Raw genomic sequence first — 288,358 nt, forward strand, 5'->3', positions numbered from 1 at the left:
TGTAATTGCTAATTAATTACTCCCACATTAATCTTCAATGGCTATATTAATCATACATCCCTTTAACTAAATGCCACTGCACAGACATCAACCAAATAGAGAACTATTGTTCATAGCACAATACAGAATCACTGCAGTTGATCTGGAGAATTCAAACTGGGGGTTCAAATGAAGTCTCACTATAACTCTGACAAAGAGGTGAGAATTTGCTCATGACTTAATAATTAAAATAAACCACTTACTTCATTAAGAAGAGGTCTACTTTGGCAAAGTGAGATAAAAAATATGGGAAATTACCTGAATGTCTCAGGCCAAAAACTTTCCCCATAATTATTCACCTGAGACTATTTTTTCCTTCCTTTGAAGTACCAAAACAATTACCTTACACTTCACTGTTAGATGATCAGCTTGGGCAAAATTTAGTATTTCATTTTTTTTTTTTTTAGCCTCTCTACGTGGTCTGTCTTTGTGTCTAAAATTAATAAGTATTTTCAATACTACATTCATGACACAGATAGCTTATCCCACTGTAACATGACTAAACCCACATCTTCCTGTATCAAAGACAAATTGTATCTGCATCACATATTTCACTCCAAGAACCCCTGCACTGTTTTCCAAAAGAGCAAAATGATCATTAAAATTGCAAACACTCCTGATATCCCATTCTAATTTTCCTAATCTTCTACCTAGACACTAATTCTTGCAATGAGATAGGAGTAAGTTCGGCTTCTTGGTTCCAGTAGTTCACCAGTTCTGAGTAGCAGAGAGCCCTTTACTTCATTGGACCCATTTCCCCCATCATGACCCCTCAATTTTTTAGGCCCTAAAAATTCAGAAGTTTAGCCCTAACGAGGGGCAACGTGAAAACATGGGTGGTCCCAACTCGCCATTTGCAGCGTTGCTTACCAAATCTTCCACCTCCCATTGTTCCTGCCTTCGTGCAGGGTTCCCAAGCTGTCGCTGCAGCTGCGGTCCTCTGCGCACCCGCCAAGGGCAGCAGCTCGCTCCAGGATGTGAGACGACATAAATCTAGGAAAAAGCATCTGGATGGTGAAGTTATTTCCCAAACTATAGTAGCATTGCCCGGAGCGTGCTTAGGGTACACTGGTGAGTTTAGTCCTGCTCGTCAATCTTCCCGCAAAACCTGTTCTACTCATTTAACCTGAGACCACAGACCCATCCCCCTGTCCTTTTTTTCCTGTTGCCCCACACCTTGCAAACGGTACCTCTTTTCGCCCGCCCTCCATATCATCTCCCAAAAGGTCACGTACGGCCAACCCAAAGGCGTCTTCCAAATGACTCGCCGTAACGTTCACCCCGCGCGGTCCCAGATTCTAAACCCACCCTGCGTGGCAACTGCAGGCACTGACGGGGTTGGTGGCTCGAATTCTCTCCCACCCCCCTGCGCATCGCCAGCGGAACTCCATTTACTGTCTCCTGTTTGAAATATTTCAAGTGTGCCGATCTCCTGCCACCTGTCCCAAAGCCCGCACTCTTTCTCAAAAATTTGGATATTTGGGTTGACATTCGATTTTGTTTGGAAGCGGCTGGACTGAGTTATCTGAATAATTTAGTTTCCCACCCCTTGCTAAAATGCAGTTGGACTGGAAAGAAGAGCTTGTAGGTGCCCAAAGCCATTCGGGCTCCAAAGGCTGATCGCCTCTTTCTTCCATCTCTCCGCGTCCCAGAACAACTCGGGGTCCCTCCCGAAGGGCACAGCGCCAGCCCAGACCCCATGTACCCGCCGTCCCTGGCACCCGAGCATGTCAAAGAGCAGAGACACTGGTCCCTCCGCCGCTCCCTCTCCCGCCTGAACGGATCTGCCAGCGCCGCGGAGCCCCGCACCTGGATGCTGGGCGGCCGCGCGGACGGAGAATCCAGGCGAAGACTCGGCCCGGTGCCCGCGCGGCTCGGTGGTCGCACCCCGGGTCACACCGCTTGCTCGCGGGAGAAGCCCCAGGGCTCGCGGTGCAGCGAGAGGCGCCCGGGTTGGAGCGCCCCGGCCGTGCTGGCCACGGAGTTCTTCAGCTGCTTGATGACCACGAAGAGGAGGAGGAAAAGTAAGAAGAGCAGGAAGAAGAAGAGCGCCAGGTAGAGCAGCAAGTTGAGTTCCCACTCCATGCTGGAGGCGCGGGCGTCCGGTGGCCGTGCGCGCTCGGCGCGGGCTGCAGCTGGAGGGCGAGGCGCGCCGCCGGCACACCCACCCCGCGCGCTCCGCCCGCCCCGCGCTAGAGCGCCGCGCTTTGGGCGCCGACTCCGGGGTCCGCGCTCGGCCTCCCCCAGCTGCGAGGAAATGCGCCAAGGAGCTGGTGAGATCCGGATCTGACACTCGGTGCCAGGCACGAGAGCCTTGTGATTGAGATCCTCCCCTGTGCTCTGGAGCACGCCAGCAGATTTCCTGGGAGCGAACTAGAGCGGGCGGGGACACGAGAAGAGATAAGGACTCGTCGCCCAGTGGGTGTCAGGGCTGATGTTTTGCAAATGATTTTAAGATTTCTACCCCCAATAACCTGTAGGGTCCCTAGGCCCCCTCCCTTGCTGATTCTCATTATTTCCTCCTGTTCCGGCTTTCCGAAAGTGCAGGTGATGATGCCAGGGCGCAGAGACCCAAAGGAATTAAGGGCTACGATGACGACGGGGTCTGAAAGGCTATCAGAAGATTCCGTGCCATGAGGTGATTTACTGTGCCTGAGTGAATTCCAGCTGAAACTGCCTTGCTCTTCAGAGATGCAGATGCACTCAGTATGGAGTGTATTTTTCTGTGGACAACAGGTCATTTGGAAAAGCATTACAATTAAAATGCATTTCAAACGTTATATTGTACAAAGCTTTCAAATGTTGGCTTGAAAGTCAATTTCTTTGGTGAAAAGAGCAAAATAATTTACTCAAAGTGACTCTTTAAGTCCCTAATACCTCTCTGTGTTTGGTTGACATCACCCATATGGTGCAGCCCTGGAAGAAACTCAGTTTATCTCTTACTGTGTAACAAATAACCCCCACACTCAGTAGCTTAAAACAACATAAACATGAAGAGGGAACATTGGTTGTCTCTCACGGTTTCTGTGGGTCAGAAATTTGGGAGCCTTAGCTGAGCGAGTCCAACTTGGGGTCATGCGTGAGGTTATAGTCAGAGTCAGCCAGGGCCGCAGGCCTCTGAAGGCTTGTCTGGCCCTGAAGTATCCACTTCCGGGGTGGCTCACTCCGGTGGCGGTGGCTGGCAAGTGACGCTGGTTGCTGGTGGGAGGCCTCAGCTCCCTCCCAGGAGCCTTCTCCACAGGACTGCTTGGGTGTTCCCAACACAGCAGCTGGCCTCCGCCAGAACCAGTGATCCCAGAGAACAAGGCAGAAGCTGCAGTCACAAATCACCACCTCTGCAGTGTCCCACTGGTCAGCCCTATTCAGTGTGGAGTCCAAGGACATGGGGGGAAGTAAAGATGGCCCCTAGACTGTCACAACTGCTGATATAGCAGGTTATCATTGCCCGTTTTGTGGGCCCCCAACTTTATTTCATTCTTTATTTGTGAAGATACATGAGAGCCCTCTAGACTGAATTCAAGGGGATGAGGCCTGACAACACCCCAGCCTATATAGTATTTGGCTGTCTGTAGTAAGTGCCTGCTCGGCTGTGGAAAAAGCTGTGAACCGGAAGTCTCGAGGACCGAATTGCAGACTCAGCTCTACCTATAAGGGGTTATCTTTTCTGTGTGACTCTCCGTCCGCTTACCTGTAACATGTCTTGCTTAGCTTTCCATCGGATTTCTTTGTGAGGATCAAAAGTGAGTGGATGTTAGATGAGAATGTATTTTTCTGTATAAATGTCAGATACTATTATTATTCTATTACCGAGGGTCTCCAGTGTTACAGCGTACTGTGCAAAATTCTCAGGCCCTAGGCTTCTCCACCAGTTATCTTACTGCATAAGGAATATCTCTCAATAATGCTATATTATTGATCCACTTTGTGGGCAGTGGTGTACTGAAACTGGCTTATAATGACTCACAAGAGCTGATTGCTCAATTTTGTAAATCAATTATTAAAATAAAGCTATTAAAATTTAAATTATGGCCGGGCGCGGTGGCTCACGCCTGTAATCCTAGCACTCTGGGAGGCCGAGACGGGTGGATCGCTGGAGGTCAGGAGTTCGAGACCAGCCTGAGCAAGAGCGAGACCCCGTCTCTACTAAAAATAGAAAGAAATTATATGGACAACTAAAATATATATATACAAAAAATTAGCCGGGCATGGTGGCACATGCCTGTAGTCCCAGCTACTCGGGAGGCTGAGGCAGTAGGATCGCTTAAGCCCAGGAGTTTGAGGTTGCTGTGAGCTAGGCTGACGCCACGGCACTCACTCTAGCCAGGGCAACAGAGTGAGACTCTGTCTCAAAAAAAAAAAAAAAAAAAAAAAAATTTAAATTATATAAACTTACAACTAAATGAATTACGTTAATAACAAAAGTAATTAATTCTCAAAACTCATCACTTCCTAATTATTTACTACTTTTCACTATTATCTATGCACTTGAGGTTGCTTACGTCTGTCGTAGCCGTGTGGTAGGAATACTGTATAATGGTATGTTACTGCACATCTCTTCCCAGCTGTGTTCAGTGATATCGTCTTGGTAACTTGAAATTGGCCATGGTGAGAGTGTTTGTCCGGAGGAAATGGACAAATGTTACAGATCAGGACTGGAGAGGCAGCTGTTACGTTAACCAGCACACCACTGCTGGTGGAACTATCGAGAAAAAATTGAAGTCTTATACAGGTTTAGTAGAGATGTGTCATTTTTTTTACTTCCCAGAATCCATACTCCTCCACTGTAGATACCACATGTTCCTACTGGTGGAATTCTCCATTTTATGTCATCTTGGCAAGAGGACAGGTCCCAGTGCTTATTTTCCATTGCCACCTCCCATTATGAAAACCAAGGGGATCAGATGTATCTTTTACTGATTCTTTTTTTTTTTTTTTTTTTTTTTTTGAGACAGAGTCTCACTCTGTTGCCCAGGCTAGAGTGCTGTGGCATCAGCCTAGCTCACAGCAACCTCCAATTCCTGGGCTCAAGCGATCCTCCTGCCTCAGCCTCCCGAGTAGCTGGGACTACAGGCATGTGCGACCATGCCTAGCAAATTTTTTCTATATATATTTTTAGTTGTCCATATAATTTCTTTTTATTTTTAGTAGAGACAGGGTCACTCTTGCTCAGACTGGTCTCGAACTCCTGAGCTCAAACGATCCACCTGCCTCGGCCTCCCAGAGTGCTAGGATTACAGGCGTGAGCCACCACGCCTTTTATCAACTCTTGATGCAGTATGGGGATGAAGGCAGGAAGAGCCATGCCAGAAATTTAGCCAAATATCCTCAATTCCAGGACTTTGAAGCTTGGGAGCTGACAGAACAGGAGCAATGTTTGGAGGCCAGGTGCACCCCAGGTGCAGGGGCTCTCTGAGGGTCAAACCAGTCCCAGAACTGACTGGGGATGGCTCCCCCTGCCTGCCTCAGCAGCACCCTCAGCTCCTGGCCCTTTCCCAAACTGGGTCCTCCTGCCTCCTTCCCATTTCGTAAGCTTCCGCTGGTTTTCCAGGAAGGCTTGTTGCGGCTAGGCAGAGTGGTTAATGCCAGTTTGCAGGTGATAATGGTGACGCATAAAGAAAGTGTTACATACTTTGCACATGTTAAGCACTCTAATCAACAAGGTGGGCTGATGCGATGGTAGTGGCTTATCAGGACTTATTAACATTAGTGTCACTAAAGTTGGCATATACTCTCCATTGCTAAATTTGACTGGCTTTAAGAAAACTGAAAAATTTTTTTTTAAGAATCAACAAGGTGTTTGATAGAAAAGGCATATGCCATTTGACACATTGCTATTCAGATATCCAAGCCATCAAAGGATGGACATAGAAGTACAGAGAGCTTAAGTGACCTGCTCAAGGCCACACAGCTAGCATACTGGGCTGTGAACCCAGGGAGTTTAGCTCCAGGGCCTGCACTCCCACCCCCACTGATATACTGCCTCATGGGGAAAAGTACACTCATGGGGAAAAGTACACTTTTCTTTATGCAAGATCATCAAATTAGTGACCATATTTTTTCTTTTGACTGCCAAACTAAAAAGAAACAAATTTCAAAATACGCATACCTTTTGCTTACATACATCTCGGCTGATACCTTTGAAATCTTGAAGGTCAAAGCTTCACAGGAGCCAGTGTTTGCCTGCAGGACGCTGGGGAAGGAGGCCGAGGGATGGTTTCATGTTGCCAAGCTCAAACCCATCTCAGCCTTCCTAACTGCAACTATTTAGATTATCCATTTATCTGAGCAGCTTAAGTAGATTTATAAATATTAACTAATAAATCCTCATATTCACTGTCCATAGAATTTGTATTTACAATAATATTGCTGCCACAAAGAATAACATGTTACACTTAGTAGATGCTCCCGATGCTTTTTAGCCTCTAGTCGTATTTATACACCTCATAAGATGGTCTGAACTTGGGTTTGTAGTACATAAATGACTCCTTAAAAATAAGGCCCAATCTTTCTCTTCCTAAAGATGCACATTCATGGAAATCCATAGAAAGAAAACCTGAGCATTTTAAAAGGCAGAAAGGGCACTCACCATAGGTAAGACCCTGGCTGGTTCCAGCAGCTAAAAAGTGAGCCCTCTTGATGCACAAACAGGTAAGGTTGAGGGAGCTGTGTCACTACAGTCCTGTTCCACTGCCCACAGGGTGCTCCCCTTAACACAGCACGCCTCCTCCCCCACTCGGAGTTGGACTTCATGCATCTTTCATCCCCGAAGTCTCCTCCCCCAAACGACTGGCTGGAACCCCGGGGCTGCCCAAGGTCCTAGCCTGTGGACCTCAGTGGCCGCTGCAGGACAGGGTTCCTCTTCCTTTTTGCCTGCTTGATTCCTCCCCAACCTCACCTCTGATAGGAAAAAGGGCTTTTATCATAACAAGCATTACAAGTATTTATGAGAAGTGCTAACAATAGCAATAGAAAGATTTCTTTGTCTTGTAAATGTGCTTCTCTAAAGAGTCTAAACACCTAAGCAGACACCCAGAAAGGGCGTAAAAACCTACTATCACAATCCCGCCTGCACTTGCCTTTTGGGGACAGCAGCAGGATGAAAGCAGCTCCCCCTGGAGAAGGCAGGATGATTGAGAGACAGAGAACATGAGATTTCCAGGGACCTTTCTAAGGCTGACTCAATTTGGCCTCACATGAACCCCTCCAAAATGGAAGAAATGTTTTACACCATGCTCTGGACCTGGATTGTGTTGTTAACCTGATTAGTAAGACTGGATGCTTGTGTAACTGCACACTTTCTCAGACGATGAGGGCCATAAAAATTGAGTTACACGTTAATGGCTTTTGCTTAGATGGTATGTCCTTTAAAGCACCCATGCATGTGCTGGAGATGAAGTCCATACTCATGGAAGCTTCCAGGTTCTAGGACACTCTGTCCTAGCTAGTCAGGGCCTGAATCAGCTCCGATGATCCTGGTGACCCTAATGGCTCAGAAATATCCCAGCCAGACTATCCATGTCTCCTTGACATCCCACCTCCCCTACCTCATACACAGTATACCACCATGTCCTTGCCTACATTGGAGATACAAACTGGGCTTCCTTGGCATCGCTCCTTATTTACGCTCTTTATCACCCCTACAACTCTGTAGCTCAGAATTAGAAAATCTATGAGAATGTTCACTGCTGTAGGAGAGCAAAAAAGCAAATCATTCTATCTGTGGGAGTCATGTAAAGTTAATCAACAGTTGTCGTTATTGTACTGCCCCAGTGGTAGGATTTACCCTTCTTCGCATCCCTACCTCCTCCCCACCCCCATCCCCGAATGAATGCCTTCAGCAGTTATGCAACGCATACGAAATGGGATACTCTTCAGGAAACAAGTGAAATCTATAATATGTGATAAGCTATTTAAATCTCGTGTAACCGTTTAGGAATTCCAGTGAAAAGGAAGGAAGGAAGGAAAGAAGGCAGGGTAGGAGGAAGGGAGGGAGGGCGAGGGGGAGGGAGGAAGAAAAGAGGGAGATGGGAAATCTAAGGAAGAAATGTATTTGAGGGGTACGTGGGAGATCAGCCTATGTGGGTAGCCCTTGGAATCCAGAATTCACCACTAAGAATAGTTCTATGAAAAACACTCTAGATTCTGTCCTTGATTTAGAATGTCTTTAAACACAATAAAAGATACACTAAGTCTGTCCAATACTGAAAAAGAAAAATATTAAGTGACAGATTGTGATTATGGTCAAACACTATTTCTTTAATTTAGACTCTTTCCAGTAAATGAGCAGGACATTGGAAAAAGTCAAGGTGACTGTGGCTGACTCTAGACTTGATCAATACTGTCATACAGCAAAATAAAGCATCCGAACATTATGGAGCGATGTGTCCTTTGTCCAGCACAACTAAATGGCAATGGCGAAGCTACTGCTGCTAGTGGAAGGTCTGGAAGCTTCTGTGTGAGCCGAGAATGATCAGGAGCCGTGGGCTTGCACACACATGTGCACACGTGCAGGACTAAAATTAGACAGCCCCACGGGGAAAAGGAATTGGAAAAAGTGGACTTTTTCTATAACCCCTATTTCCTTAGTGAAATGCCAGCCTATAGGATCTGACCTCCCCAACAACTAGGGCTGCATTCCCAGATCTGGAGATCCAAGCTGCCCTCCAGACATACCCAGGGGGACACGGTGGTACAACTGGCAGTGAACACGCTTGGGGCCCGGCCCTAGACACTCTAGCCTGTGCCACACTAGGTACTGTAGTGCCATGAGGTGCAGCAAGGAATTTCCAGTCCTACGGACCTGGACGTGCATCCTGACTTCGCCTCTTGCTAGCTGGGTGACACTGGACATCGTTAGTTGCCTATCAAGCTCCTCATCCCTCTTCCTTCTTTTTAATAGAATCCTGACTTTATTCAGGTATTCGCCTCTTCTCCGTGCATCCCATGTAACTTAGAGGAAATTTTCCAGGGAAGTGTATCCTGAAGATGGTCTGAAATTAATTCAGGGAATTATATATATATATATATTTTTTTTTTTTTTTGTCCAGGAGGGAGCATGTGACCTAAGTTGACCTAATCTAATTGAAGTATATAAATCAGTGTCCAAAAGAAGAAACAAAACCATTGCAGGTATCTAAAGTAGGGAAATTTAATACTGGTTAAACTGGTAAAATTCATTCCAAGGCTGTTGAATGGTAGGCAGAATAAAAAGGAGAAGGTAAGTTTACAAGATTATATAGCCTCGCTGGGCTAGAGGAGCAAAAGGGAAACGGTCTTACACAGAGCCCAGGATCGCTGTGTCAGGAAGGCCACCACGGTGCCCGCTGCTGCCCCGGCCACTGGAGGAGTTGAATCTCCCAGCAGGAGGCAAGGGCCTGTGTTCACCATCCCCTTCCCAAGACACCACCAGCAGCCAGGAAATAAACCCGTCTTGTCCTTTCCTCCCATCTTCCAGCCTCTTGCCAGGGCCTCCCATGGGCGAAGTCTGCGGGAAGCTGCGTGGCAGGGGAGCCTAGGCTCTCGGCAAGACGGTAGAGAGGAGGGGAGGGCAAGAACGAAGCCGAAAGACAGCAGGCACCGTCTGGCACAGGAGGTGCCCTCCCTCCCACGCACGTCCAATATAAATAAACAAGATGGCATCCCAGTTTCTGCAGGCAGCTACCCTATGTCCATGAGGAGACCCAGCCACAGATCACGCTGACTTGATAAATGACAGAGCAGAGAGAACCTGCTGCCCTGATGACATTATTGGGCCAGCAAATCAACCAATCCCGAAAGCTCGCCTACCTCTGGACATCCTCTTTTGTCCGAAAATACATTCCATTATGGTGTAAGCCGGTTTGAGTCTGATGGTGATGATGATGATGATTTCAGAGACAGGGTCTCACTCTATCACCCTGGCTGAAGTACAGTGGCACGATCATAGCTCACTGTAGCCTCAAACTCCTGGGCTCAAGTGACCCGTCCCCTGGGGCCCTTGGCCTCCCAAAGCACCTGGGAGCTCCCTACCGATGCCTGCAAAAGCTTCAGTTTGGCGGGGTGTAGTGGCTCATGCCTATAATCCTAGCACTTTGGGATGCCAAGGCAGGAGGACAGACTGAAATGTTTTACGTGAGAGATCTCAAAGAAATGAATTCTTCATAAATGAAAGTAACATGCAATTATAATTTGTCAATCAAAAATTATAGTAATAATGTTTAAAAAATTGTAATGAAAATAACGTATCTTACTCACCACAGTACCTGAAGTTCTGCAAATGAGTCATCCATTTCAAAAAATTTGAATATGAAGCCAACCTCTCTTCTCTCTGTGTTAGACATTCTCCACGCACCTTCAGGGGTCCTCCACGCACCTTCAGGGGTCCTCCACCCTGCCCTGTGCCCCATTTGCTCACATTGAAGAGGCATCCCCTGTCCTGTGCCCTCCACTAGGATCTGGCCCAGGGGAGGTACCATGGGAGGGTGGACGCAGAGAGGTGACGGTATTTGTCCCCAGGCCCCTCCCTGGCAGGCTGCAGGTTGGTAGTAGCTAAAGTTCCTCTCCTGGAGGCCTCAGTTTCCAATAGCTGCTAATCTCACACGTTTTACCACCCACCTTCTCCCTTGGCCTCTTCAAGATTATGGGTGGTAATAGTTTCCCACTGTTGCTATCTCTTTAACCCTGTCCTCACCATTGTAAACTATCCTTTCATTATCATCTGCTATGGACTGAACATGTACTGTGCTTTTAATGTGTTCCCTCCAAAGTTCAGGGGCTGCCAATGTGACACATTAAGAGGTGCAGCCTTTACGAGGCGATTTGAGTGTGCCTCTGTGTCCTGGCAGGCTGCTGCTGATTCTCTACCCAGGTGTTTCCCTGCTGCTTCTGGAAGGTAGGCAGGCAGGCAGTTTGCTCTCCTCTGAGGGATGGGAGTTCTAGTCTATTCCACTGTGGATTAGCTGTGTGTCTTCAGGAAAATTGTGTAACCTCTCTGACACTAAATTTCATCAACAGTAACAACCCTGCAGGATTGCCTTAAGAATCAAATGAGATACTCTCCAAAGCATTCTGTACATTATAATCTAACACATTAGACGTAAAACCAATGATTGATAAGTTTGTTTTCAATTTTATACATTTTTATAGATAGAAGTAGTTTGTTAAAACCTTCCCTATTTAAAGAAATATTCAATATATCAGGGGACTGAAAGAGAAGCCATTTCATGATGATATAATATGCTTGTGCATAAAGTGACTATCTAATATTGATGCCACCCATACTATCTGGTAAAACTTCACAACCCTCTCTGTAGAAATCGCAAACATGCTTGTGTGATGAACTTGATAGAAGTGGGGTTCACAACATCTAGGTGCACTCCTGAAATATCTGGAAACATTATAATTTGTTTGATTTGCATCTAGGTAAATATTTCTTATAAACAGCTTTTTTTCTTTTCCCCTTATTTTTAACTGTGGTAAAATACACTTACATAAAATTTACCATCCTAGCCATTTTTAAGGGTATAGCTTATTGGTATAAAGTATATTCACATTCTTGAGCAACCATCACCACCATCTATATGCAGAATTTTTTCATCTTGCAAGACTGAAGCTCTGTACTCATTAAACAATAACTCCTCATTTCCTCCCCACTCCCAGCCCCTAGAACCAATCATTCTACTTTCTGTCTTTATGACTTTGACTACTCTAGGTACCTCCCATCTATGAAATCACACAGTATTGGCTTTTTGTGACTGTCTTATTTCACGGAGCTTAACGTTCTCAAGGTTCCTCTATGTTGTAGCATATGTCAGGATTTCTTTCCTTTTCAAGACTGAATAATATTCTGTGATGGCTAATTTTATGTCGATTTGACTGGTCAATGTGGGTGTCCAAATGATTGGTCAAACATTATTCTGTGTGTCTTGTGGGGGTGTTTCTGGAAGACTAACATTTGAATTGGTAGACCAGTAAAGCAGATGCCCTGTCTAATGAGGGTGGGCCTCGTCCAATCAATTCAAGGCCACAATAGAACAAAAAGGCTGACCCCCCTGCAGGTAAGAGGGAATTCCATCTGACTGCCTTCAAGCTGGGGCATCTGTTTTTTTCTTGCCCTCAGATTCAATGTGAAACATCGGCTCTTCTTGGGTCTCCAGACTTCCAGCTTTTAAACTGGAACTACACCATTGGCTCTTCTGGGTCCCTGGCTTGCTGAATGCAGATCTTGGGATACCTTAGCCTCCATAATTATATGAGCCAATTTCTTATAAATAAATCTTTCTCTGTATGTAATGTGTATACATGTATGTGTATACATGTACATGTACATGTGTATGTGTATGTGTATATATGTACATGTGTAAGCTCTCCTATCGGTTCTGTTTCTTTGGAGAACACTGACTATTACATATTCCATTATATGTGTTATATATGCCACTCCTGTAGATATTTTATTTTGAGTCAAACTGCAGTTTTACCATATGCTATAAAACATTAAAATAATCTACTTTGGTGGCTATAGGTTATGGGAAAGCATATGCGTATCCCTCCTGAAGAACTATTTCCTGGAGAGTTTAAATATACTTAATACAGAAAGCCACAATACTGTTTTGCATATGAGAACTATATTTCTACTTGGTTTTCCATATTTAAAGAGGCCAGTTCCACAGTGGCTGAGGTACGGGCTTGGTATGATTGCCTCTGTAATATGTCATATTAGAAGGGCCATTGTCATGAATACCAGTTGCAATTTACAGCAGAAACCCTTGGTGAGAGACTCTAAGGCCTCTAGTTAGAAATATATTAGAGTATTCGGTTTCCTATGCTCACCATAAACCAGCCAACAAATGATTGCTCACCCAAGCCTCTCCCTGGCTTTTGTGTCTGGAAACCACTGTGAATCCATCCAAGGAACTTTCTAACCCTCTGGCCTGAATCACTACTCCAAACAAGAAGCTACCGTCTTGGAGAGAGAGGCAATGGCTTTTTTTTTTAAATGACTTCACTCTTACGTGCTTCTTTTAGCTTAATGGATCCGAGCACCTGAACACTAAGATGATCAGCATCATAGAGACAGCAGACGCAAGAGCATTTTTTCAAGAACTCAAAAGCTATGGATTTTATATTCTTTCAGCAATAAAGAGATGGTCCTATCCTTTTCTTTATGACCTGTGAAACATTGTAGAAAGAAAATGTTCAGGGTGTTTGTGAAACTAGTGGTATTCAAATACTGATACTGTCTTGAGGTTTTCTTTTGCTCCATCACAGATACCATTGGTTGAACCAAGTGATGCTATTAGAGCGATTACTCGATAATGAAAATCAGGCTTTGTGACAGCTGAGAAAAAGGCACATTCCTTGTTGCTGGTACACATCTGGCTCTTGTGTGTGGCCCTTGTAATCATGATCTCTTCATGTGGTGTATGGCTGAGCTGGTGGGCTATGATTTTCATTACCCACCATCAGGAATTATGTTTCTCCACCCACCCCAGCTGTGGTTGAACCATTTCTCACCTATGAGAAGAAATGAACACACAATTCATTATACAAAGCTCAGCACCTGCCACCTACATATTTTTCAGTTCTTAGTGTTTTCATCTTGTCAAGATGAAAAACTCTTATGCAAGAGGAAAACAGTTACACATCAGTTTCATCATTTTGCTGATATCTTAGTTATATTTATCAGTATGATTTTTCCTCCTTCTCCAAATTTCTTCAGATTTTCTGGCATTGTGGAAAGAGCACTGGTTGGAAACTTCAGAGGCTTGGATTCCAACCATCCCCTGCTAGCAGGAGCCATACAGCACTGGGCCTGCCTTTAACTTCTCTACGCTTCTGTTCTCTGAATTAGGGGATTAAACGACGTAATTATCTCTATATCCCTTCTAGTTCCAAAATTCAAATGGCTTATCATTTTTACTGCCAAAACTCGGGGTGGTAGAAGAGTGAGATTATCTGGGTGAATTGCTGCCAGTTGCCATGATGACAGGGTAGCCTGGGAGCCCACAGTGCCTTCTTGCAGGAGAGCAATTTGCTCCAGCAAGGGCCTCTGGCACATTAGCAGAAGCGGCTATTTCCCCTCTGCTCACAGCTCACCCCAGCCATGACATGCTTCCTTTTACTTCAAATGGAGTTATTCTTCTATCACCTACATATCAACCACTTTTTCATGTGTGCAAACCATGAAGCAGGACTCAGCATCACACGATGTTTTCCTAAAAGAGAAAATCATTCCACAAAGCACGACTGAAACAACGGAGAGAGCACCTGGAGCTGCCCTCCTTTTCATAGCCCTTTCTTCCCCAACAAAGTTATTACTGCCCCTCTTTCGCTTTCTTTGTTATACAGGAAACTTGGACACCAACCTGAGCTAGCTTCTACCCGGAGGTTTATCAAATTCCCCTTTAAATAAAATGAACCGTGCCCACAAGAAATTCTCCTACTAGCTGCAAAGAAGCTATTTCTCCCCTGAGAATCACACATACCTCTTCAACTCTGATCCAGACCAAACCATTTCCAAGTAGAAAATGGCGTGAGAATACTCATACCTAATGGGTGCGGTGCACACTGTCTGGGGGATGGACACGCTTGAAGCTCTGACGTGGGTGTGGCAAAGGCAATATATGTAACCTAAACACTTGTACCCCGGTAATATGCTGAAATAAAATAAAATAAAAAGAAAATGGTGTGAGAGAAAGACAGCTGTGCTGGTAAGCCCTCCAGGCCATATTGTCGGGGACAGAGTTTTTCATGCACAGTGTGAGTGGGCACAGTTTTTAGTCTGTTTCAGATCAGGGTAAATAAAAATTGATTTGTACAGACTTATGAATGAAGCTTTCTACATCTCTACCATTCCAAGAAAAAAGCTTCACCTAGTTATCGTGTAATTTTCAACAAAAATTGGTCTTATCTTACAGAATCCTTTTTAAACCCTAAAGTACTAACAGAGCATTTTTTGATATCAAGAATTTGACAATCCATTATTTTATATCTTCTTTAATATCACAAGAATCATTTCACGAGAGTGTTGTAAAGCTAGTATATTTTATATGCTATTTGGTATTCATGCATTTCTAATGAGATTTGCAGATTTACTCTGCCAAAGGAATAATGTGGCAACATTCGCTCTCTGCTTCAGCACAAGCAGAATACCAATGCAAAAGACAATTGCTTTGTCCATCATTCTGCGATAAACTATTGATAATCATATCTGTAAAATAATTCATGCATTATGGCAGTGTGTTTCTGCATGCCGTGATTTTTTTATACTATGAAATTAAATTGTGAAATAAGCCTTGCAAAGGTGTCAAAATTATACTCTCCTAGTGAAATACATAAGGTATAAAATAATACTATGTTTTTTCAGTGAATTGTTAAATGAAAACAGTCTTTTTCTAAAGCTTTTCTAAAGAAAATACACAAATTGTTCAAACTTACTGCAGATGCAACTTTGTCAAAATTTAATATTCATTAATCTGGTTTATCTAGCGTTTTTTAAAAGTACATAGTATTAACATTGCTTCATGATGGAGTATAGTGATGAAGGTCCTGGGCTCTGGAGCCTGCTGCCTAAATTCATAAATCTTGGCTAACTAGCGCATGACCTCAATTCTGTGTGACTCAATTGCCTCATCTGTAAAATGGAGGTAACAACATTACTGTCATCATTAAGTTGTGAAGATTAAATGGTTTAACACATATAAACCATTTAATGCTTAAAACATTGTCCAGAACATAAAAAATTGCTCAATACAGGTTAACTGTTATTACTATTATTATTTCACAAGTCAGGATATGAACACACCGATGTCGGTGCTGATTGGTGAGCACTCATGTGATTACATAAACCAACTGTATGTTTCAGTGCCTACCTCACTAATCACACTCGTCGCTTTGCAGCTCATGTTTCTACTAGTGTGTTTATGGTTTTTAAAAATTATTTATATATATATATTTTTTTCTTTTAGAGGCTGGGTCTCTCTATGTTGCTCTGGCTGGCCTTGAACTCCTGGGTCAAGCAATCCTCCTGCCTCAGCCTCCTGAGGTCTCAGTTGTGTGTGTGCGTGTAAGCTAGGACTACAGATGCATGCCACCACACCCAGCTACTTTTTATATTTAAGTTTTTGATACACACAGAATTTAATTTTTGATGAGATGTAAAGTTGAGATCCATTCTTATTTTTTCCCATACGACTACCGCATTTTCCCCAAACCATCTCTTCAATGAATAATATTAATACATCTTTTCTATTACACTTCCCTTGTCCATTCATTCGCCACAACCTTAGACCAAAGGTCTTCAAACGAGGCTTCAGATACACTTGAGGGCAGATGAAGACTTTCTAAAGGTCACATGAGCATGGTTAGCTTTATGGCTATGTCCAGATGCTCAACTTCCATGTAGTTTTTTTGAAAATAATTTGCCTGTCATCTAGTGTCCCCTGCCTCTCTTTTCTCCTCTCTCTTGACTTTATTTCTTAGAGCAGTTTTAGGCTCACAGCAAAACAGAGCAGAAAGTACAGAGATTTCTCAGATACTCCCTGCCTCCCCCCCAAGACAGCCTCCCCCACAATCAACATTCCCACCAAAGCTGTACATTTGTGACAATCAATGAACCTACAATGAGACATCATCACTCAAAGTCCATAGTTTACATAAGGGTTCACTCTTGTTGTTGTACATTCTGTGGGTTTACGCAAATGTGTAATAATAGGTAGCCACCATATGTATCATACGGGGTGGTTTCACTGCTCTCAAAATCTTCTGTGCTCCATTTATTCATCCCCCTCCCCTAACCTCTGGCAACCACTGATCTTTTTATTGTCTCCATAGTTTTACCCTTTCCAGGATGCCATGTAGGTGGACTTCTACGGTATACCGCCTTTCAGGCTGGCTTCTTCACTTAGCGTATGTCAAGGGTCTCTTTTCATACCCCGCTTTCCAAATTTTTTCCCACTTTAACAATCACTTACCCATTCCTAATCTTACTGTTGCACATTGCCAAATCAAGAAACAATTCAACAATTCCTTTAATCAAGGCAGCACATTACATTCTCCCCCATCCACCTCATTAAGAGATACATTTGCAATAAATTCTACTCTTGGAGTGGCAAGAAACAAGCCCTTTCTCTACTGAATGGCCTTAGTGGCTCACTCCCTACTCCGTTGGGCAGCCCAGCAATAAGCCAGCTCAAACACAGGGAGGTGAGGCTTCTAACTGGTATCAGCCTCACTAAGCTCCAACTACTTCCTTTTTTAAAAAAAATTAGATATAGGGTCTTGCTCTGTCACCCAGGCTGGAGTGCAGGGGCACAATCATAGCTCACTTAAGCCTCAAACTCCTAGGCTCAAGCAATCCTCCCACCTCAGCCTCCTGAGTAGCTGGGACTACAGGCATGCGCCATGACACTTCGCTAATTTTTTTTTGAGATGGAGTCTTGCTCTGTCACCCCAGCTAGAGTGCAGTTGGCATCATCATAGCTCACTGCAACCTCCAACTCCTGGGCTCAAGCGATCCTCCTGCCTCAGCCTCCTGAATAGCTGAGACTATAGGCACACACCTATACGCCTAATTTTTTCTATTTTTAGTAGAGACAGGGTCTCATTCGTGCTCAGGCTGGTCTCCAACTCCTGGCCTCAAGCAATCCTCCCACATCGACCACCCAAAGTTCTGGAATTATAAGCATGAGCCACTGCGCCTGTCCTCCTTTTTCTAAGAAAGTCATCCCACCTCTAGGAAGCTCTACTGTTACATAGTCAAGTAAGCATCCCTGTTTCCTCTCAATGCCCCAGGTCCTGAGCCTAAACACTCCTGTCTGTGGGGTGATAGTTTGAGAGATTCTGTGTGCTCTGCTGCTTTCTTAGATATAAGACTTCCTGATAAAACTTAGTGCCTCCTTGTGTATCATTCCAGGCACTCGTGCCAACTAATAGTCGTATAATAATTGTTTATCATAATGTGTAATATATGCTGTTTTAATCAAATGAATATTTCCAGTATTTATAGTAATAAGTCAATATAAAAGAAATTGTTTTATACATATGGTCATAGGATATATATTTTATATTGAGTATGATAAAATACCAATAAAAACTTTCAACATAAATATATTACATTAGGATAAACATCTATGGGATACATGGAATAGAAATGTGGAAAGAGAAAAAGGACAATATGAGGTTTTTGACTGTTAGAGAGGAACTTGTTTATTAATGTTTTAAATGGATGATCATGGGTTTCAAATTACTGTGGTATTTATAGTATTTTCCTCGGAGAGTAGTAAAATAGCTTTATTTTAAAATATAACTATTTGCAATGTGCCATAAAGAACACCTTTTGCTACTATTTAAATTTATGATGAAAAATTTTAGATATCAATTTAAAACTATTCGAGAGGGTATACCATTTTTCAAAAAGCTTTTAAGGGGATTGTGATAAAGAAAAAAAAAGGTCCTAAAAAGCATCCTAGACTGCTGCGTTTCTCACATCCCCAGTATGTCTTCTCCAAGCTCACACTTGGTTAGAATTATTCAGCCTCTTCTCAGAGTGTGTGTGTGTGTAGGGGTCAAAGTACAAAAGTTGTATAAGACCAACTATCCTAATTGTTGCACAGTAAATGTTTTGTGAAATCAATTGAATTTAATTAAAATATAAAATGTTTAAAACTTACAACAAAATCAAAAGAGAATATGAACCTAAAATTCTGTCCTGTCTTTTTCTCTTTTCATAAGTTTGCTGTGATAGTGGATCATGGGTGGTCTGCATTCCCAAGAACATAAAAACTTAGAAACTTGCTGGTCAAAGTATGTTTTGTGGATTAGCAATGTTGGCATCACCTGGGACCCTGTTAGAAATGAAGACACTCAGGCCTGACCCCAGGCCTTTGAACCAAAAGCAAGGTTTTAAAAATATATCCAGGCGATTCCTTATGTGTATTAAGGTTTGAGAAGCATTAGAGTGGTTGCACCTAGTTGTCTAGTTATCTTATGGTCAGCCACCACATCCAGTGAGGTTCTGGTTCCTCCCTACCTAAATGTATTCTCGGCTGTCCATACTACCATCACCATTAATGATAATAGCAACATATATCTGTAGACCAATTAACAAGGCACTTTTACATATATTATCTATTAATAATTTGACCCCATACTCTGTTTTCTCTTCAAATTGTATAAATCTTTCACCTTTTCAATAATTTGATCCCAACTACAACCTTCAGTTTAGAATGAAGTGCTTTCTGCAAAGCGCACATATTCAATTCCAACAATGTGAAGAGATGTGGGTAGAACTTCCTGAATTGTTTTTAAAATGAGCATGCTTTAAGTCCAAAGAGTTATTTGGAATTATTTTAAAATTTAACAACGTCAATATTCTTCATTCAAATATATTTTGTTGTTATGCTCAGGAAGTTTTGGGGAAAAAACATAATAGTGAATTTTTAGGATTGGATTTATTGTTATATCATAAAAATTTAGATCTGGAAAACATGGTAATGAAACTGTCTCAAGAAAAGTCAAATAGCCTGTCCAAGGTAGTGGCAGAACATAAGCTGGAAACTGGAACCTCTGATTCTTTGTTCAAAAATCAATCATTTAAGAAAAAGTTTATCTTATAGCTTAGATTGACATTTTTTTCTTTTTTGTAACAGATTTATTGAAATATAGTTTATATACCATAAAGTACACTCCTTTAAAGTACATAATTCAATGGTTTTTAGTATATTATAGACTTGTGCAACCATCTTCGTAACCTAATTTGAGAACATTTTCATCAGCCCTCAAAGAAACCTCATACCCACTGTCAGCCACTCTTCATTCCTTCTCCTCCCCACACCCTTCCCTGGCCCTATGCCACCACTAATCTACTTTCTGTCTCTGTAGATTTGTCTTTTCTGGACATTTTATAACAATGAGAGCATTATCTATGTGGTCTTTCTTGACCGGCTCTCTGTCATTGAGGACACATCAGAAAGGCAGCCAACTGCAAGCTGGGAAGAGAGCCCTAACCAGGATCCCAGCCTCCAAGAATTGAGACAGAAATGTCTGCTGTTTCAGCCACCCAGTTTATGGTGTTTTGTTATAGCAGCCCAAGCTGACTAATACACATCCTCATCTTTAAGGAATTTTTATTTTCTCATTAGGAAGAGACTAAGTTCAGAAAAAATAGATAATCACAGAGCAGAATATGGAAAAGAGCTACAAAATTTAATATTGTATGTATTGAGGTGATATAAACAAGCATAAGGTGGTGGGATTAGTAAGGAAAGACTAAGAGCAATACTCGTTGAAAGTTGTTTTTTTTTAACCACTGAAGACCATTCAAAGAAATAGAAATGAATTTTTTTAAAAAGAAAGTTTTTCTAGTTGGGCCACTGTTTTTGGGGGGTCCACTGCTTGTTTTCGGGCTGCCAAGAGACAATGACTATTGGTGGGTGGGTAGTGGGTAGAAAAAAAGGCAAAAGGAATTAAAAATGCCTACAGATATGCAGTCAATATACTAAACATTAATATTTCACTTCTCCACCCAGGAGGCCACTCATTATAATATGTTTAGATACATGATTTTCAAGAGATCAGATCTGGTAAATTAGATGACTTAATTTGCTTTGGCAAGCCTGGTGGATCCGGGGTGCCACAAACATATCTTCCCAAAACCCAGGAAGCCCTTTTCTGTTCCAGAATTCACGCGAGAGTCTTGCAGTTTTAGTGAGTTGTATCCCGTGCCAAGACGGTGCGGTCGCAGAGATGCGAGGAGCCCTGCATCCCTCTCCAAACCTCCTGTGTGGCGTCAGAGCAGGCCCACAAAGTCTGTCTTGGAACCCTACCCCTGAGTATGTCACAAACAGCCCCTTAGCAAGTCCTCAACCTACCTTATCTGCATGTAGTTCACTTAATACAGATCGTGTCACCCCCAGAACAGCCACTAAATGGCACGTCCCTAAGGGCAGCTTTTCCATTGCTTATTTCCTGCCCTTCTTTGGAAACGGGCCTGTGCTCCCTTTGCCTCCTCGTTCCACCCACCCACCCACCATCATTCTCTCTTGGCAGCTTGGGAAGCCCTGGCTCCCGACGCAGCTACCAATGGCTGCTCTTCGCCAAGTGGGTTCTGATGCCACATTCTGCTGCCAACAGCCCTGCCTCGCTCCAGCTGTTCCCCCTATTTGTTCCCGAGCAGTGTGACGCCGACAGAGAAGGGAAGGGGAGAACTCAGCCCCAGGGAGCATCCCTGTTTCTGCCCCTAGGCTCCGCTGGAGGCTCTTAAATACCCAACAATTACCACCGAGCATGTTCACGTGACTCCATGCTACTGAGCTCAGGGCTTTTACAGAATGTGGGCCAATCAAATGATCACAGCTTGCTTTGTGCCTCCTGAAGACAGAATGAGATTTTTCTATATTTTTTTTTTTTTTTTTGAGACAGAGTTTCACTCTGTCACCAGCGCTAGGGTGCTGTGGCGTCAGCCTAGCTCAGCAACCTCAGACTCCTGGGCTCAAGCGATCCTCCTGCCTCAGCCTCCCGAGTAGCTGGGACTACAGATGTGTGCCACCAAGCCTGGCTAATTTTTTCTGTTTTTAGTTGCTCAGCTAATTTTTTTTTTTTTTTTTTCTATTTTTAGTAGAGACGGTGTCTTGCTCTTGCTCAGGCTGGTCTCGAACACCTGACCTCAAGCCATCCTCCCACCTCAGTGTCCCAGAGTGTGTGCTAGTATTACAGGCGTGAGCCACCTCGCCCAGCCAGATCTTGTTAACTGGTGCCACAAGTCTTGAGCCAAAATAGGCATCAAAGCCTAAGGGGAATGGCCACAGGGTGAAGCCACCTATTCCAGTCCACAGGACTGTTTTCACAGAGTTCGCATAGATGTGAGTTAGATACATGAGCCTGCCCCTGGCACAAGTTGCTAGGCAAACCTTGTATTTCTTCCTGATTTTTATCTATGGCCCATATAACATCTCCACAAAATTAAGGGGGGAAAATCCCACTACTCTAACACATTCACTGGTTTAAGTTTTGTATAATTATTTTTACACAATGTTAATCAACCAGCCTGTATTTCCTTCAGAATAAAGCTCAAAGTGTTGCCATTTAAATCCACTCCATCAACAAATATACGCTGATCACCTTCTCTGTGAAAAGCAGAGTTTTAAATTGCCTTTCCCAAACCTGATTACCAAAATATCGACTAATCTCTTTTTTGCAAATTGAGTGTACTGAGAAGCTTGTGAAATATATTTTGTATGGCTAGATCTGTTGTGGGGTTTTTTGGATTCTGTAAAATTTTCCAAGGATAAACAAATTTCTTTATGTGCTGTAAATCAATAGCCTGTCTCTATAGTACTTGGTATTTTGCCTCACCTCAGCTGACTTTGATATCCTTCCTATGAAAACACCATCTGTCTTTCTCAAGAAGGCTTTGAAACTATTTTGAAAAAAGGAGGGTAGTTTCATTGAAATTTTCTATAATTTATATAATGTTGACTAAAGGTTCTGGAAAATAATTAATCTAGTTTACCAGTTTTCTCATAACAAAGATGTAGGGTTATTTCAAATAAAATGATGTTTTCTAATTTAAAGATTTAATATATTTGTTTGTTAGTTTGCTTCAGAGAACCTAAAACCTCAACCTTGAAGTCTGTGATAATCATGTTAGTGATACTTATACGCAAAATGTGATTAGTAATCTATCTTGTTAGACATAGTGAACACTCACAGCTTCCCCACCAAAGAGGAGAAATCACCAAAGTAATAAATATCTGACCTTTAGCAAGTTAACTTATTTCCCTAAGCATCAGATTCCTCATCTGCTCCAGGTTGTTGGGAACATTAAATGTATGGGGGTTGCTTTGAGCAGTGCCTAGGACACAGTAGGAACGTGAAAGTGGCTGTGAAGATAACTTTTGCTAAGTAGTACAACTTAGGTTTGTGGCTCCAGGTAAATATGCTCCCATCTTCATCCTCTTCCTGCTCTTCTCTCATTCACTCATTTATTCATTCACTCATTCAGTATGTACTTAGTTCCTTCCATGTTCCAGGTCCAGGCATTGTAGATGGAAAAGTGAATAAAACAGATTCTCCTAAGGGAACTTAGTGGAAGACACAGCCAGGCAAACAGACCACTGGAAGTTGATGCCATAAATGCTTAGATGGAGAAAGTATCAAATGCCTGGGGGGACTCAACCCAGTCTTGAGTTTCAGGAAAGGCTTCGTGCTTTCTCTGAGCTGAAAACTGAGAAACAGTTAGGAGTTGGCCAGGCAGAAAATGCTGGAGGAAAGTGTGTCAGGCAGGGAACCCCAATGCAAATGGCTGGAGGTACGAGAGAACTTTGAATAATCAAAAATAATTCAACGATGCTGAAGATGAGATAAATAGAGAAATGTTTATAGATGGGGCTGGTGAGATTAGTGAGGACTAGATCATAAAAGGCATCGTAAACCATGGCATAGAGTTTGGAATTTCTCTTAAATGCAATAGGAAGTCATGGGAGGACTGGAGGTAAAACAGCATGGTCAGATTTGTGTTTTAGAAGGATTATACGTAATATGGGAAATGAACTGTTACAGGGCAGGACTGGAGGCTGGGAGGCTAAATTGGGGGCTGACACAATAATTTAGGCAAAGATGATAGTGACCTGAATTGTGGTTGTGGCAATGGGACTGGAGAAAACATGTGGGTTAAGTGTTTAGTAGGTGGCCTTGGTTGGACTTGGTGCTCTATGAGAAGGAGTGGGTGTGGGGGGCGAGGGATCCAGAATGACACTCCGGATGACTGGCCGCTGGGGTGTGGCCATTCACTAGAGGGAACACAAGGAAGAACAAGTTTCAGAAGAAAGATAAGGAATTCAGTTGTGGACACTACGAATTTAAAATGTCCAGAGAACATCTGGACATGTCCAGACCCAAGAGGAAAAGTCTGGGCTGGTCCGATAGATTTGGATGCAATCAGCATACTGAAACCATACAAGTAGAAAACCAGGGAGAATGTCTAGGAGGAGAAATTTTCTAGAACAGACTCCCATGAAACACTGACATTTAAGAGATGAACCAAGGGAGAAGAATCCTCAAAAGGGACTGAAAAAGAACATCCAGAGAGGTAGAAAAATCAGGAGAATTACAAGTCACTGAAGTCAAGAGAAAAAAGTACTCGAAGAAGATCGCCTAAGTCAAGGGAGAAAAGTATTTTGAGAAGACAAATGATATCAAATTATACAGAAAAAATTAAGTAGAGACTCAATTTTTATTAGTTTTGACAACAAAGAGGAATAAATCCATCTACATTTTACAAACATACACAGAAACACTTAACATACCCGTACCCATAGTCAGAGACTTTAAATCCTCAAGTGATAGATTAGTGTTCCTCTAAGATGCACCAAGGTCTGTCTCCTGTTTTCCTTCTCCTACCACCCCCATCCTTTGTAGTCATTCCATGACTCATACGTGGTCCTTAGCACTCCAAAAGCAAAAGAGGAAAGAAACAAGGAGTGGGGTGCAACTTGAAAATTCCGTGACCAAAGCTAAATCCATTTCAGTAGTACCCTGATTCTAGCTGTTGAACTGAAACTTCCCAATGGAAGCAAGTTATATCATCATTTCAAAGGTAAGTTGTAGAGGTGAAATGCTAACTTGACCACTGAAGTTACGAAGTTTAATTCTCATCTTCTAAGAACTCAACTAACCCTTGGAAAATTTAAGAAAGGAGATCATGGACTATACACTTCAACATTTTAGAACTTTTAGTACTAGCTTTTGCTTCAGACAATACCATCTAGATAAAAACAACAACAACAAAAGGAAATTATGCATAGCTCAATGTCTTTGCTATGTTTAAATGATAAAAAATAAATTATTTGTTAAAGAAAAAATGCAGTCAGAAAGGCTTGCTGCAAAGAAAATGACTGACTTATTTCCAAAGTCCAATTATAAACCTGAGAAATTCAAATGTATAAAATATATAATTGGTCAAGGGGTTAGATACATAAAAATTTTACATTTTCATTTTTTTAAACTCCTTTAAAACATATGGTTTAGTTAACAGGATTTATTTACAGGGCAGAAGAATGTCACATTATATGACTCACATCCTACCTAAATTTTCCTGTTGGAACTTTTCCTCCAACAGATGAGTAATCTTATTTTATGTTGGATCAGCCCCACAATTTGATACAGAGTTATGGCTTGAAATAGGAGTCAGTTGCTAGTTGTATAATTCAAATGCTCTTCAAGTACAAGGTAGTCATCTCATTTTTAATAAAACAATTTAAATTATGTAGAAACTTTCTAATGGTCTTCATCATTAATGAAGTGTACCCATAATGTAAGTCGGATTTTCAGCCTGAAGAAAACTAGACGTTCCCCAAGTTCCAAAAATGCAAAGAAGGCCAATACCGTAAACTAAACAGAATGAAGAGTTTTACACTGATTTCAGGCAAAATTCTAAACCAGGTTCCCAAACAGATGGTCTGTGATCATGTAGAAATTAAGAGGTGACCATCGGGAGCCAGCATGGGCTCAGTACAAACAAATTTTGCTAGATAATATAACGTCCTATCAAAATAGGGTTATTTTGCAAAAATAGGTTTGCAAAGCTGCTATCAAAAACATAAAGGAACCCAAAAAGATGAAAAATTGAATTACTTAGCCATAACAGAGTATATAGATATTCTATTTACTATGTTACAATTTACTATGACTTTGCAAAGTCAAGCATTCAACAAGTATTTATTGAGCCCTTACTTTGTGTCATGCACTGTGCTGAGTGCTTACACATCATCTCCTTTGATACAATCCTATCTGTGATGTAGAAGCCATTATTATCAAGAGGCAACAGAGTGTGCAGCTTAAGCACACAGTCTAGGAGCCAGACAGCCTGCGTTCAAATCCTATCCCTGTCACTTAAATGGCTGTGTGACCCCAGATAGTCACTTAATATCTGCCTCATTTTGCTCATCTGTAAAATGGGATAATAATAGTAAGGACCTTGTAAGGGGGTTGTGAAGATTAAATAAATTAATACACTTAAACATCTTAGAAAAATGTCAGGCACATAATAAATGCTCTATGAGTGTCAGCTGTAACAATTCCATTTTAGACAGGTGCCATTCACTGAATGTTTGTGTCGCCCCCAAAATTCATATACTGAAGCCCCAATAGTTTCTGATGTGATGGTATTTGGAGGTGGGGCATTTGGGAGGTAATTAGGTCATGAGGGAGTCCTTTTAGAAAGAGACACGAGAGAAGGGATCTCTCTCTCCACCCTGTAAGCATATAGCAAGAAGGTAGCTCTCTGCAAACAGTGCCTTGATCTTGGATTTTCCAGTCTCCACAACTGTGAGAAATGAATTTCTGTTGCGTAAACCACCCACTCTATGGTATTTTGTTATATAGCAGTCTAAGCTGCCTAAGACAAGTAGTAAGATCATGTGTCCAAGACACCACAGTTTCCCCAGCCAGAATCTAAAGCCAAAGCTTTCTGATGCCAAAGTCCATGCCCTGAGCCACTATAAAAATTACATTTTTAAAAATGTGTGGAATTTTGGGCTGATTTCAAAGAACCCTTGACACTCACTTCTTTCTACCTTTGTTTTAACAATGTATGTTATACCTAGTGTGTCGGGAAAGCTATGCTCTGTGCTGAGACTTTCCTGGAGGCCAGAAGAGTTACTCAGGAAATTGGGTTTGCAACTTTGAAAGCTACACCCCTCCCATTTTAAAAGGTATATCATTCTACATCGGGAGAGTAGTGTGTGTTGACATCATTTAATAAAGAATAAATATTAGGGCTGGGTGCTGTGGCTCATGCCTGTAATCCTAGCACTTTGGGGGGCTGAGATGGGAGGATCACCTGAGGCCAGGAGTTCAAGACAAGCCTGAGTAACATAGCAAGATCCCATCTCTACAAAAAAACAGGAAAATTAGCTGGGCATGGTGGCACGTGCCTGAAGTACCAGGTACTTGAGAGGCTGAGGCAAGAGGCTCGCTTGAGCTCAGGAGTTTGAGGTTACAGTGAGCTATGACGACACCACTGCACTCTAGCCTGACCCTGTCTCAAACTGTCTCAAAAAAACAAAACAAACAAACAAAAAAACCGAATCGTAGCTAATGTTTATTGTTGCTAAATATGGGCCTAGGCCTGTTCTAAGTGCTTTTCACATATTGACTTATTTAGTCCTCATGACCACTTTGTCAGGTAAGGTATTATTATTAGCCCCATTTTTAAAAATTTTTCAGAGCAGTTTACAACTTGTCCAAGGTCACCTGACTAGTAAGTTGCAGAGCTGGAGTTAAACCAGGCTGCTTAGCTCTGGAGGCTGCGCTCTTTATCCACACTGGTGAGTAATGTTGATGGTGGGAGGAGGGTGGGGGGTGTAGGTGGGCAGGGAGGTAGGGGGAGACTGTGTGGGGGGGAGGGTAAATGGAAACTCTCTGTTCTTTCCCCCTCAATTTTGCTGTGAACCTAAAATTGCTCTTAAAATTGTCTATTAATTTTTTTGAAAGCGTGATGTTAAAATGTGCCTCAGGATTAGATTGTAACTGCAAGCACTCCTTCTGCAAAATGAGTGAAGAGCAAGTTGGCAAACATTGTAGGGAAGCATGTCTTACTGAACTTTGCTGTCATCAACCACACTGCCTAGGAGGTAGTAGGAATTCCATCATTCCTCTCCTGCCCCAACTAATTCCAGAAACCTGTAAACATGCAGTTTGCAGTGTGCTCTGGGAACAGGGCAGGGGATGACACCTGCCAGTACATTTTGCACAAAACAGACTGGGAATCCTAGAGTTAGACAAGACTGAGTATATCTCTTTCTCCCAAAAATTTAGAACAGGGCTTCTCTAACTTTAGTGTTTATAAGAAACACCTGCAGAAGTTGTAAAACACAGATTGCTGGGCCCTATCCCCAGAGCTTCTGATTCAGTACATCTGGGGTGGGGCCTGGGAATTTGCATGTTTAACTGGCTCTCCGGTGATGCTGATGCTAATGATTAGCAGATCACATTTAAAAGTTGCAAGAATTTGGATGTTTTTTAGAGATGAATTCTGCTCAGTAGAAGTTCTGGAATTTAAAATAGGAAGAGTTTGGGATCAGCAATCTGGCTGAAAGGGACTAAGGAACTTCTCAGAAGACTGCATTTGCTTGGTAAGCACACTGTGTTTACTTAGAATAAGATTTTATTTGGATAGACTGAGGGTGACCGAGGTGATGAGAGGAGACTAAACAAGCTAGCAGCCCATGCTTTGTTTGTCTCTCAAAGAGTTTTAACGATATTTAGATCTTTTAAACAGGGCATGTGTTGTGTGAATCACCTTAGTCTCCACTACTTCCTATAATCCTGTAACTGACCAGATTCACTTATTGATAATCTGCCTGGACCTTGAAATCATTTGGTTTACAAGCCCTATACGAGAAAATATTTTAGAGCCCATACAGCTTTAAAATTATGAGATGATGTCTATAGACTTTCCCTTTTGTGCCAGAGAACAAGTTCCTACTAGCACAGAAAGGAGTCGTTGCCACCCAATTCAACCACATATCCTCCCTTGCAATGAGAAGTTCTCAGGTAAAAAAATCTCTTCATGAATATGATATCTCCCCACAATAATGTAATTCATGTTGAGCACCTTTTAAAGAGAATTTGACATAGAAGACTGGATATCAAAATTAATACAAAATTAATAAATAAGGAACATTATAATCTGGTTTGTCAGATTTAGTAAAAATAAAATACAGGATGCCTAGTTTCATTTGAATTTCAGCTAAACAACGAATAATTGTTTTACTGTACATCCTGTGCAATACTTGGAACAAATTAGACATACTAATACAAAAAAAATTCATTGTTTATCTGAAGTTCAATTTTAGCTAAGTATATTTTATTCTGTCAATCTATATTAGTTCTCTATTTTTTGCTTGCTATGGACTGAATATTTGTGTCCTCCACCAAATTCATATGTTAAAATCCTGACTCCTAATGTAATGGTGTTAGGAAGTGGGGCCTTTGGTAGGTTATTAGGTCAGGGGGGCAGAGCCCTCTGGAACGGGATTGGTGCCCTTATGAAAGAAGTCCCAGAGAGCTCCCGTGCCCTCCTCCCACCATGTGAAGACATAGCAAGAAAGACGGCCATCTGTGAACCAGGAAGCTAGTCCTCACCAGACGCCAAATCTGCTGGTGCATTATTGTTGTACTTCCCAGCTTCTAGAACTGTGAGAAATAAATTTCTGTTTATAAGCCACTCAGTCTATGGTATTAAGATTTTTTATAGCAGTCTTGACTAGGACACTGCTGTAACAAACTCCCATGAACTTAATGGCTCAAAGCAACATAAATTTATTATCTTACAGTCCTGGAGGTCAGAAGTATAAAATGTATCCACAAGGATCTAGGAGAAAATCCATTTCCTTGCCTTTTCCAGGTTTCCAGAGGCCCCCTACATTCCTTGGCTTGTGGTCACCTCCCTCTACCGTCAAAAAGCCAGCAATGCAGCATCTTCTCTTCTTTTTGATCTCTGCTTCTGTCATCAGTGGAAGGAAAGCACAAGCAAGGCAATCAAGCAGCAATCCTGGAACAGCAATCTGTCATGCTGAATTTGGGCAGTTTCACGGGAAGCATTGCCAAGCCAAAAAAGGAAGGAAACTAAGATTTGAATAACTATCTTGTCCAGGACATTTCATTAGATGCTTTCATTCAGACTACTTAACACAGTCATTATTATTTCTGATCTAAAGATACACAACCTAAAATTCAGAAAAATTATTTAACTCACTCAAAGTTCATTTGACCTGAAGTTTATCTAAACCGTAGTCCATTTCTCTTTCAACTGCCAAGGTGCCTCGCAGGAAAGAATAGACTATTTCAATAAAGGCCTATTTCATCTCTGAAAAGAAAGAGAAATTACTAAATGCCCACTGAAAGAACCCAAGAATTTAAATGACAAACTTAACACCCGGGAGTTCTGGTGTGAAACCATACTATAAAATGATTTTATGTTGTTAAAGAACTTAAATAGCCTGTACCTTGTAATCCTCTTGCTTGTTTTGAAAATTAATAATTTCTGTCAACTTTGTTCCTTCTTCACAAGTTCTGTCCCCAGACCATGTCCAGTTCATCCCATTTCAGTCTTTGCATGTTACTCATTCTGCTTGAAACACTTTCCTTCTCCTCCAGATGATATCAAGGTTGCTCTTTTCACCAAGGATTTATTTAACTTAAATGTCACCTCTTTCTGCAACTAGCCCTGTAAGGTAGCATCCTCATTCTCAGATAGCACTTAACGATGTGTGAAATTGTTCTATTTGTTTGTTTAGGTTTTTCTTGTTTATCTCTTCCAAAGAGAATACAAATTCCTTGAGAGAAAGGATCTTGTTTCTCCAGAACTTAAATTATTCTTGGACACAGTAGGCCCTCTTTAAATACTTATTGAGTACATGTATCGCAAGTGGTACAAACTGAGACTAAAATGTATCTCTAGTAGGAAAAAAAAGTGAGAAGAGACAAAAGAAGCCTCATGGTGCCTGTGTAGGAGTACAGTGCCTACTACCTCTAAAGCAAAAGGAAACAAAATAATAATATGCAAACACTTAAATAGTGCTTACTCCCGGCCAGGCGCCATTCTAAGCATTTTACATGGATTAGCTCGTTTTTTTATTCCTCATAATAAATAGGTTTACCACCCCTTTTTTTTGCAGGTTAGTAAAGTGAATCACATAGGCTAATTAACTTGCGCAGATCACAGAAGTAGTTAAGGACAGAGTCACAATTTTTTTTTTTTTTTTTGTTAAGTTAATGGTCTTTATTGGGGAAAAAAAATAAAACTAGCATTTACAACTTGGAATGGACATAAATTGTAATTTCTTAAACAGCAATGTTGATGGTTGTGCTGAAGTCCACAGCCATAGCTTACTCTGCTGACTCCAAGTCATGGTTCAGGAGGTTTAAAAACAGAGAGTCCAAAGATGCTCCCTTGTAAAGATTTCTTACTAAAAATTTGTGTGAACAGTGACAACCCAACACCCACTTCACTCCAGGACAATGCAGACAACGCTAAACCAATATACTCGGGCATGCCACCAGGGTGTGTCAACATTACCAAGGGTCAGAGCACACGGAAGTACAAGAGGACCATCCTACCAGTGGGGCTACGTCTCAACAGTTTATCCTTCACTCATTTTTCTGCACATCATCCTAAGGTAAACCAATTTTCAATGTGTCTGTTTTCAGTAAACCAGCTATGACAATTTATACTAAACAAATTGAACTAGAACGCATTTGAATAGGTTTTGAATTTTTTTTTCATTTTTCATTTTTAACACAAATGGCTGACTATGCTCAATCGTCAAGCTGCATGCATGAAAAACCGGCCGGCCCAAACAGCGTATTAATCGTTAGCAAATGGAACTTTAAGGAGTCCTTATCATTAAGGTAGTAAAAGTATTTATATTGTAAAACTGATGTGTAGCTTGATCTTTAGGGGACAGGACCACCAACCAATACATGCAGATTTTGTGTGTGTGGACGAAAGGTACTTTTGACATTCAGTTTTGCTATATAGCAACAGAATGAATAAATGAACTTTTTTCTTTTTTTGCAAGAGGTAAGTAAAAGATTCAATTTGATTCTTCTAGAGGGGGGGGGAAAAGGAGTTGAAAGTAGGTCTTCATTTTGCAGCCATCATCAGTACGAATTCTTCATAGTTGACTTGTCCGTCTCCATCAATATCTGCTTCTCTGATCATTTCATATACTTCTTCTGTTTTTCTCTTAAGTTTGTCATGACGTGACGTAGTTCTGCTGCACTGATGTAACCATTGCCATCCTTGTCAAAGACTCGGAACGCTTCACAGATTTCTTCTTCGTTGTCTGTATCTTTCATTTTTCTAGCCATCATAGTCAAAAATTCTGGGAACTCAATGGTGCCATTACCATCAGCGTCCACTTCGTTGATCATGTCCTGCAGCTCTGCTCCTGTTGAGTTCTGACCCAGTGACCTCATGACAGTTCCAAGTTCCTTTGTTGTGATGGTGCCGTCACCATCTTTGTAGAATACGGAGAAAGCTTCCTTGAATTCAGCAATCTGTTCTTCAGTCAGCTGATCAGCCATGGTGCCAGCGAAGGGCGGAAGAGCACAGGGAGCGAGGACGGCAGCACCAGCGCAGGGGCTGTGACGGGGGCTGCGTCCGCGGTTGCTGCTGCTAACGCGCGCTCCCAGCGCTGTGCGGCCACCGACTGCGCCGTCCGACTGCGAGTAACGGCTCCGCCTCCACGAGACTCCCAGCACCACCGCCTCCAGAGTCAGAATTTGAACCCGGGCAGTGTAGATGTGCCCCCGCCCCCACCCTCCACTATTTAATATTGCTTCTCCAAAGAAGCTGAGTGGTTAGCAGCGTGGCCCCACTGAAGTTTCTCTATGCCTGTAAAAATAAGTCTATTGTGAACTAAAATAAGATTTTAAGGTCACCCCCCCCCCCCCACACACACACACTGGCTCACTGAATGGACCCCCTCATGGCCAAAGGAATATACTAAAACTAAATTGCCTGCCCGGAGGAAGGAGGTCAGACATGTCCTATCATGCCTCCCTCCCTTCTTGGGGACATCCTTTATAACCCATTAACAGGCCTAAGGGTATGCCAAACCTGCAGTTCCTCAATTTACACAACAAATATATGTCTGGTGGCTTATTACTGATAAACAGCTCCTTATGTTGAAACATTCCAAGCCTTTAGAGAAAGCTTCATGTCTTTAGCCAATTACAAGCCAAGGAATCTTCAAACCCACCTATATAACCTGTAAGCCCTACCCCGGCTTCGAGATGGCCCACTTTTGGGGCCAAACCAATGTATGCCTCCCACATATTGATTTATGACTTTACCTGTAATCCCTGTCTCCCTGAAACGTATAAAACCAAATTCTAACCCAGCCACACCTAGTGCACTTGCTCAAGGCTTCTTGGGCGTGGCTCCAGGTCATGGTCCTCAAATTTGGCTCAGAGTAAATCTCTTTAAAATTATTTTACAGAATTTGGCTTTTTTTTTTTTCCCATTGACACTATCAACTTCAAATCACTGGAGACACTATAAGAAATAAATAGTAAATTTAGTTTCAGTCCACAGGACTAATAACACCATGGTGTGGGAATGTTCTCAATTCTTGTCAACTTCTCAGATTCCACAAGATGTCACCTTTGGCCCCCAATAACATTCCATTTCACCGTCTCAGCGCTCTTCCCCCGTCCCCGCTCCCCAACCCCATGCCTCTTTATTCCAGTGTTTCTCCATTGAATCTGCTCCAAACCCTGCTACGCCAGCTCTCTAGTGGCCAATGTCAACTTCCATATCTGTAAAACAGCAATAGTACCCGTCTAGCCTCAACCCCGCTAGGATTGAGGAAAGCGTGAAGTGTGAGACCTGTTTATTGACATTCATTTCTATCATTCTGATAGTAGTTGTGTTCTTTTCTCCCCACACTTTATAATAAAAAAAAAAAAAATAGAAACGACTTCACGTTCAGAAACACTCCTCCCCAAGCTGCACTTTGCTTAGTCCACTCCACCTGCCCCAAATTGGCTTTGAGCATGCGCAGTAGCGACAGCCCAAGTCTGCTTCCGCACCTTCAGCTGCTGCGCTCTGATGACGTAAATCTCCTGCGCGGCGGGGCGAGCGGGTTGCGCGGGAGGAGGCTCAGGTTCACCTTCCCCCACAGATTCTGGTGTCCGTGGGGCTCGCCACCCAACATTATGAAGGAAACGCCACTCTCGAACTGCGAGCGGCGATTTCTGCTCCGTGCCATCGAAGAGAAGAAGGTAAACGGTGCCTGCGTAACTGCGCGCTGCGTGGGCGCTCGGGTCGCGCGGTGTGGACTCACAGACCTGGCCCGCGCGGGCCCGGGAAGCCCCTGGGGGAACTGCCTGTACGTCTGTACATTCTCCCAACCACCCAGGGCGTTATTTTTTTCCGACGGGTTCTTTTCAAGGCTCGACTTGCCCCAGGAACTATCGAGGCCCTAGTTTCCACTTTCTTATTGGGGTGGTTAGGGTCCCCCTCTCCTCCAACTGCTTAGCCCAAGGCCAGACACAAAGTAGTTCCTCAAGAAATACTTGTTGAAAGAGTAAATGAATGAATGTTGTGCTTACAGCGGCTGGATGGCAGACAAACCTATGATTATAGGAACATCAAGATCTCATTTGGAACAGATTATGGGTGCTGTATTGTGGAACTTGGGAAAACAAGGTAACAGGATTCAAATTAGATACAGATTCAAAAGGGAGAAGTTTGAAAACTAACCTATTGATTTGGTTATTTACAAAGCAGCTAAAACGTCTGGACAGTACTTTGTTTAGCTGCCAAAAAAGTATTTTTTTATGCAAAATGTTTTGGTTTTGTGGTCACACTTTAAATTTTGAATCATAAACGTATTTCATGATTTTACATGAGTATCGTGTAGTTCTTTCTGACCTCTGTAAATCGTGTAGAAAACCAGTAGTGATTACACTGGATTTGTTTGCTGCACTTCTCTTCACATTCTAATGTGAGGAGTGTAGAGACCTTGAGCATCTTGTCATTAAGTAGGTCCCACTTTCCTGTTTTCCTTAGTGATGTGAGAATTAGGTTTTTAATATTCATTGGAAAGTTGTGAGGATATTTGGTCAGATAATGAACCATACCATAGGAAAACCCTTAAGAAATCTCAAGTTTCAGTGATCTCTTGTATCAATAAATATTTGTTTTAGAAAGGAGAAGTAAAGGTCATTGATTTTTCTAAAAAAATCTATGCAATAGTAAATATTGTAATAAGTGAGTTTTTTTTGGTCATCTTTTTAGGCATACCAATATATGTTTTATTTCTATGTGTATTCTACTATGTTTTATATGTAATTTCTACGTCTTATATTTGCTGAGTATGTTATTACTCAGAATAAGATTGAAACTTAATTGCTATCTAAGACTTTTTTCTTAATTGGAAAGGAAATATATTTAATTAATCACTTTGTACCTTTATCTTTGCAGAGTTCTTGGACAGGTGTCCTGTGAACTTGTGTCTCCAAAACTGAATAGGGCCACAGAAGGTATTCTTTTTTTTAACCTTGAACTCTCTCAGATGGCTGCTCCAGCTTTTGAACCTGGCAGGTATTTAAATCTTTTTCTTAAGCTGCTTTAGCCATAGGAGAACCTAACAGCAGTGAGCTATTGTTTCAATGCCTGGTGTTATATTTCATGACATTAGCCCATTCCTATTTTCATAGGCAGTCAGATCTCTTGGTGAAGTTGAATCGACTCTTGGAAAGATGTCTAAGAAATTCGAAGTGTATAGACACTGAATCTCTCTGTGTTGTTGCTGGTGAAAAGGTGGGGAATATGCCCAAAATTCTCAAATCTTAGGTTGAATACTGTTGATTCATCGGTTCCTATATCTATGCTTTTGTTCTCAGTGCTTTAGTTAATTCAGTTTTGTACTGGTTCACTTCACTCCAGATGTTCCTGAGTGCTAACCTTAGAACTTTGTGCCATTTCTCTCTCTGAAAGGACAAAAACCGTCATCTTAAAAGGGTGAAAATAGCAATGTGGATTTGCTTGTGGCTTTTACATACAGTTTCTCATTTATGTTCTTGTGTTATTTAAATGACTTGATAGAAGCAGGTAGTTTTCATTTTTTATGGATGAAAAACTGAAGAATAGATTAAATCCTTCTTTTGGATAGATTTATTGATTTATATAGGACCACACAATGAGTCAGTGGTAGGGCTGGCTTTGGAAATCTTAGTCCCAGTAAATTGTGCTACGTGAGGATATTAGAACTTTATTTTTTTTAATTTTTTTATTTTTTTGAGACAGAGTCTTACTCTGTTGCCCGGGTTAGAGTGCCGTGGCATCAGCCTAGCTCCCAGCAACCTCAAACTTCTGGGCTCAAGCAATCCTCCTGCCTCAGCCTCCTGAGTAGCTGGGACTACAGCTATGCGTCACCATGCCCAGCTAATTTTTTCTATATATTTTTTAGTTGTCCAGATAATTTCTTTCTACTTTTTTAGTAGAGACGGGGTCTCACTCTTGCTCAGGCTGGTCTCGAACTCCTGAGCTCAAACGATCTGCCCGCCTTGGCCTGCCAGAGTGCTAGGATTATAGGCGTGAGCCACTGTGCCCAGCCAGAACTTTATTCTTGATTAGGGTATTTTGACCAGCTTTTTGACCCCAGAGAAGTTCACTTAGCTTTCCACATTCTGTACCTGAATATAATACTTTCTATTTGTATTACTATAAGATTATCAAAAATATTATCCCATAAAATCTAAGAGGTATCTGGGAGTAGTGTCACATGCCTATAATCCTAGCACTTTGGGAAGCTGAGGTGGGAGGATCTCTTGAAGCCAGGAGTTTGAGACCAGCCCAAGCAACCTAGTGAGACTTTGTCTCTACCAAAAAAAAAAAAAATTAACCGGGCATGGTGGCATGCACCTGTTGTCTCAGCTACTTAGGAGGCTGAGGTGGGAGAATTGCTGGTGCCCAGGAATTCGAGCTTGCAGTGAACTATAATGATGCCACTGCACTATACCCTGGGCAACAGAGCAAGACCCTGTCTCAAAAAATAAATAAATAAGTAAAATAAAACCTAAGAGATTTAGGTTTTTAAATTAGCAGGGACAATAAAAATATAGATTTAGTATCAGGAAAATTTTAGCATTAGATGTTAGAGTGGTTCTATTTGTTAGAGTATGTCTTTTACCATTGTCAAATGACTCATATAGAAAGATGAACTGTTGATATTTCAGATGTTTTTTTGGCTTAAAATTTTTCTAAATATATTTTTTATTGATCAACTAGAAGGAGTAAATTGAGTGTAGCCATTGGTTGTGATCAGTTAGGATTTATTTTTATTTTAAATTCACTTCCAGGTTTGGCAAATACGTGTAGACCTACATTTATTAAATCATGATGGAAATATTATTGATGCTGCCAGCATTGCTGCAATCGTGGCCTTAAGTCACTTCCGAAGACCTGATGTCTCTGTCCAAGGAGATGAAGTAACACTGGTAAGTCTCATTATGGGAGCTGAGATCCTTTCTGTGAATGAATGAGTATCCTAAATTTGCAGGCAGCTTGTTACTTGTGAAGTTTTGTTGTAGATGGCAATTAGGTAAGTTCCAAAATTTGTTCATAAGGCAAAAACTACATTTGGTCAAAATTGCCCTAGAAATCTGTTAAATTTCCTGTATTCTTATGTCTGTCAGTAAGAACAGACTTTAGTCTGGTTTTTTAGAATAAAACTAGATGACTACTTCTTTAGATTGAGCATTAGATGAAGCAGTTGGCTGTGTTTAGGGGCCAAATGTGTGAAAAGTACTTGATTCTCAAGACAGTGAGACGCTTACCCTGTAAGAACCATCCAGTAAAACTGAAAAGAACTGAAGAATCAGTAGATTCACATCTCTTTCCAGGTTTTTGTTCACTAAGCAAATTAGATGACAGAAGTCTATCAGAAATACCTCGAGGGCTTGTTAAAACATATGGCTAGGTTCTACTCCCAGAGTAGGCTAGGACTAGGACCAGATAATACGGATGTTGCTAGTCCCAGGAGCACATTTGGAAATCATTGACCTACATTGTTTTTACTCTTTTGTGCTGAGTATGTCAGTTTTGATTTATATAAATTACATGCTAGAATAAGTGTACTGTAGTAAAAGTTTGAGTCCTAAAGTGGCAAAAGAAAACATCAGATGCCCAAATTTTCTAAGCAATAATTCATAATGCTACTTTTAGACATTAGATCGGAGCAGACCCTTAAAAACTTAGAATCAGGAACAAAAGTTTATTAACAGTAAAGATTATGTTCTTTTAGAGGAGGACGTTTATATAAGGAAGTAAAAAATAAAGTAGAGAGCAATTAATAGACTTGAAAAGTAATTAATTTAAAAATACTACAGCATTGTTGCTGGTGGAAATGTAAAATGGTACGGTCATGTTAAAGTTTGCAGCTTCTTACAAAGTTAAGTGTAAACAACATTCTATATTCAGAAAAATAACAATGGAAGAAGAAAGTACTTTTATATGTACATCTTTAGCATATTTGACCTTATAATATTAAAATAAATTACAATGCCTTAAAACCAGGAAAAAAAATTTTTCCAGCGATTCTATGCATGCCCAAAAATCTACAGGAGGAATGAGAGTGTATATTCACTCAGAGACTTGTATACGAGTGTTCATAGCAGCATTAATTGTAGTAGCCAAAAACTAGAAATAATCAAATGTTCATCAATTGGGGAATAAACAAAATGTAGTATGTACATATAATGGGATACTATTCAGCAATAAAGAGAACTGTGAACTACTGATAGGTGCTGCAAGGGGGATGAAACATGCTAAGTTGAAAGACATCAGGCACAAAGACTACAAATTGTTTGATTATGTTTGTTTGGAATGGCCAAAAAGGGCAGGTTTAGAGAGAGAGAGAGAAGGCAGATAGATCAGTGGTTAGTGGTTGCTTGGGGCTGGGGTGGGAGTGAGACTTAACTACAAATAGGCTTCAGAAAATTCTGGGGGGTAATGGAAATATTGAGAGAAGTAGATTGTGGTGGTGGGTCCATAACTATATTTATTAAAAATTTAATCGTGTTTTTAGTGAGTAGATTTTACGGGATATAAATTATACTTTAAAGCTTTCGGAAGGTGCTGTACAGTGTTGAGGAACATGAGTGGTAAAGTTTTTGTAAAAGGTTATTTAGATATTCACTGAGAATTAAAGAAATTTCATTTTTTCTTTTGGTATTTGATGTTCAAGGTGATTTTTTGCAGGTTCATAACTTAGTGACTGTAATTATTGAACCTTTTCTTTTGAAATAGTATACACCTGAAGAGCGTGATCCTGTACCGTTAAGCATCCACCACATGCCTATTTGTGTCAGTTTTGCCTTTTTCCAGCAAGGGTAAGTCTTGCCTTGTCATGGGCCAAAATCATAAATGCAGCTAGGAATGTTCTTACTCTACTCAAATGTGTCCTGGATAAATGAACAAACACCTCTTTAATATTAGAACACCTACTGGTTCTTTCTTTGTAAGTGCATTAGCTGGCAAAAGCTTTCTCAATAGAAGTGACAAAACATTTAGACTATAATGAAGATACTTCCGAACATTTTTCTTTTCATAGCATACTTATAAATATATGAATTTACTGTGGCATGGTAGTATCTTATTTTTGCTAAGGATGTACAGATGTTGAGAGAATTATATGTTAGCCTCTAATTTGGGAAAGGGAGGGTAAAAATTACGGTGGATTAATGGAAGGTAGGGGACTTTGGAGCATATTAGATGGAATAGTTCTAGGAGCAGGTTACAAGGCAGGAATGGTTTACAAACTGGGAGGAAAAATCTATTATAGTTTCCTTCAGCTATCCAGCAGTTTCTTCACAGCTCACTGCTAAATCCTCCAATGACAGAAAACCTGGAGTCTTTGTAATCATGCTTTCAAATGAAAGCTTGAGCCTTATATTTCTTTAGAAACAAGGGGAGATACAAATATTTTGACAATGTTAAGCATAATGACTAAAGAAAAGCTTTCAACTTTTAGTCATTGTAGTGTAGAGTTTCATTAGAGGGAAATGGAGCACTATTGTCCAATAGAAATAAAATGTGAGCCATATATGTAATTTTTAATTTTACAATAGTCATATAAAGTAAAAAACGAGTAAAATTAATTTTTATATATTTTATTTAACCTAATATATGCAAAATATTTTGATATATAATCAATAGCTTAAGAATTACTCATGAGATATTCTGCATTCTTATATTTCCACTAAGTCTTTGAAATTCAGTATTTTATATACTCAGTTTGGACTGGCCACATTTCAAGGGCTCAGTAACCACAGGTGACTGTTGGCTAATGTATCAGCTGATGCAAAAATAGACAGGGTTTTTTGTTTTTGTTTTTTTTTTTTTACAGCAAATGTTGCCTGATAAGAGATGGTATTTTTTTTAATGAGCCATTGGCAAAACCTAGAAGAACTTCAGAGACAGACTTTGGGGCAACTTTAAAATTAACCAAATTACTATTATTTAAGTTTTTATTAATGAGCCAGAAGTCATTTAATCAAAGAGATAGCATTAGGTTTATGTTACATTTTATTTAAATAAAACCAATCTGAATTTAATATGATTTCACTGTAATAGCTAGAGGTATCCGCTTAGCATCATTTGTGTTCATTAACACAATTTTCATTTCTTTCCTCATTTAAGTGACTCAAATCCACAGGCTCAGACCTTTACTCTGTTGACTTTACTAATGCCATCTTTTTTAAAACATTCATTACCCTAAAAATGATAAGCATTCAGCCTCAGATTTGCTCAGGTCCATTTAACATTCATTTCAGAACATATTTATTGGTGGATCCCAATGAACGAGAAGAACGTGTAATGGATGGCTTGCTGGTGATTGCCATGAACAAACATCGAGAGATTTGCACCATCCAATCCAGTGGTGGGATAATGCTACTAAAAGATCAAGTTAGTGCTTTGATTAATGTCCCGTTAAGAATAGGTTGCTTCTCTTTAGAAGCTGCTTGTGTTATAAGTAAAATTCAGTGAGTATACTTTGAGTGAGTGATTCTAGGGTGTGCTACAATCTGGTTTCAGTACTATAGCCACATTCATTCTGTTGACTGGCAGCTATGAGATATCCTCCTGCCTCCTTTGCTGTTGCCTTGTCTGGCCCTCCAGAATCTGACCCTTCCAACTAGAGGAACATTTTTTTCTTCTAGTAGAAAAAAAGATTTATATCCCTATTAAAAAGAAAATAAAAAAGTTGAAATTAGGTTAAAAGATAGTTTTACTTTTAGAATTTGGATAAAATAGGCAATGGTTCTCAAACCCAGCTATATATCAGATTACATGGGAGCTTTTAGAAAAGAGATTGCCATATAGCATATAGTGTAGGTGGTTAAGAGCATAGAGAGCTGCCTTAGTTTGAATTCTAGCTTTGCTTTATACTAGATGACCTTGGGCAAATTATTTCATATCTTTGGTCCCAGCTTCTTCCCTCCCCCTGACTTTTTTTTTTTAATTGATCTCATCCCTTGGTGATGGGCCCAGTTTTTTTATTGGTAAAATAGGGAATAATGTTATTACTGACACCTTGTTAGAAAGATATAAGAATAGATAAATATAAATGCAGTATCCAGCATATATTAAGTGTGCAGTAAATGTTAGTTTCTGTTAACATCACCATTGTATTTATTACCAGCATCATAATTATTACCCAGATCTCTATTTGGATTACTCACAAAGAAAGGAAGTTAGTACATTCCTGAGCATATATGTATGTCTGTGGCCTCTTGTATGGTGTCTTTTATACTGTCTTCTAAGAAAGTTTTTGGATGTGTTCCCTTAATGTGGGGACACATCATGTTTTTAGTTTCATTAGAGAAAACCATTTGATTTGTTTTTTTTAAATAACAGAATTCACCTTTATAAATAGGTTTTGAGATGCAGTAAAATAGCTGGTGTGAAAGTAGCAGAAATTACAGAGCTAATACAGAAAGCTTTGGAGAATGACCAGAAAGTTAGGTAAGTTTAATTTTTTAGAACTAAATGGCCTTTTTATATTTTTTTCTGTTAAGGGTTGTTCTTGCACAAGGGCAACCATATAATTTTCACATCTGATCTTTCCTTGTTATTCTCAGTTAAATATACTATTTAATATGTTTTTTAAAAGTTCACTGGACTCAGTTTATTATATTTTATCCAATTTAAATATAACTTGTATTGCAAAGCCACATAAGATTTTTCTTTAAAAGTTAACATTTTCTTAGGGAAAAAAAACAATTAATGGGAAGAACACAAATGAGTTGATTCCTATCTCTGCTTACTGTGTTATCTTAAGATATACAGCCCAGCACTTCAGTGTTCTCTTCTATAACATGGGATATTAATGCTTACCTGCTAGGGCTGATTTGAGAATTAGAAAATAGTATACTTTAAGCATTTAGCAAAGGCCTGGCACATGGTTCAATAAATGATAATTATAGTAACTATTTTTATTTTTTCTCTTGAAGGCATAATGGGTGAGGTTAATTTAGTCCAATAAACTGTTCCAATAGTTCTCATCCACCAAAGATAAAATAATATTTTTTCCTTCCTGTTTTCTCTCTAATCTGTCATCTTCCTCTGCTATCCCCTCTTCTCTCCCAAAAAACCCTGCATACAGGAAAGAAGGTGGAAAGTTTGGCTTTGCAGAGTCTATAGCAAATCAAAGGATCACAGCATTTAAAATGGAAAAGGCCCCTATTGATACCTCAGATGTAGAGGAAAAAGCAGAAGAAATCATTGCTGAAGCTGAACCTCCTTCAGAAGTGTATCTTTATTGGGTGATATTGGCAGTAACAAGAAGACTTATAACACTTTTGGCATTATTAAGGCTACATGAATGGGTGTGCATGCCAAAATTAGTTTTCTGAAACACTATTTTGTTAGAGAAAACACTTAAGATACAAAATAGTGATGTGAATCATTTAAGTTGATGATATAACATTCAACTTCTTTTCAGTTTATCCTGTGAAAAACCAGAAAATTTTCTATTTTAAGAACCAATTTACACTATTTCTTTTTCCTTTGAAAAATTATTTAATATTGATATCGTGAAACACTTTATATACTATTACACATTGTTCTCAAATTTATTCATTCATTCACTAAATTTACTACTGTAACTAAAATGTTGAGAGCCTGTCTCTTGATGTTTCTTACCATTAATTGCATCCATAAAATCTTGCCTGGGTCATAAATTTAATTTTTCTTTCTTCTTCATTGTTCAGCCATCCATAATATAGCTATATTAAATTTTTTTTCTAAGAATTTGAGGCACACTTGAGTCACTCTTACAAGAAGAAAACTTTAATTCTCATTCTTTTTCAACAGTCCATCAAATAGCAGTATTTTTGTTGCTCAGTTTCCTTAACTTGTTTAGTGTTTCTAAACCTGTGTTATGGACAACTGGAACTGCCCAAATTGGAGAGGGAATAGAAAACTTCTGGGGTGATCTTGAAGACTCTGGGAAGGAAGATGAGGATGAAGGTGGTAGTGATGAAGCTATCATTCTTGATAGTATAAAAATGGACACTGGAGTGGAAGTCTCCAATATTGGAAGCCAAGGTGGGTGATACTTTATGCCTTTTATGTGATGTAGGTGTCTCTATGTGGTATATATAGCTACCTGTATTATATATAGATTGTACATTATAGATAGCTTTATATAGATATGTATATATTATATATGAACTATACATGTATATAACAGATATATAGATATATTTATATATATAGCTACCTATATATAGAGAAAATATATACATGTAGCTATATACAGGAGTATATGTATTCTTTTTTTAGAGGGGCTAAATATTATGATTTAAATTTCAACTAATTACTGAGGCTAATTGCAATATTAACACCAATTCTTCTCTAAAAGAATATGCTTATCTTTGTGGAGTAGTGGTACACTTTGGCATATAAATAATAGCAACATTTTTAATTAAAAACTTTTTTTTTCTGTTTTTCTTCTGTATATATATTTGGGCCAGTTTTAAGGGGATGAGTTTCTTGAAGATCTCATTCCTCCATGCTGTCTTTTTTTGTATCATTATCATTTCTAGACTGAAATAAAAAGCCCATATCATAACATAGAATAGTACTGTCTAAATAAAACTTTTTGCAATGATAGAAACATTCTGTGTCTACGCTGCCCAGTATAGCAGCCACTTTTTTCCATGTAGCAATTGAATACGTAGAGTGTGGCTTGTGTGACTGAGGAACTGAATTTTAAATTTTATTTAACTTTAGTTAACATAAAATTAGCCACATTCGGCCATGGCTACCCTATTAGATAATATGGTATTAGAACATAAAAATTTTTAGAAGTGACTGGAATACCAGTAGTCCTAGATGTTCCTTGCATTCTGAAAGCTGTAGAACTAAAGACATTGTTGATTTTGCCAATGGACATTTTTATTTTTCAAAAAACCAAATTCTTGCCTGGTCCATATAATAAAATAACGAATTTTTTTTTTTTTTAATGTAAGAAAAACAAATCATATAAAGACCTAGAAACTAGGCTGGCAGGGAACTAGAGGATGCACTCATTAAATCTGGTTAAGAAAACAGTGAAGGTGGTACTGTTTAGAAGTGAATGCATATACCACCTGCTTTCAAGGAGGAAACTATTGCTTATGAACACTACTGAGAGCCTGTTGGGTTTTTTGATGTTGTTGTTTGTTTTTTTTAATTACTCAGGTAAATAGATAAGGGGAAAAAATCCCCATTGATTGAGACCCTTATTCAGTTTTCCGAGGTGTGATTATTTCCATATTTGTTTAGTATTCTAAGAACTGGTTAATAGCTAGACATTCTATCGCTGGTTTAAAGAGCAAAATTTTCAACTGAATAATGAAGGTGGACATAAGATGGAGCAGGTAAACCCTTTCTAAAGCATGTGAACAAAGGGAGAAACCAATTGAAAACTAAAAATGTAGAGAATTGATATACAACCAACTGGGAAAAGGGTTAATTCACTTTGTGTATATATCACTAACTAGTGCCCAGGAGAAAAATGGGCAAAAGATAGAAAACAGTTCTTGAAGACAATCAAGTGGCAATATTTTTCATGGTCAACCCTGGTAGTAATAAAAGAAATAAATTGAAAGAAAAATGACATGGCATTTTTGATTACCATACTCGGCAATATTAAAAATACCAACATTGGTAAGGTTATATGGGAAATGGTTCTTCATTTACTATTTCTAGAGAGATTTGGCAAAAGTATCTTAGAATGTATGTGCCTTTTGAACCAACAATTCTGCTTCTAAGAATTTTTTTCCCCAGTGTTTTTAATAGGGAGAAAGTAAAAATAAAATTCTAAGGTAAACTGTGGTGTTTTCTTACTGAGTGGCACAAATAATTCAATTGGCATATTGACTTCAAATCATTTCCAAATTGGTTCTACAAAAGATGCCATATGGACAGTTCCCCTAATTTTTAGGTATGACATACATCAAGTGGTTATATAATTAAAGAATCTTTAGGAAATAAAAGTTAAAGAAACGTTGACTTTTTACGGGAGAGTTTTTCAGAGTTGGTGAGAAAGGAACTATTTCAGAGAGAAAGATAGGGAAAGAACAAAGTATATCTATAAGCCTCCACCCAGACTAGCTTGGGCTGTCTGTATTAGCATGGAAATGGGAGTTTTAGAACCTCTGACATAAACTCATGTGGATTTGTTTCCCAAGAGATTGCTTATATTTAACATGTTTTTGTTTTTTTTAAAGATGCCCCTATAGTACTCTCAGATAGTGAAGAAGAAGAAATGATCATTTTAGAACCAGACAAGAATCCAAAGAAAATAAGGTAACAAATTTCTGGTTTATTTCAAATATATACAGACTTTTGGAGGCTTGCTCTCAGGCTTTCTTTTTATATACTACTATAAACAAAAAGATACCCCTTTTTCATTAGATATCCAACTGTTTTTTTCATGATTTATAAAAATCAGACCTAATTCTACAGACTCTTTGGATGCCTTTCAGAGTTATTGTATTTTACTTTCATAGCTGACACATTTTATATCGTACTGGAAAAAATAAGGAAGGCCTATTTCAGTGATACAAACTTTAACATACTGTTAGTAAACTCTTACTTGATTCACAGAACACAGACCATCAGTGCAAAGCCAGAAAAAGCAACAAGTCAAGTAAAGAAGCCAGTGAAAAAGAGAAAAAAAAAGAGAGCTGCTAATTAAAGCTAACATAGTTGTATATTTGTATATATAACTATTAAATGGATATTTATTCAGTGCTGACAACCCTGGGTATGTTTTATTCATAAATCTATTATAAAATCTAGTAGCCTTTTTAAAATAGGGTGTTTTTGTTTTTATATTATGCTTTAAAATAAACTTTCTGGAGAACTTCCTTGTCTGTTAATTTGCACAAAAGCTTCCCACCCCATCCATAACTTCAGTTGAATTTTTTGTCCTCTTAAAACCTGAGCAAGTTTTAAAAAACTGTGACCTGGTAGAGTGTAAAAGTTGATCAGAAATGAATGAAAACGCAAGCGTTTTTTTAAGCTGCTACAGTGTGTACAAAGAGCTGAAAGAGTCTTGGAATCTTTACTGTACTGATAAATAAGCACAAATTTATTCCAGATATGCTTACATTATGCCCAAGTCGCAAAATGTACAGTTGCTTACGAAAATGAATGCCAAAATTTGAGTGTCTGTTTTCCTAAAACTAATTTTAGGGAAAGGCTTTCCACTCCCTATTGTACAGTAAAACCCAAGTTAACTTTTATAAGTGAAATCCTGAAGTCAAAATTTTTTACCTCAAATTAAATGTGACTTGCAAAGTTTTCCAAATCAATTTATTAATTCTTATTATCTTGACAGCTGGCATCATTAATACTTTAACAAAATCACTTAAAATTAGCCAAATATCTAAGATACATGTACAAAAGATATACAAATTAAAACCATTTAAAAAGTAATAGATACCATAATTTGTACTTGGCCATGACTTCTGTATTCAGAAATGATTGTAAAATTAAAACCAAAGATAAAAACTGTACACCATATACTTTAAGTGATTTACATCTTAGAAAACAAAGGCAGTCTTTCACTGTTACAGATTTAGTGTCTCTGGTGGGTTGAGGAGAGAAACACCATGATACCTGTAAGAAGACAAAAAACATTTTTAGCAATAGTCATTAGAAGATCATGGGATAATACACGTTGCAAACTCCAAAATGCTGTTTCTATCTGACTGAGTTGATGGTTTCAGAAACATTGTCTGGTCCCCAAAACATGCATGCATGTCATCCATCCCCCTGCCTTCCCCCCATGCGGAGCAGAAAGCACTAACTACAGCTGTCTCCAAACACAGGACCTGTTAAGAGAACAGCTTCTCAAGGAGGCTGTGGCAGATTAGTTAATCTTTCAATAAAGTTAAATGTCAAACATCCCTGAATGATAATCTAGAAAAGCAAGTTTCTTCAGTATCTATTCAAGTTAACTCTTACTTTGAATTTTTATACTTTTCTCTTATTGACTGTTGTGCATGCTGTGGTGCTTTGAGGTAGGTCTGGTGAAGGTCCATGAGACAAGGCTTAAGACTTTCCAGAGTATATCCAGTCTTCTGTACTAATGATTCAGGCTATAGAGAAAGGAGTAGAGAACCACTGAATTTTGTTTTTGTAACAGACACAATAATAGCTGACATTAAGCTTAACTTACGTTAAATTTCAGTAATAATCTTTACACCTCCAACTAACAAATCTAGTTTCTTGGGCCACTATTCCATCTCATTTATGCTAACTTTGATCCATTTTTACTACTTTTCCCTGCAAGCAGCAGGTCAGATGACCTGAATTCTTTAAGCACAAATCCAAGTTACAACTAAGCTTTCTACTGAACAAGCAGATGCTATCCAACAGGTAAGATGCCTTAAACAATACACAGCCGCCCCTCCAATATACTAGGGGATTGGTTCCAGGACCTCCAGTGTATACCCAAGGCTGTGCATACTCAAGTCCCTTAGTTGTCCCTGTGGAACCTGGGTATATGAAAAGCTGGCCCTTCATGTACACAGGTTTCACATCCCAAGAATATTATGTATTGAATCCACATTTGGTTGAAAAAAAAAATCTACAGATGAGTGGACCCTTGCCGTTCAAACCTGTGGTGTTCAAGGGTCAACCATATATATATGACCAGTTTTTCCGAGTAAGAACATCTAGACAACTGTCAGTTCTACAGGACAATTATTCAACTTATCTGGCACAAGCATTTCAGTCACAAGGTAAATATGTGAAGATAATGTAATACATACCCAGCTTCGTCCCGTGATTGTGTAGAGTGCTAAATGAAAGGCTGCTCCAGCAATAACTGATGGTAAATACTTTAGGTATGGGTCAGCATCTATCAAGCTTAATTCTCCTAAAAACTGAAGTGAAAACTACTTTAGAGCTTTAGAATTCAAACCTCAAATCCTTGCCTTCTGACCTATTTTTTTCCTATCTTTGAAATTGGCTCTGTAGCAACTCTAGAAAAAATATTCCACAGCCTCATCATTAAACATACACTATCAGTGTTTTGCACCATTCCTATCTTGTATTTTCCCTCCTTTAATAACTTTTTAAAACAACTCTTCTGACTACCATCTCCCAAGGCTTCATCCTCATACCACTAACTCCTAGTGCTTTCCTGATACTATCTTTTGCCAGTGGTAGGCTTTTTTTTTTTTTCCATACTGTAGCATTAATCCCTACCCAGATACTAAACCTCTTGACCAAAGCTGTACAATGAAACTAGAGCTTGACCCTAATTATTACCTAAGAATCTCCATCCAACAAAATGATGAAAGTAACTTACCATTGCTAAACTTTCAACTTTGCAGTTTGCAGGCTGCAGATGCAAAAAGTATTGGGTAAGAAACTGATTTACTGTTGGTGCAGCTAAGTCAAAAGAAAGGACTTTCAAAACTAGGTGCTCCATTCTCAGAACTTGTTTCTTGGTATAGGTATCATCTGTAATGTACACAAACTCTGCTACTTCTGGGGGGTATATTTCTTCAAACTTTCTACAATGAAAAAAGTTTTAAGTAATCAGTCAAGAGAAGCTTCTTTATCCCAATTCTGAAATCCCATTAGCAGAATACAAGGAATGAATCCAAAACTTACACACTCTACCAACTGCACTTCCACAGACACTTGATCATCTTCTAGCAGGACTGGGTAGCTAACTGCTAATTAAAAGGCCCAAATCGATAAAGGACTTTTGAGATTTCTCCCCGTGCAAAGGAAATAAATGAAAGGCATGAGATTTCCCAAGATAGGGACAATGCCAGTGTTCACCAAGCAACTAGAAATTTAGGAAATACAAGTCTTAGGAAAGTAAACATGTTTTCACTTTTACGTTTAGTTTTCACATCTTAACTGAGAGAAGACAAGACACTGCTTATATCCCAGAAAGCACTATTATGGAAGGAACTATGCTTTTAAAACTTGTAAGCCAGTCCTAGTGTACAGAAAGTGTAGCCAGTTGCCATGTTCATTAAAGTTACTCTGGAATCCAGATCAGGAAAATTAGTGTTCTAGATTAGAACACAGTTTTATCTTGCTCCACTCTAAACTCCACCACACTGCCATCCCTAAAGTAGTCACTGACTCTCTGCCTGGTGTAATATGTTAAAATATCACCATTAATCTCAATTTCTTTCCTACACAAAAAGGTAGTAGTCACTTTTAATGGAGCAAACCAAGGTGGACTTACGAGGCTAACAGCATAGCAGCAGTGCCCACAAGCTGAAGCTTTCCTCTTAACACAGACATCGAAGAAAGAAATCTATCAATGTAGTTCACAGCCAAATGCAAAGTTTCATTCTGCAGTTTATATTCTTCTCCTACTTCAACTAACCAATCCACCAGGATAGCCCTCATACTGTTAGTGATGTCTGGCTGTTTCTTCATGTAACCCACTTTAGGTTTACACTTAACCTGTTGAGAAAGTTATTTAGTAGTGTTAAAACTGCAATTAGGTTATTTTATCATTAACAAAGATGCTGCATGCTATAAACTTAAGTACAGCATTAAAGTAATTCACTAGTAGTTAAAAAACTTAAACATTATCCTCTCAATTTCATTTGGCCACATTTAATGAATACATTACATACATCAGATAAAGAGAGCCTTTACCTCCATTTCCCTAAGGTATGTGTGAATATCCTCATGGTAGTCTGGTACTTCATTAACGCTCAGTGGCTTTTCATCTTCTAATATAATTGACATGTCCATAGTATGTGGTGATTCTGGGACAGTTAAAAAGATATGATTAATTGCTTAATTTTCTATTTGGTTTAATAGCTAAAAATGACTGCCCTTGTAAGGAATCTCACTACCAAAGCATTTATTTCAACCAACTAAAAAGGGTTTTTCATGACAAAACACAGATATTTCACTCTGATTTTAATATCTCTGTGCACATAGGTTTGGAATGATTTTAATAAGAAAAAAATATTGATAGGCCACTAACAGGAAAACAAGGATTGGGTGTTATCTGAAAGTATGCATCTTCCATGAGGAAAAGGAACAAATGGTATGGTGGTTCTGTTAGCATAAAGCACTTAAAATCCAAGTTTTAAGATAGTATCTAAGATTTGCCTTAAGAGGTATTGTAGACTCCCCGAGTTTAACATATTCAAAGCACAATTAGGCAATAGCTAGAATCAATGAAATGATTTCCATTAACAAGTGTTAATGAGGAAATTAGGTTTGTTATGTCACTTCAGATTAACATTATAATAAGGGATTCATTTCTTGTAACAAATTATCTTGAGGCAAATAATATCCATCATTCTTTTCACTTCAAAGATCATCATGAGGTTAAAAATTTGTTACATAATTTGAATAAGAACACAAAGGATTTTCCTCTTTCCCCTCATCCCCCACAATCAATATAACTAAAATGAGATTGGATTTAGTAAGCTGTCCAGTGATTCTAGCCCTTTGGTAAAGAAAATGCACAAACCTTAGGCAGAGCCATCTACAATAGCTACTCTATTCTGTATGTTGGTAAGAGCAAACAGCCATGGTATAACCATTAACTGACTTCCAGGAGGGCAGTGTCACTTTCTGCTATCAAATGATCACAGACTGGTTTTATAGAAACACAATTGTAAAGCTGGAAGAGATGTTAGATATCACATTATTTAAAACTGCATCCTCAAGTAGCACATTTTAAAGTGGTATGGAAGAAGTGAGTCTTACAAATATAACTGAAATCTATTCTCCCAACCAAGCAAACATTTATGGGATCAGATTAAATAAGTATTCAAAATCTAATTAGATTGATCTAATTTTGACAGTGTGCCCAGGTTAGGATCCTTCTGTAGGTCACTAGGTCAAGTGTTAGCTGTGATACCTGAGATAAGTCACACCCTTGTAAAGCTTTGTTACATTAAACCTAACTCACTTCATCATAATCATCAAGTAAGACATTGCCTTAAAAATGCAAAATAACAGCAATCCAATCTAGTTATGATTACCTTAATTCGATAGACTGTCTTAAAACTTACCAAAACTACCATCCATTGGATAATCAAGGGGTACCAGTGGTTTTCGTGGTGCAGGTAAAGTAATAGCTGAATTAAAAGCCAGGACATCTTCATGTTCTGTTTTTTTTGATTCTGCTGGCCTCTTTTGAGTCTCTTCTTCTGCTTCATCCACATGGATGGTGAATGCAGGCTGTTTACTATTTGTTTTCCAAGGAGGAACAGTGACATGATCATCATTTATAGGAAGATCCTTAAGAGGTGCAACCTAAAAAGAAATTGATAACTGGCTTTAAGCCTATTAAATGGAGTTTTGCTTTCTTTCCCTCATGGGTCTCAGCCTTTGCTTTTTCTCCTAAATACTCTATCAGGAAAATTAAACTTTCTGAGGCAAAGACCAGGCAAACAATAGTTTGAGCAAAGACAGAAAGGATGTTCCAGTTTGTCACAGGCATTCCCACAAAGGTTATAATACTAAGTGGAATTATGTAAAAGTAATCAAGGCCACAAGAAAGGTGGAGTGGCAGGCCAATAGATGACAAGTTTAGGGAAGAGTTGGCAAAAAAGTATTGGTTCGCCGCTTTCGCCCCAGGGTGGAGCAACAGAGCAAATCCGGTTAAAATGGCGGAATTTACCAAAAGCAAAGTATTTTTTATAACCTTTCCTACAGTAGATCTCTTAAACAGATGATGAAGTGGAAGGGGAACCAGGTCCTAAAGCAGTGCCTAGGGTTTATAAGTGGAGAGAAGGGCGCTGAGCTTGGCAAAGACGACACATATTTTATGGCTTGGTTGGATCCCTTTATCTACGGGAAGATGCCCCCAATAGAGAGCAGACAGGCAGCATACGCAGTGTTGGCGGGGGTCGTGATGCTAAGAGTAATGCGAGAAGCTCCTACTGTGGCATCTCATACACCGGAAACTGGGGACCAGGTGAACTCCAGACTCCCTCCCCTCAAAAGCCCAGGGGATGCTTTATCGCCACTCCACTCTTCCCGCTAATCCTATGCCCAATTCCCGCTCAGCCCACCCTCCTACAGACATCTCGCATCCTTTTACCCGTCGCGTCTTGGGCCTCTGCTGCGGTGCTGGACCCCGCGGGTTACCGGCCTTCAGTACAGCCAGCGCAGCCCGGGTCCGAGGCTGCTGGGTAGGCGCTGCCTTCTCCGGGTTGATGTTCTCCTGATCCTCTTGGAGCGCCGTCTGCTGCGATGTTAGCAGTCCCGAGCCTGCCTCGCCGGCTGCAGGCCCCGGCGCAGAGCTGCCCAACATCACTGCTCCCGGGGGCGGGCGGCGGGATCAGCCTGCGGCGCCAAGCAGCGTGCACTCCCCGCCAGCCGACCCGTTGCGCCAACTCAGCCGAGGAATACTCCAGCTGTAGCTGCCCACTGCAGCCCAGGCCAGCCTGCCCGCCTGCCTGCTCACCCGGATCCAGACCACGTAGGATCAAGGGGGTCGTGAAAGGCGCGGGCAGGCAAGGCCAAGCACGGACAGGCGTGGCGGGCCAAAGACACCCCCGAGTTGTAGCAAGCAGCCCGCCGGAGCGGCGGCTGTTCATGCAGTTCAAGTATCCCGCGACTATTGAAATGGACCAATGAAAGCGGTCGAGGCCCATGACGTCACTCTAGGCGACGGGGTCGCAGGAGAGTAAAGGAGGCCACGGAGGGGCGGGACTGGTTCCCTTCGCCCGGCGAAGAGGCGGGGCGGGGCGGAGAAACGTCGAAACGGGGCGGGAAGAAAACCGCCTGCGCTGGGCGGAGGGGTAGGGAAGACACAGGGCCCGGGCTTCTCCTGACTTTAAGCTGAGCCACTAGGCGGATCCCCGGTAATGCTCACATAGTAATACAGTACTCAGGTGGCAGACTATAATGTTATCTTACCATTTAGATGTTTACTCACAGTAGGCAGAAGTTGTGTCTTATGCTTTTTATTTTTCCTAATGAAGATGCAATTAAGATGCCAACTACTGTTGTATATATAACAAATAGTAATGTATTACAAGAAATTCAGGTAGTTATTAATTTTATCAACTTTTCCCAAGCTGTGGCAGCCAACAAAAAACACACAGTGAAATTCTAGTGACTGACATACAATTACATGCTCTATTCAGAAACGAAGGCTGTTTAAATATAATAAAAACAATATGACCTTATTAAAATAAAACTCTCTTAATTATATGTGCCTTTAACAAATTTTTATATTTATATATAAGGCTGGCACATAATTAATAAATATAATGGCATATAATCAAGAAGCACTGTTTTCTGAAAAATTCATAAATCTGCCCTTCTTGAAAACATAAAGAATAGCTTATTTTCTATTATCTTTATGCCATTTTAAAATCTTTTCTCTTGAAATCAATAAATATGAATGCAAATTTATGAACAAAACCTCTGTAACCTTAAAGACATATTTTCCTTCATAAATGATAAGGGAATTAGAGGGTACTAGTTCAGAAAAATCTAAAAGCCATCACTATTTCTGCACCCTTCACCTATATATAGTACATTTGTATAGTTCAACTGGTTACAGCACAAATTAAGATCCCCCTACTCTATGCAAGCTCTGCTTACTTCCCTGGCCACAATTTACAGCACTAAGCCAAGTCAAGCATTTCACAAACCACAGCAGGGTCATAAAACATTACACCAAACAAGAGAGAAATCAGTTGCAAATCAACCCTAACTGCTAGAAAAAAATAATTGGTAGGTTATTTACAGTGGTTGATGACCATACTTAGTAATCAGACACAAACCAGGTACACCAAGCACTTGGGTTCTGGTCCCAGCTTTATAAAATGCCAGCCTGTCCTCTTAATCATGTAACCTCACTGAGAATAAGTTTTCTTATATGATTTCACAAACTTATGGAACAATTGTGAAGATCAAATATGGCAATATATAAGGATACATTTTGAAATCTGTAAAGCAAGTTTACACATTTATGTGTTTACCATGTAAAACATTTGAATATATTTTTATTTTCCAAATGTTATTTCTCAATTAAAAAATAAAAACAGCTACTTGCCAAAAATTCATTACAATCCTACTTATAACCATTCTACTTGTGTTTTAAAAATAAAATTCCTCTTTGGTTCTAGAAAGTTCCATTTGTCCCAAGAAATAGAAGCATTCCTAAAAAAGTCATATCTCAAATATTTTTAGATTTTATTAAAAAGCATTTGAAATAAAAGTATATACAGTTAGCTTGAAATTCTAACATTTTTCATTTAAAAAGATCATTTCTTTGGGACTTTACCTTGTTTATATTTCATGCTGCATCAAAGAAAGCAATCAATGCATTTTGGTCATAACTGTCCAGAATCTCCAGCAGAAGAGGTACTTTTGATTTTACATTGGTGCCTTTGAACTTAAACTTATCTATGAAAAGATCTGTAATCATGCCTATAAAGAAAAATGTTAATTTCCTGTCATTGATTAGTTCTATTTAATGACACAATATTTCATTTGCTTGATAATCTATTTTAAGCATCTGTAATTCTATTTAACACACACAAACTTAAAAGCGTTGATGTTTTTTGAAAATAGTCATTTTGGGGAGATTTTAAAGCAAGTTTCAAGATATAAATCATTTGACTAATAATCATCTTAACAACTAGTTACAAGCTATTAATTCACACAATCAACTGCTGTCCATTTCTGAAATGCTGTCAGTATATATAACACCATTACAATTGGTTTATTCTTCCCACCAAGCAGACTATTTTGACATAATGTAGTTAGATTCTATTCTTAACAGTTTTCTATGAATCAAAATACTCCACCCATATCTTGACCATTCTTGGGATTTATCTCGAAGGCAAACGGTCCTGGGTTCAAGGACCTGGGCAAATTATTTCACCTTTGAGTTTTCTCATATATACAATGGGAATAATTCAAGCTGTCAATACTTTATCCAAAACCCTTGATGCAAATGTATTTCAGAATTTTCCATATTTTTGTAAGACAATAAAAGGAATATACTACATATGGTATTAACCCAAAAGGACTGAATGGCAGCATCCAAAAACAAAAAATAGTAATATTTCTGCAATAAAATATATGATGAATACACTACATTGAATAAAAAAAGATTATAAATAACCTCACTTAAGGCTAAGTCAGGTTTTGTCATTAAATTAGTTTATATTAAGTCAAGATTTTGCTGCCAAATGATTTTTGAAAAAAGCTTCAGTTTTCAAAGCTTTCTGGATTTTGGAATCCAGTGGTAAGAGTTAATGGATCTACACTACTGATCTCTTAAGTTGTTACAAGAATAAAAGAGATCATGGGCTTGCCATATAGTAAACATTAAGATATTAGATATTGTTACAGTTTGTAAGTAAGCCCCTGGGTATGTAATAAGAAATTCAGCAGCAGGCTTAAGGATCAATTGACTCTATAGTGACTATGGAAGACTTGGCATAGTGTAAAAAGCATGCATTTTGGGGTGAGAAGACTCTAATGCAGGCTTTGCCACTAATTAGCTATGTGACAAAAACTTCTTTAGTTTCAGATTTCAGTTAAAGAATATGAAAAATGAAGACAACACCATCTACCTTGCAGACCTCTTACAAGGATTAAAAATCCCACTTGATTATGGAGATGGTATAAATAGAATGCTATACACATTAGGTCTTACATAAAGATTGCTAACAAAATTGTTTTTCTTAAGCTGTTCATTCCTTTCTTCCTCCCTCTCTCTCCCCTGAACTCCTTCATTTTTTCTTTTAATACAATTTGTGAAAAATCTCTCACCACCAAAGTGAGTTTTGAACTGTAAATTACTCATCACATATACTATATATCCCTAATTAAATTTTGCCTAAAAATATAAAGATTATATATAATCTATATGTGTGAAATATAAAAATTAAATTTCACATTTTTATATTTCACAATAGCAACAAAACCTAAAAATTGTTTGTGTGAAATATAGTCTATATTCTAATGCTTCTTAGGTTATATTCACTTTATACCAGGTTTCTTCATAATATACAAATTCATCACAGTGCACTTGTTTTACTTCGTTTTACTTGTATTTTATCAAGTAAAAATATTAAACTAGCTTGACAAAATACAGAAATATTCTGTGCAATAAACTAGTTGTCATTGGTTCATGACTGCTGTAATCTTTGTCTCTTTCTGCTCAGCTTCTCTCACATGATCCTTGGGAAAATAGGCAGTTCAAAAGAAATATGACATGGTACTCTAGAACACTTCACTAACCATAGAGTCTTTCAAGATGTGCAGGTTGCTTTTTGTATTCTTCCTGCAGATGATCTGCCTCTTCTAGAATACTGCGATATTCTGGTATCAGAAAGTCTGTATTTCCCTCATGAACCTGCAATTCCTTATTTAAAAGTAAAAACAGAAGCACTTTAATATTCAAAATTCAATCCAGTGTAATACGAAAGTATTCATAATTTTTAAAATTCCATTATTTAAAATAATGATCATGAGTCCACAACACATATACTTACTTTTAAAGCATCAATTAACTGCACTTTCTTGGCCAAAAGCAACTGGTATTCCAGCTTTGGGTGGATTAGCTTTAAAGTGTGTTTGACTGATACTTCATTTATCTCTAGAAGGAGTTGGCCAGGCACAATTAGGTAAGTCACTTTGATCACAAACATTATGGTAGTAACAACAAAAATCAGAAAGAATAATTAATTTTTCTTTATTTTTACCATATGTTATGTTGAGGTTAATTTTCCTTTTTGTAGCTTCTTTAGAAAGCACATCTTTTAGGATGGATATAGTAGAAATGTTGTCAGATTTGAAAACTCCTTCTCCTTTTCTATAAAATTAATATATTTTTAAAAGAAGAGCTGTAGAAGGAAGTGGTCCAGTAAATACATATTTTATTTCTAAGTATATCACTGTTTAGATTTCATTTGATTTTAGATTTCTCTGTATACATATATCATTAATATGAACCATATTTAAATATGTAATCCTTCACTAAATGAATTCAGCTTCTGAACATACTTGTAAAACTAAACAAAATATGCTAGATATATGCCTCCTAAAGATATGACAATTTATGTAAGCACTTCATTTAAAACAACTTTTCTCATTTTCACTAATATTTCCAATAGCTAACCTCTTATACATAAAATATATTTGGAATTGCTTACTTACACACAGTATGTTTTTCTTTGATGTAATAACACAAATTATAGCATGACTATATGCTGCATTCTCTAAAGGTTTTGCTCTGTCGCCCAGGTTGGAATGCAGTGCAGCTCACTCACAGCAACCTCAAACTCCTGGGCTCAAATGATCTTCCTGTCTCAACCTCCTGGGCTCAGGTGATCTTCCTGTCTCAACCTCCCAAGTAGCTGGGACTACGGTGCACACTGCCATGCCTGGATAACTTTTTCCATTTCTTGCCCAGGCTGGTCTCAAACTATGTTGCCCAGGCTTGTCTCAAACTCCTGGCCTCAAATGATCCTCCTGCCTCAGCCTCCCGACATGCTAGGATTATAGGTGTGAGCCACCACACCTGGCCTATGTTTCATTCTTAAAAGAAGTCTGATATCAAACCCGAAAGAGTGGCATCTGCTGTTTTTACATGCCAGCATCCATTGCCACAGCTTATGGCCACAGGACCCTTATTTTTCTTTAGGGAATTATTCCTTCTCTCTCTCTGCCTCCCCCTTCTCAGTCCGTATAGTGGCAGTGGCCTCAATCCATTTTGGGGACTTCCAGAGAAAGCATTTAGCAGTATATTCCATACCCCTGACTACAGGGATTCACAGGTTGACAATACTACTAATACCTGGAACTGTTACTGGAACTAGCGGGAAAGAGAAGCTCTATGGTAGCTGAAAAGTTATGAGGCTAGATTCCAAAAACTGCTGGTGGCTACATGGTAAAGTGAAGAAAAAGACAAAAGCAGAACTGAGCAATGGAAAGAGATAAAGTCTTGATAACATCAGTTAATTTGATCCAGTTGTGCCTGAGGCAGATTACTGCTATATTTTTATGTGAGCCAATAAATTCCTTTTATTTGGTTAAGCCTGTTTTCTTCCTTTTTATGATGACCAAGTTTCCTAAATAATATATACCCTCTTTCATTTATTCAACATTGCCTGTTCATTTTGTTTTCTCATACACACACACAAATCATTGATATTGAGTAAGTGTGGGCAAATGCTAATCGTTTTTTTCTAGAAAGATGAATAATACACCACTACTATTTTGATCCTAATTATGTTTTAGAAATCATGACATTTTTATTAATCTTTAATCTTAACAATGATATTTAGTAAACACTTACACAATGTCAGGTTAGTTTATCTTCTTTTAATCATCACAACAATTCAAGGAAGTGCTATTATTTCCATTACTCAGAAAAGAAAACTGAAGCTCAGAGAATTAAGTAATCAGCTAAGGTCACATAGCTGGTGAGTCACAAAGCCAAGATTTAAACTTAAGTATGTCTGCCTCCAGAGAACATGCTTCTACACTACCTCCATATACATGTAGTTCATTCAGGGACCCAAAAAACATTTGTCGAGCATCTACTGTGTGCAAAACTATATGGTAGGTCCCTGGAGGATACATACAAAGATAATTAAAAATAGACTCTTCCCAGGAGGATATAATCTAACTTAGAGAGATAAGCCTACATAAAAATTATTATATGCTTTAAGCAAATAACAATACAAAACACAGGTAAGAATAAAATGCTATGGGAAAAGAGAAAAGAATCAAGGCTTTAAAAATGTCACTATTAAATTGGGCCTTGAAGGAGTAGAGTTTTGACTGTTAAGGAAAAAAATTTTAAAGACACAGAATAGTAAAGAGCAAAGGTATGCTGTTATAAAAGTATATAATATACTAGGAGCATGCTGAATTGTCTGCTAGGGTTAGTGAGTGAGGTTCACTGTGGTACTTCAAAACAGGAGCAATTATTACAGGTTTAGACACAGATAAGCTTCCTTGGAGGGTACAGAGAAACACTTACATAGAACTGATGTTAAAACCAATTAGATTTCCAACAACTTCTTGATGCTAAAAGGCTAAATTCTAAGGTAAAATTCTGTGTTTACTGCTATTTCTTGAACTTACCATGATAAAGTCTCAACAAGGGAGCAGGAAGTATAAGAGAATACCTCATTTATCTGCTTAGGGAAAAAATCCTTAGCAGGCAAAGAGAGGATAAGAAGCTCTCTCCCTTACAACACAAAGCAAACAAACACAAATAAAAACAAACTGACAGATGTAAGAATGAGAATGCAAAGACCGTGAAGAAGCCAGAGGGTCCAAGCTCAAAGAGCAGATGGAGAGATACTAGCCTTGCCCAAGAAGTAGGCCATTTGACATTCAGAAATAGGTAAAAAAGAGAAGGAAATTTTTAGCCTTCACCGCATCAAGAAATTGAGAAAAATATTGGAGCTTAAGAGACATGAGTGAGAAGTGACAGTGGAGGAGGAGCTGAAGGCAACTAGAAGCTTGAAAGAGTATAAAAGATACAATGACCTCCACATTGTAACATGATAGTTTCGACAAGCCTGTATGTTCTAAGCTATCTTATATTTTTGCATAAAGAAATTCAACTGGAATTTTTATTGGAATTAGAATATTCAAATCATTTTGGGTAGCACTGATCTTTTACAATCTTTTACAACAGCTTCATTTTGATGACTACTGATTACTCCATTTAACCTTTTATGTCCATAAAATTTTATAGTGTTCTTTATGTAAATTCTATGTATTTCAAATTAAGACTATTCTTACAGATTTTATGTGGCTACTTTGTTATTATTGCTACTCTGAAAGGGTTTTTTAAACAATTTATTTTCTAACGTTATTGTTGGGAATTTAGGAAAGGTATTGATCTTTGCATATTGATCTTTACTCAATCACTTTTCTAAACTTATTAATTCTACTTGTTTTTCAATAGATTCTCTTGAACGGTCAGTATAGGTTTCCAATCATATTATTTGCAAATTATTCCTGCCTTAGAAAAAATGAAAACTTAGAAGCTACATCTATATAAAACAATACTTATGAACCAGTAATAAGTTTGATTTACCTGTAGATACTTTCAAGTTGTGTATCCAGGAAGGTGTTCTGAAAGTAAAATGTCACACATTTTACTGGAGGTTTTTCAGGAACTTCAGGCAGGCAAAAAACCACCCAAGAGTGAACTTCAGCAAAACTGAACTGGCCTGTTAGAGTCAGTGTATTCATGGGTCTGTAACGTAATGATAGAGGTATACATTTGTGTATGAGAATACGTGGACGTATTATATGTATTCATTAATAAGCAGAATTCTGCAACTGTAGCTAAACAAACATAAGAACCCATTTAATTTTCTCAGATTAATCTGACACATCAAATAAATGAACATTCCAATTTCCTGAAAAATAATTTAAACACTTGTTTATACCTGCACTTGTGCTAGGTGTCTTAATATTCAGTCAAGTGATATATGTAAATAGCTTTTTAAAATTATAACAGGCTTTTCAAATAAAATTCAGTTTACTCAGGTAGATTTTATTTTTTAAAAGTTCATCTAGTATTTATAACATATAAACTACTAAATATACTTACACAAGAATCTCCTAATAAAAGGATCAGTACAATGTGAAGGCAAAGAGTTGGGCTTTTGGGTAAGATAGGCATGGATTTAAAACCTTGCTCCATTATTTACTGGATGTGTGTCACTGGGCAAGTTAGAGAATAATACCTTCTATCTTACAGAGATATGGGATCATACTTTCTATCTTGTAAAAGTTTGTAAAATAAATCAAATAAATTTAAAATAAATCAAATGGATAATTTTAAAGAGTTAAGAAAATACAAAGTTTAAGGAATGAAAAGTTCTGAAGAACTTTAATAGGATACAGAATTAAGAAATCTTGGCCAGGCATGGTGGCTCATGCCTATAATCCCAGCATTTGGGAGGCTGAGGGAGGAGGATCACTTGAGCCCAGGAGTTTGAGACTAGCCTGGGCACATAGTCAGACCTTGTCTCTACAAAAAATAAAAAAATTAGCTGGGTGTGGTGGCACAAGCCTATAGTCCTAGTCCTACCTACTTGGGAGTCTGAGGCAGGAGGATCACTTGAACCCAGGAGTTCAAACCTGCAGGAAGCTATCATTGCACCACTGCACTTCAGCCTGGGCAACAGAGCAAGACCCTGTGTCTTAAATAAATAAAAATTAAAAAAAAAAAAAAAGAAATCTAAAAGCTAGAAGAACTTTTAAGATCATCCAGACCAATCCTCTCATTTACAGATGAAAGAAATAAAATCCAGAGAAATTATTTCCCTAAAGTCACATAGGAACAGATTATAATCCAAGTCTCTTGAGTCTCAATTTGTTGTTCTATAAAGCACACCATGCTGCCTCCATTAATGCCAACTTTCACTTTTAAGCAGCAAGATATCCCAAAAAGAATCTATTCTCTTTAATGTTTTTCAGAAATCTTAGTTAGGAATATTCCCTCTTACATCTTATTTAAATTATATATCTTTAAAATGACAAGCTGCAATAGAAAGAACATGGGTCTTGGCCTCAATTCATACCTTTGGTCCTTTTATTAGCAAGTTACTTGCTTTTCTAAGCCTCCGTTTGTCACTTGTGAAAAGGAGACATTACTGTACGAACTGGTATAAGAATTAAATGATAATACATGAACACCTAGCACAAGACATAGCACAAAGAAAGTAATCCATAACTGTTCATCTCTTTCCCTTCTCTTTCATTTAAGCCCATGTTCTCTAGTCCCAAAAAACTACAAACAGAAGGATGCTTAAGTTGGAATGAAAGTCAGAAATAAAAGGGACTATAACAACCAATGGTTCTACCACTATTCCGTGAGGAGAAGGAGAAAGGAAATATGATGCTTGAGGCTAATACAATGAGGTCCTATTCACAGACAACTACTCTTAGATCTAACCTAAACAGCATTTGCTCACAATAGGTGTTTGAGAGAGAACTACTACTCTTATAATGATCTCAGAATGGTAACATATGAGAAAGACAGGAAATACCAACTCAAACCACTTTCTAAAATAAGACAAAGAATCTTATACTTATTAGAAATACTAAATCCATACCATTTAAAATATTTATTTCATTTTTAAGATATAGAAAGAACTACCAGAATTTATACTATAAAAATAGAAATCAGGTTTATCTGAATTGTGTAATACCCTAAAAATAAACTGCTCTTTCTTTTGTCCTACCTGTCATGATCAATAGAGTGAGTTCTTTGATGGAGTGAAAGAGGTTTGATGTGGTACTGGCGGACCTGACAGGTTTTGGGCTGAATTCTTGGAGTCACATATGCTTGAAGTGTGCCATACTGGCCTTCAATTGAGCGAATCTGATTCAACATTAAAGAGGAAAGAAAAGCATATTTAGCAACATAAACACATTTTTAAAATGTTCAACAAAAGTTATCAAGTATTTATGCCTTATTCTCTTCTATACTATTTTGAAGGATATTATGACATTCCTTTAAACAACTACATTTTGCCACTAGAGTAAAGGAAAATTAAAAAGATTTTTGGTAATCAATAGCAAAATTAATCTATAAGTTATCTCCACCATGCCATTCCAAGACATATATTCTCACATACTACCCCATCACCTCTATACATTAATATTTTGTAAGATTCACATAAAAAAGGCTAAAATCAGATATTTTGTTAAGTTTTCAAAATAAGTAAAACTTATATGAAATACTTCTTTTTCTCAGAAATGAGATCATTATAGCATATAACTATTATTAATATAAAAATCTACTGATTAAAATAGATTTGTGTGCTGTGTTCAATATTTAATTATAAAAATGATTATGTTATTAAATTGCTAAAGAAAACTTTAAAATCTATAATAGATAGTAGGAAAATATAGGGTGAATGCCCAGATACTTTAGTTATTTGGATGATGACTGGATCAAACCATCAGTAACAACAAAAATCAGTGGAATCTGCACACTGAATATTTGATAATATTAAGGAATTATTTTTAATTTTTCTTAGGTGTGATAATAGTGTTGTAGTTATGTTTAAAAAAAAGAGTACAAGTACTCTTTCAGACATACATACTAAAATATTTACAAATTAAATCATAAATATCTTGTGTTTGCTTCAAAGTAATTTGGGACAGTAAGAGACATATAAACAAAATTACCATGAGTTCATCATTGCTGAAGCTAGGTGATAAATACATAGGAATCCATTATTTTTATATATGTTTGAAACTTTCCATAATAAAAAATAAGGAAAAAAATTTCCAGTAAGAAGAAACTTTAAGATCAATAATTTTAGAGAAGGTAATTGAATACTATAATAATACAGATTGTGGTTTGGGCTAAATTAAAACTTAACTGGTCATTCAAAAATCATTACTCCAAAATAATTGGTTTCAGGGAGAAATTCAATACAAAGAAATAATATAATACAATATGTTGTAAAACATACAAAGTTGGGGAAAAGTTCAAATATTAGGTAACTTCTAGCATTTTTACCTTGAGTTCCAGCCTAGTGGTATTTGCCTGGCACCGATAAGTGGCGAGAAGAAAGTTGTCATTTGACTGGGAAGAATTCAAAATTGAGGAAAAGAATGAATCTATGTTTTTAATAACAAAAACAGCATCAATAATAATAATAATTACCATTTACTTGAGTACCTATAATTAGTGCTAAGTGCTTCTCCAACATGTTCTCACTTATTCCTATAAACAACCTTATGCACACTAAGTTTTACTAAGTTTTAACAGACTAAGAAACTGAGCTTATCAGGGGTTAATTTCCCCAAAGCTAGTAAGTGATGAAACTGGTGTTCAAATTCATTATCTTGAAGACTCTACAGCTCATGCTCTTTTCATCTTGGGTCTCTACAATAACATTTTTAAACATTAAGAGTTCTAAAATCTGACAATACAAACACCAAAGGTTTATATTATAAAGGCATGTACATTAATGTTTGATGTTGAATCTCTGGCCCCTGTCACCATCACCTCAACCATGAGCAGCGAGACGGAGACCCAGCAGCCACCCGCCGCCCCCGCCCTCAGCGCTTCAGACGCCAAGCATGGCAGCACCACGGGCAGCGGCGCACAGAGCAGTGGCCCCAGCAGCCTCCCAGGCAGCCTCACATGGGCGGCGCCTGCCGGCTGGCACAAGATCAACACAAGGAAGGTTTGGGGGACAGTAAAATGGTTCCATATAAGAAACGGATATGGTTTCATCAACAGGAATGACACCAAGATAGATGTATTTGTATACCAGACTGCCATAAAGAAGAATAACCCCAGGAAGTACCTTTGCAGTGTAGGAGACGGAGAGACTGTGGACTTTGATGCTGTTGAAGCAGGAAAGGGTGCAGAGGCAGCAAATGTTACAGGCCCTGGTGGAATTCCAGTTCAAGGCAGTAAATACCCAACAGACCGTAACCATTACAGACGCTATCCATGTAACAGGGGTCCTCCACGCAATTACCAGCAGAATTACCAGAAGGGTGAGGGTGGGGAAAAGAATGAGGCATCCGAAAGTGCTCCTGAAGGCCACGCCCGACAACGCTGACCCTACCGCAGGCGAAGGTTCCCACCTTACTACATGCGGAGACCCTATGGGCGTCGACCACAGTATCTCAACCCTCCTGTGCAGAGAGAAGCAATGGAGGGTGCTGACAACCAGGTTGCAGAACAAGGTGGACCACCAGTAAGACAGAATATGTATGGGTCATAGACCACGATTCCGCAGGGGCCCTCCTCGCCAAAGGCAGCCCAGAGAGTATTGCAATGAGGAGGATAAAGAGAATCAAGGAGATGAGGCCCAAGGTCAGCAGCCGCCTCAATGTCGGTACCTCTGCAACTTCACAGCGCAGACGCCCAGGAAACCCTAAACCACAAGATGGCAAAGAGACAAAAGCAGCCGATCCACCAGCTGAGAATTCGTCGGTTCCTGAGGCTTAGCATGACGGGGTTGAGTAAATGCCGGCTTATCATCTCTACCATGTCCGGTTTTACCAGAAGAAATGAATATAAAATTCCAGCAATAAGAAATGCACAAAAGATTGGAGCTGAAGAGCTTAAGTGCTTGCTTTTTGCCCGTTGACCAGATAACTAGAACTAGATGCATTATCTATGCAGCATGAAGTTTTTATTATTTTTACCTAAAGACATCATTTTTGGTAATAACAAACATGTTTTTTAAAAAAGCCCGATTTTTCTCAATATGCCTTTAAAGGTTTTTAATTGTTTCATATCTGGTCAAGCTGAGGTTTTTAAGAACTTCATTTTTAATTTATAATAAAAGTTTACAACTTGATTTTTTCAAAAAAGTCAACAAACTGCAAGCACCTGTTAATAAATAATTTTTAAAAAAGTAAATATACAACACAAAGAAATGTTAAATGCCTGAGATGATGGATACCCCAATTACTCTGATTTGATTAATCCACCTTATATGCCTGTATCAAAATATCACATGCACCCTATAAAGATATACAACTATTATGTACCCATAATTAAAAAGTAAAAAAAAAAAGAAGTAAATATACTCATGTGATTAAAAACAAATGTTGGCTGGGCATGGTGGCTCACACCTGTAATCTGAGCACTTTGGGAGTCCAAGGCAGGAAGATTGCTTGAGGCCAGAAGTTTGAAACCAGCCTTGGGCAACATATTAAAACCCTGTCTCTACAAAAAAAAATTTTTTAAATCAGCCAGATACAGTGGTGCATGCCTGTGGTTCTAGCAACTCAGGAGGCCAAGAGAGGAAGATCACCTGAGCCCAGGAGTTTGAGGCTGCAGTGACCTAAGACTGCGCCACTGCTCTCCAGCTTAGGCACCAAAGCAAGATCTAGTCTCTAAAAAAATAAATAAATAAAAATAAAAATTTAAAAATAAATAAACCTAGGTGCAGTAGCTCACACCTGTAATCCTAGCACTTTGGGAAGGTGAGGCAGGAGGATTGCTTGAGGCCAGGCGTCTGATATTAGCCTGGGCAACATGGTGAGACCCTATCTCTACAAAAAATAAAAAAGTTAGCTGGCCATGGTAGCACGTGCCTATAGTCCCAGCTACTAGGGAAGTTGAGCCAGGAGGATCACTTGAGCCCAGGAGTTTGAGACTGCAGTGAGCTATGATGATGCCACTACACTCTAGCCTAAGCAACAAAGCAAGACCTTGTCTCAAAAATAAATAAATAAATAATTATTTTAAAATTTTAAAAATAAAAATGTTAGTACTCAAGTATTTAGGGATGAAATGATAAATTAAATATAATAATATGTCTGGGATTATGTTTGAGAGTGGGGAAAGAGAAGTTAAAGAGCATAAAATAAGAGTGGCCATATATTGAAAATTACTGATAGGTACATGGAGGTTATTATACTAGTCTTTCTACTTTTGTGTATATTTGAAATCTCCATAATGAGTTTTTTTTTTTAAAAAGCCATTATCCTAGAAAATAGGCTTTACATTAGTATAAAATAACTCATTTCAAAGAATCCTGCAGTGATATAAGTAAAACAGGTTAATTTTTCATAGTAACTTAGGAATCAAAGATTTTAAGTTTATGTTAACTTGATTTTTTAAATGATCATAAAAATGTAGGTCCAAATCTTTTATGTTTTTGTCTCAAACAAGGATGGCAAACCATATATAGGTAACAATACAATTGTTATAAAATCTCTTATTAAAAAGAAAATGCTTCCTATGAAATTTTATTGAAAATTATTCCCTCATATAACTATCAACCTTTTTCTTTATTCTCTTATTCCTCCTTTTTAAAAATATGTAATTAACTACCCACCAACTCCAGTCACCATCTCCTTCTGCTCTGGCTTGCCTTCTCCAATGCAGTTAATCCAGACCTTATCTTTACCCTAATTTCTCTTCAGTAGTCATACCTAGCTCTGAGACTGCTTGTCTCCCAGTACTAAGCAGAAAGGAAGTGATACAGTAAGCAGGTCCAAAAGCACTAACATGATCTCATCATAGGTACTTTGCACATACTAAGTGCTCAATAAATGTCTGCTGAATGGAAGTTAAGCACACATTGAACAAGCCCAGAAAAAGTGGGGCAGACCAGGAAGAGCGGGGGAAGGAATAGATCATGTTCAAATGCAAGGATGTGTGAAACTGTATAGCATTTTCAAGAAATTTTAAGAACTTCAGTTTGGCAGAAATAATGTGCATGGGAGGAGAGGTAGCAGCTGGTGACAAAGAAGTTGGAAATTTAATCAAGAGCTGCATCATGGAAAGTTTTCTATGCCACAATAAGGAATCTAGACTTACATCCACCAGGAAATAAGGAATATTTACAAGGTGCTGAGAAAGAAATGATACCATAATGTTCTCTCAGGTGGCCAATGTACAGCATAGCCTGGAGGCAGAGAAACTGATAGAGTAAGTAGTTCAAACACGACATGATGAGGGCCTGGACTAAGTTAACAGAAGTGGGAATGAAGCCAAGTAGAGGTATGACAGCCATAGAGGTAGAACTGACAATAACTAGCGACTAATTGGATATATAGGTTAAGCATCCTAAATTCAAAAATCTGAACTGCTCCAAAATCTGAAACTTTCTAAGTACCAACATGACTCTCAAAGAAAATGCTCATTGGCATATTGCAGATTTCAGGTTTTTGAATCTGGGATGCTCAATCAGTAAGTATAATGCAAATATTCCAAAATCCAAAAAAATCTAGAATCTGAAACACTTGTGGTCCCAAGCATTCATATACGGGATATAAACCTGTAACAGATCAGAGAAAAGAAGGAATCTAGGACAAACACCCTGGTTTCTGGATTATCTGAGGACAGGGAAAGAGAACAGAAGCAGATTTTAAGGGAAAGGTTATGTAAGAAATGATTGAAAAAGAAACATCAAACCCTAGTAGCATTTATAGACTTTAATCAATTGCATAAAGAAAAAGCATGTGAAGAATTCTTTATAGTTTTTACTCACCTCAGAATCACAGCTGCTAAAGCTAACAACAGCAGAGTTTTTATCCACATCAAGTAAGTCTATTGGTACATCACTCTACAGTCAATATAAAAAAAAAAGTTCAAATGGAAAACCTAAAAATGTTCACAAATTATGTTTTCTCTAAGTGTTCTCTTTAGTTCTAGTTTCAGTTCATCTTCAAATTTGAGAGTTCTCTTAATTTATATTTGATAGTACATACTTCTAGAAAATAAAGAAAGAATATTATTTTATAATTACCTATTTTTTTCTAATTTGGATTATCAGAAATCGTAGAATATTATCTGTCACCACCCTCTTAAAGTACAACCTTCCTACCTATTTTTGTCAGTGCTAAAAATGTTACCATGAGCTGTAAATAATCAGATGGCCTTTCTGATTATATCAGTTCATTTTTATCAATTTTAATTTCATCCGTAACACAGAAAGAAGATAACTTTTATCTCCTCTGGAGCAGTTTCTAAGACAAAGCTGTTGCACTGTATTATGTGTGAATGCCACTCTTAGAGTTGTTCAATGCAACAGCCTGTGAGCTAGCATTGCTTTAGAGTTTTCTGCCTTTAAGTTTTAATCAATAATCTGACCTCTCCATAACATCTTTTTAAATCTGGTCTTCTTTCTCTAATTTATTATTTTCTCATTTTGTGATGGGTTTACTATCTTTTGCTTGTTTTCCATTCATCCTATCATCCTTTTCTACTTCCTGAATATCTTCCAATTTAAATAAGTAAGTAAATATATATAGTGATAAATGGGGTTGCACATTATTATCTCTAAATTTCACCCTTTGGAATTATCTTCTTTGCCTATTAACCTACCTAGAAACTATTAGGTTAATGAGCAAGCTGTACTGTAAGCTATCATTTTAGTGTTTGGGACTTTTTAAGAAGTTCTAATAAAGGCATTAAATACAGTAGTTTTCTAAGTCACATCTCTGTTAACATTCTCCCAGAGAGTAGCCAAAGAAGAAAATCCTTACTGTCCTTTCTATCTTTTCCTGAAAATTAAGTACATCTTTTGTTTATTAATTATAGGACAAATAGAAGTAATGATATAACTCCAATAAATTATGAGCAAACTGATTATCTAATAGAAGACTAAAAAGCCAAAACATTCAAAATTACTAACACTAAAAGCATTCAATAATAATTAGTGCTTCTGATTGGTTTGCAAAATAGATCCCAGTCATATAACTAAGAAAGTAGATATTTTGCTTACCTGTATTAAGACATTATCTATTGCAGTCTGCACCTCTAAGATAAGGGTGTAGCTGGCATCATCTTTATTTAATGTAAATTTGTCATTTATGCTAAATGAAGGTACTACTGATTTTGCTTTGTTTGATTGAGAACACTGTTGATAGTTCTCTCTTTCCTGCAACACTTTATACTGCAGATGTTCCAACTCACTCCTGGAGGAAAATATATACAACTTTGTCACCTGTAAGTATAAACATTTGAAGTCTTTTGAATGTTTACAAAAATTTGAGACATTTGCTTTTGCAAAATGGGTTTTACTGGTTGAGCTAGAACTAGGAACAAAATTTTGCTTCTAGACTGACCAAATGATTCTACATTCTTTATCCCTAATCCAAAAATTAAAACATCTACTCAGTCCCACATCAGCAAAATTAATCAAGAATCTAAGCATCAAGGCAGGTTGCAAATAATCAATTCTAACACATGAAATCTAGGTACAGTTACATATATTAATAGTACTAATCAGAAGAGAAACTAATGTGGCAGAAGAACATATTAGACTTAATAAGAAGAAACAAAATGTGGTGAAGCCAGTAAATATATACTTTTCAGTAAGACATTAAGGTAGGTGAACAAAATAAGGAGGAAGCTGCAGAGTTTTAAGATTTTGGGGATCACAAGGATGATCATGAACCAGTGGCACAGCTTAAGTTCTACTAAGTGTTGGAGAGGATTTTACTGAGATTGTACAAGTATTGCTTAGAGTAGCTGCAGCTAAGGGGAAAAGCCACATGCAAATGAAATTAACAGTAACTGGGGTAGCACAACATGAGGCTTAGCTAGCCCCAATTTAGGAGAAAAGTCTGGGGAGGAGATTGGAAGGCATTTGTGCAATGAACAAAGGAAAAGCTTCATTTATCCAAGGAATATTTATTGCTAAATATTACATATTTACTCCTATGTACCCAGCAATATTTCAAGTACTGAATGAATAAACAAACAAAGCTTCTCAGAAAGCTTACATTCCAGTGGCATCGAGGTGGGTAGATTTTGTTATAAATAAAAGGTATTGGGATGAGGAACCTGCAGCCTCAAGGCCACATGTGGCCCTCCAGATCCCCAAGTACGGACTCTCAACCGAATCTAAACTTCATAGAACAAATCCCTTTATTTGAAGGATTTGTTCTGTAAAATTTGGATTCAGTCAAAAGGCCACCCTCAAGGACCAGAACATTACAGCTTGCTGTCCTGGTGGCTTTGGTGCACTGGTTTGTGCTACGAGTACTTGTGGCATTTTCTGCCTTAAAAGTTTCTGAAGCCTTCAACTACCACCAATAAAAGATCAGCCCTCATTTACACAAGAGCTTAGCAGAGGTTGAAATGGGGCAAGCAGTCATTAAAAATTTCAGCAACTCCCACTTCTTAATCGTATGAAGCAACTTTACGTGAGTCTAGGGTTCCTTTTCACAGGACATGTCAAATTGAGCAGGCCATGAAAGCAATCCCTGTATCTAAGAGAGTCAACGTTACTCAGTTCCAGTAAGAAAACTTTTAAACTAACAATATAGGTTCAGAGGGTCAGTGAACATTAGAGTCAATGAGATACACAGTCATCTGTGTTGGGTTCTTTCTAATGTCTGTGAAAAACAAAAACTCTCTATGACCAAACAAATGAAAAAAAAAAAAAAATTCTTGATCTACAAAAGTCAATATAGAATAAAGCATATGAAAGTATATTTCTAACTCCAAAATATTAATCAGCACTGCTAATTTTCTCAAACCCATAAACTCTCATTTTAAAAGGTGATAGACTAATTACATTATTCCTTCCAATAAAATATACTGCATCTATAAGTAATAAAAAACAACAACCACACACTTCATGAGATGGGAGAAAAAGCAAACAAAAAGCTCAATGTTACCGTAAAGAAGAAATTTTATTCTGCATCTCCTGATTGATTTTTAGTTCTTCTCCTGGTCCACTTTCCTTATGAATTGGCTCTGTTGTCAGACCTGTAACCCAGCCTGTACAGATGAATTACAATTATGCAACATTTAGTACTGCCAGTGTTAAAAGAGATATGTTATACATTATAGAGCAGAAACCCCAATATACATGCCCCTTTGTTCACCAACATTAACCTAACACAGCCTAGGACTACTTTAAAAAATGAAACAAAGCATAAAATCAAGCTAGAAAACATTCAAACTATGAAGAAATTACTTAATCTGGAGCAAGAATTGTGTCCTAAAAAAGGAAAAAAAAATTACTTAAGCATTTTGTGATACTATTTTTTTTTTTTTTTTTTTGCCTGCATACTATAATACTATGATTATGAGAGTCTTGCACTTCTTAACAGTTTTAGTTTTCAAGTACGGAGTAAGTCAACACATTCTAGCAAATTCAAAAATAGTTGAAAAATATGAATTGTCTTTCAAAAATTACTTTCATGGAAATTTAAACTCACACGTGACTATTGTGAAAATGCAAAAATTATCTAATCAAAAGTAAGTTTTTATAAGAAATGCACATAGTCCAAAACATAAACTAAATTTCAATAAATACTTCTCCTTAAACCAACGAATATCATTTAATACTTAAAAATACTACAGACATGCTAAGCACTCTTAAAAATATTATTCAAATATTAACTATTTTATAAATCAAGAAGCCTACTCTCCCTCCTTATTTTTTAACCAATAAAGTTTTTAATGCTGTAGGTAAGAGTGATTTACTAATACAGTAGTGGTATCCCCTTATCCATGGTTTCACTTTCTATGGTTTCAGTTACCTAGTCAATGGAAGTCTGAAAATATTAAATGAAAATTCCAGAAATAACTTATAAGTTTTAAACTGCATGCCATTCTGAGTAGAATGATGAAAGCCATCTGGCTCCATCTAGCCCTGGATATGAATCAACCCTTTGTCCAGTGTATTTCCCACTGTGTCCACTACCTGCTTGTTAGTCACTTAGAAGGCATCTTGGCTATCAGATCAACTGCTGTGGTATGCAGTGCTTGTGTTTAAGTAACCGTTATTTTACTTAATAAAGGCCCCAAAGCACAAGAGTTTTGATGCTGGAATGCTATTACAATTGCTCTATTTTATTATTAGTTATGGTTGTTAATTGCCTACTGTGTCTAATGTATAAATTGAATTTTTATACGTAGGTATGAATGTATAAGAAAAAACCCAGTATATATAGGATTCAGTACTATCTGAGGTTTCAGGCATCCACTGGGAGTCTTAGATCATAGCCCCTGTGGATAAGGGGAAACTACTGTAATACTTTGTTAAAAAGTTGTCATCAACAGTAATTTATTAAATTTAGATTTTTTGTTATTGAATCTTTCTTCAACTACCTATTATTATTTACTTTACCTGAATATGTGGACACCACGATTTCATCATAGCCATCTTTCCCTACACAACCACCCTGGATAGATGTGACACTTTCAGACAATATCTAGAAAAATTTAAGACCAAGCACATAATTAGTAACTAAAAGTTTCCCAGATATGTTAAAATAAGCCACAAAACTTATTTTCCTGTCTCCAGACATTCTACATGTATTATTTATTGACTGCTTATTGTATGCAGACACTAAGATTAGAAAGACAAAATATTGAACAAATGGCAGAAAACTGCAGTGTTTTTTTCTTTTTTTTTTTTTCTTTTTTTTAGAGACACCCAGGCTGGAGTACAGTGGCGTGATCCATTGTAGCTCACTGCAGCCTCAAACTCCTGGGCTTCAAGCAATCCTCCTGGCTCAGCCTCCAGAGTAGCTAGGACTACAGGCACATACCAACACATCAAGATAATTTAAAAAACTTTTTAGGCCGGGCGCGGTGGCTCATGCCTGTAATCCTAGCACTCTGGGAGGCCGAGGCCGGCAGATTGTTTGAGCTCAGGAGTTAGATACCAGCCTGAGCAAGAGCAAGACCCCATCTCTACTAAAAATAGAAAGAAATTATATGGACAGCTGAATATATATATATATATATAGAGAGAGAGAGAGAGAGAGAGAGAAAATTAGCCAAACATGGTAGCCCTGTAGTCCCAGCTACTCGGGAGGCTGAGGCAGGAGGATTGCTCGAGCCCAGGAATTTGAAGTTGCTGTGAGCTAGGCTGATGCCACGGCACTCTAGCCCGGGCAACAGAGTGAGACTCTGTCTCAAACAAAAAAAAAAAAAAATTTTTTTTGGAGACAGGGTCTCATTATATTGCCCAGGCTGGTCTTGAACTCCTGGGCTCAAGCGATCCTCCTGCCTCAGCCTCCCAAAGTGCAAGGATTTTAGGTGTGACCCACTGTGCCTGGCCAGGATTTCAAATTTGGGTAGGGAGATTTGAAATGACTCTCATATATTTGTATGTACCACTCAGCTAACAGTATAATCATCCAGTGAGCACAAATTATTTATATAAAGAAGTTTTTTTTAAAAAAAAGTTATATAAGCAAAACTCCCAGTAAGTTTAGTTTATTATCTGAATTCTGTAGACTATCTCTCATGTGTTTTCTCCAAATAGTTTTTTAGATGCATAAAGAAGATGATAGCCTATATGGAGCCTTTAGGAAATCTGCTACTATGGAGAGAAATCAAGTTTCTCAGATGCTTCATGGTTTACAATAACCATCTTCTAAGTAATACTTCCCAAGCTTGTCTTTCATAATCACTTAGGTAAGTCAAGTAGGAATCTGTATTTTTAATAAGGGTTCTAGGTCATTGGCTTCCAAGCTATTTGGAAAGCAAGCAATAAACTGCATATTGCAATCTGGTATACAGTCACACCGAATGTACACAACCACCTATAAAACTTAAAAGGTTTGTGTTGCACTCTGATATATTCTAATCTATTCTATTAATATTTCACTTTTTTAAAAAATGCATTGGCAACCCACTAACTAGTTTTGACTAGCAGTTTGAAAAAGTCAGGTAGGAAATTCTTATCAAGCCAGGCTGAGAACCATAGTTTTGTTTCTTTTATTTTTTTTTGTAGAGACAGAATCTCACTATATTGCCCAGGCTGATCTCAAACTCCTGGCTCAAGCAATCCTCCCAAAGTGCTAGGGTTACAGGGGTGAGCCACTAGGCCAGAACCATCGTTTTAAAAGAGTAGGTGGAGGGGTGACTACCATTAAACTAGACAATTAACAAAACGCTATTCTCTTAATCTACCCTGTAGGAGGCAAACTTCTGTGCCACAGCAAGTTAGGCTATCTGAGTTGCTCCTGGGGTTAATTACCCAAGAGATTCAAGAGACAAGGCTTTGATTATAAGTCTAATAAAGTTAGATTCACAGGTGGAGTCAAATATCTGCATTTTGAATAAGTGTCCCAGTCAATCATATATAATAGAAGTCTTCAAACTTTTTCATTTTTACAGACTAAGCCCTGATCAACCTTGGTCACATAAAGATGTTGATGAGAATAAAAGAAATTTTGTGACAGAAGATTCACCCAATTGCTTAAACATCTTCCAAGTTATCTACCTAAATCACCAACTGATCTACCATCCCAAATGTTTTTTAATGATATATCAACTGACAACTTGGTTAAGTCCTCTTTTAATTTATTGAATGCAAAATACTGGAAATCACCTGACTTGCAGAAAGATGTAGATTTACGTACATTCTCACTTGCTGAGTGGTTTTTCAGGTGACTATGATAACTTTTACTTTCACCTAGAAGTACCTTAAAAACTGTTCATTTCTAATACATTTTTGCCAATATTTTAATGAAATTCATTTATCTTATATACTCTAAATACATTTTTGTAAAATTCTTGGAGATGTACATTTATCTACATCAACTAATATTTTTAAAACACTAAGTCATGGAACCATAAAATCAGAGATCCTAGACAATATAGTATGGATAAGGTTTATGTAAGAAAACAACATGGAACTAAACTTACAAACTTGGTCATTCCTGAAAATACTGGCAAACGAATATATAAGTTTAAGTTGAAATACAATAAATTCAAGATGAGGCAGACTATTCCCAGCCTAAACTTAACCTAAAAGCAGTACCTCTGTCATCAGACAAACAGAAGAAATAGGGAGAAGATAGGATTTCTTAGTGCCAGACCCAGCAGAACAGGTAAATGCTGTGTTGTTACTGGGGTTTAGAATAGAAGTCAAAGAGGAGACTGGAGTCTAAATAAGAAAGTTTCTCAAGGGCTGATAAGAAAAAACAGGAGATCATCAACAAAGGATTATTACATACTCTGAAGCCTAAACTACTACTTGCATCATTCACAGGATGACTTTTTTCACCAAGGTAAGATGAATAAATTTGAAATCAATCTACAAAATAAACTCAACTGTGTAACATTTTTATTCTCATATTATCTATATATTTTACCTATGCTCCAAACCACTTGTATTTGCTGAACTGCAGTTAAACTAAGTTGGGATTGGGATGTACCACTATGAAGAGAAATTAGAAAAAAAGAAAAAGAAAAAGAAAACAGTTGAGACTGATTTGTGGACTTTTTCTTTTGTAAACAGTCTCAGTGCTTCCTGCATGAGGCAGGCTGGGGAAGCCCTGGATTGGAGAACACCAGTTCATGAAAATGAAAGATTCGGTTTATACCAGAATGCTTCTGTATATGACTTTATAGCCTGGCACAAATAAGCTTACTTACATTTACAGTTTGTATACTAAAGTTACTTTTACCTAGTTTTTCTTCTTATAAAGCTGGCACTTCAGTAGCTAGAAGTGAAATTGCTACTTTTTCCTCTCTGCTTAAGGACATTTCTGATACTGTCCTAAAAATACGAAGGTTATTCCTAAAATCTTATTGCTTTAAAACAAGTTTCATTTATATTACCCAAACATATAAAATGTTACTCCCTCACGACTGAGGTATGAACTGAAAAAAATAAATAAATAAAATAAAATAAAATGTTACTCCCATACTGTTATTATACATTAAAAACTAAAATATTTAATACTTCAGAAGTATATAATATTTAAAAGTATAATGAAAAAGTAATTTATTATTCTGCTTGAAGGCAGTGGTCTATTATTCAAACACAAGAGTAGTTTAAAGATTCTGATAACATCAAAATGGCAATATTTTAAACCAAACATAACATTTTAACATATTCTCACTTATTAAAATTCAAACCATCAGTCATCAGTATAATAATCTGACAAATAATGAGCACATATAGTCTTTGTTTAACGAACCTTACCTGATCAAATCGTAGAAGAGGCTCATTTGCATTATCAAAACTATACACTTCCATCATTCCATCATCTCTCCCAACAAGCAAATCTTTAACCCCATCACCCAAAATGTCAAAGCTGTCAATACATAAAATACCTTTAAAAAAAAAGATATGTGATAAGTTATTAAGAAAACTAATAGTTATAGTCAAGTACATACCAAGTAAGAATGAAAAAACACATATACCAACTCAGAATGGGGGAAAAAACAACTTTGAGCATAAGCAGTTACTCTTCTCTTGTCCATCCACAATTATCTAATTTCCATGGCTTTAAATACTAAAAGTAATCTATGTGGCAATGACCCCTAAATTTACATCTCCCTCCAGCTCTGGTCTTTCCTCAGAGCTCCAGACTCATATGTCCAATTCAGCATCTTCTCATAAACACCTGCATCTCAAACTTTCCGTGCCCCAAACAAAACTCTTATTCTCCTCTTTAGCACCCCACCCTTTGCAATATTGCTCCTTTGCTAGCCTTTCCATCTTAGTAAATTATACCACCCAGTTGTTCAGGCCAAAAATCTTAGCTACCTCTCTGATTTCTGTCTTTTTCTCACACCCCATCCCCACATATGAAATCCACTAGCAAATTGTATCTCTTCTACCTCCACAATATACATTGAAATTGTCTTCTTTCCATTTCCAGCTACCATGAGCCTGGACTAGCCTAGACTAGAATAAATTATAATAACTATAACTTCTAACTGACCTCCATGCTTTCAATTTTGACCTGCTTCCCCCAAATCCATTCTCCATCCAGTGTACTTTGTTTTGCTTTTAGTAAATTAGATCATGTCACACCCCCACTTGCAATTCTCCAATGACTTCCTACTGAACTCAGATTAATATTTACTCTTCCAAGGCTTATAAGGACCTACACAAGTTGGCTCTACTCTTAACTCTCTGATTTCATCCCCTGCCATGTTAATGCATTTAGCCACACTGGTCTTCCTATTGTTCTTCAAATGAATCAAGTTTGCCTCTGCCTCAAATCCTTTGCACTCATTTTTTTCTCTTAATGGAACATTCTTTCCCCTCAAATCTTCACATTGCTAACTCTCTTTCTTATCAATCATATCTCAGCTCAAATTTTGCCTCTTCTCAGAGGCTTTCTTTGACCGTCTAAAAGTAGCCCTCCTCCTTCCACCATCACTCTCAGATTCATTATCCTATAATGTATTTTCATCAAGTGACTAGGTGAAGCTACCTCATGTTTTAATTAGTTTAGACTCTGTCTCCTCTAACAAATATCTGTTGAAGGAATAAACGAATATATGCCTAAACATCCTATACATATAAATAGCCATCTTACTACCTACCAAGTCAGTTATAAAGTCTCCTCAGAAAGGCATAAATTCCTTAGAAAACAGGAATTATCCCTGACCCACTATACTACTTCTTTGCCTCATACCAAAGACTTCCAGATTCCAATTAATTCCCTACCCCAGACATAGAATGGGGAACCCTATAAAACCTATCTATCCCAAATTACTATAAGCATTTCTTACTTTAGCAGACCTAAGAAATAGTAGATAAATCAGAGGTGGCTCTGTGAATTGATGAATCTGCTATATAGTATGAATAAATAAAACACAATGAATTATATAATCTAAGATATTTTACTTAAGAATCATTGAAATTTCAGAGTCTGAACTACATCAAAAGCATACCTCCCCTCTTTTTTTCATTTTGAATTTGCCACTTGAGTATTGGTTTGGGTGTAGTGACCTGAGTAAGCCCAAGTTTTCCATCTGATGTTCCAAACAAAACGTCTTCTCCAGAGTCACCTAGTTATAATTAAAGTCAACATATTATATTTATCCCACAATTCATAGTATCTTTAAAATTAAAATATTCTCATGTAAAAATCTCATTTTTAAAAGTGTTATAAAAGGACAGAAAACTTAATTTGGGAGCATGGTTATATAGTCACAGAATTTTATAACCATAAGAGATAAGACTGTTCCCCATCATCTAATTTCAAGATGAAGAAACTGAAAATTAAAGTTCAATAACTCATTACTTTTAGTTACTGGCAAGTTATCAGAAGGCAGCTGTCTCAATTCTAATTCATGTCCTTTCTAAACTTCCCCATTTTCACTCAATGTTTTTTATAAACAGCTAATTGATTGTGAAAAATGAAATCCTGATTACCGCCATTTCCATTGTGTAGTGCTAAGACAGTAGGTGGGCCAGAAATTTGAACTTCATGCATTACATCAGATCCCTGAAGGAGAACAAGTATTTAAAAACTGAAAAAGAATACATATTTAAAATAACATAGGCATTCATGGATAACATCAGTATTCAAATATGGTACTCTTAATAACATCTAGAATAAAACTGCTGGCCAGGTGCAATGACTCATGCCTGTAATCCCAGCACCTTGGGAGGCCAAGGCTGGAGGATCACTTGAGGCCAAGAGCTCAAGACCAGCCTGGACAACATAGCAACACTTTGTCTTTACAGAAAAAAAGAAAAAAGACGTAATACTTATACTAATATTGAAAAAAATATCCATGATATATTCAATAAAAACACAATTTGCAAAATTATACTAAATATATTTTTGTTTTTAAAAAATTTTATATTTAGAACATATGAGAGCCATATGCTTTATCTTTTATTTAAAATATAATTTTAAAATTTATAGATATCTATACATAACTATATAAATACAAAATATACACAAAACTGTTAGGAAGTAACCTCTGGGGTAATGGATTGCCTACAAAGGCAGATGGGGAGTGCGGGAGAGGTATGCAGGGCATAGGGAAAGATTTCAACTCTACGTTCCATAAATCCTTAGTGAATTTTTTTTTAAGCAATAAGCATATGGATCTCTTCTTACTAAACAAAACAGAATCCTAGAATTGAGCCAGATCAATTTTTAATTGGATACTAGCCTGTTCTTGTTAAAAGCCATTTTCAAACAACTCATATTTGAAAGTATAGGCCAGGAAAAGAAATTAATTATTCGTACCTCTAGAATAAACCTCGAACATTACTGTGCCCACAGGGGGGAAAGAATCCCTCATGGACTCACTAGATTTTTCTTTCTACAAAAGACCTGATGCCAAGAAATGGCCAGCTGGCTATGAAATTCCAAAAAGAGAGATATCCTGTGATGGCATGGACTTCATAGTGAAACTTTTTGATCAACTACACCAACTATTATCAGCCTATGTTTCTGATCTAATTAATCTACATATTATATGCTATTTACATTTAAACTTCATTGTAAGCGTCCTATAATGTGTGCAAGTGTGTATATGTGTGTGTGTATTTTATTGAAAGCCACTCTCAAGAAGACACAGTGGTAACTATTATTAGTAATAATGACCTGAAGCAGCTGTTTTAGCCAATCATGGTTTTTACCAGAAATATAAAGACACCAAAATGATTTTTCCCCATCACTCATTTACTTATCCAACAAATATTTACTGAGTACTTACTTTATTCTACATATTGTCAAAAATTCTGGATAAACTCGTTATATAACACCCTCTCTCCAGCCCAATTTCCTCCTTTAATTTGATTTTTTGAGGAAGGAGAGGGTAATGGAGGAAGAAAACAAAACAAAACAAAACAAGGCTAGGAAAGCTTCTCTGTAGCAAAAGTACTCCATTCTGATTGTGCTAGCTTAGAAATCATAGACTGGGAAGGGAAGTTTCCTTTTCCTTCCATATATGCCTCTCTAAAAACTGGTGAAAGATTTCAACACATTTGATTCAATTTAAAAAATTAATGTATCATTTAAATTATTTAAAACATTTTCTCAGATATAATTTTATGTAGGACACTAAAGTAGTAATTACTAAAGTAATTTGTCTCAAATATATAATGTTTATCAATATTCATTTACCTAAAATATGAAAAATTATAAAATGCAAATAACAGCAACCTGTAAAACTCTGAGCATTCTGTCTTGACAGGCCAATATTGGTACGATATGAGGTAATCTTTCCACTGGAAGGCAGATGACATCATTGATTTTATCCCCACAAAGGTAATAATGTTGGTCTTTGCAGTCACAGTAATGGTTATAGATGTAACTTGCACTGAGAAAGAGGTCTGAGCCAGATATGTGCCTGAGAACATTAAAATAGTAATTTAATACAACCATATTTCTGAAAATAAGCACAAGTAACTCATGAATTTTCAGAGATGAAATCAAAAGTTTATTTACATAGTTTACTATCATTGTATCACAGACTTAGAGAACACAATTTATTTTCATTTTCCCCAGTTAATTTCTAGCCTTTTTGGTTTAATACTGTTTTCAATTTTGAAAGCTGAAAATGAGGATCTTAAGGCCTCAGGCTTCTCAATAAAAGCTGAGCTCAGAAAAACTGAAAACAAAGACAAGATAATAATTAATTGTCTATATCGGAAGACAATTGTCAAAAAGTAACTTTTTTTGTACACTTTGTGCCAATCACTGTCCTAAGTGATTTACATGTATTAGCTCAATTAATCCTCATAACCCTATAAACCATGGACCATTATTATTCCTTTTCACAGGTGAATAATAAAATGTTAATTAACTTGCCTACCAGTAAGTTAATTACATCATTAGTAAGTAGTAGACTGGATTACAACTCAGGTATTTTTTTTAGCTCTAGAGTTAGCTTTTTTTTGAGACAGGGGTCTCCGTATATTGTTCAAGTGAACCTCCTGCCTCAGTTTCCCAAGTACCTGGGACTATAGGTATGTGCCACTGCACCTGACTTAGAGTTAGCTTTCTTACTACCACACTAAATTGCCCGGAAAAGTCTATTTGAAGTGAATCTACCTCAAATTAAATGAGAAGCAGTAGAAAAAAATGATTTTATTAGAACTGTGTCTTGAAAAAACATGAAATCAAGTTCATTTCAAATTATATATAACAAAATTTAGGCAATATACCACTATGTTCTAATTCTTAGACTGAATCAAGTTTTCGCTTGGGGAAGCTGAAATTTTTGGACAAAAGTTATATACTAGTATAGTATATCTTTCATTTCTAGATTTCTATCCCTATATGATCAAAAAAAGGGTAATTTTATTTGAAGGTTTCATCTATTCCTTTAAATAGAGCTCCAAGGTCTATTTAAATTTTTTCATATTAAAGTTATTCTTTTTTTTTTTTTTTTTTTTTTTTTTTTTTGAGACAGAGTCTCACTTTGTTGCCCAGGCTAGAGTGAGTGCCGTGGCGTCAGCTTGGCTCACAGCAACCTCAGACTCCTGAGCTCAAGTGATCCTCCTGCCTCAGCCTCCCGAGTAGCTGGGACTACAGGCATGTGCCACCATGCCCGGCTAATTTTTTCTATATATATTTTTAGCTGTCCATATAATTTCTTTCTATTTTTTAGTAGAGATGGGGTCTCGCTCTTGCTCAGGCTGGTCTCGAACTCCTGAGCTCAAACGATCCGCCCACCTCGGCCTCCCAGAGTGCTAGGATTACAGGCGTGAGCCACCGCGCCCGGCCTTAAAGTTATTCTTTGAAAAGCTTATCCTATAATGATTTTCACTGATGTTTCTCTTCAGTTATTAAGTGGTCTCACTTTGTGGTTCTACATATGATTGAGTAGTTTTCTTAATATCATTTTTATCAACCTCAGGAAATTCTTTATCTTTTTCAAGATTTGCAATTCCATTTTGAATAAATCTGCATTATATTGGCCAAAGTACTATTTAGCAATCACTGCTGTTGACAACAGTGGGGACAGATGGCAGCATTACGCAAGGAAGGATGTGTGATGACCAATGATGTAAGTGGTCAGTTTCCTTACTCAATATTTTCAAGTCATAATCTTTTTTTCTATGAAACTTTATAAATGGGGGGATTCAGAAAATCAATTTTCAAAAACTGAGTAAAGAACTTTTCTATCCCACCTCTACCATTCCAATAAAAACATTCAGGAAACTATTATAGTTAAAGAAACTATTATTGAGAAACTCCTTATCTTCCTCATACCATTATTCACATACCTCTCTGAATATATTAATATATTACTTTGATTTTATTATTTCACAATTATCATTGGCCATGTCTATCTACAAGAGTATTTCAGAAGTGTCACATTCTTGTTAAACCACTTGAAATTACATACTTCTACTTCCAAACAAGCAAAAGTTTTACAGCCCAAACATCAGGAGATGTGCTGTGCATTACACAGAACTCCAGACTGAATTGGTAGTTTCTAAACCAAGGAGTCTGGTTGCTTATACAAGTTGGCTGCATCAGATTCAAATGAAGAACATTAAAAACAAAAAAACACTCTTGATTATTTTGATTCAGCAGGTGTGAGGAGGTACAACAAGGAATAAATTGTTTAAGCATCCCAAGGGATTCTCCTAAGTAGCAGGTTTGAGGAACAGGGTATGAGATGAACTTTAAAGCCCTTTCCACCTCCCCGTGATTCAAAAACTAAAATTTTAATTGCAAAATTTCACATATCAGAAAGCCATTAAGCGACCTATTTTTCACTTAGAGTCTTACCTGATTCATCTGAAATTATACCCTATTGGTAGTCACCAACTTTTGACAGCCAGCTTTTTAACATAACGATGCTACCTCAACACCAGAACTACCAAAGATATAGCCAAGGAACATGAACCTAAATATCTAGAGATTTCTCTCAATTTTTCCTCCATACCTTGATCAAGAATCATAACTGCACCAAGTAGTCAAAAATGAATGTATAAATACTGTAAGGTTCTTAAAAAGAAAATAACATTTTAACAACCAATCAATTTTATATTGATTCTAGGTCAAATTTAGTTTCTGACTAATACTTTTAGTAAATTTTATTTTCCAGAAAACCTATTAAGATACGATACTTAATCAGATGCCCTACATCTATCTAAAATATTGTAAATATGTAAAAATAAAAAAATAAACATACATAGCTTTAATGCTTTCAGTGAGGTTTGTTTCAAAAGAGAGGAACTGTTTTCCTCTCTTTGTGAAGCCTCTAATCTCAGATCCTGCAGCAATAAAAATTCTCTCCTGAGGTGTGTTAAGAACCCCTCCTAGTTCCAGCCTTGCAATCTTCTGCCCCGGTAAAGTCTTGAACACTGCCTGCAAAAATCATTTTGGAAAAAATTACACAAATTATCTTATTGTAAGCATTTTCTTTTACCATAAAAAAATCTTGATTTTAAACTTACAAAATATTATAGTTCTACTACATAAAAACAACTTTAGATAATAATCTATTTAGTGGGTTTTCAGGTATTTTGCTAAGTATCCTTAAACTTTGGACAAGATATTCCCCTAAATATAATATTATTGCATCATTGAAGTCTACACTCTCACAAATCAAAGTAGGGTTCACTAAGCAGCAACATTAGCATCACTAAATTTATTAAAAATGTAGAATATAAGGCTCAACCTTAGATCAACTGAATGAAAATCTGAATTTTAACAAGATTCTGTAGCTGGTTTAATGCACATTAAAATTTGAGAAGCACTCAGCTTAAATAATACTCCTATCAACAGGGAAGTTCACTTGGCAAATTCTTTAGATCCAACGAACACGTTTTTACACTTCAATTAATTTTTTAAAACTAATCTCTCCTGGCTTTTCAATGTTTATAAATTTTAATATTTGAAGACTATAGAATTTACTGAAAATGTGAATGTATAACTTAATACCTATAATCATGTATCTCTGTATTTAACTGAAAACAACATTTTTATTTATTTATTTATATTTTTATTGAGACAGGATCTCACTCTGTTGACTGAGCTAGAGTACAGTGGCTTGATCATAGCTCACTGCAGCTTCAAACTTCTGGGCTCAAGCAATCCTCCTGGCTCAGCCTCCTAAGTAGCTGGGACTTCAGGCAGCTATCATCACACCTGGCTAATTTTTTATTTTTTTGTAGACACAGGGTCTCACTACGTTGGTCTTAAACTCCTGGCCTTAAGCAATTCCCCTACCTTGGCATCCCAAAGTGCTAGAATTACAGGCATGAGCCACCATGCCCAGACTGAAAACAACATTCTTATCACTATTTTTTTCTTGGTTATTTTCCATTTTATTATTTGCACCGGTTTCTTTCCTTCTCCCACCAAAGACTTCATGCAGAGAATAAAATATCTGAAAGAATATATGATAATGGAAGCATTGGGTTTCTAGTAGTTTTTATTCTTCATCTTTTTGTAAATGCCAATATAATATACCATGAATATCAGAGTTGACATTGCAGACCCACCACTTGTAAACTATGACCTGTGAATAGGATGATATAATAGTAATCACTTCCTTGATTAGGTTACATTAAGTGGTAAAAGTGATGGATAGCCCCTTCCATGATTACATTATGCTATATAAGACTCCATCTTAGAAGACTAGAGATTTTCCTGCTGGCTTTGAAGAACTAAGTTACCCTATTGCGAGAGGAACTGTGAGAGGACCACATGGCAAGGAACTGTAGAGGCCTCAAAGGGCTGAGAGCAGCCTCTAGCTTATAGACGGCAATAAAGGGCATCACAGTCCTACAACAGCAAGGAACTGATTTCTGCCAGCAACCACATGAGCTTGGAATAAAACCCCATGCTCTAGAAAGGAATATAGCCCAGCCAATACCTAAATTATAGCCATGTGAAACCTGGAGCCCAGACTTCTGAACCACAGAAACTGTCGGATAATAAATGTGTGTTGTTTTAAGCCCCTAAATTTGAGGTAATAATGTTACACTAGGCCAGGCGTGGTGGCTCACGCCTGTAATCCTAGCACTCTGGGAGGTCGAGGCAGGAGAATTGCTTGAGCTCAGGAGTTTGAGACCAGCCTAGGCAACAGCAAGACCCTGTTTCTATTAAAAAATAAAAAAAAAAATAATAATTTTACACCAGCAGTCCCCAACCTTTTTGGCACCAGGGACCGGTTTCATGGAAGACAACTGTTCCACAGCTTGGGGTGGGGCGGGGAGCGGGTTTCAGGATGATTCATGCACATTATACGTATTGTGCAGTCAAACCTCTCTGCTAATGATAATCTGTATTTGCAGCCGCTCCCCAGTGCTAGCATCACCGCCTCAGCTCCACCTCAGATCATCAGGCATTAGATTTTCATAAGGAGCTGCAACCTAGATCCCTTGCATGTACGGTTATAGTAGGGGTCGTGCTCCTATGAGAATTTAATGCTGCTGTTGATGTGACAGGAGGTGGAGCTTATGCAGTGACGTAAGCAATGGGGAGCTACTGTAAATACAGATGAAGCTTTGCTCACTCGTCACTCACCTTCTGCTGTGTGGCCCAGTTCCTAACAGGACATGGACTGGTACCCATCCTCAGCCCAAGGGTTGGGGACCTCAGTGTTACACAGCACGGAAAGCACCACCATAGGCTGCCAAAGGTGTTTTACAACTAGCTAGCAAATGACTGTGCTGTCTGCAGCCTCATACTTCATATAACTACTTCCCTCACAACCCATATTCCATTGCCTGTATTTTTGGAAATTTTTAACCTAGGAGTATTCAATAAGTAGTGTATTTCTCTTTTAGAAAACCATTTTTCCCCCTTTAAAAAGCTATACTTACCATTGCTTCTCCTTTCTTCATGCCAAAGCACATAACTACCCCATCATGATCTCCAATAACTACCTGTAATGGGAGGGGAAATCTAAAATTACTATTATTATACCCTAGTGATTTGTATATGGAGAAAACAAGATTCTCAATACATAAATTATGACATTAAAAATAGAGATCAGAAAATCTAGAAAAGACACCCTCACAAAAGTTAATCCTCCAAAGAATAAGAGCCAAAAGAAGGCTATAGAAAGCCCTTACAAAAGTACTTGGCCACATATTTTATTACTACAGTGTTGACAGAAAAAGAAAATATGGGCATAAATGGCCCAAGAAGTAATTTTTTTTTCGTAACTGGAGCAACATTTTAAGACTAACTTTCGGCCGGGCGCGGTGGCTCACGCCTGTAATCCTAGCACTCTGGGAGGCCGAGGTGGGCGGATCGTTTGAGCTCAGGAGTTTGAGACCAGCCTGAGCAAGAGCGAGACCCCATCTCTACTAAAAATAGAAAGAAATTATATGGACAGCTAAAAATATATATGGAAAAAATTAGCCGGGCATGGTGGCGCATGCCTGTAGTCCCAGCTACTCGGGAGGCTGAGACAGGAGGATCGCTTGAGCTCAGGAGTTTGAGGTTGCTGTGAGCTAGGCTGACGCCACGGCACTCACTCTAGCCTGGGCAACAAAGTGAGACTCTGTCTCAAAAAAAAAAAAAAAAAAAAAAAAAAGACTAACTTTCAAAACAGATTATCAAATAAGGGTTGTGTGTGCTCGCTTCGGCAACACATATACTAAAATTGGAACGATACACAGAAGATTAGCATGGCCCCTGAGCAAGGATGACACGTAATTAAAAAAAAAAAAAATAAGGGTTGTGACTGACCTATTTGATAATTTTTAAACCTTCTCAATGAAAAAATTAACATTCAAAAAGTACACAAAATATTATAATGAATTCTCACATATCTATCACCCAGCTTCAATTATCAACATGTGGCCAATGAATTATTTTGAAAGAAATACAAAGGCAAATTTTAACATTTCTTTCTCAGAAATGGATGATTAAGCAAACAAAAGATAAGGATATACATTAGAAGAACAATTATCTTTTACCTTATATGCACACATGTATCTATATGTGCATGTACACATTACACATATAAGGGTGTGTGTGTATATAATAAATTAATTAATCACTCATCCCAAAATTAGAGTATAAGTGTTCTTTTCAAGCACAGGAACATTAGAAAATTGACCATGTACATGCATGTACTAGGACATAAAACAAGTCCCAAATATCAAAAAGTTCATATTGTACAGAGCATGTTCTTGGGCCATTGATTCTTAACTTTCTGCAGGGATCATAAACCCCTTTGTGTATTTGATGAAAGCTGTAGACACTCTTCCAAGAACAATGTATATTCATAAATAATTATTTTCAGATGGAAAAAATATATAAGAATAGTTAAGGTTTTGAATATTTTGACAATATACTACTCTAATAATTTGTAAAATAATGATCCATTAACAGGGATTCCCATAGTGTGATCGCTGGACTCCTTGGCAGGGGGGCGGTCAATGAGACCATTTTAGGGAATCTGCCAGTTCAAAACTATTTTTTTAATCACTGTAAATCTTTACTTTCTTTTTTCACTGGGTTGATATTTGCAATGATGATGCAGAAGCAATGGTGGGTAAAATTGCCAGTATCTGGAAAGAATCAAAACAATGATACCTAAAAAAAAAATTTTTTAAAGTTTAAAAAAGATGACACCAAACTATACCAGTAGTCACCATAATCTTTATCTCCACTTGAGAGTAAAGAAAAAAAAATCATTTCACTTAAGAATGCCCTTGATGAAGCAATAAATACCATTAATTTTATTAAATCTCAACCCAAGTACATGTCTTTTTAATATTTAGTGTAACAAAATAGGAAGTATGCATAAAGCACTTCTGCTGCATACCAAAACAGTCTTAAGGAAAAGCCCTTGTGCAAGAAACACCATTTTTAAGAATTAAAGAATAACTGAAAACCACTGTTAACACTTGGATACTTCATAGACATTTTCTTTAAACTGAAGGAAGTGAGCCTGTCGCTTCAAAGAAAAGAAAAACAACTGACATTATTTGTTGCCAATGATAAAATATGAGCTTTCAAATGAAAATCAGCACCTTGGAAGACTTGTATGTGCCTCTGTGAGCATGACATCTTTGAAATACTTAACTTTTCTGATGAAATCAACAGTGATATGAACAAATGTGATTTGATATTCTAGTATGTGTCAACATTTGAAAGTTATGTGTAACTCATTGAACCAACAAGTAGTCATATTAAACGAGCATTATTGGATGCTATAAAATCATGTATGGGGAAAAAACAGACCAAGGGATTTTAATGTATCAAAGTATGAAAAGTTTGTCAATATGGTTTCAGATTCCACACTGCAATTAGCATCTAAGAAACTACCACTTATCCAGCTTACGTGTAGTATCAAATAGGAAGAGTCTTAATTATCTGGAAAAGCTATTTAAACAGTACTCCATATTTTCAAATATCTTGTCAGTGTAAGCTGACTTTCTTCATATATTTCAACCAAAACAACATATTGCAACAGACTGAATGCAGAAAACAGATATGAGAATCCATGTGCTTCTGTTTCTGCCAGACAGTAAAGAAGGTACAAAAAAAGTAACATAATGTCACTCTTACTTCTTTTTTGTTTTGAAAAACAGTAAAAATGTGTTATTTATGTAAACATAATGGCTTGTTTTTTAAAATAAAATATTCTCAGTTTTAATTTTAATACAGTAAGCACTGATAGATATAGCCCACATAAACAAAAGTTCTTTGAAATCCTCAACAATTTAAGTGTGTTAAGGGGTCCTAAAACCAAGAAGTTTGAGAAGTACTGATCTTGTAGACTGAATATAATAAGTGGCAATAAAAATTTTTTTTTTCACTTTTTTATTTTTTAATTGGCAAGCAATAATTGTACATATTCATGGAATACATAGTGATGTTTTGATACATATAATGTATAGTGATCAGATCAGGGTAACTAGCATATCAATCATCTCAAATATTTCTTTGTGTTATGATTGTTCAATATCCTCTTCCTATTTGAAATTATACATTATTGTTAACCATAGTCACCCTACAGTGGTACACAACACTAGAGCTTATTCTTCCTATCTAGCTGTAATTTTGATCCTGTAACAAATCTCTCCTTATCCCTTCCTTCCCTCTACTCTTCCCAGCCTCTAGTATCCTGTCCTATATTTTGCTTTTATAAGATCAACTTTTTTTAGCTTCCACATATGAGAGAGAACATACAGCATTTCAACTTTCTGTTCCTGCCTTATTTCACTTAACATAATGTCCTCCAGTTCCATCCATGTTGCCAAAAATAACAGGATTTCATTCTTTTTTATGGCTCAGTAGTATTTCATTGTGTATACAGACTACATTTTCTTTATCCATTCCCATCTGCTGTTGGACACCTAGGTTGATTCCATATCTTAGCTATTGTGAATAGTGCTACAGTAAACATAGAGGTAAACATGTAAATTCCCAGTAGTGGGATTGCTGGATCATATAGTATTAATAGTTCTATTTGTAGTTTTTTCAGGAATTTCTATGTTCTCCATATGGGTTATACTAGCTTACATTCCCACTAACAGTACAAAAGTGTTCCCTTTTCTCCGCATCTGTGCCAGCATTTGTTATTTTTTGTCTTTTTGCTAATATCCATTCTAACTTGGGTGAGATGATACCATGATACCTCATTGTGGTGGTTTTGTTTTGTTTTTAGAAACAGGGTAGAACACAGTGGGATGATCACAGCTCACTGCAACCTGGAACTGCTGAGCTCAAGCAATCCTGTGCCTCAGCCTCCCAAGTGACTAGAATTACACACATGCACCACAATCCCAACTAATTTTTTATATTTTTATTTTTTAGTTTTTGTACAATTGGGGTCTCACTATGTTGTTACCTGGACTGGTCTCGAACTCCTGGCCTCAATCAATCCTCCCACCTTAGACTCAAAAGTGCTGAGATTACCAGCATGAGCTACTATGCCCAACCCTTCACTGTGGTTTTGATTTTATTTCCCTGATGATTAGTGATGTTGAACAATTTTTCATATATTTCTTGGCCATTTGTAAATCTTCTTTATATTCTGGGTATTAATCCTCTGTCAAATGAGTAGTTTACAAATATATTCTCCCATTCTGTAGATTATCTTTTCACTCTGTTGTTTCCTTTGCTGTGCAGCTTTTTAGTTTGATATAATTCCATTTGTTTACTTCTTCTTTGGCTGCCTGTTTTTTTGAGATTTTCATAAAATCTTTTCCCAAATGTCCTGAATCATTTCCCCTATGTTTTCTTCTGGTAGTTTTATTGTTTCAGATCTTACATTTAGGTCTCTGATGCATTTTGAATTGATTTTTGTATAGGGTAAGAGGTAGGAGACTAGTTTCACTCTTCGGCACATGGATATCTAGTTTTCGCATCTCCATTCATTAAAGAGACTGTCCTTTCCTCAATGAGTGTTCTTGGCAACTTTGTCAAAAATCAGTTGGCTGTAGATATGTGGATTAATTTCTGGGTTCCCTATTCTGTTCCATTGGTCTGTGTGTCTGTTTTTATGCCAGTATCATGGTGTTTTGGTTATTACAGCTTTGTAGTATATTTTGAGGTCTGGTAGAATGATACTTCCAGTTTTGTTCTTTTTGTTCAGGATTGCTTTGGCTATTAGGAGTGTTTTGTGGTTTCTATACAAATTTTAGGATTTTTTTTTCTATTTCTGTGAAGAATGTCATTGGTATTTTGAGAGAGACTGCATTGAATCCATAGATTCCTTTGGGTAGTATGGTCATTTTAACAATATTAATTTTTCTAATCCATGAGCATGGGACATCTTTCCATTAGTTTGTATCTACTTCAATTTCTTCCATCAGTGTTTTGTAGTTTTTATTGTAGAGGTCTTTCACCTCTTTGGTTAAATTTATTCCTGGGTATTCTATCTTATTTGTAACTATTTTAAAGTTTTAAAAACGCATTTTCTCCATATCATTTTTCTTATTTCTTTTTCCACATACACAATCTGGTAGATACCAGTACACACAGCATAATAGATTATTACCAGAAAAATGGAGTATGATTTTTAGCAAATTTGCTTACACTATTAACTGTATGTAATAGTTTTAATGTCCAATATTATTGTCTATAAATGTCCCTTGGTATTCCAACTTCTGTTCAAATTTTTAAAAATTAATGTCCTCTTTAACGTTAGCACTTTTGAAAGAATAATTTATTAATATGCACCTCTCTACTGTCAGAGGTAGGGAAAAGTAGAACAATCAGAATCTATACGATACCTTTTGTGTAGCTTTATGTTTTGTGGCAGGAAGTAGCTTCATAGTCTTCTGAGAAGTCACTCCCACCTATAGAAAAAAACACCAGCCACTTAGTGAATTTAATTTGAAGTTATTACATCAGAGATTAAAAGCATCAGCAGACTCAGGTCATAGTGAGTTTTTTTTTTTCTTTAACTGAAATTAGCAATATAACTATTAATATCAGTGATGCACTTTAAAAAAAAATTTTTTAGAGATGGGGTCTCACTATGTCACCCAGGCTAAACTCTTGGCCTCAAGCAATCCTCCTGCCTCAGCTTCCCGTGGTGCTGGGATTATAAAAGTGAGCCATAGTATCCAGTCTATGAACTTATTTTCTAATGAAATATATCACAAAAGTCAGAAAGCATATAGGAAACAACCCAAACAGTAATTTATCCTATAAAGTTGTCACTAAAAATAAATGTGTGACATTACCAGTAAGGAACATTATGAAAAAAATATTTCTAGAAGCCTTCTTTTCTAACTTCATTTAGTTGTTTTCTAAAGTGATTAAAAATTTTTGAAAATAGGTTATAGTTATTAAAAAATGCAACATAGAAGATTTCTGCTAAAATACCAAATATGTTAGCCAAGCATGATGGCTTATACCTATAATCCCAGCACTTTGAGAGGCCACGGCAGGAGGATCACTTGAGGCCAGGAGTTCAAGACTAGCCTGGGCAACATAGGAGACCTCATCTCTACAAAAAAATTTAAAAATCAGTCTGACGTGGTGGTGCATGCCTGTAGTCCCAGCTACTCAGGAGTCCAAGGCAAGAGGATTGCTTGAGTCTAGGAATTCAAGGTAACAGTGAGCTTGATTGTGCCATTGCACTCCGCCTGGGCAACAAAGCAAAAACCCTGTCTCTAAAATAAATAAGTAAATAAATAAAATACCAAACATGCTGATGTCAGTAACATCCTATCTAACTGATGATTTAAATTATTTTACAAAAGGCGCAGAGAATGAAAACAGCATGGCTTATTGGGCAGGGAACTGTCACTGTTAGGGGAGGAGGATGGGACTAATGGGAGAGAAGCTGGAGAAAACAACACAGCATGAAAGAACTTGCATATAGCACAGATAATTATTCTGCATTCCAGGGAGTAGGATTAAAATTTAAAGTAATCTGTCTAGGTTTGTATTTTTGAAACATCAATCTAGCAAGAGATGTGAAGGATGGCTTGGAGAGATGAAAGTGGAGGCTAAGGAGCCCCAATAGAAAGCTATTTCAATTATTCAAGCAAGGGAAGATGATAAATCAAACTGAGGGTAACAGAGGAAAATGGTACAAATTCAAGAGATATTTAGGAGATAAAAGCAACAGGATGTGATGACCAGTTGGATATGGAAGATATTCAGGTGGGAAGTACCTAGCATAATTCCCTGGAAAATTGGGCAAACATCTGTACCATCAGCTAAAATGGGATGGCTGAAAAAGGAGGAGACAGGGAATTCGGAGAAAGAGAATTCAAGGGCTGAAAGAACTCTGGAAGGCAGTGCAGTGTAACAGAAAGAACACCAGCTCCGGAGTCCAAAACAGCAACTCCATAATTTTTAGCAATTATGCAAATAATTTATCTTCTCTAAGCCCTTGGGTCCTCATTTCTAATACTGACTACTTTGAAAATTCTTAAAACGATTAAACATTTATGTATGCTAACTCTCAGAATAAACTAGATGCACAATAAATGGTTGGAATTGCTTTTATTATGCTCTGACTGATGTGGTCCAGCTCACAGTAAGAAACAATTGTCTGGCGCTCGGGAGAAGGGACCAGGTAGAGACGAAGATTCGGGAATTAGTTGCAGGCGGGGAGGAGGCGGGAAGGGCCCTGGAGGAGGAATTCCGGATCAGACCGCGTCGGGACGCGGGGAGCATCCTTAGGACCCGCCCGCGCCGGCACGGCGGGAGCTTGTGCCTTTTCTTTCCCAGTCCCGGCGGACCGTCACAGACAAGGCGGAGCTGCCTGCGAAGAGGGGAACCGGGAGGGCAGCACCCAGCCCAGCTCCTTGGTTTCCGCACCCGCTCCTGGCGACCCAGCTTTACGTCAGTGGAAGGAACGAATCCTCTCAGAGAACGGGACTCGACCAGCGCAGCGCCCGCCTCATCCCTTGGGTTTACCTGTAAATAATCCGTTCGGTTTAAAACCAGCTCCATGACGACTACACGGACGCGCCGGGGAGCACCAGGCAGGAAAACGCGGGCGACAGAGACTGCCGGCGCCCAGGGCTAGGACCCTGCCGCGCAGGCCGCGCAGGCCGCTCACGCCCCCTCCGAGAGATAAACCCAGCGTCTCCGCCGTGGTTGCACAAGCTGGGCGTCAGGGCAGCGGCGTTTTGCGTGACGTCAGTGCGCTCATGCGAGTGGCTCCGGGACGAAGATGAAGCCCCGCCTTTTCCCCGATGCACCGCCCACTGACAGCCTGCTCCAATCGCAGGCGGAGAGGAACGAAGGACAAGCTCCCGGAAACCAGGGAAGAACGGTTTCCACAGAGACCGGAGACGCCCTCTTGGCTCCTTACTCCCTCGGGCCCTGAGCTGATCCTAGGCGTCTTTCTCCCTCTGCGTAGAGAACGCTAATGTAAAGCCCGGGTAGATTTTGACCTTTCATTCTGACAGTGGAAAGGGACGCGCAAAGAATTAGGTTCCACTGTAATAAGCGTTAGCTTCCAGCTGCAGTTCTCAAACTTTCAGCCTTAGGACCCCTTTACAAGACTCTTAAAAAAACGATTGAGGACCCCAAAGACCTTTTGCTTATATAAATGATCTACTGATTATTTGCCATATTAGACATTAGAACTGAAAAAAATGTTAATTTGTTTAAAAAATAAACCCATGACATAAATATCTTAATGAAAAATAACTATATTTTCCAAAATAAAAAAAAATAATAAAATGAAACGACTGGCATTGTGTGCAAATCTATTTTCTGTCCACCTTAATAGTGGACAGTGGGAGTCCCAGATCAGCTTCTGCATTCCATCTATTGTTGTATGTTGTTTTTGTTTAAGTACATGAAGAAAATTTGTTCCAAACTCAACAAGCGGTAGTGTTTTGAAAGGTTAGTTGCAATGTAGAATCTAACTTCACTATATAACATCCCCCCCCCAAAATCCCATCTATTAATATCACCATGGATCTCATTAAAAAAGTCAAGAAGTATTGAGAAGCTATTGAATTCACATGGTAAACACACATTTTCCAAAATTCTAATTTGTGCTTGAAATTTAAGCATTGGCAACAAATGTCAGTTGTTTTCCTTGAACTGAGGTTTCCCTCCTTGAATTCACAAGAAAATGTATGCCAAATATTCAAGTCTGAATAATCATAATTTGTCAGTAGTGCCCTCAGATAAAAATAGTGTTCCATGAAAAAAGCAGCGAGTTCAGCTAGCAACTTAATCACACAAATGCTTTTCCTTGAGACAACTAATGGATTTCAATATTCAGTAGAAGGTATTTTATACATTGTTCCCATGTCATCACTCATAATATTAAAAAAGACATGTGCTCAGTAGTTGAGACTTAAAATTAACAATTTTCACTGCTTCATAAAGAACATTTTTATATAAAATGTCAGTGCATGGCATGTAGAATATGGTGACTACTAGTATGGTTTGGAGCCACTGCTTTGGTTTATGCTTAAGCACCAGCAATATTAACCACCATTGCTTTTGTACCATCAGTGCAAATGTCAACACAGTGAAAAGGCAAATAACATCTTAGTGTTGTGAAAATAGTTTCAAAATTGCAGACAGCTCTGAAATGGCCCCAGGGACCCACAGACTACTGCTGGCCCAGAATAAACCAAGATCTAACCGAGAGATGGCATTCCTTGATTCACTTTCATCGGTCCTTCCTTCGTGCACACAGCGCTCTGCCTATGGAAATACAGATGAGTAACATATAGCTGCTTTTCTGATTTTTGTGATCTTCCAGAGGAGAGATTGCAAATGATTGCAAAACAAGAAGAATTAAACTCCTGAGAAGAGGTGCTTCTTAAGAAAAGAAATTATCCTGAAGAGGTGTCTGACAAAGTTTTCCCTAGGTCCCAGAATATTCCAGATAATTCTTTCTCTAATGCTAAAATAGCATCCTATTAAAACAGACAGTACATGAAGATGGGTTAGCTATTTAGCAGTATGGGAAAAATATATCAATTTAGACACAAGATAAAAATACTTTAGAGATAAATTTTAGAAATAAACTAAAAAATAAAGCCATAGAGAAGATAGGAGAAAAGAGAATCACATAGAATTTTATGGAATTTTGTAGGTTGGAAGGTATATTATTAGATTGCTTTCAAGTCTATGAATCCAAGCTTCTGAACGATTGTGAATTCCATAAAATCAAGGGTGCTATGTAAATTTAACACAGCAGGCACTTACAAAGTCCCAAACTTTTTAAACAGTAGGAGTAAGAAGCAGTTGAAGTGTTGTTGTCTTTCTTCTATCTGATCTTTAACTGAGAAAAGAACTAAGGAGAGTAAAGGGCTCAAAAAGGAAGAGCTGTCACAAGGAAAGAAAAACACTGAGGCTTTGACTTGACAATCCTTTAATTAATGGTAAGCACCTAAATGTTTTTTTCTAGACAAGTTGTTTTTGGTACTGCTTAACTGCAACCATCTCTGAGTTGCCCCACCAACTTCTTTGAGCTTTGTTTTCCCAACTGTGCCTGTTACAATAGTGGATAGGGCAAGGACTTGCTGACCCAGAGCTATCTTTGTCCTCAAAAGAAGGGCTAATTCTGACAGCAATCCCCTAAACTAATCCTCACCTTGCCCATATGCTACCATATTAATACCTATGTCTTAGGGTGGGAAAATCTGACAAGATTTAGATGCAGTGATTCATTGAGGGAATGCTCTCAGGAGAAAGGGAGGGAAGGAAACAGGAAAAGGCAGATGAAGAAGCTAAACAAAGAATACATCTCAGCTTGAGTCTGGTTCCAGCCTAATCCCTTCGGGAGCTCTGGAGAATGAAGTGCACCAAAAAGTTGACCCCACTTGAGACAAGGGGCCAGCCTTTTTTGCCCCCACCGCACTCAGCCACGGGGAGGAAGAGGCATCACATCCAGTGCAAGGCTGCTTTCTTCCTGCTGAAGGCGACTCTCTGGGGGAAGTGATCAGCTGGGAAGTGCACAGGAGTACCTGGGAGATGGGTGCACTGGCCCAGCAGAGGAGATCTGGGCAGGGCATCAAAGATAACAACAGCAAAAAACAAAAACAGAAACAAAAAACAAAACAAAAAAAGAAAAGAAAAGAAAAGTTAGCCAGGCATAATGGGGCCCACCTATAGTTCCAGCTACTCAGGAAGGTGAGGCAGGAAGATCCCTTGAGCCCAGGAATTTGAGGTTGCAGTGAGCTATGGTGATGCCACTGCACTCTAGCCCAGTCAACAGAGTGAGATCCTATCTCAAAAAAAATAAAATAAAAAAAAAAAATTGACAGTATCCCCTACGACTTGTCATCATATTCCCCTTCTTAGAAAAAGATCAACTAGTAAAACTGTATCAGTTTTATACAAGCATAGTAAATAAAGAAACAATAACCTGTTAAGAGTTCTATAGTAGTGAGAGGCATAGACAAAAAAAAGAAAAAAGAAAGAAAGAAAGAATGTGCACACATGATGTAAATGCCGTGAACATGAGCTTTATCTTCATACCTCTCTGGTCTCCAGAGTCCAAGGATCCTTGGCTGAATGTCCCCAGCTGGCTGAATCTGCCACTTTTTCATTCAGCATTTTTCCAACCCCAAACAGGAAAATTAGTAAATATTCTGCTCCCTAAGTATAAGCAAAAACTTCCACACCTGAAATCCTAGACCATACCATAAAACTAAAAACTATCATCTATTATAAAAACTCCATGTATTTACTATTTTAATACAATGTATAGCAATATATAACAATGGAAAAATTCAATGTTTTATTCAGTTCTAAGGCATGATATAAAGTACATAAAGTTTAAAAAATGTTTAAGACACATTATTAGCATAGCACAAAAGTTAATGAAATATTCTACAATGATAGCAAAAAATGTATAAAGTTTTCTCTTAATTTGTTTTAACTCCGAAAAAAGTAGAAATTAAGAAATAATCTTTAAAGAGCTTTATGTAGTTCCATTTAGTGTTCATTTCTTCTTGTCTTCATGTCTAGAAAGCCTTCCTGTGTGATAGCCATGATTTTAAAGGTCATGTGTTTAATTAATTTTAAGGACCTATAAAACTCGTTGAGCTATGATCACAATTTGCATTCCTGTAAAACTTGACGGAACTGACTGAAGGGACTCAAGATGCTAAAGATAACTCTATAAGAGATTTAAACTCAGCTGGTTAAAAAATACTTTGAGTGTTGTATAGTCTGTGACAAGACCAGGGGACTTACTGGCCTGTAGCCTCTTTCCGGTGAAAGTCATGAGGCGTTCTGGATATTACCGGTATTCAGCTGAGTTATGTACTAAGGCAAATACAGCTGGATCATAATCTATTTTGCATACAAAGTGGAATTGAAATCCTCTGATAAGAAAAAAGATGTCAATCATTGTAACCAATGATGGCAAGAAATGTCTCAAAAGGAAATGAAACGCACCTGGCAATGCTTGGCCCTGTCTTTCCAGGTACCCACACAGTCATGGTTCTTTCCTATTTCTTCCTGTAAACAGACCTTTCAAAACTCAGAATGGAGCTAATGGGCAAGGTATGAAGTCAGTTGTTGACACCTTATTTAGCATTAAAGTAGAGGCAGAAATTAGAAGGTTATAACAAAATAACAACTCTCCATAACCCCACCTTTAAAAAAATTCACATTACTGAAAAACAACAAATGAAAGTCTAAGACAGAAAGGAAACAGTATATATTTTAGAAAAATCTTTAATGCATTATTTTGGACAATTCTATGAAACTTAAATATGTAATGTAATCATATTTTCTATTAACCCATTTCATTGTTAAATTCTTCATTCAGGGCTCAATAGTTCTAAGATTATCAGTGACACCTAAAATTCTAAGAAAATCTCTCCAAGTCATAGCTGGTTGTAAAATTTCTTCAGTTTCTATTTTTAAAAAAATCTCTTCAGCACTTGGACAAGGGGAGATATGCTACATAGTGATGACCTTTTATTTTTATTTGTATTTTGTTGGCAGTTCAGTTGGTTTCAACATTTATTGAGCACCTACTATGTACCAGGCACTGTACTAGATACTGGAGACACAAAGATGAATAAGACATGGTCCCAGTCCCCAAGAAGCTGGCAGTCTCTTGGAGGCAAACAGGTAGTGCAAAGATGTAGAGTTTACTCTAAAATGGATAAAAATGTCAGTAACGTAGTAATATTGGGCCTTTAAATACAATGGTATGTCATTGTTTATAATGTCAAGGCAGAGAAATAAAATACATTTTCATGATAAAACAATAAAATCATTAAGACCTAACTTTTAAAGATTCACATGATAAAGGTAGTTAATACTAAAAATTTACAACATAGTTTTTCAAGTATTTCATACTTAGAAATATTATTGCCCACGTTTGTGCTATAGTCAAAGCCATCATTCCAGGTTGCTGCGTCATTCACATCTCAGCATGCTGGGATTGAGTTTCTCACTAAGTTTATGAATAAGAATGGCTAATTCCTCGGTTGCTTGGCTCTTGTCCTCCAAAAGTTCATAACGAAGGCTGGAGATATCTTGCTTGATTTCTTTTAATTCACCTATAGTATTAGTATTAAAAAATGTATAATTGGCAATTTGCTCTTTGGATTTAGAAAAGAACAAAGAGTGAAATTCATACAATATGAATATATTTGCTTCATAAACTCTCCAAGGTAGCTATTTCAATTTTTTTTCTTTAAAATGTTTAAAAAACATCTGTCTTTAAAGATATATTGACCTTTGCAAAAGGGTATAAAAATAGTCCACTTACATTTTTTAATAGTAAAACTCAGCTTAAAGTGTTGTCCTTTGGCTTACCCAACTTTTAACACAGGGTGATTCGCTGTTAACTGATCTACAGCCATGATATCTCCTTTCTGACTACAAAGGTGTCCTTTTGTTTCCCTCATGCATAAGGGTGGACACCTACATCAACTGTCTCCCATTGCTAGTATAGCAAAGCTTTAAGCTTTACTAAAAATGAATCAATCTATTTAACAGGCAAATACTTACATAGGAGAAGTAAATTTTAAGTCAAACTTGAAGTAAGGGAAGGGAAGGAAAAAGAGCAGGGGTGTTTATTAGGAAAGGCAATGGTAATGAATTTAAGTCAAGGAACAGAAATTAGTTTGCCTGGCACAAAAGATCAATGCATAAGGAAGTGACAAGCAGCAGTGAAATTAAGCAGTTTAGATGTGATGCCACTGGCAATGTGTAGACTCCATACTCTCAAAGAGAATAGGAGAGTTTTGGCCATTAAAACCAACAGCTCCCATAATTCAGTTCGGCAGTGTTTTGGGCATATGTAGACCACAATTAAAAACTGGAGCAGGGAGGGGAAGTAAAAAAAAAAAAACTGGATTCTCTTGCAAATGATTATAATGTAGGTTAAGCCACTGACCTTGAATAGTGAAAGTGGGGGCAGAAATTTACCTTGAATCTAAGAAACGATTTTTCAAATCATTGGTACTTTGACTTGGCTTTTTATAATAGAATAGCATGTAAAACACACCTTTGATGATATTTCCTTGTATCTTCATGATGCTTTAAAGTATAATTTCAGTGTTCTTCTATTATATAAAAGTCAGAACTGGCCGGGTGTGGTGGCTCATGCCTGTAATCCCAGCACTCCGGGAGGCCGAGGCAGGAGGATCGCTCAAGGTCAGGAGTTCAAGACCAGCCTGAGCAAGAGCGAGACCCCCGTCTCTACTAAAAATGGAAAGAAATTAGCCAGACAACTAAAAAATATATAGAAAAAATTAGCCAGGCATGGTGGTGCATGCCTGTAGTCCCAGCTACTTGGGAGGCTGAGGCAGGAGGATTGCTTGAGCCCAGGAGTTTGAGGTTGCTGTGAGCTAGGCTGACGCCATGGCACACTATCCTGGGCAACAGAGTGAGACTCTGTTTCAAAAAAAAAAAAAAGTCAAAACCTTTTCATTTTAAGGAATTCTAACTCTTCCTCAAAAATGCACAAAAAACATTTGTGGATTCCTTTTGTGGCAACAACAAAAAAAGTGCTGCCTTTGCATAGGGCAATATAAAGGGAATAAAATGACCTAATTCGAAATACTGAGGCCGGTCTTTCGTAGAAGAAATGGGTTCCCACACCACTCATAACCACTGTGGACCACCATTCTGTACCTTTGTGGACCCCCTTTCACCTCCTGCTACCATATCCTACCTTCCTTGTTCCTAAGTCACAGGGCGACTGCGCCCTATGTGTTGTATTTAGTCTGTCAATTCAGGAAACACAAATTACTCAACCTCTTTGGACATTAGTTTCCTCATTTATTGAATGAGGAGGTTGAGCTATAGGATCTACTTTCTTAATAAGAACTTTATTTAAAACATCAAATTCTCATTACTTTTCCTCTTTTGTGCAAGGGCTTAGAAAATGTTCCCTGTTTTTGATGTTGTTATGGCCATACAATTCCTCCCACTTAGTTTCCCCCACCCCACCCAAGGGAGGTTATGGTACAACTGATCAGATTTCTGCTTTCTAAACTTCACTCCAATCCTGTCTCACTGAGACTGTTTCTAGGTCGCTATGATTGGATTTTTGCTGGTTTTCACTCACACATTCATAGATTTCTTTTCTGCATACACATACCATTGGATTGACTCAGATTTGCAAGGGATTCCTTGTATTAAGTGACGGCTTCCAAGCCCTCAACAATTTTACTGAGTTTAGCCTTTTCTTCCCTTATCAGTACAGGTAGATCTAGTGGCATCTCATCAGTATTGGAAGGTATAGTTTCCATTTTTAGGGTAACTTATTTCTCCCAGTTTGATTTCTTTCCAACTCTGGGCCTGTGCTTTGATAAAAAATTTTTATAGTCCAGACAGATGCCCTGTCTCAGATATGCCTTAAAAAAAGAAGCATCCTTAAGTCAGGAGCCAAGGAGAAAAGTGAAATTCAAAAGAAAAACACCAGACAACAAAATACAGGTTTGTCTAAAGAGATGTAGATTCTGTTTGAGTCACTGTTTTACCTGCATCACTGGAAAACCGTTAACACTAATTTGAACTCACTAAAAACAGACTGTCTTACTGACTATTTTATGTAAGAATTTTAATAACTCCTAGAAAGATAGCAGTCTTTCCATTCTAAGAATCAGTTAGGGTACCCTGAGTGGAGACAAATTGCCTCTGATCAACATTTTTAACAATTGTTTCTTTAAAAAGATGAAGTTTTACAAATGAAACATAAGATCCTCCATCAATCTTGGAGGAAACCAAACTGTAACCTGGGATTGTATTTTTAAAGTATGATTCAATATGAAGTTTTCCAGGTTCATTAAGTTATAAAAGGATGTTTTCAAATTGGAGATGCTTACCTTCATTAACTTCGTCATTTTCTTTGTCTACTTGTGCTTTCAAAACATACCGCTTTATAAGTCTTTTCATTATCTGCTGTTGGGCAAAATGAAAAGATTAGATCACCAATGATACACATAAGTACCCTGGATCCCATTTTCCAAAGAGCCTCACATACCTGTAAAACAAACAACTCAGGGGAAAAGAATTTTATGTAACTATTTACAAAAGAATTACCCAAGTTTCAGCTTAACCCCTTCTCACCTTCTACTGAGACTTACTGCATGATCCACAAACACTATTTTTTCCTCCCTTTGGCCTCAGAAATGAAAGAAGCTTTTTAAAAAAGTTAAGTTGGAAGATTTCAATTCATAGTTTCTCTTTCAACTAACGGTTTCTCGTTAAGGTGCACTGGCCCTACATTATCACCTATAGACACTACCTTATTTCTCACTATTTAGAAAAATATATTAATATATGCTCTATAGAGGGAATTTGGAAAATACAGAGAAGAACAAAAGAAATAAAAAAAGTCATTTATACCTCCACCACCCAAAGATAATCACTGCAGGTATATGTTCTTTGAATATCTTTTCCTTAAATTTTGTATGCATACTAATTACTAACACTAATTACTATATGTATTATATTTTACGTTTTCTAAATGCTATATATTCTATTACATGTTTTCCTCTCATAACAATATATATTGTGACTATTTTTCTATCTAAATAAGTGCTCTCACAGGATAATTGCTTATACATATGGAAAATATTAAATTGGAGCTTTACTTCATGCCATGAACAGAAACATTAATTTCATGTTCATCTTTAATGTGAAAGACAAAGCTTTTGAATTCTCTAAAAAAAGTATAGGAGAACATATTTATAAATTCAGGGTAGAGCTGGATTTTTTAAAAAAACAAGATAAAAAATTTTAATTACAATAGAAAAGATTAATAAATTCAACTTCATCACAATTTAAAACTTCTGTATAAAGATACCATAATGAAAGTGAAAAGGCAAGCCACAGACTGGGAGAAAATATTGGTAATACTTATAACTGACAAATAATTCAGATTTAAATATATGAAGGTCTTTAAACTTCAGTTCAATAAGGAAAAGTCAAATAACCTAATTTAAAAATGGACAAAATACAAACACGTTTTTCACAGAGACGAAAATGTGAATGGTCAACAAGCTTATTAAATAATCTCAAACTCTTTTTTGGGGGAAATACAAATTATTACTAAAGGAGACACAATTTTATATCTAATAAACAGAAAAAGTAACAAATCTGATAATGCCAAGTGTTGGAAAAGATATGAATCAATAGGGACTTTTATACTTTACTGGCATGAGTGTAAATAGACAACTTTGAAAAAAATTGGTATTATCTTTTTTTTTTTAACTTTTTACATTTTTATTTAAAATTTTTTTTAGGACAGGGTCTCAACTATGTTGGGAGGCTGGCCTCAACTCCTGGGCTCCAGGCTATCTTTCCACTTCAGTCTCCCTCGTAGCTGGAGAACCACTACACCTGGCCACAATTATCTTTAAAGTTGAACATTTACATACCCTTTCTCCCAGAAAGTGCACTCCTTGGTATAGAGCCTAGAAAAACTTTGCATATGTGGAGGAAGAGATAACAATGTTTATAGTAACTCTAGCTAAAATAGCAAAAAACTGGAAACAATCTAAACAAATATCAATAGGAAAACAGACAATTCACGGTATGTTACACAATGTAATGTCATTGTGTTCATTAATAAAATTAATGAACCACAGCCACACACAACAGTGTGGATGAATCTTAGAAGCATAATGTTGAATGAAAAATTCCAGTTGCAGAAGACTTCACAAAGTATGAAACTGTTCTTATAAAGCTCAATAACAAGTAAATCTATGTAATATATTTTTAGGACTATCTGGAAATATAGTGAATTATATTTGAAAAGAAAACCAAAGCAAGAAGATGAGAAACCCAAACTTTAGGATAGCCTCTTAGGGATTACCTCTTAGGTGGAGGCAGTGGGGTAAGGCAGGAGGTACACAAAAGTGGATGATTGGATACTTTCCTTCCCAAAAGGAGTGAAAGCTTTTCTTTTCACTTATTTCTTATTGATTCATATTCAACTAACAACTGTTAAGCACTGTATCGGGTACTTTTACTTTCATCCTTTCATTTAATTCTACAAAGAAGCTAAATTTGACTGGCATCAGTAGGTTTTGTACTATGAATTTCAGTAATCTAAAAAGTGTAAATGAAGATTGATTTGTACACACATAACTCCGAAGTATAAAGTAAAATTTTAGAGAGGAAAGGTACCTTGGAAGTCGTTGTTTTTCATATTTTCACACCACTCATTGTGAGACTTCCTAACAGATCACCATTACACAGCCTTGGTGTAAACACCTGTGATTGAGAGCCTACTACTTTTTCCAGACAGCCAGTCTAATCCATTTTTGGACAATTGCGGCTGTTGGAAAACAACTCCTTTGTACTGAGCCACAATCTGCTTCACTGTACCTTCTAACCACTAGTCCAAGTTCTGCTCTTTGGGGCAACAGAATATAAATTTGCTGTTTTTCCTACTTGATTGACTTTTAAATATCCCCTCTTCTGGGTTCTCCTGGGTTCCCATACCATTTATTTATATTTATTTCTATTTCATATGTAGGCATAGCTATTCCACACAGCCATACTACAGTGATGTGTGAATGTTTGCTTCCTCCTCACCTCACCTGCCACTCTGCTCCAGGGGAGAGATCTTTGAAGGAATGCCTGCATCTTTGTATCCATATAACCTAAGACCATGCATAATAGGGGTTGTCTTGAATGTGCCTGGAAGCTCATTGAGTGGAATTCAATGTGAATGTCTCATTTTGCTTCCTTCAGAGAAAAATTGCCATATGCTTCCAGTAAAACCAATCCTGCAATAGTAGCCTTCATGGATTGGACCAGAGACCACCACCTGGGCCAAAGACCATCCAGCATTATCTGGGCCAAAGGTGTTCCCAAGGCAAAGCCAGATTAATAGGTGGCTGCCAACAGGAGACACCAAAGAGAATAAGACTTAAGAACTTAACAGCACAGCTTCTGTGGACTCTTATAATAAATTTCTATTTATTCAAATAGCTTAATTTATCTGTGTGCTTTTAACTTTGCAAAACCAAACTAACACAGGTTTTCAATAAAACATTGTTAAAATTAGCAGAATTCAATCATAGCCATCCTTCCAAGTCTTTATGACCTTGAGAAAAACCACCTCTACTGCTTCTCGGCCTTTTGGCTAAGATCAAATAAGAAAAAAACACCCTCAGTTTTTAAGACAATTCTTTACACACAAAGAATTATCTCAGCAGGCCATTAATAATTTATTTTAGAATAAATACTGTCATTGATCAAAGCATTTTTGAACCTCTTCCTCTGCTGCCCCTTGAGGCACATTTGAATCTTTGTCTTTGAAGAAACTGTTTTGGAGGAAAAACCTTCAATTGGATGTAAAACACACAAGGTGATGACCCTGTTGGTGATGGCTATGTTTTCTTTGAAGTTGGATACAACTATTTTTGAAAAAATGTAAAGGCATGGCATTATGTCTTGTTAATATGAATAATTAACTGAGTTCAGAAACCAGAAAGTAATGAAATATTTTTGTGTCTTATGAACTAATTATAAAAGTATTCTTTAAAGATGTTCTAAAAATGTTCAGAGTTGTGATAGCACTATTAGAATTAGTGTATCCCAGGGATTACACTCTGAAGGAAAATCCCCATTTAGCAGGCTACACTCTGGAATTTTTTAAAGGTAAGTTTTATCTATTATAATCACACTGCATGAAACAAAAATCAGTAACAGTTAAACAATTGTTATCACTCATTGTCACGGACTGAATGTTTTGTCCACCCCAAATTCATGTGTCAAAATCTTAACCCCCAATATGATGGTATTAGAAGATGATTAGTCATGAGGGTGGAGCTCTCATGAATGGGATTAGTGCCCTTATAAAAGAAACCCTTGGGTTTGTGCTTCCCTGGGCCATGGTCACTCATTGGCTCAGAATAAACCTCTTTAAATATTTTGGCAGAATTTGGTTTTTCCATTGTCATTTGTTTGACTTTTAAACTACAATAATTAAAATAATGTAGTTCTATAGCATGAATAGTTAGATCAATGGAACAGAATGGAAAGCCTAGAAATAAATTTAAATATAAACAGGAATTTAGTAAATGATAAAAGTGGCATTTAAAATCAATAGGTTATTCAACACACCCAGATGTGTAATCATCTGGAAAAAAATATATTTGGACATTTTATTCTATATGAATAAAATATTTTAGTGTAAAAAGTAAAAGTACTAAAGAAATAAAAGTTACTAAAGTTACTAAATAATCTCATATGGGGGAAGATCTTTCCAAATAGTACACAAAACCTGAAGCCCTGAAAAATTTGTAAAGCTAACTATACAAAAATAAAAAAGCTGTGGATGGGGAAAAATCTGTTTAAATATTAAAAAGACACACAACAAACTGGTGAAAAAAATTCTCAACTCTTATCAAAAGCTGATATTCTTAAAATATAAAAAATTCATCTTGATAACAAAAATCCATCAAGAAAAGCAAATATATATTGAGTCATAAGTACATAGAACATTAAACATAAAATGAAGGTCAAGTTCATTCATGATAAGGAAATGCAAAGCAAAACCATTTTCACCTATCTGGCTAAGATAAAACCTTTAGTAACACATTATTGATAAATTGAGGATGAAATGGACACTCTCATACATTTATTATAAGAATGTAAATTGGTACAAGCTCCATCGATACCAGTTTGATAATAGCTAAAAAATTAAAATTCACATATACTTTAACCAGAAAAGTCTATAACATTCTGAAATGTTATGTATATAAGATTACTTATTGCAGTATTGCTTATAATAGCTAAATATTGACAATATATTCTATGTCCATCAATAGAAGAATGAATAAATAAAGTACAACCATATAACATAATATAAACACAAGCTTAAAAGCAAGGCTTTGACAATCAGTGTGCCAAGCAGTTGTGCAGAATTTCCTGCTCTTAAGAAAACTATATAAAGAAGAGGACTGTACCCATTAACTGACATCATCAATACATTATAAATTCCTTGATCCTCATGTCTGTGACCTTACACACATGAGAAATTTAAAGATTTGATGTTCAAAATGACCAACCAGATGAAAAATAAAGAAATATAATCTCTTCTGGGCTGGAGAATAGTGTTTAACTGTCACATCCAATATCAAAATGCAAAATATATTTTAAAATAGTGCTAATGAAACAGTATAGCCTAACAAGCCATTTAAAAAGCGGATCATCTCAAGGAAAAACCTGGAGAGATGCTATCCGGTTTTCCTACTGCGAGAGCAGTATTCATTCTCTTATACCCTGTATCTCCCACTGTTTTCTCCAGCTTAAGGTATACCTAAGTGTTCTTTGGAAATTGTAGCAACACTTTATTTTCAATATTGCAAAAGAAACTCTTTTCACTCAGCTAAAAAAGAAAAAAAAAAAAAGGGCTTGGACTCTGTTCTAAAAGCCCCTCCAATTACTATTTTCTCATTTCCTCTGTTCTGTACTATTCTCATGGTACATTTGAAGACTATAATTCTACTCATTATACACACACACACACACACACACACACAGAACTACAGACAGATCAAGAGATACGACTAATGAATGCTTACCTGATAACGTGTTGGCTGATTGAGAATGCTGTTAAAACTGTGTGATTCAAAAACTCTTGAGTTAGACTGAGTGAAGAGGTTTAACTAGGAAAAAATACAATTAACCTAGTAAATCAGAATACATTCATTTGGAATCAAAAATATAATCCACTTTATTCTCCTTGATAATTTATCTGGAGTCAACATTTCCGAGGAACATTTTGTGCAAGCTGAGTTTTAGAAGTGATTTGATATAATCCCAAAGGTAGAAATTAATGTGAGTAATATGCTTACATTTACCAAAATGTTGGCAAGATGTACTACTATAGTTGAAATGTGTAATTGAAAATATATGTTAAAAAGTTGGCTCATACTAAATAATTTTTTCTGGGGACCTTGTGGAGTTTATCAAAATGTACTCATGGCATCCAGAAGGCGAAGTTGCACAGAAGCAGTTCAATCTGATCATGAGCCTAAGTTCTCCTCGACTTGAACAGAAGCACACTATACGTGCAGCTGGTACCTCTGGTATTCTGTAGCCCTACAGTATTAGCCAAAGTAACACATCTTCCAAAGGATCCTGGCCTCAGACTGAGCCCAGTTCACAACTTCGGAGAGAGTTGCACTAAAGAATTTTGATTTTCATTTCTTTTCCCTCTTTTTCTTTGTAGGTTTAGCTTTTGAGTGGGTAAGAAGAGAAAGTAAGAAGAGCACACACAGGTACTGTCTACTCTTCATGTATATGAACAGGGACTGCCTCTTATTTCTGGGTAAGCTGCCACTTATAAGGTGTGATGCAAAGGCAGGGCTCCTTGTCCAAAAAGACCTGACTTCCCACTCTTATAACTCAGGAAGGTGTGGGATGCTAGGGAGGAAGGAAGTGGCATCGATAGGCAAGGAGCCTCCTAACTTTGTTCTCTTAAAATTGTGCCGGAGAAAACCGAGGTTAACAAAGGTAATTCTCCAATACGCCACTGGAGGTCAGTATCTGACTGTTGACTGAGGTTAGCTGTGTAGGTTAGCTGGGACGGTTTCTTGAGGCTCCTTCCTCTCTCTTCTAAAAAAGCAAAATAGAAAAATAGAATTTCTCCAAATTTCTACCACATTCAAGATCCAGAGAGTATCTATGGATAGTATTAAAGAGACTTAAACAGCTCTATGTACAATTTAAAAGATGAAATCAAAATGGCTGTGGGAAGCCTGGGCAGCCAAGACGCAGGCCTGCTGAGGGGCCAGCGCTCAGTGTTCCCCGTTTCCAGGCTTTCTGAGCAAAGCTAGTCTCTCCCGTCAGGGGCGCCGTACAGGCGGGAGAGGACAGCCTAAATGGAAAGCTTCCCTCCCACGTTTCCTTCAGAGGGGTCTAGGCAGCCTGCAGCCACGTGGGTGTGCTCTTCTCAACCTGATTTTTAGCATTTCGCCTTCTACATTACGACAGTATCGGGAAGGAAGCTAGTCAAACCTGTTGCTACAGAAAGGAAACTTCAAGGTGTGTTCCATGAAGCGCGAGAGCTGTGAGCATCCACACTCGAGAGACCTTTTTTAGTAATAAAGCCTCAGTTAATAAATCCGGCGAAGAACACGGCTTCTTCAATAACAAAGTCAATTTCCGCAGCGGGAGCTGCCCAGCTACTACCCTGCAGCTGAAGGTATGGCGTGTGGGGAGGACGTCGATCAAGGCTGCACTCAGCAGCGACAGCTGGGCCCTGATGCCAGCAGACTTGAACTGCACACCTACCCCTGCAGTGGCTAGCTTTTGTGATCTTGCATAACTGAGTTACTGGAATGGTTTCAGCTGTCTGTTCTGTCGAATGGGGGTAATGATGACACGTACCTCACAGCATTGCATGAGGTTCAAATGCGCAGTAAAACACTTTGTAAAGCGTGAATGAGGAAAGGTACTGATACTTGTTGAGGCTCGAACTTTGTGTTTTCTCATATAATCCTCATAATAACCCTAAAAAGTTCTCTTTCAGGTGAGACGATTAAGGATCAGAGTGGTGAAGTGATTTATCCATGTTACTTGCTAATAAGTCAGGGGTATCAGAATTTAAATCCGGGTTTAACACCAAGGCTCTCTTCCTTACATTGCACTGCTTCCGACTGCATGCACATGAGGTATTACTTAAAATCATGGGCTGTCACGGCCAATCACTGCCCTGTAACCTAATAGCTTGTAAAGCCCCAATCCAGGTCAAACCAAAAAAGATTTAAAAGGTCGCTTTCTTAAACAATAAGATTCTAGAGTATTACAAATCTTGAAAACGCATTATCTATCTTAAAAAGCAACAAATTAAGTTGCATTAATCCTGCTTCAACTGAGAAAAATATCTACCTTTGCTCAGGAAGGCCTATTCTTTATGGAGATAACATTGATATCCTCTGGGCTTCTGGGGTATTACAGCTACAGACCATTTTCACAATTTTAGGCAAAAATTATATATTTTACATACATAGTCTTTTTTTAAGAGACAGGGTCTTACTCTGTTGCCCAGGCTGAAGTGCAGTGGTGGAATCATAGCTCACTGCAGCCTTGAACTCCTGGGCTCAAGCGATCGTTCCACCTCGGCCACTCAAGTACCCAGGACTACAGGCATGCAGCACCATGCTCGACCCCAAAATTGTATTTTAGCCCCACACATTTGCTCCTACCTGCCTCGTTCCCTGTTATTTGAGGTTTGCCCATATCCTTCTGTCTCCTATACCAATTCTATCTCTGAAAATTAAGTTCACGATAATAAAGTGCCATCATGAAAATTATCTTCTTTGTTAAAATTAAAGTATGACTCAACTGGGACAATTCAAGGGTAAACCACTCTTGCTTATTTATAAAGAGGTATTTATAGTTATTTGAGGATGCTCTTAGGCCTGTATCTATTTTGTAACACTAAAGGAAAAAGATCATTTAGTTCAGTAAAGGGTTTCTACAAAAAAAGGAGAATATGGTGGTGGTGAACTACACCTATACCAAGGGGAAATTGGAGATTCAAACTATTTAACTTCAGCGTAACAGATGAGAAGCATGGAACACACAAAAACAAAGTGTTTTCTAACAATAACTTTTCTGGTAACTTTTAACAAGTTAAAGAAGTTTTTTGGTTTGTTTTTAATCTGGTAGTTTACATGAGGTTCTGATCCAAAGCAGGGCACAGACTAAGTGATTTCTCAAAATATTATGAAGATATTAAGTATTAGTCTATGAAAGACTATGGAATGGACAGTTATTTCCAACGTCTTCTAAGTTCACATATAAGAGTTATTGAACAAACATCAAAAGACAAGGAGAAAGAGACAAAACATTTATTTTAAGGTCTTGGTACGTTTTTGATACCTACCCTGGACTTTGAGTTACCCATTCCCATTTCTATATCCTTCTGAAGCCTTCTCCTTCTGCATTTGGGAAAGTTAATGATTCGCATGATGAAATAAACAAATGATTTTGGACTAGGAACTAGACTGAAGGGTGGAGGTAATGTTTTGCCATCATCAAAATAGGATAACCAAAGTTTTGAACGAGCAAACTTCCATTCCACGTCACTGTCATCCTGTGTCACAAAAACAGAAAAGAAATAACTAATTTTAGAAATTAAACATTCTAGTAACTGATGCCCGCAGGTTCTTACAATGATTCTAAACTATGTTTTTGAAAGAGGTGACTTATACACATTTATCTACATATAATCTCGATAGGCCTACATCATATTCTCATTTTTCAAATAAAAAGACACTCATTTTTTAAATTTTTCTCTTCTTTATGCCTCTGTCTGTACCCACTGAAATTTAACCAGAATTTCTAGTCTGTCATCCAAAAGCAAAGCAAAAAGACAAGAAAAATTCAGAGGCCAGGAAGAATAGAAAGGTTAATTCCTCCCTCCAGCTCCTACCCCAGCCAATTATGCAAGTTCAACAGCAGTTCCCCACTGTCTACCCACCCTCCCTCCTCGTCTAGACCCACCCAAGTCAGGCTGTACACACAGCATATTATACTTCAAGGGCAAAAGAACAAAAATGGTACTCAGAAGCATTGCTTTTTGGAGTTTATGTGTCTGCCACGTATCCCCAAATGTCACATAAGTGCCTCAGTAGCCTAGACCTGTCTTCCATATCCTTCTATCCTCAGTGCTGCCCATGGTAACAGGCATAACCACCCTAAATGACAGAAGAAATGAACTGGAGGGGCCCATGGGTGGAGGAAGCTGGCTCAGGCAGTTCACACAGCCCAGACACCCATCACCACCCCCAAGCAGGCGTTCAGAGCACCAGGGCTTTTATTTACGGAGGACCTGACTTCTGCTTTAAGAACACGACATTATGAGTCTCTAAAACACACAGTGATTCAGTGGAGTTCACAAACAGCAAAGCACTAAAAACATACTGAACACTAAACTGGAGGACATAAGAAAACATATCTACAACAGTGAAGAAGGGTCCCAAACCAAGCCTAATCCTCAACCAAAAGAATACTAAACATTCTGAATGGATAAATAACATCATCAATCTTTGCCAAGCATCTCGTAATTTTTCTACTAGGAAGAATGGTTGGCTGACTAACCAAGGAGAGAATAATTTCCCTACGGCCAATACTTCTAGCCATTAATTTCAAAACTTCCGAAATACACCCTGAGAGAAGGCAGAGTGGTAGTAAATTCAGGGGTACCCCCGAGGTGCTCCTAGAAGACACTAGAAAGTGTGTGACTACCTATCCAAGTGGCAAACACAGGGAAAGGTCCAGGCTCCCTCTGCTTGGATATAAGCCTCTTTGTCACGTGAGCTGGAACTCCAGCATAGCCTACAGAAGCAGATGTAGCATGTTATCAGAATGGGATGACAAGCATAGACACCATGGATAGAAAACAGGTTTACCTCAATTTCTTGATATGAGCTATTAATCATAGCAATTAGCATGTTGAGTAAAACGACCACCATAGTTACATTGTATATTCCATAAAGAACGTATCCAATATTCTCTATGAATTTGTGATCATATTTGAGCACAACGGAAGTCACTTCAGACAACCCAAATATTGACCAAAATAAAGTCTTGAAACTTTCTTCTACACTGTTGAAAAAATAAGGTACAAGGTAAGTAAATTAACAGTTTTCGGTATTAAAAAGTCAAAAGTAAAAACAAGTTAGGGTCTGACTACTGTACAGATGTAAAATGCCATCATAAAATACTCCAAGAATAGAATTATTCTGCTATGAATATTTAACAGAAATTATTCTCCCAAGTTTTCAGGAACTGGTGATTAAATGGTGCCAATGCCTAGCTTTTCTGAAGTTATCCTCAAGTGAAAATTCTCTGAACTCAGTAGAAGAAAGCTGAAGTCATATCACAATGCCCATTCCCTTCTCCTAGAAGGATGGAAATTTGGGGTTTGATTTTGCAGGTGGTTTAGAAATTTAAATCCAGTTTTCTGGAGTATAACAAGGTTGGGATTAAAATTATATATCCACTTCAAAAAAAGTATGTACACACATATTCTTTGCAGCATCATTTGCAGTAGGAAAGAATGAAAATAATCTAAATATCCATCAATAGAGGTCAGGCTAAATAATTCTGCTACATCCATACAAGGGAATGCTATGCAGATATTGGGGGAAAGTGAGACAAATTGATCTTCACATGTTTATATAAAATTATATCCGAGATATTATATTAAGTGAAAAATAACATATAGCAAGTGTGAAACAGTCTACTACTTGAATAAAAAAGAAAGGTATACAAATACTTATATTCTTGTTTATGTAATAAATATCTCTGGAAGTATCCAAAAGAAACCATTGCCTCTAGGAACTTGGGAGGCTGAGGTGGGAGGATTGCTTGAGGCCAAGAGTTTGAGACCAGCCTGGGCAACACAGAAAGACCAGTTTCTGAAAAACATTTAAAAAATTAGCCGGTATGGATGCATATGCCTATAGTCCCAGCTACTCAGGAGGCTGAAGCAGGAGGATTGCTTTAGCCCAGAAGTTTGAGCTGCAGTGAGCTATGATCACACCTCTGCACTCCAGCCTGGGCGACAGAGTGAGACCCATCTCTAGGAAGAAAAAAGAAGAAAGAAAGAAAGAAACCACTGCCTCTGGGAACTAAGGAGAACTAGGAGACTAGGCCAAGGTGGAGAGAAGGACAGGCTTTTCCCTATAGACACCTCTCTCTCTATTGGAATTTTTGTCACAAGATATATTACCTACCTAGAAATAATACTTAACTAGAAATGAAAGACTCCTGTTCTTTCCCTTTAATTTACATAATCTACTTCCTGATTCTTCTATCATAACAATTAGCACGTAGGCTCTCATCAGACTAATTACCTACTTTTGTCCTTTAAATCTGTGGTCCCTAACTCCCTCCTCTCCAACACCTGCACAGTATGTGGCCTGTTAAGAACCGGCCAGCACAGCAGGAGGTGAGCGGCAGGAGAGCTGGAGTGAAGCTTCATCTGTATTTACAGCTCACGTCACCGCCTGAGCTCCGCCTCCTGTCAGATCAGCGGCAGCATTAGATTCTATAGGAGCTCAAACCCTACTGTAAACTGTGCATGTGTGAGGGATCTAGGTCGCAGCTCCTCATGAGAATCTAATGCCTGATGATCCGAGGTGGAGCTGAGGAGGTGATGCTAGCACTGGGGAGCAGCTGCAAATACAGATTATCATTAGCAGAGAGGTCTGACTGCACAGAGACCATAATAAATCAATTGCTTGCAGACTCGTATCAAAATCCTATCAGTGAGTGGCAAGTGACAATGTCATAATAATAGAAATAAAGTGCACAATAAATGTAATGCACTTGAATCATCCCAAAACCATTCCCTCGCAATCTATGGAAAAATTCTCTTCCATGAAACCGGTCCCTGATGCCAATAAGGTTTGGGACTGCTGCTTTAAATGAACTTTGGCAACACGTATTTGGCTGGTTTTGTCTTATACCCAACCAAGTTGTAATCGTTGATCTGTGAACCAAATAAATAATCCTTAAATAGTGACATAGATAAAATTCCATTATAAAGAAAGGTTCAAAGTAAGTCTTTTTTCCAGAAAAAGATTTGTGGAAATAGTACTTTTTAAAATTTGTTATAGCAGATTCTAAATAACAATGAATTCTATAGATTTGTAGGTTTAAGTGCTAGCTTATTTATTAATTTATTCATTCAACAGATATTGATGGAGCACTTATTATTATGTTCTAGAAATTTTGCTAGACCCTGGGGACAGAGAGTTGAACAGAAAGGTTCCTGTTCTTACAGAGATATTCTTTATTACGGAACATTTGATTGCATGATGTTATAGCACAGATGCTGATAGGGAACTAAGGAAAACCATGAGTTCTTTGTTCCTGTCATTTATTTAACTGTATCACAAAATTCTCTTGCTCCTTCCTCTTGCTCCTTGGCAAACCTTCCTGCCACTAACTTCTCTTCGAATCTATATGGAGCACATGTGTGTGCATGAGGGAAAAAAAGGAAAGGACACTGGCAGTTCTGAGCTCCTACTGTGGGCAAGAGACTTTATATAACTTAACTTACATAATCCTCACAACGACCTCATTTAAACCTTATCGTGCTTATTTTAAAAATAAGGAAATTGACACTGAGAAATGTTCAGTAACTTAACCAAAGGCCACAGCTAGAAACTAGCAGAGAATGCATTCAAATCCAGGTTTGCCTGATTTTCCAGCCTATGTTCTTTCCACCACATCAGGCTGCCACTTTCTAAAACAAAAGTGACGAAAATGTAATGTATAAAGTGAGTTACCATAGAGTTAAAAGGAGGAAGGGAGCAAGGGTGGCATTGGGTGCAGGATAATTCTGTCCTTTCTCCACTGGGTTAAAACAGATTTTTTTTCTTCATTACAATAAAAATGAGTTTCAAGTCTCTTTCACCTCTAAGACCTGTTCTATATTAACTAGTTTAAAAAGTCATTTCAGAATCTATGCCTGCAAGGACTTGACATTCTACTATAGTCAACAGGGAACTTATTAAATGTGTAGTTTGTTTCTAGTTGTTACATTTTAGGGAGCAAAAGGAGAGCGGGGAGGGTTTATGATCTCCCTACTTGGAAGGACCCCAACACAGAGAGAGTGCCCCATCTCTGTGACAACCAGACACCAATGGCAGAGAAAGGCCCTCACAATCTGGATGTCTCCATGTTTAGGGATCTTAAAGGCACCATGACTAAGGAAGCTTAATCAAGGAAGACTTCATGGAGGAGGTGAGTCTTCAATGCAGAAACCAGTATGACCAAAGGAAGGAAGTGGCATTACCGTTCCAGTGGCCTGTAAAACATTTAGCGATAATTTCCTCTTACTCAACTTCCTGTATTGATCAGTGAATACATTAAAACAAAAGCTTCTTTTTTGAAAGATTAGTACTGGCTACAAAATTTAATGTCATACGTAATATAAGAGACTTCCAGTATTAGAAATTTGTTATTCCATTCTCCTAAAATATCCAGTTTTGTCTAGGGTTTTTCCAAACTATGATCCATTCTGTGGTCACTCACTAAGCTCAGAGATGAGCCTTCGGAGCAACGTAATCACATACGAGCACTAACAGTTTTTAATGGATTTTTTTTCCTGTTCCTAAAAACATATTTATTATAATCATTGAAATTTTTCCTTTGCTTCATCTAGAATTGTTAGAATTTCTCCTTATCATACCTTTTAATAAGATGTCTTACTTACGTGGTAAAGGCGGCATTTACTTTAGCCCCAAGGTAGTAAGAATAAAGTATGAACATGCCAATCATAAAGGCAAGAAACACCATGATAAAGAGGACCATGAACTTGAATATGTCCTTTACAGTCCTTCCAAGAGAGATCTGTAAGGGGCCAAAGCTCTCATTTGCAGGGAGGATGTATGCGATCCGAGAGAAGCTGAGCACAACAGCTATGGCATAAAGGCCTTCAGATATGATCTGAGGGTCAGAAGGGAGCCATTTATCTCTAGCTAGAAAAAAGAAAGAAAGAGATTAAAAATGGAGCTTTCTATTCACTGCTAACTATTCAAAGTAAATACCTCAAATAGGATCTATCTTATAGGTAGGTGGTTACCATCTCGGTTGAAACTACTCTAGATTTAATTATTAATAACTGTTCAGGCATTATTTTTTCATGTTAAACCAGAAACATAAATTCTACATTACTTTCAATGGAGGAAATACCATTATAAATGTACTAAGTTGACTTCACGTTGAGCAGAAACAGAATAAAATATAAAAGATGAAGAAAGGTTTTAAAAGACTTCATAGACACATAGATTGTGTCCAGGATGACAAAACAACTGAACTGACTGATTTGTCCCCTAAGTTATTAGGTTTATTGACCAAGTATTTTGTCATCCTACAGGCACAGCTGGAGTGAAACTTCTTTTCCATATTTTGTGGGGAAATTAGTTTATCTAGCTGTTTATGCAAATAAAATGCCATATTGTAAGGAGTGAGAATGTCACTGAATCACAATGGTGCTGATGATATCTGAGCAATATAATTTGTCCCTAGAAAATGTAAAATGCCATTGAAGTGAAAAAATTGTGGATATAGATGCTGAATGAGGACCCCTAACAACCTTTTCAAGGTCATTTATTAAGTTTGCAGCAGAACTGGCAGTGAAAAACTATGTTAACTTTGTGTGAACTGAGTCACCCCCAAAAGAATGGATGCATTGTAGACTTTTGGAACAACACAAAAATGAATATTTCTTGAACGTTTAATAGGTGTCAGACACTGATTTCAGGGACCCTATGGATTTGATGTTATTATTATGGTCTTTTTACAGATGCAGAAACCAAGACTTTGAAAGGTTAAAAATTTGATCAAAACCAACCACAAATTTTTCTCCAAACAATAGGCTCTAAATACACAGGAATAAATTTAAGTAAATAGATTATGAAATAGTTGAGATATATATCACACATAAATACAATCTAAGTTAATTCTTTAATTATAAATGGTGATCACTGGCTCATTTGAACAGGTCTCCTTGGTATATAAAAATCTTTGTTTGCTGACAGTAAGAGATATGTGTTTCAATTTCTCAATGTGTGAAATTTACATCTTACATTTTGTAGCAGGAGTCCATCCTTCAATAATGTTAACATGGCTTGTACTTGTAACAACTAAGCCCTAATCATACTCATAAAGAGTTGTTTTTCACAACCAAAACACATTTAAACTCTGTGCCTGAGTTTCCTTACTTATAAAATGAGGATTAGACAATACTTTCTAAAGTCTTTCCCAGACTTAAGATTTTACAACTACATGAAATCTGCTAACTGCAACTCCTCAATCTGGCCTCAAGGAAAGCAGGGCTAACATCACCAGGGGTTTGTGCTGGGCAAGGAAGGCATCAGCATCTTTGCATGGTGGATGGCAGCTGCTCTTCGTGATACAGAGGAGTTTGGCCCCATTCCATGCTATGTGAAAAGCACGTCCTCTCTAATATTTCTGCTGGTTCTCCAGAGCTTCCATTCTCATGGTCACTTTAGCACCACTTCCTGCCTCTGCTGAATTTTTGTTCACTTTGTCTGCAGAGCAGTTCAGCACCTATTATTATCTTATCTCTTCGAATCCTTGCAGTCAGGCACTCACCTTCCACATCAAGCAGTTTATCAAGCTATTTTTTTCCCTAATCAAGACAGGCTCCTGCCCTGAGAGTAACTATGTTGTTAGGCTTAAAGGTAATTTTCTCCCACCTTACAAAATCTTTTTATAGGTATGAAAACTGAAGCACAGAGAAGCAAATTAACTTGAACAAGGTCACGCAGCAAGGGAGAATCACAGCCTGGATATGAATCTAGTTTTATAAAGCTCCAAAGCTCATGCTGTCTCTCTCCACTGTCCATAAACATTCAACACACCTCTCGTATTAAACATATTCTTAATTGGCGTTTCCTTCCAAAATGGCGTTCCGATACCCTTCCTGAAACCTAAGAGGGCCTTGCAGCCAACAACTTACCGTACGTGAAATACTGTATCTCTGGTGGGAGTGTGACTTCACTGAGGTCACTCTCCTGAACATAACTGTCCACGTACTGTTGTGCTTTCGTTGCCTGAAGGAAAGCTAGGAATCTGGCCGTGAAAGCAGCAATGAAGATGGAGAGCATCCCAAAGTCGAGCACGTTCCACAACTGCAAAATGTATTCCCTAGGTCCTTCCAACCACAGCTCCTTACACTCAGACCACATCATTCCTGACACAACAAATACAGAGGGTACAGGTTAGTTTTATAGCTTAGACTCTAAAATGCCCCGTCTATAAAGCACTGTACTAGGCATCACAAAGCACCGACTGACTGTCCCTGACTGTTCACTCGCCAAAGCCCTGGGCAGAGTTACATGGAAGAAGTAGCTTCTACTAAGGAAATGATTCCTACCGAGTTGGAATTTGGAGAAACAGAGTTCTACAAGTGGCACCAGAAATGTCTCTATTCTTATACAGGTGGAGGGAGGGCAGGAAGGAGGGCAGGAAATAAACCAGCAAGGCTCTTCAAGTAGAAGGACTTTGCCCTATAAGACTCTTGGAGCATAGAAGAAAATGCAGTTATCAAACCATAGTGATTACTGGAGAAATAAGCCCCCAAGATTTTTAACAATAAGACCAATTTCCTAATCATCCATGATCACTTACGTCATGGCCCTAACCTCTCCTCTCATTTCTGCTTCATGCTGAGGAAGCAGAAATTTGAAAAAGACAATACACTTAAGTAGGAGGTTCTAGGACATTATGAAGAAACTGAAAGCAGAAAATGCCATTCTGGGACAAGACAAAACATTGCAATTTAACAAACTGTCCTGATTATATAAAGGGAAAATATGGTGGAATTTTAAAAAGAAATGTAGTATCTCAAAGTAAAATTCAAAAAATAATTACTTGACCCAGGCTGAGGCCACAGGAGTAAATGAGCTAGAGAAGGAACTAACCTATTAATTCAGAAAGTGAGAAAATACCAAGAATCCTAGTGGATGAAATAGAAAGAATATACAAAAACAACTTTGTATTAATAATCAATAGACAAATTGGTTCCAACTTCTGTTTATTAGGATGGTGAAAAATGAATCCTGTTTCTTGCACTACTTCAAATTCTTACTTTAATACCCCTTTTCAAAATGTTATTGTGAGGTGAAGTAACAAATATTCTAAAAATGAAAACTCCTCTAAAATCTTTGGAACTAAAGCAATATAAAAGTTCTTTAGTCATCAGTTAAGTTTCGTGATAGCTACCAGGTTATTTCACAACTATTTCAATTAAATAATTGATTACCAAAGTGAGTCACATTTAAAAACTTACATTTTGTTTAATAATTGAAGTCAGATTTCTGAAACATGTTTGTTTGTAATGAGGCTCAGGTTACTCATAAAAAACATTCATTTATTGTTAAGGGATAAATTTTAGCATTATCTAGCTACCAAATTATTTGATTATTTTGCTATTTAGCTTATTTTACAATGGTGATGTTGTCACCATATAAGATATAATAACATTTTTTAATAGAAAAGGGGGCAATCATTTATATAATTATTTTTTTGGTAGAAATTAGGGCACTTAAAAGGCTTACCAAGAACCCAGACCATAATTAGCATTTCCGTCCATGTGAACTGGGTAGTTTTCACCCTGAAGATCTGTTTGGGATAATCAATAACAGTGATGTTGGGCAGCGTGGTGATGCCTTCAAACCTGTCTGAGGCATTGAACACAAGCAGGCCCAGGAAGATGATGAAGGAAGCCGCGTGTGCCACAAACTTCATAAAAGGGCTTCGCAGAATTTTCCCCAGCTGTAACAAAACGGGAAAGGTTTGCTTTAGAAAATCTGGCTTCTGCTTGTGACAACTATTACACACGATTAAAAAAACTGAAATTGAGAACACTCGAAATTCTGCTTCTGTTTCTATATTGTGAAAACTACTCTTTACAGAAGGATGCTTCCTCCAAAAATAATTTAATTAAGCCTTCAAAATTCATTGTTTCTACATGTCTTAAGATTTGTCTTAGGATAGACTGCACTCACACAGATGCACTTCTGGAAATTACAGGGCATATGCTGGTTCCTGCTCTTATTTTTACATGAAAGATGATGTGAAGACAAGGCTTTTAGGGTATAGGAAAAGACTTTAAAAAATTTGTACTGTGTAATTCTTTATTGCTCTGTAATTGAAATGTTATGAAGAGTTTGTAGACTTAGATATTAGGACATTAAAAATCCTTTGAAGATTAAAAAAAATTATTACTACAGAAGTAAATTTTAGTTTTCATTTCTAAATATTCCAAAATCAAGTTATACCTTATATGCTATAAAAAAGCAGAAAATATTAGAATAAAGATAAATATTTTATCTGTTAATACCCCCCATAAAAAGAGGGAGATACGCAATAATTAAAATCTCTAAGTAGGTTAACTTAATTGAAAGTCATCTCTGAGTTTGGAAAATCATGTAAATAGTACAAAAGCACTTCCAAAGTTCAGTTTATAATTATTTTAAGGTGACTTCTTAAAAATCCCCTGTGATATAATGTCCTGAAAAGTCCCACGTTCTAATAAAAATGAAAAACAATTCCTCCTGTCCCGAGGGTTTCCACAGTCCAAGAATTAGGTACATTTGGGAGATTTATCAAATAAGTTCTCTATTCTACATACACAGACCCTGCTTTTTATCTCAGTCTGTGACCTTAAAAAGTACTGAGGTTCACATTTAAGACTCTAACTTCAAACGAATGTTTTTTGTAGGTCCAGAACCTTAATTTGATGTCAACAAAAGACCAAAGAATGTCAAGCATTTCTGGGATTGAACATGAATGCACATGGACAAATGTCACATTTTCCATATTAGATACAGAAAAATAAACAACAACACATTTACACATCACTCTGCTGTTACACAGCTGCAAAGAGGGCATGCTTGGAATAGCTTATCCGTAGCACACAGAGATTTCTTGGGGGTTGCCAAGTCTGTTTCTTCTAAAGGTTGATCCTTTAAAACTTTAAATAACATGAAAAGAAAGCAGCATGCCTATCTTAAAAATGGGATATATGTGGAGGATTCTTGTTATGTTGCCTTTACTGTAAGATAGGTGGTATATCGCAACTACAAACGCAGACTCCAGAAATGGCTCAATTCCCACGTTTCCCTTCTCTGCTCAGCAGAGCTCACCACACTGTTACTTGCACTTTTATAAGCAAAGAGAAAAAAAGAGTGGACCTCAAAATGCCTACTTTGAACTTAACTCATTAAGCTGCCCTAAGAGACAATCGCTTTTAAATTTGAAGTTTCCAATTCATTTCCTCCAGAAAGGAAAATTATTTGGGTGGGATATGATTTTTGCTTTATCGCATGCTCTCATATATTATTTAGTTTTTAGTCTTTAGTGTTTATGTATTTGCAGAACCTTAAAGTACTTTTCTATGATACATAACAAAAGAACGTAGTCAAGTCATCAAACTTGATCAACATGACAAACTTTCTGCCTTAAATTGCACGGGCAACTCAACACTGAGGTGAGACAGATGGATATTCTCGCACGTATATGGCGCCTGCGGAGCAGGACTCTGCCGGGGAGACTGCTGAGCCAGAGAGTTGACGGATTTCCAGGATCATTTGTAAGTGGCCTTGACTCATTTTGCCTGAAACTACCTCTGATTTAAACAAAACCAGATTTCAGGATATAAAAACAGGATTAAAGGATCTCAGAACAGCTCCTTCGCTCTGGCAGTGCCCTTTATTAACCTAATACAGATTCCGTTAGCATGACTAGTATTCCTTTCCACATGTTGTTTAAGGGATCTCTTAGGAACAAATAAATTGACTCGACACTAGCAAGTTGAGAGGAGACTAAAGGTACTGAACAAAATAATCCAAGCACAACTAAATAAACAATCTAAAAAATTCAAAACCCCCAAACCCCAATTCTATCTTTTTCAGAACCTTCTGAAGGAACAAAGGGCCAGGGGAACCCAACATGTACTTTCTTGAAGACTTTGGGTAACACCACTGTTCTCAATTGTGCTTAATGCACTCAGTCTTAGATTTCTTCTGACAGGTCCAAGTGAGTTGCTCTTCTAGTTCCCAGGTTGACTGTTTCTTGATACTACTACAGCAGGGCTATCTTTCCTTCCACAGCCAGCCCAGTCGACATTTTACTTATTAATCTGTCAATGAAATTGGCACTAGTGCTACTTCACTCAGGCAGCTTTTTCTCCTCTCTGTCCACCATGGGGATTTTATCTTAAAAGCCTAAGTATTTTATGCCTGCAAATGTGATCTATTCCACTAGTACCAAATCCTTTTTCATCCTTATTTGAATTGATCCAGTCATTAAAAAGCAGAATCCGTGTTCTTCAATCAATTAACATTCAGGGTAAACCTGACAAGAGCCTTAAGTATGAAGCTTTTTCTTTTTTTATCCAAAAGGGACACGGTTCACCAATCACACAGGAAACAGGTGTAGGAAGCCAGTACCCTGCTGCAAGGTGCAATCCAGTAGCCAATGGCGAGGAATGGAAGGCCCAAGGCCACGACCAGCACAACTAGACACTTGATAGCTATGGTCTGTTCCCGCAAGCCTGAGAGGTTCTCATACCAGATTGTCAAGAGCTGCTGCTGGCAGTTGGGGTGAGCCACAAACTGTTGGATGAGAGAGAGAGAAAGAGAGAGAGTTAGAGAAGAAGAGAGACAGAGGGGTAGGTCCATATCACTGTCAACAGTTCAGCTACTGAAAACATGTGCATCCTAAAGATATTAATGCGTATTTTCCCAGAATATAGGCACTGGAAGGTTCTGGTAATATTCTTCTTTGCCTTTCCTCCATTTTCCCCTCTGTGGAATCTGGGTGATATGTGCTTTCCTTTGTGAAAATGTGTCCCATCACGCTGCCTTCCAGTTTACTTGCATTCACTTCAAAATGGAAAAGAAAAAAATGTTACTTGGTTTATCTTAGACTATAGCTAAAAGAGAAATGTGTTAAGTTTCACAAGCAACCCCTAAAATGCTACATGTATGAAAAATGCATATATGATGTGCCCTATGTGTATGTATGTACTATTACCACAAGTTTGCAAAAGATCTGAAAAAATGTCAGTGAACCTGCAGACATTATGCTGCTTCCAGGAATTGGAATGAAATGCTGCTTCCCTCCCATTTCAGTAATCTGTTCTCTTTTATTGCTTCCTCTATCAAAAGGTCAAAAGAACACAAACATTTATCTTCAGCAGTTCTTTAATAATTACAGTTCTAATCATGAAAAATGAGCAAATTATACTTATTTCAGCCCGGCCATTCGATTTTTCTTTTCCATTTGATTTTGCTAAGTCATCTGTCTGCATCATTTAGAGGGACTGGGATCTCTTTAAGGTCCTGTCCTTGTTCAGGTAGCAGAATGTATTTGTAGCCAGGCCCATGTAAAGGTTAAAGGTCTCTATGTCAAAAGGTGCCCATTTGTAGTTAGATGTGCCTTCTGTGAACGGCCACATGCGTTTTGTCCAAGCTTGGTAATTACGAAGGGTCATTAAAAAATCAGCTCTGAGTGCCAATATAATTTTTAAAAGGAGATTCTTAGCAATACAAAAATCAAGGTATCACTATCTTCTAAAAAACATAATAAACAATAACAATGAACCTGTTAGGAAGTACCCATGAAATGTTTTTGGAAATGTTTGCTCTGAGAGGCAAAGAGAGCAGCTAAGGTTCCCATTTGTCAAAGGGTTCCTCTTTAGTCACATTCTACTTAATGATCCTAATGATTCTTAGAAACTGCAGGCAATTCCTCAATTTGGCTATTTATCAATAGCACACCTACGAAGAAATGGGCAGGCTTCCACTTACTGCTACATAGATTCCCATCAGCAATTTTTTTTACATCTCCCCAACCCCTCATCAGCAATTTTAACTAAAAAAAAAAGTCTCATCTCTCAGGGTAGGCAATGGAGGCACAATTTCCCTCAAATCCCCATTCTTGCCCCCAGCATGCAACCTCCCCTTGGGGAAGTCCACTGATGACCACTCTGGCAGCTGCCGCTACACCACTGTGCATGAGAATTTAACAGAGGTGGTAAGAAGGCATTTACGATATTTAGATGTGAAATACTTAACTGAATTCTTTGCAATAATACTAACTAGTAGTTTAGGTGGGATAAGATTATTGCTTTATTACATGCTCTCTCATATTATTTATAATTTTTAGTCTTTAGTGTTTATGTATTTGAAGAATCTTAAAGTAATTTTCTATGATGCATAACAAAAGAACTTAGTCAAGTAATCAAACCTGATCAAAATGACAAACTTTCTGCCTTAAATTGAATGGGCAAACCAACAATGAAGTGAGATGGGAGAATGTTCTCTCCTGTATATGGGGCATTTAAAGTACTACAAAGAAGATGCTATCTTTTCTTGTTCACTTACTCAATGTGGAAAAGAATATTGTTATGAACTGAATGTTTATGTTCCCCCAAAATTCATAAATTGAAATCTTACTCCCCACCATCGTGGTATTAGGAGGTGAGGCTTTGGGGAGATAATTAGGTCATGAGGGTGGAATTCTCATGAACTGGATTAGAGCTCTTATAAAAGAGACCCCAGAGAAATCTCCAGCTCTTTTTTCTACCATGTGAGGATACAATGAGAAGTCTGTAACCTAGAGGAGAGCCTTCCCTAGAACTCGACCATACTGGCATCATGACCTCAGACTTCTAGCCTCTAGAACTGTGAGAAATAAATTTCTGTTGTTTATAAACCACCCAGTCTATGGTACTTTGTTATAGCAGCCTAAACTGACTAAGACACATATTTTATCTTGTAAATTCCTTTTAATTCAGTTTTAAAAATCCCAGGTCCTGATGTTCAGTAGTCATTGCTAGATGCTAAATATTAATATATATTAGATCTTCTCTCCAAACCCAAGATTTTGTGACTTTTCCAAGGTTCTGACTTTTGACAACTGTATGTCACAAACCAATGCAGTCCTTATTTGAACTGATGATAAAATGTGTGGATATAGTCAAGGCTGAAGACTTCATGGATCTGTGTGATGACTTTTTAAGATTCCTGCTGAGAACTTATTCAAACTTCCACTTCTGTCCCTGTACTATATTTGGATCATTTCCTTCCTGTGTCACCCCTCCCTCTACAGTTCCTGAATGTCCACCTCATTCATTCATTCACTCATCAAAATGTCTTAAACCCCTCTTAGGAGCCAGGCACTGTATTAGTACAAGAAGACAAAAAATGGGAGTATCAGTGTTACATTAAGTGATAAGCAGTCATTGTTCTGGGGCACACAGAAAGTAGCTCTGAATAAGTGCAAAATAAGATCTTTAATTGGAGACCTGAACTCGAATGCTTGTCAAGAGACCCAATCAGAATTTAAAATAGTCTTAATTTGAATGTTGATCTAAATATCTTCATGTTTGGAGGATCTGCATATATGGGAAGTTAGATGGATGCAAATAAAAGATATCCTTGGTGACGGCAGCCAGGCTTAGGACAGGTAATGGTACATTCAGACAAAACTGCAGGAGGAGCATATAATGACATCAGATCAGATTACCACTTGAGAAGTCAACCATGTACTTTTTTTTATATAGGTCAAGGGTTTCTGCATGACACAAAATCCCTTGAAGTTAAGAGACAGGTAGGCATGTGTCCATAGGGATTGATGGATAAATTTCCCTTTTGTGAGTGTCTGGTGGCCATGGTTTGAATGTGTCCTCTCCCAAATGGTGTTGCCAATGTGATAGTATTAAGAGGTGGGGCCTTCAAGAGAATATTAGGCTATAAGGACTGCCCCTTTGTTAATGGTATTAAGATCCTTATAAAAGAGGCTCCATATAGCAGTTGGCTAGCTTGCTCTTCTGCCATGTGAAGACATAGCATTTCTCTCCTCTGGAGGATACAGCCCTCACCAGAAAACCAAACCTGCTGGTGCCTTGATCTTGGACTTTCCAGCTTCTAGAACTACGAGCAAATAAGGTTTTGTTCTTATAAATTATCCAGTCTCAGGTATTCTGTTATAACAACACAAATGGACTAAGACACTGGTCTTTCTTAGGTTTTAAACTCTTGAAGACAGAAATAGTAGTGTTATAGTATAGCTCCCTTTTCCTATTCCTTCTCCTTGGGCTAATCTTTGAATTTGAAGACGTGCTTTATGGCATTAATTATATAAAGATTGCACAGCTTCAAAGATTTGATGGAAATCAATCCTTTTCACATAGCACACATGGGTTGATCAATTTTTGACTTGAGGTAGCTTGTATAATACAGGGCAAACACTTACTATATGTTAAATACTAGCCAAAATTGTGGTGTTTGCATTTTACCAGTCACACTTTAAGATTCAGCTTAACAGGTATATTTCCTGTACTACTAATTCTACTCTTTTCTTATTTGAAATAATATTATAATATACCACCTCATGGACTCTGTTGATTCCTTTTAATTCACATAAACATATTTTCCTCCAATGATTTAAATCCTAATTCAAGTATACAAGGGGCATTTTTTTAAAAAAAGAAAGTAAAACCAATACAATAATAGCAAGTGAAGGCAAAAAAAAGCTAATCCCTCTAGGAGATGAGTTTTGCTCTTTTCAGTGACTTCAAAATAGGGCAGTGACCTTCATCCCTTAAAACTATTTTACCTCCTGAAAAATCTCCTTATGTTACCATACCAGTCATGGCCAGCTGGATAAAATTTGTATGCTATTTTCCAACTTCAGTGGACCAGTACATTGAAGTCATCACAAAAATAATACTCTTATTTCAGGTTTTCTGATTGAAAAGGAGAATGTTTGACACAAGAAAATATCAATCTTTCAATGGAACAAATCTACCATACCATTCATTACAAACTTGTTTTTCTCTGCCAGATGACTAATAAATTTTAAACTGAACCACCAATCAAGGCAGGTTATGGAAGATAATTTAATTTTAAACTTAAAGAAAACTTCATGTTATACTGTTCTTCTTGTCAAATCAGCCTTCTCAAGAACTGTCTTCATGGGAATGCTATTGTGCAAAAACATGGTAGAAACACACTGTTTTTGTTTTTAATGACACTGTTAGAGTCAAGATTCCTATAATTTAAAAGAAAATATTCTTGTGAAAAAAACTAAACAATGCAACTTTTTTTAAATCTCACTGAATTGTGAAATATAAAGCAAAAACTTAACATTGTACAAGTTTTCTGGATTTTTGAACTTGCCAAGTGCAACATGATCTCTTATCTCATGGTGCCTGAGTGCAAACCAGGACAAGAGGCTGCACAGGGCAGGAGTCAGGACTGTGTCTGCCAGTGCTTGCACCCCAAAGTCTCCGCAGAGTATTTAACACTCTCTCAATGCATTTCTCAAATTCTGGGTCCTCCCACCCCCTGCTTTCTGCACAGAAAGTGGATATACAATGGGTAATTTGATCTGTTTATATAGCTACATGTCTCTTTTTTAGGTGAATTTTCTATAGTTAAACCTAATCCCACTATGAAGGAAATAGGAGAGCAGGGAGGAAGAATGCAGGAAATGTTCTCCTGCTCTTTCTTGAGAGCCCAGTTGTCCAGATTTAATGGTCTACCAAGTTCTGGTATCTTTTGTCAGGAACTTTCCCACAATAGGCAGAGCTCATTATGAAGTAGGTAGAGCTCTTGTTATTTCTATTGAAGTGAGGAGAATTTATGTTCAGCTTCACATCACAGAGCAGGACAGAGATATAGTCAGAATTATAACTCAAGATTTTGGGGGAGGGGAAAATAATCCATTATTCTAATTGGACAAAATTAGTGTTTTTGTCTAAAAGTTAGTTTTCTTGTACCCATTTTTAGAAAATCAAATTTCATCTTCCACTCTATTCCATTCTCTTTTTATAAAATAATGTGGGTAGACTCACATTATTTTATAAGGATTGATATTCTCAATACCCAAAGAGAAAAACACTTTTCCCAGTTTGTCCTTCACTTTTTTGTTTATGCTCTTTCTGATACAGTCAGAGGTTTTAAGTTGTATGTGGTCAAATTTTTTATGTTTTTGCTTTGAGATTGCTTCTGCTGCTTTTATATTAGAAAGTCCTTTCCAACAGACATTAAATTCATGGCCACATATCTCCTATTCTGGTCTTTTATATTTTCATTTTCTGGGTTAAGTGTCGCTGAGCTCTGTAAGACCTGGGCTGAACTCATGTTTTGATTCTTAAGGAAGACCAGAGCTCTGGGAATTCTGAGCCTAGATAGAAGCCAGTAATAGACTCAGAACCAGAGCTGGTGGTAGATCTTGGGTAGGTGGCAGAAGAGAGATTTCCTGAGTCCCATATGGGGCCTACACAGCTATCATTAGATAAAACTGGTTTCCTTGGTGGAATTATGGGTTGATTTGAATATATATGAGTTTACTGTGTTATTGGGGTTAGGGTGGGGTGGGAAAATCCATAACATACAAGGTTGGTTTGAAATCCCAATGGCTCACATGTAGCCATAGACTACCTCTGTGCCACACTGGGTAGGGTTCATGCATCCTTACAACCCAAGAGGTGGTTTTGCTTGGGAACTAGAAATGAGATGGTAGAAGGAAGCAGCAGGAGGGGGTAGAGGTAAAATTCTTCCTCCTCACTAGAGTGGAGATGGATGAGTGTTGAGTGAAAATGAAGGAAGCCTTGGAGAGGAAGAAAGAAAGGAGAAATTAGGACTTTTTTGTGCATTCCAGAATAGAGTTCTTATATATGTTTATCGTGAAGATTCCAAGTCAAAGACTTTAACTAATGTTCCTTTTGTTGCAGAAAACACACACAACCAGAAATGCTTACAAAGTCCTACATCTCCTTTCAGTCCTAAATACTTATTTTTTTTTGGTGTTCTGTTAGCAAATTTATTATTAATGACACCTCATACATTGTAACCTACACACCAATTTATTTAAAATTAACATTCAGGAAGACATTCACTCTTCAAGACAGTTTGGTTAACAGAAGCACATCTATAGATGAGCTATCTCTGCTAATATGACACTTTTAAAGCAATGATAAAAAACCAGTGACAACTGAAATCAATCCTCTCCTCTCAGATGCCAAAGAGAATAGATACTTATTGCAAAATCTGTGAATATATGTCCAGATGGTTTTATAAAAAATGGTTTACTATCAATCTTGTTCAAAATTATCTTTTTACCTCAATATAGCAGAACCTCAACCAGAAAGAATGCTCTGAGAGGAGGGCAGTCCAGCCAATTTAATTATCTTGTAACTGATAATTTCCTTGAAAAGTTATTTTATTTCAATCTTTACTGAGAATCTTTGTGTTTGACTGTCTTAAGAGGGGAGATCTGTCATTAATGGCTGACCAAAATCTTATGAACACTACATGTGGAAGTTCTCTACATGTTCTCTGATTCTACTGATCAGAGGCATTTTGACCAGCGGGAGGGGTCATATGATAACAGGTATGACCCACAACATCCTTTCTGCTGATGCAGGAACCAGCTATCTGTAGCACAGGCAGAATTGTTCTGTTTGGGCCACACGAACTCCTTTACCAGGTCAGTTCTGGGTCTAGTTAGGGGTGAGGTTTCTGGAAGCGCAGCTTAGATCAGCTTGTTCCTCCACCTCTCCTTAGAATTCTGTGAGCTTCCCCAATATCCCTTACTAAATTCCTTCCTGCTTAAAGTGACTATGGTCTGCTACTAATGACTGGAACCAGTACAAGGAACATGATAACTTCCTTTGATGACTGAAGATTGAACTTGCTTAAAACTCATAATTCAGAGCACGAATTTTCATAATACAGAAATATGATTATCTAATACTTATTAAACAATCACCATGTACTACCCTGTGCTAATTACATGCATTATCTCGTGTAATCCTCAAACAACTGCATAAGTAGGTACTGTTATTGTCCTTACTTTATTAATGGGCAGACCACAGATTAGATGGTTATGTGACTTGCCCATGGTCACACAGGGAATGCATGGTGACATCAGGACATGAACCCCTGCAGGCTGGCTCTAGTGCCTGTTCTCTTAAGTATCATGCCACACTGCAGGAAGGACAGAAGACTTAGCTGTATGTAGATTGACCAGTCCCTAAAACCAGATCTGTTCCTGATAACAGCTTATTTCTTTGTGATTTATCAGCTCCTCTCAAAGTACAAAAAAGAAATCTTACGTGTACATACTGTCAGATTCTGTATAACTGAGATTTGTATTCTTGTGAAACATCTTAACTACAATTTTCATGAATTACTTAAAAGCCCCACGTAAGTTAGCAAATAGATACACATAATAGTTTTTTTTCTGTAGTAATCAGAGTAAAAAATAATCATTCTTATTTCTGGCACCAACATGACCAATTCCACAGCTGTGTGACCTAAGATGTGTCACCAAGCTTGACAAACCTCAGTTTCCTTGTAGAATAGAAACTCATCATATATCTTACCTATTTTACAGGTAGAATAAACAGTAACATAGGCTTGTTGCAAGGATTAACATAAGAATGTATGTAACAGTGCCTTACAAAAGTGTATACAAGTAACAAATATCATTATTATTAATTGCATTGCAATTAACAGTTTATAGAGTGCTTTTGTATATCTTAATCCATTTAAATTTCACTAAAGCCCGGAGACAGGTAAGAGATGTTATCCTCCTTTTATATGAGGAAACTGAAACTTAAAGATTTATAACTTTTCCAAGGTCCCACAATGGGTAAAAAGTGGAAAGGACCAGAAGCTAGACATTTAACTTGGAACTTTACTATGAATCTTCACTTAACCTCTGTTGTGAAGAAAAAAAATATATCAATAGCTTCTATTATTTTAAAAAAATTTCCTGGGATTATGGCATAGTTGATACCACATGTTTATTCTACTATGGTGCTGGATGAAAATGGGCCCACTCACCTTTTTGACTTCATACTTAATGGCAAGTTTGACACGACTCAATGAAGCTTTATGCCTGTGCACCTCTAGAGGCTCTGCTGATTCCAGATCTCCATTCAGAATGGCTTCTACCTCTTCTGAGTCTCGGCAGAGATCCAGCACACCCACTACAAAGTCTTTGCATTGCATGGAGAGCTTCCGATAGTCATTCTAAGAACAAGAGGTTTAGTGCTTAATACAAAGAATTTATTCTCATTCAATGGAAAGTGTTTAGGGTTTGTGAGAATTATAAAAAGGTGTCCCTTTTTCTGGGTAGAAAGCTGCAGTCCCTACCTGGATGTAAGGCTTGTTGAGGCAGGTACAAGCTAGATTTGCCCCCACCCACCTCCTTAGCCAGGTTTCCTTCTGCAACCAGCCCAACCATATGAGACAGCTCTGAAAATGGTATGTACATGATCTCACTAATATGTGGAACCTAAAAAAGTCAAACTCATAGAAATAGAGAGTAGACTAGTGGTTACCAGAGGCCGGGGGTGGGGGTGGGAGTGGGGAGGGAATGGGGAGATACTAGTCAAAAGGTACAAAGTTTCAGTTAGATAGGAGGAATAAGTTTTTGAGATCTATTTGCCCAGCATGGTGACTATAGTTATAACAATGTATATTTCCAAAGTAAATTTCAGATGTCTCGTTACAGAAAACGTTAAGTGAGGTGATAGGTATATTAATTAGCTTGATTTAATCATTCCACATTGTATACACATATCAAAATATCATATGTACCTTATAAACATATAATTATATGTCAATCAAAAGTTTTTAAAAATTTACTTTAAAAAATTGTATGCACATAAGTTACTGGTTTGTATTAAGCAATGTTGGCTAAATGCCAATACTGAAAGACCAAAAGATCACAGAGTACAAAAAAATAGTTCTTTTAAAGCCAATACAAGACCATTTCTATAATGGAAATTTTTCCAAAATGGTAATTTTTCTGAAATGGCAATTTGACAAAGAAGATCAGTTATGTGATATGAAAGGTGTCATAATCAAAATGGAGTCACTTGTGTTAAAAAAAACAAAAAACAAAAAACAAAACCCTGAGAAAAAGAGCCAAGGAAGGCCACGAAGTGAGGGTTCTCATGCATGAATGCCTGATTATTACAAAAGACCCTGAAAAAACTGCAAATTGCAATCTTGCACAAAGGCCATCACAACCTTACATTAAAAAAAAAATACTTCTGCAAGGATATCTGCCCAACAACTGCCTTTCCACCCTTGTTATTGATCCGTGTAGCCAGGGATAATTGTCTCAAAGTGATTATGTAATCCTCCTCATTTTTCCTTTAAAAACCTTTGTCTTCCTTTACCTCCTTCAATACACGGTTTACAATGGCACACTTAGTCCCATTTCAATGTCCTAGTCCCAAATAAATATCATTTTCTTTTGGAAAACTTCTTTCTGTTATTTAGGTTCACAGTGAAAATAACTTGTCCAGCTTCCTATCCCTTGCCTTCTTGGAAACATTGCTTCTCAAAGAGTAGTCCTCACACCAGCAGCATCAACAGCACCTGGGAATGTGTTAGAAATGTAAATTCTCATTAGCTGGGTGTAGTGACCCACTCAGGAGGGCCACTCCCAGCTACTCAGGAGGCCGGGACAGGAGTATTGCTTGAGCCCAGGAGTTGGTGATTACAGTGAGCTATGATCCCACCACCACATTCTAGCCTGGGTGACAGACCCTGTCTCTAAAAAAGAAATAAAAAAATAAAAAATAAATGCAAATTCTTAGACCTCACCCCAGATGTCTTGATTTGGAAACTGAGGAAGGGCCCTGCAATCTCTGTTTTAACACACCCTCCAGGTGATTCTAATACATGTTAATGCTTGAGAATGACTGGCTTATAGTGAATGTACAGAGGTAGATAGGTACCCCCCGGGATAGAGAGGGTTTTTTTCCTAGTTTGTATGAAGGGCATATTATCACACCCTGTGGAGCCGGAAGGAGAGAAATGTCTGATTATATGTAATTGAATTCTCAAGGGTTACAGAATATCAATACCTGAGAGAAAAATTTCCAGGCCACTGGAACTAACACCTTGCTAAAAATAATCTGTGAAGCTTTAATTTCATTTGCATATTTATATAGTGCCATGGACTGGTGTAAGGAAGTCAGCTGGTAGCTTTCTCTGTCACCTTCTGAATGGAGCTTCATTTCCAGCCCAGGGGCTCCAGTCAAGGTACCAACGACCATCTCTTCGGGAAACGTCTCACTTTTGGAAACCCCGATTCTACTTTTATGACTTTCACTAATTGTAGCCCATTAGGAAAGTTAACCATATATTAACTTTAGTAATTTAATTTAATAAATTCACTTTAATTAATAATTATATAATTTGGTACATGAGAAAAACTGAATTCCTCATTTCAGCATGTCCTGAAACACTGTATGTGTCTACGTAACCCCGCAATACTTAGCACAGCGGAATTTTGGGCTTCTAAAAATCAGACATTAAAAAAAGACATGAAGAATTCCAATTTTTTCCCTTAAATAATTAATTTGCTTTAATGGGCAAAACCACATCACCAACTAAAATAAACAAGAGGAGAGACTGTTTAAAGGCTAGAATAGTTTCCATTTCAGATATCAGAAATTCAGATAAAGAACAGTTACAGTTAATCCTTTTCCCCTCATAAGGGAACAGATAAAATGAATAAAACTTCAGACTTTGGTTTCCATTCAAGTTGGTACCATGCAACTGATAAAATTAATAAAATGTTCAGTCTCTGGTTTCTATGCAGAGTGTCAGTTAAATATCCATCTGCCTTCCATTCCTGAAAGACTAATGAAATATTTTATTATAGCATCCAGAAGAAGTATTAAATCCATGCCTGTTTCCATATAAAGCTCTCCTTTTAATACAATTTTGTGGATGAAATTTCCTCATGTTATTCTTTAGTTCAGACTGTTCCTTAAGATTTGGTACAACATAGGATGGCCACTTCTCCATCAATCAGAAATAAAAGAGACAGCTTTCCATGCGTTGAAGAAAACTTAGTACCCACTTCTTCAGTAATACCTAAATAATGATTAATTACCTTTAAAAATTACGATCTTTAAATCAGCCAGTTTTAAAGAAAGCTGCGTATTTTTTCCACATCCACTGAAAGATCAGTCAGGAAACAAAAAGCTGGTAACCATACAAGTTGCAAAGACAACACTTTGTTGTAACAATTTAAACATTTCCCACTGGAAGAAGTCTGTTGCCCAAGTGCAGAAAATAGTCAAAGCTAGAGATAACGGCAATTTATTTTATTACAATGATTGGAGACCAATATCATTTTTTAAACATATGCAGAGCTCTTAGGGAAAGATGGAGAGCTCCAGCTAAAGGCAGCCTCTCCTCAGGTGCAAAAGCAACTATCTACCTGAAGTCTGCACTGACTGTTAGTTCCACCACGAGGTCCTGCCTCAGGTTACTTTACAGCTCAGACCATTTGTATGGTCTACATTTCTAATAATCTTCTCCTAATTTAGTTTGGCTTACTGGTCTTTATTGTATCACTCCTCCATTACCATGGCCCTCCACAAGGCTAACAGGGGGACCTACTGCACAGATGACAGAGCAGGAATTCAAAAACCCGAGGATCTGCTCATGCCAGATGAAGAACAATGAAGTTCAGGCTTCATCACAACCTATCAACAGGTTTCTGCATACTCCTTTTAATATATATGATTCAGTCATCATCCTAATCCCTTTTTATCCTTAAGAGGAAAATTGAAATTCAATTATAAACAGGCTTAATTCTGTTAGGCCCTTTCCCTAATAACAAAAGAGGCAGGATACTATAGTAGTTAAAAGCATAGAATATGAAGCCAGACTTCCTGAGCTCAGATACTGCTTTTACTACTTATTACCTGTGTGATTTTATGGAATTCACTTAACCTCTCTGATGAGAATAATCCTACCTAATATTTGTACTATGAATATTAGTTCAAGGCATGTTCCAAGCCTAGAACATGCTTGGAACACATTAAATACTATAGAAGTGTCTCAGTATTACCAGGTACATTATATTAGATACACTACCTAGGACTGGGACCCAAGGCACTCAAATCTTGGCTTAGCAGATGGGATGTTGGCTGTAGCCTTTGTCTTTTCATTTGCAAACTGAAAGGGCTGTATAACCAGATGACTCCTCGACTATCTTCCTGCTATAAAATGCTATCTTGCTTTTGGATTATATTTATTTTCTTCTTCTTTACAGCTCTAGTGTGATATAAATTAGAAGTGCTTTTCTACTTTAAGGAGAGGAAAACTGAGGCACAGGAAGGCAAATGGTTTTTTCTTTTGTTGTTTTTTAAAAAAGTGCATGACTGACTCTGTCAGAATCAGGAAATTTCAATTTGTGTTCTCACAGCTTAATAAATGACTGGCTTCCTAGCCACTGACATTTGGAGGATTAGACCTAGAGTCCATCCTGTCCAATATTCTGTTTCTCAGAATAGCTTTGGACAGCATTTGCACATCCAGAATATTTCTTTAATAACCTGTCACTGAGCTGTCCTCCATTAATTTTTCTGAATCTATATCCTAGAATGTTTGACCTCTTGGAGTAATGACCTTTATATTTCGGCCCCAAGCCCACTGTATTCCTCAAGAAACTTTTGAAACTGCACAGCTGAGAATCTTCTCTGGAGCACCTAAATGATGCCAATTTCAGGGGTGAGGTACTAGATATTATAGGCCATTGATATGATAAAATAGGTATAAGTGTTTGAAAAGGAAAAAAAAAGTCACCTCTTTTCCACTAGGGAACACATTGTCTATTTTTTTCATTTCAAGGCTAGTACTTTGAGCTCAAACTCCCTGTGGAAAGAATACAGCGAACATCATGGAAGAGGGCAGATTAGGTTACCTGCTTGCCTCAGAAATGAGCTTCACTTCCACTGCCCCTTCAGAGCTCAGAGTCTCTGGGTCAGTGCTATGAAAGCACTATTTTCTCTGTCTGTCTACAGCCCTGACAGATGGACATGAGCCTGGGATGAGAGGGCAAAGAGGTGAAAGGAAGGCAGATAAGAAAGGAATAATAAGAACAGGTAAGAATGGGGGGGGGGGGGGAAAGAAGGCACACGCAGCTAGGGGAGAGAGACTTGCAGTCCTTAGAGACCGTAACTGCTGAACAACTGTTCTAATTTTGGCTCAGAGACGGCTATGCTACACAAGTGCTTTTCACATAATCCAGGAAAAAGAACTTGGAGATTTAGATGATTTTTGCATATCCTTAGATATTTGGCAGCTTTATGGATGTCCTCTAGAGCTCAGTTGTGTTTTCGCCTCTTTTTGCCTCTTGTGATATTTTCTCACTTTCGAAAGGTTATCAGAGGTGAGCCTTTAAGTCAGAGTAAAGGAGATTCTAAGCATTACCAATATGGACTTAGCCAGCTTCAGGGAAAAACTATGAATAACAAATTCTTTTACCACTGCTTCAGTGAGATGACTTCTCTGGATAGAATTGTAAAACATCATCATCTTTAGTAAATTACAATATAATCTTAGAAAATATTCCCTTTTATAGAATCTCTTTTGCAGACTTTCAGTATATATCAAGTGAAATTCATAAAAACAAGGTGTGTAAGACATTTGAAATTGTGGCAAATAAGCAAATTTAGAATTATATTTTTATTACTGTCTCAAAATAATGAAGTTACATTTAGAAGCATTTTACCTGAATGCTTTTATACTTTCTCTAAACAGAATTTGAAGTTTTCGACTTGCTCTATCCGAATTCTATCTTTAAAAAAAAACTCATTTTGCTAGCATTCTGGGAGGCCAAGGCGGGAGAATTGCTTGAGGTCAGGAGTTCGAGAACCAGCCTGAGCAAGAGCGAGACCCCATCTCTACTAAAAACAGAAAAAAAAAAAAAAAGTTAGCCAGGCCTCAGTGGCTCCCACCTGTAGTCCCAGCTACTCGGGAGGCTGAGACAGGAGGATTGCTTGAGCCCAGGAGTTTGAGGTTGCTGTGAGTTAGGCTGACACCATGGCACTCTAGCCTGGGCTACAGAGCAAGACTGTGTCTCAAAAAAGGAAAAAAAAAAAAAAAACGAAAAAAACTCATTTTGGCTCCAAGGAGATAAATCTATTCAAATACCACATAATGAATCTCTTCAAAAGGAGTAGATATAAGGTGATATTTATTTTGCTTTTTGTATTTTCCCACATTAAAAAAATATTTTTTATAACAGAAAAAACTAATGGATTAACAAATAAAATTATACTAAGGCCAGATCTCCACCAGGACAAGATAAGGGTTGATGAATATCTACAGAATTTACTGTGTATGAAAGGGTCGGGGAGGGACCACTTTCCCACCATTTTCTTGCAACCCCAGGGTAAGATTTTTCTTACCCTGACTTCTATTGCTAGTCGCATTTGGGTGAATCTCACTTAAGTATGAAAACCGTATTAAGATGCGAATGACAGAATAATCACTCTTTCTGCGATCTGACACTACAACACTAAACTAAAAAGATTAACTTAGCATTTGGAAAATAATTCAAGAAATCGGTTTCTACAATCATCCTCTTCGGTGGAAAATGGGACACAAGAACCTGCCGAAAAGAGTCTGAATGATTTTGGCCAGAACTACAAAATAATCTTTGCTTCAGTTTTAGTAGCGAGAACCGTTCAAAATGCACAGGAGGATGTACCAATTGATTAAAAACTAAAAATGGTCTATCATTAATATATAATTTTTATAAAAATAAATAATATTGTTTGACAGGAGATGATGTCCAGAAAAAACGTTCTCTGATTAAAAAGAAAAAAACAGTCCATTAAAACAAACTATGTTGCTGTCCTATTTCTTCGTTGACCTGACACTATGGCTTACCGCTCTGAATATATATTTGTGGAACTCAAGGAGAGGCATTTTTGTCACATTAGCGAAATTACTTTCACAGTACTTTATATTGGTCTTTTGACATTTCATTCTAAAGGGATATACAAATACGTGGGTCAATGAACAGTGCACTCAAAACTAATACTGCTACAGAGAGATGGAAGAGGAACTTGCTCCGTCCACTCCACCCACGGACCTGGTATTGCAGTAGCTCCAGGAACGGCTCACCCCACGGGGGAATAAACAAATAAACAAACAAACCAAAAACCTAATACTACTGTGTTGGGTGCCACCATACAACTATCTACAAGACAGGAGGAAGAATATGAAAGGGAGAACTTCACACCAAATCTCTCCTTTTAAAAAAATGGGGGGAGACGTCTTCGGTTTTGTTTAATGCTTACCTAGAACACAGAGTGCTCCATAATTATAGCTATCTGACCCAGGGTACTTTACGGTGAATTTATCACAGCACTATCATTGAGAGGGAAAAAGAAAACATCAGATCAGCCCTGGACGACACTCCCAATTCCTCGAGATTTTAAATCCACTGGACAAAACTGATTCTGGAGCAAATTATGGCAGGGGCCAGGCAGCAGCCGCGAAGAGGGTGGGCGCGCTGAGCAGCCGGGGTGGAGCGCACAGCTTACCTTGAACTCCTTCTCTATGTTGGCCAGCTTGGCCAGCTCGTTGCTGAGCTCCAGGGCTGTGAGCACCGGGTCCTCGCTGGACAAAGACAGGTACGCCGGGCTGGCCAGCCCCTTGTAGGCGTTGATCCTCGAGCGCGAGTGGCTGAAGGAGTCGTGTCTCTGCTTCTCCGTGCAGTCCCCGCACTTGCAGAAATAGTCGTGCGGCCGCTCGATCCTGGCGCCCTTCATCAGCAGCATGTGCACCACTTCGTACTTCTGGCAGTGCGCCGCCAGGATGATGGGGGTGATGTCGGGCGAGAAGCGCGTGCCGTCCTCGTCGTAGGCGTAGAAGTCGTCGTCCTGCAGCTCCTGCTCGCAGGGGCTCAGGGTCAGGCGTTTGCTGGCCGCGAAGCCGGGGTGGTTGAGGATGGCCTCCACGATGCGCACGTAGCCCTTGCTGATGGCGAGCAGCAGGGCGTCGCCAATGCGCGCCAGGTTCTCCTTCTTGAGCAGCAGCTCGGTCACCTCCAGGTGCTCGTTGCCCACGGCCAGCTGCAGCGCGTTTTGGCCCATGTAGTCCACGCAGTTGACGTTCAGCGTCTTGGACTCCTCCAGCATCTTGCGCACCACTGGGATGTTGCCGTACTCCGCTGCGTCGAGGAAGCGCTCCTCCTCCGCCGTGAGGCTGGTGCCCCGGTCGTTGAACATGAAGGCCGGGCCCCGGACGGCCTGGCGCCGGCCCTTCTCTCGCATCACCGTCATGCGCCTCAGGGATGGGCTTCCGTCCATGGACCTAATCAGCAGCAACGATAAAACGACTGTAGAATATTAGGGTGTATTGCTTCCTCCCGCATACGGGGGGCCCTTTCTGCAGACCTGTGGCCTGCAGGAGGCCGGGTCAGTTGCAAATGAGTCGGTTGCTGATGACGCCCTTGAAACTGACACCTGCATCTAACATGGGCTATTTTATCCCAGAGAGGAGCCGCTAGTTCGGAACAGGAGATCCTGTTCTATAGAAAATGGCATTCAGATGGAATAATAATAAAAACAATCTCCACACATCCAAGCCTCTCTTATGACTCTGGTAAAGATGGAACTCATCGTACCTTGTGGCAATAACCTTACTCCTGCTCTTAAAAGTCTTGGAAATAGAGACTAGCAAGTGCTTGGCACCAAAGCACTAGGCTTAAAGGCTAAAAGAAGCTAATATTTTAAAGAATTAGGCCAGAACAGTCCTCTCAAGTCATTGAAAATTTTTAACTAAATAAAATCATTAACAACAACAAAACACCCCAGTATTTAGGCCAAGTATCATCTTGCAGGATATTAGTTTTATTATCTTTTTCTCTTAAGGGTATCTCCCCTCCAAATTACAGGATTCATCTTTTCAAAGACAGACAAGATTTAGCAATTATAAAGTTTGAGCATCAACCTAGATTTATTTTATTGAAAATAACTGTGCCTTTGTAATAAGTATATATTTGCCTCTTTGAACTAAAAGGATATGGTTTAAAAATCACTAGCATTATTTTGTGAATAAAGCAACTGGGCATTAATTGTATATCCAGATTAATGCTCACTGAAATCCTAACACCAACCACATTAGTTGAGATTTAGCTTCATTATAAAAGTCCTATCATTAACTGATGTGTGCAGTGATTTGAGTTCCCATCTTAATTTCTTTGACATTAGGTAAATAATTTCATTTCCTTGCACTTCCTCACTCCAGCTGCAAAATGGAAATTTATAAAGTTCTCTAGATTTTCCCCATGAGCTCATGAATAAAGTTTTTCCAGAAATTCTGAGCCTCTGAAAAACAATGCTAAATAAACAATATAATTTTAACATTATGACTATCTGTAATATTTCAATGAGCTGGATAATATTTCAGTGGCTATTGACATATTGCACAACTGTACAAATCTGCATCTTTACTTGGACCTTGTCCATTCAAGATAACTTCCTTTTAAAAAGCTGTGATTGGGTGTGGTGGTGATGAGTTGTACCAAAAAGTACCAGATAAAGCTTTTCTCACACTACTGACTTTTGAAGCAAATATGTCAAAGTTAAAAGTGAACGATTGGGTGGGGCTCAGTGGCTCAAGCCTGTAATCCTAGCACTCTGGGATGCTAAAGCAGGAGGATCACTTGAGGCCAGGAGTTAGAGACCAGCCTGAGCAAGAGCGAGACCCCATCTCTACACAAAATAGAAAAATTAGCCTGGTGTGGCGGTGGCTGCCTGTAGTCCCAGCTACTCGGGAGGCTGAGGCAGAGCCCAGGAGTTTGAGGTTGCAGTGAGTTATGATCATGCTAGTGCACTCTAGCCCCGGTGATAGAGAAAGACTCTGTCTCAAAACAAAACAAAACAAAAAAGTGAATGGTTGGGAAAAAAATGCTTTATTTCTGGAATATATATTCCAGAAATATCTGTTACCATTGAAAAAACCATATTCACAGAGCCAGGAGTTGAAAAGTAACTAGAGAAGACGCTGGCCTCCCTGGGGGCCTGAGGTGGACAAGGAAATTGGGAAGCTTCCCTGGCAGGAGGAATGAGTGGTTACCAGTCCCCACTCTGTTCTCAGCTCTGAGGGCCCCAAACCAAAAACAGGCACAGAAGCCACTGGCAGAAGGTTTCCCAGATAGAGACTGAAGCAAATGTGGCCAGGCAAACCCGAGTCTACAGAGGAAAGGACACCAAAGAGATCCCCAGAGACGCTTGTTTATTTATCCAAGGGCAGAGAGTGCTATGGCTTGCACCCAATTCTAACTGCTCAACTAGTGTCAGGCCATCAACTTCTAAAAATTAAATAAACATACATATTCATTTTATATACACACACGTATTTGTAGCAATTTCTCAAAGTGAACACAAAAAGCTTTTAATTGTAGTTCTATCTGGGGCTCTGAGGACTGGGGCTGAAGAGCTGCAGGGGAACAGGGACTTTTACTTTTCACGTACACTCTCTTGCACATTTTGAATAGTTTTAACCACAGTTTGAACATTTTTATTAAAATCAAAATTAATGCTTAACATTTTTCTTGCTTTTAATCCCTTAGTTGACAAAAATGTTAAAATGCAGGTACTTACTGGCAGCCATTACATTATCATCTTTCTGAAGCTAAATAAATGCCATATATTTGGCTGCTAAGAGTAGGGTGTGGAGTGGGGTGTATGGCATGTGGCCTGTGTGGGAGACCAGGGGTGTGCAAGGCTGTGTAGGGGTGTCCACGTGTTTTGTGTGTATCGGTATGATGATGATTTTTAGGTGGAAAAGAACTGGGAAATAGCATTCACTGAACTGCACAGAAGAGGACTTTGTTTCAAGACCAAACTCTATGTGACACGGATTTTAAACAAATCTGTAAATAGTATTGTAATAAATGAGTACATTTTATTACTACTAATGGTATTGAATTCATCGGGTTAAGGTTTTTGCTATTAAGCTATGAACTGGTACTCCTCAAATGGCTAGAATTTCCATGTTGTATAAAAGATTATATATCTATAAGAGAGAATATATGTGCAGAGTATATATGTCAGCAGAATTTCAATTTACACTCAGAAGGTTATCTTTGGGAAATAAACTCTTATTAAATGTCACATTTTAGTGGAAGGGCTTTTTTAATTTAATAACTGCTACCTACAAGGAAAATCACTTATAAAACCACCACCATTTACCCCAAAAGAGACTGGTTTGAGAATATTAGGAATTGATTCTTTCATGAATTTTTATTTGTATTTCTTAGTATTTTTAAGCTCTTCTTAATATTTTTTCTTTCAGAACTTATACCTCCATATTGTATATTTGAACTGAAATGTGTGATTTTAGTACTATACAACACAAAGTATATGAGTAATTTTTATTTTGTCTTTAAAATATTCTAACGCTGAGTTAAGTGTGGAGTCAGATATCTCCATTAGAATGAACATATTCCTATTTCAAAATAAAAGAGCTGACTTAATGCCATTTATCTTCATGGTGAATCCACAAAACTGTCTTTTTTTTTTTTTTAACTATCCTTGTACTAAGATAAATTTCATTAATCTAGACTGATGGAATGGTATGAGTCAACATTCACATCATTCACGGTGCATAAACCTGGCCCCAATCTCAGCTGGTCTTGACAATGCATCTAGTATGAGAAATAAGGAAGGAATGAGGGTAAATGGGAGAGAATGCTTAACTCTAGGAATGCTAGCACTGAAATCATTTTGCCCGGAATTTTCCTACCTTCAGATCCCCATCCAATGAGTTAACTCATTCAGCACCGCAAGAGTACAGTCTGCAGGGACTTCTTTCTGGTAAGAGCATTGAAGCACCACTGACCTAAAATCAGATAATCTACAAGGGCTGTGTTTAAGCTCCTTTTTGGCTAACATGATGGCTAGTAATATCTGACTGCTATGGACTGAATTTTATCCTCACAAAATTTATATGTTGAAGCCTTAAGCCTCAGTGTGATAGTATTTGGAGATAGGGCCTTTGGGAGATTATTAGGTTCAAATGAGATCACGAAGGTGGGGCCCTCATGATGGGATTAGTGCCCTTATAAGAAGAGACACCAGAGAGCTTGCTCCTTCCCACCCTCTCACCTCCTATGTGAGGACACATCAAGAAAATGCCATCTGCAAGTCAGGAAGAGAGCCCTCACCAGAAACCAAACATGCTGACATCCTGATCTCAGATTTCTACCTTCCAGAACTGAGAGAAAATAAACGTCTGTTTTTTAAGTCACCCAGTCCATGGAATTTTGTTATGGAGTGTGAACTAAGACACTGACCATACATTTTAAGGCAAAAAAAAAAAAAAAAAAAAAATTTTTTTCCCCATCGTTTTTGGGGTCTTAGAATTTGTCCAAATACTTAAACACATGAAAAGTTATTTCTGAGAAATATTTTGGTGTAGCCATAGGGAACCCTCTGCTCCACTCTATTCAGAAGCAAAAACACAAGTAACACTCCTCAGTTTTCACAACTTTGCCATCAACTCATCTGACCTCCAGCAGGGTCTATGTGTGACCTAAGGACCACCTGCCTCAAGGTCACTTGGAGTGTCTGTTAAAATCAGATTTCTGAGCCTCATTCCACATGAACTAAATCAGAATCTCTCATGGTGAGGTCCTGGAACATGCACTTTAAATAAGCATCCTTTACAATTCCTATGCATGTTAAGGGTTGGGAACTTCCAGTATAAAAACAATGGAGCTACACTGGACCCCGGACTATAGAGGTCGTTAAGCAGTGGTCACTCTGGCCCTGCCAAAAATGAAGTTGAGATAACACGTTTGAGCAGCAAAGGCTAAGGGGTAAGTAGCCTTACATTAATTCAGTTTCTCTATGCTTTACTACTATTATATTTAAAATTACATCTCCAGGAAGCTACTTACCTGAACCAAGTAAGCAGCCTACACAAATGCCTTCAACAGTGACCGTTTAATGTCATAATCTTGCTTTTATGAAGGAATTTTAAAAAGGTTACTGTATCTTCTCAAAAACTGCAATTAACAAGTTAAAGAAATTGTTCAGTATAGTATTCACTGTACCTTTTATGAGAATTCAAGTGCTAAAGTGATCCTAGAATTGTGTATCAGGAAGCATCTCTCTCCAAATGAGTTTTATCCTTTAATCTAATAATATAAACTATATATAACCCTCATTTTTTTTTTTCTTTTTGGCCCAGGGTATCCAGGAATTTGGATCTAAAAGTGTTCAATTACCATTACTTCTTATCCCAAATTTCTGGCACAGTCTTTCTCCTTTTTTCAAATGATTCCTCATACAGATTTTAAATCAATTATCCTATATGTTTTAAACCTGTTTTAAGTTGTCTGGATCCTTTTTTTTTTTAAAGAGGGTATTAATAAATATCCCCTCATAGGTGCCACTACAGCACACATTCTTGGATAGTAAGGTCATGTTTTATTTATCTTTACCAGCCCAGTGCCCCACTCAATAAATATTTGTTCTACTAAGTTTCCAAATCTCTTCCTGGACCTGACCTTAGGTCTCATATGCACATCTATTCCCTGGTCACTCTAAAATGCCCCAAATCACCTTCTCCCTTAAACCAGCTACCCCTCCTAACATTTGTATTATCTCAGGCTACTTGCTTTTCAAGTTTAGAAATTTCAAGGTCATCTGTGACTCATTGTTTTGATCCTGTCCGACATAAAGTTCTGAGGCTTCTGCTTTGGAATGTTTCTTGCCCTGAATGCGTCCTTCCAATTCTCACTGCCAGCACCAGCTCCAGATCTTTATCAAATCATAGCTGGATTGTACAGCAGCTTTCCAGCAGAGATGCGCGAGGGAAGGCACCTAAGCTTTAATGAGCACCTGGTCAGTATGTACTATTTTCGATGCAGTATAGTATTTAATTCTCCTGACGATGCTATAAAAGGGTATTATTTTCTCTGTTTCATTAATAAGAAAACTGAGCTCAAAGGAAATTGCCCAAGGTAACACAGAGTCACATGCAGAACTGGGATTCAACCTGGAATCTGGAATCTGACTGAATCCTGCTCTTTCCAGAGCCTCAGGCTGCTCCTGATTCCCCCTCTTTAGACCTTGCAACCATCCCCAGCACCCTGCTCTGTGTAAACTCTGCTTTTACCATGTCACTCTTCTATTAAAAAAAAAATCAGCATTCCCCCTACTGCTTATCCCATCAGTCCAGACTCCTGTGGCTGACTTTCTGAGACGGTCACAGCCTGCCCCACCCTGCCTACCCAACCTTCTTGCCCTTGTTCCTCAGATTCATCCTTCACTGTCCTGTAAATATATTATTCTGCTATTCCTGTACTATCAAGGGTATTCCCATACTATCAAGGATTTTTTTTTTTAACATTTATTAAGGTGCTCTTCTCTTTGCATTTCCAAAGATAAGATTTTTGCCCTGGCTGACTCAGGATATCTCTGTCCGGAAGGCGAGTGGTGCAGTATAGAGTGGGGCGGGTGTGTTCAGGGGGAGGGATGGAAGATAAATTTTAGAGGAGTGCAAAGAAAAAGATCACGGTAATGTTCAGATTTCTGCAACAAAAATGGGATTTTGCAAGCAGAATTTTGGAAAAGGGAAATTGTCTAAAGAAAAGATTTGCTCAATTTCTTTATTTCCCTAATTCATCTTGAAGGACTCTGATCATAGGAGATCTCATGCAAACAGGATAGTTCTCCCACTGTCAACAGTAAAGCCATGATGCTTACTGTCCTGGGAAAAGAAAGAAATAACAGAAGACAAGTAAAAGTCAAGATGTGATCCAAGAAAGCGAGGAAGTACTGAGGACAGAGGATTCTTGCCAGGTTTATTTTATTTGGAGATCTAGGACAGCCCAGTCTTGTTGAGAAGTGGAATGGTGTGGGCAAAGAGCTTTCTCAAGCCACCCTCAGCTCCCACGTCGTGTGGACCCTGCAATGAGAGCCAGACAGCCTGCACCAAGGCTGGTGCCGTGAGCAGGATGGAGGATGTCACAGGCACTCAGCTCTGCAGCTGTGGGAGCTGAAACCAAGTACACCAGGGAGCACATCTGGGTTTTTAACAAACGCAAATCAGCCAATATCAAGTTACTTCTGCTGGCAGCACCCAAGTAGACAAGGAACATCACCCAGAGACCAGAAGAACTAGAAGACACCCCTCCAGAGACACATAAGCTCCCCTTCCCCAGTGCCCAGATGCTACAGAGAAAAGCAGGGGAAAGGGTGGTTTCTCGAAAGCCTGAACAATTTTATCCAAATGAGAGAGTATTTCTTAAAAAGAACATTTACTTTAGAGTATCAAACTCAGATGAATGAGATTGGCCTTCCAGCCTTTCTGCAGGGTGCTGAATAGTGGCAGACAGGCAGGCCACAGAAACACCGAGCCCTTTTGGATACCGGGGGGAAGAATCAAAAAGCAAAGCCCCTTACACACCAGCTCAAGATGCATGGAGACATTGTACCAGTTGACCAAATCCCTGCCATAATATAGGACAAGCCTTCCTTCCTTGTCAACTCACCTAATTGCTTAATTGACTTAATTACTTAATTTATTGATTGCTCAATTCACTTGTTGAATGAGAATAAGTATCTGTGTAGTAAGCAAAAAACAAAACAAAAATTTAAAAACGAATTCAAAAAACAGATTGGACATTTGGTTATTTTTTTTCTCCTACTCAGCAGGTGGGAGGCTCAGGAGACTTTTTTAATAGGCAGATTGCAGGAGCTACATGTTGCTGCTCATACAGGTTGTGGGTGATTTTTCTTTTTCTTTTCTTTATTTATTTATTATATATATATTTTTGGAGACAGGGTCTTGCTCTGTCACCTAGGCTGGAATGCAGTGGTGTGTTCATAGCTCACAGCAACCTCAAACTCCTGGGCTCAAATGATCCTCCCACCTCAGCCTCCCTAGTAGCTGGGACTACAAATGTGCGCAACCATGCCCAGCTAATTTTTAAATTTTTTGTAGAGACAGGGTCTCGCTATGTTGCCCATGCTGGTCTCAAACTCCTGGCCTCAAGCAATCCTCCCAATTCAACCTCTCAAAGTGCTGGGACTATAGGCGTCAGCCACCGCACCCAGCCTGGGGAATTTCTTGACTTCTACACCTGCCTCTGGGATGTTCATCTTTTTGCTTCCATCCTCAAACATACTCTTAACTCTGCTCCTCACCAATTCAAATCCTTCTTACCTTCCTACCAGGGTCCAGTTTACGTTACAGCTCTGTAAACAGAGATTTAGGTCTCCCGAGAGATATTTAGGTCTCCATCGTAATGAATTTAGAGAGTCTCTGTTGGCCTGTGTTATATTCAGAATTGTTCATGTAAAATTTGAATTAATCTATTAGATATATGCAAATATTTTAATTTTCCCTAATGACTGTCAAAGAAGCTGTTGTTTATTTAAGTTTCACAAGGTAATGCCTATATGACCTGCAAAACTCTGTTCATTACAAAATGTTGAATCTTTTGATTCTTTCTGAAGCCATTCCTGACCACTTCAGCCTGAGCTTTTGTAATATTGGTAGTCTGCCCTGAATCTAGACTCTTAATTTTGCTTCATATCCTTGATTTTTGTCTCCTTGACTATTGTCTCCTGTGACAACGCATGCACTCAAGTTCAACTGAGAATAAACGTTTCATACTTATTTTAGGTTTTACACTTTGTGTACCATCTCTATAGTACCTAATACGGTCTAGTATACACTAAAAAATACTCATCAACTGATACTAATTCTGCAGATAAAAAGACTGTCAGAGTGAGAAGTAACTTCCTTAAGGTCACCGAGGGGTTGAGAATTAGAAGATTAGAGCTCAGAGGTCCTCCTCCAGGCGCTCTCTACTTCACCATGCTGTCTCTAGGGAATAAGAAAAATGAACAATGGATTGTAAATCAAAATATCATTGTTAAAATAGATGCTGAGCTTATGTGTTGGAACATTTTGGTTCTACAAAAAATAGCTGTTCATTTTGGATGCAATCACAAGCTCCTTGGAACTCTGCAACAAATGAGCATTATTAAAGAAGTCTCCTTAAATCCTTTACTGAAATGAGGTGAAGAATTAACCAGCTACTCAAAACGTGCAGCAAACAAGCAAAGTGAGAACACCATCGATGTGAGCTAAAGTGATGAGAATAACATCCAAAATGTTTTGACCGAGCAGTTCGCCACAATGAAGAGGTTGACTGTGCCAGCCGGCCAGGATCCAGTCCATCCTTGTGTGAAGGGCACGAAGAGCAGACGGAGCCACAGAGATAAGTAGTGAGAAAAGCACAAAGAAGGGGACAAGTGTCAGAGAGCAGCCACCATGTTCCTGCCAGTATTGGAGGTGGTGATAATTGGAAGTGGTAACGAGGGTGAGAAGCAGCAGGTGCTGACAGAGGATAAGAAAGTCAGATATGGAAAGTCAAAAAATAGAAAAATCCCCTCGTCCCCCTGGCAAGCAGGCACCTGTCAGTCAAAGCGGCTGCCTCTGGAGACATCTGACATCTACGCAGCAGGCCTGTGCGTGTGTGGTTGGAAGGAGGAGAGGGAATCTGACTAACAGCCTTGATAATATCATCAAACCCACACATTTGAATGTCTCTTTATATACACACACATATATATATATTTGTGGAGGGGGAGAAGTGGAGTGGGGGACACTCTGAACTTCAGTGGTCCCTAAGTGTACCAGCATGCATGGCTGAGGAAAGGCAGCCCATCAGTTCAACTGTGTAGTAGCGAGGGTACCTGGCCACAGGTAGTCCTGTCTCCTACCGCCTCCTGCTGAGCCTGCATCTACCTGCACACCACAGAGCACAATAACACAATAACAACCAAACCAGCACGATAAGGTGCCTCACTGAAGAAAGAGGAAAGCACAGCTTTTATTTCTAAAGATTCTCATCCCACAAAAAAAGTTAAAATGTAGAGATTCCAGCACTTATAAGCCCAGAGAGATATTTAGGTCTCCATAGTAATGAATTCCCTGAGAGTCTCTGGTTGGCCTGTGTTATATTCACAATTGTTCATGTAAAATTTCAATAAATCTATTAGATAAATGCAAATATTTTAATTTGCCCTAATGTCTGTCAGAAACAAGAAGCTGTTGTTTATTTAAGGGGGAGAACACTGGTCTCCCATCTTCATGGCTTTGCCTGTCATCCTTCTCATGAAAGCATGAGTAGCTTTTTGCCAGAATGCTCAGCAGCTAAAACCAGAAAAGCAAAAAGACATCTAATAGTGTGTTGCTCCCTCTAAAAGTCCACCAGGAGCAGAAGTGAGGACTTCTAGCCATTGTCTGCATGACTTCTTGGACATACTTCTTAAACATATGTACCCAAGACAGCATTCAAGCAAATGCCTTCTAGAACTTTGATGTTTATATTTGTGTATAACTCCATTAAACCAACTATTGCATTACTTTGTAATTATCTGTCTTCATGCCTGTCTCCTCAATGACACTGTAACATCCTTAAAAGCAGAAATTTCCTCTTTTTATCTCTACATGCCTGGCTTTTGGTATATTGTAATGAATATCTGTTTCAGGAATAAATGCACATATACACACATACTTAAACCATACCACTGAAGACCTAAGGATAATTTTTCCCTTCAGATTAAAAAATACCATTAGCCACACATGATAATGTGTGGAAGTAGTGGTGAAAAGAATTGGAGTGATCCTTCTATAAAAAAGAATACCTTAATATAAATTAATCATCAGAAATTAAGGTAATGTAAACATCTTTCTTGCAAAGCAGATTTCTGCTTAATCACATGAAATTCTTAGTTACACCACCAAAGTATTTGATGCATTCTATATCTTTTGATTTTGATTTTACATAAAGTTATGTTTTATTAGGATAATCTAGGGGGAAACAGGAGATAAATCTTAAAATTAATAACATTTAATAATGAATAATTCAGCATATCTTCTAAATCTCATTTTCACAATGCTTTTTAAAACTAATTTTTATTACTTCAGGAAGATTAGTGACAATGAAATTAAAAGTCATATGAATCCAGTTTATATTTGAACAAGAACTGAGACAAAATGACCTCAAATAATAAAATAAAAATCTTCTACTGACACAAGAGAAGTACATATTTGGCTATTTAAATATATTAGTCACTATCAATTATGTATATTTTTAACCTCCAGTGTTATTAGAAGGAAGGGATCTGTTTTTCTATCATTATTATCCATATCTGAAGTCAAAAGTCTGAGGTTTTTAGATGTTTGCTCCCACCTCATCAACCTGCAACCTACTTTTCAAGAGTACACACGCGTCAGTCCTACTCGACAAAATGTATTTAAAAATGTGAAACTGGTATAGTATATTAGCACCGTCAAGCTCTTTCCTTAACAGGTCACACATTTGCGGACATTTAAATCTCATCTTTTAAAAAGCTCTAGGACCAAATCCATATCATCATCTATTATTTGAATACCGCAAAGAAAATAGGAGAGATTTTTTTTAATAGGGGGATTTTTGACTATATAACTGTAGATAAAATCTCTGACCTAGATGCTCAATTAAAGACAAAATGCTATAACAATCCTAATTATTCTCATAAAGTCACTGCTGAGACCCTTATGCACAAGTGTGAAGCTGGCCATCCCATGGTCCACAACTCCAGACCCTCTATCTGGGGTCAGACTCCTATGTGTTCACCCTGCACAGGCCACTAATATGGCTCCCCTTCTAGACCAATGCTGTGCGACACTGAGGGCAGCACAGGGAAAGGACTGAGAAGCAAGACTGGTGGCCAAGCAAAGAGCCTCCCCTCCCTGTAAGATTGCTCAGCGGCCGTTCACTGTGACTTGAGCAAACTCTCTGACGGAGGCGATCTCAATCCAGAGCCAGGAAGTTCACAGTCCTTCCTACCAGGGGCACAGGAGTTTCATAAAGCATTTTCTTCCTCCTACTGCATTTCCTGTGGAGTTTGATTGCCTACTGTAACTGGGGGTAAGAGTTTATGGGATATTGTAGGCAAAGGAAAAGCTCAATGGTTAAGAACAATTTCAAGAGAAAGAGAAGTGGGGGGGCTGGGGAGGAGAGAGAGACCTTTGCTATCTCAGCACAGTAATGAAAAATCCCTGAAATTCCAACTTAGTCCTCAGATGATGGCCTGGTCCTGGACTGGGATCCTTTTACCGCTTTGATATTAAGAAAAGAGATAATCATAAGTTATATTCGGCAGGGGGTCAATTGTGCATTGAGATATCCTTTTCTCCTTTTTGTCCTTTTTCTTAGTCCTCCTCCTTAGCTTACAAACTTTCACAAGTTGATCTGCCACTGCAGCCAAATTGAAATGATGAGGTAATTGGATCCCATAAATGAATTAATACTAATTAATCATTTGGTGTGTTGCTCCTCCCAGGAGTAAATGCATTTTAAAATTTCTTTGATACTTAACCCAAAGGAGGCCACTGTGCCAACTGTATAGCCCTGGTCATCTGGAGATTTCAGATGGTCTGGAGCTGCTATGAATTAGATGTCAACCTGCAGCTTCAGTTTCTTAATTCGTAAAATAAGAGATTGGACTCGATGAAATTCTTTCCAAATCAAACATTTTATTATTCTCCCAAATAGTCTATATTAGCTAAATTTAGGAAGTGTGATGCTAAGATGATTTGAAGTGGGGGCTTCAGATGACCTTCTTATCACACTGTGTAGGTCACTATCCACTGCATGTGCCTAATCTGATTACTCATGAGTAAGAATATTCTTTCTCTGCAATCTTGGTTCTGTTAAAGAATACTGGGCTGAAATAAACACTTAAAACACAATTGTAGGGATGTTTGGTTTCAAGATGATGAAACCAAAGTCTTTCTCACCCCTTCTCCTTTTCAAAATTACCCCCCTACACAATAAGGAGAAAAAAGAACAACAACACAAATTTCATCTTCCATGAAACCAGAAGACATTTGTAACCCCAAGCCACAATATACAAAGATGGAAAGGTGATGAGTTGGAAGAATAGCAAATCATATGGTAGAGAGAAAGAAGTTCCAACTAGAATGATGCCTGTAACAGGAAGGAAGCTGATCCACCTTGATCAATGCCAGAGAGGGTCCAGAAATTGAAGGCAAAAGAAATTCCAGAAAGTAAAGATAAGGCTGGAGCCTAAAATGAGAGAATTGGCTGAAAGTCTATATAAGGAGTAGGCAGAAACCTTCTCCCTAGATCCCTAATCCCTAACTGACATGGTCAAGTGACAACCCTCCCACACCCCTAAAAGAGATATATGATATGGACTCTCTGGAGACACGGAAACAAAGATGCTGTAGAGGTGGGGATACCAGGCCCAGGGCAGGTACTAAGAACAGGAGGACCCCTGCCCAGTTCCACAATACCAACCGCCAGGTTTTTTATTTCCCAATCTCTTTTCCCCTGAGAAATATATATATATTTTAAAATTGTATCACTGAAATAAGAAAGAATACTACAAGAAAGGAATATTCATAAAACAAGAAAGAGCTCTTAGAGATTAAAAATATAATAGCTAAAATGGAAATAAATTCAGTGAAAGAGCTGGAAGATAGAGTCAAGGAAATATCTCAGAAAGAACACAAAAGATAAACACTGGAAAACAGAAGAGATACAAAAACTAGGGGATCAGTCCCGGAAGTCTAATATGCTAATAATAGGAATTCCAGAAAGAGCGACAAATAAAAATAGTGCTTAGGAAATAATACAAGAAATAACACAAGTAAACCTCGAAGAACTAAAAGACATGATCTCTAGATTGAAAGGGTTCACTAAATGTCCAGCTCAAGTAATGAAAAAAAGACCCATGCCAAGGCACATCTTCAGAAGAAAACTAACGAAGAGACAATTTTAAAAGCCGCCTGAAGGAAAAAAAAATAAAAGACCACATACAAAGGAAGTCAGAGGGCTATAGAAGGGTTATTATCTTCAAGAAAACACACACACAGCTAGAGACTGTAGAAGATTTAGCTAAAGAAACAAGGACAAGATTCGACAATATATACTCCAAGAAAAACAGGCAATTATCAAAAGAAAAGAAATGTGGTCATACTGTACTACATTGCTTAGCAGTGAACCATGGTTACATGGTCATAACAATGAAGAAATTAAATAAGATAATAACCAGAAATTTTTTTCTTTCTTTCTTTTGTCTCTCTCAGCAGAATTACCAAAATTGTTATAAACCATGTTGTGGAAGATAGGGGGAGAATAAGAGGTATATGTAATAAGAGCAAAAAATTCTCACCCAAGACTATTGATAACATCAAAAATATGAATAACAAGATAGCAGTAGAAAAAGGAGCTGAAAGTGGAGTGAAACGGAAGGGACAGAAAGAAAATGAGAGGGACCCAGAGAACTGCTGGGGGCTTACTGTTGTTCCTAGATGTCTTTTAGCACTACCTGACTTTTTTTTCCCCATCACAGCAATTGACTATCAAACTTTAAAAACTATAGTCATATATTATTAATACTTTGAAGTTATATAAAAATAAAAACAAACCAACAAAAATGACAACTCTATACTATACCTAGTGAAATTGCTACTCTAGGGTATAAAACTAACAATAACAAAAAATTTCAGATAATTAAAGCCCTCATGTCTGATGCCATTCTGTGATATTCTTGAAAATTAAACTAGTCAGTCTGACTTTAGTCCTCAAAGTCCAGACTTCTGTCCCTAGAGATTCAACAGTCACTTGGAGAATCTCTGATTTCCAATCCAGGGGTGGGAATAAGGTGCTACTTCCAATCTGATGTCCATGCCCATACACAACACTGTTCTTAATCCCACAGCTAAACTAAGCCAAGACTGGGAACATTTATACAAAGCCAGTGCCACAGAAACTAACATACAGCTGGATAATGTGGGTTACAGAGCACTGTGTACTCATTTTCAGCTCCCAAATCATCATAGAAGCCCTATTATTGATTTGCTGGGTAACTGCTACAAAATTACTTCTCTGTGTACCAATTTCCTCATTTGCCAAATGATGACAATGATAAAAATTGCTTTAAAGAGGTATGATTCAAGTTAATGAGTATAAATGACCGTATGAAGTAGTATATAAACACAAATTAACTGCTTTTCTTATGACTAATTTTTGGCAGCACTTCCTCTGGAGTAAAACTAAACAGAATTCTCTTTTCTAGACATCTTCCTCTGTTAAAGATAACATTGCTGAGAGATCTAATGATTTTGTGCACATCTGTTAATACATACAAAGACTGATTCTTCTTCCTAGAAGTAGGCTCATAAGTTTTTCTCTTGATTTCCTGAGTTTGCCAACTGTGTGTATATTTTTCTCTTTCTTTGAAACTCTCCTCTCTGGGCAGCCTTGCCATAGTGCCACCCCGCTCCTTCTCTTTTTCCCGACCCTTTGCTTGCTAATCTTTCCCTTTGCCCTCTAAACAAAATTTTTTCCTTCAAAACACTAGCTTAGCTCTTTGTTTCTCTCTTTACACTCCTTCTTTGGATAATCTCATATCTCCCACAACTCTGTAACAATTCCCCTTAGACAGCAGACTCTCACATTCTCCCAAACTCTAACCTTGGATTTCCATCTTCCTGCTTGACACCTCTATCAGAGTTATCTGCAAAATCAGATCCTCTTCTTTGTTCTTTTCTTCTCAACAATGATATCGACAATCTTAGTTATCCAGGTCAAAATCACCAAATTATCTCTGATCCTGCTTTCTCTTTAAACCCCTGCTTTCTCTTCAGTGAGCTACAAAATCCCATAGATTCTATTCCGAAATTCTCTCTTCCAATCTCTCTGCTTTCCATCCCACTGACAGGACACGATCACAGATCCTAATCTCAGCCTAGACGGCTGCAATAACATCCTAATTTCTTCACATTTTGTTAATTGCCACTTCAGTCCATCTTGCTCTCAGAGGGGCTTTGATCAAATTACTGCTGCTTCAAAACAATCAATGGCTCTCTATTGCCTCATGTTGGCATACAAGATCGTCTATATTAATGCCCCAAACTACCATGTCCAGTCAAATCTCACTGCTGCTTATACACACTCTGTGTTCTCAACTAATATTCCCTAGACATGCCTGGCATTTTGGGGGGAGACAGGGCTTGAATTAATTACTCCCCTCCCCACTCCTCCACCTTTGCCTGTTATATCATCTATCTTTCAGGACCCATAAAGCTTTCCTTGATTTCTCTACAGTCTAATGTTGCCCCTTTGTTCTTTGCAGCTGATCCTTTATAACTCTATCTTTATATATATATATATATATATATATATATATATTTGAAAGATAGTTATTTTATTCTAACACAGCATAATTGCTCATGCCTAGTCTCATTTCCTATGCCTCCCTCATGAGATTTTAAACTCGAGTGCAGGTGTCTCTGTGGCTTGTTGTACTTAGCCTGCACTTTGCACATTTACATGCTTGAGAAATGTTTGAATTGAAACTCATGAGAACTGCCTTCAAATGCCTTTTTGGAGTTCATCAGATATATTTAATAGCTGAAAAATTTCAAGAATGAAGTCATCTCTCTGATGACATATTATTTGGTCCTAGGTTTGCAAACAGTTGGGATAAAGAAAAGTTTTGGTTTGAATCAATGAATTACGGTTCTATCAAAGGTTAAAAAAAATCTCAGTGGTATAGGAGATGACACTCTTCCTCCTAAGTCAGTCTGTTTAAAATTCCCAGGTGGAAACTGGAAAATGGAGCAGTAAAATGAGCAAGAGGATTACCCTGAGGAATTTTTTTTTTTTTTTTGGTAAAAGTGGGATTCTATCCTCAGCATCCTGCTGAATTTTAAATTCAAGCATTCTATGTTGCCTACCAAGATGACCTTGGGTATCCTTCTCTAAGTTCCTTCCAGGGCTGTCATGTTCACTTTTAAACAATGATAAATAATCACTGTTTATTAAACAGTGGCCATATTCTATTCGAAGGTGGAATAAAGAGCTAATCTCTGCTGCAGACATCAAAGTAGTCTCTGATGATACCAAGTGACAGGCCTTAAATAAACATGCAGAGCTTGCTGTCCTACCTCTAGAAAAAACATTTATTAAGGTAAATCTCCTTAAAATGACGCGATCTTCTTGATCTCTACCAAATCAATACACCACATTTACTTGTTGAATTACGTAAAGTGACCAAATACGAAAGAAATTCTATCAGCTGTTAGACAGCAAGCCTACAACAGAATTTGCCCCAGGGCTTTGTGTAATTGACCTCAAATTTCAAAAGGCAAAGTAATTTCTGCTCCGCCCTACTTTCTCAGATGAGCGTGTTCGGGCGTCCCATTTAGTCTCGATTTAAGGTAAAAGAAAAAAGAATTTTAAAAGAATCAAGAAACTGAGCTAGGTTACAAAAAACAATTTGGCAAAAGGAAAAACGGACAATGTCTTAAAACCTTAGGGAGGCGGGAAAGCGAGCTCGCGGCGCTTTAATCGCAAAGCATGTACCTTCCCTCCATTTCCTGGGCCGCGTCCACTCCATAGTGGTCTTCCGCAGTCACTGAACCGCATCGGGTCGCGCTGCTCATTTTTAGTCAGAACCCTTCCCTACGGGATCTACTCCCGGCCATCGTCTGTTTCAGTTTCCCACAGCAGGTCGGGCTGGGCGGGCGCCGGCGCGCAGCTAGCGGAGCGGCGCGCGGTTAGGTGCGTCCCCGGGTCGCCCCGAGACCTTGGCCCCGGGTTGCGGGCGGCCCTCGGGCAGCAGGGGGCGCTGGCGAACCTCGGTCCCCACCCGGGAGCACCACCGCCCCCGCTCCGCCGGCTAGTGCCGCCTGCGGTCTGACCCCAAGTTCTCTACCTAGTTCTCCGTGCGTTCTTCCTAAAAAAGACAGTAAAGCCTGCGGCACGCCCAAGATACGCGTCAAGAAAAACACAGAGCATCTCACCCTGTAAAACTGATCACCTTCTTTTCATCCCCTGTGCGTCTCACAGCTGATTAAAGACTGTCTCCCAGATTGAAAATTAATAAAAGTTGCTCTTTCTCATACACTAGAGCGCCGACCGCTCCTCCGAGAAAGACAGAAAGGAGAGAGAGAGAAAGAAAGAGAAAGTGGGGAGAGAGAGAGAGAGAAGGGGAAGAAAGGAAAGAGGAAAGAAGGAAGAAAAGAAGGAAGGAAGGAAAAGAAAGAAAAAGAAGAAAAGAAAGAAAAACAGTCACTGACCCTAAACCTCTGGGAACCGCAGCCAAAGTTATCACTAAAGGGACTCCCGCAGCTGCCCCGTGCCCACTTCCTCCCTCAGGGGACCCTAGACTTCGATTTCAGTTTTACCCCAGTTGTGACTGGACCACAGGGAGACAAGGCGTCCGGACAAACCTTCAGCCCACACCCTGTATCGCGCTCTGTCGCCTCCCTACTCCCACTTCTCTGCCCCCGCCCCCGCCAGCCCGAGCGTCCGAGGGGACCCAAGTTCCCAGGATGGTTTCAAGCTGGGACGCCGGGAGTTCGGGAAGCAAGTGCGCGCCTGGGTCTGTGCACATCTTCCCCTTTCTTGGCCTCCCCGGGGAAGCTCAGGGAACCCAGGGTCCATTTCCAAGCCCCCGTGGCAGTCGCGCGCGCCCTCGGCTCTAGGAGAGGGAGTGACTGTCTGCTGGGATGCTCGTCTGGCGTCAGTGCGCCCGTCTGCGGGCTGTTCCGTGTGCTTGAGCCAGGACAGAGCCCCAGCCACTCAGTCAGCGCCCCTCAAGCCCCTCCACGGAGCAAGCCCCTGGCCGAGGTCTGCGCCCTCGAAGTCACCCGAATATAACTGGCCAGCCGTGCCGGGTGGGGCTCGGAGGTCCCGGGCACGTCGCGGAGCGGCCCGAGGCGCACCTTCCCGCCCCCGCCCAGCGCTGCCCTCCCGAGGCGCGGGCCGCGGCCCGGCCGGGTACTCACAGGTCCGGCCCGGGGGAGAAGGGCGGCGGGCAGTAGCCGTGCGGCTCCCGCTGCCAGGGCGCTGAGCGCGGCTCCAGCCCCCCGTTGACGCCCCTCCAGCCCCGGCGGCGGCGCTGCGGCTCCGCGCCCTCGTCCTCGCCTTCGTCCTCCTCCTCCTCCTCCGGCGCGGGGAAGGTCACCCTCGCCTGCTCCTTGCACTTCCTGACCTTGGTGGACATCGCGCCGGCTGCGGTCCGAGCCTGGGGCCGCCGGCTGCCGGCCTCCCGCGCCGCCGCGGCCGCGTGGTCTCCGCGCGGCGCCCCTTCCCCGCCTCCCGCGGCTCCCGCAGTACCGGGCAGCCCGGGGCGGGAAGGCGGGAGGAGAGAGCGGCGCGGCCCGCGAGCGAGCAGTCAGGGGTGGGAGCCGAAGCCAAGCAGCCGCCGCCGCCCACCATCAAACCGTGGGAGCAGCCGCCGCGGCCGTGGCCGCGAGTAGGAAGCCCGGGGCCGAGCGGGGCGCTGGCGCTGAGAAAGGCTCTCCAGCCCCGCGGCGGTGGCGATGCCTCCTCTGTGCCTGTCTCCTGCCTCCGACAGCATCACTTACTAGGACAGCGTCGTTACTCCGGGAGAAAGAGAGGGAGGGAGGGAGGAAGGGTGGGGGAGGGAGAGGAGGGGGAGAATCGATTCCTTATCAGACAGAGCTGGAGAGCAAATCTGGCTGGCAGGTGGGGAGTAAAGAAATCGGAGAAACTTCCCCTCCTTGCTGTCCCTTTTCTTTTCCAGAGACCTAGAGCCCTTCTGCATCTACAGATAAGTTTTCTGAGGAAGGGAAAAGGGAATCCACTGGCTTGTTAATCTTACAGCAGTCGTTATTCACCCCATTCAACTCTCCAGTTTTGTTCAAAAAGCATCATTTGTTCGTTGTGTTACTTCCTGTAAGCCTTAGTTGAACCTGCAGAGGGTTAAGTACACTTCCCTGCGTGCGTTCATACCCCAGAATGGTAATGTTTTAGACGTACGTGATGCTTCAGTTCTTGTAATGAATTTCGAAAGCATCTAACAAGATTTATATACTTTCCAAGAAAGATTTCTCAGCAAAATTTTGAAGTCTCCTTTTTAAAACTTAAAAAAAATGCATTTTAAAATCCAAGAGCAGTCATTCTTCTGGGAGGAAAGAGTTACAGAATTTTAGTCAGCAGGAATCTTAGAAATCAAGCAATCTATCTTTTTAGAAATAAGAAAGCCTAGGCCTAGACAGAGTAAACTACTCAAGGTAGGTGGGTAGTGAGAAATCTCAGATTAGACCCGGGAGAGTGTATTCCCCAAGACTTTCTATTTCCTCAACAAGGCAGCTTCCCAGCAAGTCCAACTTGGAAGAATCACAAAAATACCAGACATGCTATGATGAGATAAAATAAAATTTATTTATTTTTAACTGCATCCAATTATACTGTACTTTTCGGAGGAACAATTCTTCCCAAATGTAAGCAAGACACAAGTAAGGAAATGTAACTCCTTTGAATTTGATTCTTAAAAAGTAAATAAAATACTGTGTATTTTATTAAATTGACAGTAAGTCTTTACGTTTAGGTGAGCAATGATATTTACACATGTGATACAGGAAAAGCAAAAAGCAAGTAAATATTGTCTAGTGTTTTATAGTTGGAAGTTACTTTCACTTGCTGGCACACATGAAAGTGTTAAAATTTTCACAATGTAAGTTACCAGACCTCTTAGATTCCACCTCTGACATATCTCTAAAGCAGGACTGCCCTTCTCCATCCCATGCCACCACCTAAGTTCAGGCTTCCATGGTTCTCCCCGGCATCCAGTCTTTCTGCAACTCACTTCTTATACCATTTCATTCTCCACACTACTGGAGAGACCACACTCAGCAAGTCTGATCATGACTTTTCTCAATAAAAATCTCTTGCGGCTTCCCACTGCTTTCAGGTTAAAATCCAAATTTGGCGAAGCCAGCCCTTCACTGTCTGACCCTAATTCTTCAGTCTCTCCTCCCACCCTCTCTCATACATATCCTAACTCCAGTTACCCTGAACTTCTCACTCATCACCTGACATTCTCGACACTTTCCCGTTTTCCTGCCTTTGTCTATGGCATTCCTGAGGTGTCTCCTCCCTCATCCACCCAGTGGCACACTTCTCCTTTTCCCTAAAGACCTAGGTTAGCTGTGGCCTCCAATCTGACAGCCCTCCTGCATCCCTGTCTAGTTCCCAGGGCCCATGGTCCTTACCCACTGTGTGCACACCACAATCTTACCACTGATCCCATCATATTGAAATTCACTCTTTATGTGCCCCTTTAAGCTGTGAATTCTTTGAGAGTGATTTGGGGTCTTATTTATTTTGAGTTATTTTAGGCAGGGGGCTCATCTTTTTGTCCTTGCCATTTAGCTCACTCAGTACCTGATGTGCAGGGCAAGCTCAATAAATGTTTGTTGAATGAATTCATGTCTTCTCCCTGTCTTCACATGGTCTTTTCTCTGTGCCTATGTCTTAATCTCCTCTTCTTATAAGGACACCACTCATATTGAATTAGGGTCCACCGTCATCACCTCATTTTACCTTAATCACCTTTTTAAAGACCCTATTTCTAAATTCAGTCACATTCTCCCATCCAGCAACTAACCAGGCTCCACCCTGCTTAGCTTTCAAGATCAGACAAGATCGGGCATGTTCGGGGTGGTATGGCTATAGACTAAATGCAGTCACAATCTGATGTACTGGGTGTAGGACTTCAACATGTGAAGTTTGAGGGGACCCAATTCAGTCTATAATAGAAGGGAACTGTCTGATCCCAAAAGGAATAGAAGAAACCACAAAGAAAGAAAAAAGACATGAAAAGTAAAGATTAAGCATTTCAATGTGTCACAAAAATTTTAACATGTAAACAGGGCCATATATGACACATCTAATAAGAACTGTTGAGCAGTAATTCTTGCACCACAGCATAGAGGTAAGTCTTAGCAATTTTCTAAAGCGAGCAAGGGCATGGGAACAGGTATAATGTTCCAAATGGTACACACTTTTTTTCCTTCTTAAGAATAGAAGCTCTCTTATAAATGGATTTTGCTTTGCTTTTTAAAGTAAACTTAAGTGATTAACTTTGTTAGCAGTATAAACTAATAAGATAGGAAATGTTGCATATCAGAACAATTGAACCCCCAAAATCAGGATCCCTGAACTTATGATGTGGTAATTAAAATTCTAGTACCTTTCACACAGAGTTTACAGTGTCTTATAAACTATTTATCACTAACGCTTGCAGTTCTCTTACAGGTCAGGAAATTTCCAAAATAAAAACATGTGTTTTGAAAATTTCTTCAAGTCAGAAGCTTGAGACTCAAAATTTACTTTAACATAGAAATAAGTTAAAAATGATGGTTATATTTTCTGGACAGTTAGCTTAAATTTGTTTCAATGACAGGCTAGGGAGGTATCTAAGAACACGTACTGTAGGCCTAGCCTAGAATCAAATCCTACCTCTGCTGTCCACAGGCTGTGTGACCCTGAGGAAGCTACTTAACCTCTCTGAGCCTCAGTTTCTTCCTCTATAAAATGAAGATATAATCATAGTAGCTATTTCATAGGGCTGCTATAGGATTCTATGTTAATAGCTCTTAAAACTTTGCCTGGCATACAGTAGGCACAATGGAAGTATTAGCTACTGTTAGTCACTATTGTGAACTAAGAACTATAATAGAAGTCTGAAGTCTGGGTCCTAAAGCAAGGATCTATCCTCTCTGATTCAGATGCCCCTCTAGAATAGCATTCGCTAAGGTATATAACTGTTGACTTACTTGTCTGTCTCTTTCAGTGGGCTGTAAGTTCTTTTGGGGCAGGAACAGTGTCTTATTTGACCTGGTTACACCAATGTAATCATAAATCTGGCAACATAGTGAGTGTGCAATAAATGGTAACTACTAATAACAGCAGTGGCAGTTGCCACAGGAGACATTCGATAGATATTTGTAAAATGAAGAGATCCAATAGTGAGGAGAAGGAAGAAATTTTCTTCCTCTGCTTTGGACACCGTGCCAATCCCAAGTAAAATTTGAGAATGGGCAAAACTCCTCTTTGGCATCTCTCTACTCTTTCTCTACATATTTGTCTACCATATATAGTGCCTGTCTTCCCTTGCGCCTATGGGCTCAGTGACATCATATTGTTTTAATCCTTCCATGATGTTATCTCTTAGGCCTGCTGTACCCCCAAAGTGCTCCATGCTTCACAATGACCTTTCTGTCCCCTGCCAGTCAAAATTACTATTCCTTCAGGGCAGCCAGTCTCAGCCAGCTGTTAAAGGGAAAGTATCCTACACAAATTCACATTTAATGTGTGTGAATACCTAAGAGTCCTTAATGCTCCAAGGGATTTACATTTTTCAAAACCTGCAATAACTCTCCATTTAGTGGAATTACTAGCTGTGTATTAAAGTGAAGTGAAAGGAAGATGCTTTTAGAGGGGGAGGGGTGAGGAGCAGCCAAGTAGCAAGCCAGACTTGGGTAACTCCCCTATAGGGTTTCTGACTTTCATCTTCCCTGCTACTAAAGTTGTAATGCCCAACCATTTAAATTTGCCCCACCCTCTACCCCATCAACATCTATCAATAGCATTGTCAAGAAAGGCTCCCAGTTTGAGGAGGAATGAAACATGGGCTAAGGGGCGGAGCTAGGGGCTTTACATATAGGCTCAATCTTGAGCAAATAGATACAGATATTTATTATTGTTTGAAGACAATTCTCCATGAGTGCTTTACATTTCTATACATCTTGCAAGCAGAGGCAATGGCTGCCTTTGTTCTGGAATACCTTTTCAAGGATGTGTATATGACAGACAGCCTTGGAAGATAGAGACGGTGTCCTTCTCTGGAGCAAAGAGCAAATATGCTTACTGTCTAGTATAAAAAAGATAGCACTCTCCCTCGGGCAAAGGTCAGGCAGTTTTATTGATTGTTATAAAAGATTCAGGCTACCTAAGCTCAGGGGTCAGGGTTCTTCTCTTGTAATGCAAATCACAGCACGTGCAGGTATCATCTAGCCTCGTTCTTGTCACTCTGTGGGAATTGGGACTCAGGGAACTGGCACAAATGGCTCAGCTTTCCGGCTACTGCTGTTGCTGTGAGTAATAAACTGTCCTTTATTTCTGGCCTGGGAGTTTTATGCTTTTTGCCAGCATTCATGAAACTGTGGCTGACTACCTTGTTAGCTTGCAAGTTGGGTAAAAATCTCAGATCCTTCATAGTTCTTGACAATTATTACATTTTATAGATGAAAAAAATTCACAGCTCTCTCCAGAGCTGAAATTTCCAAGAGTAAATTAGGTTCTTAGAGGGGTTGTATAACTTTCCCATGTCCTAAGTGCATTATTAATCAATTTTTCTATGCCCAAGCATTCTTTTGCATACCTGTTAATATAATTTGTACATTTAATCAGTCCCAAAGGGAATCAATGCTCTCTCTACCTAGTAAGATGTAGACTTGATGAGTGCTTACAGTTTTTTTACTGACAATTTGAAAAGTGACTTACTTGACTCCAAGACTTAGAATGCTATTGTGTTTGGAGATTTGAGGAAAAGTGGAGGTGAAGGCTCAGCATTCATTTCCTCAACATCTCTTTGTGATAACATATAGACATCAAATCTGTCCAACCTCTATTTTTGACAAGGTTGAGAACAACTCTACTTCATCCTAATCCCTATGATTCTTGCCTACCCTCTTCTAAAGACTATTTAAAGATATGTTCCTCAAAGTTATGTTTGTCCTTCCTTGAGGGAGAGAAGGCGTATCAAGCACTTATAACAGGGAAAAAATGTCATAAATGGGTCATATAAGTCACTGTCAGAAAGGGAAGTTGTGAAAATAGAGTAGGTCAGTTTTTCCAGTCATGGTAGTTTTACCTTCAGTGAAATGAGCTAAACTAGTTTCTTATTTATATTAATTCTATCCAGGCTGAATTCTTAGGACATATTTAAAATGTCAATTAAAAACTTAAGTGTAGGAGCCAGGCATGGTGGTGTGTGCCTATAATCTCAGATACTCTGGAGGCTGAGGCAGGAGGATCACTTGAGCCCAGAAGCTCAAGAGCAGCCTGGGCAACATAGAGAGTCCTCGTCTCAAACAAACAAACAAAAAAGCAGAAGTGTAATACTCTTTACTTTTCCTGTTCACGCAACTGTTTTATGTCAAATTTATTCTGTGCTACATGCACGTTACTTATAAGTTCCAAATACAACCCCATTCTAAAGTCTGAATTGCTCAGTAATAGAATTAGGATAACTGGTTAGTCTCCATATTATCAGGTTAGTGATTAACTACTTTACCTTCCTTCATTTTGTTTAAAAGCACAAGTATCTACCCACCACCAGTAGATGCAGAGAGACACGACTTTCTGATGCCCCAAGTTTAACCAAATATGAATCCAGAGAAGGGAAAGTGGAGCTCACTTAAACACTCCAGACATATAAAGGACAATGTTTCCCCATTGCTGTAAGCCATGCCCTTCTTATCCCCCATTAACTCTAATCTCCAAAAGTAACTCCTTTATACTGTAACTCTTAACATTAGGCAAAAGTGTTAAAATAAAGCAAAAAAAAAGAAAAATAGAGGAGACTAAACAATAAAAAAGTTCTCTGCTTCTCCCTATATTCCCCTGGAATAAGTTATCTTGCAAATGTTTGAAATACCCACACAGGATATTCAATGGTCTCATTTTAATGCAAATTTTGATTAAAAAATTAAATTTATGAGATATTCACACAGCAACATAGAAATATATAACTCAATTGTTAATACTTTTGATATGACATTATAATCATTATAATGTCTTTCAGGATTTTAGGGATAAAGGAAAGGGAAGAGATTATACTGTTTAGAAAATAATGAACTGTGTGGGGTTGAGACATATTGTAAAGGATATCTAGTCTAGTCTGATCACCTCATAATGCTTGGATTCCTCTGCACTGTCCTGGATAAATGTTCATACTTATACATTAATATCTTCATTGTGTAAGTAGGTTTTTTCCTTTTTTATTATTTCAAAATATTATGGGGGTACAAATGTTGATGTCAGGAAAAAAATTTCATGGTGTGGCTTACATCTTAATCAATGGGTCAAGTCTGTGATAAGTGCCCTTACAAAGAAGGTTGCTGTGACTCTTAGTGATGGAATAAGTGCTCAAAGGGGCATGTTAAGTGATGTTAATGAGCATGATGGAAAGCACTGATGTCCAACACCACCTATATCTGCAAGGACTGGAAAAGTCCAACTGGGCATGTAAAAATTAAATCCAGTAAATGATTGAGTTCTTATTAAAAATTTGTGCCTTTTAAATTCAAGCCTTGGCTACAACCCCGTTGAAAATTCTGTTTTAATTATCAGTTGGGGATGGGAATAGAGGGTAATTAATAAGGATCTATGTTATCATAAGCCAGAAAAGGAGGCAGGTTATATCTTTTTGCATGCAATAGATTTAGGCTTGACTACCGAATAGGAGAATGGTCTAAAATATAATTGGAAGGTGGAAGCTTCGAATTTTGGCTTAAAGGTGATTTATGCTGGAAAAGGACCTTTGTCCAATGGATTTTTGTTGGCACCCTGTGAAGGTGATATTTTCTGCAGAGACTAGGAACAATAATAAAAGACTTGGTCTCTACGGCAAACAAACAATTCCGGCACACCGAAATGTTTCTCATGAAAGTTATGTATTAGTCTTGGCTACTGAACAACAAAAAGGAGTCATTTCTTTAGGATGTTTTGTTTGTTTCATGAGGACTTTTCCCCCCACTCAACTGTTTGGCCAGCAGTTTATAATTCTGAAATCCCAAAGGAGAGAGAAACTTCTCACGTGTCAGAAAGGAGATGGCAGGGTCCCAAACCATAAATGGCTCCAATTTTCATGTAAAGTCAGCTTAGTGAATGAATCACAGGTGGATTTTTACCAAAATTGCATTGAAGGGCCTATGCCACCAATGCTACCTTATTTAAAAATAATCAGCTCATCGTTGGCTAGGAATATTTCCCATACTGTAGCCAAATACATTAAAATATCAACAGACGCCTCTGGAGATAATTCAGCAGAAACCTAACATCCAGAAATGAGTTGGTTTTGGAGGAATAATAAAAGCTCATAACGAGCAGCAGGAGTGCACTAAGGATTTATGTAGTAGAACTGTTACGGGAAAAATGGAATAATTTAGATAGAAGGACTTTTTGGGAGAACATATAAGACCATCTTATTCCTGACTTTAGATGTGCCTTCAGAACCTACTTTTATATAAATGCAAAATTGAGTGGAACGCAGGAAAAAAATCACAATACCTAAGAAAATTAAAAAGATAGTAATGTTGCTATAAATGAAATGATCTTAAATACAGAAAATAGAAGATGGTAGATCATTTGAGACAGTCATGATTAAAGTCTACAGTGTAACTACAGAGACTGGTAAGCTCAGAGAGTGAGGTACATGAAATTGAGATTATGGAGGGATTTAGGTAGTGGTGACAACAAATTCTAGGATACGGTCATGGAGTAATGACTTAGGTAGGGTGTAGGACAAGATAGAGGAAAATAATTCAAGAAACACAATACCTTAATAAAAAGTTGCAATGTGATTCCAGTTTGCACAAGATTTGTATACAAGGTACAATGGTGGCATTATTTAAAGTGGGAAATGGCTTGAAGAAGGAAACTACAAGAAGGATATTTTTGATTTTGAAAGGATGAAAAGTTTGACAGACAGACACTTATGGAAGAACACATAGTTGGTGCTTAATAAATCTTTTGAATGAATGGATTGTAGGTAGAGGGAACACATACACAAAGTCTCAAAGGAAAGGTAGCAGGACACAAGGCTGGAGAGACAGGTAAGGGCCAGATCATGGAAGGTCTCCCAGAATCTCAAATCATCATCATCATCAACAGTAGCAACAGCTGTTCTCTTCTACTATTCCATACCATTTAATGTGGAGTAAGCACCTGTAACGATGCCTGAAAACCTAAAATAAACCCAAATACATATGACCTCCCCCACTTAAAACCCTTCAAAGTCTCCTCATTGCTTCCAGATAATGTCCTTTACTTAACACATAAGACTTTATAAATAATCTGATGTATTACCTCCTATAAAAGTTTTTGGATTAAAAAAAAAAAAGTCACCAGTTACCAGGATGCCTAACCAAAGAAGAGGAGTAGAAATAATTAGCCCATGAACTGATTTCCTTTAAATGGCATATTCTGAGATATTTTTGAGTTTTTTATCATTTGTGTTGGTGATGGAATTATTAAAAACTGATGTTGTGGTGTGACAGATGATCCCAGTCTCATACTTTATAATTAAGTAAATACTTAATCATAATCTAGAATTTTAGAGTTTTTTAAAAAGCCATATAGGCTTTTGCGTCTGACACAAGTCAAGATTGAGATTGATCAATGATCATATATCACCGTATTGAGCATTTATGTAAGTAATCTAGAATGCACTTGTCTTCAAACCTTCCTGAATTAGCAAAAATTCTTGCCCATGTTTCTTTTTAGTAATCCACTGATATTTGATAAATGATACAGAAAATAAATGCTAAGCCTTTTGTTTGCTCCATTGTTAAATAATTAAAACTTTGAGCCAGGCATGGCGGCTCATGCCTGTAATCCCAGCTATTCAAGAGGCTGAAGTTAGAGGATCGCTTGAATGCAGTAGCCTTAATGAGACCCTTATCTCTAAAAAAAAAAATGAAAAAAAAATTAGCTAGGTATGGTGGTGTACACTTGTAGTCCCAGCTACTCAGGAGCCTGAGATGGGAGGATCCCTTGAGCCCAAGAGTTCGAGGCTACGGTGCGCTGTGGTTGTGCCACTGCACTCCAGAGCGAGACCCTGTCTCTAAAAACAATAAAAAAGAAAGAAAGAAAATAAAAGAAAAAGAAGAAGAAAATTTAAGGATTTAAGATTTTGATTTTCTATAATCATTTTATACTCTAAGAAAAGCAATTAGTTTAAGGCAGATTTTTTTCCCTGTAAAATCTCAATATTTTATTTCTTAGTCACACTTCAGAACTCTATGCACTAGTAATTTTCCTATGTGAAAATGTAAAATATGCAATACATAATTGTACAAACCCATTTAATTCCATTCTTTGTCTCTTGTTAAACATCCTCCCTTATTAGAGCTTAATCATTTGATTAATTATTAATTGCTGTGTGTATTTGATATAATATGAACATGGATATTCACAGTACAATTTGTAATAGAAAAAATTAGAAACAGAAGATTATGGTGTTCAGCAGGATTCCATGCAATGATGATGTTTCCATGCAATAGATTACTAAACTGTCATAAAAGAATATTTATTAATGTGGGAAAAAGTTCATGATATCTGTTAATTAAAAATTTGTGGGCTATTGAACTTTATGTATAACTTTATGCCATTTTTTCCCTACAAACCAATATAGCCAAAAGACTGTAAGAACTTATGTTTATTTCTGGGGGCAGGAAGGAGGAGACGGTATTTAGGATTTCTGATGACTTTTAAATTTTCGTTTAGTTTTTCTGTGTTTTTCAAAGTTTTGATCATCTATTACCTCTGTAAGTAGAAAAAAAATTTTAGAACTAACTACTCAAATTAAAATGCTTTTGTTTAATTTCATTATCTAAATTGGCCAATATTTATTGAATACCAGCCTAATGTAAGACACTGCAGGAAGATATTTTAAAAAGAAAATTTTCCTACAGTCAAGGAGCTTCCAGTTTTCAGTTTTAGAAGAATTGAATGTAAAAATATAAAATGTTAAAAAAACAATAAGGTTTAAATAAGTCAAGCCAGGAATAGAAGGGTGCTAAGCAACATATAATTAATTAGAGGGACGGTTATTGCTAGAGGATAACTTCTCTGCTTAACTTTCCTGTGTTTAATTTGATACAATATGAATCTAACCAACCCATGCTTTTTTTCTTTCCTATTTGTACAAAAATCTGGTTGTGTTTCACTGGTGACCTCATCATTAATGAATAATTTTGTTTTGGAGTTCAATTTCAGTGGCATTTAGTAAAACACGGTTTTGGAACCTCCTAGCTTGATGACTGCAAGCCACTTTAGGAACATGTTAAGAACTTCACAGTGCACATTTATCATTTCAATCCCTACTGTTTGTCTGAGATTTTCATTTAGATATAGGCTGTAAAACTTTCTTCCTTCTCTAATTCCTGATGTGGATTAAAAGATGGGGGCTGTGGCGGGGGAAGCCACATCTTTTTACACTAGAGCTCTTGACATATTTTTTAAGCTATAGAAGGAAAAGTACAGTAAGCGAATCAGTCATTTAGTTAATAGGTATTTCTTGAGAGATATATGGAAACGTACTAGCACAAAAGCACAATGTTTCATGTCAGTCAGTGAAGTGGCAAAATAAAGAGGGTTGAACTGAAGGTACCTAAATGTATTTCAAGTAAGAACTCTAACTTTGGTTATTTTCCCCCTCAGTATTTAACAATGTTTCTTAATGCTTCCCATGGGAAGAACTGGGAAAGAATTATTATTCAGTGAAGCTAATTCCACTATAAAGCAACACATTTCTTAGCATCATTAAGAAAAATAGTATTTTTATGTATAACAACAAAAACTGATGGTTTAAATTTCCCTGAATGTTATCAATGGATAAGTACACAAATAATTGTTGAATAGTATTCTTCTGTTGCACTATATAGATTTTCCCAGATTTCCTTCCAGAGTGATTTTCAAAACCATGTATGAAAATATGTATTTCCCCCCAGAGGGGACTTAAGCACAGGATAAATTTAAAGGTACAATAAAAGCGATAACAGGGTCTTAATGACATTTGTTCATGCCTGATAAGTGAGAATGATGCAGGGATAAATATTTCCCCACAGCAATTGTGGGTTATATTTATCTAAGGAATTTTTAATTTTTTCCTCATTATTATTGACTCCCTCCCTCCCTCTCTCTTTTCTTCTTTCTTTCGTTTCTTCCTCCCTTCTTATAATTAAATTTCTACAACTACTGCTGAAGAGTGTATCTTTTCTCATTGCTTTAGTAAATAAAAAAGTTTATAAATCATGTCCTCTGGGGACAAAACAAATATGATTGCTCAAAGAAAAACAACAGTAGCCTCCTTATTGAGACAGAACTCTTCCATAGTTCCTTTAAAAACTAAAAACAATTTGTTTGAACTAAAATCAAGCACATAATAATGAATGCTTTATTCAAGTAATATATTTGGTGTAAAAGAATTTTAGATCACTATTTTCCCATAATTTTGGAGAATTATTTCTCTGAAATAAAAATCTTTACTAAAGGATAACTTCATAACATCATACTCTCTTACATAATTATAAGCCTGTTAAAACACACAAATTCCTCATTTAAATGAATGCATTATCATTTACATAAAATAATATTTATTCAGCACCTTTCTATACCCGAAGCCAGAAATTCTTCTAATCAAATTATTGCTGGAATAAAGATAAACATTCTCCTAAGTAATTCCAGGAATCACTGGTCACTGTTTATATTATTCACTTTAATTCAGCAGATTCTGAAGTAAATTTAGGATTTTTATTTTTACAATATGGCAGTTGCTTTTTCTCTGCTACTTTTGACCAACAGATTATTCTTGATGTTGTATTTTTACCTGAAAATGTGAATGTCCTGAATAGTATCTTAGGCTCTAACTTTCCAGAAGACAGCAAGAAAAGGAAAAGGAAAATTTGTGATCTTTCCAAGAGTTCTCCCTGCCTCACACAGATGTGAGAAATAAATACCAGGGTGTGTACCGAAGGGCTTGGAAGGAAAGGCACTCTGCTGTTGCAGCCTCAGAATGTTCAAGTCCCACTTTGCCTGACACGCCATTTTACATGTGAGGAGAAGCATGAGCTAGGAAGAAGCCAACTGGCTTCCCCAAGGTCACAAGGCTGGCAAATGCCCTCACAAACCTGCCCTTCTCTCTCCTTTTCTCCTTTATCATCCTCCTAGTCACCTGGATGAGAAAGTAAGTCACCCAGCTGCCCTCCTCTCCTGGGTCACTCCCCACCTCCCATCAGTTTTGCCTCTGAACGGTCCCTTAGCTCGGGCCTCTTCTTTCTATTCCCATTGCCTCTTCCCAGTTCAGTACTATCGTCTCTAGTCCGAGTTTTTGCAAGTTTCCTACTTGATCCCCCCCCCCACACCCATGTCCGGTGTCCGGGTCTCTTCTCCTCCCCAACTCCCACTTCACTGCATCTCTGCTGCCACAGTCATCTCTTCCATCCAGACCAGACCCCATCACTCTTTCGTAACCCCTTAATGACTTCCTGTTGCTCCCTGGATAGAGTCCAGGTTATTTTTCTTTTCTCTTTCATTTTTAACATTTCAATTCAAATAAGGATGTGATTCAATATGTATCATAGGTAATACAAAAGAATGTAAAGTCTCTCTTCTCAAAGAGCTTATGGCTTTACTAAGAAAAATATGCATATATTTGAAAAGAATAATAATGCTTTTGATGTTTGAAAGGATTTCACATTTATCATTTAATGTGAGGTTTATATATGATTCTCTGTACCCAATACTTGCAAAAATTAAGGCCAAGGACTTTTTTCTTTTATGTAATATTTGATATAAAAAAGTAGATATATATGTAATGCATATGTAAGTTATGAAGCATCATAAAATATGAACCCTTGCATACCCACTTGTATTAGTCAGAGTTCACCGGAGAAACAGAACCAGCAGGGGATATATATTATCTATTATGAAGATAATTATTGTGAGAAATGGGGTCACATGAATATGGAGGGTGAGAATCCCGCTATCTGCTGTCTGCAAGCTGGAGACCCAGGAAATATGATGATGTATAATTCAGTCTGACTTTGAAGGCCTGAGAATCAGAGGAGCTGATGGTATAAATCCCAGTCGGAGGGCAGGAAAAGATGAGATGTCCCAGTTCATTCAGGCAGCAGGAAGCAAAAAGGGGTGAATCCTCCTTCCTGCACTTTTTGTTCTATTCAGGCCCTGAATGGCTTGGATGATGCCCATCCACTGCGGGGAGGACACTCTACTTTACTGAGTCCACCAATTCGAATACTAATATCATCCAGAAACAGCCCCACAGACACACCTAGAAATAATGTTTAATCTGGGTACCCCTGCGGCCGGTCAGGTTGACACACAAACCATCACAGCACTCAAGTTAAGTACTAGACTTTTACCCACACTGCTGAAGCCATGTGGGGTGCTCCTCCCCGTCTGAACCTTCAATTTTATCTCTCCACCCCCAAAATAGCCACTGACCTGAAAACCACATTTGTCATTTTCTTGCTGTTTGGAAAAAGGCTTAACAGCATATGTATATTTTCTTAAATTATATATTTAGTTTTGCTTATTCTTAAGCTTTATAAAAATGGCATCAAGTCTCCCGTAACTTGCTTTTTTTTCACTCAGCATTATGTTTCTAAGATCCATCTGTGTTTTTGTATGTAGCAGTAGGCCATTTATCTTCATTGCGATTGTGATTTTTATGGTAATCTTGTATTAGATTGAATGCAGTCTGTGGAAATTCTAAGGGCATAAAGTGGGATTATGTTTCTCCAAAGAAGATTTGGATTTTCTGCTACTGGGGCCCAGGAGGCTCTTCTGATTTGGGATGACATTAGCTGTTCTGAATATCTAGTTTTAAATGCTGAAATCTCAGGTTAAACTCTTACCTAGGTTTTGGGGTTGTAAATTAGGTTTAGTATTCTGCTCCGAATGCTGGTATAGGCACTTGCTCCAATAGTAACCTCAGATTAGTGATGGCCTATTTCTCACCATTTCCATTTCAACTCACTGTTTTTGTTTTGTATAGGGAGAAGAGGCCAGCCCTAGTCTATTTCTCTTGATTTCTTGTGAGCTGAATAATTCTTTAAAAAGCATGATTCTCCAATTATTTATTGAGGAATTGGGGGTATTATAGTGGAAAGCCATTCAGGGTATCTAGTCTGCCATGCTGCTAGAATCGAACTCAAGCCCTAAGTTACCTTTCCAGTTCCTATCCTGGTGCTTCTCACTAATTCAGCATCCTTCCCTCACTGCACTCCCACTCTGAGTCTGGCAGCTTGCATTACCACACCAGCACCCACATGCCTTTGTTTGTGCTGTAGCCTTTATACTTATTCTTCCCTACTCCCAAGAAATGAACTTCCGCACTTTCTTTTCTGCCTGGAGTAATCCTATCTATCTTTTAAGTCTAGTATAAAGTCATCTGCTCTGAAAACCTCCACTAATTGCCATGCCTCACCTCTCCCAAGGCAGAATTAATTACTCTCTACTTTATACACTAATAACATTACCCTGATAGTAAAGCGTAGGGGTTACTTAGGTAGAGATCAGCCTTCCAATTTGATATTAAAGGACCATATCTTATTCATTTGTGTGTCCCTAATGCATAATGTGGCCACTCAATACATCTTTTGAAAATTTAATATAATTGTGGGAGTCATGATTGCAGCTTTGGTTGCTCAACTCCTAATTTACTTCTCTTAGGCATTGACTGCCTAATTTACTTCTCTTGGGCATTGACTCTCTTAGACATTGCTATTATTGCTCAGAGAAGATTTTCTTGGCTTTAGATGTGTGAACTTTGTGTATATCATTTGTCCCTCACATTTACAGAGAATATTCTAATAGAGTTGCTTCCTTTGTTGCACTTCCCTCTATCAATTGTGTTTAAAATATTAAAAAAGTAATAGGATTATCATTATAAAACATTGTTATAAAAATGGCAGTAACATGTAATTATTTTTATTTAATTATAAGATTTCACTGGATATGGTCATTTTTGGGCTGCATTGATTATTCATTTGATGTCAGCAATACACAAACAAACAAACATACCGAACCTGGTACCAAAGACATTGGATACTAATATACTAGCAATGACATTTTAATTTTACATTGGGACAGAGCATGACGGAATGGGTTATGTGAGGCTCATAAGAATTAGGAAAGACTGGGTAATTACTAGTGATTCTAATGACAAAAAAACCAACAATACATGCTTAAGTACTTATATAAAGTCACTATCCTGTCAAGTAGGGGTGATTTTTTTTCCACTGATATTTTATGAAAATTCATTATATTATTTATTTTTAACATATAGAGGCTTGGCTTTAAATAGATGATAGATCCCTAATTACTATTAAAGTAACATTTAATTTCCTATAAAACTTAGAACAAATCACTGAGAGTCTATCCTTTTATTTATAAAAAATAATAAAAGCAGCACATAACTTATGGCCAAGAATTTGCAAATGAAGTGTGTTAAAAACATATTTTTTTCATTTAATCTTTGGGTGATGGATTTGTATCCTAATTATAGCATTGACTCTTGGAAGGAAGTAGAAAGGACCTTGGAAGTAACCAGGAGCGCATCCTTCACCTAACAGATGAGGGAAACCAGGCCCCAAAGAGGTGGGACTTTCCATCTTCCGCAGCATACTGCAGGAAGAGCCTGCACCAGGGCCCCAGCAGTCCTGGGTCAGCTCTGCCACTCTGAGGCTCACCTCCTTTTTAAACAAGAGTAAGAATAGCTATGGCATGGGAATGCATTAAATGAGGTTATTAAATGACTTCAATTAGAAGTGCCTGCCCTGCCCTTATGCGTAAGTAGAGGAAATAGTCAATAAGCATTCTTTCCCTTCCCATTCCACTTTGCCTAAGGGTACAGATCAGGTTGTAGAAAAAAGGGGGGCAAGAATCTGGATCATCTGACTTGCAGGCTGATTGGCGTCCTGCTAATTCCTTTCAGCCAAGTCAACCTCTTTAAGGATGTTATTTCTAATTTCTTAGACACACAGAAGCCCCTTCACAGTGGCTGCTATGTTCCTGGCTGATGATGGACCGTGGAGTCCCCCTTCCTTTGCTCTAAAGACAAAGTCACCACCTTAACATAACCTAAAAGGCCCTCATTGACCTCTCCACCGTCTATGTTTGCTCTTCTCCTCAAACACTCAGATCCAGCCATACTGAACCATTCTCAGGTACTCTGTTGCTTTTGTGCATTTGCAGCAACCCCTTCACCCCTTCACCCCTCACTAGGCAAATTCATACCCATACATTTTGTTTGTTCCAACTTACATGTCATCCTTTCTTTGAGGTTCCTTTTCATAGAACATATCCCAAAAACTGTGTAGTAATGGACTATTGACATATGACTCCTCCACTCAGCTATCAAGTCCTTGAATCTTGAAGAGACTGTGTGTTATTTATCTTGAGATCTGTAACAGCTTGCACAATGCTTCCCACTATAATTTCATTTTTATTAACTTTTTAATTGAAGTAGAACATACATTCCCAAAGTACATAAATCATATGTGTGCAGCTCAATGAATTTTCATCAATAAAACTCATGCTGTAACTAGCATCAGTCAAGGAACAGAACATGAGCACAGAATCCTTCTCCTGACCCTTTCCAGTCACTACTCCTCTTATTTCTAATACAATAGAGTGTTTTTGCACTTTATATAAATGGAATCACACAGTAAATATCCTCTTTTGTGTCTGTCTTCTTTTGTTCAATATTATGTTTGTAAGATTCTAAAAGCTTTTTTTAAAAAAACGGGTAATATTGCAGTATCTAAGATTTTAATCAATGTATATGAGATGCTTTCCATATCTCCAGTTCAGAAAGAAAGCAGCTATTATAAGGTATGAGTGCAATTCCTCTCTAGTAGAAGTGGTGACTGCCTGCTCAGCATTCTTTTGTGTCATTCCCACCAACCCAGTTTTGTTCAGGTGTCCACCCCTCCGTGTGAAAGCCCATGTGACTCATGGTGGGGTCGTTCTGACTGGTAATCCTGCTCCCCCTTACCAGCGATTGGCTCAGGAATATGAGTTTTCATCTCAGCCACTGAGGCTGAAAAGAGGCTTCCGGGAAATCATTCTGGGGTTTGTGAGTAACATTTTCCTGCTACTCCAGGGACCCTTGCAGAAGTCACCCTCTCACTCTTCTGGAGGTAGCACATGTGGGTGTGAGGCTCAGCCCTCTAAGGATACCCTATTGTCTTTATCCTTGAGTATAAAGTCAATACAAAAAGGAGGACAGAGCCAAGAATCACAAGGAAATGGGGCTAGCTAATGGACTAAGTCATCTTTGAGCCTGTGCTACATAAGTTTCTAGTTATGTCATCCATCAAATTTCATTATTGTTGAATCCAGTTTGAGTTGTTGTTGTTGCTGTTGTTTTTAAACACAATTAAAGGCACTTTAACTGGTACATCTCCTAAGGACTTGGACGATTTCCTGGAAGGCATGTTTAACTGAATGGAAGGCGATGTAGAAGCTTTGGTCTTGGGAAGGGATGCAAGTCAGGCAGCAAGGGGCAGAGTGGCACGGGATGGAGGGCTCCATCCCCAACATGGGCTGCCTTGAAAAGCCCCCAAGAGTGAGCTGTCTGGACATTGCTCACAGTACTTTGGGTTGCAAAGGCTCTGTGGCTATATTGTTGTAGACTCGAGTAGGAACCGAGTAACAGAAGAACAGCAACCTTGGGAGTGGCGGGGCAAAGGAGGCTACGTGTGCCAGCAGGTAGGGAAGCTGTTCCTCTGCCCATGCCATGGAGGAAAGGACAGTCAGAGCAACAAAGTGGTGAAAACTTAGGTGACCCAGGGGCATTTCTTCAGAGGACCGGGATGCTCTCTGGCTGGCAAGTTGCCAGATTTTGGTAGCAGTACATGTGCAGGGTGCAAAGGTTCTCGAGTAATGGACATAAAGCAAGGCACAGGGGTAACTAGACTTCCCAGTATTTTCCCAGCACTACAGTGTTACTTGGAAAGGACCTCTGGGCTGAAGGAGCAGGTTTCTGTTTCTTTTTGTTTTTCTCCTGGAAATAAGAGCAATTGCATTGCCCACTAGGACTGAGAAAGCATGCCTGAGGGCACTGGAGGACAGAGGACTCTCCAGTGGGAAGGCCATTCTGCAGTTACGTGAGGTAGAGCTCAGAGTGATTTAAGCTATATTTACAGGGCATGTAGTTCTTTCTGCCACCCATGCTGGGGAAGTGGGCTAGATCAGTTACATTTACACAGGGATATCAGGGAGACTTTGTGAATAAGGCGGCATCTGATTTGACTTGGGAGAGAAAGATAGAATTTATACTCGAAATGACGGAGAGGATATTTCTGTTAAAGGGAACTGAAAGTACAGGGCAGAGAAAGGCAGGGAAGTGCCGAGTGTAATATAGGAAAAAGTGAGTAGATCAGTTTGACTCTGCCACAGATGGGTGAGGGTGGGAGGAGTGAGTACAGTTGGAAGGAGAAGTTGTGTCCAGGTGGAGGAGAGTTGTGAACGCCTGAGAAGAAGTTTGAATCTTAAGGATTTTAAACATGTCAGTGGTAAGATTGAAGTTGGCCTCAAGATGCTTAAAATCAAGATGGACCAGAATAGGGAAAGTCAGGAAGTGGAGAGACCAAGTTACAGCTAAAAGCAATAGAACAGAGGAAAGGAAGTGAGGGCCCGAATTATGGTTGTGGTGATCAACTGTAGAGAAACTAGAGAATTTCTGGAGGTGAGCTTGATGGGAGTTGATGTTTGATTGGGTGTGAGTAAGGCAGGACTAAGAGGAACTGCATCATTGTCACGAAATCTGCTCCCGGGGGTTGATAATTTTTTTCATACCATGTTACATTTTCCACATAGCCATCTTGCTAGTGTAATGATTCCTAAGTCGCAGACTATTTTGGCAGTGTATTTGTAGCAAAACGAAAGAAACAAAAAACAAAGTGATGAAGTGTTACATGTAAGAAGAATTTGCCTGAAACAGACTCCTTTCTTGCATGGGGTTAACCGTAGTACTGTTTTGGGCCGAGTGAAATTGTGTATCTGGTGATGGCAATAGAAAGAGAGGTGTGCTTGGGGCTCCTTGGACCTGCACAGTCCTCCCGTCTCAGTATCAGAACCTGCCAGAACTGAATCAGAACCAAGCAACTCAGGATATATTTTTTATAATTTTTCACAATTTGGTTTACTCACTAGAATGCATTTATTTTCTAAGCAAGAACACTGAGCTTGGAACATGACTCCAAAACATAATTCTCTTTATTAGTAAAGAGAAGGAATGGTGAATGTGTTCCTTAAGGAATGGATGCCAAAAAAAGCTTTCTTGAGGAGGTAACAATATCTTTTAAAGTACTGTTTTAAAGGAATAACTTCATTATCTTCTCTTCCAGAGGGAAGACCATAGAGTCTTTATCCAAGGGCCTAGTGCCATGATCATACCAGTTGCTTCATAAATATTTATGAGGTAAATATCAGGAAAAGATTCTAACAAAAAGAAAAGACCTAGAATAGGAAAAATCCCAAGCAGTGATATAACTTTAAAGCTGTTGTGGCAGGAGAGCCTGTCTTCCTCTCCGTTAATTGGAAGATAAATAGCTCTTCAGAGAAAAAAGTAAAGAAGGAAGGGTATCTACTCCTGAGGGTTATTTGGTTTCACTCATTTAAGTTTTGATTCAAGAGTTGTGAGTAAGGTTAGAGGGAAATCTCAGTCCCAGAGATTCTAAACAGATTTTAAGAGATTCCTCCCCTTCAATGATGTTGGATTCAAGAACATCACCAGGGACTTGAGAAGGATCCCCAAGGCCCCGAACTGCTTCCTGAGGAAGAGGCTGGAGCTCACAATGACTTCTTAAATGTGACTTTGGCTGTTTAACAGACTGTTTTTCCCAGATTTGCATTGCTTTGTGTAATATAAACTAGCAGTCCAGTTTTTATAGCACATAGTCATTAGAATGACTGGTTAATCCTCAGAGGATAACTGGGAATATCTGAGTTGTATTTTATACTGTAGCAAATCCTGCACAGTGCCAGAAACGAGAAACGGGGCATTTAATGCAGAGCAATTAGTAACACGTCATAAAAATGAAAAGCATTAAGTGGTAAGGAGACAGTGTGCCCCAAATCATCCTTCCAATGCCATTATTTGTATAAGTAATGCTGGAAATTTTCCAAAAGGAAATGGAAACACAAGGATTCCATCTTACTGTACCAGAGGGAAAAGTGCTCAATTGTTACAAAAATATGTTGGAGGCAGGTGGATTTTGAACCAAAACAGGAAGGTAATATGCTTCTGGAAACTCAGTGTCTTCACTGTGATTTAAAGTGTTGTAGCCTATAGTAAGTATCTTGGCAAAAAAGCAAAAAATGAATAAGAAGCCTAAGCAATTATCATGAATCTATACTTAAGGATGTGAGTACAGAAAAAAGGCATAAACCAGCTAAAATTCTCATTCAGGCCAATTGCCTTTTAAATACATCTAGGCATTCTTAGAACTAACTTCATCATGAAAAGAATAGCAAAGTATCACTATTTTGAGTCTGATCTAAAAATCAATAATAAAAGCTCTTATTTATATGGAATAATTATTTCATTACCTTGATTCTCTTTGTTACCATTCAGAAATTTATTGGTGAATTGGAAATAACCTGAACCAGAAATTATCATTTCCAAAACCAAGGAAATTGATTGAGGATTTCCATGGACTTGTAAGCTATATCAATTAGCTATTGTTGCATGAAAAATGACCTCAAAACTTAATAGTTTAAAACAACCATTATTTAGCTCATGATACTGCAAGTCAAGTTGGCAATTTAGGCTGGTCTGACCTGGGCTCATGTGTCTGTGTGCAGCCACGTGACATCTAGTTAACTCTGCTTCCAGGGCTTGGCTGGCTGTCAGCTGGGACCTCCTGGCTCTCCTCCACATGATTTCTCAGCCTTCAGCAGGCTGGCCAGAGCTCGTGCTCATGGTGAAGGCAAGGGTCCAAGAGGGAAAGTGGAAGCATGCAAGGGTTCTTGAGGGCTAGGCTTATCAGTGGCACAAGTTCACTTCCGCTGCATTCTATAAGCCAGAGCAAGTAACAAAGCCAGCTGAGATTCAAGACATGGGAAATTGACTCTACCTTTTGATGGGAGGAGATGCAAAGTCACATTAAAAAGGCATGGATATAGGAAGGTTGTTACCTGGAAGCATCAGGTAATCAATCCACCATACTAAAAACTCTTTTTTTTTTTTTTTTTTTTTTTTTTGCATGTGTTAAGATAATCATGGGTTAGAGTTTTTCTCCTGAACCATACGGTGGATTATTTTAACAGATTTCCTAATACTGAATCTTTCTTGTATGCCTGAAAAGAACTTCACCTGATTGTGGTTATTGTTCTGTTATTATAGTAGATAATCTCTTTGTTAGTATTAAGATTTTATCTCTTTATGAATGGTCTGTAGTTTTATTTTTTTGTGCTACATTTGTTAGATTTAGGTATTAGAGTTACAATTCTATCAGAGTGAAATTTCAAACATAACAGATTTTGTCCTAAAGAACATTATTCTGTAGACTGCTGAAATCTGGCCAGGTTTTTAATTCTACTCCACAATCCCTTCATTCTTTATTAGACGACCCACTCTGATTCTCCAGATTTTTCCAACCTCCTCAGGCCTCCAAACACACCTTTGTTTTCCTTACTTATAGTGTGGCAGACAGTTTCTGAAATGGCCCCCAGGGATCCCCACATCCTGATATTTATGTCCTTGTGTAATCCCTTCACCTTGAATGTAGGCAGGACCTGTGACTTGCTTCTAACTAATAGAATATAGCAAACATGATGGGATGTCCCTTCTACAATTAGGTTCTATATGATAGTGACTTCTGTCTTGTCAACAGCCTCTCTGCCTTACATGCTTGGATGAAGCAAGTTGCCATGTTGGAGAGGCTGATATGGCAAGGAGATAAGAGTAGCCTGTAGCTGACAGCCAGCCTGGAACTGAGGCCTTCAGTCCAACAACCACTGAAGAGCTGAAACAACCAGATCCTTCCCCAGTCCAGCCTTCAGAGGAGACTCCAGCCCTGGTCAAACTATAATTGCAGGAAGCAGAGGACCCAGCTAAACCATTACTGGATTCCTGACCCACAGAAACTGTGAGATAATAAATTTGTATTGTTTTAAGGCACTAAACTTGTGGTAGTTTCTTAATCAGTAATAAATAAGTAATACACATAGAATTATAGATTCTCAGGGTGAGAAGAACCTAAAAAAAATCTACACAGTTCAACCTTATCTTCTAATGTGTAATCTCCTCAAAGAAGATTCTTTTTATGTTTAAATGGCTCAAATAATGGAAAAATTACTAATATAAAAGGTAGTCCATCCCTACTTTCCTGGGGAGAAAAAATAATATTAATAATAAAAGGTCTAGCTGGGCATGGTGGTGTGTGCATGGTGGCAGATGCCTGTAGTCCCAGCTACTGGGGAGGCTCACGCAGAAGGATCACTTGAGCCCTGGAATTTGAGGTTGCAGTGAGCTATGATGATGCCACTGCCCTCTACCCAGGGTGACAGAGTGAGACTCTGTCTCAAAAAATAAAAAAATAAATAATCCATTCCATCTTGGGGAAATTATAATTTTAAGAAATAGTTTGTTTTAATAAGTCAAATATTTTATTCACAAGTCCTCATTCTTACCTAGATGTTATACTTGTTTCTTCTTCCACATAATAAACTTGAAATTATTTGAAGACAGTTATCCAATTTATCCTGAATGTTCTATTCTTGTTTACACTGTAATAAAACTATGAACACCATGAGAACAGCAACCAGCCCTATAAATTTTGGTTTCTCCACTAACTACGACAGTCCCTGGCATAAAGGAAATGCTCAACAAATGTTGGTGAAATAAAATTGAATTATTTATTCCCAGTTGTTCCAAAATCCCTATACAATACAGTTTTGTGCCCCCCTTATAATCCTTGTCCCCACTTTCTTGGCAAGGTACACATAAATAACATTAACACTTAAGGAAGGTTTGGTTTAAGTAGTACAAATAAATGTGATACTATCACTTACAGTAATGAATGAGCCCAAGACTGAAGCCACTGTTCACTCATCTTGGGCTCACTGTCAAAGAAAACTTTTCCTGTATTCCTATATGAGCCGCACTCAGTCCTGTCACTCCAATTACACTTACCCTGATTAATTTCAGCTTGTTCCATTTGTTCCACCTACCAAGAAGTTGAAACCTTCTTGCATACTAATTTTATCACCTAAAGTTGTCGCGCTTGCTCCTGACTACACATAATCTCCAGATTTGATAAACTTATTTTTATAATTTTATCTACAGCTTGAATATCAGTGTTAAGATATGGCCCAGACAAATCCATTTTTCTGGTTGATGTTCATTTATATATTGAGATTCTTTATGCAAACTATGGCAATGGCCTTTTAACTGTTTTGTCATTTTTCCCCCTTAAATTCCTTCTTTACAAAGCAGCCAGAGTGACCTTTGTAAAACTTAAATCAGATTATGTCACCCCCCTGCTCACAACCTTTTAATGGCTTTGGATCTATTAGAATGCAAATTTATTACCATGGTTTACAATCCCCTACACTATCAGGTCTCTGCACACCTCTCAGTACATTAAAGATCATTTCACTGACTGCTATGAAGTCAGGTTGTTATTCTTTCAAAGTGTCTTTTCTCTTGGGAAGCTTTTTAAGATTTCTCTTTGTTTTCGATTTTCTGATGTTTCACTCTTAATTTATCTAAGGGTAGATTTCTTGGTATAGTTATCCTCATGTATCTGTGAGGGATCTGTTTCAAGACCCCTAATGGATGCCTAAAGTCACAGAGAGTATCAAACCCTACATACACTGTGTTTTTTCCTATACATACATACATGCCTACCTATGAGAAAATGAATATAAAGCCTGGATATGATGGACAAAGGGATAATTCACGTCCCAGGAGGCATAGAGTGGAATGGTGTGAGATTTTATCATGCTACTCAGAAGAGCATGCAATTTAAAACTTAGAAATTCTTTCTTTCTAGAATTTTCCATTTAATATTTTCAGACTATGGTTGACCAACAGTAACTGAAACCACAGAAAGTGAAACCATGTCTAAGGAGGTTAGACAATACTATACTTATGTTGGTTGAGATTCATTGAGTTTCTTGATTCTGTAGGTTGGGGGTCTCTCTTTAGTTCCAGAAAATCCTCAGCCTTCCTGTCTTCAAATATTGCCTTATGCCTCCTTCTAGAATACCAGTTAAACTTAGGTTAGATCTTTTCATATTATTCTCTAATTCTCTTTCATTTTCCTTTATATTTTTCAGCCCTTTATCTCTTCATGCAAACTCTGAATAATTCTCCCAACCTGTATTCTAGTTCATTAATTCTCCCTTCAGCTTTTCAGGTTAATGTGGTATCAAACTCATTCATTGATTTTTTTCAATATTGGTTATCATATTTTTTATTTCTAGATGATCTATTTTTTTTTTCCAAATCCACTTTGCCATGTTTTGTAGTTTTCTGTTTCCTACAGACGTCTTCAAGCTTATTTTTATTTACTTCAACAAGGTCAGCATAGTTCTTTATTGTCTGCCTTTGAAGTCTCTGTGGTTCTGTTTGTTTATTGTTTCTGCTGGTTCTTACTCAAGTCTAGTTTTCTAATGTTTTCAGTTTCCTTTGTGTGTAGGATGTTGTATTTGAAAAATTATTTGTGGAAACAGTTTGAGGCCCACAGATGAAGGCTCACTAACCTCTAGAGAGAATTTTTGTTTGTATCTGCTAGGCTTCTGAGGGCATGTCCACCTTAAATTAAGTTTATATCTTGAGATAGCAATTAAATCAGGGGCTTTAATTTTCTTCTGGGCTGTTTCACTTCCGGTTCATGCCTGTCCTGAATTTTCAGCCCTGTGGAGAAGAGCTTTGAATTTATTGAGGGTCTTCTACTAGATTCTCTGCTTTCTGCCATCTCCCCTGTCTGGCAAGACCATCAAAACAAAGCTTCTAATTTACTCAGGTTGGTAAATGTCTTCAGGGAAAAAGCAGTTTCTATGCCCACTTCCCCTCTGCATCCATTTACCTCCAGAGTTCTCACTTGCCCTTCACCTTTGGCCTTCTAAAAAACTATCTTGTTACCTCTTTGATGATTTTAAGATGTTTCTTTTAACTATTTCAGTTGTTTTCAGCAAAACTATTGATTCAATACACAAGAAACTGCTTCATTTCAAATCCTCACTGTTATTTGAAGCTATGTGACTTAGTACCCACATTACATGATTACATGTAGAGAATAGGGCCAGGACATAGAAAGTATTCGATACATGGTAACAATTAATAGTATTGTCATACCACCTTATTTATTTCCTTTAGGCCACTTACCACTTTTAAAAACTATCTTTTTATTTTTTATTATTGTTTTTTCTTTAGGACATAAGCTTTATATTTTCTTATTTACCACTGTAAATTGAACAATATCATTTTAAATAAATTAATGAATGTATTCAAATTTTTCACTATAAAAACATCAGCTTTGACTCAATCCCAATAACTCACAACTTGGAAATAGGCCAGTTTATGTGAAAAATAAATAACCCAAAGTCTATTCTATAGCATATTCTTTGTTAAAAGAGTAAATTAAAAATTTGCCCTAATCCAAGAAAAGTGAAAGATTAGACCAGATTTTACAATTTAATGCCTAAATCACATGAATATACAGCACATTATTTTGATGTTTGAAGAAACATGCTTCTCTTCAAATTTTAAAAAACAAGACACCTTAGGTCAAGTATCTTTTAAAATTTACATATGTATTTATTTACCAAATGTCTCAATCTTTCATCATTTTTCATAATTCTAGAGACTCTTTATTCCAAGGAGTTATTGCTCTGTTTACAGGGGTTAGGAATGTTTAGCATGTAATTTCTTATATTACAACCTTTTGATGAAACTACTGCATTATGCATTCTATTCAGTGCCAGTGAAAGGAACAAACTGTAAACACGGCTGATTGTGACTGCCTCGTTGTGGATGGAGATACCATTTGGTTTATCATTAATATTTGGTAGGTAACAACTTTCCTATCCTGTCTTCTCTCAACTCAGAGTTTCAGAAAAATATGAATCACATTAGACATGATACTGGGTTTGTGTTAAGAAATGCTCCTCACTCTCTGACTCAGACACATCTCTGTTCTGTTCTCCATGGAGAGATCAGGCAGTGATTTCCTCTGCAAAGAATAGGGCAGAAATAAAGGTTTGAATGTTGTTGGGCACAGGGTTGTAATCAAAGCCAGGGAAATGGATGAGATGACTCAGGAAGATCAGTGAAGTGCCTCACTTAGAAGAGGAGTGAAAGTAGAACAACGTGAGGCTGAGAAGGAAGGAATGGTTGGAGGGGAAAAAAGATAAGCAAGAGAGTCTATGTTCTTAGAGGCCTAAGGAGAAGAATGTTTCAGGAAAGAGAAATTGTCAACAATAGCAGAAGGCCCAGGGAAGTCCAGTATAATTAGGTTCTGAAAGGTTTTCACTAGACTTGACAAATAGAAGGCCATCAGTGACTTTGCCAGAATGTTGGAGAAGTGAATTCAATGTGAGATTCAAATTCTCTCTCCTTTCCCAGCCCCTACCTCCACCTACCTGGACCTCTGGAAATTCCCTGATTCGCCCCACTTTGCTTTTTATTTTGTCTGGGATGGGTTCCTTAGCACTAAAGTTCAGGGCAGAATTTCCTCCTAAAAGCAGAAAAAGAACTGTGTGTGTAGGGAAGGTGGAAAAGAGAAGTGAATCAGATTATAGTTATTTAAGAAAAGCTGAATTTTCAACCCCTGGGGAAGATGATTTGTTTCTTTAATTTAAGGCTCATTACACATTTGTAATGCTGGAATCTGAGATTGTGGAGATATTAACATAATGGATATAATTTATAAATATATTTATTCTTCAAAAAGTCTCTGTATGTTGGGCATGGTGGCTCACACCTGTAATCCCAACACTTTGGGAGGCCAAGGTGGGAGGATCCCTGATGGCCAGGAGTTCAAGGGTTCAGTGAGCTATGATCAGGCCACTGCACTCCAGCCCAAGCAATAGAGTGAGACCCTGTCTCTAGAAAAAAAAGAAGGAAAGAAAAAGAAAAAAATCTCTATAGCTAATGGGACTAAATTATCAGAAAACAGGCTTTAGTGATGACTAACAACAACATTTTATGTCTGTCTTATTTTTATTATTATTTCTACAGGGGAGGAGATTAATGGAACTCAAGAGCAGGTGAAATGGAGGGCTATGTGCAAGTCCAACAGAGAGAAAGTTTAAGTTTTCTAAAGTCGCTTTCTTGTCTAAATATTTTTTCACAATCTGGTTTTAAAAATCCCTGTCCTTTTCAACTTCTCCACTGCTTGAAGTCATTTCTGCCATGTATATAAGCTAACGATTTTGAGTGTGGTCACCCTTTCAATTGGTCTGTGTTGTTTACCAAGTGTCACATCAGTTTCACCTACACTACCTCCCTGAGTTCTGCCAACTTGCGAAGGCAAACAATCCTCTCTGCCCACAGGCAGCCGTTGATCACGCCCTGCTCAGTCCTGATTGGCTGAATCCACTGGGTCTGATTAGCCCTGGCCAGTCAGAGGGCACGTTCCCTAGGGTAGGTCGTGTTTATTGTTCGTTATTTTTCTAAGTATTAATATTAAACAGTTGTAAAGATAAAATAGAATTTCCTTGAAAACACCTTTTCTTAAAACGTGATTGAAAACAACACGTTTATATTGTATAGTGGTGGTAATGCTATGTGTCAGATCTCTTTAAATGTGACTGGATTAAACTGGATTAAATCAAAAAGGGAATTTATTGGTCCTCATAACTGAAAGTCTGGGTGAGAGTTCAGGCTTATCTGAGCTTGAGCACTCAAATGCTGGTGTCAAAAATCTCTTTCTCGTCACCTCTCAGCTCTGCTTTCTTCCATGCCCTCTTCATTCTTAGGCACTGACCAGGTCATAGGCTGCAAACCAGCAACTCCAGGTTTGTAGCCTACCAAGTTTTGAACTCCAGAAGATAGTAAGCACCTCTTTCCCAATTGTTCTAGCAGATATATCAGAGCTGAATTTTATTCAACAAATGGCTGAAGGTGTCCATTCCTCAAATAACCACTGAGTCCAAGGACTGGACTACATTGATAGACCAGGCTGACCCCATGTGCCCGCTTTGAAATGGGGTTGACTGTGGCATCAGTCACACGAACAGCCACAGTGTGTGCTGTGTTCCTGTATAGGTCAGAGTGTTTTATGATGATTCAGCCTTAATTCCACATTCTCACCAGGCCCCTGCACATGTGGGTAAAGTAGACCTTCTTTTACCAAACAGTAGAACCTATTCTTTAAAAGAGCAGAGAGGCAACAAACTGATGTGAGGAAAGCATCCCTCTAACAGAAAAATGGGAGAGACAGCAGAAAAAGGAATAGCAAAAGGAGAAAAAAGTAGAGAGAGATGAAAAAAAATATGGAAAATAGACCAATAAAAAATAACTGTAAGCAAAGATAAGGATCATTAAACAGCTATAAAGTTAATCACATTTGCCCAGAGCAATTCCTGTAGTGAGCAATCACCTTCGTAATAAGGCCCCTGAGAACAGGCTGTTGACCTGTTTTGGCTCATCCCCAGGGAACAACTCTTTCTTGTCTTTTCCTGCTTTCTACTCTCTGTCCTCCATCCCTTCTGTTCTCTTTTGGACTGCTCACATCTGTACTGACAGCTTCCTCTCTACATAAGTAGCTACTGTCTTCCACCTTCTCTTGGCTTCTTTTGCTTCACCTCTGCGCAGCAATATTTTTCCCTACAATCTTCCAAAGAGAGATGGAAAAGTAAAAAAGGAAGAAGACACTCTATTAAGACCCTGGTGTTGTTATTTGACGTGCCAGAACTAAAAGAGACTACATAATCTTCAGGGCTCCTTGTTCAAAATGCGTTGGGATTTCATGACATCAGAGCATTCAACTAAGAACAGAGTCCCTCTGGGTCTGGGCTCTCTGCAATTGCACAGGACATAGACCCATGAAACCAACCCTGGGCAGAAGCCTTGTTTACCTTCCCTACTGCTCTCCTCAGATATTCCTTCTCCTTCACAGCCCTCCTTTTGGAGGAAGCTGTTACCACCCCCAATTCCAGGAGGGTAGATTAAGCCAACAATTCCAGGAGGGTAGATTAAGCCAACAGTGTATATTCCCTTCCCCTTTGTCAGCCACTGGTTTAATCACGAACACACAAAATGGTTTTGGTCAATGGGACCTGATTTCATCTTTGATGAAAGGAGATACATGAGAAGAAACAGCTCTTTTTCCCCTAGACATTATCATCTGTGCAATAATGCCTGGCATTGTTGCAGACATATTGCTAAATGAGGGACACTTTCCTGAGGTCAGCAAAAGGGAAGAGAAGGAAACTATCAATTAGTTGTGGAATTAACTAGCCACGAAGTCATTCCCGCTTAGACTTCGTGGTCTGTGAAATTAATTTCCATATTGTTTAAGTCAATTGAGTTGGGGTTTTCTGTTTATAGCCAAAACAGCTTAATTAATGTATCTTAGTAATCAATGATTCTTACATATAAGTAAATTCTTACATAAAAACAAGAACAGGAAGAAAAAAAGAAGGTAATGTACATCATGGTGCAGCCCAGGAGGATAAGGCTTCTGAAGGCTCATCTCATCCAGCCCTCTTTCCTTCTCCCTCTGGTTAGATGTTAAAGCAGATGCATGGAAAGTTTAGAAACAGGAGGCAAAGTAACAAAACATGTGAAATGAAATGCAAACCCAGATTTTAGAAACACGTCTCTGATAATAGAAACTTTGACTTACAAATAAGATTTCTTGACGGTAATGTGTGAGTAAGAGCTACCAACCCAGAAATAGAAACAATAAACCCCTGAATGTGCTTTTTTGGGTCATCTTTGAAATTACCACCATAAGTGACTTATATCTACTTTAAAAACTTGAAATAGAGATAAAATAAAGTGAAATCTTTCTTGAGATGCTGCCAGATAAATACATTCTGAAGCTATTTGTTATGGTCAGAACTCTTGTCTATTGTAAGTAATAGGAAAACTAACTCAAGCTGACTTCAGCTTACATAATCAAGGACTCTAAGGTAGACTGGATTCTGGGCCAGCTGGATTCCAGGCTCAACGTAACTGAGGCTCTTTCTTTTTCCATCTCTTGGCTCTGCCCTTCCTTGAGAGATGCAAGGCTCTGTTTGGGCAGGTCTCCTGATGTGCCCTGCCCTGGCACCAGGAGGAGGAGCTCACCTACCCCAAGCACCTACACGGAGACCGAGAGAGGGGTGGCTTCCCATGGAGAAAGTGGGTTTTGTCTCAAGAAGAAGAAAACGATTCTGGGCAGGCACAAACCAGAAGTGACCATATTATGTTTCAATTATTGTGCAATAAATGAGTGTTGAAATTTTAGCTTTTTAATAGCAAGTGTTTCAGGAAAGGGCTAGTGTTATTCAGAAGTCAAAGAATTCTGAATCTGCGAATTTATTTTGAAGTTAAGATTCTAATACATCAGTTAAGCTTTGAGAATTGGGCCAAGATTTTAGTCTTTTGTCTAATCATTCCAAAAGCTAATTTTATGTCTATCATAAATCAAAGGGGATTTGTGAATTCACATGTCTAAACCTCAAATGTAAATTGAAAAAGGAATGAAATTGAAACTAGAGACATTATGTAGATTACCAAATCAAAATGATGACAGATTAGAGATGACAAAGCAAGATTCCAGAGTGAAACTATCTATTACTCTCCATCAAAGTGGCAATTAAAAAGCTTGGATATAAAGTCATATAACTTTGATTGGGGTCATACCAACATTTCTGACTGCTCATCAGAAAAGACAATTTAGTTAAGGAGTTGACATCAGATGCTAGAAAGCAACAGCATGTTTCATCCTTTCTCCTAAACAGCTTGTATTAATATCTTTCAGTCACGAGATACTGAGTACATTGAGTTACTGGCAAAATCCCAAAAAGTAGTTCCTGTGAAACGGAAGGCATACTTCACATTTCTCACTGCATTTTTTTTTATTTAATGTAAGTTCAGGGATTCACCTTTTTAAGAACCAGATCTCCAGATCTGCATGAATTTCAGATTGCCTCATTTTCATTGGCACAAGGACAAAGACATTCATTTCTTGTCCCAAAATAACAAGACATCCTTTATTTCAAATAGAGGTAACTTGGAAACACTTCAGTAATTTATAGATACTATGTAATTGCAAGACACCATGTTATTCCAAAGGCTGAAGAAAAATTAGCTATTTAAGAGGTTGTTTATCTGAGTCAAAATTATGGCATTGCTTTGCAAGTTTTCTTGCATCTCATGCAAACCAAAGTCCTTTTAAGTTATCACCTGATTGAGTTGTGCAATGTTACAGGCAGTACAGACAGTAAGTCCTGGGATGGGAGTGAAGGTCTCGACGAAGCCAAGAAATATCTAAAAAATCCCAATTCATTCAATATCATCGTTTTCATCTTATTAAGCAGGTAGCATTTATCATTGCAATGTATGATAACACTATGCTACTAAGAGAAAAAAAAAGCGTCTGAAACTAAAATTGACTAAAATTTCTCCTTACAGGGATTATGGAGAGAGGAGAGGGGAATGAGACCCAGAGCAGGGACCCATCACCAGTGGGGTCTTCGGCCATTCAAGAGAGAGCTTGACACTGAATTGGGAGCTCCAGGTCAGAGAACAGCATTGTTCTCTCCAACCCCATGAGCAGTGGGAAGAACCATAGCTATTGTTGTTTTGGTTGTTGTGGCAGCAAAAGAGGGAGGCAGAGCAAGAGCTGAGCAGCTTGGAGGGAAGCTAGAGCTGGTGAAGTCCCAAGAGTCTTCAGAAGAAGAAAGTTCAGTGTCATATTTTACGTTGTCTGTCCTAGAAATCTGTGCTGTAACCTTCTTGCCATGTCTCTGAATCATATGTAAAATTGTGCTATACATTGAAATGCATTGTGTAATTTTTTTTTTTTTTTTTTTGAGGAGCAGGGTGTGATTGGAAAAACAGCTTGCGTTCCACATGTAAGGTAGCGTGACACAGAGAAGTGGAGATAAGGCATTAGGGAGACGAGAGCTCTGTAGAGCAGGGACACGGAGTCACAATTATAGCCCAGGGTTGGCACAGAAATCCTGGGATGGAAGCTTGAGCTGATATCTGGGATACTAACAATACTAATAGTTACTAATGTAAATTGAAAGACTTACTATGTACCAGACCCTAGACTATGAGCTTTTGTGTACTCTCTTGTTCATTCCTCACAACAATTCCATGTGGTTTTCTTTCTTTCCCTTTTGAGATGAAGAAATTGAGACATAGAGACATTAAATAATTTACCAAAGGTAAATGCTGAAGCTGAATGGAGAACAGAGATCTGCAACACAAGAGCCCATGTTCTTAACCACTGGCTTGGACTCATCTGTGCTCCCTCTCCAGGGCCCGCATCAGCTCTGTAGCCCTGCTTGGCACTCTTTGATCCACATTCCTTTCCTTTAGGTTAAATAAGTACTGATTTTAAATGCTGTCCCAAATTTCTAGATATTTTTAGTTTTAAAAGAAATCACTATTATCAAAAACAGTTGTTGATTACCTAGTATGTGTGGAAGGAAAAAAAGGCATAATACCCAATTCCTAATCTTATGAGAATTATAATCAAGTTGTAGATATTATACATATTAAAATAGAAAGAAAAAGCAATGTATGGCATTCCAAACTAAAAACCAAAAGGCTCAGCTAATGTGGGATACTGTAAAGTTACGGAGTGAGAAAGGCACTCGCCGGATTCCTGGGTCAGTTCCTCAGAAGCTGCGTGGGTTTGAGCAAGTGACTTGATCCCTCTCAGTCACAGCGGCCACACTGGCAAGATGGGGCTGGTGAGGCTACCTGCTTTACCTACGATGGCACCGCTGTGAGTCTTCAGTGAGAGGGCAAATGGAAAACTGCAAAGAGTTGTTTAAACTCCAGTTATTATTCCAGAATTCTACTGCAGACATGCCTGGCCTCCAGATATTTAAAAATGGCCCACCCTACATCAAAGGGCAAATGCCGCAGGTAAGGCTATAATGAGTACCTTCAAACAAGGCACTTGTCATTCTGAAGCACCCCTTTGACCTGTCACTTATCTGCTCATGTTGGGAGAACTGTTGGCAGGAGAGCAGGCAGCAATTGTGATCAGGAGCGTCAGAGCCAGCAAGGCAGAAACAGAAAACACAATCACCCCAAACCCTATCCTCTGCCTCTCACCATCCCTCCTCTGTTGGTTATGGAACCAGCCAGTTTTATGCCCAGACTATTTCTCAACCCCTTTCTTGGCTCTATCACCACGGTCTGACTTCAGGCCCTGGGCATTTCAACAGCCTATCAATCCATTTCCCATGCCTCCATCAAGATTTTCTTTCTAAAATGCAAATGTGATGATGATGTTCTCCAGCTTAAATCTCCAGACTGGCTTCCCAATGCCTGGATATTAAGCTCACCCAACCCTCTCATAGTCAGCTTTCACCTCTTTGCAAATCTCCAGTTGTACCCTACAGGCCAGCTTGACTCTGTATCTTACAGCTCTTAAATAAGCCATGACCAGTCACACCCACCACACCTTTGCACTTGCTCTTCCCCTCCTTGTTCTTCTGACGATTTTTCTTCTACCTTTCAAGGCTCTGCCCTGGAGCAGCCTCCTCTTCACAGCCTTCTTCCCCATCTGCTCCCATCTCACACCCAAAGTAGAGGTAGCACCATCTAACTCTACAGGATGCACGCTAATAACACATCATGCACGCTACTCTTAATCAGCATTTTCCACCGGTAGTATAATCGTTTATTTTTCTATCTTCCCCACTAGACTATAAACTCCCTGAGGGTAGGGACTTCTTCAGATATGAATCCTAGCACCTAGGACATAACAGCTCCTTAATAATTGTTGAAGGAATGGATGTATTAACACCGACTTAAAAGTTCCTCATATTAGTGCAGTTTTAAAAGTGACTGCATTAGCAATGTATTAAAGAAGCACAGCTTGCTTGTAATTTTCTGTCTTATGTACTCAGCATGGAAATTTTTTCAATCAGAATAACTGAAGTTGTAATCATTTAAAGTAGGTGTCACTATCTAAATGGATTCTTGTGCTTAGAAAAATGTAAGAGAGTGCAGTGATTAACAGAAACATTCCACCAAGATATTTCTTTATCCTCATTCTCAGGTCAAATTCACTTCTCTTGGAACCTGCAGGAAAGTTGTAACTCTATTAATTATGACATTACTGGCTGTTGCTATCAGCATATTGACAATGTCAAAAATACGTAACTGTGAAAGCCAGTGGGGGTGAAAGCAGCATGGAAAATGGAATGTTTCAGTATGAGAAATTCTCTAAAGGAATAATTCCAGTGCCCAGAGACCATTATCTGGTAAAAACATTTGTGTGACTGTGGGTATAAGCCAAAAACATTTCATTTATAGTGGGCAGGGTGGAGGAGGTCAGTGTTGGATATAACTATTTTAGCTACTTTTTTTTTTTTCTGTGTAATGGCAAATATCACAGAGTTCTGTTGAAAAAGTAATTGAAGTGCATTAATCAGAGACCACAATTTACACTGGACTCAGTGATAACACGGAAGGGGCATGACACCCAAATTGGTCTGGCTTTCTGTATCCGTGGGATTTTTTTTAAAGGAAAATTGGTAGCATTTTCCCTTTTCTCCTGTTTTTTGAGAGGCCTCCTTAGGTAGTATATATATATATCCATTAATGTCCATGAGTAAAATCTTGCTTTCCTGTGAAGGCTGGGATCATTGCTCTTTTAAAAAGGACAGAGGAGACCTGCAGATGAAAGGTCAGGGCAACGTGATGTCTTTGGCTTTTCATCAACTCTTTCAGTTCTCCAGCCTGTGCCCTCATCATCCTGTGACTGGATCATTGCAACTGCCCCAGACACCTCCTGTCGGCTCAGCCCACTTCTTGCTCCAGCCTTTGCTGGGTCACCCAGCTCTGCACAGGGTCACCTCACAGCACCCAGCACCTGGCACACTGAGCATCTCTCACTTAATGCCCTGGGGATCAGCGTGGGATGCCTGTGGGAACTGCTGGGTCTCTCGCGTGCAGCCTGAAAGTGTGTGTGGTGGGGAAAGGGGAACAAAATGCTCCTTTCTTCCGTCCCTCAAGTGGTTAGAGCTGAGGCTCCTGCTACGTGGTCTGCGGATGGTGCCACCAGCATCAAGTGCCAGTTGCTCAGCATGGTGACCAACTGGACAGTACACCAGTGTGTTGGCTGTCCTCCCTCCTTGTTTCACTCTGCCCAGTTCCCCACTCTTGCTGTTGAGATCACTTCTCAAAATGAACTACCTTCAGGCAAACCTTATCTCAGAGCTCCACTTTCTGGGGACACCCAGGCTAAACCAGCCTCCTAACTGGTCTGTAACAGACACACTTATTCCATTATCAAATGCAATGTGTTGAAATATTTTTTTTTTTTTTGTATTTTCAATAACAAAGCTCAAGTTTTTCACTCCTATTTTGTAATGGGAGGTAGAGGGAAGTACTTATTTAGTCTATTCAAGGTAACTCAGCTTCTTTGGGTTAAAAGGAGTCTCTTTAGATTATAATAGCATCAGTTCCTTTGGCATTTAAGCTTGGCCGGCCTGGGTTCTCCACCTCCCCTTCTCCTGCACTTCTTCTCAGAGGCCGTGTAAGTTCTCAGATGCTTAAATATCATCCTGGCATCTTTTTCCTTCCTTAGGTGGTATTTGCCTTCCTGTTCCCTAGGGCAATAATCCAGAATCTCATGGTCTAGCAGTAGTTAAGAGTTGTAGGGGAAAAATTACAAAAAAGAAAAATATGGCTAAAAAGATTATAAGGATATTATATCTCCTGAAGTCTCTCCCTTCTTTCCAGTCTTCAGACTATTGTTGACCAGCATCATTTTTACCAAAGCAGTTATCTACAAAGGGACCAACAATGGTTTCTAACTTACTACCTATGATAACTAGCCTAAACTGAAGTTCTCTTCCAGCTGTACTCAAAGGTAGTATTGATAGCCCTTGAAGCGAAGGAGGTTAAGTGGGGTACAAGAATTGGGGTAATGTTAAGAGGGGAAAGTGGGTACTAGGGAGGTGGCCAGCAATAGCCCTTAAACTTTGCCCCCGGTGATATCCTCTTCTTACTGACCCTCATACAACCTCCTACAACAAAAACAGTGCCTGGTTCAACAATGTAAGTTTGCTTTCAGGTACACAGATAAGCTACATTTCCCAGGCTCTCTGCAGTTAGGTTGGGGCTGGCTGACCGTGCTCAGGGCCGTGGAATGTGAGCAGAAGTGGTTTACACCGTGAGGCTTGGTGTGTAAAGAACTCACGTGCACAATCCTCCATTCATTCATTTTCTTCTGTGGCAACCTTGGAAGCCCACGTGGCAGATGGCCACATAAAAAGATGGAATGAGCCTAGGACCCTGAACGATTGGGTGGAGATGAACCCCTTATTCTCTCTGACTCTCACTCCTACCATGTTGGACTAGTATGTGAATAACTCTATTAATTATGACCTTATTGGCTGTTGCTATCAGCATAATGACGATGCCAAAAATGTGTACCTGTGAAAACTAGGAGGGGTGAAAGAAGCATGAAAAGTGGAATGTTTCAGTATGAGAAACTCTCTAAGTGAAGAATTCCAGTGACTTTAAATGATAAGGGTTAACTGTGTCAAGCCACTGAGATTTGGAGATGCAGCTAGCTTTATTTGCCCTAACACATCCCTCAGCATTGTGCACGGAAGTGCCCTAGACTAAAATGGATGTTCTTTTTCCTCTATTTTTTTTTTCCTAATCAAAATCCTACCAATGTTTAAAGACCCAACTAAAGTCCTACCTGATCCACAAACTTTTCAATGACCCTCCAGCTGCCAGTGACCTCCTAGGGTACTTGCTGTATGTACTATTCAGACTTTAAATATGACTGCTTTGCTTTGTTGACTCTTAATATGTATGTGTTTACTTACCCAGCTAGATTATAAATCCCCATCTGGAAAAGACTATTACTATTGTTGTTATTTTTATTAAGCCCCCCAAAGCAATTATCACCAATCTGTGTAGGTGGCACACCAGGAATGAAAAGTCAGAAGTCATAGAAGGCTTTTAGGTGGCCTATAAATAGCATAGTATGATTCTAGCATAGGCTAAATATAAGAATTCAACCCAAGTAATTCAGGCTCACAGGTACAACAAATTCTCTGAGGATAAATTTAATGCCTATATATAAATGAGCTGTTCAGAAATGCATTCAATTTGCTTTTTTCCTCAAGGGCTAATGAATGTTAGCATTTCCTCTGCCTCTCCCCTAAATGCATATTAAACAATACCCCAAATTGTGAAAGACAGGATTACAATGTGAGATATTTTTGAAATTCCCTATACTACTGATTTTCTCTCACCCATATTTAGCTTTTCATTTGAAATGAAGGTCAGGAGGTTAGTACAATCTTTGCTGGATTTTATGAGTCTACTTTTCTAATAATAATAATAAATACTTCTTTACATTTCTGAATTTCCTCTTTCTGACCCAAGATGTTAAGCAGTAATATCCATTTCTTTTTTTCTTTGTCTAATTGTGATGGAAGAACAGGCTGCCAATTTTTATAATTCAGGGAATCTCTAGGTAGCCATGATTTATTGTGTAATTAAGCCCAAGGGTTTGGGAAGAACTGTTTTAAATGTAGAAACCAAGAACTATGAGATCTCGAAATAAGTCCATATTCTAATATTTTATATAAATCGCTGTTTGAAGATTCTGGAAATGATTTTTTTAAAAATTCTGGCTGTAAATTTTGATGCTGTTGCAATGTGCTGGCTTTCCTGGTGCAAATATCTCTGAACTCCTCTATTCATTCAGGAAGGCTTAGTGCTAGCAATTTGCTTTGCTGGCCAGTCAATGCACTTTTCATTCTGAGCTGGAGAAAATACCTCTGTGATTGTAGAGTTCATGCCCTCCAGGCTTTACTTTCTTCTCCATTGAAGCTACTTGTATAAAGAGCAGTCTCTGCTAGTTGTTAATAAGAGGTTCTAACAATCACAGAGCATTCAGTCTCATCCTTTTCAAGTCTAAGAACAACATATTAATGATGAAGAGTAAATTTTCTAGCCTTTCAAGAATAACTTGAAACACCATATTAACATGGGACAAATATTTGAAAAGCAAAGAAACATTTTATGGATAGCCTATCATTCTTGCATTTTTATTTCTTAACAGTCATAATTGAACCTTGACAGGAAGGAAGGTCAAGAGCTAGGATACAAATACACTGGTTCATATATTTTCCCCCTATAAAACTCTAATGTGAGAATTGCCTTTTAATATGTGGTTGAAGTTTATAAAAAATAGCCACCATTAAGGACTTGCAGTAGAGCTTTTCAAACTGTTTCTCAAAGCCACAGGTGTTCCACGGTGGCACCTCAGGGCTGTCAAAAATGGGCTGAGTGTGGGAGATTTGCTCCCTTTCTCCCCTTCCAACCCAGCAGTTTTTCTTTTTATTTGTCTTACATTTGGGTTTCTACATAAAATGTACAATTAAAAAATGGATTCTGTAAAAAACAAAACAAAACAAAACCCCCCAAATCCCTGAATGATATTACTAATTGATTGACATTTATCTTCCTTCAAAATGTCATGTTATGGGAACTGTGCAGAGGATATTGGCTATTCTGTTGGCTGCCTGGGGTCTACTCCCTTTCCTAGTAGCACCCTGGTTTCTTTTGGGGGAATGTCCTCTCTCCACTGCATGTGATGCTTGTGGATGCTTTATCTGGAGACTTCCCTTCACAGGAGCTGAAGTAACCTGATCCTTCCTCTCAAAGCTGCAGGACAGCAAGGGGGTGAGCTACTAATCTGTGCTCCATCAGTCAGATGCTTTCTCCTAAGGGCCTTGAACCTGGAGTAGGTGACACAACAAAAGAACACAGGAGCTTTACAAATTTTACCTGTGGTATCCTGACCTGTCAGAAGACCTTGCTAGGTTCCCTCCTTCTTGGTCTCTCAGAGCTGCCTTGGTGCTTGCCCATTTCCAAGTCTGATTCTCCAGCTTTCTAGCAATTTAGTGAGTCCCTAATAATGCTTCCACCTACACATGTTTTTTTGCTCTGTGTGTCTGCATTTTTCCTGCCTTGCTCCCTACTTTCTTGTGGACCAGACCATAGACTGCCTTATGGCAACCTTCTGCTAAAGTTTAACTACTCACTGTTCCTTGGGATGTATGTTTCTCTTCTACTAAGAACTTTGGTGGCTCCCTTACACTCAATCGCTTTCTAGTCCAGTACCTGCACTCACCCCTCCCTGTTTACAGTTTTGCTCTCCTGTGTCAGTGCTGACATCCCAATGTGTTCCCGACTCTCTATGCTGTGAGTTACCCCAGCAATGGCATGAAAGCATGTAGGCCTCCCTCGTCTGGAGAGTCAGGAACACCTGCCAAGAAGACGAAGGTAGAGAAGGTAAGAAACAACATGGACATCAGGAATGTAGTGTGTCAAAACACAGACTGAAAGGCAGGCAAGTATTAGAACAGGCAGGAAGAGCCACAAAATCCAGATACACAGAAATTTAGGACAAGGTGCCTCTATAAGGAGAAAATTATTCTAGGTAAGTTCTGGTTTGTACAGGGAATTTTGTGTACTCTCTGCAGAACAGGGACTGCTCTGGTGAGGGTGCCTATGGCCCCCACCTCCACCCGAATAAAACAGTATGGATTTTGATCCAAATTCTATTTGGTCTTCATCAAGACATGCTACCACCTTATTAACACAATAGGGGTAATAAGAGCTTCTTAATATGTTTTTGAATAATAACTGTCACTTATTAAGTGCTTACTGTACGCCAGGTAAAGTTCTTTGAGTATAAGGAGAATTGAGCATGAGGGAGGTTAAATAACTCAACCAAGATCACTGGGCAAGTAAATGGTAAAGCTGAGATTTGAATTTGTCTGTCAACTCAGAGCACAAGTTCTTAATCACTCAGTATCTTGCCCCTAATTGCCATTCAGTTGGACTATGCTCTGGAATACATGGACAACTATGCCTTCTAATTCCAACCTTCCTATCTGGCTTAAGGAAGAATTCAATAAGTAGGTGTTGAATAAACAAGGACGAAGCAGCCTGTTGGCTCAATGCTCACTTGGTGTCAGAATGGGCATAGTGGCCATTGTTTGCCCACAACTGTACAGCTTTCTTCTGGGAAATGCTCCTTCCCCTATTCTAACCACATGCAAATAGAAGCTGTCAATCAGGTACAGAGCCCACTCTTGTGCCTCCTCTGATTGGCCCAGGTGGTGGGAGAAAACCACGCCCTACTTAGAGCTGATTGGAGCAGGTTCGGGCCCTCCTGGGGATGAACACAAGCCAGGCCAATCAGAGAGAGTTCTCCCACGCCCTGCTGTTTAAACTGGGGACCAGACTCTAGTCTCCGTCTCCCTCTGGTGGTGAAGCTAGGAGATACTTGGCAGAATAGCGGCTGGTGGTCCTATTTCCATGAGGAGATGGGTCTGAGACTGTACAACTGACCTGTAAACAGAAACTGAGAGACTGAAGGACAGAAAGACCTGGTATCGATTTTTTCTCAAGTCCCAGCTCCACCCTTACCCTCTCATCGCCTTAAGCAATCCAAGCTGGGTCAGTCACTCCTAACATAAATAGTTCTGACCAAGACAGCGGGGTTTATAAAAATTCTCACTAACACATTAAGTCCATGTTTATCCTAAGAGAAAGGAGAAAGTACTTTCTGTCTTCTATCTCTGCACATGGCATATGCTTCTCCATCTCCAAACTTAGACTGTGCAGCCCTAGACGGGAGGGGAGTGGTGAGACTTGACAGAGCAGAGAAACACATTTTAGGACTAATTTGCCAATAATAGTCTTGTTTTCTCATCACCCTTGCCAAATGTCAAGACTTATTTTGCAAGGAGGCTTTCCTGACCATTAGGTAGCAAAAAATAAATTTGTCATGGTACCACATATTTCTACAGAATAGCTGATAATAAAGTTTTCATTCTGAAGAACTCTCAAGCACATAGAGGTTCTTTGCCACCTTGGACATGAAGAAATAAAGAGAGTTCAATTTAACTCACTCTTAAATTATTCTGCAATAATTAAATAATTGCTATGATATTACTATTAATATTAATTATTGATTTGTAGAATAGATCTATTAGGAGGTAACTGTTCAGCTTGCCCCCCCTCCCAAAAAAAAATACGTCATGGAACTGCTTCAAGCATTTGGTTTCAGAGTATAAGATACTGCCCTGATAATTTACAAAACCTCCACTTATGGAGAAACCAAAGGTCATAGTGAGTCCACATATATTCAATTCACATACAACTTATTCAGAGACATATTTAGCATAGGAAGCCAGGCTACTAAGTACAAGTGTGCAGATTGCTCACTGCCCAGTGACATCTGGTTTGGGGCACAAGTGGGAGCTGAAATCCAGCCCTCTCTACACCCCCTAAGCCACGTGCCCACAAGCCTGCCTCCCCCCACACAAAGGCACCATATAGGACAGTGGTGGCCCTCCTATAAGCAAAACAGACCTGTCTGAAAGAAGGAGACCTTCTTCTGAAACATGGTAATAGAAAAGTAGCAGAAGTCAAATTTTCCCTATAAAAATTAAGCACGTAAGTACTTATTGAACTAAATGAATACACTATAGAATAAAAAGGTTAATGATTTTCTTGATAATTTGCCAAAAGGAAAGAGATAGCAAATGCCTCAAATTATGTGCTCCTATTTCCTTTCATGGCTTATTTCTTCCTAATGAATGCTTTTTGCCCACTCCACCCAATAGCATTAGAATTGATGACATCTTTATGGTGTCTCTTCTCTTTTCAAATAGGGACACCAGAAGAGTGAGACAATTCTTTCAACTTTTAAAAAGTTACATGTACTCTCAATGTTTCCCTCCTCCATCTCTATCTTCATAACTGCCCTGAACTACTTTATGGCACCCAAGACTGATAGGGAAATATTAATAACTCCAGAGAGACACATAGTCACACCCCCATCACCGGGGTTTCAGTTTATCAACATTGACAAGAAATTTCTCTCCATGGTTCACCATAGTTTACTTTTTTATACCACAGAAAGGTTCTGGACATGCATACAGTGCTTTCTATAAATAACAGCTACACATTCCAGCTTTCGAAGGAGTACATTCTGCTAAACATAGACTGTGGAGACAAGTAATCCCTGTTTTTCTTGCTGTATATTATGGGTGCTAATTCAGGCTGAGTTTTTCTTATTCCATCTCAGCTTGGCCTTGGTTATTTTGGGTCTTTCCACAAAGGTCACCCTATTGCTTCTAGTGCTTCGTAGTTAATACCCAGGCCAGCAGTGTCTGCAGTCATGGGATTCTGGAGCCACAGCTGCATTCACCATTAGCTGGAAGGACCACAGTGTTGTTAGATAGTCTCACGGGTATTCTAATCTCAAAACCAGACACTTGGGAGTCTCTTGGTAATTGCAAGAGTCATAAGCCATTTCAAAGTTGAGGTCTGGTTATTACTGACCTAGAACTTCCCCAAATGAGTCAGGAAGACAGATAACTTGTTATGAATAGCTACAGCTAGCCTAGGAACTCGATGAAATATGAGACTAACACAGAAGGCTTAAAGAGTGACTGTTTATTCCACCCAGCCAATGTCAACCTACGGGATAACCTGGACATTATGGGATGTGACTTGGTTAAATCTTCTCTTGCTTTCGGCTTGCTCATTTTTGTTTTTCCTTTTTTTTCAAACCCAATGCAAATCTGGTTGTCTATGCAATTTTAACGCCAGCATTAAATTTAATGTCATTCAGCACCAGAAATATGAAATAGAAGTCTTTCAAAATTACTTATTACTGGCTCTTTATTTTGGATAAATTATTTCTGTAAGATCCTTGCCTCTTCCTGTCTGTAACCTCCCATGTAGCTCTAAAATGCCTACAGGCCCATTAGTCACACCAAATCCACCACTGGAGTACTGGTGATCTGTTGAATACTTTTCAGTTTACGAAAACGTGACATCATATTCCTTCCATCATCCATCCCCAGAACAATACTATGGGGCAGGAATTGTCATTCCCATTTTAGATTTGAGGGAACTGAAACCAGACTGATTATGTGCCAAGTATGCAGGGGAGATCCAGACCCCAAATTCCAGCCTGGTGCTCTTTCCATTTTAACCCAAGTGTCTTTTGTCTTTAGAACTGTTGTAGCGAGGTACAGTGGAGAGGGCACTGGATCTGAACACCAGGACTTCTGTAAGTCACTCCTTGCCAGCCAGGGGAACTTGGCAATAGTTGCTTAATGTCTCTGAGCCTGTAATGAAATCCCTCTTATTTCTAAGGCTCTGTGATCCAATGACAATCCGTTGGATAATCCAATGGCTCCAATGATCTGTTATCTTTTCAATTTTCTTATTGCTACCTTGGACATATCCTATTAATATGCTTCATATATTTTAAAGATGTATTAAATCTTAGTCTATCAATTAGCATCAATATATAATATAAAATGTACAAGCATAAACCTTAAGATTCTTGTGATAACAAACTACAAACCTAAGTTCAATTCTACTGGGGCTGGTCATTTTTCTATTAATATAATGGCCCCATTGAGCTGTTACTACATAGTAAGTTCAGTTTTGTCTTCTAGTTCTTGAGTGATCCTGGGCCTGTAGGATCTATTCTGCCGAACATTTCCTCAGATTGCCAACTCCTATGCCACAAAATTTTGTAAAAGGCTAAGCTTGATTACCCCGAGGAAAATGTACCGTCCCTGAGGCACTAGATCTGGTTTGTTAATTCAGTTAATAGCAGAGTTCTTTTCTGCAAAAGACACTTTTCGTTTTGATCAGCACTTTAATTTCCAAGGTTAATACGTACAAGCTTCCCAATGTGGAGAATCAGCCTTAATTCAATACAAACATATTATTCATCTCTGGATGGCAAGACTTTGGGTTATGCTACTTAATAGCTGTGTGATTTCGAGCAAATTACTTAACCTCTTAAGAACTCTGATTTTTCCCTTCTGCAAAATAGGGGTATTATGTCTGTCATGGGACTCAGCCAGAATTCAGAACCTGGAAGAAAATTCCATTTGTTTTTAATGCAACTCAGTTCTTTCCCACACTCAAATTTTCCAGTCTTTGAGAGGAAAGCCAAGGCTTTCTCCTCTCAATTGTTATGGGAAGACAATGACACTTTGATGTCTATGTTACAGATTTAGGTGTGAATCCTAAATGGTAACATTTACTAGCCATGGGCCTTTGGGTAATTTACTTAATCTTTTTAAGGTTTAGTTCCCTTATCTATGAAATGGGGTAATAATATTACCTCTGTTGTAGGGTTGGAGAGATAAACATGCAAAAGGGTTAGCCTGGCACATGCTATCATTACAATTATCATTACTGCGTCTCTTACCTAGCACATCTCAGGCTTGTGCTGCCTCCTCTGTTTGGACCAGAATAGTCATTGTTTTTCTGTTTTTTAATTATAATGAGGCAGAAATTATAAGACTCAATTTCCTTTACTCTTCTTTCTTCATTAAACTCAGTGTGACGCTATTGCCCACAATGTTGGAAGCGTAATTCTTGCCGAAAAAGATGGGACTTCTTAATTAATGATTGGATCTGAACTCTGGAGGTAGATGGCTCACTTATGGGCAAATGACCAGGGGCTTTTTCTCATAGCTTGGAGCTTGGAGCCAAGCCCATGCAGACAATTGGGTAGCTTTTCCCAAAACAGAAATTATGGGCCATGGTACAGCCAACCAAAACTTTTTTTTGCCTTACATTGAGAGAGAAGTTTTCCACCCCTGCACTTTTTGTGGAGATAAAAGCATAATTTCTAAACAAAGTGGTTTTAAGGAGTGGGCTCTGCTGAAGGTGGATGTTCTCTCTTGCTGCAGATGGGCAGACTGGCTGTGGCAGACGGTATGCATACCTTACTTAAGAACAACAGGCCGTACTTGTGATGAGTCCATCCCATTTCTCACCACAAAAAGGAGAAATCTTTACATGTAAGTATCAGAGGGTCTTAGGTCCTTTGTAGGAGATTTTCCTGAGGGCCTCTCTTCATAATTCTTGCAAGGTTGCTCTGAAAATAACGTGTGTATGCATGTGTATAATACTTAGGAAGTGCTAGTGCCCTTCTTTATATAATTCAGCGTCCTCAGACAGGGTGATTGGAGAGAGTTTAATGGAAAAACTATTTACAAAAGTATAAGCTGCATAAAGGGGGAGCTGTAGGGGATGGGGAAGTACCCGGAGCTAGCAAGAACTAGAAGCCCTTCTAGAAGCCCTAGAAGGGCAATTACCACCCTTGGGCCTAAGAGGCAGGAGGAGGGAGCAGTTAACCCAGAAAGAGAGCTCGCCTTTGGTAGGAAAACGCAGCAGCTGCCCACACAGCCAGGCTCTTCCACCCTGGGGTCTGTGGTGCCCCCCAATGCTACCTCCCATTGGCCCACTGCTGCCATCTATAAAAGTCAGGGTATTCATTTCCTGCAGCTGCTGTACCACAAATTGGGTGGCTTAAAACAATAGAAATTTATTGTCTCACATATCTGGAGGCTAGAAGTCCAAAATCAAGGTGTCGTCATGGCCATTCTCCCTCTTAAAACTGTAGAGGAATCCTTCCTTGCCTCTCTCTGGATGCTGGTGGTTTGTCAGAAATCTTTGGCATTCCTTGGCCTGTAGATGCATCACTCCAATCCTTCATTTCAGTGTGTTTATTCTCCGTGGGGACAACCTCCTCTTAACCAGTTACAGCTGCAACAACCCTATTTCCAAATAAGGTCACATTCTGAGGTCCTTGGGAGTAGGACTTCAACATATCCTTCCTGAAGGGACACAACTGAACCCGTAACAGTCATCCTTCCAGAGCACAGGCAGGTGGAGAAGGGTGAATATCGGATGGGGAAGAACGAACAGAGAAGAATTAGCAAACTTTCCTTTCATCGTGTCCTCCTTGGCTCATACTCCTCAGCGACCCAAACTTTGACCTCTCTTCTTTTTAGTGAAGAATTGTCTTTATTATAGTTTTTATTGAAGTATAATGTTCATACAGAACAGCACACAAACGATAAGAGCATAGCTTGAGGAATTTCTACAACTCAAGAGACCCATGTAAGCAGCATCTTGATCAAGACACAATATTAGCCCCACAGAATACACCTCTTACTCCTATCTGGACACTACCTGCCCCCCCCAGGACAACCATCACTCTGACTTCCAACGCCGCAGATTCACATTGCCTTTTTCCACGTCACATGAGTGGAGTCCTACAGTGGGTACTCCTTTGTGTCTGGCTGGGTTTTTTCACACAACTTTATGTTTCTAAGAGTCATTTGTGTTGTTGCATGTAGTTGTAGTTCATTCATTCTCATTCCCTTATGCGAATATACCACAATTTATTTACCATTTTACTGTTGATGGGTACTTGGATAGGTTCCAATTGAGGGATCTGATGAATTATGTTGCTATGAATATGCTTGTACATATCTTTCCATGAAAAGCATTTGGTGATAAATGTTTATGCTCATGACTTTTTGACAAACATCCTCTGGGAAGTCTTACTCACTCCCTAGTCAGAATTATTTGTGCCTCCTTGGTGTTCTCAACATGAGCACTTTCCACAATGTATGACAGTGAGTTATGGACATGTCTGTCTCTTCCCTACCTGAAAATGCCTTTGTGAGTCTGGGAGCTTTCTGGGGGCAAAGATTCTGCTTTATGTGTCTTCATATCCTAGCATGCGCCTGCTACATACTAATCAGTTTGTCGAGTGCGTGAATGGATGAATGCGCGAACGGGGAGAGCAGCAACACCACAAATCAGGATCACAGGATGGACTAGGGTCTGATGACAGTCAGCTCCCCTGCAGAAGGCTCACATCCTGGCGTCATCTTGTGTTGTCGTGTCCTGGTTTACACCTGCTTGCCCTTGGGGTCCTCTCACTTTAGGATTAGATGTCTCTGCAGATCTAATTTTCTCCTTTTCAGTAGTGTCCTCACTACACGGATTCTCCTGACCATGGCCTTTGTGCACATTGGGAATTCTTCCCTATTCTTAAATATTTTAAATCTCTCTTTTTTTTCCTTTGATATTTAGACATGGCTCAAGTTTTCTTTACCATGAAATATAGTCTTATTTTCTGAATTGATGATTTACATCTATTGCTCCCATTCTATCTTCTCTCCAAACCTGCAGCTCTTTCAAAATTCTCCAAGAATTCTAAGGCCTCCACATTCTCCTGGGACTCTAGGCTCCCAACCTTGGAGTTCACCTTAGTTACTGTCTCTGGGACCTGTTGTCATCTTTTTCCTTCCTTAATCAGCTGCCTCAATTCATTCAATACTTCCCCTTTAAGGTCTTTCTTACTAATTCCATAGTCATCACAGTAATCACTGTCTACTCACCTCACCCTTGTGTCCTTAGCAGCCTCCTAGCTGCTCTCCTTATCTCCATTCTCCCCCCCTTCAATTTATTCTTCATACACAGAATAGTTCTCATCACTTGCCCATGAAATGAGAGAGGATTCGAATTGCCAATCCGATCCAGTTCAGCTCTGTCCAATCTCATTTCTCCTAACTTAGCATCACAACTACACCCCACCCTGGTAGAACCAGCTGCCCACATCTTTTCAGCTGTGGCCATCATGTCTTTGATCATTCCTCATTTGACAAGAGCTTTGAATTTCCAGTATGAGGCAGAACTGGATTCTAACTTGGCTTTCCAATAACAAGGTAGAGACAATCCCCAAATCCAAAACAGGAAGCGTATTTTGATAGCATTTGCTATTTTGATGGCATTATTATCCTTAATTTACAAAACGTCTAAAACTTAGGATTCAGCTGGTCAAGCAGATATTTTGCAACCCTAAAAAGTATTAATATGTGCTAACACTGCAACCTCCGCTTCGCACACAAGCATATTCTCACAATTAGATCATGAGTTACATTTTAATCAGATCAATCATTTATAAATTATATGGGCTAAAGTGTGACAAACAGCCCTATTACTAAGTGAAGAAGTATATTGGAAATCAAGCCATTGAACAGAGCCCAAGCAGGTAATCAGTTGGTAGTAAATTCATAGCTAGTTTAACTGCTATGTAAAATAAGACATCATTTACATTTTTGCAAAATGACTTCAGCCGTAAAAATCAAAGGTTAGAATTCAGAGTATTCTCTTTTGTCATGAATACATTTTAATTTTACAGCAGACACTAGACTACTTTTATTGTACTATTTATGGTAGCCAATTATCTCTTTAGAAAAAGAGGTTTCATATAACCTATTTTAGGAAAAAGAGTTAAGAATCTATTTTGGCTTTTACTCTCCAGAGATTTTGCTCTTTCATTCCGTATCATAGTTATATGTTATAATCAGAGTGGGGTTTTTGTGCATGGTTTGATTCAGAGGAAGTTACTGTAATTCAGGGAGGATATTAATCTCTGCCAGTCACTAGTGTGAATATAGCTCAAGATTGGTCAATGATTCCTTTTGCTGTTTCCAGGAATAGATTAGAATAAAGCCTAGTGGGGGCAGGGCTGGCTGGGGCATCTCAGGGCCAGTAGCTTTGCTGCATGAATACCAGAAGAAAAATTCAGGATATGCACATTTGCTATCACTTGTTTTTGTAGCCAAACATTGCTTTTTGGGTTTCTTGTCTTATCCATGAAGCCCAAGATGCTCCAGTTTTCACTGACAGTATCAGTTTGATCCCTGACTTTATCAAAATGTCATTCTAATAATCTCCATCCTAGTTTTAGTCTAAGCTACCTAAATTCTTCCTGAATTTTCTGTCTTCAGTCTTAAGGGAGACTACATTAGAATTACAGCATAGTAGTGATGAAGGCAGCTTTGGGAAAAGAGAGCTTGGCTTTCTGAATATTAAGTTGATCTTTCACAGATTGTGTGTGTGTGTGTGTGTGTGTGTGTGTGTGTGTATAGGCATATGGTCTCATATTGTGCATATTCTACAACTCACATGTTTCATTGACGTGGTGTGTACATATTAGATCACATAGGTCGGATTTAGATTGCTAACTAGAATCTCATAATGTGAATACACCAACATTTCTTTAGTCATTCCCTTAGTGGTGACCATTGAGGGTATCTGAACGTCATTCAATGTGCCTCCCTTTGTGCAAGTATTTCTTGAGAGAAAATATCTATTAGTAGAATTTCCAGGTGATAGAACTTACATATTTTAAATTTTAATAGTTACCACCAAAATGCCACTCAGGCGCCTGTGGTGGTTTGGACTCGCTCAGCAGCACATGGGAGTCATGGGAGTGCTGTGCCCACATCCTCATCTGCCCTTGACATTAGCAAACGTTAAAAGTTTTGCAAAACTTCTTATATATTATGTGGAATTGGCAGTTTTATAACACTGAGTCTTCCCATGAACACAATGTAACTCCACATTCATTTAAGTTTTATTTTATGGACTTCATTATTTTTTTATAGTTTTCTTCATAAAGACCATGGTTATTTTGGTTAGGTGTTATTGTAGACAATTTATATTTACTGTTACTATTTTGAATGTAGTCTTTTTTCTCTATTACACTTCCTAAGTTGCTATGTGTAGAAAAGCTAATAATTTTTTCATTGCTAATGTCCTCTTTTCAGAATCTGTCATTTTTTTCCACTTGACTTTCTACGTCAGTGAACATCTCGTATGCAGTACACTATAACTTCTGTTCAGGACATTACATCTTTTTAAAAAATTTATTTATTTATCTATTTTAATTTCAGAATATTACAGGGGTACAAATGTCTAGGTTACATATATTGCCTTTGCACTACCTGAGTCAGAGCTACAAGCATGCCCATCCCCCAGACAGTGCGCACCGCACCTATTAGGTGTGAATATACCCATCCCCTCCTCCCTGCTCCCACCTGCCCGACACCCAATGAATGTTACTTTCATATGTGCACATAAGTGTTGATCAATTAGTACCAATTTGATGGTGAGTATATGTGGTGCTTCTTTTTACATTCTTGTGATACTAGAATGGGCTCCAGCTCCATCCAGGATAATACAAGAGGTGTTAATTCACCATTGTTTTTTATGGCTGAGTAGTACTTCATGATATACATATACCATGTTCTATTAATCCACTCATGTATTGATGGGCACTTGGGCTTTTTCCACATCTTTGCAATTGTGAATTGTGCTGCTATGATCATTCAAGTGTAGGTGTCTTCATTATACAATGTCTTTTTTTCCTTTGGGTAGGTGCTCAGTAGTGGGATTGCTGGATCAAATGGTAGTTTTACTTTTAGTTCTTTGAGGTATCTCCATATTACTTTCCACAGAGGTTGTAGTAGTTTGCAGTCCCATGAGTTTTCAGATTCTTGACTCAACTGAACTTTCTATATGTGAATGTATAGTAAGTTGAAATTTTAGCTAAAGAATTGAACTATTCTTCTATACTACTGTGCAAAACTCTCCCTTCTTATTAAAAAAGTCCACTGCACTGTAACTGGCTAATTGCCTCATTACTAGTGATGATGGTATACAATATTTTTATAAGCAATACAAGTGGGAACCTTATGGCCCAGTGAGATGAAAGTTCCTATAAGGCACCATAGGTAAGTAAGCTCACAGAAGGCCCAGCAGTGAACAACAATGTTACTAGATGAAAGACATAACATAATATCTATAAATAGAGTCCTGGGCTTTCTCAGTTATTTATAAACTCCATATGGGATTGTGATAAAGGTCCTTCTCCACTGCTCAAATCTAAATCCCTCAAGGGCTTGTCCCTTTATTAATAACTGACATCACAGATGATGATGTGTTCTAATGTGCATTCTCTCCATGGGGAGTACTATTGTAGCCAAAATACTTCAAAAACCTCAGTGTATATTTATATTCTATAGAAGTTGTTCAATGTAAGCATGGACCTAGTTTATAGCCTGTAGCCATCATAGGTCAATCTACCAAAAGGCAATGCTTTGAAAGACAAAATTCAATTCACTGAATAGCCAATTTGCCAAAATTTACTGATTTGGCAAAAATATTTGTAATATTTGAATAGGAATTTTTGTTACTGATTATAAAACATAAAAAATTCATGCTGATATACCATTTGAAGAATTGGGAAAAAAAAACTAACTAAAAATGCTTGAAGTTTGAAGAAATAGAAAATGTTACCCAAGAAGTAGTCAAAAAAATCCTGGCACATAGGATATGCTAAAAGTTTGGTTTCAAACAAGGGGCAGTTGGAATATGTAGACTTAGAGGCAATTTGTTAAAAGACTTGCTGTGAAAATCTTACAAAGCATCTGAAGAGCCAGCAGCGTACCCAGAGGGAGTACTCTAATGGGGCAGGTGATTAGTGTGAGTAGAGAAATAAATGAGCTAGAATGTGACAGGAGAAACCGCATAACCTCAAATGTTGGGTACGAGTTGTTAAGAAAGAGTTGAAGGTTGATATGCTACCTGAGAAACTAGAAAAATATCTTTAAAATGCTGTGTTATTGGGAAAACGTAAAATGGCATTAAATGAGATTCCTAATTACTTTATTGATTTTCCCAATTTGAAGAGTTTTGTTGTGTCATAAACCATACAGTTGGTTTTGTTTTTGTTTTCCTGAACATTGCTACAGAGTTAGTGTAACTCAATCACAAGGATGCCCATCACTTGGCATTTATGTTGTGAGCTGCTGTAGTCAGTGAATAATGGAATTGCTGTCTGCATTCCAGTGTGGATACTTCTCTGCAGTGGTGTGGCTCTCCTACAACCTCAGTTGTCCAATTCTGGATTCCTGGTGCTGTCAGTAAATTCCCATAGGCCCAGATTATTTGCTGATACCTGCTACCAGAATTGCCAATGCCACTTTTCTTACTTATTGTTAGTAGTATTTATTATTGCTATATAATATTGGTAGCAGTTCCTCATGTGTTGGGCAAACAATGGTGGAAATGTATTGGCAGCAATCTGGAAGCCCAATCCACAGAAAATGATGGGTGGCCCAGATTGGGGAAGCTACCTTGGACACACCATGGCCACACACTAAGCAAGATGGTTGAGGGACCCATTTTCCTTACCCATCATTAACACTGTAAGAAAGAAGTCACCTCTGCAAAGCCTTTTCTTTTCAAAGTGAAAATTTTGAAACCATTTAACAAGCAAAATGGGGAAAACAAGTTGATTGCCTTTACTTCCTTCCCTAAGACTTACAGTTTATTCAAAGGGCAGAAAGCAGGGAAATGTATTTGAGGGAACATCTTCATATTGAAAGTGAGCCAAATGGTTTGAATGTTGGGAATTCTGGCAAGACAGGAAAAGGAAGTGGATGCTGTTTCACTTCATTATGTAATATTACATAATTTTACACAATAATGTAAAACCTAAGTAACTAGTCATATCACAAAGCATAAAGCACCCCCTAACTCCCTACAGCATCTCCGATATGGCTGATGGAAAAGAAAACCAATAAATAACTTTCTTTAAAAATCCCTGGATACAAGATATATTCAGAATCTACTCTCCATTTTTATTTTGCTAGAATAAAGGAGGTGAAATTTTTTTAAATTAAAAAATGGACAGAATGATGGAATATTAGAGTGGTTTACTGAAAAAAGAAGCCAAATACAACAATTCAGTTATTTTTGGTCCCTTAAAAGACCCCTGAGACAGGATAGATTGTAGCCTCTCTGCAGACACACCCCAGATCTGTGAGAACCTCTGCCCTTGCATGAGAATTGTAAGAAGTACTGATCAAGGTCTGCAAATATGAGAACTGCAGACCATCAGTCTCTCCAGTGAGCTTTGTTGTCTAATTAGAGGAAAGGAAATGAAGACATAAAAAGGCTAGGATGCTGAGAAATTTGTACAAGACGGTTACTGATAGCATCTGCCTCCATTTCTCTCTGATAGATCCCGTGGTGCCTGCCACAGACCTTTTGCTAATTCAGAAGCACATACCTCACCCCCACCCCTCCTCTTCTCAAGATTCTCAATAACTGGATAGCATCAAGCTAGGCCTCCAACAGAGACCTGCTGGGAAGGCAGAGTGTCCAGAGAGAGTGCAACTGAGAAACAGACTGAGCGGGCAGCTTGTGTCATGGAGTGTGGCACTGCTGGGGGATGCATAAGACCAGAGAGACTGTCATTTCCTGGGATGTGTCTTTCTGGGCTACAAGCACTTGATATTTTGATGCGTATGAAATTACCTCACAAAGAGGGGAAAGCAATTATCTATCAGAGTAATTTCAAATAACAGCATTTTAAAACTCAGGGCAACAAAAACACAGGGTAAAGTGGATTCCATTAATGAATCACTATGGCAAACAAAGAAATGAACACACTCTTTTAAAGTGATTAGAAAGTATTTATGAAATGCCTTCTATATGCCCAACACTTTAGAGATTAAGAAAGTCATGTGAAACCTGATTCCATCCCTAAAGGAGATTATAGGACTTACATTTGACTTGTTTATAAAGCATTTTAAGTATGCATAATAGGTATCTTTATGAGTGAGTGTGTTTATATGCAGTGGTGTGCTGGTACATCAGTTCTCCTAAGAAAACAAACAAAAAAATGCTGATGTTTAGTGTTTGTCAATTTCTGTGGTGTAAATGTTCCCACCATGACCATCACTGAATGCAGAGTTGAGAAGAGATGTGCAGAGTTGTCTCATGAGCCAGTGTGAGGCAGCTCCAGTACACAGATTATAGGTGTTTCAGAGGTCTGGAGCAGAGAGGCCAGCTAGTCAGACTACTATTAGGAAGGCTTTAAGGGGGGAAGGTAGGATTTAAGTAGGGGAAGATCATTGTGTCCCTGGCTTATTCCCCGTCTCTGCCCCTCCACACCCTAGCACAGCCTGTGAGTATAGTAGACACTCAGTTAAGAAATGTCTTTTGAATAACAGAAACAAATAAATGGTTAGGCTGAAAGGAATGAGATTTTTATGAGCAAAACTTTTACTGTAAAAAACAAAACCAAAGGTGGAGAGAACAAAATATAGTCAGTCATGAGTCACTTAATGATGGGGCCATGTTCTAAGAAATGCATTGTTCGGTGATTTAGTCATTGTGCAAACATCACAGAGTGTACTTACACAAACCTAGATGGTGTAGCCTACTACATATCTAGGCTATGTGGTGTAGCCTATTGCTCCCAGCCTACATACCTATACACCATGTTACCGTACTGAATACTGTAGGCAATTGTAACACAATGGTAAGTATTTGTCTATCTAAACATAGAAAAGGTTCCAGAAAAATATGGTATTATAATTTTAGGGGACCACTGTTGTATATGCAGTTTGTTGTTGACCAAATAATCATTATGAAGCACATGACTATATGACCAAATGTTAATGTCTATTAAAAAGCTGGTGGTAGATGCATATAGTTATTTATTTCATTTTCTGCTTTCTTCTGTATATTGGAAATATTTTATAATAAAAAGTATTTAAATTTTTAAAAAACTGAGAAGAAATGGAAATTATGTGAACAAAGGCACAGAAGTAGGAATGAATGCAATCTGGTGGCTTTCATCTGATTTGATCTAATCAAAGTGAGTGTGGCAGGGAACAGCAAAAAATGAGGTTCAATGTAAGAATGCAGGTGAACAGGAATCTCACCCCAGTTAACTGCTGTCTTTCACACTTCTTTTTAAGTGAGGCTAAAGAACTCAAACTCTTCTTTCCCCGTATACTCATAATTCATTTGTTAAATTTTGAATTTCTGTATTTGTGGAGAAAAATTATTAACATTAATCAAATTAAAATCAGATGGAGGAGGGAAACATTTAATACTACTTTATGGGGAAATGGACAGCTTAAATAAAAACACTTGTTATGTGAAATTAAATCAATGGTTATCAAGGAGGGTTTATTAATGCGGCTACTTCTCAGTTGGATACACTCTAAGTTACCCAGATCCCTTTCCCCGTTCTAAAGGTATACATATTCTGAAGCAGCCTAAAATAGTGTCTAGTTGGACAAATGTATGGAATGGCATAGAGCCCTTGGAATTATAGTCAGTATTACATTCATTGCATAAAACGAAAAATAAATCATATGTAAATTTACACTGTGTTGGAAGTCTTTTGTTGATAAAAGGAAAAAGGACAAAATGTAATAATCACAGCAAGCTGACTTGCAATGCCCTGGAGAGTATAGAGAAGGGCATTCTTCACCCTGCTTTGTGTATTTCACATCACTGTGTTAGCATCTTGTGGTATTAAATAACTCAGAGTACTAAAGCTCTCAGAAAACATTCACTGTATCTTCAATGCACTCTACATAATGCATTCAGCACCCTACAGACATGCCATTAAATCACAGTAATAGGAAAACAACAACGGATGCTTGCCTGAAACACAGGACTTCTGCAACTGGGGATGAGACAATTTTTAGGCCCTTCCTATATAAAGTTATATAGATTAGCTATATTAGAACCTATGTTAAAATAGAGGCTACAATTGTGGCTATCTATTGAGCAAAGGGGGTCACAAATCCATCATCAGAGACATTCAAAAAGGGGGATTGATGAAAAGTGTTATCAAGTGACATATAATTAGTACATATCTGGTACACATTTTGCTGTGTTTAATAGTCATTTGGGACACATTAACCATTTCCCTGCATTTTCCTTATAGTCATCTAAGTCTGAGCTGAATCTCATTAAATGCTCTAATTCTCATCAGTATCTTCATACACAATCATTTCTCCTTCTGTTAGACTTTCTGAGTTTGCCTTTATTAAATTTTTAGACTATCTCAAGGAATAAAACTTCTTCCAGTTATTATGGGATTTCTCCATTCATTTGGTTTTCCTCTGACCAATAATTAAATAATAAAAACTTTAAAAAGAAGAATCTTTACTTCTTATTCTATTCTACCTTGCTTACCAAGTTCTGGTGTTTTCTAGCCATCATTTATTTTCCTTCTTCCTTATATTTACAATCTTCAGAGATACATACGAATGAATCCCTAATAAGTTCTTTCAGCTGATGTGTTTAGCTATTTTTTGTTTCATTGTTATTTAAATGTAGCCTCCAGAAATATACATTTAAGTGCAGTATTCCAGAGATGGTCTAACAAGTCATGTTACATGACATGAGTGTTTTCCTGATTGCTGAAACGGATATTGTGTACTCAGCGCAGCAGAGGACCAAAGTTTCCCCAATCGTCTCTCCTTCTTCAATCCCAGGCTCCCTTCAACTTGCTCTATGGCTTGTATCCTTGTTTTAAATGATAATTCCTTGAACATGTAATCTTCATATTCAATGCTTGTTTTTTTCTTATACTTTTCTAATATTTATGCTTATTTTCTTATCTTTTTATTAAGTCCTGAACCCCCACCTCCTTTTTAACAGCTCTGTATTTGTTAAGATTGAGTCAGATATTTTACTAATCTTGGCATTGTTAAGATTCAGATTTTGGAGCATTCTCTGGGGCCTGAACAGGAGATAATCTAGAAATTATGTACATTTAAGTGAAAATAATATATATATATATGTATCTAAATTAAGATACAGAATTTGGATTTCATACTAGGAAATGTTTTCCATGTCTTTGTGTCTTGTTTCTTGATGGATCTATCCTTCAAGCAAAGGGATGATGTAGGAGTTTTGAGATTTTAAGATGTGTAAATAGTCAAGCAATATCTTTCCAACAGCCAGAAGACCTTTAAATTCAGTCTCCTTGGAAATCTGACATCTTTAGCAGCCATTTTTTAGATATGTTTTCTCTATATAATGCTGAAATAAATATGTTTTTACATAAAGGTAGGTAGTCATCATTCATTAATCCATCTAATTATTAGTTAGTATGCCACATTGGAAAGTCTAGTTTAAGAGGGAGTTTGAGATGGTACATTTTTGATATTAAGGAATGAAAGTTCATTTTTAAATTGCCATAAAAAGTGGCATTTTAGTGATAAACTTCTATTTTTGTTCTTATACTAAAGTAGCATGACCTACGTTATTACAAAAATTACAGAGAAAAACACTTGGAAAAGCCAGCTAGGAAACTTCCATTAACATTCAATAATAAAATCCCTCTGGTCTCATTCAGATCCATGTCTACAATAACAATAACCTTCATAAATATTTGCCTATATTTCCTAATTTGTATTTCTAGCCCAGATCTGTCCTCCAGGCTCCAGGCTGTATGGGTATTTGACAGCACCACATGCATGTCTCAAAGGAACCTCACATTCCACATGGTCAAGGCTGAACTCAAGGTCACCCTCCCCACACGTGGTCCTCCTCCAGGGTTCTCCATCGCAGTGGACAGCGCCACCACCTAATCAATGGTGCAAGCCAGAGCCTAGGAGTCATCCTGGCATCTTCCCTCTTTTCTCCATATCTATCTAATGAATCACTCGGTTCTGTTGATTTGTGTCTCCTAAATAACTTTCAAATCTGTTCCTTTCTGTCCATCATCACTTTCATCTACTCAAACCACAGCCACCATCATTTCTTCTTATCAGTAGGCATGACTAACCATCTAGGTTTGCCCAGAAATAAGGGGGTTCTCAGGAGGTGGGACTTTCAGTTTTAAACTGCAACAATCCTGGCCAAACCAAGATGAGTTGGTCACGCTAATTATTGACCTTCCTCCTTCCACTTTTGCCTTCCTGCAATCCTTCACTATGCCAAAGTGATTCATTTAAAATTAAAATTAAAAACATGAGATATCACTTCACACCTGTTAGAAAGTCTAAAATTAAGACTGACTATAGCAAGTGTTGGTGAGGATACAGTGGAACTGAAACTGTCATACACCAGTTAGGGGATATAAAATGTACTTTGGAATAAAAAAAATGTAGTTTGGAACATAAAATCGCTTTGGAGAACTATTTGGCAGTTTGTTTCAGAGTTAAATATACACTGACCACTTACCATCCACTTTTATATTTATTTACCCAAGAAAATAATACTACAAAAACAAATGTTCATAGTGGTCTTATTCATGATAGCCCAAGAGTGAGAACAACACAAATGTCCATCGACACATTAATGGATAAACATACTGAGATTTACCAAAGAATTGAATACTACTCAGCAAAAATTAAAAGAAAAACATTACTGATATAGGCAACAACACGGATGAATCTCAAAAACATGCCGAGTGAAAGAAGCCAGATATAAGATTACATACAGTAAGATTCCACTACATTAAGTTATAGAATAGGCAAAAACAGGATATACAGTGACAGAAAGCAGATCAGCGGCTTCCTGAGGCTGGAGAGGTGTCACTGGGACTGGAAAGGGGCATGAGAGAACTTTCTGGAATGATAGAAACATTTATATCTTGATTTTCATGGTGGTTACAAACATAGATTCGTCAAAGCTCATCAAACTGTATACTTACAGTGGATACATTTTATTGTCTATAACTATTTGGGGATTTTAAAAAATAAAAATAAATAATTTTTAAAAATCCCAAAGAACAAAAAACCCATAAACCTGATCATGTCACCCTCCTGTTTAAAATACTTCAAAGGCTTTTCATTATTTTTGGAATAAACACCAACATCTCACCATCTGGCCCTGCCTGCCTCCTCTGCTCCCATCTCAGGCCACTCCCCCCACACTTTCTATGATCCAAATCCGATTCCACCGGCCTTTTTTTTTTTGGCGTCCTTCATTGCAGCTCCTACCTCAGCGCCCCTGTACATGCTTCTCCTTCTGCCTGGGATGCTCCTCCAACCTGGTTCTTCACAGTTGGTTAAAACCTACAGATTCTTCAAATAGAAACAAAACTGCCACTTCCTCAGGGACGCCCTCCCTGACCTCACAGATTGCATTGTGTCTGCCTATGATATACTCCTATCTCCTATGCAATAGAAGTGTCTTTATAGCACTTAATTGCAATTTGTAATTATATATTTGTGGGATATTTTGACTGTCTACCTTCCCATTACACCTTAAGCACCATGAGGTTAAGACTGTGTCTATGCTACTCACAATCCCCAGAACTTTACATAGTGCTGGGTTTAGAGTAAACGCAATAAATATTTGCTAATTGAATGAATGCTTAATTACCAGTGATAGCCATTGCTCCTACATTACAATAGAATGGTATCCCAAACAGTCTTGTTATTTAAATTCAAATTGATTAGTGATGAATTTCAGTTTCCAAACAATTTTACACCTATGCAAACCTCACATTAACTTTTTTTCCACCAAAACCAAGCATTGATTTGGATATCTAGTTGTCTATAAGTTCCCAGAACATTGAAAATTTATAAAAATCAGCCATAGAATTGACAAAATCAGGGCCAGGCGCAGTGGCTCACGCCTGTAATCCCAGCACTCTGGGAGGCCGAGGCGGGTGGATCGCTCGAGTTCAGGAGTTCGAGACCAGCCTGAGCAAGAGCGAGACACCATCTCTACTAAAAATAGAGAGAAATTATCTGGCCAACTAAAAATATATATAGAAAAAATTAGCCGGGCATGGTGGCACATGCCTGTAGTCCCAGCTACTTGGGAGGCTGAGGCAGAAGGATCACTTAAACCAAGGAGTTTGAGGTTGCTGTGAGCTAGGCTGACGCCACGGCATTCACTCTAGCCCAGGCAACAAAGAGAGACTCTGTCTCAAAAAAAAAAAAAAAAAAAAGAATTCACAAAGTTACATTATTGCTACATTGTTAATTATTTTTATAACTTGAATTGTTAAATAAAACATCTATTTCTACTATAATTCACTGAAATTTGTCTTTGCCAATATAATCTCAGATGCAGTTTACTTATTAAAAATCAAATATGTTCTTACATAGCACACTCTTTTAATAAGGAAGAAATATCTAAGTTGTTATAGGACCAATTCAACAGAACCATTATACCCTGTTAGGAAATCATCTCACAAAAGCTTTTAATGACACTAAACCTGAGTAACCTTTTGAACACATTACAGTTAATAGTTATAAAATATTTCCTGTGGATCTTTCTTTATGTTTTATTGCTAGTTATTCTCGGAAAAGTGAAATGTTTTTCTCTACAAATTTGCAAACTATCAGAATAATGAAAGTAAAATATTTTGAACTAATAATAAAGGGTATTGTCTGAAATCTTGTGGACATGTAAATGACCCTGCTACTTAGTCTACAAAACTGAATAAAAATTGCTACCTCTGCTATGAATGATGGTGGTTGACCATAATCTCTTGTCAAAATACTTGATATGGCAAAAACAAATTCATCTTATGTTGGTGAAGGTGAAACCAGTCTTTGTTGAATTAATGTTGGTCAGTAAGTTACTCATAATGAGTAGGGTTTGCTTTCAGGAAAAATGTTGCCACTGTAGATGAACATAAATGTCTCCTTTTCCCCAGGAAACATAACAACAACAAACATAACAAGAAATAATCTATGCTTTCATTTTTCATCTTAGTTGCCAGAAAACTCGAGCCAAATTCAGGTCCTAAATTTCCTGTTCTTTTCAGGAGCCCAGGAGCATTTATTCTTATGGGTCACTTTTATTTTCTTATACCCCATGTTAAAAATCTATTTTTCAATTATTAGATAGACATGATAAATTTCTATAGAAGATTTAATCCATTATTAACTTAGCAAAAAATATTAAACAGCATGCTAGTATACTTTTGGATATTTGCAAGTCATCAATGAACTGATCTCTTAATGAGCTAGTATAGGAGGTGGACTTTGGCTATCTGCCTGAGCCTTGAGCCAAAGCTTAAGTCTGCTTACAATACTAAACAAAAGCTTTGAAAATGATTAACACCCAGCTTAACAGAAAGTAGTTCTGCTTTCTTTAATAGGACATGGCAACCACTGGAGCAGGGGTCCGCGGCCCCAAAGCCAAGACAAACTGGATACTGCAAGACAAAGCCCGAAGTTGACCGCTCATAGACCTTTTGCCTCATCTTAATGCTAAAACTCATGTCCAAGGGTGGAGATTTAACATGCTAATGAGACATGCTATGTATGAAGACACATGATCACCAGATTGGCCAGCTGCCAACAAAACTCTGCTTCTACATGCTGTGAGGTCAATGCTAGTGTCAAACTTTCTCTCTCTAGGTTTTAAAAGTTCCCCAGCCGTTTGTTGGGAGAACCAGTCTGGTTGCTCCTTAAGCAGCCCTGTCTCCCTTTGTTGGAGCAAAAGCCTCCCTCCCCCATAAAGCCTTGCCTGTATAAATTCTCGTTTTGGTCTTGTGCCGATTTCTATTGACCTGGGGATCAAGAACTGGGAAGTCAGTAACACTGAGATCACCTGGAGGGCAGGGACTGCCTTCCTTGCTCTTGTATTTGTACACACCACAAGGTTAACCAAGCACATCCCTTGAATGTTGGAGGGGCTCCATAATTGTTGGTCAAAATGAGTGAAATTATTTAAGAAAATTTGGAAGTGATTTTATAATCTGTCTTCTAGTTGGAGCCAAAAAAGAGCCATCATCTATACTATATTTATGCTTTCTGATTTAGCTAACAAATCCAGGTGGAAGCTGAATATTTAAAATGAGAAGGTAATTGGCCTCAACAGAAGGAAAACAAAAATGATTTTCAGAACTTTAAATTAAATTTAAAATTAACTGTATTACAGTGATTGAGTGTGGAATCAAGGCCCTAAAAAGACCTGTTGTAGTGAATGGATATACATTATGCTTTTGAAACCTAGACTACATCATCCTCCCTACTGGACATCAAAATCAACATGAGAACAACAACATTTCTCTGATTTTTATTTAGCGAACTGCTTGAAGTGCTTTTAATAAAAATTGTAGATGATCACAAGTATCAGAATACAGAACGTTCATACGCTTGGTCTTAAAATTCTGCAACTTGGGCCCATATTAAAATGAATTCTAACTCTACTGGTCAAATGCCTCTCTTGTTTTTACTGGCAATTGTCAGTAATTGCCTACTTTTATTAATTTTTTATCTTATAATTACTTGTTTAGTTTTATTGGAACTTTATGGAATCATGAAAACATATTCTTAACTCATCAATCAGCTATAGATTCCCACTTACCTCCCCCCCAACCCATTTTTAGTTCTGACCTGAAAACCAAGGCCTCTCCTCCAAATATGCAAAAAGAATAAAGCCATTTCCATCAGACCTGGAAAATATTAGACGCAGATTTTAACCTTGGTACTTACATACAGTTCACTCCTATGGATTAGCAGTCACAGTCAGGCACAAGTTAATAGAGAGCAAGGATCTATTCTCCTGTTTTCCAAACATTTCTGGAGAGAGATGAATTTTCAGATTCCAAATTTATATGGAAGTCAGGATGATTCTCTCTCTCTCTCTGGGTGTTAATTATTCATTGAAAAGCTTTTTAAAGACACAGTTCAATATTTCTTTACTGACTCACTGTTAATAAAATTTCAAGTTGTAATTAGAGTCCTTGATTCCTTATAGCACTGTTTTATTTCTAGATCACTTTAAAGTGATATAAGCAGTTTTCTGGAAATGTGAAAATGCACTTTTCCTTTACCTTAAGGTACTGTCACTACCAACCATGAGCATGTCTTGCCTAGTCGTTAGACCTGTGCTCTTGCCAGGTTGATGTTGTACTATTCACTTGCTCATCTCAACATTTGCCTAGGTTTAGGTGGGAATAGCAGCTAGTATAACAAAGAAACCAGGAATAGTTGGCCCTGAATTTGAAGTTAAAATGTGTCCTTTGCTGAAACTGTATAGAAACAGCCAAGTTTGATTACAGAGGAGTCCTCACGTATAGCAAGTCTAAAATTTCATTAAGTATTGTTTGGGATGCTGTTAATGTTATTACTGTAATACAAACATCAAAGAAAATCAGATCACACACTCAGGGAAATCATTCCCTGCTGGAAATCCTGTTAGCTGACTTCAATTATGCTGTGCTTTTCCTCATTCAGAAGGCTGTGTCAGCCTCATTATCTGATCTCTAAATCGCTGCTTAATGAAAGTGCACACATTTGAAACTCATCAAATTAAGCAAAATAAAATTTGAATCTTGTGCTTGCTTGAGCTCAGATCACAGCAATATCAAAATTATTCTGATTGCTAGAAGTGTGTCTACAGACAGGAGTTAGGGAGATAAATACGTAGGATTGAATCAGAATTCAAAAGAGAGCCTTTCTGAAGGGAAGGCTTATAGGGCTCCTGAGTGGATATTTCTTTCAGGATTAGCATCTCTTTTTAAAAAGTGCAACTCAAGATTTGTTAAATTCCCTCCATCATATTTTCTGAGAGGAAAACACAAGCATACAATACATGCATCCTTTTTTTGTTTTCACTTTTATTATGACAAATATTAAACATATAGAAAAGTAGAAAGACTAGCATGATAAACACATACCCAACACCTTTAAATAATAATTGTTATCATTGTGGCATATTGGTTTCATAAATTTAAAGCATTTTAAAATAAATCATGGAAATCATGACCTTTCACTCCTAAGTACTACAATACGCATCCCTTAAAAACCAGGATAGTTTCCTAAAATTTACAATTTCATTATCACACCTTATGAAAGTAACAATTATTCCTTATTAGCATTTAATTTCCAGATAATATTCAACTTCCCTCCATTGTCCTTAAGAAGTCCTTTAGAGTAGTTTATTCAAACCAGGAAATGCATTTACTCTTAAATATCACAAGTCTGGCCTTAACTTAAATGTATTTGTAAGTTTCTTTATAAATTTTAAGGGTGCATTTGTAACTTTAATTGTACTTAAAATGTGGCCAAAGAAAGAAATTCACCTCATTCTATTTCAGGCATTCTTAGTTTGGATGTATCCAACATTTCCTAGAATTTAATTCAAAATGCTTTTGCCCACTTTGTTTTAATTTCTATGAAATTGTTATAAGAATCCAAACATGAGTGGAAATATTTCCCACTGCTCAACAAATGGGAAGACTCATTATCTCACTATCTCAAAATTACAACACACGTAGAAACAAATGTCAAGAGTAAAACAGCTTGAATGTTAAAACATAATAATCAACCCTATCACTCTAATATATGCAAAATGTTGATCATGAAAGTAACTTGATTAACTCAGTAAGTCTTGTATAGGTCCTACTAATTTTATTGGCAGTTACAGAAAGAATTTATAACACTCAGTCACTTTGTATTTCACTGAGAACTCATCAGGGAGGGCCAGCTGCTGGGTGGTGCCTCAGATCTGTGGGGCACATGTATGCACATCTTGCCAGCCAGGGTTGGCCAGGGAGAAATCGGATATGTCACCCCACAGGCCCTTCCTAGTGGCCTCACAACATGGAACATGTGGATAACTTATTGGGAGAGGAGTCCAGAACATGTCTTGGTCTTTCATTCACTGGTATGGAACATCTGATCAAGGCAAACCTGAGAAAGTGCTATGCAAGTGACAAAGTTTCTCATCCATGTTAACTAAGTCTTCATCACTGATCCACCAATTGTGTCAATAGTTTTGTATCCTGCAAGAATATATGTAACCATATGTTGCAAATGACACTAAAAAGGATATCCAAATTATAGTTTTAGCTAGTGAGATCTTTTATCTAGGTATAATAATGCACTGATGATACTGGCGACAATCAAAAAAAAAAAAGGATTTGCTGTTCATTTGTGCAAAATATGTACTTCTTCAAGAAAAGTCGTTTGCATTTTAAAGTGTTCTTAAACCAGGAAATCCTGCTGTGGTACTGTCCTGTGAGATGGCAGAACAATGATTTCCAAGCTTGAGTTCCTGATGATATTTTCTATATGTACCTCTAAAATTGAGAAAAACAGGGCAACATTGTGAGGTTTTTTTTATTAAGTTAAACTTATTAAATTTAAAGAACTAACCCTCTAGTCTGAGATTGTCTTTTTATTTGTGTGTGTGAGTTGGTGTTAACATTTTTCTTCTTTCATGAAATGATGATAGCTGATAATAGCATTTTAATGGGGGCTCAGTAAAATTTAAAGTTTATAATTCCATGTAATTTTCATATTAAAAAGTATCTGTGTTTTGGTTATCTATTGCTGTATCATGAACCACCCCAAGGGTTAGAATCCTTAAGCAATAATCACTTATTTGTCCATGATTTTGCAATTTGAAGTAGGGTCTGGTGGTGTCTCTGTTCCACATGGCAGTTGAGGGGCTCACCTGGGGCTGGAGGACTCATTCCTAAGGCTCCAAGGGGGAGTGCTGGCTGTCAGCAGGGATCTCAGGTAGGCCCCGGGATGGCCACTCCTCTAGACAGATTGGTTGGTGTACATATGTGACAGAATTTGGGCTGATGAGATGTAAGGGAAAACTTATTGGGGTGAGGAAGAGTCTTTTAGGAAGAGTTTATTCACTCCTAAAAGTGATACAAAAGAACACTATCATTTTTTGTTCTGTTGAATGTCGCCACATCTGTGGGTGATGCCTGAAACTCTGACAGCATCTTTAAACCATGTTGGAAATTAGACCAAGAATAAAATCAGCACACTGAGATTGGCAGCACGTAGATGGAAGGAGGCTGGTCCTTGATGATGTTATGAGCTGCCTGAATGAACCATCCTTGGCAGCCACCCTACCTCTGAACCAGTTACATGAAATAAACGTTCTTCACCCTTTAAATCCATAGAGTCAGAGTTTTGTTTTGTTTTGTTTTTTTTCCTTTTACTTACAGCCCAAAACATTTTGGCTGATAATCCATATTTTGTTGTTTAAATAAACATTTGCATAAAGAACAATTAAGAAACTAAAGGAAACAAACAACAGGTGCCTAGAATGAGGCTAATTTTTCAATACCAAGTAACAGGAATGAATTAACATATGAGAGGTGCATTCCAAAGAAGGTTTTTCTTTTAAAGATGGTCCTTATTAACCATACCAAATAGTGTTGGATCATATTCCTCTTTAATTTCTTACAATCCTTCTGTTTGGTCTAGAAAAAATTCTCAGTTTAATACTAGAATGTCTTTAACATCTAATATTTTCTAGCCTAAATTTTTAACAAAGAGAGAGCAGGCCTCAAGCTCAAAGCCATAGGCAGACAATGGTATTAGCTAGAATTTAGTAATATCATTTTGCTTTAGTTAAACTTACCTTTATGATTACATTCTATTAATGGCAAATGATATTGTATTTCTACATATGGTAACAATATAAAGTTTCTATTTTTAAAGTAAGAATTACTTAATTTAAAGATAAATGTCAAGTAAATATTAGTGCAGCTGGGGCATAGAGAAGACAAAAATTATGAAGTGGCCCAGGGATGCCTGAAGTTGGAGAATACTAACCTAGGATGTTTGATAAACTACTGGAGTAGAGAGGATACAAAAATCCTATATATACCATCACCACCTGGCTGAAATGTGACTTTCCAGTGAAATTATTTATGGGGATCTTTTTTATATGTCATCTCAGATGGATTTTCCAAGATGAATTAGCTCTGAAGATGGTACTCCCGCCATCTCCCCTGCACCTGCACAGCTGTATCCTTGTCATGGTCTTCATGGATCAATCTGGATTTTGATGCCTCCATGACAAGGAAGTGGAGTGTCAAGCTCTTGCTTAGACTTTCTTTTTGTTATTATCAGCACTTCCCCCTGCCTCTCACTCCCACTCTCCCCCCTGTTCAAGCATTTATGAATTACAGACCTTTATGAATTCTGATCCCTTTGCAAGAAATGAGTCTCTCTACTCTACCCATCAAAGTCTTGTTCATCCTTCAAGGACCATCTCAAAAGTCACTTTGTGTTTGGAGCCTTCTCAGATATTGCTGCAGTAGAAATAAATCTCTTCTCCCATAGCACTCCTCTAAAGCTCTGATGGAAACATATTTTACAACCTGCCTTGTGGATTGAGTAGATAGGGAGCTCCTTGAGAATAAGGAATTTATTTCAATTGTCTCCTCTTATTAGCAAATACCTAAAAAGTATTTGTTACATTACATTGATCTAGAATCAAATCATAAAATTAAATTAGTTTGAAATAATCTGGTGATTATTTTATTTTAAAATGCCATCCCATCATTTTTGTAATACTTTATGTCCATTTTTCTTTGTTTTATCTAAAAAATGGGTCTCCAGTAATGGAAAGGATCTTGAAGCATTATATCAAATAAAAGGGCACTATTTTAATCACCCAAGGGCAACTTTATTTTGCTTTGGAAGACTTTCAGAAAATGTTGAGTTATCTTCCTTAGAAACCCATTCCAAATTTTTACATCTTGTCTTTACAGGAAGTTTTCCCTCACATTGAACCTAAACCACTCCAAGCTTCAGTTTAACTTGCTCCTTATTTTTCTAGTCTCATAGTCTCCAGAAGAAACAGCTGCTCACCATCTACTTAATCTGCTCCCATCACAATAAAAAACCAGCACGTCTAAATGTTTTTTGGAAAGCACACACAATTTTATTCTTTAATCGCATCAGTAGGCATTTTGTACTAACAGGGTATGTTGTTGATTACATTTTTCTTTTTAATTATGAGCATTGTGAACTCCTTTAAACAGTGATCCTAAGATTATCACTGAGAGGGCAGTATTTATCAGAGGATAAATTCAGAGAGAGCATTTAGCATGATGTATTTGAGGAAGGAAAATGGATTAATTTGTAGGAAAAAATGTCAAATTAATGAATTCAAAGGAATGTTCACAGGTCACCAATATGATCTGGAAAAAGAGATGATTAGAGAGAAACTGCACAATGTTTACATTTTTTTGTGATCCCAGAAGTACCCAAGTACCCAGCTGGAATTTGGTCCAAGGAGAAGAGGGTTCCACTGAAGATCAACTCGGCATGCCTCATTTCTGGGCACCCTGCCAATAGGACAACTTCCTACAGGGATGACATTATAATGAGAAAAAAATGTATGCAAATAAAGTAAATAGGACTTAAAGGTGGAGCCATAGGTAGTTTGCTTTGGAGAAAGATTTGAGAAGATTACTTCTAACAGAAAAGTGAGGAAGCTCAGCCTCCTGGTGATACTGTAATCTTATTTGGGTTTAATACAATTGAAACAGCTTGAAACTTAGATCACTTTACCTGAAGAGGTACCTGTTCCCAGAGAAAGAGCAGAGGAAGTAGAAATGAGAGTCAAAATATGTCAGCAATAAAAAACAGTGCACTGATACAAAGAAATAAGAATTTGATCTATCATTTGTTGCTTGGCAAAGTCACAGAGTTAAACAGACTTCAAAAATCCACTGAATTTATTTTTCTAATTTGCTTCAGATTTTACATTGTATGTAAACAATTATTATGTGTTTATACTTAATGTCATAAAACATTTTCGAGCACCTCTTATCAGGAGAGTTAACAGACATAAAGCTCTTAGAATAATGCCTGGCACAAAAGGATCAGATAAGCGTAGGCATTAGTCTTGCTAGCTCTCTCTAAATACAAAGTATCAGACTAGATGCTGCAGGATACAGACAGAGGACAAAGAAATGGGCCTGAGCTCTTGGAGATTTAAATCTAAAGGCAATTCTATAACTTCTCTATCATACACTCTACTATAGGAGTCCCCAAAGCATTGAGCTTGACATTTGTCCATTTTTTCCCACCATCCATCACTCTGAAAGCTCAGAGGTTTTCCTAAGAGTGAGGAGATCACAGGCTGGGACTATTCCCATCCTCCTCCTTAGTAACATGTACAACCATCCTTCTTGCAACACACACACACACACACACACACACAGTCCTTTAGGAAACTGTTAATCACAAGACTTTGGGAAGATAAAAATATTTTTGTTTGAATGGTACTTAGTTTTTTGTGTAATATTTGTTTTTTATTTCAAAATATTACGGGGGTACAAATGTTTTGGTTACATGAATTGCTTTTGTACAGTTTGAGTCAAAGTTATAAGTGTGTCCATCACCCAAAAAAGTGTGCACTGTACCCGTTAGGTGTGAATTTAGCCATCCCCTCCTCCCCCCCTCACCTGCTTGATTTCTGTTGAATTTTACTACTATATGTGCACATATAGTATTGATCTATAAGTTTCAATTTAGTAGTGAGTACATATGGCTTTTGTTCTTCCCTTCTTGTGATACTTCACTTAAAAGGATGGTCTCCAGTTCCATCCAGGTTGTTACAAAAGGTATGAGTTCAACATTCTTTTTATGGCTGAGTGATAATCCATGGTATACAAATACCCCATTTTATTGATCCACTCATGTATTGATGGTCACTTGGGTTGTTTCCACATCTTTGCAATTGTGAATTGTGCTGCTATACACATTTGAGTGCAAGTGTCTTTTTTATAAAATGTCTTTTTTTGCTTTGGGTAAAAACCCAACAGTGGGATTGCTTGATCAAATGGGAGCTCTACATTTAGTTCTTGCAGGTATCTCCATACTACTTTCCAAAGAGGTTGCACTAGTTTGCAGTCCCACCAACAGTCTATAAGAGGTCAGAAAAACTCTTACAGATATCAGCCTAGGCAAAGAATTTATGAAGATCCCAAAGGCAAACACAGCAGCAACAAAAATAAATAAATGGGACCTGATTAAATTAAAAAGCTTCTGCACAGCCAAGGAAACAATCAATAAAGTAAATAGACAACTTACAGAATGGGAGAAAATATTCACATGCTATATATCCGATAAAGGGCTAATAACCAGAATCTATAAAGAACTCAAGCACATCAGCAAGAAAACATTAAAAAACCCCATTAAAAAGTGAGCAAAAGACAAGAACAGAAGCTTTTCAAAAGAGGATAGACTAATGGCCAGTAAGCGTTTGAAAAATGCTCAACTTCTCTTATCATCAGGGAAATGCAAATCAAAACCACAATGAGATATCACCTAACTCCAGTGAGAATGGCTTTTATCAAAAAGTCCCAAAACAACACATGTTGGTGCGAATGTGTAGAGAAAGGAACACTTTGTGTAACATTTGAATGATGTAAATAAAACAGGGGAATATACTTAAAAGACAGCGTGATTTTCACAGACACTTTTAGTTCTAAAGGGTTAGCATCAAGTCACTTTCCTCACTAAGATAGAGAGCTCAGTTTTTCCAGAACAACTGAGGTTAATAATCTGAGAAGCAATTCCCAGTCATATGCCTCAATGAAAAATATTAAAAATCTTGAGTTCTCAGGGCTAAAGCATTTAGGAATACAGTTAGTTTATGGCTTTAAAGCTTATTTAATATCAAGACATTATTTTTTAATGTGTAGCACATCCAGCCAGAAATAAATTTTGTTAGCCACAAATGTTGACTATAATACAGGAGGCACCCATCCAGAGTACTGATTCATGACAATATCAGAAGAGGTTCTCTGGGGCGGGGTGGCTGTGACAGTCAGAACAGGGTTGTGGGACTAGGCCCAGCAAGGTTGTACAGCTGGGCTTGAGGTGAGAAAGAAGAAAGGATCCTCCATGGGTGAGAACAGGAAATCTGCTGAAGGGGACAATCTCCACTCTGGCTGAAGGGGCAGAGGATCCCAAAAGGAGAGCTTGTATAGCTGACCTCAACCTCTGAGGTCCCAGCAAGAGTCCTACCATCTAGCAGCTCTACCACCAGGACAGGCCCCCTAAAACAAATCCCAGCAAGCACATCTAAAGCTGAAGGCTACCTTTCCATGTAGTCCAACACCCAACTCACCAGTTTTCAAGGGCATTTGCATTTGCATCACTGGTGGAAAACATCAGATCCTTGCACACCAGATGCCTTTGACAGTTCATCCCATCATTCCCCCTGCACAAAAGTTGCTGTATCAGTGGACAACCAAGGCGACTCCTGAGCTTCTTTTCATTACCAAGTAGATATAATATCACTGCCAACAAAACAGAATGGACAAAGTGTCTCTTCACAGTAGCACTACTAATTGAGACCACCCTAAGAAAATCTACTTGTCTAGATGAGGACTCCTTCCCTTCTTGGGTAGCCAAGATTTGAAGGAGATATTCTGTAACCTGTGCCATTAGTAAGTGACTAACACTTTTATACATCGAGTTCGTTCTGAGAAATGAGATATCTTTTCAGGTTTTTTTTTGAGACAGAATCTTGCTGGCTAGAGTGCAGTGGCATCATCATAACTCACTGCAACCTCAAACTCCTGGGCTAAAGTGATTCCCCTGCCTCAGCTTACCGAGTAGCTGAGACTACAGGGATGCACCACTGTGCCTGGCTAATTTTTCTATTTTTAGTAGAGACGGGGTCTCACTTTTGCTCAGGCTGGTCTCCAACTCCTGAGCTCAAGCGATCCTCCTGCCTTGGCTTCCCAGAGTGCGAGGATTACAGGTGTGAACCACCATGCCGGCTTCTTTTGTAAGTGAAGAATATACAACATAATCTTGAAGAACTGCACGGTGGTGTGGGCCAGAGGCACATTTTGTGTGTATAATGGACTGAGAGACCATTATAGACAGACAAATTAATCTTGGTGAAAGGATTTTTCATCTCTTGTGTTTATTTGCTAATGTTAGTCTATGTTCTACGGCTTAGACTGTTACCTTTTTCTGGTTCCTTAGTCTGTTTTATTCTAATGGGTCCCAGAAATCCCTCTCTTGGCCCCTTATGAGAATCAGAAAGTGGAGAAGAAGAAAATATTAGCTACCCAAATGAGAGTTCTGGGGAAGAGTGCGATTCCTCTAAAGAAGAGGACCCCATGGTATCCAACTTAATGCCCCTTAAGAGTCTTGCCTGGCTGGTTAAGTACTTTTTAAAATATTCTACAACTTGGAAACTTTTAAATCCTAATTCCCAGTCATATCATGTTAAACTCTTGGATCCAAGCACACCAGTCCATACTCTTTGAGAAATAAGTTTAAGATTCTCCCATTGCTCCCATTGTGTCCCCGAACTGGAACCAATTCCTGAATGGCCCCCTCCCACCTTTTAAAAAGCCCCTGACAAGTCCCAGCCAGCTCTCTAGAGGTCATGCCACCCTAAATGGAGCACTGCAATTTGCCACAAAATAGTTCATCTGGACATTGAGTAGAGCCATCTCCATACCTGAGTACCTAAAACAGATCCCTAATTCATGTGTTTCTGGTTGCTGTGGCTGGCTAACTAAAATAGTTGCGGAAATAACCTGCACTAAACCCATCAACACTACTTACTCCTTTTTATTTTTATTTTTTTATTTTTTTGAGACAGGGTCTTTCCCTGTTGCCCAAGCTAGAGTGCAGTGGCATGATTGTGTCTCGCTGCAACCTCAAACTTCTGGGCTCAAGCAATCCTTCTGCCTCAGCCTTTCTGAGTAGCTAGGACCATAGGAGGACACCACCATGCCTGGATAATTTAAAAAGAAATTTTTTTGTAGAGATGGGGGTCTTTCTATATTGTTCAGGCTGGTCTGAAACTGCTGGCCTCAAGCAATTCTCCTGCCTCAGCCTCCCAAAGTGCTGAAATCACAAATGTGAGCCAGCATGCCTGGCCCACATGACTTATTCTTACATTAACTTTCAGAAAGCAGTTAATAAACTCCTCACTGCATCCCTGTAAAGATCCACCATTTGCTCTGATATCTCTGATGTTGCTAGTTGAGAAAGGGGTACAAAGTTAATCATTACACAGCCCACAGTGGAGAAACCAACACCTTCTCAACCAAACTGTGCCACGGCACTGGCAAGCCAAAGTGCTACCAAGTACTGATTATATATACCCAAGGGTCCTGTAACTCAGCTATAGTAAATGTGCATTGTGAGCATACCATTTGACAAACCCTACAGATAAAATGAGAACTTCAATGGAGAATTAGTCAAAAGAGACCATATTGCAAAAGATAACCTGACTATTATCCACATTCAGTTCTCCCCCCACTCACCCTATCCACCTCAGTTTACTCTGCCTTTCTGAACAGACTTTAACTAGATATCTAGTTAAAGGAAGATATGGGAAGGAAAAAGTAGACCGGCCACCCCTTTTGTTACCCAACCTTCAGAACAGCCACTGTGGAAAGCAAGAAGTTAGCTACGCCCAATAATACCTTTCTGAGCATACTCTTCTCTGACATTCATTTCTAGAGAAGTAAATTAAATTGAGTAACTACACAAAGGAAAATGGTGGAAATATGGATTTCCCCCCCCCCCCAGATTTTATATAGATTATGCCTACATATGATACCTTTTAGGGGTTCCTATTTTTTTGTGGGGGAGTGCAGTTTCAAAACTTGCTTATGCTACTCTAAGCCTATGTAGGTACTCTGTACCAGCAATTATAGCATGAACATTCTATATCCTAGGCTCCCATCAGGCTGTCTCTGGCTAAATTGGCCCATAAGATCATCCCTAGGGATTAAACAGACACCTGCTCTATAGGGAATATATTTCCTGAATCTTGACATTCAGATTTTTGTCAAGAGCAAGATATAATACATTCGCAAAAGATAATGGGAAGGGATTAAGAGAGCATTTATGCTTTCAGTTTTAACTGCTAATGGATTAAACTATTTCATCTGTATAATATTTCCTGGAGCAGAAGTTTATGCACTTTCCACATCCATTGCAAACTTCTCAGGAACACTTCTAATATTAAAGAAACTTCTTACAGAAGATCTTAGCCTCATATTAATACAATATGAAGTTAAAAGTTGTAGCAGCATTGTTTTTCTAAGTAGATTGGCTTTGGCTTTTCTTCTGGTTCAACAAGAAAGAATATGTGCCCTTGTAAATGAGTCCTGCTGGGTGTATTTAAGTGAGTCAAATTTAGAAATCAACATACACAAAATAAAATGCATGAGACCATTCAATCTTTTCATATACCCTGTGATAAAGTAAAATCTATTATATATGTGTCCTGGTTGATTGGCAGGGAATCACAAAACAGAATGTTTAAAGTAAATCATATATCATCTTCCTTATTTTAGTTGTGCTTTTTCCTATTCTCTATAATGAAGTGCTACATACAAAGTGGCATCAAAAAATTGAAGCAGTGATGGAATCACGAATTCTGTAAATATATGGCAACTTTGAGGAGAGAGAAGAATGTGTATAGCCTAATGAGTATTTCTGCTGAGGCTTAATTATCCTGTCTTAAGGAAAAAGAAAGGAATTGTAGTGGGGAGAAAAAAAGTATTTGTTAGTAAAAATTACTGGCCTTAAACCATACCATATTCTTCGTGTAACTGAATGTATCAGAAACTGTTCCTAGTTCCCATGTAGACGTTCTGTGAAATTGGTTTTATAAGTGTTGCAAGTACCTGTTTCCTTTTTGTTTTATAAGGGAGGGGAGTGTTAGGAAGAAGTAGGAAAGAGGTCTGAAAATTAAAATATATTGTTTATGTGTAAAAAAAAAAAAAGAAGTTCTTTAGTTCAGGGTTATGTGGGGATGACAAAATGGCTATTGAGAATAAATGAACTCAAACTCTGGAGTGAGAATCAGATACATTTTATCATATAGTTAATTTGGATTCAAATATTTATAATGAATATGAATACTATACAGTGGGGTTCTATAGTCTGTGTTCCTCTGAAAGCAAAGCCCAAGGCAAGAACTCTGGATCAGTTCGTTTATTTTGGAGGTGATTGCAAGAAGGAGGAGTGAGGAGCAAGAGAATGAGACAGGCAAGAAGGAAACCCAATGTAGGTGGCATGTTATAGAGGTCACTGCTGTGAGCAGTAAGAAACTTGATCCCACCGGGAAATCTGCAGAATGTCTTCTAGAATTGTCCGCTTGAAGACAGGAGTTTGGAACATGTATTCACTGGCTGTGTCTCCTATTGTTTGAGGGTTGCCTCTAAGGTCATTAAGACCCCTAAACTCTGGGGCTCATGCTTGCACGAGTGAGGAGGAAACCACCTCCTACAGACAAGGTCATGGGGCAGAACATGACAGGGAGAATGAACTGTCCACTGCAGCTGCCACTTTCTATCAAAGGCAGACCCAGGGGAGGGACACAAGCACCAAGGTCAGCTGCAGGGGAACTTCCAGCAATTAGTGGCTCTTCCTTACTAAGCAATGGATGATAGTCACTGGACATCAGGGCTGAGGGAAGGGTCTTGCTTCTCGTCTGGTGTGTGCTGCTTTGCTTGCATACCCCATAGTATCCACGATAAGATATTTGCTTCTTCCTTCAGTCCTCTGCTCTCAATCTCTGCTTATACCCTTGCTCAAAATGAAGTCTTTGGGTTCCTTCTGACTTTCTGTTAACCGAGGTCAACGGAAGTCTTCAGATTTTTTCAAAACACTCTGTGAAATGCTAATTTCCTACTTCAGTAATGGCTAAATAATGTGCAGGACTCCACATCTAGTTCTCTGATCGGAGAACATCCCCTAACTATGTGTCAGCTGCATTCTTTTCACTACAACCAGCATATTCCATGCCCTGGGAAGTGCAGGTGTGTAAAGGTGGGGTTTTACATCCTGTTAGACCAAGAAGCTTTACTTTGTTGAAGGCATCCAAGCTGAGAATAGATTTTCCTCTCTGGGAAGCAGCAGAACAATGCTTTATGTCCTGGTAACATACAATGCAGGGGTGTTACCATTTAACTATTTCATGTCCATCACTGTGTGGGCTACAATTGCATAAAAGCTCATGTGAACAATTTCCAGCAGCAAAGACTTCTGTGAACCTCATAAGATTAATATTAATACAATTCTTAGCCTCTTATGTTATCTTGTAATAAGGCCCAGAACTTTGCTTTTTAAATAATGCCAAGTCCAGTGTCTCTCAACAGGGAGCAATTTTGTTCCCCTCTCCAAGAGTCATTTGACAAATGTCTGGAGACATTTTTGATTGTCATGACTTTGCAGGGAGGCTACTGGCATCAAGTGGGTAGAGGCCAGAGATGCCGCTAAATATTTTACAATGCACAGGACATTGCCCTCTGCCACAACAAAGAATCATCAGGTCCAAAATGCCAATATTGCCAACGTTGAGAAACCGTGGTCTAGAAACAATGACATTTTACCTCTACTGACTTTTTCGAAGATTAACACAAACATTCTTTGTGACTTTATGCAAGTCATTTCACCTTTCCTGGCTTGGTTTTTCCTGTGATGGGGAGAACACTGTGCAAGATAATCTCTAAGGTCTCTTCCAACTCTGATATTCTGTGATTCTATGATTCTGTTCCTTCCATTGCTACATTATTCCTCTTAAGTTTTTGGCATTATAAGGTTAATATGTTGTTGGAAAAATTAAATGTAAATAAGAATTGATTCTTTAACATTTACTCTCAGCAGAAGAAAATTAATTATTGAGCTGCTTTTGAGAGAGCAATATTACTGATTTAACTCTGCTGTAGGATGAATTTTAATATATGTAAAAGATTAAAGTCATAGCACATTTAAGATGAGTAAGAGACAATTTTTCCTTTCCCAATCTCGTTACCCTTTGGCTATGAGTATTAATGAGCTCTGTGAGTGGTCCAAGACAGATGCAGAAGGGGCCAGCCTAGAGCAGAAACAGGCTTGGGAGGGCATGACTGCTGGAGTCTCAGGACCAGTATTCTGATTGTCTATGTGCATGTAAACGGGTGTATTCAGTGAGGGACCCTGAAAACATTGAACAAATCCTTTTCCTTCTACTTTAAAAAAGGTATGTTTCTCAAAAGGAAAAAAACTGCCCCAGGAATTGCCATTCAATTACTGTGACTACGCACTAATATGAGTACAGAGATTATTTCCCTCTGTTAGAAAACCCAGATGATAGAAAAGGTTACCTAAGAGGGTGTCCTTGTAGTTCTTATTGATAATTTCTAGAAAATAAAACGCATAGAAAAAAGACTCTAAGATTGTAAATGAGTCCAATATAAGGAAGAATTAAGAAATATGGTAAATGGTAGATTCCGATTTTCTAGTATGAGATAGCTTCTCTTAACAAGCAAATTCTTCATCATTGCACTTAACAGATACATTTGGAAGAAAAATAGACTAGGCTCAGCACTGCCTTTCCATTCTCCAAGTCACCATTTTCCCTGCTCCTATTAAGGCTCTTGGAAATGATGAATGCTTTCACATTCTGCCTGGCTTAAATTTTTCAAAAACTTTAACCCTAAGGAATGCATTTATTATTAACACTCACCTGTAATTATGACAGCCTGACTTAGAGAGATAATAAAAGTAGAAGTTAGCATAGACTCTGGAGCCGACTATGGGGATTCAACTTCTACAAGCCCACTGCATCCTAAATAATCCAGTGACCTTGAGCAAAGTTTCTTTGCCTCTCTGAATTTCAGTTTCCTCATCAGTAATATTGGGATACTTAAAGCACTCATTTCATAGGTGATTTGAAAACTGATTTAGTTAATAAATGTAAAGCACATAGAGCAATGCTAGGCGCATAGTAATGCTATATGACACTAATTATTAGAATGTATGACTAAAGTCACAAAGACAAACAAATAATTTGTTCAACCAGTTCTACATGCAGTATCTCTCACCAATTTTCAGATTGACTTTAGGAACTCAACCTGCATCTTCATCTGTTTTCCACAGGATGACAGATGGCATTCAGATGGAATTCAGTTTTCTCTGAGCCAAGTTGTAGAATGTGTACTAAATGTTTTCTTGCCCAACTAAGTTAAACACAAATTTACTGCCTTCTTGACAGTCAGCTCCGGGGGGAATAAGAGAACTACTTGAACTCATGTATGTTTTCAGCAAGATGACCAGGTCTCATGACCGCTGAGCAGTGGTCACCCCTTCTGTCTGTTATGAGAGCTCACCCTATTCAGAATACACCATCCTTGAATTCATAGATCTAGATGTTCTTTCAAAAATGTCTAAAATTGTATGAAACCGCACAGGCTAAGGATACAGCCCTCATTTTGCTATTTGATTAAAAGTGATTGAGATTATAAAATAGTAATGAACTTACAAATGGTTAAAGATATCTTGTCTGTTCAGCAAACTATAAACCAATTCTTGTAATAGCCACAATTAAGGAGCATTTTTAACTTTTAGGGATGCTCCTGACAGTTCCTATTCACTTAAGTCTTCTTTCTATTGGTTGGGTCAGCTGTTCTCTTTTAAGGTACAGGTATTCTTAGGAAATATTTGATTCCATTATTCCACTAAACCAACAATCCTTAAAAGCTGCATGTATCCTACAGTATCTGCTTTCTCCTCTATCCTGAGATATGAAAGCACAAAGACTCCTGTGCAGCTCTTCCATCATCTCTCCAAATGAGGTGACATTGCTGACACTTCCTTTCGACATTGTTAGTAAAGGCCTCCACATACATGATGGATGAATAGGAGATGCTGAATCAAGAGGCTGCTAAAGACCAAGCTGCCAAAAGTGTCAGATCTTGTCTGCAGTCAGCACTAAATACAGTACGGATAGAGGAGGTGGGGTGAATGGGATCCGGCACGAGATGTCCAAGTTATTTGTGCACAAACTAGTCAGTGTCATCTCCTTAATTTCTTTGAATCTTCGTGAATTAAAAGTAATCCTGAAGTGAAAAATGGTGGTTATAACTTGACATCAATATTTTATCAGTGTTAATCATTAACTTTCCTACTTGGGATTTCAGGATAATTTTTATAAAAGAAGAATATATATTAACTTGGGACAGAAGTAGACGTAGGCCCATCCGTGTGCTGGTAAGTGTTTAACAACCAGCTCTCTGAAAAAATTTTTCTTGAGAAGCCCTGATTTCTAGCATTTGCTGATGTCTGTGGTAAGTGTTTCCACCATGGGTAATTTCAAGCTACTATCATGACATTACTGAATGTGGAGGTGGGAAGAGATGTGCATAGTCAGCTCCGGTGAGCTGATACAGCTGAAAAATGAAAGTCGTTCACTGGATGTCATTGCAGATCTCAATTGATAATACTAAGCTTATTATTTGGAGCCAGCGAGATGCACTTTTACAGCATGATTTTGAGTTAAAATGGGAATGTTCCCAATGTATAGGGTTATATTTGAATATATAAGCCACTATATAAGGTTAATGTCAGGTTGATAGGGGTTCTGGAGTAAGATGGCCTAGGTTGGGGTCCTGGCTTTATTGCTGATCAGTGGTGTGACCCTGAGTAGGTCCCTCAACCTCTCTTCGGCGCTAATAACAGTACTTACTCTAATGGCTGTAATGGACTTAGCACAGTATACAAGTAAGTGATTGGTAGTACTAGGAGAACCAACATGACACTATTTCATGTTTACAAAAATTCATCTTGGAAATGTTTGTGGCTCCAGGCTCTGCTATCCCCAAATTCTGTCCTTTCTCTGTTCTAAGGTTCTTTCCTGGAAACATTCCCCAAACCATCTACTCTACTCTAACTCTCAGCTTTTCTCCAATACAATCAAGTCAAAAATACTCCAAATCAAAACCTTATGAATTCCAAAAATGCATTTATTGGAAGTGTTTATAGTACTTTTATTGCTGTAATGTTATATTTACATTGTAGTTTTATGTTTTTCAAGTACCTTCTCCAAGTGTATTGCCATAAACTACTCATTGTTATATTTAAAAATGAAACTCCTTTATTTAGGCATGCATCTCTTCAAGAAAATCCAATGCAGAATATTAAAATTAAATAAATTTGGGAGTGATTATTTTCTTTACAAAGTATATTCACTTTAATGAAACCATTTCTTTAAATATCTAGCTTATTGATTAGTTTAGTAATTATTGAGCACTATTATGTGTCAGACACTATTCCTGTGCTAGAATCAGTATAGATGAGAAAAAAAAAAAGGTTCCTGCCATTTTTTTTTTGATATGGAACATACGATTTAACTTTATATGCATTTAAAATACAACTCATTTTAAGGGAAATTATTTCAAAAATATATTCATTGAAAAAATCAAGGCACATACAGTGGGTATAAACCTCAGGCCACAAATTCAATTTTTCAAAAATGTAAATATGTTTGGCTTCAGTTATTCATCTTAACCTCTAATTCCACTTGGATAGCAGCACTTTAACCTTGTTAATTCATTGCTATCCACTCACCTCCCCTCAACCTTCTAAGGACTGGGTCTCAGAGTGGGGACCTTTGTAATGCCAAGGGGCATGTGAGAAGGTGCAATCTGGTCCATGCAGGTCACTACCGAGATGCTTTCTCCATGTCTACATGGACCTTTCAGGACCACCAGAAGCCAGATCACACTGGATCACAGTTTCAGGATGCAGAAATATTTCTACTGCTGTCTTGCCACATGAGTCACAGAAATTTCTGTAAAGCTGCCTATGGCCCATGTACCTAAAAGCCCACACACTCTTTCCCTAACTGGGTCTTTCTGCTGCTACCCTGGGACTCTGCCCAGAAGCAAAGAGATTTTTGTTTTCTTTTTGGCCAGCTTTCTATTCTGTGATACTCCTCTCCCTCCTCCCCACTTCCTCAAACACACACACATTCACACATTTGGCAATTGAAAATAGGATCTCCTTGAAATGGAGAGAATATCTTGAAGGGGAAAAATTCAGCTAATATTGCAAAACTATTATGGCATACATATTGTCTATATGCATAGAGTGCCTATAATAACATTTTTGGGAAGCAAAATGCTTCTATGACATTGAAAAGCGAGTTGCATAACCTGAAACACAAAAAGAGATTGTAATAAATAAACGTCTCTGTAACTCTCCTTCACTGCCTCTCTGCTTTAAAATAATATTCATAAAAATTTCATTGTGAAGAACCACGAACATTCCTGAAGAACTAGGATAAAGTACATTCTTAAAAAAGCAAGGGATCAAAACAAAATGAAAAATTCGCTCCTCCCCAAAATGAGTCTTAAATAAAAAACGAAAACCAAATTTAAAAATGTAAATATTAAAAGCAAAAGGCAAAACCAAAACCAAACCAAACAACCCAGAAGACAAAACTGTTTCAAAATGCTGCTCTATATGAGTGTGAGTTATCAATGCCACCTCTTCCCATGGGCTGCCACCAGTGATATTTTTTTCATGTAACCAAAGGGTCTATGTAAGGCCTCTATGTGATTCTAAATATATTCAAAACTCTGAAGCAAAACCTTTCTAAAAATGGTTTCAACCCCAGAAAAAAGGTACTGCAGATTTTTTTTAAGCTCTGTAGCCGTATTGCCATAATACACTGTGATCCTGGCCAATGCCTGGGCTGAGGACTGCGGTACTAGACTCTAAGGCCAGGGGCAGCTCTCAGCAGTCTGCAGTGCCTTGTGTAAAATCAGAATCTGATCTACTTTATCTAGGACTCTGAGGTCTCAGTCACTGCCTCTTACAGTCCTCATAGCTCACCCCATCACCATCAATCTACTTCAATCTAGCAAAATGCAAGTAACTGCACATTCTGTTTAAAATCACATTTAATAAGCTAAGAATAAGCAAAGCAGTATTAGCATAGTGTTGCACCAGGATAATGTTACTAAACATGAGGTTCAACAGAGGGAGAGTCAGTTCACTGGAATGGCAAATGTGGTGGGGTGCAGACCCAGAGGCTTTCTGGACTGAGTGAACCTTGACCACCACAGGTGTCAGGCTTCCAACCAGACATTTTAGCTTTTTGTCCAGTGAAACAAAAAACTAGCATGATAGATAAATATCCTTTTGGTAATTATTAAGAAACTCTTCGTGATTTTAAAAGTCTGCTCCTTGCAATTCTGACCTCTTGGTAAATGGAAGCTGGGATGAAATGGCTTTTCTAAAATGGCCCAGAGTTTCTTCCTCCGGGCCCCTGGGTTAGAGCAGGATCAGTGTCTAATGTGTCTCTGGGCGGATCCCTTGCTTTTAGGAGGGAGTCCTTTGGGAATGGGCCTGGTCCTGTTGCTGTGGGTCCCATGAGCCTCTGCACTGCCCGGGGGTAATTCTGACACGGTGATCCAAGCCAGCACCTCACAGGAGGCTCTCGGGTCTGTTTAATCACTTGATGGTGGTGGGAGGTGGGGCATGTGTTCACAGAAAGATTTTTCATTTTTTTCCCTCCATTAACCCCTACATGACTAAACTCCCACTGGTAGTACTTGGGGGAGGACTTGGCGTCTCCAACCCGAGCCCCAGCTATTTGTTTGGGCAAAGGAGTATAAGGTCTGAGAGAGGCAGCAAGGGTTACTCCCACCTCACCCAGTTTTCCTTGCTTCCACTGAAAGGGCATTTTCCCTCTCCCCACCAACAGGCCTCTCCATTCCTCTGTGTCTCTTAGGAAGTCACTAACTTGCATACATTTAGAACCCTTGCATTCCTGCACCCTCAGAAAGAAGAAAAGAAAGGGAAATTCCCATTATAACAGGAGCTCATATGCATTTAGCACTTCAGATGTGCCTCCTACTGTGCTTAGGGGCTTGTGCTTAGCTCTTATTCCTCACAACATCCCTATTGAATGAATAGGATAGTGAATATCCTCTTTCAATTTCACAGAGAAGAAAAATGAGGTTTCCCAGAAAGACTGGGTGACTACCCCAAGGTCACACAGCTCGCTAGTGGTTGTCTATGACCTGAACCAGGGATTGGGGCCCCAGAGTCCTCTTCCCAACCACACACCTGCTGCTGAGTCATCATGGAAGGAAATGAGGGGGGAAGTGGGAGGACCCTTGAACCCGTGACTGCCAGGGACATTTGCTAGCCCTCTTCATTTTTCCTTTTACCATTTGGTTTAAGTCCACAAATAGTTACTGAGCTCTTTGTGAGACACCATGTTAGCCTCTTGGGGTACAGAAAAGATAATTAACTTAGTTGTCTGTATATGCATGTAAGATGCTTTAGTGTTCCCTTTTTACACTTCACAGAAATGAGGCAAAGTCTGGCTAACAGAGAGTAATATACCTTTAAAAATAATAAAATCATAGGCTCCTAATTATAGTCTAAAAAATAAATATTCATGAAAATTAAATGGTTTCTTTGGGGCTGCCATCACTACTGTTCTGCTATTTTTTTAGATTTGTTTTTATGGAGGAATCATACACATACAGTGACTGCATAGATAATAATTGTAATTTTGATGCATTTTAATAAATTGTATACACCTGCCCTGACTACTTTTAAACATAAATTTTAAAATCACATAATTCAGGATGCCCTCATTAATTTTTTCATCCAATAAATATTTGTTGAGTACCTACTGTGTGCCAGGCACTTTCAAGGGGATAGAGCAGTGAATAAAATAGACAGTCACTGCCATCACAGTGCTGACACTGTAATTATATTCTAGACAATAAAGAAATAAGCAAATTCAAACTATGTCAGGAGCCAGTAAACAAGCTGATGAAAAATGACGGGAATAGAGTACGATAGGGTCAGGGAGGTTGTGCTATTTTAGGTAGGACACTCAGAAAAGGCCTCACTGACAAGGAGACATTTGAGCAAAGGTCTGGAGGCCACGAGGCATGCAGATGTCTTGGGGATGAGAGTTTCGTGCAGAGGAGACAGTCAGTGCAAAGGCTCTGCATTTCATGCTTGCTGTGTACAAGGCCCAGCAAGAAGGCCTGTGTGGCTGAGAGTGAAAGGGCCAACAGGCAGCTGACAGCTAGGGCCCGCACAGCCTCGCAGGCCATAACGGGAACTTGGGATTTTATTCGGAGTGAGAATAGAAGCCTTTGGATGGTATTGAGGGGATACGTGACATCATCTGACCTACTTTTTACGAGGAACACTCTGGATGGTGCGTGGTGAATGAACTGAAAGGGAACGAGAGAGAAGGCAGGGAGGAAGCTGTGGAAATAGTCCCTGAGAGAGATGATGTTTACTGGGGCCTGTGTGGCAGCAGGTGATGAAAAGTAGCTGAATTCTGAGCAGATTCTTCAAGGCAAGGTCAACATGATTTGCTAACGGATGAGACATGATGTAAAAAAGAGAGTCTCCCAGGTCACCCTGCAGCTTTTGGGTGCAATTATAAACCCAATTAAAAATGCTTAAACAGTTAGAACATTTACTACCTTAAGTAAGGCAGGAGAACCCATTCTTACCATCTTTCTACTCAGCTATCCTCATGTCAACTTGCTTCCCGTAGGATCAGAGATCAAGTAGGAGGTCCAAGAGCTCTATCTTCAGCCACCAACCTCCAGAGGCAGAAAGAGCTTTCTGTATCCTTGTGAATTTCTTATCAGTGAAGCTGCCTTTCCCAGAAGCCCACATCAGATTCCTCTCACATTTCATTTGCCAGAATTAGGTTACATTTTCACCCTTAAACTAACCATTGACAAAGGAGATAGAACCCCACTATGATTGGCTTAGTCAAAAAGGATGACACCTCACCCAAATCAGGTGGGAAAAATGATTAAACAGGAATTTAGAAAAGAGAAAAATAGAATAAGCAGTTACGGTGCAGGAAAGAGAGGCAAATTCACAGAGTGGTTAGCAGAAAGTTAGACGTGGGGTAAGACTGGCCAGAAATAACAAACACACAAAGATCAGGTGCTTGGGGAAGAGTCAGGGTACTGCTCTCCAGAGGAGGGTGAGTGTTAGTAATAAATGGTGTCAAATTATATTGGGATGCGGCTATATATTTTGGAGGCTTTTGAAAAACAGGGAGACTTGGTTCAAAATTTTGGGGGAAATGACACGATATTTCAAAGAAGATGAATGTAACTGTGTTATAAGGGAGACAAACTAGAGAAAGAAAAGCAACAGAGAGAATGAATCATAATCCAAGTATGAGATGATGAATTGATGGTATTTCAGAAGGAAAGAGGCTAGAACACATAAAATCTGACTTTCACTTGGGACTTAACAAGACATGTAGTATATGGTAAAGAATCCAGGCTCAGGCAGAGGTCAAACACACCTGGATTAGAACCCCTGCATGCCTCTTCCTAGCTGCATGATCTTTGGCAAATATTTTTACTCTCTGCTCTGGTTTTGTCTTCTGTAATATGATCTAGCCCGTGGAGTCGTTGGAAGGATTAAGTGAGAAAATAGCATAGCAGTGCTTAATACAATGTTTGGGAGATAATATGTACTCAGTAAACAATTATTATTTTAATCGATATATGATTATTATTAATCAGCAGCAACATTCTGGACAAACTATTAAATCGAGTGTTTGTGAAGTGCTAGGAAAAGGTCACTATAAGTAAACCAATGTGAGTTTTCATCCCTGCCTTTTGTTAGACTGAGTTTCCTTTGGGTTTTTTTTATTTTTTTGGTCCAGTGGCTTGAAAAGTTGTAGATCCTGTTCTATGCACTGTATTTTCAAGTTTAAATTTGTAATACACATAAAATTAATATCAACACTTATAGCATCTCCCACTAAAAAAGAAATTCTTTAACATACCTCCCTTTACTTCACTTTGCCTCCTCTTTTCCATCAATTATATTGATCTCACCTGAATACAGTTCGCCCTCTGTGTCCACGGGTTCCACATCAGCAGATTCAATTGATCGTGGATCTAAAATGTTTGAAAAAATAAAAAATAACAAAACAACAATAAAAATAATACAAATAACAAATACAGTATAACAATCATTTACATAGCATTTACATTGTATTAGGTATTCTAAGTAAACTAGAGATGGTTCAAAGTGTCCAGGAGGACGTGTGTAGGTTATATGCAAATTCAGTTCTATGCCATTTCATATAAGGGACTTAAGCATCTGAGGATTTTGGTATTCATGGAAGCTCCTGGAACCAATCGCACAGAGGGTACAAAGGATCGACTATATTTTGTTCCAGATATTTAACTGCCCTAATCCCCTCTTATTTACTTGATAATGGCCATTTACTAATGTCTTTGCTCACATTGCTCCTTACATCCCAATCAATCTTCCTTCTCTTTTTATTTTTCTTCTTCCTGGAGAACATGTCCTAGTAATTATCTCAGGGAGATTCTGTGAATGATACATTTTCTGAGTCTCTGCATGTCTTAAAATGTCATTATTCCCACTTTGCTTAGGTATAGAATGTCATTTTCCCTCAGATTCATTTAAAAACTATTTTTATTTCTGTGCTATTTCATATGTATTTTTCTTTTGTACATATACATGTATGTATATGTACACTCAAACAATAATACATATAATATTGAATTTGTAGTAAAATTTAAAATAAGGAAAAGTCTAAAGAATAAAGTAAATTATTCTTAAATAGTATTAAAATATAAAGAATAAAGTAAATATAATACTAAATTGATAATAAAACAAACACTCTCATAACCAGGGCCCAACGATATTGAAGCAGTTCATGTGTGCCTCACTCCTGATCTCATTCCCTTCCCATTGTCTACTCCGACAAATAGTCTGGAAATTTGTGTTTACCCTTCCTTCCTCCCTTCCTTCCTTCCTTCCTGAGTGCAGTGGCCCAATCATAACCTCAAACTCCTGGGCTCAAGAGATCCTCCTGGCTTAGCCTTCCCAGCAGCTAGGACAGCCACCACGCCTGGCTAATGTTTTCTTTTTAAAATTTTTTTTTTAAATTGCTGTTTAATTTTACCAGAAAGGTTTTTGTGGGTTTTAGTTGAGAATATTCTGAAATGTTACAGGATTTGCCTAAATTTAAACCCATTGTACTAGTTTCAGGGAAATGTTTCAGGCAGCTTTTTTTTTATGAGACATTTTTCTGCATTCTTTTACATTTTCATTGGGTTATGAAGACAGTGTGCAAAAATATAAAAAAAATAAATAAATCCCCAGTGCTTATTTTCTCTTCTGTACAGGCAGTCCTCACTTTGCTGGGTGCCATGTTAGCTAAAACTTACATATCTGAGCTGGGTTCTTGGTTTGCCCTGTTCTTCATGCACAGTTAGAGCTTCCTGTCTTTACAAGTTTCTTAATGAAATGTCTTGCTTAAAGAGTGCATTTTTCTGTCTTTAGGCTATTAGACCAGCTTCCAGGAGCCAATGTGTTTCTTCTAAGGTATCTTTTTGGTGTACTATACAACATTGAACAATATACCTCATCCAATCAGATGACTGTTTTTTTTATTTTTATTGTTTTTTTACTTTTGCTACTTTGTTTTATTTCCTTTCAATATGTTTTCTTTTATTTCAGAGTATTACGGAGGCACAAATGTTTTGGGTTTTTTAAAATATATTTTGTAGGGACAGGGTCTTGCTATGTTGCCCAGGCTGGTCCCAAACTCCTGGCCTCAAGCAATCCTCTCACCTTAACCCAAAGTGCTAGGATTCCAGCTATGAGCCACTGCACCTGGACCCCTCTACTTTTTTCTTCTTTTGCTGTTAGTAACAATGGTGCTATGAACATGTTTGTATATGTCTGCTGGTACGGATGTGCAAGAGATTCCCCCTAAGGTATGTACCTACTGGTATGTTTGGCTCATGAGATACATATATCCGTAATCTTATTAGGTAACAATTTTTTTTCCTAGGGGGTTATGCCAATTTAAAATCCTACAGCAATGTATAAAAGTCTCACTATTCCAAATTTTCCCCAACATTTGCATTATCAGACCTCTTAATTTCTCCCAATCTATGAGATATAAAATGTATCTCTTATGATGTGAATTCTCATTTTTGTTTGGTGGTATTTGCTTATGATTTTTTTGCATCTGTGTCAATAAATGTAATTGGCCTATATTGTTTTCTTTTTTCATCCTGTCCATAAAATATTTCCATGTCATCTTCCATTGAATGTTGCTGATGAGAACTCTGATATCAGTCTTCTTGTCTCTAAGATTCCCCCTCTGGAAGTTGTTAGGATTTTCTTGATGCTTTAAAATTTTGTTATGGTGTGTCTAGATATAGGGCTTTTGTTCTTGGTGGTGGTGTTTTGTGTTATTTTTGGCACTCAGTGGGTTCTTTTAGCCTGAGAACACAAATCTTTCTTCATTCTAAAAATTCTCTTCTACTGTTTCTTTTACTATTGCCTCCCTCTTCTGTCCTTCTGGAATTCAAACTGGGCCAAAGTTGGAATGTTTGGAGCCTGACTATAACCTAGGAGTCACCCTTTATTTGTACACATAACAATATCAGAAAGCGTTCTTAACTTTTTTCTTTTTCTTCAGATTTAAGATCTTTTTATCCCTTTGCTGTATTCTGGGAAAATCTTTGGTTTTGATCTTAAGCTCATTAATTCATTCTTCAGTTGTGTCTATTTTGCTATTCAACCTATCTATTGTTATTTTCTAATTTAATAATCAGTCTTTAAAATATGTGATTTTTTTCTAATTAATTCTTTTTTTATAAATGTGTTATAGCCTCAGATCTTTCTGACAATTTCAAACTCATGGAACAAAAAGTTGGATCAGAGAAAACTAAAACAATGCAATAAGAGGCAAGAAAGTGGGTGAGGGACAGGGGGAAGAAACAACTAGAAATTGTGGTAAATAGCAAGCACAGAATAAAATTGGAGAAATGATCCTCAACATAATAAGTAAATCACAATATAAATGTAACCAGCTTATTAAAAGAAAGAGACTGTATGAAATATATCCAGCTACAAGCTATTTACAACAGATATTTATATTTGTAAAAAACAATTCAGGAACTTTGAAAATAAAGATATAAAATAGATATCACAAGGTGTGGCAGTAGGAAATTATAATTACCATTTATTGCTCTTTCATCCCTGATTAAAATTAAGCTGACAGCAGAGGCCACAAGTCTCAAATGGCAGTTTAGTGAAGAGCCTCAAAAATTAGGGAGACTATTTAACATAGATGCTATGAAAATGAATGCAAAGTGGTGAACTAACCATTACCTCTTGTAATAGGAATAAATGTGAAAACCAAAAATATTTACAAAACGTTTATCTTAAGGATACTAAGAAAATAAACATTAGTGAAGTTAAAGCCAAAATTTGTCCTTGTTTATGCTTACTGTGTATCTTGCCAACCTAAAATGGAGTTTCTAAGTTTATTTACAACAAAGGGCAAAGAGCTTTCTGACAATGTCGAACAGTTTATTTTAATCATCCCCAAAATGGTTGACCTGTGACCTTGAGACCATGAGACCTAGTGCAGTTTGCTATAGGAACAGATTTTTTAGAATGTCTTTCATAGAAAACCATGCCTGCTCACTGTGAATTCTGGTTTAGAAATAAATTTTAGTGACCAATAAATAAATTGTGGTAAATAATCTACTACTGATATCTCATTGTTGCTGTTGGGATTAACCCAACTATCGTGATAAAGACTATACAGATTTTCTTAGGACTGAGAATACAGATTAAGGCAGTCCTTTCTTTAAGTAACTCTTTGTTTTAAACAAGTAAAGGCATAATATTATAAGTAAATAAGTGATGCAGATTAATTTTTAAAACCTCTTATTATTTTAAAAATTATTAATAGATAATACATACACAAGGTTCCACTTTGAATAACTTTATATGATGATGCATCAAGGTTTGTCTTGGGCCTCAGAATTTAGCCAACACGTGTATTTTGGCTTTTGCATGGTCCTCACTACTGTGGAAGCTGAGAAACTAAATACCTACTTCAATGTCATTTATTATTTTCCCCTAGAGAGATTGTTGAAATTGATGTGCATAAAGGAAAAGCTGAAATAAGATGGAAATTCAGCTGCAATTTATCATCTGGAAAGCCAGTTTTGTTGTTCTAATGCTACATTTCTAGATCCAATGTTTAATGACAAGTGTTTTTTCCCAAGTGCATGTATTTAGAGTACAGAATATAAGTGAGGATAACAATCTGAAGTCTCTGTATAGACTTGACGGGATTGGTTCACTCAAAGTGCACCATCACCATTTTCCAGACCTTCGGGTCCCAGAGCTGAGGAGGTAAGTCTTTATTTTAGTTACTACAGGGGAAGAAGACAAAATAAATAGCACGATGGCAATAGCACCAACAGCAGGACCTTGCACTGCCAGGCCTGGCTAAAAAAGGCTCTTGTTCCTACACTAACTTCAGTTAGAAGAATGAAACTATTTGGTATTTAAAATGCCCAGTAGAATATCCCATAGCAGCCGACAGTGCTAAAAAAGAATTATTGCCTCTGGACTATAATGTCAAACTTTTAAACTGTGACTAATAAATTTCAATAGTAAAGTAGTAATTATAACTAAACATTTATATATGTGTTTATATATACTTTCTTGTATCCCAGAAGGTTGTTTTGTGATGGTGATATTTGGCTCCAGCCTTGAGCTTAGCCTCCTATTGATTTTTAACCTCCAGCCATTCAGCATGGGGCCAAAATGTGTAGTCAAGTACACCCTAGTTTCTTCTGTACTCTTTCAGTATTTCTTTATGCAAATACAAGCAATATAGTCTTATTTTTCTCTTTCTAATATTCAAGATAACATACACACTATTCTCTTTCTAACATTAAAGATAACATGTACGCTAATCAGTTCATACATATTAACTCATTTAGTGTTCACAACAATACTATTGCCATTTTATAAAAGAAAAAACACACAGAAGGTTAAGTGACTTGCTCAAAGTCACACTGCTACTCGGGAGGCTGAAGTAGGAAGATCGTGTGAGCCCGAGTTGGAGGTTGCAATGAGCTATGATTGCACCGCTGCACTCTAGCCCAGGCAACAGAGTGAGGCCCTGACTCTAAAAAAATAAGAATAAAAAATTAGCTATATTGATAATAAGTGTTCTAAAATATGTAAAATGGAAAGCTATACATTTATTGAGGGATAAAAAGAACTTTGCATGTTTATATACAAAGGAATACCTGGGTGCTTTGCTAAGTACTTTGCATACATTATTTCACAATGGATTCTAACAACACCTATGAGGTAGGTATTATTATTATTATTATCATCATCATCCCCATTTTACACAGAAGAAAAAAAATGAAAGCTCAGAGGTTAAATCATTTGGTAAAGATCACAGCTAGTAATGGTGGGACCAAAATTCAAGCCCACACTCTTAACTCTTACCCCTTCTGCTCTAGAGCAGATTCAATGGGGTGGGAAAGGCAAAGCACCTAGCACAGCACCTGGCACCCTGAGGCTAATCCCAAGTTTTAAATTTTGCAGTGTATCTCTCTGAAGCCATGACTAACCACAAGATTAAAGACTTTTCAGTGTGAAGTTTTCTTGTCTCATGCAAATTTCAGCTATAATTTCCATTTACATAATGAATTTGAGATATCTGGTTTTAAGGACTCATATATGGGTATAAGTTCTTAAATATGAATATGGTATAATTAAATTTTATTTGATTCCTTTCCATCATCAAAATAAACAGATAAATCTATACCTGTTTAGCTAGAACAAGTAGAAAAATGGATGTTTTCTAGAAGGATTCATTAATAAAAAAGAATTGCAGCAGAAGCATTTTCAGTATGTGAACAACAAGGCTCCAAAGAACAGTAAATGCTCCTTTGCAAAGTGCCTATTGAATATGAAATTAGGAAATGTGTCTTCAGGTAGCACAAAATGTTTATGTACTAACCGTCGTGTTATAAAGGCTTGAGTTTCCCAGGGCTCATATTCAGAAATTTTAATAATCCCTAATTTGAAAAAAAAAAAGTGTTCTTTTTGTACATGAACTAGTTCTGCAAATATATACCATGAGATTTAAGGGAAAGAACATGAATTTTCATTACATTAAGACCTGAATTCAAACCCAGGTTCTACTACTTACTACCAGTATGATTTTTAAAATATGATTTCTACATATTTCTAATTCTGACATTTTTCAAACCCACAGAAAAGCTGAAAGAAAAAAACTCATATACTCCTTATCCATATTCACTGTCAACATCTTCACACACACACACACACACACAAACCCCCCTTTTGCCAAATCATTTGCTTGCAGAACACAGACATCATGACATTTCATCTCCAGAGACCTCAGTGGGCATCTCACAAGTTCAAGAACATTCTAGTAATCAATCACAATACCATTATTGTACTTAAGAAAATCAACATGAATTCAATGACATCATCCAACCTACAGATCATACTCAAATTTCCCTAATTATCTAAAAAATGTCTACTGTAGCTCCTATCCCAGCTCCATTCAATATCAACCAAGGTTCATGCATTAAATTTGGGCTTTTTTTTTTTTTTTTTTTTTTGTCTCGTTATGCTCCCTCAATCCAGAATGGTTCTCCACCTCCCTTGATTTTTTTTTTTTTTTTTTCCCCACAACACTGAGTTCTTTGAAAAGTCCAGGCCAATTGTCCTGGGAGATTGCTGTGCATTCTGGACCCTTCAGATTCTTTATGGAAAATTTCCAGCATAAACAGCACCATGATGATGTCTTGCATCTCCCTCCACCTCACATCAGAAGGAACAGAACGCCATGATGTCATGCTGTCCCACTACTGGCACTTTTCATTCACACTTTGTCTTTGGTAATTATTAAGTAATTTGTGAGGTGATCATGTGAGGTCATGTAAACATGTCTCAAAGCCATACTCCATGGCTTAACTATTGGTTAATAATTCATGCCTGAATCAGTTATTATATTGTATGTTATAAAATGGGGATTTTCTAATCTTACCATTCCTTCTACATTTATTAGCTGTCATGCTGTTATAAAGAAGAGCTTTCCCTTTCTCTCTTCTCTCTCTCTCTTCTCACATCACCATAAATGCATGATTCATTTTTTTAAAATTCAGTGTCTTATAATTCATTACCATCATTTTTCTTTTTGATACTGAAATTGTCCCAAATTTGGTCAGCGGGTAGCACTTCATGCTGGCTGCAGGGTCCTTTTGACATGGCCTCATTAATCTTTGAGTACTTCGTTGCTTTCTGGCACAAGATGTTCCAAGCTCACTTTGTACTTGTACCTTCCTTGACTCAGACCTAGAGACTCTTTTGTTTCTCGAAGGAGTCCTGATTCCTTTTAATGAGAAATAATTTTTGGCTATCAAGATCTGGATTCTGGATACAATTACTGGTGGATACAATTACAATTTCTTCTAAGCCCTTTCACTAAATATATATGTATATATATAGCTCAAGATCACAAGTTAATACTAATATGCACAATTGGAATCCAACACTATAGGATTCTCTCTCATCATCTCCTTCTTTGTATTACTTCTCCCTCAGTGAAATCAACTGAGATTTTCATCAACATCAAAATACTCACTCATTAGTTCTGTAGTAACAAACACACAAAATAGTTTCAGAATTACAGCACCAATACTACCTCCAATAATAAATCTAGTAAGTAAAATTGTAAAGTTACCTGTAACATCCTTATACGTTCTAAAAAGTATACAGTCTAGAGAATGTGATTAAAAGCCACTTGAACTAATTTTTTTCTGTGTGGATAGATTTTTAACTTCGTATACTGCTAAATTCATTTATTTCTGTTTATGTTCCATTTTAGTGTTTGATTTTTCATACTTTTAGTTTTATTTTTTGAATATGTGCAACATTGATAAGTTTCACAAGTCAAAGCTTACAAAAGGATATACTCAGTGAAGTCTTGTTCAAATACCCTCTCCCTTGATCTCACCACATATAGATAGATAAATAATCTATAGATTATCTGTCTATTGATGAACATCCTTTGTACACATTCTTTCTTGCACAAAAGGTAGCATACTATATACATTCTTTTGTTTCTTGCTTTCATCACTTAACAGTGATACCATATCAATTCATAGATAACTTTCCCATTCTTTTCATAGCTGTAGACCACTCCATTGTCTAGTCAATAAGTCAAGCTTTTAGGAATGGGCATTTAGGTTATTACACTATTTTGCTGTTACAAATAATGCCATGATAAATAGACTTGTGCATATATTGTTTTAAATTTGTGGAGTTGTATTTTAAGAATAAATTCCTAGGAGCAGAATTTCTGGATCATAAAGCATATACCCAAATACCCATATGGGTTTGTTAGATGTTGCCAAATTATCCTTCATAGGGGTTATAATAGTTTGTATTCCCACTAGCAATGGATGAAAGTTTCTTTTTCCCTGATGTCTGCCCAATGGAGTATATTGTCAAGGTGCCAAACTCATAGGTAAGAAATTATAAATTTAAAAATATTTTAAATTTAGAAGTTCAATTATGAGTATCTTTGAGCCTTGGTTTCCTAGTTAAGATAAAAATGCCCATCTTAAAAGGTTGTTATGATGACCAAATCTATATATAACATATAGATTCATGGATACATACAAATCTATGACTTGGCACATAATAAATACTCAACAAGTGGTATTTTTATTAATGTTATTATGTATTTAGTAGGCAATAAATTTCTACTCTATTTTAATAAATAACCCTTGCTAACTAACATGGAAAATGATCATCCCTATAAATATAGAGAATAATAGAGTCAGAGGCCTTAAAGATCATTAAAAGCAAAATGTTTTTATCTCATATTCCATCTTTATTTGCTTGGTAGTGACTTCCAGAGTGTTATGTTAATAATGATTCAGATGACAAATCTTTGTTTAGCAGGTAAGAGTACTTGACTGACAAGTTATACCTACTGCAGGCATAAGTATGAGGAGTACATACATATTTCCTGTCACTGATTTGGTTCAACCTAATTTTTTTTATAGTTGAAGAACTGAGGGCAAAGAGATTGGAATATTCTATAGATGACATAGCAAGTTAATATTAAAGGCAAAATTAAAAACTAGAATTCTTAACTTTCAGTGTCATGCTTTTTTTACTATACCATAGACATATATTTTCTCTCCATCTCTCTCTTTCTCGTTTGCTCATGAGTGCACACACACACACACACACACCCCCTCATTTTTTTGAGTTAATTGTAACACAATTTAGCCCTCTCTTTCTGGAAAAAATTCTAGCCTAATAGTGAATTAGTGCATATATATTTCACGTCTATAAAATTTAACCATTATACAGATTAGGCTTGGGGACTGCTTTGTGGTGTCTGAGTTGTGGGAAATAGCATTTGCACAGGGGAGATTCTTCTGTGTACAGCATGATCACTTACCAATTACATTCCTTTTTGTGGAAAGAAGGTAAACCTTAGCCTCAAAGAAGGGGAAAGGGTCTTCAAATTCAGGTCTGGCTGGTTAATGTGAATGGAAAACCAAAGGGTAAACAGATTTTCAAAGGATAAAAAATTGATTATTGCAGGCGTCGTATAGGCTACTGAATCATTGATTCTGTTGTTCATTTTCACTTTTCCAAAGTGTGAGGTGAGCAGCAGCAATAACCCAACATGTACAGTGGGAAGAGCCACATAGCGGGGAGGTAAAGGGTTACTTGCAGAACAGTCCAGCTGCAGAGGAAGAAAGTAAAAAACGAAGTGACAAGCATCCCTACAAAGCAATACATCAAGTGCAAATTAATACACGGTTACGCCTTATCAAGCCATCACTTATCTACCCATCTCAATTCTGGAACACAGCCTTAAATCCTGAATATGCAAAACAATTTCTGAACAATAAAACTACAAGTGAGAAAATGTATGCACTTTACCAGAACCATCTAATAATTTAGGAACAATACTGAATATTCTAAGGATTTTGACTTTTATTCTTGAGAGAGAAAAGACGGCATTGCAGGGTTTTGAGCAGACAGGTAGTGTGAACCAACTCCCTTTGGCAGGATCACTTTGCCTACCATGTTGAGAACAGACTAGGGGGCGAGGGGTGGTGGTAGAAGCAGGGAGACCCATTGGGAGGTCATTGCAACAATCCTGGCAAGAGAGGACAGGCTTGGACCTAAATGGAAAGAGTGGAGTCAGTAAAAATTGGTCAGATTCTGGATATATAATATATTGCAAGTAGAGCCAACAGGATTTACTGTTGGAATACATGTGGGGACTGAAAGAGATGGAGAAGTGAAGGATGACTCTGAAGTCTTTGTTGGGCAACTACAAGTATGGCATCACTAATAAATGAAATGGGAGAGACGGTGGGAGGGGCAGTTTGGACAGAAAGATTGATCCTTTTTAATAACGGTGCATTGGTATCAACAAGAATATTATATTAAATAGACTTGCTTATAAAAGGCAGAAAAAATAGACGATATATCATTACAGAAAATTTACCTTTAAAAAAATGTAGGTGCCTAAACACTGGCAATTCAAGGAATAAGCTTACGTCTTTAAATTTTTCCCATGTGTAGAACAGATGATTCCCTCAAAATAAAAATGAAGCATTATGTTTTCATTACTAAGAGCTGAGGGGACATTGTATAGGAATAATCATATTTATTTATTTTTTTAAAATAAATTTGTAAAAAGTCAAAGTATTAAGGGGTTACAGATAAGGAATAATCAGATTTAATTGGACTAACTCAGGGCAAGTCTTCAGCAGTAGCTACGGTTTAATCCAGAAGAAAGGTTTCCCAGAAGAAAGGAAGGCAGAAAGAGAAGGGACCTGTAGGATCTTGCCAGGAATTTCAGAGATGGAAGGACTCTCCTGCTTGGAGAAATCAAAAAGCCTTCAGCTAAAATCCAAGTCTGTTGATTCGGGGAGGAAATAGAGAAAATGGATCTGTGAGAGGCTCTGAGAGAAAGAGGTAGGTTGAACAGAGGAGTCACAAAGTAAGAAAAAGAATAAGTGATTAGGCATCAAAAGTCCTGAGGCCCCACTATCTTGATGGGCAAGTGTCCATTTCCTCTCCAGTGGGGTTGGCCAAATTGTGTCAAAGGCACCTTTACGCCCCAATTAAAATTCTCTAATTTTAAATGAGACTTCCTCTTCAAGCCTGGGAAGGGATTATTATCCAGAAGATATTAACCAACTGTTCATCACCTCCAGTAAGTACCGGATGTGAGGAAATCAAGGGATAGGTTACTCTTAATGGAATTTATTACTTGTTATTAAATCCCAGAATGAGGTCCTGAGAACAATCTGCCACCAGATTAATCTTAAGCACCACTTTGATTGTGTCACTGGCCTTTGCCAAACTCCCATGGCTTTTTGTTGCTCTCACTTGCTCAGACCTCTGTGATCTGGCCCCACTGTGTCTGGGCAGACTCGTCGCCTGCCCCTCCTGTCCACATGCTTGAGGTTTCAGTCAATCCGGCTGCCCCTCAGTCTTCAAATATATGGTACTCGTGGAAGTAACTCGTCTCCTGGAATGTCTCTCATCCTGCTTCCCCTTCCCCAAACTCCTTTTAAGATCCAGTGTCTTAGTACATTTGCTATTGCTTATAACAGGATACCTGAAACTGAGTAATTTATAAAGAAAGGGAATTTATTTCTTACAGTTGTGGAGGCTGAGAAGTTCAAGGTTGAGGCGCCACATCTGGGCGAGAGCCTTCCTGCTAGTGGGGACTCTCTGCAGAGTCCCTAGTTGACAGCACAGGGCATCACATGGCAGGGGTCTGAGCATACTAGCTCAGCTCTCTCTTTCTCTTCATACAAAGCCAGTCCCACTCCTGTGATAACCTATTAATCAATTAATGGTTTAATCCACTCATGAGGGCAGAGGCCTCATGGCCCAATCACTACTTAAAGGCTTCACCTTTCAATACTGTCACACTGGAGATTAAGTTTCAGAAAAGAAAAACATTCAAACCGTATCACTTGGCGATACCTTTCCAGATTCCCAGGCTAAGTGATCGATTTATTTTACTATTTATCTGGCACTTATATCCTGCCTGTGGCTTCATTATCAGTACACACTTTTGCATCATCTCTGCTGAACTTAACATGTCCCTCACACTATCTTGATATAGCTTAGTAGCTACAAACAAATGAATGGATATTGATTTTTGATACTTTTAGAAAATAAGACAGAATGGTTTCCTATCAGTTTGGAATAATATAAAGTCCTGATTAAGAAGCAGGGAAAAGGTTAAAAATATAGCTAACTAATGTTCACCAGTTTCCAGTTTGATAAGCATGTTCACTCTTCTTGTTAGATATCCAGAAAGACAGATTTTATGGTATGATATGTGCTAGTTAAATCCAGATGCTGACTTCAATGAATTGTGTTTTTGTTTATAGTACAGAAAATCAGCAAAAATGAAAAAAAAAAAAAAAACCCCAGAGGCACAAAAGTACACTATTTTAGGCTATATATGAATTCTAGTCACCAAATGCTGCATTTGCAATATACTCAACAAATGAGGATCATATGTATTAGTGCATTAGCTGAAATTGGGAATTGAGAGTGAGGAGCAGAGGTGGGTAGAGTAGAGAAGGGATGGAGAGGGAGGGAAGAGCAATGTGAATCTTCCTGGAAGACATAAGAGAAATAATTTAGTGCCAAATGATGAACCGAATTGGAAATTTACTACTTTACAAACCATGATTTAAAATATGAATATATCCCATAAACTGTAAGAAACATTTGATTAAAATTTGAGAAAGTGCTCTTATTTCACTCTGGGAGTTAGAAAAAGAGAGAGATGGAGATCTTGGTAGGGATGGCAACAAAGCTGTACATCATTAGTGAATAGTAACAGAATGTTACTATTACAGAATTTAAAATCTGTCCCACAGGCAAAGTGATTCAGTTTATTGATTGTAGCAATATAAGCCTAACCACATGGCAGTAACATATATTAAATTAGATTCCATTGGCCTACAATTTAGGATTCCTACACTAAAAGATTTCTAGTCCCATTATTTGAACATTTTGCAGTTGGGTGTTTTATAGATCTCTGTGTGCACTGTGGTCATTTATTTTTAGGTTTCATTTGTGATAATTCACTCAGGATGGATGGTCACTTGGTAAAATCATCTTGTTGGAAAAAACAATGACATTAATAACCTGAATCAATGCAGAAGAAAATAATGCCATCATAAATATATATATCAGCATTACTCTCTTTTCAAGTTTTGAATTTCTAACTGTATATGGCTCAGACCTTATATTTAGAAAGGAAAAAAGAGGATAAAAGCATTCATGTATGACAGTTGTTTTGAAAACTGAATTTCCAGCATTTCTCTCTTGAAACTAGTACAAAATATTCTCCTCATATTTAGAAAGCTCTAAATTCCTACTTAAGTAAAAGTTCCATTCTTTACTTCCTTCTTTTTCTTCTCAGTTCAACCCCTTAAATTAACTAATTCACAAAATGCAATGTTTTATGGAAAAATAATAACACCAGAAATGGAATGAGAAAAGAACATAAAATATTCAATTTCGGACAACCAAATCTACCTTCTCTAGGTTGTTGTTCTTACAAGCATTTTTTGTCCTTAAGAGAGAGATCCTGTGGATATGTCTGTGTGTTTAGAGTGATTTTAAGGTTTTGATATTGTTTATCTAAAGACTAGATGTTTCTCCTTTTTATCTGATGAGATAATAAAACAGTTTTCTTTGTTGCTGTTTTCTTTTTCTTTTTCTTTTTTTAGAGACAGGAGAGAGAGGAGAGTGGAGAAGGGATGAAGAAAGAGGAAAGAACAATAAGAAGTTTTCTGGAAGACATAAGGGAAATAATTTAGTGCCAAATAATGAACATCATTGGAAATTTACTACTTTATGAACCAGTCTGTGTCCAGCCTGGAATGCAATGGCATGATCACAGCTCACTGCAACCTCCAGCTCACAGGCTCAAGGGATGCTCCTGGCTCAACCTCCTGAGTAGCAGGGACTATAGGTGCACACCACCATGCCCAGCTAATTTTTTAAACTTTGTAGACAAGGGTCTCACTATTTTGCCCAGACTGGTCTCAAGCTGCTGGCTTCAAGCAATCCTCCTACCTGAGCCTCCGAAAGCACTGGAATTACAGGCATGAGCCACCGCATCCAGCAGATAGAATTATTTGATGGCTACAAAATAAATACTGAAGCATAATCATCCTAATCTCATAAAAGTCGTTATTTACTTATTTTACTGAGTGTTTACATAGTCATAATGTATGACTATGTAAACACAGTGCTTATATTAGATTTCATAGTAATTAAAATAATTTAGTGTCAAATTGATTCCCCATCAGAATTAACCTTTCTCTTAAGTAAATACCCGTGGCATTTGGGTGCTATCCAGTTTATAACACAGACTGCCTCATTTCCAAGGAATTTGGAAAGGCTTGGGAAAGGTAGGGAGCCCCACGGGTAAGTAAGTAAGCAGACTCAACAGCTGCTCAACCCAGAGATGCTCAGCTGGGTTGGGAGTTGGATGAGACCTGGGTTAAGAGATATTTTTCTAATGAAGAAAGGGTGAAGAAATGATGAATAGAAATTCTCACTCAGCCACAGAAGCTGGCAGGGGTCATGTCAACTAAGAGGGCCTGGCAAAATTGCCTATATAAAGGGGAGAGGAGGCTGGAGGAAGTAGGGCAATGCTTATAGGAAAGTCCTGCAAGAGTGTTAAGAGAGAGGGGTGGGGGACAGACAATGAGAAGAGGACCTGGAGAAGGGTGTTCTTTCCACAAGTGTATTAACTAGACCAATCCAAGTCAAATTCTATATGTATTAATTAATTAATGCTAATTCTTTAAATGATGTAAAGGTGATTAAAGAATGAAAGAAAAAATTCCTAAGCAGTTATAAGTACCTTTGGTCATTTTGATAATTTTAATTTTAGATGATTTAAAATTATCAGTTAGACAAACAATTCTAGTTTTGGAAGAACCAAATTAGAAAGCTCCTGTGTTCTATCCACTTAAAGCCTGATTATTTATGGTGCTGGCTTAGCTCAGTTGAGAGCCCTTAATTAGTAAGCTTGAATATTTGGTCTCCTCAGTGCGATGTGTCTCTTTACCTATTGATCCTGGCTTTGAAGCTAGGATACCAGAGCCTGGGATGGATCTGCATTTAGGCATCAAGGCTTCCAGTCTCCCAAATTATCATGCCTGGGCTCTATCGACTTAGTCTGCTTAGGGACATTCCTCTAGGCACCCTGTTAGTGATTTTTGCTCTATCAACCTAAACTTTAATTAATAGAGTGAACATCTTCTGCCTGGTAGAGCAGTCTTCCTCACAGTAAAAACCGAATTCTGTTTCTCCTAATGAAAGTTTAATGTATATTCTGTTTCAACCCATGACCCAGCAGGGGCAGAAAAATTAAGAGTAGCAGGATGGGACAGAATGAGAAATACTATGAATGGAAATGAAGAAGTCAAGCTGCAAATAGGGCTGCAGATCCAACTTCAAATGGCAGAAAATTCAGCCAAGTGCCAGTGCACTGTATCCAGAGAAGATAGTTCTGGCAGGCACTAGCTATTGTCAGGAAAAAGAGGAAATAGGGAAAGGAGGGAGAGGGAGGCAATCAACTATATCTATAACATTTCATTTCTTGTAAAAGGAAAAAAATCTAATGCCTACCATACAACAAAATGAACATTTGTTAAATCTGGGTAGTGGATGCATGTATACATAATACAACAGTGGTTCTCAAAATGTGGTCCCCAGATCAGCGACATCGGAGTCACCTGGAAACTTGCTAGAAATGCACATTCTCAGGCCCCACCCCAGACCTACTGAGTCAGAAACTCTGGAGCTAGAACCCGACAACCTGTGTTTTCACAAGCCCTTCGGGTGATTCTGGTACACAGTAGAGTTCCAGAACCGTAGTAATAGAGTAGTCTTTGTTCTTTCAAAGTGTCGCAGTGGTGATGCAGAAGTCCTGGCAGGGGTGTTGGTGGAGGGCAGCCATGGCAGAGGTCTGATTGGTCTGGTCATAAGGCAGAGTTTCAGGAATAGGGCCTGGGTGCCCTGCAGAGCCAGGGACAGGGCGCGCAAGGGCTGGCTTAAAAGAAGTAAGTGGAAGGCAAGACTGTCATCTAAAAGGAATGGTACAGGTTCTATGGAAAACTGTATGGAGATTTTTTTGAAGAACTAAAAGTAGGTCTACCATTCTACCCAAAGGAAAAGAAGTCATTTTCTCAAAAAGATACCTGCACTTGTATGTTTATCAAAGCACCATGCACAATAGCAAAGATATGGAATCAACCTAAGTGCCCATCAATGGATGATAGATTCAAGAAAATGTGGTATATACACACAAAGAAATACTATTCAGCCACACACAAGAAATGAAATTATGTCTTTTGCAGCAACATGGATGGAGCTGGAGGCCATTATCTTATGTGAAAAACTCAGAGACAGAAAGACAAATACTGCATGTTCTCACCTATGAGTGAGAGCCAAATAATGTGCACACATGGACATGCAGTGTCGAATGACAGACACTGGAGATGGGTAAGGTTGAGGGGGTGGGGGGTAGAGGATGAGAAATTACTTAATGGGTACAATGTATGGTATTTGGATGATGGATACACTAAAAGCCCAGACTTCACCACTATGCAATAAATCCACGTCACAACATTTTGCTTGTACCCCTCAAATTTATATAAATAAAAATAAGTAAAAAGAATGATGCTGGGCAAGTTAACTAAGATGGAGTCTTGGGACAAAGTAATACAGCAAGGATCTTGTTAACAGTGGATGTGGAATGGAGACTTAGACTAAGAACATGGCAGGAGGCTGGTGTTACCAAGCAGGGGTCCACTTCCTCTGGGCTAATAGCTACAGCAAGGCTGACTTGGTGCTGGCATGCCCAGGCCACTGAACTCCCCTTCTTTCCTCCCTTCTTCCCTTCACACCCAGGGCAAACCAAAGGCAAAACTGCAGGTGGGAGCCAGGGAGTTTTGTGGCAATTGGAGAGTTAGACTGGCCAAGAGTAAGGCAGGTTGATGACTTTAGCCAAAACTTCTCCCTGTGACAAAAGTCCCCCCTCTCTTTTTGCCTATTCCACACTTGAGCAAAAAGAACAGTTAATTTTTAAAATTTTTTAAATATAATTTCAGTTGTATAAAATATAACATATATTTTTAAATGTACAGAATAAAAGTTTTTCCACAAGCTTAAACCAAGAATTAAATTTTCACAAAGCCTCCAAGTCTTCAGATTTGGCCTGAATTAACCCAGATGTTTTTCTCTTTACAGTTTCCCTATGTCACTCTTCTCCTATGTACTCCCTCTTTCATCCCAGAAAGTTCTCAAAGCTCCTGGAGTCTAAATGTGCTGACCTGGGGCTCCCTGCCAAGACATTAGTACTAATGGCCCGGGCTGAAGAGGCTGCTGTATTAAGACACTGGTGCTTGATGCTTGAGTCACATTTACCTCGTTCAAGGATTCTTTATTATTTTGCCTCAGACAGTGGATGCTGAGAAGGAGAAAAATATAGAGAGATCTTGAACTGTAACTTTTTTTTACTCTAATCCCATGAAAAGAACTCTAACTTTTTAACATTTCTTTTGAATTTAGTACAACTCACTCCCTATTTCAACACACTGAAGTTTATAGAAACTGGTTGGATTAAGTCTTTTATTTCCTCGAAGAGATTTATTTAGCACATCCCTGGGCTAAATGTTTGCATTGCAATTCTGTCATTTACAACAGTGTAGGAATAACATCATATTTCCTCACAGGGATGTCTAAAATCGCTAAGAGATCTACTAAAAGGCAAATTGCTATCATTATACTATGTTTGAATTATAATCCAGGTACTCATTTCAGTATCTTTCTTTCATAAAGCAGTAAAAATTCCCGGGAAGCTTGTCATGGGAAGCTAAAGGATCCAGAGAAAGTGAAAACTTTCCAAATTAAAAATTCCAATTTGGTAGTAATAAAAATTATTCTGAACATGAATTTAACATTCGTAGATGTGGTGGGTAGAATAATGCTCCTCCCAAAATGCCACATCCAAATCCTCAGAACCTGTGAATATGTTAGGTTACCTGACAAGAGGAATGAATGTTGTTAATAAGCAGACTCTAAAGTGGGGAAATTATCATAGATTATCCAGGTGAGCCCAGCGGAATCACCAGGTCCCTAAAAGAGAAGTTGAGAGAGGGCAGAAAAGTGAGAAGCAGAGAGACGGCAGCAGGAGGACTCAGCCTGAGGCTGCTGGCTTTGAAGGTGGGAGGCGGCCATGAACCAAGGACAGTGGGCAGCCTCTAGAAGCTGGCCTGTTAGGAACTGGGCTGCACAGCAGGAGGTGAGTGGCAGGCAAGTGAGAGAAACTTCATCTGTATTTACAGCTGCTCCCTATTGCCTGAGCTCTGCCTCCTGTCAGATCAGTGGTAAGATTAGATTCTCATAGGAGCACAAACCATTCTGTAAACTATACATTTGAGAGATCTAGGTTGCAGCTCCTTATGAGAGTCTAATGCCTGATGAGCTGAGGGGGAGCTGAGGCGGTGATGCTAGCACTGGGGAGCGGCTGCAAATACAGATTATCATTACCAGAGAGGTTTGATTGTACAATAAATGTAATGTGCTTGAATCATCCCAAAACCATCCCCACCCCAGGTCCATGAAAAATGGTCTTCCATGAAACTGGTCCCTGGTGCCAAAAAGATTGGGGACAGCTGCTCTAAAGCATGAATGAGTTAATTAATGTCTTTCATTGTATAATATGTTCTTCCACCATGTTAAACTAATATTGCATCAGAGAGTGACCTTGAAGGAGTATCAGAAATAATAATGAGACAGGAAAGCAGAGAACTGGTTTTCAGATATTAACTACTAGAGTATTCATTTTTCTCCAAAAGACTGAGGGATTTTAAATAATTGGCAGGTAAAATGTTTCTTAAATAGAATGTAAGTTATTCACAGAATGTGCCTAACAACATATATTACAAAAATAATTCCTCCTAGATCAGTTTAAGATCACTTAATTATCTTACCAAAGTAGAACAAAGTCTTGGGAGGAATTCATCCTTTTTTCCCTATCCTGAAAGTTATGGACAAGTTGAGTGAAATCATACATTTCCTACTTTCCATTTCCCATGATGCTGGAATATTACCCAGGAAATAAACATGATTGAGACTGTTTGTTTCCTAAAACCATGAGAAAAATGTGGACTGCTTAGAAAGTTACACCCAAGGGAAAAGGCTCATGCTGAGACCATTGATGTTGTGAACGTGTTTGGTTACTTTTCTCAAGAGTCCACTTCTCATCACTGGATTAGGAAGCCTGCAGCCCATAGAGAAACAGTCCCTTGTCCAAGGTCAACAGAGTTGGGAAAAAAGACTAAGCTTGACAGATCTTTTCCATGTGCATGGATGTTGACAGTGACAGAAATACTGCATTCAACCTTCTACCTCTGTCAGCTCCTGTGCACGGCATGAATTTGATATTTTAAGTATAATTTACTGGATGTCTTCAAATCTAATCAAAAATTCAAATTAAATTTCTCTCCCTTACTCCCCAAGCCACCTTTGTTTATAGCTGTAGCCCTCAGTTCTTGGAGAGTTAATTCTTTGTTTAACTTGCTTGCAGTCAAATTTATAAATAAAGTGGCAGACCATAAAAGAGTTTTTGGACAACTGCCATCAGGAGAATAGGAAGTTGACAGAGAGAGAAAGACAGGAGTAAGCAGCTCTGCTGTGTAGTAGGTAGAGCAGGAAAATAATGGGGAGAGAGAAACAGGAGCAGGAGGAGGAAGGAAACAGGAGAGCCCAGGAACTGAGAAGTGTCACAAGAGAGCAGGATAGCAAGGAAAACACAAGATGGGTTAGGGAAATCAACAACCAGCACAGGATGTAGGATTATTGCAAGGCACAGCAGAAGAGGCAGGGTATTGAGTTTGATGATTTTATAAAAATAGCTCCCACGGCCAAAAGGTCAGGAAACTGGCTGAAAAGTTAACCAGCCGAGAAGGCAGAACCTATGGAGGATAATGAAAATTCACATGAGACCTTTGCGTTATATTTTAGTATAGATAAGCTATACTTTATAAACTTTGCAATATACCATAAACTTTGAAAGAAAAAAAAAAACTAGTGGCAATAAAGAGAGGTTAAAAAAGAGTATTTAAAAGGTTTTGTTGAAAAAGAAAATTCTAGAATCTCTTTTCTTCTCTTGAGAAAGCTGTGCTGGCTTCTTCGTATGGTTTCCTTGCTGCTCATGACACACTGCTTTATGAGTTTGACTTCGCTGAGTTGGAGCTTTTCAGCTTGCAGCTGGGACTGCATTGGCTCTCTGGGGTCTGTGCCCTTTCTGTTGGACATTTCACATTTCATCTCATGTCTCCCTGTCTTCTTGATCAGGGACCCTTTGCCTGCTACTGGCTTTTTCATCCACAGGAAGTTTCAAAGAGTAAAGGCAGAATCATGTCAAGTCATGCCCCCTTAGCTGCTCGTAAAGTTGCAGCAGCTCTAGGACTCAAGTTAGGGAGCATCGAGTGATTGGTTCATTCCCCATACATAATACACTGTTGAAAATACTAACGTCCTCAATCTCATCTCCTTTTCTATCATTATCCAGAGTTCTTTTTAAAAATTTTAAAATTTCGGCCGGGCGCGGTGGCTCACGCCTGTAATCCTAGCTCTCTGGGAGGCCGAGGTGGGCGGATCGTTTGAGCTCAGGAGTTCGAGACCAGCCTGAGCAAGAGCGAGACCCCACCTCTAAAAATAGAAAGAAATTATATGGACAGCTAAAAATATATATAGAAAAAATTAGCCGGGCATGGTGGTGCATGCCTGTAGTCCCAGCTACTCGGGAGGCTGAGACAGGAGGATCGCTTGAGCCCAGGAGTTTGAGGTTGCTGTGAGCTAGGCTGACGCCACGGCACTCACTCTAGCCTGGGCAACAGAGTGAGACTCTGTCTCAAAAAAAAAAAAAAAATTTTAAAATTTCATAAAATGTAGGTGAAAGTGTCTAGAATATGCCACTGTGGCATAAAAATGATTCTGACCTGAAGGCACTAAAGAAGAGCTTTTTTTTCTTTCTGAACTCCCTTATCTGCCTAAAAGCAGGGCCTCACAAAAGAACTCTCAAGTGTCATAAATCCCAACCACTGGCCTGAGGCAGGGATACAGGTTTTAGTTCTCAAAAAGGAATGGAGATGTTTTAAAGAGACACAAAATACTTTTGCCTGTTTTTTTCAGGCCATTCCCTCTGTCGCACACCCTGACTCTTTCTCACCCTTTCTCCTTCTTTTCCCCTGCATCTGTTTTCCCTCCTCTTTCTTTTCTCATTCCTTTCCCTTCTTCTTTCTTCTGTTCTCTCTCCTGTTCTTCTTCTCCTCGGCTGTCCTTATGGAGGTAGGCTCACCTTGTATGTCTAATCTCTGTGAAGTAGGCTCAACACGCTGAGCCAGATCTCCACTCTTTAGTTCCAGTTTTCTGCCTGCACCTGAGTCAGTCAGATCTACCCTTTCTTAGGAGCCAATGATCTTCAGTTTAGGGGAGGGTTCCATTTTGGCTTGAGAGTCAAGCTCTTCAATCCAGCTATTAATAGAAAAAAAAAAAAAAAAAAAAAAAGACAAAACCCCCAAACTCTGTAAAATAATTTAAAGAGGTTTATTCTGAGCCAAATGTGTGTGACCAGCCCGGAGTACATGGCCTCAAGAGGTCTTGAGAAAATGTTCTCCGTGGTAGCCAGGTTACTGTTTGGTTTTATACACTCACGGAGACAGGAATTACACGTAAAATCAGAAATCAATAGGTAGAAGGTGTACATTGGTCTGGCCCAAGGTGGGGGAGGCTTACCAGGATTTGGTGGGTTTAAAGATTCTTTGATTTGTCATTAAAGGAATGAAGCTTTGTCTAAAGGCTTGGAATGTTTTAATTTAAGATAAGGATGTTGGTTAATCCACCAGACATTTACTGAAACTTATGTGATCTGTCAAGTAAATTGATGGCCTGTAGATGTGGTTTAAGCATTATCTTGCTTAACTCATTACCTGTTAATGATTTAGTATCTTATTGTTACAAAGAGTAACTCCGAAAGGGAGGGGGCATGACAAGACATTTCTGACCTCCTTTCTTCTCATGGGAGGCAACTCAGCTTTAAGGTTTTTCTGGAGTGCCCTTGGCCAAGAGGGGGTCCATTCAGTTGGCTGGGGGACTTGAGATTTTACTTTAGTTCACACAGCTTTACCAGGGGGTCTGTACTTTGAGAGTTACTGAGCTTCCACCGTAAAACTTGATTTCCATTGTATCTGCTCTTAATTTGTTAGAATACAGAGCAGAGAAACAGTATGATCTTTCTCCCTTTGGCCTCCAACACAGACTCCAGACCAGCTTATGCTTGGGAAGGCCCTTGAGTCTGGGTCATAGAGCTTTACTGTTGGGGTGACCCCACCTCCTGGTTTGCCAGTGTCAGCCCGAGTTTACAACTCATGACCCTTCGTACTTCTTCTTATAGCCCTCTTCTTCTCAAAACAGTGCGCTAGGAAGGACAATAAGCTATGTGGTCACCCTATCTTTTGCCCACTTACCAAGGGCTAGTCATCAGTTGGGTTTCTTCAGAAGAGGGCTTGCATGTATCTACCACATAAAATATGTCTTGTACAAGCTACAGATTCCTAAATTTGGCATTCTAGAACCCTCCGCAATCCTTCCCCTGCTTACAGGTTTCCATGCTCCTTACACTGCAGTTTGTCTTACAAGCTTGTCTGCCTGGTATTTTTTATGATTACATTAGCTGATTTCCTACCTGCACCTCCAAGAACATAGAAAGTATTTTCTGCTTTTCTTGCTTTACTGTGGAATTGTCCATCTCTCTTTAATTTTTCTCCTTGTTTCTTACAAAACCCTACTCTGCTTCTTAGAAAAGCCTTCTACCCTCTCTTCTGTTTCTTAAAAAACGCTGTTATTTACAAAACCTTTCCAAATCCAGCCAAAGTGTCATCTTCACCATGAAACCTGTCATAAGAGTTCAGGTAGCAATAACATGGTGTCTGAATGTTGACAGACCAAAATTCCAACTTTCGTTTTATTACTTATTAACTGGGTGGGCTTGAAAAACTTAATTGTCCTCTAAGTCTCAATTTCCTCCTGTATTTAATGAGTGTAACACTTAGCTAACAGAGTTGTTTTAAGGATTAAATGAGGTCATTAGTTATGTAAAAACACCTGTAAAAATAACTTCCTTTTATTCCTCTGAATTCATGTAGTACTTTTGGCATACTACTTTGTATTATAGATATTTATATATTTTTACCACAAATTGATTTGTTTCTTAAACTCAAGGGTTACATACACACACACAAATACATATATAAATATGGGAATATGTGTATTGCATATGTATTTTTATATATGTGGATAAATATATGCATGTGTGTACATATACATACATACATACATATGTATGTGTACATAGAAAGTATTTTCTACATAATTTGTTCAATAAATGTTCACACTGAGATCCAGAAAGGTTGTGACTTGTACCCAACTAAGTAGTTGATTAGGTTTGCCCCTTGTCTTTCCCACAAATGAAGTTGCTATAAAAGGGAAGTATATATATATATATCTGTGTATCAACCCACACTCTAAAAATGTATTTATAATGTGTTAATTGAATGCCAAGGTCTAGAAGTTGGCACCATACTGGCACAAACGCTTGCTTCCTATCTGTGGACCACCATCAGGCATACACGGTGATCAGCCCATTGTTTACAGCTGGGCAGGCTCCACAGCTCTGCTGACTTGAGTCCACCTGAGTGACATGGACACTGGGGCAGAGCAGAGCACCCGGGTTAACCTGGGAAACAAAGAATCTGTACAAGGCATCTTTGGTGATTCAGAGCATGGACTGTGAAGCTAGATAACCTGGTTCAAATCCTGGTTTGGTCACTTCCCAAATAAGGGCCCTGTCCTAGTCTATTTATAACAAAACACCACTGATTGGGTAGTTTATAAAGAACAGAATTTTTTTTTCATGGTTCTAAAGGCTGGCAAGCCCAAGATCAAGGTGTTGGCATCCGGCGAGGTGTTGCCATGTCTTCACATGGTGGGGACAGAAGGGCAAGCTAGCGATTGCTACATGAAACCTCTTCTGTAAGAGCTCCTGTTTATGAGAAAGGAGGCTTCGTGGCCAAATCACCTCTTAAAGGCCCAACCTCTTAATACTATCACATTGGCAACACCTGAATTTTGGAAGGAACACATTCAAATCAGAGCAGGCCTTACCCAAATTACTTATCACTGTCATCCTACTCATTACCATTGTCTAACAGGTGATTCTGCTTTAGGATTTTTTTTCTCAGGGGTAAGATGTTTATGTATTATTTTCCAGGAAGATAGTCCTATTTTATTTGATAAATCTTGAATCATCATCCGTCCTCTCATCCAAGATACATCACCTCTAATGGCATAAGAGTGGACATTTTCTTTCACAGAGCATAATTTTTTTTCATCACTTTGACTAACCAAATCTTTACTTACTTTATACATTAAAAATATTTTACCACAAGTGTCTGCTACATATGGCATAACCCCTGAAAACAACACTGTGGAATCTTTGACCTCAAGTCTATAAATATTTTTGTGTATTGCATAAAGTCATAGATATCCTGGATTCTGTTAGCAAAAGTAAAAATGTAAGAAAAGTACCCTCAATGAAAACTCAGCATTGTATTACCTTCATATATAGCGCTAAGTGTTTTAAATGGACACCCGCACCTACTTTCTCTTTTGATCATCAGATGAAGTGAAGGAGGTATCATAATTTCCATTTACATATGAGGACACTGAAGCTCTAAGACAGTGATCAGCAACTTCAGCCTACCAGTGATTTTGTGTAGCCTGCAAGCTAAGAATGGTTTTTACATTTTTTAATGGTTGGGGAAAAATATCAAAAGAAGAAGAATATTTCATGACATAAAAATTATATGAAATTCTAATTTCAGTTTTCACTAATAAAGTTTTATTGGAAGACAACCATGTTCATTCACTTAAATGTTGTCCATGGCTGCTTTCAAACTACAGCAACATAGTGAGTGGTTGCAATAGAGACTATGTCCTATAAAGCCAAAAGTATTTACCAACTGGCCCTTTACAGAAAAAGTTTGCTGACTCCTGCTCTAAGGGATTAAATGACTTTCCCAAAATTATACAGCAGGTAGGACAATGTTTTGCAACTTGAATCTAGATCCCTTGACTATCTCAAAGAACAGGCTCATTGACTAGATGTCTCTTTGCTTTGTAGACAAAAAAAAAAAAAAAGCAATTTTTTTCATTGTTTTGAACAGTTTAGGGACAGCCAAGCTTCTTAGCTTCAATTTCAGTTGCAAAAAACTTCAATTATGGAAGCATGGCAAAGGCAGAATCCACAGATGCAGCCTCTCGAGTGCAGCTGATATGAGCGCCTCCTCCTCGCCACTAATCAGCTCCACTCCTTTGTCCCAGGTTACCCTCAAAGCTGAAGTGTGTCACCTGCAGGATACTCATCTCTCCCAACAGCGCCATGATGAGACTTATTCTTGGCCTGATATCAGACATAATACTTATCAAGAGTTTTATACCCCTTGGTGCTCTTGTGACTAAGGAAAATCAAAATAATATGTTGTCAGATAAAGAAAAGAAATATCACCCTCACATCATCCCTTATTAGTGGCTTCTTATTAAAAATTTTTAAAACATTTACTGACAATATCTGCTCTGCATTTTGTATGTACAAAGAATGCTTTGGAAACTCAAATATTTACTTCTTTGGTTTCAAAACAGGTTTGTCAGTTGGTAAGCTTACAATGACTTGGAAGACAGCCATCTGTTCTCAACAGAAAGTAAGTTGCCCAGAGGATTTAAACAGGAGCAAGATGGCCAATTTGGGCAATTTCCCAAATATTACTGTGTTGGTCCATGGTATCCATTATTTTCTTTTTCTGTATACATTCTTAGAAAATTAATCACATCCATATCCAAATGTAAATATATACATATATTCCAAAACCCAGCTAATTTTTGGAACACTCTAAATTTTGGAACAAGATCTGTTCTCCCTTCCCTGTGTTAGTGCTGATAGCCAAGAATTGAACAAACTACTTCAACATCAGAAAATATGGTATGTAATTTCTCTCCCAAATATTACATGGTGTACTAGGACCAATTATCTATTAGGCCTCTATGTGCTAATATTTCATATATATTACAGTTATCAATGAATTTGTCAGGAAAAAAGGCAAAATGCACATAAACTATGATAAGAAAATCTCTAAGAGACACAGTTTAAAGGAGTTTATTTCATCATCATCATCATCATTACTAATAAAAGCCTGCTGGAAATACATTGGGCTTGATACTCTACTAAGCTGTCAGAGAAACTTCTAACATAGGAAGTGATTAATCATGAGTAGAAGAGAAAGAGTAGGGCAGAGAATGCTTTATCTGCCTTAGTTAAAATTTGCACCAGTTAAAATTTAGAGCCCCCCTAATGCCATATAAAACAGTTTGTAATTCATCCATCTGTTGCAGGTTTTGTTTTTTAAGTTTTTATGTTGAAATAATTTAAGATTTATAGGAAAGTGGCAAAAATTTCTATATACTCTTCACCCAGATTCCTCAACAGTTAATGTTTTACATTTACTTTATCATTTCTGTATAAGTAGATATAGAGATAGATGGATACATATAATTATGTTTTTGCACCACTAGGGAGCAAGTTAGAGACATAATGCGCCTTTATCACTAAATACTTCACTGTGCATTTCCTGAAACCAAGGGCATCCTCTTACGTAACCACAGTACAGTTATCAAAATCAGGAAATTAACTTTGATACAGTTAAATCAGAAAACTAACTTTGATCTACAGATCTCATTCAAATTTTGCCAATTATCTCACAAACATTCTTTATAGGAAAAGAAAAAATTTTCTGGTCCAAGATTCCATCTAGGAGCACAAATTGCATTTAGTTTTCTTCTTTCTTTAGTTTCCTTTAGTCTGGAATCTCTATTCTAATGACCTTGACACTTTTGAAGAGTCCAGACCATTTATTTTGAAAAATATGTCTCAATTTGTAGATTCTGACAGTTCCTCATAATTAGATTCACACTATGTGTTTTGGGCGGGAATACTATTATAGTGATGTTTGGCCCTGTCTCGGTGCTGATGTCATATCCAAGACACATGGTATCCGTTTGTCTAATTACAGGGGATATTAACTAACCTTGCACACTTGGTTAAGTTAATACCTACTGGGTTTCTTCACTGTACATTTTCTATATTTTCCTCTTTGTCATTAATCGATATCTTGTATGAAGTTACATTGAGACTATGTAATATCCTCTTTCTCATTAAATGTTTAACCAGTAATTGTATCATTCACTGGTGGTTCTTGCTTGAAACAATTATTACTGTGGAGGTTACCAAATGATGATTTTCTAATTTTATCATTTTGTCTACATTTATTACTGTATGGAGGAGGTTTTTCCTTCTTGCCTATTTATTTATGTGTCTATGCAAAATAGATTCATGAATTCTTATTTTATTCAATAAATTACAAACTAGTACTATCATTGTTTATTTTGATGTACAAATAGTTTGGGCTAGTGGAAGCCCTACTGCAAATCTTTGAAGTGAGCAGTAAGGTAATTTGAGCTGTGCTTTATGGTGCTAATGCTGGTAACTTTTTAGAAACACAAAAGACAAGAGGTGGAGAAAACCAACAGAGCTAAGGAGAGCATTGAGTATAGAAAGGACAAAATGAATTTTAGTGACTGCAGTGTGGCTTAATCAATGGGATTTAGAAAGTGGGTGTAGAGGTAAATGAAAAAGAGGTTTCAGCCTGAGCATTTGGGAAGGTAGCATTGCCACAGGCAGAGGCAGAGGATACAGAGGCAAGGTCACAAATGAAGATAAGGAGTTTAGATTTAGACTTGTGGAGTTCAAGTTTCCAAATATATATCTATGAGGAAATGCCTAGCCCTTGAAAATAGAAACCTGGAGCTCAGAAAAGAAATACAGTAATCCCCCCCTTTAACTATGGGGGATACATTCTAAGGCCCTCTTAGATGCCAGAAACCCTATATACACACGATGTTTTTTTCAATTTGATAATTGAGCCAGCCACAAAGTGACTAATGGTAGGTAGTGTATACAGCGTGATGCTACAAAGGGATGATTCACGTCTGGGGAGGGATGGAGCTGGTCTACATGAGATTTCATCATGTTATTCAGAATGGCATGCAATTTAAAACTTAGGAATTGTTTATTTCTGGAATTTTCTATTTAATATTTTTGGACCGTGGTTGACCACAAGTAACTGAAACCATGGATAGGGGGTGGGGGGGACTACTGTAACAGTAAAGTAGGTCTGGGAATTGTCAAAGACTGAGGCTTTGGAAGTTAATGAGCTCATTTAGCAGAAGTATAAAGCCAAAAGAAAAGAAAAGAGGACCAATTCTAGGGAATATCTACAATTAGAATGTCAGTGGTGAAAAAAAATGTGAGTGATAGAGTAAGGGAAAGACACTGTGGAAAATAAGAATATCAAAAAGAGTTTTTTTTTTTTTTTTTATCTATTATCAAAACCTTGACCAGAGACAATTTCAAAAAGGAGTAGTAAATGGAGCCAAACTCTAAGGTTGAATAGAATGAAGGATGAGATGAGACCATGAAGGGACAGGCCAGTGCTATCTTTAAGGAGGCTAACTCCACAGGACAGTGTGGACCGAAACCAATTTACAGGTGAGCAAGATGAAGTGAGGAAGTGACAACAGTGAATATGATTTACACTTTCAGAAAGTTTGGTAGTGAAAGGAAGATGGAGACTGCCTTTGGATGAGGCAGGAACAAGAGGACTTTTCTTAGATGGGAGGGCCTGATCATTGCTTTATGCTGGAGGACATACACGAGGACAAGATCAAGAATGCAAGAGTTGCCATTGGAAAGCAGAAAGTCTTGCTTTACCTGGACCCTGGAGAGAAGAATGGGTGAAAGTGTAGGGGAGTCTTGAAGCGAAGAGGACAGCTGTTGAGGAAAGATGATGTTCAGGCTAAATATCCCTGATCTTCTCAGTGTAGTCAGAGGGAAGAAAAAAGGATGAGTTCAGAGATTTTTGAACAGTGGCCATAAGCAGTGAAATATGCCTAGGACCAATATGGTGGCATTCTTGTATATATAAAAACCTGATTGTGTATACACCATGTAAATGATGGTCATGCATATGAACTCCTCAAATTCTTTATAGTTCAGAATAGAGAATAGGCACATTGTGAGTGGGTTAGGCTCCTTCAAAATGCTGATGCCAAATCAGGAGTAAACATGCAAGAGATTTATTGGGGGAAAATGCTTATGAAGACAGAAGGAAGGGAATCAGAGGCAGGAAAGCCTTCAGACAGTGATGTGGGTCTGCCTACTGTGAAAGAGAAGGATTGGGTAGGAAGAGCCTCAGACTGCAGTGTGATTCTAGGAAGTTTGGCCAAGCCATAGTGGAATCCTCAAGCCAAAGTCACCTGTTAGTGGAGGTTTCTGTCTTGCAAGAAAGGGCCAGTATTTAGTACTCTTGCCATGGTTGGTCACTGGTTAGGAGCAGCCTGTGGGAAGCAGGGAGTGGGCTTGTGGGCTGATCCAAAGGGAAGGCAGCACGACTTTGCTCTGCAGCAGGGGATTTGAGGGCCACATTTCCATGGCTGCACAGTGAGCATGTAATGAAAATATGTATTTTGCAAGATCAGTTCCTTGGAAGAAAGAAAATCACCCAAAAGAGTGCCTGATGAATGCTCCAAAGATGGGCCAAGCTAGAAACCTTCACCTGGGAGGATATGTTAATCTCTAATCCGTTATGACATAGAGCTGAAAATTAAACCTAAGTGGATGGACTCAGAGGGCTGTAGAAGGTTTGAACTGCTGGATCAAAGTGAGGGAAGTATAACCTAGACAATGTCTAGGTAAAGTGACTTAAAGCAGCTCTGAGGACCTTAACTAACCAAATTTGAATAGGCAGGCAGGGAATCAGGAAGGAAGCAAGCCATGAAAAGTACCTAAAGAGTTGTGCTAATTTAATAGTATAAGAGTGCTATTACATTGGGATGAGAGAGTTGTGGTTCAGTAAAGGTCTTTGCTGCTTTCCTTGAAAGTTTTAGGGTTAGAGTTTGGGTTCAGGTTTGGATTAGAGTTAGTTTAAGATTGCAGAGGCATTTCTAGGGTTTCCAGTAGTGCTGAAATTAGGGTGAGGGGAGTGAGGCAGAGTTGTGCAAGTATAGGGTTGGATCATGTCTTTATTTAGAATTTTGATACTTTAGTCATCATGGATTTTTTTTGCACCTTTTTTTTTTTTTTTTTTTTAGTATTGCATTAAAATATTCATCTAGATTACTGAGGTTTTGGCGCCCCCTTAAATATTGCACCCAAGGTGAGTGCCTCACTTGTTTCACCCTAGCAACAGCTCTGTTTCAATTTTGTAATCATTTCTTTCTGGTTTTAATGTTGGACCATCTCATGTGATGGCAAAAGGCATTAAAAAGAGAAAGCACTATTGGGGATGCAAACACTTTGGGGAAGAAACAAGTCTCTCTCTCTTTCTTTCTCTTATAATAGAATTTTTTTTTAGAGTAGTTTTAGGTTCACAGCAAAATTAAGAGGAAGGCAAAAAGATTTCCCAGATACTCGCTGCCCATGTACATGCATAGCCTCCCCCATTATCACTGTCCCTCACCAGGGTGGTACCTTTGTTATAACTGATGAACCTACATGGACACATCATTATTACCCAAAAACTAGTTTACATTAGGGTTCACTCTTGGCGTTGTACATTCTATAGGTTTGGACAGATGTATAAACGACATGTATCCATTATTATAGCATCATACAGGGTAGTTTCACTGCCCTAAAAAATCCTCTGTGCTCCACATCATTTTTTTAATGCTTCCCTGATCAAACTTTGGATAGCTTTGTGCTCTACAAAGCTTTGTGTTAATAAGAGAAGCCATTTCCAGACAGATGAATAAAAAGATTGACCAAAACATTCAGGGCCTAGCTGGGGTTAGATAAATTGAATTTTTAGTAGTACTAAATAGCATAATTATAGGAATCTTGCCAGAAAGTTAAGGATTAGCAAAGGCTATGTAGAAGAACCAGGGAGGAAGTAACCTAGGATGTTGGTCAGAGTCTCCATCCATCCCTCCCCCTTTGCTCTTTCAGAAAGCCTTTGGTAATCCTTAACTTAGGGCTAACCTTAGAAATGTTTTTCTTTTCTTATTTATATGCTTCTGACAATTATGGCCAAGCTGTATACCGATACGTCGTATTGCCTGGAACATAGCAGGTACTCCATAAATATTTGTTGAATAAATGAAAGCACATTCACTGAGTTTATAAAACATTAAAAGTCATTTTGGAGGACAAACAAGAAAACCAAGGAATCAAAATCTTTTTTCCTGACTATCCCGGCTAGAGGAAGCATCAGGTCATCTTTATTAATTTATTACCTGTATCTTTGTTACCTCCTAGTGTCCTATTGCTGTAATTGTCTATTATAGGTAATAGGTAAAAGATGTCGCTACTTTGAAATTTGCTAATTGAATATCTAAGGACACAAAATTCTATGAATAAAATATTTAATTAAATAGGTGACATTTAGACTATTCCTGTGTAACTTCCTCTTGGGTGGCTTCACCATAGATGGAAATAAAAATTAGACTTGGTTAATATCTAAGTTTTCAGAATTACAAGGTTGTCTGAATGAGAAGGTTAATAAAGGCAAAGACTGGTTAGTAAGAGCCACCCTCATTTGAATATAAAATGTCCATAATGTATGTAAAAGGCATAAAGAGTTCAGTGGCCGGCAGTAACCTCCTAGGTTAGGAGAGCAATCTCAGTTCTGATTGCGTGTCATCATCCTTCAAGACATGAGAAGGGGGCAGAGCCAGGAGACTTCCATTTTTAGCTAATGGGTTCTGTCATTTTAGAATAAATTCAATTATTGTTCTAATTTGGTGTTGGATTTTAAAAAGTATTGCTCTGAACTCAGTTGTTCTGTTGTGTAATTTTTTTGTGCTCGACAACTTTTGGGCAGTTAACAAAAGCAGAAGCAGTAGAACTGCCACCCATGGGACCTTGTCCATGCTCCATACGGCGTCATGTTTACCGAAGTGCTGGCCTAACAGCTCCTCCTCTGATCGTTTCCCAAATGTTGGATATTTATGTTTTTAACAAGTACAGACAAAACTCATTTGAAACTCTTCATTTGGAAAACATCTAATCTTCATTTAGGAAATTCTGTTTCCAAGTTTTTTAAGTGACAGTTACAAGATTTTTTAATAGGGAACAGAGTTATATCATTTTTGGTTGTAAAAATGATATAAGAATGGAAGCATTTCTTCATATCTGTTTTCAAAATACCTTCTCTTTCAAAAAGGAGCTCTTTCTCATTCATTTTTTTCAAACATCACCCTTGCTTTGATGGCATAAATCAATCTAAAAAAATTTTTTTAAATAAGTGTTAAATCGCGTATGATTACATACAACTGTTTCAGCCTCGTCAAGTGGCTCCAAAACCTGTGCTGCTAATAAAAGAAGATTTATCTCTGCCATGTCCTTTTCATTTATCTGTGCTTGCTGTATTATTTCTATCTTTGATCTGAGATATCTTTGCAGGATTTTTTTTTTTTTTTTTTTTTAGAACAACTCATGATATGTAATGCAGGAATATTTTGGGGGCTTCTTATACATTTTATGAGAACTAGTTTAATTAAAGCTAGATGATACAATCTACAAAGCCATTCATTGGGGCACACATAAACTGAACTTTGCATACCCTGAAAACAAGCAAGTATCTGAGAACACCAGGTTAACCTCCCCCTAACTAATTCTACACTCTCCTCAGGATTCTTCCAGTACTAGACCTGATGTGATCACCTGATAGGCAGATGAGATTACAGTGCCAGAGCCAATCTCCATATTATTTTTTTCACCCTCCCTTCATCTTGGAGTCATTTGTGGATCCATCCCAGTGAGGCCAAGAGAATTCCAACTATGAATCACTGCAGAAACATTTAGGTCCTTCAAATTCTCCAAAGTGAAGCAACATCACGACAAACAAACCCTCCTGTCCCTAATATTGATATTCTCTCATAAAGGAACTTTGACATACAATTTTGCTAATAAAACCTTCATATCTTTACTCTGCCTTACTCTAACACTCCCCCTATAGAGGAGTGGGTGGTAGGGAATAAGGACTCCAGGAGGAAGGGGAAGAAAATCTTTCTGTACCACATTATCAGGCGCTAGCATGTGTCCCACATTAAGTTGTCACAGTGATGTACCATTGATCTGTTTTTGTGATCTCATTGGATGTCAGGTCCCACATAGTCTGTAGCATGCAAAGAACCCAATTCAGCCTGTAAGGCCTCTTCTGGGCCTGACATTCCATGATTCTATGAATCTGAGTCCTTGGAGAAAGCCACCTATATTGGTTGGCAATGCCATTCCTGGGTGATGTGCACATGTCCTGAGTCCTCACTTGCCCCCATGTGAACTGCCTCACCCCATCTTTGGTGAAACACAATGATAGCTTCAAAAGATGAGACTGAAAGGGATATTCATGAGAATTAGAAACAAATCACTCCAGGGAGCTAACAACATAGAAATACTTCAAACTGTGCAGAATTGAAGCAACAGTTCCTGTTGTAATGTACACAATGGACACAGCATGTGGGCAGCTATAAAAAAACACTGGAGGGAAAAATGTGTCTATGAAAAACAACTTAAAAAGACATACAGAAAGCTCAAATTCCTCATGTGCAGAGACTGTAACTACCACAGGAACATCTCTGGGGTCAAGAGAGTGAGTCCATGGCATAAGTTTAAAGTTTGAATCCCAGAGTAAGTCTTTGCAAGGCTCCATCCATCTCATGGTGCCCACAGATGACCTCTCAGAGCTGCCAAAGGTCCTCCTGCTTCCATCAACCCCCAAGAGCCAAACGGACAAGGATAATGAGTAAGTTTACCACTTCCATTCCAAAACCACTTAATTACATAAAACTGGATGAGGAAGATGAGAAATCTAGATTCAGTCCTCAATCCAAAATGAGGTGTTTATTTCTAACTTAGTGTTTTAATACAGCTCAAAGTAACTTGTGACTTGCTATGCACATGCATGATTAATAAATCATACTAAATCATCACCATATTACTCTTTAAATATAAACCTGCTGCAGCATCTCAAAGCAAGATTGCTCTGAAAAAAGAGTAAAAATAAAAGTATAAGTCTCTATAATCATCATTTAATATTATATATGACAAAAAGGGATTATTTTATATAACAATCACATTCCTCTGGGACAACAAAGAGAATTTTTAGAAAATCATATTTAACAGATAGGTAGATCTATCTGACAATAGCCCAGAACCCTCTTTGCTATTGAAGGAATAACTTTTCCTTATTGGGTAACTAATAAGAAGCTTATTACACTCAATCTGTTTTATAATCATTATCCCTAGATTATAAAGTCCAAGGGAAATGACTGTACATTTTGTTTAATGACCTTCCCCAGATGGTATAGTATTTAATAAGCAGGGAGTGTTTGTGTCACTTAGGGTGCTTTTAGCTAGAATTAACAGAAAACTCATCTCAAACTGCTCACAGAGATATGTATTATTTTATTAATACATATCAAGTAGTTCAGAGCTAGGGGAAGTTATCAGGTAGCTCAATCACATTGTCGAAGACCCAAGTTCTTTCCATCTTCCTGTGAAACTACCTCTGGAATGTCAGCTTTTGCTTAGAGGCCAGCACCACCCCCCTACCCCCATCCTTATTTTAAGATGGCTGCCAATTCCTAGGCATCATATGCAGATATGTCAAAGTTGGATGGATAAGGTGGTCATCTCTTCCTATTCATCTCTTTCTAAAAGAAAGAACCATATTCCAGAAGTCCTCTGCATTCTTTTCTTTATGAGCACTGTTAAACCATCACTGGTAAGGCAAATATAACCCAATGATTAATTTAGACCAAGCAAGATTTAATTTTGTGGCTCATAAGGAAAAGATGGGCAACTATTTCAGTTAACAACAAATTTCATTGTGTGTAACAGAGATCCAAAATAATGGAGGCTTAAATAAGAAAGAAAATTACCCACATAAAAATGTAAGTTATCTATTGCCACCCAATGTCTTAAGACAATAAACCTTTATTTAGTTTATGAATCTGAGGATCAACTGAGTGGTTCTTCTGGTCTTGGCTGGACTTGCTCTGTGCTTTGCAATCAGTGGTTGAGACAGCCAGTGGTTAGACTTATTGAAGGTGGGTGGGCATCCTCATATATTGACTGAGAGATGTAGGCTGACTTAGCTCTATCCCACATTGTCTCTCAACTTGAAATAGATTAGTTTGGGCTTATTTACACCTCAGAGGAAAATGTCTTGAAGAATAAGCAGAAATAAGCAAAGTTTCCTATTATTGTATAACAAACCTTCCCAAAACTTAATGGTCTAAAACAGCAATTGGTTACTGAGCTTCTATGTCTGCAAGTTGGTAATTTATGCTGGTCTCCCCTGGGCTCCTTCATGCTTATGTGAAGCTGTGTTATAACAAGTTAACTGTGCTATGGGGCTTGGCTGGCTGTCAGCTAGGACCCCTCAGCTCTCCTCTACATGGTCTCTCATCCACCAGCAGGATAGGATGCTTAAGATCAAGACATGAAACTGGCACATGGCCACTTCTACATCCCTTTAGCCAGAGCAAGTCACAAGTCCAGCCCAGATGTAAGGGATGAGGACTCCACTTTTTGATGACCACAAAAGCAAAGTCAAGTTGCAAGGATCATGAACTCAGGGAGGGGAATAGTTGGGATTGTTTTTTGCAAACTAATCTACCACAGCAATGACTCTGCTCCTTTCAGCTTACTGTTCTGCTGTTTTTAGGGTGGGATGCTTGTCTTCTTGGTCCAAGATAGTAGTCACTGCATCCATAACTGGGCTGCAGGTTGAGAGAAGAAGTAAGATATTGGGTGAACAGCATGCTAGCTGTCTTTTAAGGAACATTCTTAGAAGCTACTGAGTCACTCATTTCCATACAGTCGGCCAGAACCTAGTCTTATGGCTACACATGGGAGTCTGGGGAATGCAGTCCTTTTTCTGGGTGGCCAAGGGTGTTGTAAAAAAAAAAATTCTATTCATATGGAAGAAAGAAATAGGTGCTGTTTTAGGAAAACTGTCAGTCCACCACAGCACCCAAAATATATCAAGCAAGGGAGAAGGGGTTAGGGGTTAGACACAGATAGTCCAACCTACAGTGTCTGATCCAGGGTCTGGTAAATATTTTTCATTTATAAAAATCCTTTGAATAACAAGTTTTTCTTTCTAATGAACTACCCCCACCATGATTAGAAAAAGAAACCTCTTCCTCCCTCCCTTCCTTTCTTCCTCTCTTTCTTTCCTTTCTTCCTTCCTTCCTTCCTTCCTTTCTTTTCTTTCTTTCTTTCTTTCTTTTTCTTTCTCTTTCTTCTTCCTTCCTTCCTTCCTTCTTTTCTCTTTCCTTTCCTTTCCTTTTCTTTTCTTTCTTCCCAGCAAGCTAAGACATTTTATGACTTCCATTTTTCTTTCTCTACAGAGATGGGAGCTGCTCTGCTTACTAAACCAGGCACAATAAAGAACGCCTTTCTGCTCTGCTCCAGCTCAACTTGTACCTGGATGGATGGTAGAATGTCCCAGATATCACTACAGCCCACGTTGAAGAAGAGGTTTGTTATATTATTTCTAAACCGCTCTGATAAAACTTGTCAAGAAGCATATTGTCAGAATTTGTTCTTGCATTCACTTATTCTTCCTAGACTATTGAACCATAATATGTCTTTGGGGGACAGAGAGAAACTCTGAAATTAGAGGATGTACTTCTTAGGATTTTTCATTGCATCAGAAATCAACTTTGGTTAATTTAAGCAGTAAAAGGAATTTACTGAAAGAGTTGCTCATAAAACTGATGAGAAGGCTGGAAAACAAACACTGGATAAGACCCAAGGGTACTAAGATAAAGCTGAGATCAGCCTGTTACGGCTACTTGGGAATTGGCCTCTGGTGCTATTGCCTTGGGACACTTTCTACCTCAATACTGGCTTCCAGACTCCACAGCAGCTACCTGAAAATGCTTTTACTCACCCTGTTCCTTCAAGTCAGTTGTTTAAGACCCAAAGTTCCAGGCAGGAGCATCTGATTGGCCACTGTTAGGTCAAATGCCCATGCTGTGATTGCCAGGGCAATGAAAAGAGAAGATATCCGTCCCTCTCTCAGTTTTTATAAAAAGAATTTAATCTATTTCCCAGCTGCCTTTAGATTCCTCTCAAATAAGAATGGTGTTAGGGGCCGGGCGCGGTGGCTCACGCCTGTAATCCTAGCTCTCTGGGAGGCCGAGGTGGGCGGATCGTTTGAGCTCAGGAGTTCGAGACCAGCCTGAGCAAGAGCGAGACCCCATCTCTACTAAAAATAGAAAGAAATTATATGGACAGCTAAAAATATATATAGAAAAAATTAGCCGGGCATGGTGGTGCATGCCTGTAGTCCCAGCTACTCGGAAGGCTGAGACAGGAGGATCGCTTGAGCTCAGGAGTTTGAGGTTGCTGTGAGCTAGGCTGACGCCACGGCACTCACTCTAGCCTGGGCAACAGAGAGAGACTCTGTCTCAAAAAAAAAAAAAAAAAAAGAATGGTGTTAGGAAGCCAGTGAGGCTGGGGCAGGAGGATCGCTTGAGCCCCAGGGTGTGAGGCTACAGTGAGCTATAATCATGCCACTGCACTCTAGCCTGAGTGAGAGAGAGAGAGACCTTGTCTCTAAATAAATAAATTTTGATAACTGTTTAATGTCATTTATACCCTTTGAAATTCTATGCATTTTATATTTTTCAAAACATATTCCAAGAAGCAGTTTACAAGTTCAGACTGTCAAAGTGGTCCGTGGCACACAACAAAAAAGTAAGGATCCCCTAGGCTATGCAAAGTCCTTTACCTAAACTGTTTAATCATTACAATAACCCTGTGAGTTAGATATTATTATTCACCATGGAACAGATTATGACTCTGGGCCTTAGAGAGATTAGCAACATGCCCAAAATCACACAGCTGAAAGGTGGCAAAGTTAGGATTAGATAGGATGACTCTAAAGCCTGTGCCTTAATCACATAATATAGCACATCTTCTGGGTATTGTGAGAATTGTGTGCAAATTATTATTTTATGCACTATGATTGGTTTAATTTCTGGTGTGAAATGAGAGTTCAAAAATATATTTAGCATCGGTATCAATAGTGATTCTAGTTATTACTAAGAATTAACATTACATTTTCTGATTACGGAAGCAGAATAGCAGAAGTTTATTCCTCTAATATCTAATGAAATGAATAAAAAAGTAGTCTAAGTGCTGGGCAGCAAATATTAATCTCCTATGATGCAACAGATACTATTCTAGGTTCGAGGGCTACAACAGTGAAACAAAACAAAGTTCCTGCTCTCATTTAACAGCTGTCCGAAATTCACCCCCAGCAGCAAGCAAACATGGAAAGGGAAACAGCCTTCTGGAACAAACTGGCTTTCCAGGAAAGAAGATCCTGGTGTGGTGAGGCACAATCAGACTCCAAACCCGGTCTCCCCAACCCTCTTCCAGAAGTAGTATTAAGCATAGAGGATTCGAGGAAAACTCCTGAAATTTTTCCTCTAAAGGTTACTGGAAGATTGAGCAGACGGGTCTAGTATGTCCAAGAAATGACCTCAAGAATTTAGCTCCCATGTGCCACCATAGGACCTCTGCAGAGGCCAGAACTGGCACAGGGTTTCCATTTTCCAGGGCTCTAAAAATGTCTGAGTTGGGGGATTCACAGCTTCACTCATTTGATCAACATTTAAAAAATACAGACCTGAATGAAAAGAAGAAGCCATCCATTCTAGGATCAGCTAGCAGAGGTTTTAGGCTTAGGAAACAGGAATAAATTTGGAAGGTGTTATGGTTAGTGTTACATGTCAGCTTGATTAGGCTGTAGTACCCAGTTACTTAATCAAACACTAATCTGGGTATTGCTGTATTTTGATATTTTATAGATGTATGTGATTAGGATTTACAATCAGTTGACTTTAAATGAAGAGAGTACTCACTATAACGTGGGTGAGTGGGCCTCATCAAATCACTTGGAAGTTCTTAAGAGCAACAACAGGTTTCCCAGAGAAGAAGAAATTCTGACAAAGACTACAGCATTGACAACTCTTGCTTAAGTTTCCAACTTGCCAGCCTGCCCTGTGGATTTTGAACTTGTCAGCTTCACAATTGCATGAGCCCATTCCTCGAAACAAATCTCTTTCTCTCTCTCTATTGATCAATCAACCAATAGATAGAGATATATAGAAAGATATCTATATAGATATATAAATATACATCTAGATGTAGAGATACAGATATACAGAGATAGAGAAATTCAGGTATTTATAATTTATATAATTTATTAATAATATAAAAATAAATAAATTTTATATTTATATAGAGTTTTCTCTCTCTCTCTCTATATATATATAGTTCACAGGGAAAGAGAGAGAGAGAGAGAGAGAGAGAGATCTCTTTCAGCACCATTTCAGCATCCCATTTCAAATCTCATTGTAGCACCTGTTTTCTGAAGAACCCAGTTTGCAGCAGTTGCTGCCAAGATATATATCATATGTATTCTATTTCTCTGGAGAACTTGACTGATGCAGAGTGTTTGGGAAGAGAAAGAAGACCAGAATTACTGGAGCCCAGTGGAAGCGGAATGAGGAGGGGTGGATTGGTGGGAGAGAGATATGCAATGAGGACAAAGAGGCAGAGATGGCCAGGTTACCTTAGGCCTTGTAATTCCACAAAACCAGAATCTACAGAAGAGATGACAAATAACAAATTAAGTGAGGAGAGAAATCAAATTATTGGGGAAGAAATCATACCACCAAACTATTACAGATAAAAATTAGATTAGGTTTCTTGGTTATCAGATTAACAGATATTCCAAAGATTGACAATCCACTTTGTTGGCGAGGCTGTGTAAAAACATGCACTCTCAAATATCTGTGGTAGGAGGATAGAAGGGTATAACCCCTATGGAGGGGAATTTGACAATATCTAACAAAACTTCATATGCATTTATCACTTTCTCAAGCATTCCCAGTTCAAGGAATTTACTCTGAATATGTGAAAGTATGAAAAACACAAAAGGTTATCTTTGTATCATTTTTTGTGACAGTAAAATATTGGAAGCAACCTAAATGCCCATTCACAGGCAATTGGTTAATAAATTCTAGTTTTGTGCAGCTGTTGAAAAACATAGAAGAAGATCTTTGTGTCCTGATATGAAGTGATTTGTAAGATATTAAGTAAAAAGCAAGAGGTAAATGAATATACATAGAATGCTAACTTTACAAAATAAGGAAGGAGAAATAAGAGAGTGTATGTGTGTGTGTGTGTGTGTGTGTGTGTGTGTTTGCAAAGCAAAAGTTCAAGCCAAAAAAAAAAAAAAGCAGGAAATGAAATAAGAAACGGTTTCCTATGGAGCAGAAGGGAAAGGGATGGGAATGAGACTTCCTTGGTATAGCTTTTTACATGGTTTTGACTTTAGATTATATAGATATTTTAAATAATTAAAAAAATATAATTAAAACAAAAACAATGCGGTAATGTGGTAGGTACTGAAATGTGCCCCCCAGGTCTTCTTTTGAGGGAGCGCTGGATGTCCCTCTGGGGGAGTACAGACCATGGACAGCCTCCAGCTGTCAGCTCTGTCAGGTCTGCATGGACTGCAGAACTGCCTCTTGCGAAGTCACACCCTTCCTGGAGGCAACCACATCCTGTGGGTAAGGGAGGCAGTGGCAGAAAGGCCCAATGCAGAACAACTCTGTTGGACAATATTCTAGAGCTTTCCACCAGGTTGGCCAAAGCTTTGTATTGTCTGCATCACACTTGTCTTCTCCCTTTCCCTAAATCCTGTTTCCTCTCCTTTCTCTTCACAGGAATTGATTTCTAATGTCATACCCCAAACTCCATTTTAGCATCTGCTTCTGAAGAATCAAGTCTGCAACTGTTGCAGCCAAGGGTTGGATTTCTAACCACCTGGCTGGCAATGAGGACCTCTTCACTGGTGGTAGATGGCACATAGACAGCCCCGGCACAAGGTGGTGGGCCAGTTATCAACTGGTGATGCGTTGGAAGGGCGTGCCAGTGAAAGGAAATGCACTAAAGTGTGCCGTGTATCTCCTGCCTGAGAAGTATGGAGGAGATAGTAGCTCTAAGGTTAACAGCATTGGGTGGCTGCTGCTAAGTGCCACTGATGCCCTACAGAAAGACAGTGAACAGCAGGGCCAACAACAGATAATTAAAAAGGCCTCTGGAAGCCAAAATCCCTCTTTGTTTACATACAAATAAGCTTATCTCCTATAGCCAGGAGGGCAGAGAAAGTTGAGGACTTAGTCTGAGTGGGTGAATTTCAAAGAAAGTTAATGTCTAACAATGTCAGGTTTGTTTTACCAAAGTCAGGGCTCTAGTGGGGGAAATCTGGACAGCTGACTTTGGGATGGAGACAACTGAACCTGTATATATACAGAGATATATATAGAGAGAGGAAGGACCCTGCATCACCATAGCAAATAAACACGGTGGTTTCCCCAGTCTGTCCCTAAGGAGACTTATGGCCTTTTTTGGGAGGGTAACTATGCATTAGGGAAATATCCAGACATTTAAAGGACTGTGGAAATCAGTGTCTAGGTTGATACTGATATCTGGAGTGCTGAAGCATCATTATGGTCCCCTGTCAGAGTGGGAACACATTAGGGCCAGGTAATTGAGTCCTGGTCAAAACCAGGCCTACACTGGGTTCTCTAAGTCCATATTTACACCCATTGGTCATTTCTCCAGTTCTGGAATTGGGATTGATATACCTGGGAGTTGGCATAACCTTCACACTGGCTTCTTGGTCTGTGGAGTAAGAGTGGAGAAGACCAATTGGAAGCCTCTCTAACTACCATCCCTTACCAAAATGGTAGATATGAAACACATACTGCTTCCCAAGAGCAGCAGAAATTAGTACTGCCCTTAAGAATCTAAAAGGATATAGCAGTCGTGGTCCCCATTCAATTAATTCACCAGTCTGGCCCCTGTGGAAACTGGATGAATTCTAGAAGATAGCTGAACTACCACAAGCTTAACCAACTGGTACCCCATCACAGCCACCATGCCAGATACGGTATCTTTTCTACAGAAGATTAGTATGACCTCATATATATGTATCTAGCCATTGATGTAGTGAATGCAGTTTTTTCTATCCCAATCAGGACCACATGGAAGAGGTTTGCCCCAGATACCTGTTAACTTTCCAATTCTCTGTCATAACATAGCCTGAAGAGAGCTGGACCATGTGGACATTGTACAGAACAGTAGTCCATTACATTGATAGCATTGTGTTGATAAAACTACATAAGCAAGAATTGGCTGGCATGTTGGAGGCCTTAGTAAGACATGTGTTCCGAAGGGTGTAAGATAAACTCTGCAGAGTTTCAGAGGCCTACTACATCTGTAAAATATTTAAAGTTTCAGTGATCAGGGTTGTGTTGGGGCATTCCCTCTAAAGTAGAAGACAAATCATTGCCTCTGGTACTTTCACAAAATAGGAAGTATATCAGCTGGTAGGTTTTAGGTTCTGGAGGCAGCATATTTCATATCTAGGGGTACTTCTCTGGCCCATCTACTGAGTAATGAAGGGCTGTCAGCTTTGAATGCAGTCCTGAGCAAGAAAGAGCTCTGCAACAGGTCCAAGTTGCTATACAAGCAGCTTTGCCACTGGGACCAACTGAACTGCAGACCCTGTCGGATGGGGATATCAGTGGTGGGAAAGGGTGCTGTGTGGAATCTGCAGCAAGCCCCACAAAGAAAATCATGAAGCAGGATCCCTGGAGTTCTGGAGCAAGGCCATGCCATCTGCAGCAGAAAATTATGTACCTGGCGTGTTACTCGGTCCTGTAGAGATGGAAAGCCTCACCATGGGAAACCAAGTGGCCATGCATCTGGAATTGCCTCTCATGAGCAGCAAACAGTCAAACTCACAAATTCATCAGATTGAGCAGGCCAGCAACAAATACTCACGAGACGGAAGTGGAATACCAGGATTGAGCATGAGCAGGACCAATGGGCACAGATCAAGCTGCATGTGCAAGTAACTCAGACTCCCATGGCACCCACCATGGTTGTACCAGTGCCCCTCTTGCAGGTCCAGGGGGAAGAGAAAGCCTGATCTTGGTTGATGGATGGGTTAGCACCACGTGTGGGTGCAAGCTGAGATGGAGGGATGGCTGACCTATAGTCTCATTAAGAGGCGGCCTCAACAGTGATGAGGGAAAATTATCTCAATGGGCAGAGGCCTCAGTGACAAGGAGGTCTGGCTACAGGCATGTGGATGGACATATGGAATGCACACAGGTGTGAAGGTTTTTATATTACAGCTTAATGCCTACGGAAAGCATCTACTCTGGAAGACAACCGAGTAGACAAAATGACTTTGCCAGTAGACGTCTGCCAGTCTTTTTCATTGCCCACCTAAGTACTGGTACAATAGGCACAAATATCTAGTTCCCAGATTTTGGTTTTAAAAATACCAGTCTTTGTTAAAAGGAAGCAGGGCTCTTTGGACAAATGGATGATTCTAGATCTGGGATGGAAAAATTGCAAGAAGAGCCTGGAACATATTTTTACATGGAAAATCCAAGAAAGTGCTCAAAAGGTCACAGGAGCCAGCTTGAAGGAGTTCCTGATGACCAAACTAGGGACAATCTGAGCAACCAAGTGAATAACGATGCTAATTAATTATGTTAATAACACATTGACTAAAAAGACAATTATAAGTCTATAGTGTTCTTTTTAAAAATTGGGGCAAGGGGAGAAAGGAAAAACCCTATCTTCAAAAGAATACCAGCTAAGAGATGCAGTAGATATGATAAATAGGAAAATCTCCATTTTGCAACCACCAGTTGATATGGGTGAGAATCATTAATAGATGCTAAAACCAAGGGGTAAAAAGTTATTGAGGAATAGGGTATTCACACAATTGCTAAATATCACCCCACAGA

General features: G+C 38.4%; 5 protein-coding genes, 1 non-coding gene and 3 pseudogenes across 8 annotated transcripts; 4 read left to right on the top strand and 5 right to left on the bottom strand.

Moving 5' to 3' along the window:
* Positions 1–1,932: 1,932 nt before the first annotated feature.
* On the bottom strand, positions 1,933–2,124 carry SMIM43 (small integral membrane protein 43). Its single transcript, XM_069493461.1, has one exon. It carries the CDS (start codon positions 2,122–2,124, stop codon positions 1,933–1,935), a length of 192 nt encoding a protein of 63 aa, XP_069349562.1.
* Positions 2,125–31,654: 29,530 nt separating this feature from the next.
* Positions 31,655–32,187, bottom strand: LOC138398852 (calmodulin-1-like; annotated as a pseudogene).
* A 1,452-nt stretch (positions 32,188–33,639) lies between these two features.
* On the top strand, positions 33,640–45,945 carry EXOSC9 (exosome component 9). The gene is made up of 12 exons (XM_069493177.1): positions 33,640–33,807; positions 34,140–34,234; positions 35,012–35,131; positions 35,248–35,350; positions 36,892–37,029; positions 38,840–38,922; positions 40,366–40,498; positions 41,469–41,557; positions 42,198–42,344; positions 42,957–43,141; positions 45,310–45,388; positions 45,689–45,945. The coding sequence occupies exons 1-12, from the start codon at positions 33,742–33,744 to the stop codon at positions 45,777–45,779; spliced, it is 1,329 nt and encodes a 442-aa protein (XP_069349278.1). The 5' UTR covers positions 33,640–33,741; the 3' UTR covers positions 45,780–45,945.
* Positions 45,946–46,656: 711 nt separating this feature from the next.
* On the bottom strand, positions 46,657–52,459 carry CCNA2 (cyclin A2). Its single transcript, XM_069493381.1, has 8 exons — positions 52,140–52,459; positions 51,106–51,349; positions 49,727–49,839; positions 49,305–49,528; positions 48,405–48,612; positions 47,863–47,976; positions 47,054–47,187; positions 46,657–46,705 (listed from the first exon to the last, which is right to left on the bottom strand). Exons 1-8 carry the CDS (start codon positions 52,350–52,352, stop codon positions 46,657–46,659), a joined length of 1,299 nt encoding a protein of 432 aa, XP_069349482.1. The 5' UTR covers positions 52,353–52,459.
* Positions 52,460–52,910: 451 nt separating this feature from the next.
* Positions 52,911–93,593, bottom strand: BBS7 (Bardet-Biedl syndrome 7). The gene is made up of 19 exons (XM_069493327.1): positions 93,536–93,593; positions 91,390–91,455; positions 86,014–86,076; positions 83,373–83,548; positions 80,387–80,573; positions 78,637–78,709; positions 78,153–78,269; positions 76,447–76,577; positions 72,628–72,712; positions 71,168–71,270; positions 69,265–69,457; positions 68,029–68,103; positions 63,579–63,644; positions 62,290–62,429; positions 60,129–60,290; positions 56,773–56,882; positions 56,563–56,666; positions 56,309–56,432; positions 52,911–54,484 (listed from the first exon to the last, which is right to left on the bottom strand). Exons 1-19 carry the CDS (start codon positions 93,569–93,571, stop codon positions 54,351–54,353), a joined length of 2,145 nt encoding a protein of 714 aa, XP_069349428.1. The 5' UTR covers positions 93,572–93,593; the 3' UTR covers positions 52,911–54,350.
* On the top strand, positions 64,078–65,027 carry LOC138399067 (Y-box-binding protein 1 pseudogene; annotated as a pseudogene).
* On the top strand, positions 86,772–86,878 carry LOC138399204 (U6 spliceosomal RNA). The gene has a single exon (XR_011236103.1). It is a non-coding gene; the product is annotated as a U6 spliceosomal RNA (small nuclear RNA).
* Positions 93,594–98,974: 5,381 nt separating the features above from the next.
* On the bottom strand, positions 98,975–158,495 carry TRPC3 (transient receptor potential cation channel subfamily C member 3). 3 transcript variants are annotated; one of them, XM_069493224.1, is made up of 12 exons: positions 158,278–158,495; positions 138,978–139,749; positions 131,449–131,637; positions 123,037–123,201; positions 120,142–120,358; positions 118,542–118,775; positions 116,271–116,535; positions 112,453–112,648; positions 110,925–111,134; positions 107,614–107,697; positions 101,896–101,971; positions 98,975–99,117 (listed from the first exon to the last, which is right to left on the bottom strand). In XM_069493224.1, exons 1-12 carry the CDS (start codon positions 158,493–158,495, stop codon positions 98,975–98,977), a joined length of 2,769 nt encoding a protein of 922 aa, XP_069349325.1. The 3 variants fall into 3 exon arrangements, with proteins under 3 accessions (XP_069349325.1, XP_069349326.1, XP_069349327.1); XM_069493225.1 differs by lacking the exon at positions 107,614–107,697; XM_069493226.1 differs by lacking the exons at positions 123,037–123,201; positions 158,278–158,495 and having other exon boundaries at positions 138,978–139,745.
* Positions 158,496–230,508: 72,013 nt separating this feature from the next.
* On the top strand, positions 230,509–231,470 carry LOC138399158 (DDB1- and CUL4-associated factor 16-like; annotated as a pseudogene).
* Positions 231,471–288,358: the final 56,888 nt, after the last annotated feature.

Source organism: Eulemur rufifrons, chromosome 18 (genome assembly GCF_041146395.1).
Source record: "Eulemur rufifrons isolate Redbay chromosome 18, OSU_ERuf_1, whole genome shotgun sequence".
NCBI classification, from domain to species: domain Eukaryota; kingdom Metazoa; phylum Chordata; class Mammalia; order Primates; family Lemuridae; genus Eulemur; species Eulemur rufifrons.

What these genes read in the sequence shown, in the direction of transcription:
- SMIM43 (XM_069493461.1), bottom strand. Translation starts at nt 2,124, where the DNA reads ATGGAGTGGGAACTCAACTTGCTGCTCTACCTGGCGCTCTTCTTCTTC.
- EXOSC9 (XM_069493177.1), top strand. Translation starts at nt 33,742, where the DNA reads ATGAAGGAAACGCCACTCTCGAACTGCGAGCGGCGATTTCTGCTCCGT. An exon ending in GTGCCATCGAAGAGAAGAAG is followed by an intron (nt 33,808 to 34,139) that starts GTAAACGGTGCC and finishes TTGTGCTTACAG; the next exon opens with CGGCTGGATGGCAGACAAAC. An exon ending in AAGAATCCAAAGAAAATAAG is followed by an intron (nt 45,389 to 45,688) that starts GTAACAAATTTC and finishes CTTGATTCACAG; the next exon opens with AACACAGACCATCAGTGCAA.
- CCNA2 (XM_069493381.1), bottom strand. Translation starts at nt 52,352, where the DNA reads ATGTTGGGCAGCTCTGCGCCGGGGCCTGCAGCCGGCGAGGCAGGCTCG. An exon ending in CATACCTTAGGGAAATGGAG is followed by an intron (nt 49,529 to 49,726) that starts GTAAAGGCTCTC and finishes CTTTCTCAACAG; the next exon opens with GTTAAGTGTAAACCTAAAGT. An exon ending in AAGTTGAAAGTTTAGCAATG is followed by an intron (nt 47,977 to 48,404) that starts GTAAGTTACTTT and finishes TTTTCACTTCAG; the next exon opens with TTTTTAGGAGAATTAAGCTT.
- BBS7 (XM_069493327.1), bottom strand. Translation starts at nt 93,571, where the DNA reads ATGGAGCTGGTTTTAAACCGAACGGATTATTTACAG. An exon ending in AAATGAAAAAAAGAGGGGAG is followed by an intron (nt 76,578 to 78,152) that starts GTATGCTTTTGA and finishes TTTTTTTTAAAG; the next exon opens with GTATTTTATGTATTGACAGC. An exon ending in AATAAAATTTCTTCTTTACG is followed by an intron (nt 69,458 to 71,167) that starts GTAACATTGAGC and finishes ATTTTCCTCCAG; the next exon opens with GAGTGAGTTGGAACATCTGC.
- TRPC3 (XM_069493224.1), bottom strand. Translation starts at nt 158,495, where the DNA reads ATGTCCACCAAGGTCAGGAAGTGCAAGGAGCAGGCGAGGGTGACCTTC. An exon ending in GATACAGTATTTCACGTACG is followed by an intron (nt 116,536 to 118,541) that starts GTAAGTTGTTGG and finishes TCTTTTTTCTAG; the next exon opens with CTAGAGATAAATGGCTCCCT. An exon ending in ATCAGCCAACACGTTATCAG is followed by an intron (nt 101,972 to 107,613) that starts GTAAGCATTCAT and finishes TTTGCCCAACAG; the next exon opens with CAGATAATGAAAAGACTTAT.